This window comes from Pleurodeles waltl, chromosome 7 (assembly GCF_031143425.1).
Source record: "Pleurodeles waltl isolate 20211129_DDA chromosome 7, aPleWal1.hap1.20221129, whole genome shotgun sequence".
Lineage (NCBI taxonomy): Eukaryota > Metazoa > Chordata > Amphibia > Caudata > Salamandridae > Pleurodeles > Pleurodeles waltl.
Window position 1 is genome coordinate 509,264,026 of NC_090446.1, and position 288,358 is coordinate 509,552,383.

Sequence of the window (288,358 nt, forward strand, 5' to 3'; positions counted from 1 at the left end):
TTTGGGAGGAGGGGGCACAGACACAGTGGGAGAGGACACAGGGGACGTGTGCATGGCTGTTGGGGTGGTGACTGCCAGTGAGGTGTGTGTTCTGATAGGTGGGCTGGTGATGGAGGTAGTGGATGAGGATGTAGTGCATGCAGGTGTGAGTGTCGACGCAACTGGGAGAGAGGAGGAGGAGGAGGGGGGCCACAGTGGAGGCAGTGGATGTTGTTATGTCTGATTCTGGATGTTTTTTGTGTGAGTGCTTGTGGGATGATGTGTGGTGCCTGTGCCACTCTTGTGTGTTGTCTTGTGTGCATGCTCGTCTGCCTGTGAGTTTGGGATAGGTTGGGGTTGGGGCAATGGGATTGGGTAGAGGAGGTGGGAGAGGGGAGGGTGGAACTGGGACAATGGCTGCCATCAGGGAGGAGACCAGAGCCTGGATTTCTCTGTTGGGCTGCCAAGCCAGCGTGAATGCCCTCCAGAAATGGACTGTTGCATTTGGGCTACAAGCCCCTGGATGGCATTCACAATGGTTGACTGCCCAGAGATGGATCGCAGGAGGTCAAAGTACCATCTTGCCTGGCATGTTACCCCCATATTGCACTGTATATATGTTGTTTTAGTTGTATGTGTCACTGGGACCCTGCCAGCCAGGGCCCCAGTGCTCATAAATGTGCTCTGTATGCGTTTCCTGTGTGATGACTAACTGTCTCACTGAGGCTCTGCTAACCACAACCTCAGTGGTTATGCTCTCTCATTTATTTCCAAATTGTCACTAACAGGCTGGTGACCAATTTCCCCAATTTACATTGGCATACTGGAACACCCTTATAATTCCCTAGTATATGGTACTAAGGTACCCCTGGTATTGGGGTTCCAGGAGATCCCTATGGGCTGCAGCATTTCTTTTGCCACCCATAGGGAGCTCTGACAATTCTTACACATGCCTGCCACTGCAGCCTGAGTGAAATAAAGTCCACGTTATTTCACAGCCATTTACCACTGCACTTAAGTAACTTATAAGTCACCTATATGTCTAACCTTTACCTGGTAAGGGTTGGGTGCTAAGTTACTTAGTGTGTAGGCACCCTGGCACTAGCCAAGGTGCTCCCACATTGTTCAGGGCAAATTCCCCGGACTTTGTGAGTGCGGGGACACCATTACACGCGTGCACTATACATATGTCACGACATATGTATAGCGTCACAATGGTAACTCCAAACATGGCCATGTAACATATATAAGATCATGGAATTGTCACCCCAATGCCATTCTGGCATTGGGGAGACAATTCCATGATCCCCCGAGTCTCTAGCACAGATCCGGGTACTGCCAAACTACCTTTCCCGGGGTTTCACTGCAGCTGCTGCTGCTGCCAACCCCTCAGACAGGTTTCTGCCCTCCTGGGGTCAAGCCAGGCTTGGCCCAGGAAGGCAGAACAAAGGACTTCCTCAGCGAGAGGGTGTTACACCCTCTCCCTTTGGAAAAAGGTGTCAGGGCTGGGGAGGAGTAGCCTCCCCCAGCCTCTGGAAATGCTTTGATGGGCACAGATGGTGCCCGTCTCTGCATAAGCCAGTCTACACCGGTTCAGGGATCCCCCAGCCCTGCTCTGGCGCGAAACTGGACAAAGGAAAGGGGAGTGACCACTCCCCTGACCTGCACCTCCCATGGGAGGTGCCCAGAGCTCCTCCAGTGTGCTCCAGACCTCTGCCATCTTGGAAACAGAGGTGCTGCTGGCACACTGGACTGCTCTGAGTGGCCAGGGCCAGCAGGTGACGTCAGAGACTCCTTCTGATAGGCTCTTACCTGTGTTGCTAGCCTATCCTCCTTCCTAAGTAGCCAAAACTCCTTTTCTGGCTATTTAGGGTCTCTGCTTTGGGGAATTCTTTAGATAACGAATGCAAGAGCTCATCAGAGTTCCTCTGCATCTCTCTCTTCACCTTCTGCCAAGGAATCGACCGCTAACTGCTCTGGACGCCTGCAAAACCGCAAAAAAGTAGCAAAGACGACTACTGCAACCTTGTATCGCTGATCCTGCGGCCTTCTCGACTGTTTTCCTGGTGGTGCATGCTGTGGGGGTAGTCTGCCTCCTCTCTTCACTAGAAGCTCTGAAGAAATCTCTCGTGGGTCGAAGGAATCTTCCCCCTGCAACGGTAGGCACCAAAAGACTGCATCACTGGTCCTCTGGGTCCCCTCTCAGCACAACGAGCGTGGTCCCTGGAACTCAGCAACTCTGTCCAAGTGACTCCCACAGTCCAGTGACTCTTCAGTCCAAGTTTGGTGGAAGAAAGTCCTTGCCTCCCCACGCTAGACTGCATTGGTGGGTACCGCGTGATTTGCAGCTGCTCGGCTCCTCTGCACTCTTCCAGGATTTCCTTTGTGCACAGCCAAGCCTGGGTCCCCGACACTGTAACCTGCAGTGCACGACCACCTGAGTTGTCCTCCGGCGTCGTGGGGCCTTCTTTTGTGACTTTGGATGAGCTCCGGTTTACTCTTCTTCGTAGTGCCTGTTCCGGCACTTCTGCAGGTGCTGCTTGCTTCTGAGTGGGCCCTTTGTCTTGCTGGATGCCCCCTCTGTCTCCTCACGCAATTGGCGACATCCTGGTCCCTCCTGGGCCACAGCAGCATCCAAAAACCCTAATCGCGACCCTTGCAGCTAGCAAGGCTTGTTTGCGGTCTTTCTGCACAGAAATACCTCTGCAAGCTTCTTCACCACGTGCGACATCCATCCTCCAAAGGGGAAGTTTATAGCCCTCTTCGTTCTTGCAGAATCCACAGCTTCTACCATCCAGTGGCAGCTTCTTTGCACCCACAGCTGGCATTTCCTGGGCATCTGCCCACTCCCGATTTGAGTGTGACTCTTGGACTTGGTCCCCTTGTTCCACAGGTACTCTCGTCTGGAAATCCATTGTTGTTGCATTGCTGGTGTTGGTCTTCCTTGCAGAATTCCCCTATCACGACTTCTGTGCTCTCTGGGGAACTTAGGTGCACTTTGCACCCACTTTTCAGGGTCCTGGGGTGGGCTATTTTTGTAACCCTCACTGTTTTCTTACAGTCCCAGCGACCCTCTACAAGCTCACATAGGTTTGGGGTCCATTCGTGGTTCGCATTGCACTTCTAGAGTATGGTTTGTGTTGGCCCTATACCTATGTGCTCCCATTGCAATCTATTGTGACTATACATTGCTTGCACTGTTTTCCATTGCTATTACTGCATATTTTGGTATTGTGTACATATATCTTGTGTATATTTGCTATCCTCATACTGAGGGTACTCACTGAGATACTTTGGCATATTGTCATAAAAATAAAGTACTTTTATTTTTATTATATCTGTGTATTGTGTTTCCTTACGATATTGTGCATATGACACCAGTGGTACAGTAGGAGCTTCACACGTCTCCTAGTTCAGCCTAAGCTGCTCTGCTAAGCTACCTTTTCTATCAGCCTAAGCTGCTAGACACCTCTTCTACACTAATAAGGGATAACTGGACCTGGTGCAGAGTGTAAGTACCCCTTGGTACCCACTACAAGCCAGGCCAGCCTCCTACATTGGTTGTGCGGCGGTGGGATAAGTACTTGCAACTACTTACCACTTTGTCATTTTGTACTTTTTATAGGAGAAAAATATACAAAACAAGTTCAGTGTATGTACACCTAACCAAAAAGTTTTGCTTTTCTTCTCTTGCTCCTTTGCTAAGTGCTGAAAAGTACCTCTAAAACTTTAAAAAAGTTCTTTAAAAGTTTAAAAAGTTTTTTCTGTTCCTTAAAAAGTTCTAAAACTTTGTCTTTCTTTTTCTGTCCCTTAAACCTTTTCCTATCATGTCTGGTACAGATCAAACTCTGGATCTGGCCAACACAGCTTATGACCACCTTAACTGGAAAGGTGCAATGAGTCTCTGCATTGATAGAGGTTTAGGGGTAGGGAAGAATCCCTCTAGAGAATTGTTAGTTAATATGCTCTTTGAACATGATAAGACCATAGCTGGCACATCTGGTGAGAGATTAGCTGATGGTTCACACTCTGATTCTGGGGCACCCCCAGTGAAAGTGGTAGAAGGGAACCTTTCCAACCTGCCTCTTAGCAGGCCACCTAGCAGGGCTGGTACTGAGGTGAGTTCTCATCATAGTATAGAGGTTACTCCTTTAGGCCAGGTTGTTACAGTGCCATCTGTTAGGGACAGTTCTCCCTCTGTTCATTCACACCATTCTTCTGTGTCAAGGCATGCCCAACCCACCCTCCCTGAAGACAGAGTGTTAGAAAGGGAACTCAATAGATTGAGAGTGGAAGAGTCCAGGCTGAAGCTTAAAAAGCAACAGCTGGATCTAGACAGGGAAGCATTTGACTTAGAAAACGAAAGACAGAGGTTGGGATTTGGACTCCATGGTGGCAGCAGCAGTATTACAGATAGTAATCCTGTAAAAGAGCATGATTCTAGGAATCTGCACAAGATAGTTCCCCCTTACAAAGAGGGGGATGACATTAACAAGTGGTTTGCTGCACTTGAGAGGGCCTGTGTTGTACAGGGGGTCCCTCAAAGGCAGTGGGCTGCTATCCTATGGCTATCTTTCAGTGGAAAGGTTTGGGATAGGCTCCTTACTGTTAAGGAAAGTGATGCCAATAATTTTATAGTTCTTAAGAATGCACTCCTAGATGGTTATGGCTTAACCACTGAACAGTACAGGATCAAGTTCAGAGAAACCAAAAAGGAGTCTTCACAAGACTGGGTAGACTTTGTTGACCATTCATTGAAGGCCTTGGAGGGGTGGTTACATGGCAGTAAAGTTTCTGACTATGAAAGCCTGTATAACTTAATCCTGAGAGAGCATATTCTTAATAATTGTGTGTCTGATTTGTTGCACCAGTACCTAGTGGACTCAGATCTGACATCTCCCCAAGAATTGGGAAAGAAGGCAGACAAATGGGTCAGAACAAGGGTGAACAGAAAAGTTCATACAGGGGGTGACAAGGATGGCAAGAAGAAGGATGGTAAGTCTTCAGACAAGGGTGGGGACAAATCTAAAAATGAGTCTTCATCAGGCCCACAAAAACACTCTGGTGGGGGTGGTGGGCCCAAATCCTCTTCAAATCAAGTTAAGAAACCATGGTGCTATTTATGTAAAGTAAAAGGCCATTGCACAACTGATCCCAGTTGTCCAAAGAAAAGCACCAAACCTCCTACCACTAAAACCCCTGCTGCTACACCTAGTGCCCCTAGTAATAGCAGTGGTGGTGGGAGCAAACCTACTAATAGCCAATCCAAGGGAGTAGCTGGGCTCACTTTTGGTAATTTAGTTGGGGTTGGTCTTGTTAGGGAGACCACAGAGGCTGTGTTAGTCTCTGAAGGTGCCATTGGTTTGGCCACCTTGGTTGCTTGTCCCCTTAATATGGATAAGTACAAGCAACTTCCCCTAATAAATGGTGTTGAGGTTCAGGCCTACAGGGACACAGGTGCCAGTGTTACCACGGTAATAGAGAAACTGGTCCACCCTGAACAACACCTACTTGGTCACCAGTACCAAGTGACTGATGCTCATAACAACACTCTTAGCCACCCCATGGCTGTTGTGAATCTCAACTGGGAGGGGGGGGGGGTTACCGGTCCAAAGAAAGTTGTGGTTGCCTCAGATTTACCTGTAGACTGTCTACTAGGGAACGATTTAGAGACATCAGCTTGGGCAGAAGTGGAGTTGGAGGCTCATGCAGCAATGCTGGGCATTCCTGGGCATATTTTTGCTTTAACAAGGGCTCAGGCCAAAAAGCAAAAAGGACAGGGTGACTTGGATCCTGGAACAATGGACCAAGTGCTCCCTAAAGCTAGGGCTAGTAAAGGTAAAACACTACCTACTATCCCTCCCTCTACAGTGGATTCAACGTCTGAGGAAGAAGAATTTCCTCCCTGTGCAGAACCTACACCAGAGGAGCTGGAAGCAGACACTGCTGAGCTTTTGGGTGGAGGGGGGCCTGCCAGGGAGGAGCTGAGTGTGGCACAGCAGACCTGTCCCACACTAGAGGGTCTAAGACAGCAAGCTGTCAAACAGCAAAATGGGGATGTCAGTGACTCTCACAGAGTTTACTGGGAGGACAACCTCTTGTATACTGAGGCAAGGGACCCTAAACCTGGAGCAGCCAGTGACCATTTTTACCAATGTACATTGGCTTACTGGAACACCCTTATAATTCCCTAGTATATGGTACTGAGGTACCCAGGGTATTGGGGTTCCAGGAGATCCCTATGGGCTGCAGCATTCCTTTTGCCACCCATAGGGAGCTCTGACAATTCTTACACAGGCCTGCCACTGCAGCCTGAGTGAAATAACGTCCACGTTATTTCACAGCCATTTTACACTGCACTTAAGTAACTTATAAGTCACCTATATGTCTAACCTTTACCTGGTAAAGGTTAGGTGCAAAGTTACTTAGTGTGAGGGCACCCTGGCACTAGCCAAGGTGCCCCCACATTGTTCAGAGCCAATTCCCTGAACTTTGTGAGTGCGGGGACACCATTACACGCGTGCACTACATATAGGTCACTACCTATATGTAGCTTCACAATGGTAACTCCGAATATGGCCATGTAACATGTCTATGATCATGGAATTGCCCCCTCTATGCCATCCTGGCATAGTTGGCACAATCCCATGATCCCAGTGGTCTGTAGCACAGACCCTGGTACTGCCAAACTGCCCTTCCTGGGGTTTCACTGCAGCTGCTGCTGCTGCCAATCCCTCAGACAGGCATCTGCCCTCCTGGGGTCCAGCCAGGCCTGGCCCAGGATGGCAGAACAAAGAACTTCCTCTGAGAGAGGGTGTGACACCCTCTCCCTTTGGAAAATGGTGTGAAGGCAGGGGAGGAGTAGCCTCCCCCAGCCTCTGGAAATGCTTTCTTGGGCACAGATGTGCCCAATTCTGCATAAGCCAGTCTACACCGGTTCAGGGACCCCTTAGCCCCTGCTCTGGCGCGAAACTGGACAAAGGAAAGGGGAGTGACCACTCCCCTGACCTGCACCTCCCCTGGGAGGTGTCCAGAGCTCCTCTAGTGTGCTCCAGCCCTCTGCCATCTTGGAAACAGAGGTGCTGCTGGCACACTGGACTGCTCTGAGTGGCCAGTGCCACCAGGTGACGTCAGAGACTCCTGCTGATAGGCTCCTTCAGGTGTTAGTAGCCTATCCTCTCGCCTAAGTAGCCAAACCCTCTTTTCTGGCTATTTAGGGTCTCTGTCTCTGGGGAAACTTTAGATAACGAATGCAAGAGCTCATCCGAGTTCCTCTGCATCTCCCTCTTCACCTTCTGATAAGGAAACGACCGCTGACCGCGCTGGAAGCCTGCAAACCTGCAACATAGTAGCAAAGACGACTACTGCAACTCTGTAACGCTGATCCTGCCGCCTTCTCGACTGTTTTCCTGCTTGTGCATGCTGTGGGGGTAGCCTGCCTCCTCTCTGCACCAGAAGCTCCGAAGAAATCTCCCGTGGGTCGACGGAATCTTCCCCCTGCAACCGCAGGCACCAAAAAGCTGCATCACCAGTCCCTTGGGTCTCCTCTCAGCACAACGAGCGAGGTCCCTCGAATCCAGCGACTCTCCCCAAGTGACCCCCACAGTCCAGTGACTCTTCAGCCCAAGTTTGGTGGAGGTAAGTCCTTGCCTCACCTCGCTGGGCTGCATTGCTGGGAACCGCGACTTTGCAGATACTCCGGCCCCTGTGCACTTCCGGCGGAAATCCTTTGTGCACAGCCAAGCCTGGGTCCACGGCACTCTAACCTGCATTGCATGACTTTCTAAGTTGGTCTCCGGCAACGTGGGACTCCTTTGTGCAACTTCGGCGAGCACCCTTTCACGCATCCTTGTAGTGCCTGTTTCTGGCACTTCTCTGGGTGCTATCTGCTTCAGTGAGGGCTTTTTGTTTTGCTCGACGTCCCCTCTCTCTTCAGGTCCAATTTGCAACCTCCTGGTCCCTCCTGGGCCCCAGCAGCGCCCAAAAACGCCAAACGCACGATTTGCGCCTAGCAAGGCTTGTTGGCGTCCTTTCGGCAGGAAAACACTTCTGCACGACTCTCCAAGGCGAGAGGGATCCGTCCACCAAAGGGGAAGTCTCTAGCCCTTTTCATTCCTGCAGAAACCTCAGCTTCTTCTGTCCAGTCGAAGCTTCTTTGCACCCGCAGCTGGCATTTCCTGGGCATCTGCCCATCTCCGACTTGCTTGTGACTTTTGGACTTGGTCCCCTTGTTCCACAGGTACCCTAGATTGGAAATCCACAGTTGTAGCATTGCTGGTTTGTGTCTTTCCTGCATTATTCCTCTAACACGACTACTTTGTCCTTAGGGGAACTTTGGTGCACTTTGCACTCACTTTTCAGGGTCTTGGGGAGGGTTATTTTTCTAACTCTCACTATTTTCTAATAGTCCCAGCGACCCTCTACAAGGTCACATAGGTTTGGGGTCCATTCGTGGTTCGCATTCCACTTTTGGAGTATATGGTTTGTGTTGCCCCTATCCCTATGTTTCCCCATTGCATCCTATTGTAACTATACATTGTTTGCACTGTTTTCTAAGACTATACTGCATATTTTTGCTATTGTGTATATATATCTTGTGTATATTTCCTATCCTCTCACTGAGGGTACACTCTAAGATACTTTGGCATATTGTCATAAAAATAAAGTACCTTTATTTTTAGTATAACTGTGTATTGTGTTTTCTTATGATATTGTGCATATGACACTAAGTGGTACTGTAGTAGCTTCACACGTCTCCTAGTTCAGCCTAAGCTGCTCTGCTAAGCTACCATTATCTATCAGCCTAAGCTGCTAGACACCCTATACACTAATAAGGGATAACTGGGCCTGGTGCAAGGTGCAAGTACCCCTTGGTACTCACTACAAGCCAGTCCAGCCTCCTACATTGGTTGTGCAGTGGTGGGATAAGTGCTTGAGACTACTTACCACTCTTGTCATTGTACTTTTCATAAGAGAAAAATATACAAAACAAGGTCAGTGTATATACACATAGCCAAAAAGTTTTGCATTTCCTCTTTTCACTCTTTTCTAAGTGCTGAAAAGTACTTCTAAACTTTCAAAAAGTTCTTAAAAGTTTAAAAAGTTTTTTTCTGTCTTTCCAAAAAGTTCTGAAAACTTTTTTCTCTTTTTCTATCACTTTAACTCTCTCTAAAAAATGTCTGGCACAGGCCAAAGTGTTGATCTGTCCAAACTTGCATATGACAACCTTAGCTAGAAAAGAGCAAGGAGTCTCTGTATAGAGAGAGGTTTGAGTGTAGGGAAGAATCCTTCCTTGGAACTGTTACTTAACATGCTTAGAGAACAGGATAAGGCCATAGGTGCCCCATCTGTTGAAAAAGTACCTAATAGTTCTCAATCTGATTCAGGGACTCCCCCAGGAAAAGATTCAGGAAAGAAACTTCCTAACCTGCCCATTACTAGACAGTCTAGCATAGATGGTAATGATGATGAGCCACACCATAGAAATAGTGTTGTCTCACATCATAGCAAAAGCATTTATTCTCACCATACTGGTAGTAATGTTTCTGTTAACCAAGCTGTTAGAGTGGCTTCTGTAAGGGACAGGTCTCCTTCTGTTCATTCCCATCATAGCTCTGTTTCTAGGAATGTCCCTCCCACCAACCCTGATGACAGAATGTTAGAGAGGGAACTCAATAAGTTGAGGGTGGAACAAACCAGACTGAAGCTTAAAAAGCAACAGGTGGATTTGGATAGACAGTCTTTTGAATTAGAGAAGGAAAGACAGAAGTTGGGTTTAGAAACCCATGGTGGCAGCAGCAGTATTCCCCATAGTCATCCTGCAAAAGAGCATGATTCCAGGAATCTGCACAAGATAGTTCCCCCTTATAAAGAGGGGGATGACATTAACAAGTGGTTTGCTGCACTTGAGAGGGCCTGTGTTGTACAGGATGTCCCTCAAAGGCAGTGGATGCTATCCTATGGCTATCATTTAGTGGAAAAGGTAGGGATAGGCTCCTTACTGTGAAAGAAGGTGATGCCAATAATTTTACAGTTCTTAAGAATGCACTCCTGGATGGTTATGGCTTAACCACTGAACAGTACAGGATAAAGTTCAGAGAGACCAAAAAGGAGTCTTCACAAGACTGGGTTGATTTCATTGACCATTCAGTGAAGGCCTTGGAGGGGTGGTTACATGGCGGTAAAGTTACTGATTATGAAAGCCTGTATAACACAATCCTGAGAGAGCATATACTTAATAATTGTATGTCTGATTTGTTGCACCAGTACCTGGTAGACTCTGATCTGACCTCTCCCCAAGAATTGGGAAAGAAGGCAGACAAATGGGTCAGAACAAGGGTGAACAGAAAAGTTCATACAGGGGGTGACAAAGATGGCAATAAGAAGAAAGATGGTGAAAAATCTCAAGATAAGCATGGGGATAAGGGTAAAACCAAAGATCCCACTTCAAATCTTAAACACTCTTCAGAGGGTGGGGATAAAACAAATTCTTCCTCTTCTTCCCAACCTGCACACATTAAAAAGCCTTGGTGCTTTGTGTGTAAAAACAGAGGCCATAGGCCAGGGGATAAGTCCTGTCCAGGTAAACCCCCTGAGCCTACCACCACTAATACATCAAGCTCTAGTGCCCCTAGCAGTAGTGGTACTAGTGGTGGGACTGCTGGCAACAGTCAAGCAAAGGGTGTAGTTGGGTTCACTTATGGGTCCATAGTGGAAACTGATGTAATCAGTCCCAAGACAGTTTCTGTCACACCTAGTGGCACTGGCCTTGCCACACTGGCTGCTTGTCCCCTTACAATGGATAAGTACAGGCAGACAGTTTCAATAAATGGTGTTGAGGCCTTGGCCTACAGGGACACAGGTGCCAGTTTCACTTTGGTGACTGAAAACCTAGTGCCTCCTGAACAACACATCATTGGACAACAGTATAAGATTATTGATGTCCATAACTCCACTAAGTTTCTTCCCTTAGCTATAATTCAGTTTAGTTGGGGTGGAGTTACTGGCCCTAAGCAGGTGGTGGTATCACCTAGCTTACCTGTAGACTGTCTCTTAGGTAATGACCTAGAGGCCTCAGGTTGGGCTGATGTAGAGTTTTATGCCCATGCAGCCATGCTGGGCATCCCTGAGGAATTGTTCCCTCTCATTTCAAGTGAAATGAAAAAGCAAAGGAGAGAAGGCCTGAAAACTCAGGATCCCTCTCCATCAACAGGTAAAAAGGGTATCACAGTATCCCCTAACCACCCTACCATTCAGGATACCATTCCTGTGGTGGGAGAAACCTCTCCTGGGGTGGCACCTGTTCCAAGGGAATCATCAGCTGGCATAGCTGGACTCCCTGAGGCGGAAGTACCTCTCTGTGGGATAACTAACATTGGTGAGAAAAAGAGCACCATTTTAGTTAACATGGAGCACCCCTCCAACCCTCCCAGAGAAACTTTAGTGCAGAAACCCTGCACTGCCTCACAACACTTAGGACAGCATCCCTGCCCTAGTGAGGAGCTGATAGGACAGCATCCCTGCCCTGCTCCAACCCAAGAGAAACAGCATCCCTGTTCTCTCTTCCAGCCATATGGACAAAGTTTTTGCCCAGCTATGGCTTTACTGAGACAGCATCCCTGTCTGGCATTTCCATCACTACAAATAGGTTCAGTGGACAATTCCCACTGCTCTAAACTAAAACTTACTGATAGAAACTCTGAAAATACATCTTCACATTGTTGCCTAGCTAAAAAACTTCAAACAGGGTGGTTTACATCCCCACAGGGAAGTAACCATATAGTGGATGATAAAGGGAGTAACCAGTCTATTGCAGAGCTACTCTCTACTTATCACCACTTAGACAATAAAGTCTCAACTGGCCAAGGTTAGCCTTATTGTCCTTCGTTTGGGGGGGGGGTTGTGTGAGAAAGTAGCCTCTTTCTAGCCTTGTTACCCCCACTTTTGGCCTGTTTGTGAGTGTATGTCAGGGTGTTTGTCACTGTTTTCACTGTCTCACTGGGATCCTGATAGCCAGGCCCCAGTGCTCATAGGTTTGTGGCCTATATGTATGTGTCACTGGGACCCTGTCACACAGGGCCCCAGTGCTCATAGGTGTGCATGTATATGTTCCCTGTGTGGTGCCTAACTGTCTCACGGAGGCTCTGCTAACCAGAACCTCAGTGGTTATGCTCTCTCATTACTTCCAAATTGTCACTAACAGGCTAGTGACCATTTTTATAAATGTACATTGGCTTACTGGAACACCCTTATAATTCCCTAGTATATGGTACTGAGGTACCCAGGGTATTGGGGTTCCAGGAGATCCCTATGGGCTGCAGCATTCCTTTTGCCACCCATAGGGAGCTCTGACAATTCTTACACAGGCCTGCCACTGCAGCCTGAGTGAAATAACGTCCACGTTAATTCACAGCCATTTTACACTGCACTTAAGTAACTTATAAGTCACCTATATGTCTAACCTTTACCTGGTAAAGGTTAGGTGCAAAGTTACTTAGTGTGAGGGCACCCTGGCACTAGCCAAGGTGCCCCCACATTGTTCAGAGCCAATTCCCTGAACTTTGTGAGTGCGGGGACACCATTACACGCGTGCACTACATATAGGTCACTACCTATATGTAGCTTCACAATGGTAACTCCGAATATGGCCATGTAACATGTCTATGATCATGGAATTGCCCCCTCTATGCCATCCTAGCATAGTTGGCACAATCCCATGATCCCAGTGGTCTGTAGCACAGACCCTGGTACTGCCAAACTGCCCTTCCTGGGGTTTCACTGCAGCTGCTGCTGCTGCCAACCCCTCGGACAGGCATCTGCACTCCTGGGGTCCAGCCAGGCCTGGCCCAGGATGGCAGAACAAAGAACTTCCTCTGAGAGAGGGTGTGACACCCTCTCCCTTTGGAAAATGGTGTGAAGGCAGGGGAGGAGTAGCCTCCCCCAGCCTCTGGAAATGCTTTCTTGGGCACAGATGTGCCCAATTCTGCATAAGCCAGTCTACACCGGTTCAGGGACCCCTTAGCCCCTGCTCTGGCGCGAAACTGGACAAAGGAAAGGGGAGTGACCACTCCCCTGACCTGCACCTCCCCTGGGAGGTGTCCAGAGCTCCTCCAGTGTGCTCCAGACCTCTGCCATCTTGGAAACAGAGGTGCTGCTGGCACACTGGACTGCTCTGAGTGGCCAGTGCCACCAGGTGACGTCAGAGACTCCTGCTGATAGGCTCCTTCAGGTGTTAGTAGCCTATCCTCTCGCCTAAGTAGCCAAACCCTCTTTTCTGGCTATTTAGGGTCTCTGTCTCTGGGGAAACTTTAGATAACGAATGCAAGAGCTCATCCGAGTTCCTCTGCATCTCCCTCTTCACCTTCTGATAAGGAAACGACCGCTGACCGCGCTGGAAGCCTGCAAACCTGCAACATAGTAGCAAAGACGACTACTGCAACTCTGTAACGCTGATCCTGCCGCCTTCTCGACTGTTTTCCTGCTCATGCATGCTGTGGGGGTAGCCTGCCTCCTCTCTGCACCAGAAGCTCCGAAGAAATCTCCAGTGGGTCGACGGAATCTTCCCCCTGCAACCGCAGGCACCAAAAAGCTGCATCACCGGTCCCTTGGGTCTCCTCTCAGCATGACGAGCGAGGTCCCTCGAATCCAGCGACTCTCTCCAAGTGACCCCCACAGTCCAGTGACTCTTCAGCCCAAGTTTGGTGGAGGTAAGTCCTTGCCTCACCTCGCTGGGCTGCATTGCTGGGAACCGCGACTTTGCAGCTACTCCGGCCCCTGTGCACTTCCGGCGGAAATCCTTTGTGCACAGCCAAGCCTGGGTCCACGGCACTCTAACCTGCATTGCAAGACTTTCTAAGTTGGTCTCCGGCGACGTGGGACTCCTTTGTGCAACTTCGGCGAGCACCATTTCACGCATCCTTGTAGTGCCTGTTTCTGGCACTTCTCCGGGTGCTACCTGCTTCAGTGAGGGCTCTTTGTCTTGCTATACGTCCCATCTCTCTTCAGGTCCAATTTGCGACCTCCTGGTTCCTCCTGGGCCCCAGCAGCATCCAAAAACGGCAAACGCACAATTTGCGTCTAGCAAGGCTTGTTGGCGTCCTTCCGGTGGGAAAACACTTTTGCATGACTCTCCAAGGCGAGAGAGATCCGTCCACCAAAGGTGAAGTCTCTAGCCCTTTTCGTTCCTGCAGAAACCTCAGCTTCTTCTGTCCAGTCGAAGCTTCTTTGCACCCGCAGCTGGCATTTCCTGGGCATCTGCCCATCTCCGACTTGCTTGTGACTTTTGGACTTGGTCCCCTTGTTCCACAGGTACCCTAGATTGGAAATCCACAGTTGTTGCATTGCTGGTTTGTGTATTTCCTGCATTATTCCTCTTTCACGACTACTTTGTCCTTAGGGGAACTTTGGTGCACTTTGCAGGGTCTTGGGGAGGGTTATTTTTCTAACTCTCACTATTTTCTAATAGTCCCAGCGACCCTCTACAAGGTCACATAGGTTTGGGGTCCATTCGTGGTTCGCATTCCACTTTTGGAGTATATGGTTTGTGTTGCCCCTATTCCTATGTTTCCCCATTGCATCCTATTGTAAATATACATTGTTTGCACTGTTTTCTAAGACTATACTGCATATTTTTGCTATTGTGTATATATATCTTGTGTATATTTCCTATCCTCTCACTGAGGGTACACTCTAAGATACTTTGGCATATTGTCATAAAAATAAAGTACCTTTATTTTTAGTATAACTGTGTATTGTGTTTTCTTATGATATTGTGCATATGACACTAAGTGGTACTGTAGTAGCTTCACACGTCTCCTAGTTCAGCCTAAGCTGCTCTGCTAAGCTACCATTATCTATCAGCCTAAGCTGCTAGACACCCTATACACTAATAAGGGATAACTGGGCCTGGTGCAAGGTGCAAGTACCCCTTGGTACTCACTACAAGCCAGTCCAGCCTCCTACAGCAAGGAGATTGGTCATTCCCTTGCAATACAGAGAGTTCCTCCTAACTCTAGCCCACGACATTCCCTTGACTGGACATTTAGTACAAATGAAAACTTTGGACAGGCTTGTTCCCTTGTTTCATTGGCCAAGAATGTCAGAGGACACAAAGGAATTTTGTAAGTCCTGTGTCACCTGTCAAGCCAGTGGTAAAACAGGTGGCACCCCAAAGGCACCCCTTATTCCACTACCTGTGGTTGGGGTTCCCTTTGAAAGGGTAGGGGTTGACATAGTTGGCCCCCTTGGCCCTCCTACTGCTTCAGGCAATAGGTTTATCTTGGTGGTAGTGGACCATGCCACCAGATATCCTGAAGCAATTCCTCTAAGGACCACTACAGCTCCTGCAGTGGCAAAGGCCCTCCTGGGAATCTTTTCCAGGGTGGGCTTCCCAAAAGAGGTGGTATCAGACAGGGGAAGCAATTTCATGTCTGCTTACTTAAAGGCCATGTGGAAGGAATGTGGTGTGACATACAAGTTCCCCACACCCTATCATCCACAAACAAATGGACAGGTTGAGAGGTTTAATAAAACTCTCAAAGGAATGATAATGGGACTCCCTGAAAAACTCCGGAGGAGATGGGATGTCCTGTTACCTTGCCTCCTTTTTGCTTACAGGGAGGTACCCCAAAAAGGAGTGGGCTTCAGCCCCTTTGAACTCCTATTTGGACACCCTGACACCCTGTAAGAGGTCCTCTAACACTTGTGATGGAGGGTTGGGAACAACCTTTAAAAGCTGCTAAGCAAGATATAGTGGACTATGTACTTAGCCTAAGATCTAGGATAGGTGAGTACATGAAAAAGGCCAGTAAAAACCTTCAGGCCAGCCAAGAGCTCCAAAAGCAATGGCATGACCAGAAGGTTGTTCTGATTCAGTACCAACCAAGGCAGAAAGTGTGGGTCTTGGAGCCTGTGGCCCCAAGAGCACTCCAAGACAAATGGAGTGGTTCCCAAATTATTGTTGAGAAAAAGGGAGAAGTCACCTACTTAGTTGACTTAGGTACTGCCAGGAGTCCCCTTAGGGTGCTCCATGTCAATCGCCTGAAACCCTACTATGACAGGGCTGATCTCACCCTGCTCATGGCAACAGATGAAGGACAGGAAGAAGAGAGTGACCCTCTCCCTGATCTCTTCTCTTCCACAGAACAAGATGCTCTAGTGGAAGGTGTAGTTCTGGCAGATTGTCTTACTGCTGAGCAGAAAGGCCACTGCATAAATCTCCTGGGTCAGTTTTCTGAACTCTTTTCTACTGTGCCAGGCACCACTTCTTAGTGTGAGCACACTATAGATACTGGAGACAGCCTGCCTGTCAAAAGTAAGATCTATAGGCAGCCTGACCATGTCAGAGACTGCATAAAACAAGAGGTTCAGAAAATGCTTGAACCAGGAGTAGTTGAGCACTCTGAAAGTCCATGGGCCTCTCCTGTGGTACTTGTACCAAAACCTCATTCCAAAGATGGTAAAAGGGAAATGAGATTTTGGGGGTTATTCCAACTTTGGAGGAGGTGGTAATCCGTCCCAAATGTGACGGATTTACCACCAGCCGTATTACGAGTTCCATAGGATATAATGGACACGTAATACGGCTGGTGGTATATCCGTCACTTTACCGTCACTTTTGGGACGGATTACCACTTCCTCCAAAGTTGGAATAACCCCCTTTGTGTTGACTACAGAGGTCTCAACCAGGTAACTAAAACTGATGCTCACCCTATACCCAGGGCAGATGAGCTATTAGATACACTGGCATCTGCCAAGTATCTAAGCACCTTTGATTTGACTGCAGGGTATTGGCAGATCAAGTTATCAGAGAATGCTAAAGCAAAAACTGCATTTTCCACCATTGGAGGGCACTACCAATTCACAGTAATGCCCTTTGGTTTGAAAAATGCACCTGCCACTTTTCAGAGGTTGGTGAATACAGTCCTGCAAGGGTTGAAGGCTTTTAGTGCAGCATATCTAGATGATATAGCTGTCTTTAGCTCCAGCTGGGATGATCACCTGGTCCACCTATGGGAGGTTTTGGAGGCCCTGCAAAAGGCAGGCCTCACTATCAAGGCTTCAAAGTGCCAGATAGGGCAGGGGAAAGTGGTTTATCTGGGACACCTGGTAGGTGGAGAACAGATTACACCACTTCAGGGGAAAATCCAAACTATTATATATTGGGTTCCCCCTACAACTCAGACTCAAGTGAGAGCCTTCTTAGGCCTCACTGGGTACTACAGGAGGTTCATAAAGAACTATGGCTCCATAGCAGCCCCTCTTAATGACCTCACTTCTAAGAAAATGCCTAAAAAGGTATTATGGACAGCAAACTGTCAGAAAGCTTTTGAGGAGCTGAAGCAGGCCATGTGCTCTGCACCTGTCCTGAAAAGCCCCTGTTACTCCCAAAAATTCATTGTCCAAACTGATGCATCTGAATTAGGGGTAGGGGCAGTCTTATCACAACTTACTTCTGAGGGCCAGGATCAACCTGTTGCTTTTATCAGCAGGAGGTTGACCCCTAGAGAAAAGCGTTGGTCTGCCATAGAGAGGGAGGCCTTTGCTGTGGTCCGGGCACTGAAGAAGTTGAGGCCATACCTGATTGGCACTCACTTCATTGTTCAGACAGACCACAAACCTCTACTTTGGCTAAAACAAATGAAAGGTGAAAACCCTAAATTATTGAGGTGGCCCATATCTCTACAGGGAATGGACTATACAGTGGAACATAGACCTGGGAGTACCCACTCCAATGCAGATGGACTCTCCAGATATTTCCACTTAGACAATGAAGACTCATCAGGTCATGGCTGGTCTTATTGTCCTTCGTTTGGGGGGGGTGTGTAGGAAAGTACCATCTTGCCTGGCATTTTACCCCCATATTTCACTGTATATATGTTGTTTTAGTTGTATGTGTCACTGGGACCCTGCCAGCCAGAGCCCCAGTGCTCATAAGTGTGCCCAGTATGTGTTTCCTGTGTGATGACTAACTGTCTCACTGAGGCTCTGCTAACCAGAACCTCAGTGGTTATGCTCTCTCATTTCTTTCCAAATTGTCACTAACAGGCTAGTGACCAATTTCACCAATTTACATTGGCATACTGGAACACCCTTATAATTCTCTAGTTTATGGTACTGAGGTACCCAGGGTATTGGGGTTCCAGGAGATCCCTATGGGCTGCAGCATTTATTTTGCCACCCATAGGGAGCTCTGACAATTCTTACACCGGCCTGCCACTGCAGCCTGAGTGAAATAACGTCCACGTTATTTCACAGCCATTTACCACTGCACTTAAGTAACTTATAAGTCACTTATATGTCTAACCTTTACCTGGTAAGGGTTGGGTGCTAAGTTACTTAGTGTGTGGGCACCCTGCCACTAGCCAAGGTGCTCCCACATTGTTCAGGGCAAATTCCCCGGACTTTGTGAGTGCGGGGACACCATTACACGCGTGCACTATACATATGTCACGACATATGTATAGCGTCACAATGGTAACTCCGAACATGGCCATGTAACATGTCTTAGATCATGGAATTGTCACCCCAATGCTATTCTGGCATTGGGGAGACAATTCCATGATCCCCCGAGTCTCTAGCACAGACCCGGTTACTGCCAAACTACCTTTCCCGGGGTTTCACTGCAGCTGCTGCTGCTGCCAACCCCTCAGACAGGTTTCTGCCCTCCTGGGGTTCAGCCAGGCTTGGCCCAGGAAGGCAGAACAAAAGACTTCCTCAGAGAGAGGGTGTTACACCCTCTCCCTTTGGGAAAAGGTGTCAGGGCTGGGGAGGAGTAGCCTCCCCCAGCCTCTGGAAATGCTTTGATGGGCACAGATGGTGCCCATCTCTGCATAAGCCAGTCTACACCGGTTCAGGGATCCCCCAGCCCTGCTCTGGTGCGAAACTGGACAAAGGAAAGGGGAGTGACCACTCCCCTGACCTGCATTTCCCCTGGGAGGTGCCCAGAGCTCCTCCAGTGTGCTCCAGACCTCTGCCATCTTGGAAACAGAGGTGCTGCTGGCACACTGGACTGCTCTGAGTGGCCAGGGCCAGCAGGTGACGTCAGAGACTCCTTATGATAGGCTCTTACCTGTGTTGCTAGCCTATCCTCCTTCCTAAGTAGGCAAACCTCCTTTTCTGGCTATTTAGGGTCTCTGCTTTGGGGAATTCTTTAGATAACGAATGCAAGAGCTCATCAGAGTTCCTCTGCATCTCTCTCTTCACCTTCTGCCAAGGAATCGACTGCTGACTGCTCTGGACGCCTGCAAACCTCAACAAAGTAGCAAAGACGACTACTGCAAACTTGTATCGCTGATCCTGCGGCCTTCTCAACTGTTTTCCTGGTGGTGCATGCTGTGGGGGTAGTCTGCCTCCTCTCTGCACTAGAAGCTCCGAAGAAATCTCCCGTGGTTCGACGGAATCTTCCCCCTGCAACCGCAGGCAACAAAAGACTGCATCACCGGTCCTCTGGGTCCCCTCTCAGCACGACGAGCATGGTCCCTGGAACTCAGCAACTCTGTCCAAGTGACTCCCACAGTCCAGTGACTCTTCAGTCCAAGTTTGGTGGAGGTAAGTCCTTGCCTTCCCACGCTAGACTGCATTGCTGGGTACCACGTTATTTGCAGCTGCTCTGGCTCCTGTGCATTCTTCCAGGATTTCCTTTGTGCACAGCCAAGCCTGGGTCCCTGACACTCTAACCTGCAGTGCACGACCTCCTGAGTTGTCCTCCGGCATCGTGGGACCTTCTTTTGTGACTTCGGGTGAGCTCTGGTTCACTCTTCTTCGTAGTGCCTGTTCCGGCACTTCTGCGGGTGCTGCTTGCTCATGAGTGGGCCCTTTGTCTTGCTGGATGCCCCCTCTGTCTCGTCACGCAATTGGCGACATCCTAGTCCCTCCTGGGCCACAGCAGCATCCAAAAACCCTAACTGCAACCCTTGCAGCTAGCAAGGCTTGTTTGCGGTCTTTCTGCACAGAAACACCTCTGCAAGCTTCTTCACGACGTGGGACATCCATCCTCCAAAGGGGAAGTTTCTAGCCCTCTTCGTTCTTGCAGAATCCACAGCTTCTACCATCCCGTGGCAGCTTCTTTGCACCCACAGCTGGCATTTCCTGGGCATCTGCCCACTCCCGACTTGAGTGTGACTCTTGGACTTGGTCCCCTTGTTCCACAGGTACTCTCGTCTGGAAATCCATTGTTGTTGCATTGCTGGTGTTGGTCTTCCTTGCAGAATTCCCCTATCACGACTTCTGTGCTCTCTGGGGAACTTAGGTGCACTTTGCACCCACTTTTCAGGGTCCTGGGGTGGGCTATTTTTCTAACCCTCACTGTTTTCTTACAGTCCCAGCGACCCTCTACAAGCTCACATAGGTTCGGGGTCCATTCGTGGTTCGCATTCCACTTCTAGAGTATATGGTTTGTGTTGTCCCTATACCTATGTGCTCCCATTGCAATCTATTGTGACTATACATTGCTTGCACGGTTTTCTATTGCTATTACTGCATATTTTGGTATTGTGTACATATATCTTGTGTATATTTGCTATCCTCATACTGAGGGTACTCACTGAGATACTTTGGCATATTGTCATAAAAATAAAGTACCTTTATTTTTAGTATATCTGTGTATTGTGTTTTCATATGATATTGTGCATATGACACCAGTGGTACAGTAGGAGCTTCACACGTCTCCTAGTTCAGCCTAAGCTGCTCTGCTAAGCTACCCTTTTCTATCAGCCTAAGCTGCTAGACACCTCTTCTACACTAATAAGGGATAACTGGACCTGGTGCAGAGTGTAAGTACCCCTTGGTATCCACTACAAGCCTGGCCAGCCTCCTACAGTCAATAGCCTCCTCACTCATTGCAGCAGGACTAACTGGGGCAGGGCCTGAGGTGCCTGGGGCGAAGGAGATGCCCACCCTCCTGGGTGAGCAGGCATGGGCAACTCCCTGAGGGGCTGCTGGGAGGGTGGTGCCGGTACGGGGTGGCGGCTGTACCTGTAGCTGACGTGGGCACAGAGGTGTCCGCCACCACCAGGGAGCTTCCATCGGAGGAGGTATCCGTGTCAGAACTGTCCCCTCCAGTCTCTGCTGTGGTACTCCCCTCACCCTCCATCCCACTGGTGCCTCAGCATCAGTGGACTCTGCCTCCTGAGTCCTGTGGGATGCAGCTCCCTCCGTTGCCGGTGCCTATGCTCCTCCTCAAGATGATGCTAATGCACATAAGGACAGCATGACAAAACCAAACGGGAAGAGACAAAGGATACACTTGGTCAATGGTTGCGCCAACACCACCGTTGGTGTACACAGCACCCTCACACACAAGGAATAGCCCTATGCACTATGCAATACACTACCAGTAACAATGCTAGTCACCAGTGCATGGGGAGGCACACATACCGCACACTGCAGCATACCTGGGACCCACACACCCCTGATCAGTACTGGATGTCTACTAGCTAGGTTCAAGAAATATCACATCAGAACCCTGCCCAACATGGGACCTACACTGCAATGTCAGCCATGGCCTAGGGGTACCCACAGGCACAATTCCCCCACCTGGAGGTGTTAATAGTAATGATGGGCACTGTACTCACCTCCTTGTTGGTGCTGTGATGCCCCCAAATGCCCATCCAGCTCCGGATAGGCCACCACCAGTATGCAGGCCATCAGCGGGGTCAGGATTGGATGGGCACCCTTTTATCGTTTGGAGGCCATCCCCAGCTGGGCCTCCGCGGTCTTCCATGCCCAGCGTCTCAGGTCCTCCCACTGGTTCTGACAGTGTGTGTTCCACCTGCCGTAGACCCCCAGGGTCCGCCCTTCCTTGGCGATGGCACGCCATATACCCTTCTTTTGATGGGTGCTGACCTGCAGAGGAACTATACACAGGGAAAGGTATTATTTAGACAGTCTTGCCTGTTACAGTCATGGCCCACCATAGCCCTCCCATCCCCTTACGCACAGACATGGCCCAGCATACATGCTGCATGCTGCCCAGGTCCCATCCACCAATTCCCCCTTCACAAGGCCTTCACACACACCACTCCATGCATTCATGCCCCATGCATCGTGCTCATAGTGTACTCACCTGTTGGTCTGGAGGCCCATACAGCAGTCCGTACTTGGGTAGGACCCCATCCACTAGTCTCTGCACCTCTGCTGAGGTGAAGGCAGCGGCCCTTTCCCCAGTCACACAGGCCATGGTAGGTTTCAGACACAGGTCACAGCAGCATTTGCAGTGTAGGTCCTCTTCTGTTGAAGGTCAGGTAGCAAGTTAGTGAGCAGATAGAAAATGGTGGTGACGTCCGTGGCGGTGCATACCGTCACTGCCGACGTACATCAGCATTGGCCACTGTACCCCATAGGGCCCAATATTAACCAATGAGGAGTTGCACGGCGGTTCCCAACTGCCTCCCGCAACAGCGCACAACGTCAGTGGAATTACCTCACTTCCATCTGTCCCTCCATACAGGCCAGCGGATGCCATTTCAGGGGGTGGGGGGGTAGACCATGGTTCATAACTGCGTCACTGATCACAATTGTGCATTCAAGACATATGCCACTAATACATTAAAAAATCACATCATGCATTGAACTGTAGTTGCTACAGTGTACAGATTATTATCGGCTCATTACTCTTTTGCCCCATAGATTGCAACCGCTGCGGATGAATGGGAGATGGAGACACCTCCCTTGTGTACAGACCCCTGGTGGACTTGGCAATAATAGAGGACAAGCACATAATCCTCACCTACAGACTTGACAGGGCCACAATCAAGGAGCTTTGTGCCCAATTGGAGTCTGACCTGATATCTGCTATCCTTCACCCCACTGGGATCCTCCTCTTGTGTAAGTGCTATCAGTGCTCCATTTCTTGGCAACTGCTTCTTTCCAAGTGACAGTGAGCTTGGCAGCAGGAATGTGACAGACAATGTTCTCAATAGTGCTGACCAGAGTGTTGTCTGCCCTGATTAAACACATGTGCAGCTACATTGTTTTCCCCCAAGTGGAGGATTTGGCCACGGTGAAGGCCAACTTCTATGCAATGGGACATATCCCCAACATAATTGGGGCAATTGATGGAACTCATATTGCATTTGCCCCCCCCGCTGCAAAACGAACAGTTCTTCAGAAATCGAAAATGTTTTCACTCAATGAATGTGCAGATGGTGTGTTTGGCAGACCAGTACATCTCCCATATCAGTGCTAAGTATCCAGGCTCGGTGCATGATGCTTTTATCCTGAGCAATAGCAGCGTCCCAAATGTGATGGCCCAACTACAGAGGCACAGTGTGTGACTAATAGGGGAGCCCTGGTTCCCATCCAGTGTATGTTGGTGTATGGGTATGGTGTGGGCCATTTGCCATAGTGTGTGGCTAACAGTTGTCCCTCAATATTTGCAGGTGACTGGTTACCCCAACCTCTCATGGCTACTGACCCCTGTGAGGAATGTCAGTACAAGGGCAGAGGAACGTTACAATGAGGCATATGGGCGAACAAGAAGGGTAATAGAACGTACCTTTGGCCTCCTAAAGGCCAAGCTTTGGTTCCTCCATCAAGTGGGGGATCTCTGTGCTACTCACCCAAGAAGGTATGCCAGATAATCATGGCATACTGCATGTTGCACAACCTTGCCTTGAGACACCATGTGCCTTTTTTGCAGAAGGAGGAGGCTGGAGATGGCTGTGTGGCAGCTGTGGACCCTGTGGACAGTGAAGATGAGGAGGCAGAGGATGAGGATGGGGACAACAGAACTGCAGTGATTGGACAATACTTCAAATGACACACAGGTAAGACAGTGTAACTTCACATTTCATTGACAGTTTTGTGTTTGACAGTGTCACTGGCAAGCTGTGAATTCTCACTTCTATGCCCACTCACTGTACCCTTTGGCAACTCTTTTTGTAGATATTGATGCCACACTATCGCTCCTGGTGTGTTCACTGCAGCCAACTACAGGTCTTTCCTATGTATACATGAATAGTGTGAGAAAGTAGCCTCTTTCTAACATGGTTACCCCCACATTTGGGAGGAACTGGCCTGGCAGTTCGGGCTGGACTGTTCCCATGAGGAACAGGGTCAAGACTGATTTGCATATGGCTGGGTCCAAACTGGGGTGGCATGGTGAGCAAAAGAACGATGGATTAAACCCAGATCTGTGACTGGGGGTGAGTGTTTGCATTGTCAGCACTCCGTCCATCATCCTTTTGTGTTGCTAAAGTTGCCCTAAGTGGGAAGGGTATGCCCAGACGTGGGTCCCTTGCTCACTGTGCCACTAGAATCAAGCTAGCCTGGCTGATGAGGGGTGAAACCCCAAAACCGGTCCCAGGATGCTTGTTTCCGGTCCAGGGAGGACCTGGCCTGGCAGTTCGGGCTGGACTGTTCCCATGAGGAACAGGGTCAAGACTGATTTGCATATGGCTGGGTCCAAACTGGAGTGGCATGGTGAGCAAAAGAACAATGGATTAAACCCAGATCTGTGACTGGGGGTGAGTGTTTGCATTGTCAGCACTCCGTCCATCATCCTTTTGTGTTGCTAAAGTTGCCCTAAGTGGGAAGGGTATGCCCAGACGTGAGTCCTTTGCTCACTGTGCCACTGGAATCAAGCTAGCCTGGCTGATGAGGGGTGAAACCCCGAAACCGGTCCCAGGATGCTTGTTTCCGGTCCAGGGAGGACCTGGCCTGGCAGTTCGGGCTGCACTGTTCCCATGAGGAACAGGGTCAAGACTGATTTGCATATGGCTGGGTCCAAACTGGGGTGGCATGGTGAGCAAAAGAACGATGGATTAAACCCAGATCTGTGACTGGGGGTGAGTGTTTGCATTGTCAGCACTCCGTCCATCATCCTTTTGTGTTGCTAAAGTTGCCCTAAGTGGGAAGGGTATGCCCAGACGTGGGTCCTTTGCTCACTGTGCCACTGGAATCAAGCTAGCCTGGCTGATGAGGGGTGAAACCCCGAAACCGGTCCCAGGATGCTTGTTTCCAGTCCAGGGAGGACCTGGCCTGGCAGTTCGGGCTGGACTGTTCCCATGAGGAACAGGGTCAAGACTGATTTGCATATGGCTGGGTCCAAACTGGGGTGGCATGGTGAGCAAAAGAACGATGGATTAAACCCAGATCTGTGACTGGGGGTGAGTGTTTGCATTGTCAGCACTCCGTCCATCATCCTTTTGTGTTGCTAAAGTTGCCCTAAGTGGGAAGGGTATGCCCAGACGTGGGTCCCTTGCTCACTGTGCCACTGGAATCAAGCTAGCCTGGCTGATGAGGGGTGAAACCCCAAAACCGGTCCCAGGATGCTTGTTTCCGGTCCAGGGAGGACCTGGCCTGGCAGTTCGGGCTGGACTGTTCCCATGAGGAACAGGGTCAAGACTGATTTGCATATGGCTGGGTCCAAACTGGAGTGGCATGGTGAGCAAAAGAACGATGGATTAAACCCAGATCTGTGACTGGGGGTGAGTGTTTGCATTGTCAGCACTCCATCCATCATCCTTTTGTGTTGCTAAAGTTGCCCTAAGTGAGAAGGGTATGCCCAGACGTGGGTCCTTTGCTCACTGTGCCACTGGAATCAAGCTAGCCTGGCTGATGAGGGGTGAAACCCCGAAACCGGTCCCAGGATGCTTGTTTCCGGTCCAGGGAGGACCTGGCCTGGCAGTTCGGGCTGGACTGTTCCCATGAGGAACATGGTCAAGACTGATTTGCATATGGCTGGGTCCAAACTGGGGTGGCATGGTGAGCAAAAGAACAATGGATTAAACCCAGATCTGTGACTGGGGGTGAGTGTTTGTATTGTCAGCACTCCGTCCATCATCCTTTTGTGTTGCTAAAGTTACCCCCACATTTGGCCTGTTTGTGAGTATGTGTCAGTGTGTTTTTACTGTGTTACTGGGGTCCTGCTAGCCAGGACCCCAGTGCTCAGAGATAAAAACCTATATGTCAGTATGTTTTGCCTGTCTCACTGGGATCCTGCTAGCCAGGACCCCAGTGCTCATAGTTTGTGGCCTAATGTGTATGCCTGTGTAGTGCCTAACTGTGTCACTGAGGCTCTGCTAATCAGAACCTCCGTGCTTATGCTCTCTCTGCTTTTAAATTTGTCACTGTAGGGCAGTGACTTAATTTACCAATTTCAATTGGCATACTGGACCCCCCCTTATAAGTCCTTAGTATATGGTACCTAGGTACCCAGGGCATTGGGGTTCCAGGAGATCCATATGGGCTGCAGCATTTATTTTGCCACCCATAGGGAGCTCAGAAGAACCCTAACACAGGACTGCCATTGCAGCCTGAGTGAAATAGTGCACACACTATTTCACAGCCATTTTCACTGCACTTAAGTAACTTATAAGTCACCTATATGTCTAACCTTCACTTGCTGAAGGTTACGTGCAACGTTACTAAGTGTGAGGGCACCCTTGCACTAACAAAGGTGCCCCCACATAGTTCAGGGCCATTTCCCCAGACTTTGTGAGTGTGGGGACGCCATTACACACGTGCACTACATATAGGTCAATACCTATATGTAGCTTCACAATGGTAACTCCGAATATGGCCATGTAACATGTCTAAGATCATGGAATTGTCCCACCATTCCAAATCTGGTATTGCAGAGCCAATTCCATGCATCCTGGGGGCTCCACCATGGACCCCCAGTACTGCCAAACCAGCAGTCTGAGGCTTGCACTGCAGCTACAGTTGCTGCCACCTCCCAAACAGGGCTCTGCCCTCCTGGGGCCTGGGCAGCCCAGTCCCAGGAAGGCAGAACAAAGCGTTTCCTCTGAGAGCAGGGTGTTACACCATCTCCCTTTGGAAATAGGTGTTACAGGCAGGGGAGAGGTATCCTCCCCCAGCCTCTGGAAATGCTTTGAAGGGCAGAGATGGACCCCTTCTCCCCTGCTCTGGCAGGAAACTGGACAAAGGAAAGGGGAGTGACCACTCACCTGTCCATCACCACCCCAGGGGTGGTGCCCAGAGCTCCTCCAGAGTGTCCAAGACTTCAGCCATCATGCTTTGCAAGGTGTGGGGGCACTCTGAATGGCTCTGAGTGGCCAGTGCTAGCAGGTTACGCCTCCTGATAGGTCCATACCTGATAATGTAGCCAATCCCCCTCTCTGGGCTATTTAGGGTCTCTCCTGTGGATTCTCTTCAGATTCTGCTTGCAAGTTTCCTTCAAGAATCCTCTGCAACAACTTCAGAAACGCTGTAACTGCAACAAAGTGTCTACAAGAGACACTTTTCTTCAGCAACCTCAGCTCCAAGTCAGCACCTGCAACAGTTTCCATGGTGTGCCTGCTCTGGGGACTCCCTGTCTTCATCCTGCACCAGAAGGACTGAAGAAATCTTCAGTGGAGTGACGGATTCACTCCCCTGCTCCAAGCAAGCACCTTCCAAGGTGATGATCAGTACCCTGGGTCTCCTCTCATGGCCAAGAGCATGCTCCTAAGGACACAGACGGTCGAGATCTTCGACATAGACTGTCCTGAGGTCCTGCTGATGTAATTTGGAGGAGGTAAGACCTTTCCTTCCCTAAGGACAATGGTACCCCTGTGTTTTGTGTCTTCTTCGCCTCCTGAGGCCTCTGTGCAATCTTTGCAAAATTCCTTCATGCACAGCCTGGCCCAGGTCCCCAGCACTCCACCCTGCAATGCTCAGCTTGCTGAGTTGTTCTCCGGTGGTGTGGGACCTTCTTTTGTTGTGCTGCATCAACTGCATTTCGCACCTCCTTTGAACCCAGATCCTGTGGCTTCTGGGGGTGATGGCTGGCATCCCGATGGCTCTCTAAAGTGCTGAGAGCCCCCTCTTCCTCCTCACATAGAGTAGATTTTGATGAAAAATGCACTTTTGCCATAGCAACATGAAATCTCATCTGCAACGATTGTCACGCCGTGGGACATCTTTTGCATCATGCAGGAACCCACTGGCATCTTTCTAGGGTGCATTTCTGCAGTCTTTAATTAACTTGGGACTCTTCTTTTGCACCCTCTTCTGGGTTGGCAGGGGCTCCTGTCCTTCCTGGAACTTCTTTCGACTTCTGGACTTGGTCCCCTTCCTTTTCAGGTCTTCAGGTCCAATAATCCAGCAGTTGTTCTTTGCAGACTTGGTTGGCTGCTGCTAAATCCCCAAAAAACGAGGTGTAGTGTGTCCTATGGAAACTTGAAGTACTTTACTCCTGCTTTTCTGGACCCGGGGGTGAGGTAATTTACTTACCTTTACTGTATTCTTACTCTCCCAGTGATTCTGCACACACTACTCCTGTCTAGGAGGGAATTCGTGATTCACATTCCACTTTTTTAGTATATGGTTTTTGTTGCCCCTAGACCTATTTTATCCCATTGCATTCTATAGGATTTCCTACTGTTTGCATTGTTCTATGACTATTTACTTGTCTAATTTTGGTGTCTAGTGTATATATTGTGTATAATACTTACCTCCAGAAGGAGTATTGTCTCTAAGATATTTTTGGTACTGTGTCACCCAAATAAATACCTTTATTTTTGGTAACACTGAGTATTGTCTTTACTTGTGTATAAGAACTGTATAACTATATGTGGTATTGCATGAGCTTTGCATGTCTCCTAGTTCAGCCTAAACTGCTCTGCTATAGCTACCTCTATCAGCCTAAGCTGCTAGAACACTACTACATTCACTAACAAGGGATAACTGGACCTGGTGTAAGGTGTAAGTACCCAGGGAACCCACTACAATCCAGGTCAGCCTCCTACAAATTGCAACGTTTAAGCCTTGTGAAACAAATACATACTTAAATCATTTGACATACTCCATACTTGTATTTTTTCAAAGTGTGTTTATTGCTTTGCTCTGAAGAAAAGTGGGAAGTGCCATGGGATGGGTTGATGATGGAGGAAAGTCCAGGGTAGAGCCCAGTCTATTGGTAGCACAGGTGCATTGTCCAAGGGGGAATACAAGGGGAGCAATGGCAGTTCAAGGTGGACAGGGTGACAGTGTGGGACACAAGGGTTACAATCAGGAGAGACTTATTTCCTGGCGGGGGTCTTGGCAATAGTCTCTGGCTTCTGCCTGGATCGCAGGGAACGTTTGCGGGGTGGTTCTCCTTCTGCCGGGGGAGGGGTGCTGGTGGCCTGTTGGTCCTATGGCGGGGCCTCCTGTCCACCAGCGGCAGCGGAGGTGGAGGGCTGCTCATTAGTCTGGCTAGTGGCAGTTCCCACTGGTGTGAGACTGCCACCCTCATAATGTTGGCCATGTCTGCCAGCATGCCTGCAATGGAGACCAGGGTGGTGTAAATGGCCTTCAAGTCTTCCCTGGTACTGTCCCTCCTGCAGCCGCCTGTTCTCCTGCACGTTGTCCAGGATCTAGCCCAGAGTATCCTGGGAATGTTGGTATGCTCCCTGGATTGCCGTGAGTGCTTCCTGGAGAGTCGGATCCCTGGGCCTGTCCTCCCACTGGCACACAGCAGTCATCCCAGCTTCCCTGTTGTCCTGTGCCTTTGTTCCCTGAACCGTCTGCCCACTGCCACTGACCCTGATCATCTTGGGTTTGTGGTGTGCCCTGGGGTCCCTGTAGTGGTGGACACACTGCTGATTGACGTGTCCTGGGGACAGAGGTATGGGCACGCTGGGTGGGTGCTGAGGTGGTGTTTCCTGAGGTGGGAGGCTCTGTGGTGGTGTGGGACTGTGCCTGGGTAACAGACTGTCTGGAGGTCCCTGATGGGCCAGGTTGGTCATCTGGATCCAGGCGAGCAGACTCACTGTCATCTCTGTGGGCCTCTTCTGTGGGGGGACTGGATGTTGCTGCCACCTGTTCTCTGGTGACATTAGCTGGGATACCTGCAGGGATGTATATGCAGTGTTATTATTTCCGTGTGTCACATATTGTGCATGGGTGGGTTGCCCTCTATGGTTGTTATTGCCCTGGAAGCTTTTCCTTGTGTGAGTTGTTATGTGGTGGGCTAGGTGATTCTCTAGTGTGCATGCTTTAGTGATAGGTGTCCATGCAGGTCTGTGAGTGGTGTCCATGCATTTGTGCTGCATGCTGGGCTTGGGATAAGTGGGTTGTGATGGTGGGGTGTGTGGGAGGTGGTGGAGTGATGGGAGTGAGGGTGGGGTCAGGTATGTGATGGCATACATGTAGGAGGGTGATAGTGATAGCGAGTTGACTTACCAGAGTCCAGTCCTCCTGCTACTCCTGCCAGGCCCTCAGGATGCATGATTGCTAAGACTTGCTCCTCCCATGTTGTTAGTTGTGGAGGAGGAGATGGAGGTCCACCGTCAGTCCTCTGTACTACGAGCTGGTGTCTTCCTGCAATGGAACGCACCTTCCCCCGCAGGTCATTCCACCTCTTCCTGATGTCATCCCTTGTTCGGGGGTGCTGTCCCACGGATTTGACCCTGTCCACGATTCTCCACCATAGCTCCATTTTCCTAGCAATGGATATCTGCTGCACCTGTGATCCAAATTGCTGGGCTCTACCCAGATGTTTTCTTTCACCATGACCTTTAGCTCCTCCTCAGAGAATCTGGTGTGTTGGTGTGGTGCCGTGGGTGTAGTGTGAGTGGTGTGTGTGAAGGTGTGTAGGGTGATGTGTTGGGGTGTGTGGTGTAAGGTGCGTGGGTGGTGTATAGGTGATGGTGGTATGTGGCTCTGGTTGTCTGAGTACTTTTGCTGTCTCTCTCTGTTGACAATGGTTTATAGTCGTAAAGGGTTGTGGGTACTGTGGGTGTGTGTTTTATAGTGGTGTGGGTGTGTGGCTGTGGTGTGTGTATGGGTGTCAGGTGTGTGTAGTTTGAATTGTCCAATGTGATGTTGTTGTGTATGTGTGTGTGTATTTTTGAGCGCAGCGGTATGTACCGCTAATGGTTTACCACCATTGAATGTCCGCCGTGGTGATTCATAGGTCATAATGTTGTGGGCATTGTTCTGTTGGCGTAACAGTGTCGTTTTTGATACCACCAGTTTATCACTGACCTTTGGTGTGGCAGAATTGTGTGCGTGGCTGAACAGTGACGGATTGGTGTGTGTGTGTCATAATATGGTGAACAGATATCCGCCGCTGCGGCGGTATGTTGGCGGCAGTCAGCATTGAGGTAAGTGGGATTTACCGCCAATGTCATAATGAGGGCATAGGTCTTCCTCTGAAGGCCACCCCTAGGGTTATCAAAACTACTCATGAGAACCTAAACTTTAAACGTTTGAGGGGGCTTTGCTTGGAGAGAAGCCTAGGGATTGGGAGGCACCCAAACAAAGATTTCCTTTTGAACCTCCTTCTCCAGGATGACCAAGAACAGCCTGGTCACCAGGTAGGAGAGGAGGTGGAGGGAGATTCTAACCAGGTAGATTCAGGAGAGGGTCCTGAAGATGCAGGGGAGGGTCCTTCCACAGATCTTTCCACTGACAAACCACCTAGTGTAGCTGTAGTGGGAGGGGGTCACACACAAGTAGGGCTCCATTCACACCTAAAGGCCAGGTCACTAGGGTTACATCAGTCAGGAAAAGATAAGCCTATGCTCATTCCCATGTCACATCAGTCTCAGAAGTGTTCCACACATCTAACCCTGAGGACAACTCCCCAGATAGGGAACTCAGAAAGCTGAGGTTTAAGAGGGTCAGGCTGAGGCTGCAACATCAACAATTGGCTTTAGATAGGGAAGCCATAGCTGTAGAAAGGGAAGGACAGGGGTTAGGGTTAGTTCCCCATTGTGGCAGCAGCAATATCAGTTTCGGAAATTTCAGTGTCAGAGAAAACACATTTGATTCTAGAAACTTGCATAAAATTGTTCCCCCTTACAAGGGGGGTCATGGCATCTACAAGTGGTTTGCTGCACTTGAGAGGGCCTGTAAAGTTCAGAGGGTTCCTCAGGTATATTGGGCTGCTATTCTGTGGTTGTTATTCTCTGGCAAGGGGAGAGATAGACTCCTTACTGTCAGAGAAGATGATTCAGATAGTTACAAGGTTTTGAAGACAGCACTCTTGGATGGATTTGGTTTAACCACTGAACAATATAGCATTAAGATTGGAGAAAGCAGAAAAGAGTCTTCACAAGATTGGATAAACTTTGTGGACTGTTCAGTGAAGGCCTTAGAAGGTTGGATGCGTGGCAGCAACGTGTCTGAATATGAGGGTCTATATAATCTAATCCTGAGAGAGCATAGTCTTAACAATCGTGTGTCTGATTTGTTACACCAGTACCTAGTGGACTCAGATCTGACTTCTCCCAAAGAACTGGGAAAGAAGGCAGAGAAATGGGTCAGAACAAGGGTATGCAGAAAAGCTCATAGAGAGGGTGACAAGGACAACAAGAAGAAGGATGGTAAGTCACATGATAAGGGTGGGGTCAAAGATAAAAGGTCAGAGTCTTCATTGGGCCCACAAAAATCCTCTGGGCTGGTGGTCCCAAATCCCCGTCCAACCATCAAAACAACCCTTGGTGTTATTTGTGTAAAAATAAACGCCATCGGGCAAGTGACCCTACTTGTCCCAAGAATAACACCAAACCTCCCACCACCACAACCCCCACTGCTTCCTCTAGTGCCTCTAGTAATAGCAGTGGTGGTAAAAACTCTACAAATAGCCAATCTAAGGGTTTAGCTGGTCTCACTGTTGGTAATGTAGTGGGGTTAGTCTAGTTAGGGAGACCACTGAGGCTGTTTTAGTGTCTGATGGTGTGTAGGAAAGTACCATCTTGCCTGGCATGTTACCCCCATATTTCACTGTATATATGTTGTTTTAGGTGTCACTGGGACCCAGTGCTCATAAGTGTGCCCTGTATGTGTTCCCTGTGTGATGATTAACTGTCTCACTGAGGCTCTGCTAACCAGAACCTCAGTGGTTATGCTCTCTCTGCTTTCTAAATTGTCACTAACAGGCTAGTGACCAATTTCACCAATTCACATTGGCATACTGGAACACCCTTATAAGTCCCTAGTATATGGTACTGAGGTACCCAGGGTATTGGGGTTCCAGGAGATCCCTATGGGCTGCAGCATTTCTTTTGCCACCCATAGGGAATTCTGACAATTCTTACACAGGCCTGCCACTGCAGCCTGAGTGAAATAACGTCCACGTTATTTCACAGCCATTTACCACTGCACTTAAGTAACTTATAAATCACCTATATGTCTAACCTTCACCTGGTGAAGGTTGGGTGCTAAGTTACTTAGTGTGTGGGCACCCTTGGCACTAGCCAAGGTGTCCCCACATCGTTCAGGGCAAATTCCCCGGACTTTGTGAGTGCGGGGACACCATTACACGTGTGCACTATACATAGGTCACTACCTATGTATAGCGTCACAATGGTAACTCCGAACAAGGCCATGTAACATGTCTAAGATCATGGAATTGTCACCCCAATGCCACTCTGGCATTGGGGAGACAATTCCATGATCCCCCGAGTCTCTAGCACAGACCCGGTACTGCCAAACTGCCTTTCCCGGGGTTTCACTGCAGCTGCTGCTGCTGCTGCTGCTGCTGCTGCTGCTGCTGCCAACCCCTCAGACAGGTTTCTGCCCTCCTGGGGTCCAGCCAGGCTTGGCCCAGGAAGGCAGAACAAAGGACTTCCTCAGAGAGAGGGTGTTACACCCTCTCCCTTTGGAAAAAGGTGTCATGGCTGGGGAGGAGTAGCCTCTGGAAATGCTTTGATGGGCACAAATGGTGCCCATCTCTGCATAAGCCAGTCTACACCAGTTCAGGGATCCCCCAGCCCTGCTCTGGCGTGAAACTGGACAAAGGAAAGGGGAGTAACCACTCCCCTGACCTGCACCTCCCAGGGGTGGTGCCCAGAGCTCCTCCAGTGTGCTCCAGACCTCTGCCATCTTGGAAACAGAGGTGTTGCTGGCACACTGGACTGCTCTGAGTGGCCAGTGCCATCAGGTGACATCAGAGACTCCTTCTGATAGGCTCTTACCTGTGTTACTAGCCTATCCTCCTTCCTAGGTAGCCAAACCTCCTTTTCTGGCTATTTAGGGTCTCTGCTTTGGGGAATTCTTCAGATACCGAATGCAAGAGCTCACCAGAGTTCCTCTGCATCTCTCTCTTCACCTTCTGCCAAAGGATCAACCGCTGACTGCTCATGACGCCTGCAAAACCGCAACAAAGTTACAAAGACGACTACTGCAACCTTGTATCGCTGATCCTGCCGCCTTCTCGACTGTTTCCTGGTGGTGCATGCTCCGGGGGTTGCCTTCCTCCTTTCTGCACCAGGAGCTCTGAAGAAATCTCCTGTGGGTCGACGGAATCTTCCCCATGCAACCGCAGGCAACAAAAGACTGCATCACCGGTCCTCTGGGTCCCCTCTCAGCATGACGAGCGTGGTCCCTGGAACTCAGCAACTCTGTCCAAGTGACTCCCACAGTCCAGTGACTCTTCAGCCCAAGTTTGGTGGAGGTAAGTCCTTGCCTCCCCATGCTAGACTGCATTGCTGGGTACCGCGTGATTTGCAGCTGCTCCGGCTCCTGTGCACTCTTCCAGGATTTCCTTTGTGCACAGCCAAGCCTGGGTCCCTGGCACTCTAACCTGCAGTGCACAACCTTCTGAGTTGTCCTCCGGCGTCGTGGGACTCCCTTTTGTGACTTCGCGTGGACTCCAGTTCACTCCTCTTCTAAGTGCCTGTTCCGTTACTTCTGCGGGTGCTGCCTGCTACTGTGAGGCTCCCTGACTTGCTGGGCACCCCCTCTGTCTCCTCATCCAAGTGGCGACATCCTGGTCCCTCCTGGGCCACAGCAGCATCCAAAACCCCTAACTGCAACCCTTGCAGCTAGCAAGGCTTGTTTGCGGTCTGTCTACGTGGGAACACCTCTGCAAGCTTCTTCACGACTTGGGACATCCATTCTCCAAAGGGGAAGTTTCTAGCCCTCTTCGTTCTTGCAGAATCCACAGCTTCTACCATCCGGTGGCAGCTTCTCTGCACCTTCAGTTGGCATTTCCTGGGCATCTGCCCACTCTCGACATTGTCGTGACTCTTGGACTTGGTCCCCTTGTTTCACAGGTACTCAGGTCCGGAAATCCACTTTGGTTGCTTTGCTGATGTTGGTCTTCCTTGCAGAAACCCCCTATCACGACTTCTGTGCTCTCTGGGGGTTATAGGTGCACTTTACACCTACTTTTCAGGGTCTTGGGGTGGGCTATTTTTCTAACCCTCACTGTTTTCTTACAGCCCCAGCGACCCTCTACAAGCTCACATAGGTTTGGGGTCCATTTGTGGTTCGCACCCACTTTTGGGGTATATGGTTTGTGTTGCCCCTATACTATGTGCTCCTATTTCAATCTACTGTAACTTTACATTGCTTGCATTACTTCCTTTTGCTATTACTGCATATTTTTGGTATTGTGTACATATATCTTGTGTATATTTGGCATCCTCATACTGAGGGTATTCACTGAGATACTTTTGGCATATTGTCATAAAAATAAAGTACCTTTATTTTTAGTATATCTGTGTATTGTGTTTTCTTATGATATTGTGCATATGGCACCAGTGGTATAGTAGGAGCTTTGCATGTCTCCTAGTTCAGCCTAAGCTGCTCTGCTATAGCTACCTTCTATCAGCCTAAGCTGCTAGAAACACCTCTTCTACACTAATAAGGGATAACTGGACCTGGTACATAGTGTAAGTACCCCTTGGTACCCACTACAAGCCAGGCCAGCCTCCTACATTGATTGTGCAGCGGTGGGATAAGTACTTGCAACTTCTTACCACTTTGTCATATTGTACTTTTCATAAGAGAAAAATATACAAAACAAGTTCAGTGTATGTACACCTAACCAAAAAGTTTTGCTTTTCTTCTCTTACACTATCTGCTAAGTGCTGAAAAGTACCTCTAAACTTTCTAAAAGTTTGAAAAAGTTTGAAAAAGTTTTTTTTCCTGTTCTTTAAAAAGTCCTGAAACTTTTTCTATCTTTTATCTGTCTCTAAACCTTTTTCTATCATGTCTGGTGTAGGAACTCCTCTTAACTTGGTCAATACAACTTATGACCACCTTAACTTTAAGAGCCTAAGGAGTCTCTGCATTGATAGAGGTTTAGTGGTAGGATAGAACCCTTCTAGATAATTATTGTCTAACATGCTCATTGAGAATGATAAGGCCTTAGCTGGCAGTTCAATTGAGAAGTTAGGAGATAGCTCACACTCTGACTCAGGGGAGCCCCCAGTAGGAGTGTTGCAGGGTTCCCTTCCTAGTCTGCCCCTTAGCAGAACACCTAGCAATGCTGGTAGTACTAGAAGCTCCCATCACAGTAGGGATGTTTTTATTGCTGTAGGCCAGGTTGTTAGGGTGCCAACTGTTAGGGACAGGTCTCCCTCTGCTCATTCAAATCTTTCTTCTGTGTCAAAACATTCCCAACCCACCCACCCGGATGACAAGATGTTAGAAAGGGAACACAATAAGTTGAGAGTGGAAGAGACCAGGCTGAAGCTTAAACAGCAACAGCTGGCTCTAGACAGGGAATCCCTAGACTTAGAAAAAGAGAGACAGAGGTTGGGGTTTGGACCCCATGGTGGCAGCAGCAGTATTCCTGATAGCAATCCTGTGAAAGAGCATGATTCTAGGAATCTACACAAGATTGTTCCCCCTTACAAGGAGGGGGATGACATTAACAAGTGGTTTGCTGCACTTAAGAGGCCCTGGATGGTACAGGGGATCCCTCAAAGGCAGTGGGCTGCTATCCTATGGCTATCTTTCAGTGGAAAGGGTAGGGATAGGCTCCTTACTGTGAAGGAAAGTGATGCCAATCATTTTACAGTTTTGAAGAATGCACTCTTGGATGGATTTGGCTTAACCACTGAACAATACAGGATTAAGTTCAGAGAAACCAGAAAAGAGTCCTTACAAGACTGGGTAGACTTTGTTGACTATTCAGTGAAGGCCTTGGAGGGGTGGTTACATGGCAGTAAAGTTTCTGACTATGAAAGCCTGTACAATCTCATCCTGAGAGAGCATATTCTGAATAACTGTGTGTCTGATTTGTTACACGAATATCTAGTGGACTCAGATCTGACCTCTCCCCAAGAATTGGGAAAGAAGGCAGACAAATGGATGAGAACAAGAGTGAACAGAAAAGTTCATACAGGGGGTGACAAGGATGGCAAGAAGAAGGATGGTAAGTCTTCAGACAAGGGTGGGGACAAATCTAAAAATGAGTCTTCATCAGGCCCACAAAAACACTCTGGTGGGGGGGTGGGCCCAAATCCTCTTCTAATCAAGTAAAGAAACCATGGTGCTATTTATGTAAAGTAAAAGGCCATTGGACAACTGATGCCAGTAGTCCAAAGAAAAGCACCAAGCCTCCCACTACCACAACCCCTACTGCAACCTCTAGTTCCCCTAGTAATAGCAGTGGTGGTGGGAGGAAACCTACTAATAGCCAATCCAAGGGAGTAGCTGGGCTCACTTTTGGTAATTTAGTTGGGGTTGGTCTTGTTAGGGAGACCACAGAGGCTGTGTTAGTCTTTGAAGGTGCCATTGATTTGGCCACCTTGGTTGATTGTCCCCTTAATATGGATAAGTACAAGCAACTTCCCCTAATCAATGGTGTTGAGGTTCAGGCCTACAGAGACACAGGTGCCAGTGTTACCATGGTAATAGAGAAACTGGTACACCCTGAACAACACCTACTTGGTCACCAGTACCAAGTGACAGACGCTCATAACAACACTCTTAGGGCCAGATGTAGCAAAGAGATTGCGAGTCGCAAACGGCGAAAATCGCCATTTGCGAGGCGCAAATGCCTCTTTGCTATGTAGAAATGCATTTTGCGAGTCGGATCCGACTCGCAAAATGCATTTCCGACTCGCAAATAGGAAGGGGTGTTCCCTTCCTATTTGCGACTCGCAATGCTATGCAATTCCATTTGCGACCGCGAAAGCGGTCGCAAATGGAATCGCAGTTACCATCCACTTGAAGTGGATGGTAACCCACTTGAAGTGGATGGTAACCCAGTCGCAAACAGGAAGGGGTCCCCATGGGACCCCTTCCCCTTTGTGACTGGACATAAAAATATTTTTTCAGAGCAGGCAGTGGTCCAAGGGACCACTACCTGCCCTGAAAAAATCAGAAACAAAAGGTTTAGTTTTTATTTTCTAATTGCAGCTCGTTTTCCTTTAAGAAAAACGGGCTACACTTTGAAAAAAAAAAACTGCTTTATTTAGAAGCAGTCACGGACATGTTGGTCTGCTGTCTCCAGCAGGCGACCATCCACGTGAGTGCCCAGACTCGCTATGGGGTCACAAATTGCGACCCACCTCATTAATATTAATGAGGTGGGTCATTGCGACCCCATAGCGAGTCGCAGAAGGTGTCTGAGACACCTTTCTGCATTTGGTTTTGCGAGTTGCAATTTGCGAGTCGCTATGACTCGCAAATTTCAAGTCGCAAAACCATACTTACCTATATCTGGCCCTTAGCCACCCCATGGCTGTTGTGAATCTCAGCTGGGGGGGGGGTTACTGGTCCAAAGAAAGTTGTGGTTGCCTCAGATTTACCTGAGACTGTCTATTAGGGAATGATTTAGAGACATCAGCTTGGGCAGAAGTGGAGTTGGAGGCTCATGCAGCAATGCTGGGCATTCCTGGGCATATTTTTGCTTTGACAAGGGCTCAGGCCAAAAAGCAAAAAGGACAGGGTGACTTGGATCCTGGAACAATGGACCAAGTGCTCCCTAAAGCTAGGGTTAGTAAGGGTAAATCCCTACCCACTATCCCTCCCTCTACAGATGATTCAACTTCTGAGGAAGACGAATTTCCCCCCTGTGCAGAACCTTCACCAGAGGAGCTGGCAGCAGACACTGCTGAGCTTTTGGGTGGAGGGGGGCCTGCCAGGGAGGAGCTGAGTGTGGCACAGCAAACCTGTCCCACATTAGAAGGTCTAAGACAGCAAGCTGTCAAACAGCAAAATGGGGATGTCAGTGACTCACATAGAGTTTACTGGGAGGAGAACCTCTTGTATACAGAGGCAAGGGACCCAAAACCTGGAGCAGCCAGGAGATTGGTCATTCCCCTGCAGTACAGAGAATTCCTCCTAACTCTGGCACACGACAATCCCTTGGCTGGACATTTGGGTCAGATTAAAACATGGGAAAGGCTTGTCCCCCTGTTTCACCGGCCTAGGATGTCAGAGGACACACAGGATTTTTATAAGTCCTGCATGACCTGCCAAGCCAGTGGCAAGACTGGTGGCACCCCAAAGGCTCCCCTTATTCCACTTCCTGTGGTTGGGGTTCCCTTTGAAAGGGTAGGGGTTGACATAGTTGCCCCCCTTGACCCTCCTACTGCTTCAGGCAATAGGTTTATCTTGGTGGTACTGGACCATGCCACCAGATATCCTGAAGCAATTCCTCTAAGGACCACTACAGCTCCTGCAGTGGCAAAAGCCCTCCTGGGAATCTTTTCCAGGGTGGGTTTCCCAAAAGAGGTAGTATCAGACAGGGGAAGAAATTTCATGTCTGCATACTTGAAGGCCATGTGGAAGGGATGTGGTGTAACATACAAATTCACCACACCTTATCATCCACAAACAAATGGACTGGTAGAGAGGTTTAATAAAACTCTCAATGGAATGATAATGCGACTCCCTGAAAAACTCAGGAGGAGATGGGATGTCCTGTTACCTTGCCTCCTTTTTGCTTACAGGGAGGTACCCCAGAAAGGAGTGGGCTTCAGCCCCTTTGAACTCCTATTTGGACACCCTGTAAGAGGTCCCCTAACACTTGTGAAGGAGGATTGGGAACAACCTTTAAAAGCTCCCAAGCAAGACATAGGGGGTCATTCTGACCCTGGCGGCCGGTGACCGCCAGGGTCACCGACCACGGGAGCACCGCCAACAGGCTGGCGGTGCTCCCAAGGGCATTCTGACCGCGGCGGTTCAGCCGCGGTCAGAAAGGGTAAACCGGCGGTCTCCCGCCGGTTTACCGCTGCCCCATTGAATCCTCCATGGCGGCGGAGCACGCTCCGCCGCCATGGGGATTCAGACACCCCCTACCGCCATACTGTTCATGGCGGGAAACCCGCCATGAACAGGATGGCAGTAGGGGGTGCCGCGGGGCCCCTGGGGGCCCCTGCAGTGCCCATGCCAATGGCATGGGCACTGCAGGGGCCCCCGTAAGAGGGCCCCACAAAGTATTTCAGTGTCTGCTTTGCAGACACTAAAATACGCGACGGGTGCAACTGCACCCGTCGCACCCCTGCAACTACGCCGGCTCAATTCTGAGCCGGCGTCCTCGTTGCAGGGGCATTTCCGCTGGGCCGGCGGGCGCTCTTTTGGAGAGCGCCCGCCGGCCCAGCGGAAATGTTTGAATGGCCGCTGCGGTCTTTTGACCGCGGTGCGGTCATTTGTCGGCTGTACCTTGGCGGACGGCCTCCGCCGTCCGCCAAGGTCTGAATGACCCCCATAGTGGCCTAAGATCCAGAATGGCTGAGTACATGAAAAAGGCCAGTAAAAACCTTCAGGCCAGCCAAGAGCTCCAAAAGCAATGGCATGACCAGAAGGCTGTTCTGATTCAGTACCAACCAGGACAGAAGGTGTGGGTATTGGAGCCTGTGGCCCCAAGAGCACTCCAAGACAAATGGAGTGGACTCCATCTAATTGTTGAAAAGAAGGGCAAGGTCACCTACTTGGTTGACCTGGGCACTGTCAGGAGTCCCCTTAGGGTGCTCCATGTCAATCGCCTAAAACCATACTATGGCAGGGCTGATCTCACCCTGCTCATGGCAACAGATCAAGGACAGGAAGAAGAGAGTGACCCTCTCCCTGATCTCTTCTCTTCCACAGAACAAGATGCTCTAGTGGAAGGTGTAGTTTTGGCAGACTGTCTTACTGCTGAGCAGAATGACAACTGCATAAATCTCCTAGGTCAGTTTTCTGAACTCTTTTCTACTCTTGGTGTGAGCACACTATAGATACTGGAGACAGCATGCCTGTCAAAAGTAAGATCTATAGGCAGCCTGACCATGTCAGAGACTGCATAAGACAAGAAGTTCAGAAAATGCTTGAACTAGGAGTGGTTGAACATTCTGAAAGCCCATGGGCCTCTCCTGTGGTGCTTGTACCAAAGCCTCACTCAAAAGATTGGAAAAGAGAGATGAGGTTTTGTGTAGATTACAGAAGTCTCAACCAGGTAACTAAAACTGATGCTCACCCTATACCCAGGGCAGATGAACTCATACATACACTGGCATCTGGCAAGTATCTAAGCACCTTTGATTTGACTGCAGGGTATTGGCAGATCAAGTTATCAGAGGATGCTAAAGCAAAAACTGCATTTTCAACTACTGGAGGGCACTACCAATTCACAGTAATGCCTTTTGGTTTGAAAAATGCATCTGCCACTTTTCAGAGGTTGGTGAATACAGTCCTGCAAGGGTTGGAGGCTTTTAGTGCAGCATATCTGGACGATATAGCTGTCTTTAGCTCCTCCTAGGATGATCACCTGGACCACCTGTGGAAAGTTTTGGAGGCCCTGTAAAAGGCAGGCCTCACTATCAAGGCTTCAAAGTGCCAGATAGGGCAGGGGAAAGTGGTTTATCTGGGACACCTGGTAGGTGGAGATCAGATTGCACCACTTCAGGGGAAAATCCAAACAATCATGGATTGGGTTCCCCCTACAACTCAGACCCAGGTGAAAGCCTTCTTAGGCCTCACTGGGTATTACAGGAGGTTCATTAAGAACTATGGCTCCATTGCAGCCCCACTTAATGACCTCACTTCCAAGAAAATGCCTAAAAAGGTATTGTGGACAGCTAGCTGTCAGAAAGCTTTTGAGGAGCTGAAACAGGCCATGTGCACTGCACCTGTCCTAAAAAGCCCATGTTACTCCAAAAAATTAATTGTTCAAACTGATGCATCTGAATTAGGGGTAGGGGCAGTTTTATCACAACTCAATTCTGAGGGCCAGGATCAACCTGTTGCTTTTATCAGCAGGAGGTAGACCCCTAGAGAAAAGCGTTGGTCTGCCATAGAGAGGGAGGCCTTTGCTGTGGTCTGGGCACTGAAGAAGTTGAGGCCATACCTGTTTGGCACTCACTTCATTGTTCAGACAGACCACAAACCTCTACTTTGGTTAAAACAAATGAAAGGTGAAAACCCTAAATTGTTGAGGTGGTCCATATCTCTACAGGGAATGGACTATACAGTGGAACATAGACCTGGGAGTACCAACTCTAATGCAGATGGACTCTCCAGATATTTCCACTTAGACAATGAAGACTCATCAGGTCATGGCTAGTCTTATTGTCCTTCGTTTGGGGGGGGGGGCTTGTGTAGGAAAGTACCATCTTGCGTGGCATGTTACCCCCATATTTCACTGTATATATGTTGTTTTAGTGTATGTGTCACTGGGACCCTGCCAGCCAGGGCCCCAGTGCTCATAAGTGTGCCCTGTATGTGTTCCCTGTGTGATGACTAACTGTCTCACTGAGGCTCTGCTAACCAGAACCTCAGTGGTTATGCTCTCTCTGCTTTCTAAATTGTCACTAACAGGCTAGTGACCAATTTCACCAATTCACATTGGCATACTGGAACACCCTTATAATTCCCTAGTATATGGTACTGAGGTACCCAGGGTATTGGGGCTCCAGGAGATCCCTATGGGCTGCAGCATTTCTTTTGCCACCCATAGGGAGCTCTGACAATTCTTACACAGGCCTGCCACTGCAGACTGAGTGAAATAACGTCCATGTTATCTCACAGCCATTTACCACTACACTTAAGTAACTTATAAGTCACCTATATGTCTAACCTTCACCTGGTGAAGGTTGGGTGCTAAGATACTTAGTGTGTGGGCACCCTGGCACTAGCCAAGGCGCCCCCACATCGTTCAGGGCAAATTCCCCAGACTTTGTGAGTGCGGGGACACCATTACACGCGTGCACTATACATAGGTCACGACATATGTATAGCGTCACAATGGTAACTCCGAACATGGCCATGTAACATGTCTAAGATCATGGAATTGTCACCCCGACTCGGGGGATCATGGAATTGTCTCCCCAATGCCAGAATGGCATTGGGGAGACAATTCCATGATCCCCCGAGTCTCTAGCACAGACCCGGGTACTGCCAAACTGCCTTTCCCGGGGTTTCACTGCAGCTGCTGCTGCTGCCAACCCCTCAGACAGGTTTCTGCCCTCCTGGGGTCCAGCCAGGCTTGGCCCAGGAAGGCAGAACAAAGGACTTCCTCAGAGAGAGGGTGTTACACCCTCTCCCTTTGGAAAAAGGTGTCAGGGCTGGGGAGGAGTAGCCTCCCCCAGCCTCTGGAAATGCTTTGATGGGCACAGATGGTGCCCATCTCTGCATAAGCCAGTCTACACCGGTTCAGGTATCCCCCAGCCCTGCTCTGGTGTAAAACTGGACAAAGGAAAGGGGAGTGACCACTCCCCCGACCTGCACCTCCCAGGGGAGGTGCCCAGAGCTCTTCCAGTGTGCTCCAGACCTCTGCCATCTTGGAAACAGAGGTGTTGCTGGCACACTGGACTGCTCTGAGTGGCCAGTGCCATCAGGTGACGTCAGAGACTCCTTCTGATAGGCTCTTACCTGTGTTACTAGCCTATCCTCCTTCCTATGTAGCCAAAACTCCTTTTCTGGCTATTTAGGGTCGCTGCTTTGGGGAATTCTTCAGATACCGAATGCAAGAGCTCACCAGAGTTCCTCTGCATCTCTCTCTTCACCTTCTGCCAAAGGATCGACCGCTGACTGCTCAGGACGCCTGCAAATTCGCAACAAAGTAGCAAAGACGACTACTGCAACCTTGTATCGCTGACCCTGCCGCCTTCTCAACTGTTTCCTGGTGGTGCATGCTCTGGGGGTAGTGTAGGAAAGTACCATCTTGCCTGGCATGTTACCCCCATTTTTCACTGTATATATGTTGTTTTAGTTGTATGTGTCAATGGGACCCTGGTAACCCAGGGCCCCAGTGCTCATAAGTGTGCCTGAATGTGTTACCTGTGTAATGACTAACTGTCTCACTGAGGCTCTGCTAATCAGAACCTCAGTGGTTATGCTCTCTCATTTCTTTCCAAATTGTCACTAACAGGCTAGTGACCATTTTTTACCAATTTACATTGGCTTACTGGAACACCCTTATAATTCCCTAGTATATGGTACTGAGGTACCCAGGGTATTGGGGTTCCAGGAGATCCCTATGGGCTGCAGCATTTCTTTTGCCACCCATAGGGAGCTCTGACAATTCTTACACAGGCCTGCCACTGCAGCCTGAGTGAAATAACGTCCACGTTATTTCACAGCCATTTTACACTGCACTTAAGTAACTTATAAGTCACCTATATGTCTAACCTTTACCTGATAAAGGTTGGGTGCAAAGTTACTTAGTGTGAGGGCACCCTGGCACTAGCCAAGGTGCCCCCACATTGTTCAGAGCCAATTCCCTGAACTTTGTGAGTGCGGGGACACCATTACACGCGTGCACTACATATAGGTCACTACCTATATGTAGCTTCACCATGGTAACTCCGAATATGGCCATGTAACATGTCTATGATCATGGAATTGCCCCCTCTATGCCATCCTGGCATAGTTGGCACAATCCCATGATCCCAGTGGTCTGTAGCACAGACCCTGGTACTGCCAAACTGCCCTTCCTGGGGTTTCACTGCAGCTGCTGCTGCTGCCAACCCCTCAGACAGGCATCTGCCCTCCTGGGGTCCAGCCAGGCCTGGCCCAGGATGGCAGAACAAAGGACTTCCTCTGAGAGAGGGTGTGACACCCTCTCCCTTTGGAAAATGGTGTGAAGGCAGGGGAGGAGTAGCCTCCCCCAGCCTCTGGAAATGCTTTCTTGGGCACAGATGTGCCCAATTCTGCATAAGCCAGTCTACACCGGTTCAGGGACCCCTTAGCCCCTGCTCTGGCGCGAAACTGGACAAAGGAAAGGGGAGTGACCACTCCCCTGACCTGCACCTCCCCTGGGAGGTGTCCAGAGCTCCTCCAGTGTGCTCCAGACCTCTGCCATCTTGGAAACAGAGGTGCTGCTGGCACACTGGGCTGCTCTGAGTGGCCAGTGCCACCAGGTGACGTCAGAGACTCCTGCTGATAGGCTCCTTCAGGTGTTAGTAGCCTATCCTCTCTCCTAGGTAGCCAAACCCTCTTTTCTGGCTATTTAGGGTCTCTGTCTCTGGGGAAACTTTAGATAACGAATGCAAGAGCTCATCCGAGTTCCTCTGCATCTCCCTCTTCACCTTCTGATAAGGAATCGACTGCTGACCGCGCTGGAAGCCTGCAAACCTGCAACATAGTAGCAAAGACGACTACTGCAACTCTGTAACGCTGATCCTGCCGCCTTCTCGACTGTTTTCCTGCTTGTGCATTCTGTGGGGGTAGTCTGCCTCCTCTCTGCACCAGAAGCTCCGAAGAAATCTCCCGTGGGTCGACGGAATCTTCCCCCTGCAACCGCAGGTACCAAAAAGCTGCATTACCGGTCCCTTGGGTCTCCTCTCAGCACAACGAGCGAGGTCCCTCGAATCCAGCGACTCTGTCCAAGTGACCCCCACAGTCCAGTAACTCTTCAGTCCAAGTTTGGTGGAGGTAAGTCCTTGCCTCACCTCGCTGGGCTGCATTGCTGGGAACCGCGACTTTGCAGCTACTCCGGCCGCTGTGCACTTTCGGCAGAAATCCTTTGTGCACAGCCAAGCCTGGGTCCACGGCACTCTAACCTGCATTGCACGACTTTCTAAGTTGGTCTCCGGCGACGTGGGACTCCTTTGTGCAATTTCGGCAAGCACCGTTTCACGCATCCTTGTAGTGCCTGTTTCTGGCACTTCTCTGGGTGCTACCTGCTTCAGTGAGGGCTCTTTGTCTTGCTCGACTTCCCCTCTCTCTTCAGGACCAATTTGCGACCTCCTGGTCTCTCCTGTGCCTCAGCAGCGTCCAAAAACTCTAACCGCACGATTTGCAGCTAGCAAGGCTTGTTGGCGTTCTTTCGGCGGGAAAACACTTTTGCACGACTCTCTACGGCGAGGGGAATCCGTCCACCAAAGGGGAAGTCTCTAGCCCTTTTTGTTCCTGCAGAAACCTCAGCTTCTTCTGTCCAGTAGAAGCTTCTTTTCACCCGCAGCTGGCATTTCCTGGGCATCTGCCCATCTCCGACTTGCTTGTGACTTTTGGACTTGGTCCCCCTGTTCCACAGGTATCCGAGATTGGAAATCCACAGTTGTTGCATTGCTGGTTTGTGTCTTTCCTGCATTATTCCTCTAACACGACTTCTTTGTCCTTAGGGGAACTTTAGTGCACTTTGCACTCACTTTTCAGGGTCTTGGGGAGGGTTATTTTTCTAACTCTCACTATTTTCTAATAGTCCCAGCGACCCTCTACAAGGTCACATAGGTTTGGGGTCCATTCGTGGTTCGCATTCCACTTTTGGAGTATATGGTTTGTGTTGCCCCTATCCCTATGTTTCCCCATTGCATCCTATTGTAACTATACATTGTTTGCACTGTTTTCTAAGACTATACTGCATATTTTTGCTATTGTGTATATATATCTTGTGTATATTTCCTATCCTCTCACTGAGGGTACACTGTAAGATACTTTGGCATATTGTCATAAAAATAAAGTACCTTTATTTTTAGTATAACTGTGTATTGTGTTTTCTTATGATATTGTGCATATGACACTAAGTGGTACTGTGGTAGCTTCACACGTCTCCTAGTTCAGCCTAAGCTGCTCTGCTAAGCTACCATTATCTATCAGCCTAAGCTGCTAGACACCCTATACACTAATAAGGGATAACTGGGCCTGGTGCAAGGTGCAAGTACCCCTTGGTACTCACTACAAGCCAGTCCAGCCTCCTACATTGGTTGTGCAGTGGTGGGATAAGTGCTTGAGACTACTTACCACTCTTGTCATTGTACTTTTCATAAGAGAAAAATATACAAAACAAGGTCAGTGTATATACATAGAGCCAAAAAGTTTTGCATTTCCTCTTTTCACTCTTTTCTAAGTGCTGAAAAGTACCTCTAAACTTTCAAAAAGTTCTTAAAAGTTTAAAAAGTTTTTTTCTGTCTTTCCAAAAAGTTCTGAAAACTTTTTTCTCTTTTTCTATCACTTTAACTCTCTCTACAAATGTCTGGCACAGGCCAAAATGTTGATCTGTCCAAACTTCCATATGACAACCTTAGCTGGAAAAGAGCAAGGAGTCTCTGTATAGAGAGAGGTTTGAGTGTAGGGAAGAATCCTTCCTTGGAACTGTTAGTTAACATGCTTAGAGAAAAGGATAAGGCCATAGGTGCCTCATCTGTTGAAAAAGTACCTAATAGTTCTCAATCTGATTCAGGGACTCCCCCAGGAAAAGATTCAGGAAAGAAACTTCCTAGCCTGCCCATTACTAGACAATCTAGCATAGATGGTAATGATGATGAGCCACACCATATAAATAGTGTTGTCTCACATCATAGCAAAAGCATTTATTCTCACCATACTGGTAGTAATGTTTCTGTTAACCAAGCTGTTAGGGTGGCTTCTGTAAAGGACAGGTCTCCTTCTGTTCAGTCCCATCATAGCTCTGTTTCTAGGAATGTCCCTCCCACCAACCCTGATGCCAGAATGTTAGAGAGGGAACTCAATAAGTTCAGGGTGGAACAAACCAGACTGAAGCTTAAAAAGCAACAGCTGGATTTGGATTGACAGTCTTTTGAATTAGAGAAGGAAAGACAGAAGTTGGGTTTAGATACCCATGGTGGCAGCAGCAGTATTCCCCATAGTCATCCTGCAAAAGAGCATGATTCCAGGAATCTGCACAAGATAGTTCCCCCTTATAAGGAGGGGGATGACATTAACAAGTGGTTTGCTGCACTTGAGAGGGCCTGTGTTGTACAGGATGTCCCTCAAAGGCAGTGGGCTGCTATCCTATGGCTATCATTTAGTGGAAAAGGTAGGGATAGGCTCCTTACTGTGAAAGAAAATGATGCTAATAATTTCCAAGTTCTTAAGAATGCACTCCTGGATGGTTATGGCTTAACCACTGAACAGTACAGGATAAAGTTCAGAGAGACCAAAAAGGAGTCTTCACAAGACTGGGTTGATTTCATTGACCATTCAGTGAAGGCCTTGGAGGGGTGGTTACATGGCAGTAAAGTTACTGATTATGACAGCCTGTATAACTTAATCCTGAGAGAGCATATTCTTAATAATTGTGTGTCTGATTTGTTGCACCAGTACTTGGTGGACTCTGATCTGACCTCTCCCCAAGAATTGGGAAAGAAGGCAGACAAATGGGTCAGAACAAGAGTGAACAGAAAAGTTCATACAGGGGGTGACAAAGATGGCAACAAAAAGAAGGATGGTAAGTCTTCTGACAAGGGTGGGGACAAATCTAAAAATGAGTCTTCATCAGGCCCACAAAAACACTCTGGTGGGGGTGGTGGGCCCAAATCCTCTTTTAATCAGAACAAGGAAAAGAAACCATGGTGCTATTTATGTAAAATAAAAGGCCATTGGACAACAGATCCCAGTTGTCCAAAGAAAGGCACCACTGCTCCTACCACTACAACCCCTACTGCTACACCTAGTGTCCCTACTAATAGCAGTGGTGGTGGGAGCAAACCTACTAATAGCCAATCCAAGGGAGTAGCTGGGCTCACTTTTGGTAACTTAGTTGGGGTTGGTCTGATTAGGGAGACCACAGAGGCTACTTTAGTCTCTGAAGGGGCTATTGATTTAGCCACTTTGGTTGCTTGCCCCCATAACTTGGAGAAGTACAAGCAACTAACCCTAATAAATGGTGTTGAGGTCCAGGCCTACAGGGACACAGGTGCCAGTGTCACAATGGTGATTGAGAAACTGGTGCACCCTGAACAACACATACTTGGACACCAGTACCAAGTAACCGATGCTCACAACATAACACAAAGCCACCCCATGGCTGTTGTAAATCTCAACTGGGGGGGGGGTAACTGGTCCAAAGAAAGTTGTGGTAGCTTCAGATTTACCTGTAGACTGTCTATTAGGAAATGATTTGGAGACATCAGCTTGGTCAGATGTGGAGTTGGAGGCCCATGCAGCAATGCTGGGCATTCCAGGGCATATTTTTGCTTTGACAAGGGCTCAGGCCAAAAAGCAAAAAGGACAGGGAAGCTTGGATCCTGGAACAATGGACCAAGTGCTCCCTAAAGCTAGGGCTAGTAGAAGCAAACCACTTCCTACTATCCCTCCCTCTACAGTGGATTCTACTTCTGAGGAAGAAGAATTCCCTCCCTGTGCAGAACCTACACCAGAGGAGCTGGAAGCAGACACTGCTGAGCTTTTGGGTGAAGGGGGGCCTGCCAGAGAGGAGCTGAGTGTGGCACAGCAAACCTGTCCCACATTACAGGGTCTCAGACAGCAAGCTGTCAAACAGGCTAATGGGGATGTCAGTGACTCTCACAGATTTTACTGGGAGGACAACCTCTTGTACACTGAGCATAGGGATCCTAAACCTGGAGCTGCCAGGAGATTAGTGATTCCTCAGGAGTACAGAAAGTTCCTCCTAACACTGGCACATGACATTCCCTTAGCTGGGCATCTGGGACAAATGAAAACTTGGGACAGGCTTGTTCCCCTGTTTCATTGGCCTAGGATGTCTGAGGACACAAAGGAATTTTGTAAGTCCTGTGAAACCTGTCAAGCCAGTGGCAAGACAGGTGGCACCCCAAAGGCACCCCTTAGCCCACTGCCTGTGGTTGGGGTTCCCTTTGAAAGGGTAGGGGTTGACATAGTTGGCCCCCTTGACCCTCCTACTGCTTCAGGCAATAGGTTTATCTTGGTGGTAGTGGACCATGCCACAAGATATCCTGAAGCTATTCCTTTAAAGACCACTACAGCTCCTGCAGTGGCAAAGGCCCTCCTGGGAATATTTTCCAGGGTGGGCTTCCCAAAGGAAGTGGTATCAGACAGGGGAAGCAATTTCATGTCTGCATACTTAAAGGCCATGTGGAAGGAGTGTGGTGTAACGTACAAGTTCACAACACCCTATCATCCACAAACAAATGGACTGGTGGAGAGATTTAATAAAACTCTCAAAGGCATGATTATGGGTCTCCCTGAAAAACTCCGCAGGAGATGGGATATCCTTCTACCATGCCTCCTTTTTGCCTACAGGGAGGTACCCCAGAAAGGAGTGGGCTTCAGCCCCTTTGAACTTCTTTTTGGACACCCTCTTAGGGGTCCACTCACACTTGTAAAGGAGGGTTGGGAACAACCTTTAAAAGCTCCTAAGCAGGATATTGTGGATTATGTACTTGGCCTCAGATCCAGGATGGCTGAGTACATGAAAAAGGCCAGTAAAAACCTTCAGGCCAGCCAAGAGCTCCAGAAGCAATGGCATGATCAGAAGGCTGTTTTGGTTCAGTACCAACCAGGGCAGAAAGTGTGGGTCTTGGAGCCTGTGGCCCCAAGAGCACTCCAAGATAAATGGAGTGGTCCCCACACAATTGTTGAAAAGAAGGGAGAAGTCACCTATTTAGTTGACTTAGGCACTGCCAGGAGTCCCCTTAGGGTGCTCCATGTCAACCGCCTGAAACCCTACTATGACAGGGCTGATCTCACCCTGCTCATGGCAACTGATGAGGGACAGGAAGAAGACAGTGATCCTCTACATGATCTCTTCTCTTCCACAGAACAAGATGCTCTTGTGGAAGGTGTAGTTTTGGCAGATTGTCTTACTGCTGAGCAGAAAGACCATTGCATAAATCTCCTAGGACAATTTTCAGAACTCTTCTCTACTGTGCCAGGCACCACTTCTTGGTGTGAGCACACTATAGATACTGGAGACAGTTTACCTGTCAAAAGTAAGATCTATAGGCAGCCTGACCATGTCAGGGACTGCATAAAGCAAAAAGTTCAGAAAATGTTGGAACTAGGAGTGGTTGAGCACTCTGACAGTCCATGGGCTTCTCCTGTGGTACTGGTACCAAAACCCAATTCTAAAGATGGAAAGAAGGAAATGCGGTTTTGTGTAGACTATAGAGGTCTCAACTTGGTAACCAAAACTGATGCTCACCCTATACCCAGGGCAGATGAGCTTATAGATACACTGGCATCTGCCAAGTATCTAAGCACTTTTGATTTGACTGCAGGGTATTGGCAGATCAAATTATCAGAAGATGCTAAACCTAAGACTGCATTTTCTACCATTGGAGGACATTACCAGTTTACTGTAATGCCTTTTGGTTTGAAAAATGCACCTGCCACTTTTCAGAGGTTGGTGAACACAGTCCTGCAAGGGCTGGAAGCTTTCAGTGCAGCATATTTGGACGATATAGCTGTCTTTAGCTCCAGCTGGGATGATCACCTGGTCCACCTATGGAAAGTTTTAGAGGCCCTGCAAAAGGCAGGCCTCACTATCAAGGCTTCAAAGTGCCAGATAGGGCAGGGTAAGGTGGTTTATCTGGGACACCTTGTTGGTGGGTGAACAGATTGCACCACTTCAGGGGAAAATCCAAACAATTATTGATTGGGTTCCCCCTACCACTCAGACTCAGGTGAGAGCCTTCCTAGGCCTCACTGGGTATTACAGGAGGTTCATTAAGAACTATGGCTCCATTGCAGCCCCTCTTAATGACCTCACATCCAAGAAAATGCCTAAAAAGGTATTATGGACAGCAAACTGTCAGAAAGCTTTTGAGGAGCTGAAGCAGGCCATGTGCTCTGCACCTGTCCTGAAAAGCCCTTGTTACTCTAAAAAATTCTATGTCCAGACTGATGCATCTGAATTAGGAGTAGGGGCAGTCCTATCACAACTTAATTTTGAGGGCCAGGATCAACCTGTTGCTTTTATTAGTAGGAGGTTGACCCCTAGAGAAAAGCGTTGGTCTGCCATTGAGAGGGAGGCCTTTGCTGTGGTCTGGGCTCTGAAGAAGTTGAGGCCATACCTGTTTGGCACTCACTTCATTGTTCAGACAGACCACAAACCTCTACTTTGGCTAAAACAAATGAAAGGTGAAAATCCTAAATTGTTGAGGTGGTCCATATCCCTACAGGGAATGGATATACAGTGGAACATAGACCTGGGAGTAGCCACTCCAATGCGGATGGACTCTCCAGATATTTCCACTTAGACAATGAAGACTCATCAGGTCATGGCTAGTCTTATTGTCCTTCGTTTGGGGGGGGGTTGTGTAGGAAAGTACCATCTTGCCTGGCATTTTACCCCCATTTTTCACTGTATATATGTTGTTTTAGTTGTATGTGTCACTGGGACCCTGGTAACCCAGGGCCCCAGTGCTCATAAGTGTGCCTGAATGTGTTACCTGTGTAGTGACTAACTGTCTCACTGAGGCTCTGCTAATCAGAACCTCAGTGGTTATGCTCTCTCATTTCTTTCTAAATTGTCACTAACAGGCTAGTGACCATTTTTTACCAATTTACATTGGCTTACTGGAACACCCTTATAATTCCGTAGTATATGGTACTGAGGTACCCAGGGTATTGGGGTTCCAGGAGATCCCTATGGGCTGCAGCATTTCTTTTGCCACCCATAGGGAGCTCTGACAATTCTTACACAGGCCTGCCACTGCAGCCTGAGTGAAATAACGTCCACGTTATTTCACAGCCATTTTACACTGCACTTAAGTAACTTATAAGTCACCTATATGTCTAACCTTTACCTGGTAAAGGTTGGGTGCAAAGTTACTTAGTGTGAGGGCACCCTGGCACTAGCCAAGGTGCCCCCACATTGTTCAGAGCCAATTCCCTGAACTTTGTGAGTGCGGGGACACCATTACACGCGTGCACTACATATAGGTCACTACCTATATGTAGCTTCACCATGGTAACTCCGAATATGGCCATGTAACATGTCTATGATCATGGAATTGCCCCCTCCATGCCATCCTGGCATAGTTGGCACAATCCCATGATCCCAGTGGTCTGTAGCACAGACCCTGGTACTGCCAAACTGCCCTTCCTGGGGTTTCACTGCAGCTGCTGCTGCTGCCAACCCCTCAGACAGGCATCTGCCCTCCTGGGGTCCAGCCAGGCCTGGCCCAGGATGGCAGAACAAAGGACTTCCTCTGAGAGAGGGTGTGACACCCTCTCCCTTTGGAAAATGGTGTGAAGGCAGGGGAGGAGTAGCCTCCCCCAGCCTCTGGAAATGCTTTCTTGGGCACAGATGTGCCCAATTCTGCATAAGCCAGTCTACACCGGTTCAGGGACCCCTTAGCCCCTGCTCTGGCGCGAAACTGGACAAAGGAAAGGGGAGTGACCACTCCCCTGACCTGCACCTCCCCTGGGAGGTGTCCAGAGCTCCTCCAATGTGCTCCAGACCTCTGCCATCTTGGAAACAGAGGTGCTGCTGGCACACTGGGCTGCTCTGAGTGGCCAGTGCCACCAGGTGACGTCAGAGACTCCTGCTGATAGGCTCCTTCAGGTGTTAGTAGCCTATCCTCTCTCCTAGGTAGACAAACCCTCTTTTCTGGCTATTTAGGGTCTCTGTCTCTGGGGAAACTTTAGATAACGAATGCAAGAGCTCATCCGAGTTCCTCTGCATCTCCCTCTTCACCTTCTGATAAGGAATCGACAGCTGACCGCGCTGGAAGCCTGCAAACCTGCAACATAGTAGCAAAGACGACTACTGCAACTCTGTAACGCTGATCCTGCCGCCTTCTCGACTGTTTTCCTACTTGTGCATGCTGTGGGGGTAGTCTGCCTCCTCTCTGCACCAGAAGCTCCGAAGAAATCTCCCGTGGGTCGACGGAATCTTCCCCCTGCAACCGCAGGTACCAAAAAGCTGCATTACCGGTCCCTTGGGTCTCCTCTCAGCACGACGAGCGAGGTCCCTCGAATCCAGCGACTCTGTCCAAGTGACCCCCACAGTCCAGTGACTCTTCAGTCCAAGTTTGGTGGAGGTAAGTCCTTGCCTCACCTCGCTGGGCTGCATTGCTGGGAACCGCGACTTTGCAGCTACTCCGGCCCCTGTGCACTTTCGGCAGAAATCCTTTGTGCACAGCCAAGCCTGGCTCCACGGCACTCTAACCTGCATTGCACGACGTTCTAAGTTGGTCTCCGGCGACGTGGGACTCCTTTGTGCAATTTCGGCGAGCACCGTTTCACGCATCCTCGTAGTGCCTGTTTCTGGCACTTCTGTGGGTGCTACCTGCTTCAGTGAGGGCTCTTTGTCTTGCTCGACGTCCCCTCTCTCTTCAGGTCCAATTTGCGACCTCCTGGTCCCTGTTGGGCCTCAGCAGCGTCCAAAAACTTTAACCGCACGATTTGCAGCTAGCAAGGCTTGTTGGCGTTCTTTCGGCGGGAAAACACTTCTGCACGACTTTCCACGGCGAGACGGATCCGTCCACCAAAGGGGAAGTCTCTAGCCCTTTTTGTTCCTGCAAAAACCTCAGCTTCTTCTGTCCAGTAGAAGCTTCTTTGCACCCGCAGCTGGCATTTCCTGGGCATCTGCCCATCTCCGACTTGCTTGTGACTTTTGGACTTGGTCCCCTTGTTCCACAGGTACCCGAGATTGGAAATCCACAGTTGTTGCATTGCTGATTTGTGTCTTTCCTGCATTATTCCTCTAACACAACTTCTTTGTCCTTAGGGGAACTTTAGTGCACTTTGCACTCACTTTTCAGGGTCTTGGGGAGGGTTATTTTTCTAACTCTCACTATTTTCTAATAGTCCCAGCGACCCTCTACAAGGTCACATAGGTTTGGGGTCCATTCGTGGTTCGAATTCCACTTTTGGAGTATATGGTTTGTGTTGCCCCTATCCCTATGTTTCCCCATTGCATCCTATTGTAACTATACATTGTTTGCACTGTTTTCTAAGACTATACTGCATATTTTTGCTATTGTGTATATATATCTTGTGTATATTTCCTATCCTCTCACTGAGGGTACACTCTAAGATACTTTGGCATATTGTCATAAAAATAAAGTACCTTTATTTTTAGTATAACTGTGTATTGTGTTTTCTTATGATATTGTGCATATGACACTAAGTGGTACTGTGGTAGCTTCACACGTCTCCTAGTTCAGCCTAAGCTGCTCTGCTAAGCTACCATTATCTATCAGCCTAAGCTGCTAGACACCCTATACACTAATAAGGGATAACTGGGCCTGGTGCAAGGTGCAAGTACCCCTTGGTACGCACTACAAGCCAGTCCAGCCTCCTACAGGTAGCCTGCCTCCTTTCTGCACCAGGAGCTCTGAAGAAATCTCCTGTGGGTCAACGGAATCTTCCCCATGCAACCGCAGGCAACAAAAGACTGCATCATCGGTCCTCTGGGTCCCCTCTCAGCACGAGGAGCGTGGTCCCTGGAACTCAGCAACTCTGTCCAAGTGACTCCCACAGTCCAGTGACTCTTCAGTCCAAGTTTGGTGGAGGTAAGTCCTTGCCTCCCCACGCTAGACTGCATTGCTTGGTACCGCGTGATTTGCAGCTGCTCCGGCTCCTGTGCACTCTTCCAGGATTTCCTTCGTGCACAGCCAAGCCTGGGTCCCCGGCACTCTAACCTGCAGTGCACAACCTTCTGAGTTGTCCTCCGGCGTCGTGGGACTCCCTTTGGTTACTTCGTGTGGACTCCGGTTCACTCCTCTTCTAAGTGCCTGTTCTGGTACTTCTGTGGGTGCTGCCTGCTTCTGTGAGGCTCCCTGACTTGCTGGGCGCCCACTCTGTCTCCTCATCCAAGTGGCAACATCCTGTTCCCTCCTGGGCCACAGCAGCATCCAAAAACCCTAACCGCAACCCTTGCAGCTAGCAAGGCTTGTTTGCGGTCTTTCTGCGTGGGAACACCTCTGAAAGCTCCTTCACGACGTGGGACATCCATCCTCCAAAGAGGAAGTTTCTAGCCCTCTTCGTTCTTGCAGAATCCGCAGCTTCTACCATCCGGTGGCAGCTTCTCTGCACCCACAGTTGGTATTTCCTGAGCATCTGCCCACTCTCGACATTGTCGTGACTCTTGGACTTGGTCCCCTTGTTTCACAGGTACTCAGGTCCGGAAATCCACTTTGGTTGCTTTGCTGGTGTTGGTCTTCCTTGCAGAAACGCCCTATCACGACTTCTGTACTCTCTGGGGGTTATAGGTGCACTTTACACCTACTTTTCAGGGTCTTGGGGTGGGCTATTTTTCTAACCCTCACTGCTTTCTTACAGTCCCAGCGACCCTCTACAAGCTCACATAGGTTTGGGGTCCATTCGTGGTTCGCATTCCACTTTTGGAGTATATGGTTTGTGTTACCCCTATACCTATGTGCGCCTATTGCAATCTACTGTAACTTTACACTGCTTGCATTACTTCCTTTTGCTATTACTGCATATTTTTGGTATTGTGTACATATATCTTGTGTATATTTGTCATCCTCATACTGAGGGTACTCACTGAGATACTTTTGGCATATTGTCATAAAAATAAAGTACCTTTATTTTTAGTATATCTGTGTATTGTGTTTTCCTATGATATTGTGCATATGACACCAGTGGTATACTAGGAGCTTTGCATGTCTCCTAGTTCAGCCTAAGTTGCTCTGCTATAGCTACCTTCTATCAGCCTAAGCTGCTAGAAACACCTCTTCTACACTAATAAGGGATAACTGGACCTGGTACAGAGTGTAAGTACCCCTTGGTACCCACTACAAACCAGGCCAGCCTCCTACATGGTGGCATTGACCTTGCAACCTTGATTGCTTGTCCCCTTAATATGGATAAGTACAAACAACTACCCCTAATAAATGGTGTTCAGGTTGAGGTCTACAGAGACACAGGTGCCAGTGTCACTATGGGGATGGAAAAATTGGTAGCCCCTGAGCAACACCTACTTGGTCATCAGTACCAAGTTACTGATGCCCATGAAAACACTGTTAGCCACCCCATGGCTGTTATGAATCTCAACTGGGGGGTGGGGGGTTACTGGTCCTAAACATTTTGTGGTATCTACTGACCTACCTATAGAATGTCTACTGGCCAATGATTTGGAGACTGCAGCTTGGGCTGAAGTGGATTTCCAGGGCACATCTTTGCTCTTACTAGGGCTCAGGCCAGGAAGCAAAGAGGACAGGGAAACTTGGTTCCTGGAACAATGGACCAAGTGCTCCGAAAAACTAGGGGTAGAAAGGACAAACCCTCGTCCACTATCCCTCCCTCTCCAGAAGATTCCCCTTTTGATGAGGAGGAGTCAACTCATTGTGCAGAATTTATACCAGAGGAGCTTCATGCTGACACAGCTGAACTCTTGGGTGTAGGGGGGCCTGCCAGGGAGGAACTGAGTGTGGTACAGCAGACCTGTCCAACACTACAGGGTCTAAGACAGCCAACTGTCAAACAAGAAGCTGGGGAATATCAATGACTCACATAGAGTTTACTGGGAGAACAATCTCCTTTACACTGAAGCAAGGGACCCAAAACCTGGTGCTTCCAGGAAACTGGTCATTCCCTTGCAGTATAGGGAACTCCTCCTAACTCTTACACATGATATTCCCCTGATTGGACATCTGGGGCAAAGTAAGACTTGGGACAGACTGGTCCCTCACTTTCACTGTCCTCGCATGTCAGGGGACACAAAAGAGTGTTTTGTCCCTCTTGTGTCACTTGCAAGGCCAGTGGCAAAACTTGTGGCACTCCCAAGCTCCCCTTAATCACACTGCCTGTGGAAGGGGTGTCCTTTGAGAAGGTGGGGGTTGATATTGTTGGCCCCCTTGACCCTCCAACTGCTTCTGGAAACAGGTTCATGTTAGTGGTAGTGGGCCATGCCACAAGATATCCAGAAGCCATACCCTTACGGACCACTACAGCTCCTGCAGTGGCAAAGTCCCTCCTGGCAATATTTTCCTGGGTGGGCTTCCCTAAAGAGATAGTATCAGACAGGGGTAGTAACCTCATGTCTACATACTTAAAAGCAGTGTGGAAGGAATGTGGTGTAACCTATAAATTCATAACACCCTATCATCCACAGACAAATGGACTGGTTGAGAGATTTAACAAAACTCTCAAAGGCATGATAATGGGACTCTCTAAAAAACCATAAGGAGATGAGATGTCCTCCTGCCATGCCTCCTTTTTGCCTACAGGGAGGTACCCTAGAAGGGAGTGGGTTACAGCCCCTTTGAACTCCTTTTTGGTCACCCTGTTAGGGGTCCACTTGCACTTGTCGACGAGGAGTGGGAACAACCCTTGAAGCCCCCTAAACAAGGCATTGTGGATTATGTGCTTGGCCTAAGATCTAGAATGGCTGAGTACATGAAAAAGGCCACTAAAAACCTTCAGACTAGCCAAGAGCTCCAAACGCAATGGCATGACCAGAATGCTGTCCTCACTGAGTACCACCCAGGACAGAAGGTGTGGGTATTGGAGCCTGTGGCACCAAGAGCACTCAAAGACAAATGGAGTGGACCACATCTCATAGTGGAAAAGAAGGGTGAGGTCACCTATCTGGTGGACCTAGGCACTCCAAGAAGTCCCCTAATGGTACTTTATGTGAAACGCCTGAAACCCTACTATGAGAAGGCAGACTCGCGCTACTCATGGCCACTGATAAGGGGCAGGAAGGAGAGAGTGACCCTCTCCCTGACCTCTTTTCCAACACTGCAGCTGATGGCTCATTGGAGGGGGTTGTCCTTGCAGACTGCCTTAAAGCAGAGCAAAAGGAGGACTTCAAGAAACTCCTATGCCAATTCTCTGAACTCTTTTCACTCACACCCGGTCAGACTACTTGGTGTGAGCATACTATTGATAGTGGAGACAGTTTGCCTGTCAAAAGTAAGATTTACAGGCAGCCTTACCATGTCAGCGACTGTATTAAATCTGAGGTTCAAAAGCTGTTGGACCCTAGGGTAATTGACCACTCAGACAGCCCCTGGACCAGCCCTGTGGTGCTTGTCTCCAAACCTCATAGTCAAAATGGTAAAAGGGAAATTAGGTTTTGTTTAGACTACAGAGGGCTCAATACAATTACAAAAACAGATGCTCACCCTATACCCAGGGCAGATGAGGTCATTGATACACTGGCATCTGCCAAGTATCTGAGCACCTTTGACTTGACTGCAGGGTATTGGCAGATCAAGCTATCAGAGGATGCTAAACCAAAAACTGCATTTTCAACCACTGGAGGTCATTATCAATCTACAGTTATGCCCTTTGGTCTGAAAAATGCACCTGCCACTTTCCAAAGGCTGGTGAATACAGTCCTCCGAGGTCTGGAAGCATTCAGTGCAGTTTATCTGGATGATATTGCTGTATTTAGCTCCACCTGGATGAACACTCGGTCCACCTTTGGAAAGTTTTGGAGGCCCTGAAAAAGGCTGTCCTCACTATCAAGGCTTCAAAATGCCAGATAGGGCAGGGGAAAGTGGTTTATCTGGAACATCTAGTTGGTGGGGAACAGACTGAACCACTGCAGGGGAATATCCAAACTATTTTAGACTGGGTTCCCCCTACTACTCAAACCCAGGTCAGATCCTTTATTTGTCTCACTGGGTATTACAGGAGGTGCATTAAGAACTATGACTCCTTTGTTACCCCTCTTAATGACCTCACCTCAAAGAAAATGCCCAAGAAGGTATTATGGACAGCCAGCTGTCAAAAAGCTTTTGAGGAGCTTCAGCAGGCTATGCGTACTGCACTGGTCCTAAAAAGCCCAAATCACTCTAAAAAGTTCATTCTCCAGACAGATACTTCTGAACTGGGGGTTAGGCAGTGTTATCACAACTAAACTCAGAGGGCCAAGATCAACCTTTAGCTTTTATCAGTAGGAGGTTGACCCCTATAGAAAAGCATTGGTCAGCCATAGAGAGGGATGAGAGGGATGCCTTTGCTGTGGTCTGGGCTCTGAATAAGCTGAGACCATACTTGTTTTAGACTCACTTCATAGTTCAGACAGACCACAAACGTCTCTTATGGTTAAAACAGATGAAAGGAGAAAACCCTAAATTGTTGAGGTGGTCCATTTCCCTACAGGGGATGGTCTTTACAGTGGAACATAGACCTGGGAGTAACCACTCCAATGCAGATGGGCTCTCCAGATATTTTATCTTAGACAATGAAGTCTCATATGGGCAAGATTAGTTTTATTGTTCCTCGTTTGGGGGGGGTTGTGTAGGAAAGTCCTATCTTTCTTGGCATGATACCCCCAAGTTCTGCTTGATTGTCAGTGTGTTTTGATTGGGTCACTGGGATCCTGCGAGTCAGTACCCCAGTGCTTATGATTTGTGGCCTGCTTGCCAGTGTGTTTGCACTGCTTTCTAAATTGTCACCGGCGTCCTGCTGATCAGAACTCCAGTACTTGTGCTCTCTCTGTTTCTAAATTTGTCACTATCGTCTGGTGACTCCATATTTCACTCCAAATTGGCATACTGGCCCTCCCTCATAAGACCCTACTATATGGTACCTAGGTACCAAGGGCATTGGGGTTCCAGAAGATCCTTATGGGCTGCAGCACTTCTTGTGCCACCCATAAGAAGCTCGTGCAAACACTTCTTCAGGACTGCCATTGCAGACTGAGTGAAATAGTCTAAGCACTATTTCAGACCCATTTTCATTGCACCAGGTCACTTATAAGTCACCTATATATCTACCCTCCAGACCCTGGTGGCTAGGTGTATAGTACCTGTGTGTGAGGGCACCCCTGCACTAGCAGAGGTGCCCCCACATCGTCCAGGCCCATTTCCCCAGACTTCATGAGTGTGGTGACACCATTATAAGTGTGCACTACATATAGGTCAATACATATATGTAGCTTCACAATGGTAACCCTGAATATGGCCATGTAAGGTGTCTAAGAACTAGATATTGTGCCCCTATACTGATTCTGGTATTGGAGGGCCAATTCCATGCACCCTGGGGGCTCGACCAAAGACTCCTAGTACTGACAAACCAGCTCTCTTAGGTTTCCACTGCAGCCTCAGCTGCTGGCACCTCACAGACAGGCTTCTGCCCTCCTGGGGCTTGGGCAGCCCAATCCCAGGAAGGCAGAACAAAGCATTTCCTTTGGGACAGAGGTGTTACACCCTCCCCCTTTGGAAATAGGTGTTACAGGCATGGGAGGGGTATCCCAAATGGTGCCCTCCTTGATTAATCCAGTCTACACCAGTTCAGGGACCCCCAGCCCACACTCTGGTGCAAAACTGGACAAAGGGAAGGGGAGTGACCACTCCCCTGTCCATCACCACCCCAGGGGAGGTACCCAGAGCTCCTCCACAGTGTCCCTAGGTTCTGCCATCTTGTTTTCAGGATGGTCAGGGAACTCTGGGAGCATCTGAGTGGCCAGTGCCAGCAGGTGATGTCAGAGACTCCTCTTGATAGGTGCTTACCTGGTTAGGTGACCAATCCCCCTCTCAGGGCTATTTAGTGTCTCTAGGTGTTTTCTCAGATTCGGATTTCAAGACTTCAGCAGAAATCCTCTGCAACCTCTGCTTCACCTTCTACTGTCGGATCAACCGCAGAAATGCTCTAGGAACTCTACAACTTGCAACAAAGTATCCAAGAAGGCTACTGCAACTCTGTAACTTCAGCTCCTGCCAACAACTGCAACAGTTTCCAGGTTGTGCATGCTCCGAGGACTGCCTGTCTTCATTGTGCACCAGAAGGACTGAGTCACTTCCCTGCTTCAGCAGGCACCTCTGCAGCGACGACCGGTAGTCTGGGTCTCCTCTCCTGACAATGAGCATGGATCCTGGAACACAGGTGGTGGATTAAAGTAACCCTGACTGTCCAAAGATCCAACTGTCCAAATTTGGTGGAGGTAAGAGATTGTCTCCCCCAGTCAGACAGTGCTGTTGTGCACTGCGTGTTTTGCAGCTCCTGGGGCTTCTGTGCGCTTCTCCAAGGAATCCTTAATGCACAGCTTAGCCCAGGTCCCCAGCACTCTATCCTGTGATGCTCAGATCCCTGAGTTGTTCTCCAGTGGCGTGGGATTTCTTTACGTAGTGCTGTGATGACCGCAATTTGCCACTCCTTTGTCCCTGTGTCCTGGGACTCCTGAGGGTGCTGCCTGGTCTTCTGAGGGCTCTCTGAAGTGCTGAGATCCCCCTCTGTATCCTCAGTCCTAGTTGAGACCTCCAAGTCCCGTCTGGGCCCGGGTAGCGCCTTTTCCCACCAAACACGTCTCTTGTGTGGGCCATGATTGTTGGCAGAATCCAGCAATGAAAACCAGCCTGCATTCATCTCTCCAATGTGGGACATCTCTTGCACCAAGAAGGACCCCGCAGCTGTCTTCTTTGGTGCATCTCTGACTTTTTCTTCCAACCAGAGGTTCCACTTTTGCACCTTCATCCAGATTAGCAGGGCCTCTTGTTACTCCTGGACTCTTCAGCTGTTCTTGAACTTGGCCTCCTCTCTCTGCAGGTATTCAGGACCAGGAATCCATTGTTGGTGTCTTGCAGTCCTGCTTGGTTTTTGCATAATTCTTTATCACAACTTCTAGTGTGTTCTGAGGAAACTTGCTGTATTTTTCTCCTGCTTTCCTGGGCTCTGGGGTGGGGTAATTAACTTACCTTTGGTGTTTTCTTACACTCCCAGCACCCCTCTACACACTACTCTTGCCTAGGTGGGAAACCGACATTCGCATTCCACTATTTTAGTATATGGTTTGTGTTCCCCCTATGCCCATTGTAACTTATGGTGATTTTTGACTTTTTGCACTATTTAATGACTTTACTGATTTTGGTTACTAGTGTATATTTTATGTATAATACTTACCTTCTAAGGGAGTATAGCCTCTAAGATATTTTTGGCTTTGTGTCACTAAAATAAAGCACCTTTATTTTTGGTAACCCTGAGTATTGTCTTTCATGTGTGTAAGTACTGTGTGACTGCAGTGGTACTGCAAGAGCTTCTCATGTCTCCTAGTTAAGCCTTGGCTGCTCTGCCTACAGCTGCCCCTAGACAGCCTGGCTTCTAGACACTGACTACATGTCACTAATAAGGGATAACTGGACCTAGTATAAGGTGTAAGTAACTTAGGTATCCACGACAAACCTGGCCAGCCTCCTACAACGAGCTATACAATAATACATTTTAACAGTCACAGTTCATTATTATTTGAGACCTTAAAAAAATAGAATTCTTCACATAAAACGGCATAAAAATGATATAGAGCTGACCGGTTGAAACTCATGTCTGCTCGGCTAACTGCCCTTTATTGATTTTCTGCTGCGAATAGCCAGCTTCAGAGAACAACACACTCTAAAGCAGATATCAGGGCTATATAACATTTGAAGGAAAACTAAAGCCACTCTACATTTCCGAGTAGCTAACCTTCTTAACAGGGGTTTGAGGCAAAAATGAAAAAACCTATGATAAAAATCACACAAAAAAAATGCAACAAAGATTGATCTGCCCAACCATTGCAAGGACAAGGGGGTAGCGAGCCAGCCCACAAATTGTTCCCATCATTAAAACACACTAAGGGGGTCATTATGACCCCGGAGGTGAGTGTTAATATGGCAGCAGTACCACCAACAGGCTGGCGGTACATACCGCCACATTATGAGAATGGCGGGTTGGCTGCACTTCTCCGCTCATACCACCATGGCGGTATCAATCTCCAGCCCGGTGGCCAGCATAGTACCGCTGGCCGCATTTTGAGCCTGTCTCCAACCATGGTTTTTGTGGCATTGCAACACCACGAAAACCATGGCAGTAGGCCCTACCGGTGATAGGGAATTCCTTCCCTGTGACCAGTAGGTGGCTCCCCCGCCCCTCTCAACACCCACCTGATGACCCCCACCCTCCTCCATCCAATCCCCACCCCCCTCCATCCAAGCTCCCCACCCCTCCGATCCTCTCACTCCCCGCACCCCGTCTGATCCTCTGACTCTCCCCACCCCCTCCGATCCTCTCACTCCCCCATACACACACACACCCTCAGACACGCACCACACATACACCCAATCACTCACACTGGCATACACGCATTCATACACGCATACCTCGAGTCATGCTCGCACACATTTTTACACACATTCACACTGAGATGCAGACATGCACTCACTTCACCATTCTTACATGCATTCACTCACATGCATACACCCACTCAAACAACACTACACACACAGACTCATTCACACACACACTCACACATTCAGTCACACAACCAGATAGACACACAAACACACAACACCACCTACCCCCCTCCCTGTCTGAAGCCCGACTTACCCTATTCTAGGAGGGCTTCCGGCAGGCAGTGGCAAAGGGTGCTGCTACCGCCAGCAGCGCCCGCCAGCAGAACACCGCCAGACCGCATCACAAGTCATGATACGGCTGGTGGCGTTCAACTGGCATGACGGTGCTGGTGGTAGCAGCACCAGCTGACCACCATCCACCAGTATAATCACTGCCGTGTTTCCGCCCTTGACAAAATGAGGGCCTAAGTACCAAACAGTCCCTGACCCAAGAAAAGCGATCTCTCCCAACTTGTTAGCTCTAGGGTTAGATACAAGTTCCTGACGCCAACTGCCAGGGTAGAATAAAAATGACAAATAGGCAGTTTACGAGTGACTTCCTGAACCCTCTGTAGAGCAGCGTACTTGCCAAACCTCAGCCGCACCACCCTTTTCTCAGATTTAGGGGGTCATTCTGACCCTGGCGGTCTATGACCGCCAGGGTCGCGGATGACGGAAGCACCGCCAACAGGCTGGCGGTGCATCATAGCCCATTCTGACCGCGGCGGTAAAGCCGCGGTCAGAAAACCGGAGCCGGCAGTTTCCCGCCGTTTTTGCCCCGGCTTTGCGAATCCGCCATGGCAGCGTGACCCCCTTACCGCCAGCCTGTTTCTGGCGGTTGTCACCGCCAGGAGGAGGCTGGTGGTAACGGGTGTCTTGGGGCTCCTGGGGGCCCCTGCACCGCCCATGCCACTGGCATGGGCAGTGCAGGGGCCCCCTAACAGGGCCCGGCCGGATTTTCACTGTCTGCCTAGCAGACAGTGAAAAGCGCGACGGGTGCAACTGTCGCACGGCCGCAACACCGCCGGCTCCATTCGGAGACAGCTTCTGTGTTGCAGGCCTCCTTCCCGCTAGGCTGGCGGGTGCTAACATGGTTAGCGCCCGCCGGCCCAGCGGGAAGGTTGGAATGCCGGCAGCGGTCTTTTGGCTGCGTAGCGGGCAAATGGCAGTTCCCGCCTGCCGGGCGGCGGGAATGACCACCTTAGTAATTTAGCCAGGATTGCTAAGAGAGCACAATTAAGAGCATTGTGTGTCATACCAACAGTGTGGTGTTGAATGGACCGTCCCATGCTGGACGTCATATAGATGCAGTGAAGAAGTACTGTCACTGTACACATCAAGAGCTGCAGTATTTTATATGGCATAGGGTGTTGATCTAGAATGTGACATTCACTTATATTTGCTTTAAAAGGCTTGTAGGAGTTGTGTAAAATACAGAGGGAATAGAATACTGACAGAAATGTCTGCATATGGTGATGGGATTAGTTGGAGAGAAATAATTAACACTAAAGATGTTTTGGATAATGCAATGAAATCCTCCTAGACTCAGTACGGGTGTTCACCTTCATGCCTTCATACCTGCTCAAATTCCCTTGTGCTTTCCACTTGAGTGCAGATTCACAAACAAAGAACACATGGCCATAAATACAGTCATGGCTCGCCCTGACTAAAAGGGAGGGGCGGCGCGCGCGGGGTGAGGAGGGAGAAGAGTTAAATTAAAAATAATAATACAAAAAACACTTACCTGTGCTCCCGTGCTGCGCCACTCCTCTGCCTCCTCCCGTCTCGCTGCCCGCAGGGACAGGCTCCCAGCCTGCCCTGCGCCCAATCGTGATGCTGCTTTGAGATTAGCTGAGAGTGTCCAGCCAGGGCGCTCCCAGGCAGACTGGGAGCCTGTGCAGGCTCTCTTCAGCCCAGCACCAAATACACCATCTTGGCGCGTAGCCAGAACGCGTGACCTGCACCTGGGGGCACCCGGGATCTGCTCTCCTCTCGCCAACCGGGACCCAATCCTGGCTCCTTGATACCGCGACTCAATCTCAGCAGGCTGCTCCCGCAACTGGAGTGAGAGCAGCAGACAAAGCCATGGGCAAGATGAGATAACGAGAGGGCCCAGACAGAGGACCATCGGGGGCCCCAATTAGAGGGGGGAGTCACCGAACAAACTGACCTAATGTATAATCTGTCCCAGGAGACCACCCTTGACACCATACTTCAAGCGATTCAAGCATCCCGAGAAGCCCTGGAATTAAAGATTGACACGCTAACTGTGGATCTGACCCTTCTCAGAGATGACCATCGCAGACTAACAGACAGAGTTGTAACAAATGAAAAATCCCTTGAACTGCCAAAAATTGACAAAACAAACAAAAAATATGTCCGATCTAACATCACGCATTATAGCCCTAGAGACTGGAGCAGAAGACACAGAAAACAGGGCCTGCAGAAGTAATCTGAGAAAAAGCGGAAGTAGGACCAGCAAATATGGAAGCATTCTTGGAACAATGGATACATGGCGCAGTAGCTCCTGAGGGCTGATTGCCATATTTTACAATTGAATGGGCTCATAGGGTGCCAGCCAGGCCCCCATCCCTGGGAGCGAGGCCATGACGATCATTGCCAAACTGCTCCACTTCAAAGACAGGTACCACATCCTGACCCAGGCGAGATGGCAAGGGGAGATCAAAATTGGGGAACAGCAAATAATTATCTTTCTGGACTTCACCAGAGAAACACAGAAACAAAGGGTTAAGAAAAAATTCAGAGAACGGGGAATCCATTATGCCATGCTGTTCCTAGCTAAACTAAGTATAACCTCCAACAACAAGGTCCTTTTCTTCACTGCGCCTCAACAAGTTTGGGAATGGCTGGAATTGCTTAACCCTGCCTCTGCAAAATCGTCAGCATGTACGAACCTATCAAGTACCAGACCGCAAGTGAGAACCGGGAAACTGCGGACTGCTGCGGCACCACCGCACCACCAAGCCCTACAGGAAATGCGGGACGCAGTGGACATCGTAGCATCCTTGAACGGAGGGGGCCCTGAATTATTCCACCCCTCCGAGGTCCTGTCTGACCACAAATCTACGTTTGCTAGTGCTTCCTTCTCATCTCACGATGCCTCCGACATCCTCCCAAAAGTGACCCCGGGGACCTCAGACGAAATACTGTAATGGACTCCGGACTATGAGCATACACGCTGACTCTTCTTCTATGGGAGGGAAATGAATAAGCCTATTTAGACACACTGGATGACGCTAGACAAGCCTTGAGTTCACATCATTGATCAGATGGAACCCACACTAACCTGCACAACAAAGTAAGAATGCACCACACACACTACCATGAACCAACATGTCCTACAACAGTGTTGTATTAGTACTGTTTGCACCGTGGCTGAGAAACAGAGGACAATTCTGGGAGACTGGATTCTGGAGAGCACGCTGGTGAAGCCTGATCTTGGTCTTTTGTACCTCACCCCCAAACACAATGTTAGCAAAGTTGTTGAAAGTTTGGATGGGGATAGTTTTTTATGCCGGTCCTGGAGCGAAGGAGTTGGGGTATTGGGGAAACTGTTTTGTTTGCTACTGTTCTGTCACCCCCAGACGTATCAGCTCCATAACATTTATTACACACAAGAGCATATTCCCACCAGTCCACAGACACTGGGTATGGGGGAAGAGAGATAAATACGCCTCACTTAAAAGCACACTATGGACAACCCCCTAACCTACAGATTTCTTACCTGGAATGTAAGGGGTTTGAACAGCATGAGCAAAAGATATAAATTCTATAGCCAACTTAAAAGGGAAGGGGTACAGTTAGCAATTATCCAGGAAACACATCTGACAGAACAGGAGGTTAAGGCTATAACTAAAAGATGGCGCAGTCAAATCTATGCCACAAACTACTCAGCATATGCCAGAGGGGTCCTCTTATGGATCCGACTGGGAGTACTGTTCCAAAAAACAAATGAAATTATAGATAAGGAGGGACGTTATGTCCTGGTGTCTGGAAGATTGGAGGGCAGAGATATTACACTTGGGGGAATCTACGCGTCAAATCAAGAACAGGGCACCTTCCTGACAGCTCTATCCCACACTCTGGGATCACATCTCACTCAGGCAACCATTATAAGCGGTGACTTTTTTTGTATTGCTGATACAGAGCTAGATAGCTCACAAACAGGCTAGCCAAGACATTCACAACCTGGCAACAACACTGGGGCTTCACCGACTGCTGGAGGCACCTTCACCCTACCGAGCAAGACTACTCCTTTTACTCCCACTTACATGACCTACATGTCCGATTAGATGACTTTCTAGCATCCCCAGAAGTCAATAGCACGGCAACTGTGGCTGAATACCTTTGTCGCACGGTCTCGGACCACAACCCTTTATTACCTATGCTGGCCTGGAAAAGGGACCGACCTCGAATACCGGATTGGCGACTTAGAGTAGAGTCACTTGAAGATAGTGCCTTTAGGCAGTCCATTAAGATCACAATAAGGGATTACTTTGAACATAATAAAGGAACTGCATCATCCCCACACTAGAATGGGAGGGCTTTAAAACAGTCATCAGGGACAAATGCATGGCGGAAATATTTGGGGTCAGGAAAGCCCTGGAGAAGGAAATTGGAAAACATGAGGGAGAACTTAGAGAAATAGAACGAAGGAGGCCTCGTGCCCTGGAGTTGTCCCCCCTCATTACCGAAACTAGGGAAAGAGTTGCTGTGGCAATGGAGAGATTACGGTGTTTTGACTATAAAAACTACATGGCCAGATGACACGCAGAGGCGGATAGGGCAGGGGCATTATTGGCCTGGCTCTCTTTCTCGCCGTGGCTGCAGTCTTTGGGGATGGAGATTGAGGACCCTATAGGGAGGCGGCTTTTCATGCAGGATGATTTCAATGACAGATTCACTGACTACTACTCCCTGTTATATGCCTCCCCAGAGGAGGCTCTACCCCAACACAATTGCAGAGCCTAGACGACCTTCATCTCCCTAAACTAGGAGAAGCGGCTCAGCAGGCCGAGGCGCAGCCACCGTCCTCCAGGAAAATTGCTGTGGCGGTGGGAGCGATGGCTTGAGGAAATGTTCCAGCAGCAGACGGACTCCCTCTTATAGTGCATACCTGGACCTGCTGGGTCCCCAACTCAGCGCACTCTACTCTGAGGCGCTAGAACTTGGAGTACTGCCCCTGTCCAAGAACAAAGCCATAAGGATACCACTCTTAAAACCAGGCCGTCCCGCAACGAATGTGCGGTCTTACCGTCCCTTATCCATGCTAAACATGGACTATAAAATACCTAGCCGGATTCTAGCTACCAGACTTCTGCCTCACATGTTAACACTGATTCATCTAGACCAAACTGGGTTTATACCACAACGTAGCACAGCCATTAATATTAGACGGCTAATTTTGATCTTACAGTCTAACTTTCCGAATCTACAAAATGCAGCGATTATAGCAGTAGACATGGAAAAGGCTTTCTATAGTCTTTCGATGGGATTTTCTGGAACAGGTGATGATACGGATGAGCCTAGGGCAGGGCTTTGTTCAGTGGACAAAACTGCTATATACGAAACCCATGGCACATGTCCATATTGGCCGAATCATTTCGGAGCCATATGTGGTTGGCAGGGGCACCAGACAAGACTGTCCTCTGTCACCTCTGCTATTTGCCATAGTGAGGGAACTACTGGCGCAAGCAGCGAGATCAGGCGTTTACTACAAAGGACTATATATTGAGGGTAAAACTCACCAATTTGCGCTATATGCAGATGATATGCTACTCTTTGTAAATGATGCAGAAACATAACTGCCAGGTGCAATAGCCCTCCTGGAGAGATTTGCAGATTTATCGGGACTACGCATCAACTGGCAGAAGTCTCACATTTTTCCCCTAAGGGAAGGAACACCAGAGGTGGGAAATACATGAGGGCTTGAGTGGACCTCATCCACCTTCCGATACCTGGGTGTGCACATTTATCACAAGCCTGAAGACCTATTAGAGGTGAATGTGAACCGCTCGATTCGGAAGTTGAGGTCAGATATCCTGTTGTGGAAAACACTTCCTCTGTCGGTGGCAGGGAGAATAGCACTAGTAAAAATGGTAGCTCTGCCCAGATTAATGTACTATTTCTCGACACTGCTATAACTTATTCCTCATTCATCTTTCCGGGACATCAACTCCATTCTCACTGGTTTCGTTTTGGGGGTGGGGGGGGGCAGATATAGACTAGGTCTGAATAAGCTCCAAAGACCCACAAAGGAGGGAGAAATGGCAACACCAGATGTGGAAATCTACTATTTGGCATGCCAACTACAATGGTTAGCGAAGGCAATACATGCCTCTCAGTCACAGCCGGACATGGGCCATTACACAGAGCACTCAATTAAAGTCCTCCTAGGGATACTAATGAACCCCAGAGGGCAACGCACATTACATCTGCCGGACCTGCACATCCTGGGCACCTGCTGGAAGCGCAGCTTACAGCGCACACTAACCAAATTACCGTATGGAACAGGGTCAAGACTGATTTGCATATGGCTGGGTTCAAACTGGGGTGGCATGGTGAGCAAAATAATGGATGGATTAAACCCAGATCTGTGACTGGGGGTGAATGTTTGATTGGTTCCGCATTCCGTCCATCTAGTTACGCTATCCCACAGCGTTTGTGTTTTGCTTTGCTTTTGCCGCCCTAAGTGCGCCGGGTATGCCCAGACGTGGGTCCCGGGCTCACTGTGCCACTGGATTCAAGCTAGCCTGGCTGATGAGGGGTGAAACCCCGAAAACGGTCCCAGGATGCTTGTTTCCGGTCCAGGGAGAACCTGGCCTGGCAGTTCAGGCTGGACTGTTCTCATGAGGAACAGGGTCAAGACTGATTTGCATATGGCTGGGTCAAACTGGGGTGGCATGGTGAGCAAAATAATGGATGGATTAAACCCAGATCTGTGACTGGGGGTGAATGTTTGATTGGTTCCGCATTCCGTCCATCTAGTTACGCTATCCCACAGCGTTTGTGTTTTGCTTTGCTTTTGCCGCCCTAAGTGCGCCGGGTATGCCCAGACGTGGGTCCCGGGCTCACTGTGCCACTGGATTCAAGCTAGCCTGGATGATGAGGGGTGAAACCCCAAAACCGGTCCCAGGATGCTTGTTTCCGGTCCAGGGAGAACCTGGCCTGGCAGTTCGGGCTGGACTGTTCCCATGAGGAACAGGGTCAAGACTGATTTGCATATGGCTGGGTTCAAACTGGGGTGGCATGGTGAGCAAAATAATGGATGGATTAAACCCAGATCTGTGACTGGGGGTGAATGTTTGATTGGTTCTGCATTCCGTCCATCTAGTTACGCTATCCCACAGCGTTTGTGTTTTGCTTTGCTTTTGCCGCCCTAAGTGCGCCGGGTATGCCCAGACGTGGGTCCCGGGCTCACTGTGCCACTGGATTCAAGCTAGCCTGGCTGATGAGGGGTGAAACCCCGAAACCGGTCCCAGGATGCTTGTTTCCGGTCCAGGGAGAACCTGGCCTGGCAGTTCGGGCTGGACTGTTCCCATGAGGAACAGGGTCAAGACTGATTTACATATGGCTGGGTTCAAACTGGGGTGGCATGGTGAGCAAAATAATGGATGGATTAAACCCAGATCTGTGACTGGGGGTGAATGTTTGATTGGTTCCGCATTCCGTCCATCTAGTTACGCTATCCCACAGCGTTTGTGTTTTGCTTTGAAATTACCGTATGCACCAGATATACCATTATACGGCCTGACTAAACTGCAAGGTGGGCAAGCCCTGTCAGGCATTTCAAGACTAGCTGCACATAACATCACAACTTTGGGGGATCTGTTCAGTAACCTTTAAAGCTTTGAGGGAGCAATTCGATGTTCCCCCAGGTTTGTTCCTTATACATAGCTCATTAATAGCACTCATACAACAACACTGGAGACTGCTGTCATGCGAACAGCCCACCCACACTGGATGTCAAGCTATCTGCACAATAGGAGGGGAGGGAGGAGTGGTGTCCACCCTCTACAAAGCATTACAAAAAGATACTCTTCTCCCACTCGACAAGCTACGAATGGCATGGCAGGAGGACATGGTGACGCCCATAGATGAGCAACAATGGGCCAGAATCACAGCACATATCTACACAGTATCTTGGAATGCTCGTTTCAAATGAATCAATCTCTATGTATTCCACAGAGCATACCTCACCCCCTACAAGATAGCAAAAATGTTCAAAACTGGGAAAGGTGAATGCCCCCCCTGCTCGGAACCAAGCACAGACCTCGTTCATATGTTGTGGAGCTGCACATGAATTGGGCACTACTGGGAAGGGGTATTTAAAAATATAACTGCAGTCAGAGACAGAAGGCTTCCGACCTCATCAATGGTGGCCTTACTAGGGGAATTTCCCCACCCCAACGCCAGAAAAAATACAAACAAGTATATTGATTTTGCATTGTTGCTAGCCAAAAAGGAAATCACACTATGCTGGAAAGACCCAGGGGGACCACATCTACAAAAATGGCAGGACACATAAATAAAATTGGCTGATGCAGAGGGGAGGGTATTGCACCAGGAGGCAGAAAGAGGTTGCAAACCCGTAGAAATGGCACGGCAATGGACCCATTGTAGGAGGCTGGCCTGTTTGTAGTGGGTACCTTGGGTACTTAAACCTTACACCAGGTCCAGTTTTCCCTTGTTAGTGAATGTAGTAGTGTTCTAGCAGCTTAGGCTGATAGAGGTAGCTATAGCAGAGCAGCTTAGGCTGAACTAGATATGCAAAGCTCATGCAATGCCACTTATAGTTACACAGTACTTAGGCACAATTAAAGACAATACTCAGTGTTACCAAAAAATAAATGTATTTATTTGGGTGACACAGTACCAAAAATATCTTAGAGACAATACTCCTTCTGGAGGTAATTATTATACACAATATATACACTAGACACCAAAATTAGACAAGTAAATAGTCATAGAACAATGCAAACAGTAGGAAATCCTTTAGAATGCAATGGGAGAAAATAGGTCTAGGGGCAACACAAACCATATACTAAAAAAGTGGAATGTGAATCACGGATTCCCCCCTAGACAAGTGTAGTGTGTGCAGAATCGCTTGGAGAGTAAGAACAGTAAAGGTAAGTAAATTACCCCACCCCAGAGCCCAGAAAAGCAGGAGTAAAGTACTTTAAGTTTCCTTAGGACACACTCCACCTCAGTTTTGGGATTTTGCAGCAACCTAATAGGTTTGCAAAGAACAACTGCTGGATTATTGGACCTGAAGACTTGCAAAGGAAGGGGACCAAGTCCAGAAGTCGAAAGAAGTTCCAAGAAGGACAGGAGCCCCTGGCAACCCAGAAAAGGGTGCAAAAGAAGAGTCCCTGGTTAGTAGAAGACTGCAGAAATGTACCCTAGGAATAGGCCAGTGGGTTTCTGTGTGGTGCAAAAGATTTCCCATGACGAGAAGATTGTTGCAGATGAGATTTCCTGTTGGAAGGTGCCTACAAGCCTTGGCTACAACAAAAGTGCATTTTTCATCAAAATGGCACTGGATGGACCCAGGAGGGACCTGGGGGCCTCAACTCTATGTGAGGAGGAAGAGGGGCCTCTCAGCACTTTAGGGAGCTCTCATGGTGCCAGCCAGCACCCCCAGATGCTGCAGGACCTGGGTTCAAAGGAGGTGCAAAATGCATTTGATGCAGCACAACAAAAGAAGATCCCAAGCTGCCGGAGAACAACTCAGCGAGTTGAGCATCACAGGGTGGAGTACTGGGGACCTGGGCAAGGCTGTGCATGAAGGAATTTTGCAAAGAGTGCACAGAGGCCTCAGGAGGCGAAGAAGACACAAAACACAGGGGTACCATTGTCCTTGGGGAAGAAAAGGTCTTATGTCCTCCAAATTGCATCAGCAGGACCTCAGGACAGGCTATGTCAAAGATCTCCACCCTCTAAGTCCTTAGGAGCATGCTCATGGCCATGAGAGGAGTCCCAGGGTACCGGTCGTTGCCTTGGAAGGTGCCTGCTTGCAGCAGGGGAGTGACTCCGTCACTTCACGGGAGATTTCTTCTGTCCTTCTGGTGCAGGATGAAGACAGGGAGTCCCCAGAGCATGCACACCATGGAAACTGTTGCAGTTGCTGTCTTGGAGCTGAGGTTGCTGAAGAAAAATGTCTCTTGTAGACACTTTGTTGCAGTTACAGCGTTTCTTGGAGCAGGCTGCGGTTGATCCGAGGTCAGAAGAGTCTGAAGTTTTTGCTGAGGATTCCAGAAGGAAACTTGCACGCAGAATCTGAAGAGAACCCACAGGAGAGACCCTAAATAGCCCTGAGAGGGGGATTGGCTACATTATCAGTATGGACCTATCAGAAGGGGTCTCTAATATCACCTGCTGGCACTGGCCACTCAGAGCCCTTCAGAGTGCCCCCACACCTTGCAAAGCAAGATGGCTGAAGTCTTGGACACACTGGAGGAGCTCTGGGCACCACTCCTGGGGTGGTGATGGACAGGGGAATGGTCACTCCCCTTTCCTTTGTCCAGTTTCCCGCCAGAGCAGGGGAGAAGGGGTCCCTGAACTGGTGTAGTCTGGTTTATGCAAGGAGGGCACCATCTGTGCCCTTCAAAGCATTCCCAGAGGCTGGGTTAGGCTACCCCTCCCCAGCCTGTAACACCTATTTCCAAAGGGAGAGGGTGTAACACCCTGCTCTCAGAGGAAATGCTTTGTTCTGCCATCCTGGGACTGGGCTGCTCAGACCCCAGAAGGGCAGAACACTGTCTGTGAGGTGGCAGCATCTGTAGCTGCAGTGCAAGCCTCAGAGATCTGGTTTGGCTGTACTGGGGTCCATGGTGGAGCCCCCAGGATGCATGGAATTGGCTCCCCAAAACTAGATTTGGAATGGGGGGACAATCCGATGATCTTAGACATGTTACATGGACACATTCAGAGTTACCATTGTGAAGCTACATATAGGTATTGAACTATATGTAGTGCACACGTGTAATGGTGTCCCCGCACTCACAAAGTCCGGGGAAATGGCGCTGAACTATGTGGGGGCACCTTTGCTAGTGCAAGGGTGCCCTCACACTTCGTAACTTTGCACCTAACCTTCAGCAAGTGAAGGTTAGACATATAGGTGACTTCTAAGTTACCTAAGTGCAGTGAAAATGGCTGTGAAATAGTGTGTGCACTATTTCACGCAGGCTGAAATGGCAGTCCTGTGTAAGGGTTTGTCTGAGCTCCCTATGGGTGGCAAAAGAATTGCTGCAGCCCATATGGATCTCCTGGAACCCCAATGCCCTTGGTACCTAGGTACCATATACTAGGGACTTATAAGGGGGGTCCAGTATGCCAATTTAAATTGGTAAATTAAGTCACTGTCCTACAGTGACACATTTAAAAGCAGAGAGAGCATAAGCACTGAGGTTCTGGTTAGCAGAGCCTCAGTGACACAGTTAGGCACTACACAGGCATACACATTAGGCCATAAATTATGAGCACTGGGGTCGTGGCTAGCAGGATTTCAGTGAGACAGGCAAAAAACACTGACATATAGGTTTTTATCTATGAGCAGTGGGGTCCTGGCTTGCAGGATCCCAGTGACACAGTAAAAACACACTGACACACACTCACAAACAGGCCAAACGTGGGGGTAACTAGATTGTCTTAAGGAACCGAATGCAGAAACTGTGGATGGGCCCAATCAGTTGATGAACCAGACAGTGACGAAGACCACAATGAGAAAAATGGTACTAGACCCGGACTCTGATCAAATCTGTTGAAAGGATAATCACTGACAGAAACAGAGCGGATGCCTGAAGATAGGGAGCTGATGCAGGGGGGGGGGTACCAAGGGAAGGGAAGGTCAGGCAGGATGTTGTTTACGCCTGTACTTGTTGCCAACAAAACCTATAAAAATATTTAAAAATAATAAAATAAACGTAGTTTATGATTGTCTTTTTGGAAAAGAGTTGCAGCTCCCACTGCTGGTGGAGGGCGGCGCTCCTCCTCCCATATGGAGGAGCCGCCCCTCCATAAATACACACAAAACACACAGGGAACACATCTTCAAGCTGGACATGTTTGCTTAACGCAAAACCAGAGAATTACATTTGTACATTTTGGATTGTTTTGGCGCTTCTGCCATCTAGTGGACATACATACCTCCGAATGTTTAGATGTGATTTATTCTGAGAGCTTTTGAGACTGAGTCAGTCCATATAAATGAATCTGTGGCATCTGGGCGGATTGACAAGTGGCCACGGTACTCCCACAGTGAAAAATATTCAGAGCCCAGTTGATAAATGTCAAGATATGTCCCAGTTATGATGTTGGTACCTTTTCACAAATAAAGAAAAATGTTGCATCCAGCTATGCTTTTTGTCAAATGGGCAGCGAATGTGATCACAGTGCGGCATGCCCAGTGACGATATATATATATATTCACTTAAAAAAACAAAGTTTACAGGGATGTTATAGTTAGGTTCTGAATGTACTCGCACAAAACCAGAGCAATTCAGCAGTTATAGTTAGAGTTATTTCAAGTAACTATAACTTGCGGCCTAAGGTAACTATAACTACCGCCACCACCATGCACAGTTGTTTCTTCAATAATTTGACTGCTAATGTTTCATTGATATTTTTAATGACGTTATAACAGTTGCCATGAGTGCTTTAATATCTTCGGTAATTAGCAGTGCACTTCAAAGAGCCACATACAAAGGAGGAATAGCACGAATAAAAGTATTAAGTAGCTACTCAGCACAATGAATGAATGGGCACATGGACCCTTAAAAGTACCAACCGTTAGAATAGATAGGTATGTACTATGAAAAAAGTGTTACCTACATCCGCTATAGGAGGCATAATGCCTAGCAACATGCCACCGGCAACAAACACAGTGGTTGATACGTGGGATATAATACATGGGATATGCTCAGCGGGAAATAGACTGGAAAAAGCAGATTGACTCCGTAAAACGCCACTGTGGGTTGAAATTAGACTCCAAGCAGTGAATATGTTAGCAGGGGTCAGACAATTCAATGGTGAAGACAAGTTTTAATAATTATGAAGGGAAAGGACCTTTTTAAAAGTCATGCTTTCCTTGTCTGACTTTTTTGGAGGCTAATTTGCATTAGCTCTCCAGATTCTCCCAGCCTGTGTTCAGCCTTGAATAGGTGTGAACGAGGTGTGAAATGCCTCCCAAGAGTAAACAATAAGCTGACCTGACTGGTCATAGATGACTCTCTGAACTCCTCAGACTGTTCAGAGTGGGAGCTGTGGGCATCCTGTGACACCATGCTGTCACTTCCTTCTTGACGGGTCTGTTGATCCATATGTAAAACTTGGAGCACACTTGAGAGGGAGTTTCTGCTTTTTGTCCAGGAATTAATCAAGAGTTTCAGATTTGCCAACACTCACACTGGGACATGAGGGAGGCTTAAGGGGTAGTGGAAAGAGAAAAGGGTGCGGACTGGTAGGGGTACTTAAAACGCAATATTTTGAAACTAATCAACTTTTTAAAATCCTTCAAAACATAGACGAGAAAGGGTGTGTGTGTTTTTGTTAGTGCGGGCATATAAAAATCCCAGGTGCAATCCGACAGACTCTCCACATTACGCGACAGAAAGCACTTGTACCCAACTATTTATTACAAAGTAATAAACACGCCCTGCGCGCCTGATTCCTTATCCTTATAGCTGCTCAGAAGGGAAAGCAAAGAGCGCGTTGGATCTGTTCATAACAATCTATCGAGGACTTATCAGAAACAACTTGTGGAACAGCTGACAATAAACTGTCTGTGAATAGACTGTTAAGCTCCCTGCGTAATTCATAGGACAGGAAGGCTGTTTACAACGCTGAACAGTTCTCAGGCTTCTCCATTTTACACAGAATACCCCCGGCTGGCTTAATTGACCATGGAGACTTTTGACTTTAAACTTTTTTTTTGGCTTTCACAGAGGAATGGATGGTTGTATTATTTTTTTCGCTCCGTCGAGGATGAACAGGGCTCTTTTGCACCTTATTCCATCTGTGGCTACGGTTTGATGCTCTTAGTTGTTTTCTTGGGTTGATCAAACCCAGCTATTAGAAGATGGTTAGATTAAAGATGGCATAAACTGCCAGCAAGAGCTGGAGGGCATTGCAACACTACTTCGAGATAGTGAAATACACCACCTCACTCCCCAGGGTGCTCTATTCTCTTTGTCCATTGTAACCTGGAATTCAGGATATCAAATGTGGCAAGAAGCTGTGATTTCTCAATTTTGCCATTTGCATCAGAGAGGAATCTTTTGTTTGCTTTTCTTGATCCAAGTCTATTTAATTCAGAAGGCTGCCTCTGTCAAAACTTTGCAGATTCACATTTTTGGGCAGGATTGGCAGAAATAATTTGAAGCATCTCTTTGATAAGGCTGAACAGATATGAAATCTGTATTTGTATAGCACCTTTCCGGAGTCTGTGAAGATTTGATTGATAAATCTTCTTTCTGCTTGCAAAGAGAACATAGATATTTCAGAAACTGAGATGTTTCTTAATATTCATACTGGTCATAATCTCCATTTGTTGGCCAACTCCAGCATTTTAACGTCTTTTTAGGTTACATTATAGTATGTGTAATGATGAATAATATGTTGAGATGATCATTCATATGACATAAATGAATTGGTGAATTTGCACTCAAAGGCAATTGTATTCTGTATCTACTATAGAATTTGTTTTTTTGGGTACCCCCTACATTATTATTTTTTGCTTCTGTATTCTGTCTATGCTGTTTTCCTGAGGGTGTCACAATAATTCAAGTTGCAAGTGACAGAGGATGCAAACCAGGTACGTAGGTGTGCTGAGGACCTTGCCTTGTCAGAATTTTCACTTAAAATGACAACTCCAAACTATTACTTAAACTTCTTAAGCTCTGATGATAAGTGTACCGTTATATTGCAATCCCTTTGCAAACACTGTTTGCTCAGGAATCACAAATATAGTTAGAATTATGTTTATCATAAGTAAGTATTAATTAACACGTGTAATAAAGTTCACATCCTTACTGAAATAGCTGCAGGTCAAACCTGATGGAATTTAACAGGGAAAAATAGGCTTAGTGTTAACTTGAGTATGCAGATGTTGGCGCCGTAAGAACCAAAACCACATGTTATTCTGGAAAAAGTTACAATAAGCGACAAATATTGCACCAGATAAACACCTTGGTGCCAGATTTTATTGGGTGCAATAATCACACACAACCCAGGCCATTGGTTATCCGGCCCTAATGCCTCATCAATTCAAACAGATCTGTGAATGCAGCAATAAACTCCCCTGACATTGCACAAATATTATCTTTGTGTTAATTTCACTCCATGGCCTGGTAGTGCAAAAATTGGATTAATGCTCATCCTCCATATGGACGACAGTGTGTAGGAGGCTGGACTGGCTTGTAGTGAGTACCAAGGGGTACTTGCACCTTGCACCAGGCCCAGTTATCCCTTATTAGTGTATAGGGTGTCTAGCAGCTTAGGCTGATAGATAATGGTAGCTTAGCAGAGCAGCTTAGGCTGAACTAGGAGACGTGTGAAGCTACTACAGTACCACTTAGTGTCATATGCACAATATCATAAGAAAACACAATACACAGTTATACTAAAAATAAAGGTACTTTATTTTTATGACAATATGCCAAAGTATCTTAGAGTGTACCCTCAGTGAGAGGATAGGAAATATACACAAGATATATATACACAATAGCAAAAATATGCAGTATAGTCTTAGAAAACAGTGCAAACAATGTATAGTTACAATAGGATGCAATGGGGAAACATAGGGATAGGGGCAACACAAACCATATACTCCAAAAGTGGAATGCGAACCACGAATGGACCCCAAACCTATGTGACCTTGTAGAGGGTCGCTGGAACTATTAGAAAATAGTGAGAGTTAGAAAAATAACCCTCCCCAAGACCCTGAAAAGTGAGTGCAAAGTGCACTAAAGTTCCACTAAGGACAAAAGAGTCGTGTTAGAGGAATAATGCAGGAAAGACACAAACCAGCAATGCAACAACTGTGGATTTCCAATCTAGGGTACCTGTGGAACAAGGGGACCAAGTCCAAAAGTCACAAGCAAGTCGGAGATGGGCAGATGCCCAGGAAATGCCAGCTGTGGGTGCAAAGAAGCTTCGACTGGACAGAAGAAGCTGAGGTTTCTGCAGGAACGAAAAGGGCTAGAGACTTCCCCTTTGGTGGACGGATCCCTCTTGCCTTGGAGAGTTGTGCAGAAGTGTTTTCCCGCCGGAAGGACGCCAACAAGCCTTGCTACACGCAAATCATGTGTTTGGCGTTTTTGGACGCTGCTGGGGCCCAGGAGGGACCAGGAGGTCGCAAATTGGACCTGCAGAGAGAGGGGACGTCGAGCAAGACAAAGAGCCCTCACTGAAGCAGGTAGCACCCGGAGAAGTGCCAGAAACAGGCACTACGAGGATGCGTGAAACGGTGCTCGCCGAAGTTGCACAAAGGAGTCCCACGTCGCCAGAGACCAACTTAGAAAGTCGTGCAATGCAGGTTAGAGTGCCGTGGACCCAGGCTTGGCTGTGCACGAAGGATTTCCGCCGGAAGTGCACAGGGGCCGGAGTAGCTGCAAAGTCGCGGTTCCCAGCAATGCAGCCCAGCGAGGTGAGGCAAGGACTTACCTCCACCAAACTTGGGCTGAAGAGTCACTGGACTGTGGGGGTCACTTGGACAGTGTCGCTGGATTCAAGGGACCTCGCTCGTTGTGCTGAGAGGAGACCCAAGGGACCGGTAATGCAGCTTTTTGGTGCCTGCGGTTGCAGGGGGAAGATTCCGTCGACCCACGGGAGATTTCTTCGGAGCTTCTGGTGCAGAGAGGAGGCAGGCTACCCCCACAGCATGCACAAGCAGGAAAACAGTCGAGAAGGCGGCAGGATCAGCGTTACAGAGTTGCAGTAGTCGTCTTTGCTACTATGTTGCAGGTTTGCAGGCTTCCAGCGCGGTCAGCGGTCGTTTCCTTATCAGAAGGTGAAGAGAGAGATGCAGAGGAACTCGGCTGAGCTCATGCATTCGTTATCTAAAGTTTCCCCAGAGACAGAGACCCTAAATAGCCAGAAAAGAGGGTTTGGCTACCTAGGAGAGAGGAAAGGCTACTAACACCTGAAGGAGCCTATCAGCAGGAGTCTCTGACGTCACCTGGTGGCACTGGCCACTCAGAGCAGTCCAGTGTGCCAGCAGCACCTCTGTTTCCAAGATGGCAGAGGTCTGGAGCACACTGGAGGAGCTCTGGACACCTCCCAGGGGAGCTGCAGGTCAGGGGAGTGGTCACTCCCCTTTCCTTTGTCCAGTTTCGCGCCAGAGCAGGGGCTAAGGGGTCCCTGAACCGGTGTAGACTGGCTTATGCAGAATTGGGCACATCTGTGCCCAACAAAGCATTTCCAGAGGCTGGGGGAGGCTACTCCTCCCCTGCCTTCACACCATTTTCCAAAGGGAGAGGGTGTCACACCCTCTCTCAGAGGAAGTTCTTTGTTCTGCCATCCTGGGCCAGGCCTGGCTGGACCCCAGGAGGGCAGCTGCCTGTCTGAGGGGTTGGCAGCAGCAGCAGCTGCAGAGAAACCCCAGGAAGGGCAGTCTGGCAGTACCAGGGTCTGTGCTACAGACCACTGGGATCATGGAATTGTACCAACAATGCCAGGATGGCATAGAGGGGGCAATTCCATGATCATAGACATGTTACATGGCCATATTCGGAGTTACCATGGTGAAGCTACATATAGGTAGTGACCTATATGTAGTGCACGCGTGTAATGGTGTCCCCGCACTCACAAAGTTCAGTGAATTGGCTCTGAACAATGTGGGGGCACCTTGGCTAGTGCCAGGGTGCCCTCACACTAAGTAACTTTGCACCTAACCTTTACCAGGTAAAGGTTAGACATATAGGTGACTTATAAGTTACTTAAGTGCAGTGTAAAATGGCTGTGAAATAACGTGGATGTTATTTCACTCAGGCTGCAGTGGCAGGCCTGTGTAAGAATTGTCAGAGCTCCCTATGGGTGGCAAAAGAAATGCTGCAGCCCATAGGGATCTCCTGGAACCCCAATACCCTGGGTACCTCAGTACCATATACTAGGGAATTATAAGGGTGTTCCAGTAAGCCAATGTAAATTGGTAAAAATGGTCACTAGCCTGTCAGTGACAATTTGGAAAGAAATGAGAGAGCATAACCACTGAGGTTCTGATTAGCAGAGCCTCAGTGAGACAGTTAGTCAGTACACAGGTAACACATTCAGGCACACTTATGAGCACTGGGGCCCTGGGTTACCAGGGTCCCAGTGACACATACAACTAAAACAACATATATACAGTGAAAAATGGGGGTAACATGCCAGGCAAGATGGTACTTTCCTACACAACCCCCCCCCAAACGAAGGACAATAAGACTAGCCATTACCTGATGAGTCTTCATTGTCTAAGTGGAAATATCTGGAGAGTCCATCTGCATTGGAGTGGCTACTCCCAGGTCTATGTTCCACTGTATAGTCCATTCCCTGTAGGGATATGGACCACCTCAACAATTTAGGATTTTCACCTTTCATTTGTTTTAGCCAAAGTAGAGGTTTGTGGTCTGTCTGAACAATGAAGTGAGTGCCAAACAGGTATGGCCTCAACTTCTTCAGAGCCCAGACCACAGCAAAGGCCTCCCTCTCAATGGCAGACCAACGCTTTTCTCTAGGGGTCAACCTCCTACTAATAAAAGCAACAGGTTGATCCTGGCCCTCAGAATTAAGTTGTGATAGGACTGCCCCTACTCCTAATTCAGATGCATCAGTTTGGACATAGAATTTTTTAGAGTAACAAGGGCTTTTCAGGACAGGTGCAGAGCACATGGCCTGCTTCAGCTCCTCAAAAGCTTTCTGACAGCTTGCTGTCCATAATACCTTTTTTGGCATTTTCTTGGATGTGAGGTCATTAAGAGGGGCTGCAATGGAGCCATAGTTCTTAATGAACCTCCTGTAATACCCAGTGAGGCCTAGGACGGCTCTCACCTGAGTCTGAGTGGTAGGGGGAACCCAATCAATAATAGTTTGGATTTTCCCCTTAAGTGGTGCAATCTGTTCCCCACCAACAAGGTGTCCCAGATAAACCACCTTACCCTGCCCTATCTGGCACTTTGAAGCCTTGATAGTGAGGCCTGCCTTTTGCAGAGCCTCCAAAACTTTCCATAGGTGGACCAGGTGATCATCCCAGCTGGAGCTAAAGACAGCTATATCGTCCAAATATGCTGCACTGAAAGCTTCCAGCCCTTGCAGGACTGTGTTCACCAACCTCTGAAAAGTGGCAGGTGCATTTTTCAAACCAAAAGGCATTACAGTAAACTGGTAATGTCCTCCAATGGTAGAAAATGCAGTCGTAGGTTTAGCATCTTCTGACAATTTGATCTGCCAATACCCTGCAGTCAAATCAAAAGTGCTTAGATACTTGGCAGATGCCAGTGTATCTATAAGCTCATCTGCCCTGGGTATAGGGTGAGCATCAGTTTTGGTTACCAAGTTGAGACCTCTATAGTCTACACAAAACCTCATTTCCTTCTTTCCATCTTTAGAATTGGGTTTTGGTACCAGTACCACAGGAGAAGCCCATGGACTGTCAGAGTGCTCAACCACTCCTAGTTCCAACATTTTCTGAACTTCTTGCTTTATGCAGTCCCTGACATGGTCAGGCTGCCTATAGATCTTACTTTTGACAGGTAAACTGTCTCCAGTATCTATAGTGTGCTCACACCAAGAAGTGGTGCCTGGCACAGTAGAGAAGAGTTCTGAAAATTGTCCTAGGAGATTTATGCAATTGTCTTTCTGCTCAGCAGTAAGACAATCAGCCAAAACTACACCTTCCACAAGAGCATCTTGATCTGTGGAAGAGAAGAGATCAGGTAGAGGATCACTGTCTTCTTCCTGTCCCTCATCTGTTGCCATGAGCTGGGTGAGATCAGCCCTGTCATAGTAGGGTTTCAGGCGGTTGACATGGAGCACCCTAAGGGGACTCCTGGCAGTGCCTAAGTCCACCAAGTAGGTGACTTCACCCTTCTTTTCAACAATTGTGTGGGGTCCACTCCATTTATCTTGGAGTGCTCTTGGGGCCACAGGCTCCAAGACCCACACTTTCTGCCCTGGTTGGTACTGAACCAAAACAGCCTTCTAATCATGCCATTGCTTCTGGAGCTCTTGGCTGGCCTGAAGGTTTTTACTGGCCTTTTTCATGTACTCAACCATCCTTGATCTGAGGCCAAGTACATAATCCACAATATCCTGCTTAGGAGCTTTTAAAGGTTGTTCCCAACCCTCCTTTACAAGTGTGAGTGGACCCCTAACAGGGTGTCCAAAAAGAAGTTCAAAGGGGCTGAAGCCCACTCCTTTCTGGGGTACCTCCCTGTAGGCAAAAAGGAGGCATGGTAGAAGGATATCCCATCTCCTGCCGAGTTTTTCAGGGAGTCCCATAATCATGCCTTTGAGAGTTTTATTAAATCTCTCCACCAGTCCATTTGTTTGTGGATGATAGGGTGTTGTGAACTTGTAAGTTACACCACACTCCTTCCACATGGCCTTTAAGTATGCAGACATGAAATTGCTTCCTCTGTCTGATACTACTTCCTTTGGGAAGCCCACCCTGGAAAATATTCCCAGGAGGGCCTTTGCCACTGCAGGAGCTGTAGTGGTCCTTAAAGGAATAGCTTCAGGATATCTTGTGGCATGGTCCACTACCACCAAGATAAACCTATTGCCTGAAGCAGTAGGAGGGTCAAGGGGGCCAACTATGTCAACCCCTACCCTTTCAAAGGGAACCCCAACCACAGGCAGTGGGATAAGGGGTGCCTTTGGGGTGCCACCTGTCTTGCCACTGGCTTGACAGGTTTCACAGGACTTACAAAATTCTTTTGTGTCCTCAGACATCCTAGGCCAATGAAACAATGGTACCAATCTGTCCCAAGTTTTCATTTGACCGAGGTGCCCAGCTAAGGGAATGTCATGTGCCAGTGTTAGGAGGAACTTTCTGTACTCCTGAGGAATCACTAATCTCCTGGCAGCTCCAGGTTTAGGATCCCTATGCTCAGTGTACAAGAGGTTGTCCTCCCAGTAAACTCTGTGAGAGTCACTGACATCCCCATTAGCCTGTTTGACAGCTTGCTGTCTGAGACCCTCTAATGTGGGACAGGTTTGCTGTGCCACACTCAGCTCCTCCCTGGCAGGCCCCCCTTCACCCAAAAGCTCAGCAGTGTCTGCTTCCAGCTCCTCTGGTGTAGGTTCTGCACAGGGAGGGAATTCTTCTTCCTCAGAAGTAGAATCCACTGTAGAGGGAGGGATAGTAGGAAGTGGTTTGCTTCTACTAGCCCTAGCTTTAGGGAGCACTTGGTCCATTGTTCCAGGATCCAAGCTTCCCTGTCCTTTTTGCTTTTTGGCCTGAGCCCTTGTCAAAGCAAAAATATGCCCTGGGATGCCCAGCATTGCTGCATGGGCCTCCAACTCCACATCTGACCAAGCTGATGTCTCCAAATCATTCCCTAATAGACAGTCTACAGGTAAATCTGAAGCTACCACAACTTTCTTTGGACCAGTTACCCCCCCCCAGTTGAGATTTACAACAGCCATGGGGTGGCTTTGTGTTATGTTGTGAGCATCGGTTACTTGGTACTGGTGTCCAAGTATGTGTTGTTCAGGGTGCACCAGTTTCTCAATCACCATTGTGACACTGGCACCTGTGTCCCTGTAGGCCTGGACCTCAACACCATTTATTAGGGTTAGTTGCTTGTACTTCTCCAAGTTATGGGGGCAAGCAACCAAAGTGGCTAAATCAATAGCCCCTTCAGAGACTAAAGTAGCCTCTGTGGTCTCCCTAATCAGACCAACCCCAACTAAATTACCAAAAGTGAGCCCAGCTACTCCCTTGGATTGGCTATTAGTAGGTTTGCTCCCACCACCACTGCTATTAGTAGGGACACTAGGTGTAGCAGTAGGGGTTGTAGTGGTAGGAGCTGTGGTGCCTTTCTTTGGACAACTGGGATCTGTTGTCCAATGGCCTTTTATTTTACATAAATAGCACCATGGTTTCTTTTCCTTGTTCTGATTAAAGGAGGATTTGGACCCACCACCCCCACCAGAGTGTTTTTGTGGGCCTGATGAAGACTCATTTTTAGATTTGTCCCCACCTTTGTCAGAAGACTTACCATCCTTCTTTTTGTTGCCATCTTTGTCACCCCCTGTATGAACTTTTCTGTTCACTCTTGTTCTGACCCATTTGTCTGCCTTCTTTCCCAATTCTTGGGGAGAGGTCAGATCAGAGTCCACCAAGTACTGGTGCAACAAATCAGACACACAATTATTAAGAATATGCTCTCTCAGGATCAAGTTATACAGGCTGTCATAATCAGTAACTTTACTGCCATGTAACCACCCCTCCAAGGCCTTCACTGCTGGTCAATGAAATCAACCCAGTCTTGTGAAGACTCCTTTTTGGTCTCTCTGAACTTTATCCTGTACTGTTCAGTGGTTAAGCCATAACCATCCAGGAGTGCATTCTTAAGAACTTGGAAATTATTAGCATCATTTTCTTTTACAGTAAGGAGCCTATCCCTACCTTTTCCAGTAAATGATAGCCATAGGATAGCAGCCCACTGCTTTTGAGGGACATCCTGTACAGCACAGGCCCTCTCAAGTGCAGCAAACCACTTGTTAATGTCATCCCCCTCCTTATAAGGGGGAACTATCTTGTGCAGATTCCTGGAATCATGCTCTTTTGCAGGATGACTATGGGGAATACTGCTGCTGCCACCATGGGTATCTAAACCCAACTTCTGTCTTTCCCTCTCTACTTCTAAAGACTGTCTATCCAAATCCAGCTGTTGCTTCCTGAGCTTCAGTCTGGTTTGTTCCACTCTCAATCTATTGCGCTCCCTTTCTAACAATCTGTCATCAGGGTGGGTGGGAGGGACATTTCTAGATACAGAGGTATGATGGGAATGAACAGAAGGAGACCTGTCCCTTACAGAGGGCACCCTAACAGCTTGGCTACCAGTATAATGTGAGAGCACACCATTAGTATGGTGTGATTCAACCTCTGTACCAACTATGCTAGACTGTCTAGTAATGGGCAGGCTGAGAAGTTTCTTTCCTGAACCTTTTCCTGGGGGAGTCCCTGGATCAGATTGAGAACCATTAGCTACTTTTTCTACAGATTGGGCACTTATGGCCTTATCTTGTTCTCTAAGCATGTTAAGTAACAGTTCCAAGGAAGGATTCTTCCCTACACTCAAACCTCTCTCTACACAGAGACTCCTTGCTCCTTTCCAGCTAAGGTGGTCATATGCAAGTTTGGACAGATCAACATTTTGGCCTGTGCCAGACATTTTTAGAGAGAGTTAAAAGTGATAGAAAAAGAGAAAAAAGTTTGTCAGAGCTTTTTAGAAAGACAGAAAAAAACTTTTAAAACTTTTTAGAACTTTTTAGAAAGTTTAGAAGTACTTTTCAGCACTTAGAAAAGAGTGAAAAGAGGAAATGCAAAACTTTTTGGTTATGTGTATATACACTGAACTTGTTTTGTATATTTTTCTCTTATGAAAAGTACAATGACAAGAGTGGTAAGTAGTCTCAAAGCACTTATCCCACCCTGCACAACCAATGTAGGAGGCTGGACTGGCTTGTAGTGAGTACCAAGGGGTACTTGCACCTTGCACCAGGCCCAGTTATCCCTTATTAGTGTATAGGGTGTCTAGCAGCTTAGGCTGATAGATAATGGTAGCTTAGCAGAGCAGCTTAGGCTGAACTAGGAGACGTGTGAAGCTTCTACAGTACCACTTAGTGTCATATGCACAATATCATAAGAAAACACAATACACAGTTATACTAAAAATAAAGGTACTTTATTTTTATGACAATATGCCAAAGTATCTTAGAGTGTACCCTCAGTGAGAGGATAGGAAATATACACAAGATATATATACACAATAGCAAAAATATGCAGTATAGTCTTAGAAAACAGTGCAAACAATGTATAGTTACAATAGGATGCAATGGGGAAACATAGGGATAGGGGCAACACAAACCATATACTCCAAAAGTGGAATGCGAACCACGAATGGACCCCAAACCTATGTGACCTTGTAGAGGGTCGCTGGGACTATTAGAAAATAGTGAGAGTTAGAAAAATATCCCTCCCCAAGACCCTGAAAAGTGAGTGCAAAGTGCACTAAAGTTCCCCTAAGGACAAAAGAGTCGTGTTAGAGGAATAATGCAGGAAAGACACAAACCAGCAATGCAACAACTGTGGATTTCCAATCTAGGGTACCTGTGGAACAAGGGGACCAAGTCCAAAAGTCACAAGCAAGTCGGAGATGGGCAGATGCCCAGGAAATGCCAGCTGCGGGTGCAAAGAAGCTTCGACTGGACAGAAGAAGCTGAGGTTTCTGCAGGAACGAAAAGGGCTAGAGTCTTCCCCTTTAGTGGACGGATCCCTCTCGCCTTGGAGAGTTGTGCAGAAGTGTTTTCCCGCCGGAAGGACGCCAACAAGCCTTGCTACACGCAAATCGTGCGTTTGGCGTTTTTGGACGCTGCTGGGGCCCAGGAGGGACCAGGAGGTCGCAAATTGGAGCTTCAGAGAGAGGGTACGTCGAGCAAGACAAAGAGCCCTCAGTAAAGCAGGTAGCACCCGGAGAAGTGCCAGAAACAGGCACTACGAGGATGCGTGAAACGGTGCTCGCCGAAGTTGCACAAAGGAGTCCCACGTCGCCGGAGACCAACTTAGAAAGTCGTGCAATGCAGGTTAGAGTGCCGTGGACCCAGGCTTGGCTGTGCATGACGGATTTCCGCCGGAAGTGCACAGGGGCCGGAGTAGCTGCAAAGTCGCGGTTCCCAGCAATGCAGCCCAGCGAGGTGAGGCAAGGACTTACCTCCACCAAACTTGGGCTAAAGAGTCACTGGACTGTGGGGGTCACTTGGACAGCGTCGCTGGATTCGAGGGACCTCGCTCGTCGTGCTGAGAGGAGACCCAAGGGACCGGTAATGCAGCTTTTTGGTGCCTGCGGTTGCAGGGGGAAGATTCCGTCGACCCACGGGAGATTTCTTCGGAGCTTCTGGTGCAGAGAGGAGTCAGGCTACCCCCACAGCATGCACAAGCAGGAAAACAGTCGAGAAGGCGGCAGGATCAGCGTTACAGAGTTGCAGTAGTCGTCTTTGCTACTATGTTGCAGGTTTGCAGGCTTCCAGCGCGGTCAGCGGTCGTTTCCTTATCAGAAGGTGAAGAGAGAGATGCAGAGGAACTCGGCTGAGCTCATGCATTCGTTATCTAAAGTTTCCCCAGAGACAGAGACCCTAAATAGCCAGAAAAGAGGGTTTGGCTACCTAGGAGAGAGGAAAGGCTACTAACACCTGAAGGAGCCTATCAGCAGGAGTCTCTGACGTCACCTGGTGGCACTGGCCACTCAGAGCAGTCCAGTGTGCCAGCAGCACCTCTGTTTCCAAGATGGCAGAGGTCTGGAGCACACTGGAGGAGCTCTGGACACCTCCCAGGGGAGGTGCAGGTCAGGGGAGTGGTCACTCCCCTTTCCTTTGTCCAGTTTCGCGCCAGAGCAGGGGCTAAGGGGTCCCTGAACCGGTGTAGACTGGCTTATGCAGAATTGGGCACATCTGTGCCCAACAAAGCATTTCCAGAGGCTGGGGGAGGCTACTCCTCCCCTGCCTTCACACCATTTTCCAAAGGGAGAGGGTGTCACACCCTCTCTCAGAGGAAGTTCTTTGTTCTGCCATCCTGGGCCAGGCCTGGCTGGACCCCAGGAGGGCAGCTGCCTGTCTGAGGGGTTGGCAGCAGCAGCAGCTGCAGAGAAACCCCAGGAAGGGCAGTCTGGCAGTACCAGGGTCTGTGCTACAGACCACTGGGATCATGGAATTGTACCAACAATGCCAGGATGGCATAGAGGGGGCAATTCCATGATCATAGACATGTTACATGGCCATATTCGGAGTTACCATGGTGAAGCTACATATAGGTAGTGACCTATATGTAGTGCACGCGTGTAATGGTGTCCCCGCACTCACAAAGTTCAGTGAATTGGCTCTGAACAATGTGGGGGCACCTTGGCTAGTGCCAGGGTGCCCTCACACTAAGTAACTTTGCACCTAACCTTTACCAGGTAAAGGTTAGACATATAGGTGACTTATAAGTTACTTAAGTGCAGTGTAAAATGGCTGTGAAATAACGTGGACGTTATTTCACTCAGGCTGCAGTGGCAGGCCTGTGTAAGAATTGTCAGAGCTCCCTATGGGTGGCAAAAGAAATGCTGCAGCCCATAGGGATCTCCTGGAACCCCAATACCCTGGGTACCTCAGTACCATATACTAGGGAATTATAAGGGTGTTCCAGTAAGCCAATGTAAATTGGTAAAAATGGTCACTAGCCTGTCAGTGACAATTTGGAAAGAAATGAGAGAGCATAACCACTGAGGTTCTGATTAGCAGAGCCTCAGTGAGACAGTTAGTCACTACACAGGTAACACATTCAGGCACACTTATGAGCACTGGGGCCCTGGGTTACCAGGGTCCCAGTGACACATACAACTAAAACAACATATATACAGTGAAAAATGGGGGTAACATGCCAGGCAAGATGGTACTTTCCTACACAGTGGTTGGCTAAGCTGAGTGTTATGCATTGGAGAACACACAGTGTAAAATTAAGGTCAGAAGGGGCAAGTACAAACATCAGTCTACATGATCAGATCTAGTATTTTGGATACATTATGCTCGAATAGCAACTAATTAGACTAATATGTCCAGGTCCCGGGGTATTTTGTGTGTGAAAATGGTGCATTTTAATATACTAATATTACTATCACTTAACAACGATGTTATGGATCTGGCTCAAACATGCAAAACTACTGAAATTCCCTAGATAGTGTATGAAACAACGGCATAACTATTGTCACGATGTTTAACTCTTGCTTCACTACCTCTTTCGAGTGTCTTTGGCAAACGGGTATTTGTGTCTGGAGGGTGACGTTAACTATGGCGTGCATTATGTGCATTACATACCATAAAAGACAAATCTCTGCTCAAATCTTTCCAAAAAACAGATCATCCTATTTGGGTTGCATACAGCATGTTTTTTGGAGTTCCATCCAAGGGAGAATGAAGGGGAAAGTGTCAAAAAAGGTCCTATTTAACTCTCCTAATTATATTTGTTCTTGCTGCAGAAATTACAGTTGAACAATCCTATACCAAACTTGGCATGAAACTAGAACTGTTTCCAAGGACGTACCTTTGCTTTGTTTGATGAAAGCGTGTTCAGTAGTTGTTGAGACATTGGCATTGTATTAATGTGCTGGTGGACCTGAATCAGTGCATCATTTGACCCTCAAATCGAAGTTGGGTATTTGGGGAGATAACAGATGACAGCTGTACGTTGTTTGGAGACATTCCCAGGCTGCCTTTGACCCACAACACATCCCAGAATGAGGGCATACTGGCTGCCCCAACATGGTGGTGAAGGGAGAGTACATCAAGGCCTATGCGGCTCTGCGGGGCTAGTGAGTTGGTGCCACCAGTCCAGCGAGAGTCCCGAGAGGACCCCCCTTTCCTCCCCCCTAACACTAAGTGGCCCAACCTGCCCACTCCGATGTTGAAGCTGAGAGGTTGGTGATACATCCCGTGCATACCCCCCAATCCAGGGAACCACGGAAAACTAAATTGGAGGGAGGCGGACACAAGAGATACCCAGAACCTGCAATACCTTGATGGCCTGAGTATGGACAGTGGCAGTAAAGGTGGGGAACCGGCCCGTGGGCTAGAGGCTGGGCTTGGGCTCAAGTACAGTGAGTTGCAGCGTTGAGACACTGACTCAGCAAGAAATGGTGACTGAGGGAGACCGAGACCACGCGCTAACCGACACGAGGGGTGAACGAGGCAGTAGTACACGCTGAGGGGCAGATAATGCTACGCTGTTGCAGTTAGGTACCTCCTCTTGCCCATTCACTCACACCCTGGTGCCCCACCCAAAACAGATAAGAGGCTACAAAACACAAGGGAGGGTACTGGGACGAGCAACTGCAACCTCAGCAACAATCTCCTCATTACAGCAGCGGCAGCACAGATCGGGCGCTGATGAGAGGGGCTCCTTGGTGAAGCTAATGGGGGCAGCACAGGAGAAACGAGTACTCCTGCAAGAACAACATAGACCAGAGGAAGGTCCGGAGGAAAGGAAGGCCTGGTTCAGGCCCAAATGCCAAATGGTACAATGACCTAAGATAACCCCCAAGTGGAGACAGCGGGGCCCACTTGCTCCGACAAAAACTCAAGTAAATCAAGTAAAGCAGGAAAAAGAATCAATGACAAGAGTAAAACACTACAATATATACATGAACAAAATGTAGTCCTAGTAAAAATATATGAAAACATTGTACAATACAGTCTGCACTCTAAAAAAATACCTGACATTGCCGTTGCTATTGGCATTGGAAGAACTACCACACTTATGTCTAAATGGTTATTCCCCTTTGTACCCTTTTAGTTTTTCATCACTATTGCTACCATATAATAAATCAAACAAACTAGGTGTTAGTTCCTTCCCTACAAGCTCTCACAAACACACACAATGCTCAAGTTCTTATTAATACACCCAGCCTACCTTTAGGCAAAGGAAGGCTATCCCAACAGCTCCACAGAAGGTATTTTGCAACCATGCATATGACCGGCTGTCAATGGTCTGTGCAAAGAAGCCTGAGGACTGAATTAATCTTTCGACACCCCAACAATTTACAGATCAGTATGATCCAAGATTTTCTGGGGCACTCATAGCCAAGACTGGGAACATAAAATGGGACAGTGATTCTTCTGCCTGGGAGCGCAAGGGACAGACAATACTAATAACAGAATGGTTGGTCCACTTAGCTTAAACACTGAGCAAAGGTAAGGTGCCATAGCAAGATGTAATATGCAGTTGTCTGGCCCCCGGGAGATGGATGTAGTCTAGGAAAGGTTCAAAAGAAGTATCAGGTTTAAAATGTAAAAAGGTACATGTTAAAGATCCCTGATTAGAGTTCCTAAGTTCATTTTCGAAGAAATGACCCAAGTAAGCCTCTCTTAAGGTGTGCCTAAAAAGATGTTTTTCAGAGGAGAGAGTGAGCCAGAAGGTTCCTTGGCCAAGCATAATTCTGCAATTTTTACATAACATATCTTCTTAATCTTGCCTGTGGGGTCTAATAATGTCACTTCTTGGAAGACATTATAATAATCATTCAGGGCCTACACCACTACAAAAGGGGTCTTAGCCCACCTTTGCTGACCATTGGTACAATGCCCATGTCATGTCATAGTGGGATTAAAGGAGTGTTTTTAGGAAGACAAACAAGGCCTCTGCTAAATGAGTTCTCAGCTATTCCAAGTGTGGACAGATTGGCAAAGCCCCATAACTCAGCCCATAAAGAGCACTTCCCTCTACCTTGGCCATATATGTCTTAATTGCAGGAAATATGCACCTAATTTTGGACATCCCATAAAGCCTTAGAATTTCTAAGGCATGCTGGGTTAAGCTCAGACTACTCTTTTTAATTTAGGGGGACCATGAAATGTTCCCAGTTACTCTTGCTCTCAGATAGTGATAGAGCGTTCTGTCCTAATAAATTACCTGTATTTGGAGGCTCTTGGGTCGATGAATCTTTTGACCAAGTGGGGCTCTCTTCACCCGAGATTAGTCAATTTACTCAAATCAATAATCAATAACGAACATAAGCAATGCCCTGATCAACATAACACTTCACAATTAATCCGGAAAACATTTCGGCGAACCATGACCTTCCGGCCATGAATAACCACACCAGTTTATTCAAAGTTAATGAATTTATTTCCCTATATTAACAAAGCTAGCACGATATAAATGTGTCTCAACACCAAATGATATATGTAAATGAACATTAATAGCTGTCCATAACGGCGAAAAAGATGCAATCTATGCAGCATTTGAATAACAATGCATTCGATGATAGCAACGCAAACCACTAAAACTATAATCTGTAATGGGCTAATTGCATACATTAGTCAGCATAACAAGGTCTCAAATTGCATCGTGCGACAAATGAATCCTCATCTAACCTCAAATTAGCATCTGCATGTGGGATTTCATGCAAAAACAATTTAGCAACATTGATTTGGAAAACTCCTAACTAGGGCTCTTACCAAAAATCAGCAGTTGGTTACCTAAAAAGAAACACAATGCAATTGTACATTTTCCTTTCATATTTACCAAATTTAATCAGCATTCAAGGAAGTCTTCGTCTCACAGGTACCGGTTTCGATCAGCATGGGACGGGGGCAAAGGGGCCAGGGTGGACGGGGCAATTGCCTCACAGCGGCAAGATAAAAGGACAAAACTACTACTTTATGCAAAGAGGCAAATCGAAGTTAAAGTCTCTAGGGCGAGAATTTCTTAAAGTCTCTTTCTCTCGATTAGAGAAAGCATCAAAGTCTCATTCAAAATGGCATCGAACATCAATTGGCATTGTAGAAGATGGCAAAATGACGAGGTCGGCAAGATGGGCCATAATGGCTGCAATGTCTGCCATGTCTAATGTCCTCAATGGGTGCAATGGGTAATGGCCACTTTCTTCTTGTGCACCAGGTTTAAATAAACAACAGTTCAAACCCAGTAGGGTCTTCCATTGGAGGGTTCATAGGTTGGCTTCAAATTGTCCAATCAAAAACAACAATTCACAAGCTTCTACCTAGGCATACATTATCCTTGGAGTCGGGAACGTAAGTTGCAACATATTTTACCAATTAACTCACTTTCAGAGCTTCCATTGTCTGCACCTGCAGATTGACCTTGGAGCAAAGAAGAAGATGCCATGCTGGCACGAAACCTTAAAGATAAGCATGTGAACCGATCTCACTGGAAAAGTACAGCTTCAAGCAAGAATACACGTTTTATTAGCACATTAGAAAAACACAAGCATCTAAACCGTGAGACAAGGCAACTAGGCCGAAGCCTCCACTAAAGTTATGCTAAGTTAAAACATTTCAAACAAGCAAATCATGGCACACGTTTACGGTTATGTCAGATTAGTACAATTCTAATACATCACGTTATATAAAGCACGCTTATAAATGTTGGCGAACTACTCTGAGGGCACATTTGTCCCCGTACAATCTTTATTAGTTCGGTTAAAGTCACACTTGATTATTGCGGCACTACGTTTATGCGCTAATAAATGTAAAACCTTCGTTTCTGCGTCATCAATAGTCAAACACCTGGACCTTTTCCTGTGGTTTACTTTCCAGCGTGATCATGCCTCTAAAAGACCTGTCGGGGTGATGGTCATAAACCTGGTCTTGGAGTGATTAACCACCAGACCACTATCAGCACAGAAAGCCAAAACCCTGTCCACCAAAGATTGCAGATCGCTTGGAGTTTTTGATACCAAGAGGGTGTGTAGGAAAGTACCATCTTGCCTGGCATATTACCCCCATTTTTCACTGTATATATGTTGTTTTAGTTGTATGTGTCACTGGGACCCTGGTAACCCAGGGCCCCAGTGCTCATAAGTGTGCCTGAATGTGTTACCTGTGTAGTGACTAACTGTCTCACTGAGGCTCTGCTAATCAGAACCTCAGTGGTTATGCTCTCTCATTTCTTTCCAAATTGTCACTAACAGGCTAGTGACCATTTTTACCAATTTACATTGGCTTACTGGAACACCCTTATAATTCCCTAGTATATGGTACTGAGGTACCCAGGGTATTGGGGTTCCAGGAGATCCCTATGGGCTGCAGCATTTCTTTTGCCACCCATAGGGAGCTCTGACAATTCTTACACAGGCCTGCCACTGCAGCCTGAGTGAAATAACGTCCACGTTATTTCACAGCCATTTTACACTGCACTTAAGTAACTTATAAGTCACCTATATGTCTAACCTTTACCTGGTAAAGGTTAGGTGCAAAGTTACTTAGTGTGAGGGCACCCTGGCACTAGCCAAGGTGCCCCCACATTGTTCAGAGCCAATTCCCTGAACTTTGTGAGTGCGGGGACACCATTACACGCGTGCACTACATATAGGTCACTACCTATATGTAGCTTCACAATGGTAACTCCGAATATGGCCATGTAACATGTCTATGATCATGGAATTGCCCCCTCTATGCCATCCTGGCATAGTTGGCACAATCCCATGATCCCAGTGGTCTGTAGCACAGACCCTGGTACTGCCAAACTGCCCTTCCTGGGGTTTCACTGCAGCTGCTGCTGCTGCCAACCCCTCAGACAGGCATCTGCCCTCCTGGGGTCCAGCCAGGCCTGGCCCAGGATGGCAGAACAAAGAACTTCCTCTGAGAGAGGGTGTGACACCCTCTCCCTTTGGAAAATGGTGTGAAGGCAGGGGAGGAGTAGCCTCCCCCAGCCTCTGGAAAGGCTTTGTTGGGCACAGATGTGCCCAATTCTGCATAAGCCAGTCTACACCAGTTCAGGGGACCCCTTAGCCCTGCTCTGGCGCGAAACTGGACAAAGGAAAGGGGAGTGACCACTCCCTGACCTGCACCTCCCCTGGGAGGTGTCCAGAGCTCCTCCAGTGTGCTCCAGACCTCTGCTATCTTGGAAACAGAGGTGCTGCTGGCACACTGGACTGCTCTGAGTGGCCAGTGCCACCAGGTGACGTCAGAGACTCCTTCTGATAGGCTCCTTCAGGTGTTAGTAGCCTATCCTCTCTCCTAGGTAGCCAAACCCTCTTTTCTGGCTATTTAGGGTCTCTGTCTCTGGGGAAACTTTAGATAACGAATGCAAGAGCTCATCTGAGTTCCTCTGCATCTCTCTCTTCACCTTCTGCCAAGGAATCGACTGCTGACCGCGCTGGAAGCCTGCAAACCTGCAACATAGTAGCAAAGACGACTACTGCAACTCTGTAACACTGATCCTGCCGCCTTCTCGACTGTTTTTCTGCTTGTGCATGCTGTGGGGGTAGTCTGCATCCTCTCTCCACCAGAAGCTCCGAAGAAATCTCCTGTGGGTCGACGGAATCTTCCCCCTGCAACCGCAGGCACCAAAAAGCTGCATTACCGGTCCCTTGGGTCTCCTCTCAGCACGACGAGCGAGGTCCCTCGAATCCAGCGACTCTGTCCAAGTGACCCCCACAGTCCAGTGACTCTTCAGTCCAAGTTTGGTGGAGGTAAATCCTTGCCTCACCTCGCTGGGCTGCATTGCTGGGAACCACGACTTTTGCAGCTACTCCGGCCCCTGTGCACTTCCGGCGGAAATCCTTTGTGCACAGCCAAGCCTGGGTCCACGGCACTCTAACCTGCATTGCACGACTTTCTAAGTTGGTCTCCGGCGACGTGGGACTCCTTTGTGCGACTTCGGGTGAGCACCGTTTCATGCATCCTCGTAGTGCCTGTTTCTGGCACTTCTCCGGGTGCTACCTGCTTTAGAGAGGGCTCTTTGTCTTGCTCGACATCCCCTCTCTCTGCTGGTCCAATATGCGACCTCCTGGTCCCTCCTGGGCCTCAGCAGCGTCCAAAAACGCTAACCGCACGATTTGCAGCTAGCAAGGCTTGTTGGCATTCTTTCGTCGGGAAAACACTTCTGCACGACTCTCCACGGCGAGTGGGATCCGTCCACCAAAGAGGAAGTCTCTAGCCCTTTTCGTTCCTGAAGAAACCTCAGCTTCTTCTGTCCAGTAGAAGCTTTGTTGCACCCGCAGCTGGCATTTCCTGGGCATATGCCCATCTCCGACTTGCTTGTGACTTTTGGACTTGGTCCCCTTGTTCCACAGGTACCCTAGATTGGAAATCCACAGTTGTTGCATTGTTGGTTTGTGTCTTTCCTGCATTATTCCTCTAACACGACTTCTTTGTCCTTAGGGGAACTTTAGTGCACTTTGCACTCACTTTTCAGGGTCTTGGGGAGGGTTATTTTTCTAACTCTCACTATTTTCTAATAGTCCCAGCGACCCTCTACAAGGTCACATAGGTTTGGGGTCCATTCGTGGTTCGCATTCCTCTTTTGTAGTATATGGTTTGTGTTGCCCCTATCCCTATGTTTCCCCATTGCATCCTATTGTAACTATACATTGTTTGCACTGTTTTCTAAGACTATACTGCATATTTTTGCTATTGTGTATATATATCTTGTGTATATTTCCTATCCTCTCACTGAGGGTACACTCTAAGATACTTTGGCATATTGTCATAAAAATAAAGTACCTTTATTTTTAGTATAACTGTGTATTGTGTTTTCTTATGATATTGTGCATATGACACTAAGTGGTACTGTAGTAGCTTCACACGTCTCCTAGTTCAGCCTAAGCTGCTCTGCTAAGCTACCATTATCTATCAGCCTAAGCTGCTAGACACCCTATACACTAATAAGGGATAACTGGGCCTGGTGCAAGGTGCAAGTACCCCTTGGTACTCACTACAAGCCAGTCCAGCCTCCTACATTGGTTGTGCAGCGGTGGGATAAGTGCTTTGAGACTACTTACCACTCTTGTCATTGTACTTTTCATAAGAGAAAAATATACAAAACAAGGTCAGTGTATATACACATAGCCAAAAAGTTTTGCATTTCCTCTTTTCACTCTTTTCTAAGTGCTGAAAAGTACTCCTAACTTTCTAAAAAGTTCTAAAAAGTTAAAAAAGTTTTTTTTCTCTGTCTTTCTAAAAGCTCTGACAAACTTTTTATCTTTTACTATCACTTTAACTCTCTCTAAAAATGTCTGGCACAGGCCAAAATGTTGATCTGTCCAAACTTGCATATGATCACCTTAGCTGGAAAGGAGCAAGGAGTCTCTGCATAGAGAGAGGTTTGAGTGTAGGGAAGAATCCTTCCTTAGAACTGTTAACTAACATGCTTAGAGTACAGGATAAGGCCATAAGTGCCCCATCTGTTGAAAAAGTAGCTAATGGTTCTCAATCTGATCCAGGGACTCCCCCAGGAAAAGATTCAGGAAAGAAACTTCCTAGCCTGCCCATTACTAGACAGTCTAGCATAGTTGGTAATGATGAGGAGCCACACCATATAAATAGTGTTGTCTCACATCATAGCAAAAGCATTTATTCTCACCATACTGGTAGTGATGTTTCTGTTAGCCAAGCTGTTAGGGTGGCTTCTGTAAGGGACAGGTCTCCTTCTGTCCATTCTCACCATACTTCTGTTTCAAGGCATGTCCCTCCCACCCACCCTGATGACAGATTGTTAGAAAGGGAGCTCAATAGATTGAGAGTGGAAAAACCAGACTGAAGCTCAAGAAGCAACAGCTGGATTTGGATAGACAGACTTTAGAAGTAGAGAAGGAGAGACAGAAACTGGGTTTAGAAACCCATGGTGGCAGCAGCAGTATTCCCCATAGTCATCCTGTAAAAGAGCATGATTCCAGGAATCTGCACAAGATAGTTCCCGCTTACAAGGAGGGGGATGACATTAACAAGTGGTTTGCTGCACTTGAGAGGGCCTGTGTTGTACAGGATGTCCCTCAAAGGCAGTGGGCTGCTATCCTATGGCTATCATTTAGTGGAAAAGGTAGGGATAGGCTCCTTACTGTGAAAGAAAATGATGCTAATAATTTCCAAGTTCTTAAGAATGCACTCCTGGATGGTTATGGCTTAACCACTGAACAATACAGGATAAAGTTCAAAGAGACCAAAAAGGAGTCTTCACAAGACTGGGTTGATTTCATTGACCATTCAGTGAAGGCCTTGGAGGGGTGGTTACATGGCAGTAAAGTTACTGATTATGACAGCCTGTATAACTTGATCCTGAGAGAGCATATTCTTAATAATTGTGTGTCTGATTTGTTGCACCAGTACTTGGTGGACTCTGATCTGACCTCTCCCCAAGAATTGGGAAAGAAGGCAGACAAATGGGTCAGAACAAGGGTGAACAGAAAAGTTCATATAGGGGGTGACAAAGATGGCAACAAAAAGAAGGATGGTAAGTCTTCTGACAAGGGTGGGGACAAATCTAAAAATGAGTCTTCATCAGGCCCACAAAAACACTCTGGTGGGGGTGGTGGGCCCAAATCCTCTTTTAATCAGAACAAGGAAAAGAAACCATGGTGCTATTTATGTAAAATAAAAGGCCATTGGACAACAGATCCCAGTTGTCCAAAGAAAGGCACCAAGCCTCCTACCACTACAACCCCTACTGCTACACCTAGTGTCCCTACTAATAGCAGTGGTGGTGGGAGCAAACCTACTAATAGCCAATCCAAGGGAGTAGCTGGGCTCACTATTGGTAACTTAGTTGGGGTTGGCCTTGTTAGGGAGGCCACAGAGGCTGTGTTAGTCTCTGAGGGGGCTATTGATTTAGCCACCTTAGTTGCTTGTCCCCTTAATATGGATAAGTACAAGCAGCTACCCCTAATAAATGGTGTTGAGGTTCAGGCCTACAGGGACACTGGTGCCAGTGTGACTATGGTCATAGAGAAACTGGTCCACCCTGAACAACACCTACTTGGTCACCAGTAAAAAGTAACCAATGCTCACAACAACACACTTATCCACCCCATGGCTGTTGTAAATCTCAACTGGGGGGGGGGTTACTGGTCCAAAGAAAGTTGTGGTAGCTTCAGATTTACCTGTAGACTGTCTATTAGGGAATGATTTGGAGACATCAGCTTGGTCAGATGTGGAGTTGGAGGCCCATGCAGCAATACTGGGCATCCCAGGGCATATTTTTGCTTTAACAAGGGCTCAGGCCAAAAAGCAAAACGGACAGGGAAGCTTGGATCCTGGAACAATGGACCAAGTGCTCCCTAAAGCTAGGGCTAGTAGAAGCAAACCACTTCCTACTATCCCTCCCTCTACAGTGGATTCATCTTCAGAGGAAGAAGAATTCCCTCCCTGTGCAGAACCTACACCAGAGGAGCTGGAAGCAGACACTGCTGAGCTTTTGGGTGAAGGGGGGCCTGCCAGAGAGGAGCTGAGTGTGGCACAGCAAACCTGTCCCACATTAGAGGGTCTCAGACAGCAAGCTGTCAAACAGGCTAATGGGGATGTCAGTGACTCTCACAGAGTTTACTGGGAGGACAACCTCTTGTACACTGAGCATAGGGATCCTAAACCTGGAGCTGCCAGGAGATTAGTGATTCCTCAGGAGTACAGAAAGTTCCTCCTAACCCTGGCACATGACATTTCCCTAGCTGGGCACCTGGGTCAAATGAAAACGTGGGACAGACTAGTTCCATTGTTTCATTGGCCTAGGATGTCTGAGGACACAAAGGAATTTTGTAAGTCCTGTGAAACCTGTCAAGCCAGTGGCAAGACAGGTGGCACCCCAAAGGCACCCCTTATTCCACTGCCTGTGGTTGGGGTTCCCTTTGAAAGGGTAGGGGTTGACATAGTTGGCCCCCTTGACCCTCCTACTGCTTCAGGCAATAGATTTATCTTGGTGGTAGTGGACCATGCCACAAGATATCCTGAATCTATTCCTTTAAGGACCACTACAGCACCTGCAGTGGCAAAGGCCCTCCTGGGAATATTTTCCAGGGTGGGCTTCCCAAAGGAAGTGGTATCAGACAGGGGAAGCAATTTCATGTCTGCATACTTAAAGGCCATGTGGAAGGAGTGTGGTGTAACATACAAGTTCACAACACCCTATCATCCACAAACAAATGGACTGGTGGAGAGATTTAATAAAACTCTCAAAGGCATGATTATGGGTCTCCCTGAAAAACTCCGCAGGAGATGAGATATCCTTCTACCATGCCTCCTTTTTGCCTACAGGGAGGTACCCCAGAAAGGAGTGGGCTTCAGCCCCTTTGAACTTCTTTTTGGACACCCTGTTAGGGGTCCACTCACACTTGTAAAGGAGGGTTGGGAACAACCTTTAAAAGCTCCTAAGCAGGATATTGTGGATTATGTACTTGGCCTCAGATCAAGGATGGCTGAGGACATGAAAAAGGCCAGTAAAAACCTTCAGGCCAGCCAAGAGCTCCAGAAGCAATGGCATGATCAGAAGGCTGTTTTGGTTCAGTACCAACCAGGGCAGAAAGTGTGGGTCTTGGAGCCTGTGGCCCCAAGAGCACTCCAAGATAAATGGAGTGGACCCCACACAATTGTTGAAAAGAAGGGAGAAGTCACCTATTTAGTTGACTTAGGCACTGCCAGGAGTCCCCTTAGGGTGCTCCATGTCAACCGCCTGAAACCCTACTATGACAGGGCTGATCTCACCCTGCTCATGGCAACAGATGAGGGACAGGAAGAAGACAGTGATCCTCTACCTGATCTCTTCTCTTCCACAGAACAAGATGCTCTGGTGGAAGGTGTAGTTTTGGCTGATTGTCTTACTGCTGAGCAGAAAGACAATTGCATAAACCTCCTAGATCAATTCTCTGAACTCTTCTCTACTGTGCCAGGTACCACTTCTTGGTGTGAGCACACTATAGATACTGGAGACAGTTTACCTGTCAAAAGTAAGATCTATAGGCAGCCTGACCATGTCAGGGACTGCATAAAGCAAGAGGTCCAGAAAATGTTAGAACTAGGAGTAGTTGAGCACTCTGACAGTCCATGGGCTTCTCCTGTGGTACTGGTACCAAAACCCCATTCCAAGAAGGAAATGCGGTTTTGTGTAGACTATAGAGGTCTCAACTTGGTAACCAAAACTGATGCTCACCCTATACCCAGGGCAGATGAGCTCATAGATACACTGGCATCTGCCAAGTATCTAAGCACTTTTGATTTGACTGCAGGGTATTGGCAGATCAAATTGTCAGAAGATGCTAAACCTAAGACTGCATTTTCTACCATTGGAGGACATTACCAGTTTACTGTAATGCCTTTTGGTTTGAAAAATGCACCTGCCACTTTTCAGAGGTTGGTGAACACAGTCCTGCAAGGGCTGGAAGCTTTCAGTGCAGCATATTTGGACGATATAGCTGTCTTTAGCTCCAGCTGGGATGATCACCTGGTCCACCTATGGAAAGTTTTGGAGGCCCTGCAAAAGGCAGGCCTCACTATCAAGGCTTCAAAATGCCAGATAGGGCAGGGTAAGGTGGTTTATCTGGGACACCTTGTTGGTGGGGAACAGATTGCACCACTTCAGGGGAAAATCCAAACAATTATTGATTGGGTTCCCCCTACCACTCAGACTCAGGTGAGAGCCTTCCTAGGCCTCACTGGGTATTACAGGAGGTTCATTAAGAACTATGGCTCCATTGCAGCCCCTCTTAATGACCTCACATCCAAGAAAATGCCTAAAAAGGTATTATGGACAGCAAACTGTCAGAAAGTTTTTGAGGAGCTGAAGCAGGCCATGTGCTCTGCACCTGTCCTGAAAAGCCCTTGTTACTCTAAAAAATTCTATGTCCAAACTGATGCATCTGAATTAGGAGTAGGGGCAGTCCTATCACAACTTAATTCTGAGGGCCAGGATCAACCTGTTGCTTTTATTAGTAGGAGGTTGACCCCTAGAGAAAAGCGTTGGTCTGCCATTGAGAGGGAGGCCTTTGCTGTGGTCTGGGCTCTGAAGAAGTTGAGGCCATACCTGTTTGGCACTCACTTCATTGTTCAGACAGACCACAAACCTCTACTTTGGCTAAAACAAATGAAAGGTGAAAATCCTAAATTGTTGAGGTGGTCCATATCCCTACAGGGAATGGACTATACAGTGGAACATAGACCTGGGAGTAGCCACTCCAATGCAGATGGACTCTCCAGATATTTCCACTTAGACAATGAAGACTCATCAGGTCATGGCTAGTCTTATTGTCCTTCGTTTGGGGGGGGGTTGTGTAGGAAAGTACCATCTTGCCTGGCATGTTACCCCCATTTTTCACTGTATATATGTTGTTTTAGTTGTATGTGTCACTGGGACCCTGGTAACCCAGGGCCCCAGTGCTCATAAGTGTGCCTGAATGTGTTACCTGTGTAGTGACTAACTGTCTCACTGAGGCTCTGCTAATCAGAACCTCAGTGGTTATGCTCTCTCATTTCTTTCCAAATTGTCACTAACAGGCTAGTGACCATTTTTACCAATTTACATTGGCTTACTGGAACACCCTTATAATTCCCTAGTATATGGTACTGAGGTACCCAGGGTATTGGGGTTCCAGGAGATCCCTATGGGCTGCAGCATTTCTTTTGCCACCCATAGGGAGCTCTGACAATTCTTACACAGGCCTGCCACTGCAGCCTGAGTGAAATAACGTCCACGTTATTTCACAGCCATTTTACACTGCACTTAAGTAACTTATAAGTCACCTATATGTCTAACCTTTACCTGGTAAAGGTTAGGTGCAAAGTTACTTAGTGTGAGGGCACCCTGGCACTAGCCAAGGTGCCCCCACATTGTTCAGAGCCAATTCCCTGAACTTTGTGAGTGCGGGGACACCATTACACGCGTGCACTACATATAGGTCACTACCTATATGTAGCTTCACAATGGTAACTCCGAATATGGCCATGTAACATGTCTATGATCATGGAATTGCCCCCTCTATGCCATCCTGGCATAGTTGGCACAATCCCATGATCCCAGTGGTCTGTAGCACAGACCCTGGTACTGCCAAACTGCCCTTCCTGGGGTTTCACTGCAGCTGCTGCTGCTGCCAACCCCTCAGACAGGCATCTGCCCTCCTGGGGTCCAGCCAGGCCTGGCCCAGGATGGCAGAACAAAGAACTTCCTCTGAGAGAGGGTGTGACACCCTCTCCCTTTGGAAAATGGTGTGAAGGCAGGGGAGGAGTAGCCTCCCCCAGCCTCTGGAAATGCTTTGTTGGGCACAGATGTGCCCAATTCTGCATAAGCCAGTCTACACCGGTTCAGGGGACCCCTTAGCCCTGCTCTGGCGCGAAACTGGACAAAGGAAAGGGGAGTGACCACTCCCCTGACCTGCACCTCCCCTGGGAGGTGTCCAGAGCTCCTCCAGTGTGCTCCAGACCTCTGCCATCTTGGAAACAGAGGTGCTGCTGGCACACTGGACTGCTCTGAGTGGCCAGTGCCACCAGGTGACGTCAGAGACTCCTTCTGATAGGCTCCTTCAGGTGTTAGTAGCCTATCCTCTCTCCTAGGTAGCCAAACCCTCTTTTCTGGCTATTTAGGGTCTCTGTCTCTGGGGAAACTTTAGATAACGAATGCAAGAGCTCCTCCGAGTTCCTCTGCATCTCTCTCTTCACCTTCTGCCAAGGAATCGACTGCTGACCGCGCTGGAAGCCTGCAAACCTGCAACATAGTAGCAAAGACGACTACTGCAACTCTGTAACGCTGATCCTGCTGCCTTCTCGACTGTTTTTCTGCTTGTGCATGCTGTGGGGGTAGTCTGCCTCCTCTCTGCACCAGAAGCTCCGAAGAAATCTCCCGTGGGTCGACGGAATCTTCCCCCTGCAACCGCAGGCACCAAAAAGCTGCATTACCGGTCCCTTGGGTCTCCTCTCAGCATGACGAGCGAGGTCCCTCAAATCCAGCGACTCTGTCCAAGTGACCCCCACAGTCCAGTGACTCTTCAGTCCAAGTTTGGTGGAGGTAAGTCCTTGCCTCACCTCGCTGGGCTGCATTGCTGGTAACCGCGACTTTTGCAGCTACTCCGGCCCCTGTGCACTTCCGGTGGAAATCCTTTGTGCACAGCCAAGCCTGGGTCCACAGCACTCTAACCTGCATTGCACGACTTTCTAAGTTGGTCTCCGGCGACGTGGGACTCCTTTGTGCGACTTCGGGTGAGCACCGTTTCATGCATCCTTGTAGTTCCTGTTTCTGGCACTTCCCTGGGTGCTACGTGCTTCAGAGTGGGCTCCTTGTCTTGCTCTACGTCCCCTCTCTCTGCTGATCCAATTTGCGACCTCCTGGTCCCTCCTGGGCCTCAGCAGCGTCCAAAAACGCTAACCGCACGATTTGCAGCTAGCAAGGCTTGTTGGCGTTCTTTCGGCGGGAAAATACTTCTGCACGACTCTCCACGGCAAGAGGGATCCGTCCACCAAAGGGGAAGTCTCTAGCCCTTTTCGTTCCTGCAGAAACCTCAGCTTCTTCTGTCCAGTAGAAGCTTCTTTGCACCCGCAGCTGGCATTTCCTGGGCATATGCCCATCTCCGACTTGCTTGTGACTTTTGGACTTGGTCCCCTTGTTCCACAGGTACCCTAGATTGAATATCCACAGTTGTTGCATTGTTGGTTTGTGTCTTTCCTGCATTATTCCTCTAACACGACTTCTTTGTCCTTAGGGGAACTTTAGTGCACTTTGCACTCACTTTTCAGGGTCTTGGGGAGGGTTATTTTTCTAACTCTCACTATTTTCTAATAGTCCCAGCGACCCTCTACAAGGTCACATAGGTTTGGGGTCCATTCGTGGTTCGCATTCCACTTTTGGAGTATATGGTTTGTGTTGCCCCTATCCCTATGTTTCCCCATTGCATCCTATTGTAACTATACATTGTTTGCACTGTTTTCTAAGACTATACTGCATATTTTTGCTATTGTGTATATATATCTTGTGTATATTTCCTATCCTCTCACTGAGGGTACACTCTAAGATACTTTGGCATATTGTCATAAAAATAAAGTACCTTTATTTTTAGTATAACTGTGTATTGTGTTTTCTTATGATATTGTGCATATGACACTAAGTGGTACTGTAGTAGCTTCACACGTCTCCTAGTTCAGCCTAAGCTGCTCTGCTAAGCTACCATTATCTATCAGCCTAAGCTGCTAGACACCCTATACACTAATAAGGGATAACTGGGCCTGGTGCAAGGTGCAAGTACCCCTTGGTACTCACTACAAGCCAGTCCAGCCTCCTACAGGGTGTCATCTGCAAACAGCAATAATGACATTCTGGGCCTTGACACAAGGGGTGCATCATTCTTTCCACCCTCTAAAAAGGAGACCATATCATTAAGGAATAGAGAGAATAAGGTTGGTGAAAGAACTCACCCCTGCGGGACTCCTTTATAGACCCCTCTCTGTTCTGCCAATTTCCCATCTGGGCTCCAGTGGACTTGCTCGTTTAATGATGCAGACAAATCAAAATATTCTGAAGATTGTAAGTCAAACTCATGTCCCTCAATACCATCCACAAATTTCTTCAAGGGTCCAGGTCAAATGCAGATTTTAGGTACACGAAGACTAAGTACAAGTGTGGGCTTTCTGTAGTACTACAGTTTCCAGTAAATATTAAGGAACCTAAAGAGCTGACCTACAGTACTAATATGTTTCCTGAACCCTGCTTGGAGATAGGAGACGGTCTGATGGTCCTCAATCCAAGTATCCAATCTACCCAGTATCCATCTGGGAAAAACCTTTTGTGATGCATCAATAAGATTTGTCAGCCTATAATTAAGGGATGAGTCATGGAAACCCTTTTTGTAGATGGGGACTATTTCTGCTCACTTCCAGCGGTCTGGGATTGTTGACCCTGCCAAGATGTAGTTTGTCAGTTGTCCAGATACAGGGCCCAACCATTAATGTCTGCAAGGGAAAGACCACCCTGGACTCCATCAAGCCCGGCATCTTTACCAGCTGCAGTGGCCTGGATTGCACAAACAGTCTCCTTCAGTTCAATCCTGAGGGGAGAAGAGGAACAATACTTCCCCAGAAATAAACGTGGCAAATCCTTTCTCATGACTCATGCCTTAGAGGATGACCGTAGAGCTCAGAAAACTGGTTAAAACATATCTCAGGAGTGATAGTCAGCTAGCAGTTTAGGGGGCACAAGGGCCTTCATTAGCAACCAGCCTCCAGAACATCCTTGTATCTTTGTGAAACAGAGGCCTCATAGATGGAGTCCCATACTAGGGTATTCCACTCTTGCAGAGCTTTAATTTGAGCAAGTGTATACTCCCTCCTCTTAACTCTAATAAGACTAATGTCACTACCCCCAATGCTTGGCAGAGCTCGTTCTTCCTCCGGGTACACTCTTTATTAAACCAAGTACGCTGGTCTTTTCTAAGTTTGAAAGCGAACTTGGCGGGGTTGGGTAAAACATTCCTCTAAAGTTTAAACGGGGTGGTATTTGTATGGCCAATTATAGTACTAGTACCCTGTACAGTGGGGAGACCATGAAATTCGGACAATGCATCTTTTAGGGCTTTGGTCATTTCATCCATGAGGGTCTGACGACCAACCACACTACCCCACTTCACCCTATGTCTGTTGTTGGCTAATGACAAGCTAATAGTTAGTGACAGCTGGACATTATCTAGTTTTTTTAATAGTTCCCTTAATGTGCAAAATAGTGCGTTGTGGTCACTATCTTGTCTGGGGAGATACTTCATGTCTTTCAGACTTTCCTATAGGGCCAAGACAAATTAAAATGTAATCTATCCTACTAATGTGACCAGGTCTATTGAATGTGTGGGCAGCTTGGAAATCAGAAGGGGTCCAGCCATTACATGCTCTCAGACTATTATGATGTGTGTGACAAAGCAGGACGATTGCTGACATGGCTGGGTAAGTGAGAGGCAAAAGCGTGTTGGGTCCATACCATAAAGGGAGACAATAATGAATCATATACCACAGCCCAGAAGATAACCAAAGAATTTGCACAATATTATGCTGACTTTTATGAGGCTCGTTCGCTGGTGGCACTTCCCAAATAGAAGAATACCTAGATAGGGTGATGGTTCCAACCCATGCTACAGAAGATCGCTTGGCCGTAGAGGAAGATGTAACTCTCTCTGAGGTATTGGCTGCCATTGGCAAACTAGAGACAGGAAAAAACCCTGTCCCTAATGGAATACCAGCAGAGATCCTCAAGAGAAATGTCGGAATCCTTGGTCCACACTTAAAATGTATGAAGAGGTGAAAGAGGGAATAATCCCACCATACCTCCACACAATAGTGGTGATCCATAAGACTGGAAAGCCCACTACAAAATGTAACTCCAACCACCCACCCTCACTTCTAAACATTGAGGCTTTATTCCAGAGAGGGCACCAAGATTTAATCTCCGCAGGCTCCACAATTGGCTGGCGACGGTACAAACAAGAGAAGACCCTCATATATTTCCACCTTTAGGTGCCGAGAAAGCATTTGATGCCATCCATTGGCCTTTCCTGACAAGGGCTCTGAAGAGATTCAAGTTTGGACCCAAATTCCTGGCCTGGATAGCACTTCTCTACAGAAACCCAGTGGCTAGGGTCAGAGTGAACGGGGAGGTGTCAACAGATTTCCCAATCGGGAGAGGTATGAGTCAAGCATGACCCTGGTTCCCCTCTACTGTACGCCCTCACATTAGAGCCGTTGGCTTGTATGGTTGGACACACCCAGACATCACAGACTTCTGAGATGATGGATGACGAACGGATCTCACTCTATCCCGATGACTTTCTTCTTTATGTCACAAATCTGAGTGAAACGCTTCAAGCAGTATGGAACACACGCAGGCTACAAGATAGACTAGGACAAATGATGGGGGGTTGGTCACCTTGACACACTGGACCTTCCAGGCAAACTATGCAGAGACAGGTAGAGTTCCAATATTTGAGACTCTATGTGACTACTGATAGGGAAGGCAGTCTAGACCCAAATATTCAGAGAATTACCACAGAGACGTGAAAAGATGGAGAACTTTGCCAATAACACTATTAGGAAGGACTAAAACTCCTGTACATCCTCCAGAACACATATTACAAGATCCCAGAGTAGGTATTTGTAAGAATAGAGGGAGAGGTCCGGTAGCTGTAATGGAATGGGGGACACCCAAGAGTGGCACTGTGGACACTGCAGCAGAACTAAAACAATGGGGAAATAGCCCTCCCAGATATAGGAGCATACTTCTGGGTGACACACTTAATAGTGGTTAACGAGTGGGGCCACATGCCTGGAGACCACTCTACTTATGCACTAGAGAGAACCCAATTCCAAGCTGGCTTCTGTCTTCACTACCTATCATGAAGGAAGGGATTAAGAAAGCTGTTGCCAGCAAAACACAGATGACAATAGATGCCTGGAAAGAGGCAGAGAAGTGTATGAGATTGGATGTGAAGATCACCTGAGAAAACCCCTATGGGTAAGAACACGCCTGAAGGAAATCAGCAAACTGAAAGGTGTTTGAGGCATGGGACACCATCGAGATCTCTAAGCTGGGTGACCTTTTAGAGGGTGTAGACTTGAGCCCCTTCAGCGAAACTACCAATTGAACAAGACACAATATTTTAAATATATACAACTAAAACACATATGGAGGGCAGAGCGACTAGACACTGCAGACATCCCGACTACCCACCTGTTGTAATTGATGACACTGTTGCAAGTTCAAGTAAAGATGAGTTTATTCCAATACCAACAACCGGAGCAGGCAACACAGTCCCAAGGCTAACATCAGCTGCCTTGGAACTTCCTATTCCAGAGTTCTTAATCATCTACATAGAACTTCATGAGAGAGAGGGCTGTCTGTCACATGCCCAGCATTCCACCAGCATTTGCAAGGTAGAACTCAACATATCCCCCTTACTCACATTACTAAAAATAACAATTGGAAGACAAAAAAATAAATCGAAAAAATAAAATTGCAATACACTAAGACTCCACATTACAAGGTGTCAAGAGCTGTTTCGACGGAAGCACCGCCAACAAGCTGGCGGTGCTTCCCATGGGATTACGACCGTGGTGGAAGCGCCGCAGTTGCACCTCCGGGACTGACAGTTTCCAGCCACATTGGTCCCGGAGGTTGTAATCCCCAGGGGATTACGAGTCCCCCTACCGCCAGCCTTTTCATGGCAGTATGAACCGCCATGAAGAGGCTGGCGGCAAGGGGAGTCCTGGCCGCCCTGCCATGGCCCCATGGAGCTTTTCATTGTCTGCATAGCAGACAGTGAAAAGCGCGACGGGTGCAACTTCACCCGTCGCACCGCCCCAACACCGCCGGCTCCATTTGGAGCCGGCTCCTGTGTTGCGGTAGAGATCCCCGCTGGGCCGGCGGGCAGAAACTAGGTTTCCGCCCGCCGGCCCAGCTGCGATCTCCAAATGACCACCACGGGAGTGTGGCCACATTGGTGGCCGCGCAGCGGATTCAACTTGGCGAGCAGCGCTTGCCGCCCGCCAACGTTGAAATGAAGGAGATGGTCTTTCAACCATTGAGCTCTGGAGCGAACTCTGAAACCTCTATCCAAGCCACTTGGAGCTTTGAATTCCTTAGATTTGACAGATCGATGCATTGGCGCATTGAGTTAATCAAAAGAGTAACATGAGTCCTCCTGAACAGGACCTTTCGCAGGATCTTTCCACCTCACAGTTTGGGACATGCTCCACACACCATTATTATCTAGAACAACCACATTCCTCGTCACCTCTTTAATACGGAACGGGCCCTTGAAACTTGATCTCCCCTTTATTCCGAACCCAGGGTTTTTTACCAGCACCATGTCACCTACAACCCATTTAACCCCAGAAACACCATGTTTGGAATCATACCACGGTTTATATCTTCACTGATGTTTCTCCCTAAGTTCAGGTGCCGTGTTAAACTTTTCATCATCATGCTCCACTTGCCATAGTTTACTCTTCATCCATGCCGGATACATTTTGGTACATCCTGTCCTGCCCCTCATATACTCAAAAGGAGCAATTGTAGTAATATTATTAGGCGTATTGCGGTGTGTCCACCATATATCTCTGAGAAGATCAGACAACGGAACCCTGGTCTCAACAGCCTCCTGAACACAGGATTTCACCATCCTATTCATATGTTCGGCAAGACCATCGGCCTGAGGTAAATACAGAGCCGTCCTCAAATGCACGACAGCCAATGATTTAAAAAAAATCTTGCATTTCTTGTGATGTCAACTGCACACCATTATCTGTAACTAAATGACTGGGTACACCTTTACGAGAAAACTCTTCCTTAAGGAACTCGATCACAGTCCTTGTATCTAAGGTACCCACACATTTAGCCACAACCCATTTTGATGCATAATCTACCATTGTGAGAAAGTAGCCTCTTTCTAGCCTTGTTACCCCCACTTTTGGCCTGTTTGTGAGTGTATGTCAGGGTGTTTTCACTGTCTCACTGGAATCCTGCTAGCCAGGGCCCAGTGCTCATAGTGAAAACCCTATGTTTTCAGTATGTTTGTTATGTGTCACTGGGACCCTGCTAGTCAGGACCCCAGTGCTCATACGTTTGTGACCTATATTTATGTGTTCCCTGTGTGATGCCTAACTGTATCACTGAGGCTCTGCTAACCAGAACCTCAGTGGTTATGCTCTCTCTTTACAAATTGTCACTAACAGGCTAGTGACCAATTTCACCAATTCAGATTGGCATACTGGAACACCCTTATAATTCCCTAGTATATGGTACTGAGGTACCCAGGGTATTGGGGTTCCAGGAGATCCCTATGGGTGCAGCATTTCTTGTGCCACCCATAGGGAGATCTGACAATTCTTACACAGGCCTGCCAGTGCAGCCTGAGTGAAATAACGTCCACGTTATTTCACAGCCATTTACCACTGCACTTAAGTAACTTATAAGTCACCTATATGTCTAACCTTTACCTGGTAAAGGTTGGGTGCTAAGTTACTTAGGGGGTGATTCTTACCTTGGCGGGCGGCGGAGGCCGCCCGTCAAAGTACCCCCGCCAGAACACCGCACTGCGGTCGTCAGACCGCTGCGGTGATTCCGGGTTTTCCACTGGGCTGGCGGGCGACCGCCAAAAGGCCGCCCGCCAGCCCAGTGGAAAACAACCTTCCCACGAGGACGCCGGCTCTGAATGGAGCCGGCGGAGTGGGAAGGTGCGACGGGTGCAGTTGCACCCGTCGCGAATTTCACTGTCTGCAATGCAGACAGTGAAATTCAAAGTGGGGCCCTCTTACGGGGGCCCCTCCAGTGCCCATGCCATTGGCATGGGCACTGCAGGGCCCCCAGGGGCCCCACGACACCCCATACCGCCATCCTGTTCCTGGTGGCAGAGCCGCCAGGAACAGGATGGCGGTATGGGGTGTCAGAATCCCCATGGCGGCGCAGCGAGCTGCGCCGCCATGGAGGATTCTTTCGGGCAGCGGAAAACCGGTGGGAGACCGCCGGTTTTCCACTTCTGACCGCGGCCAAACCGCCGCGGTCAGAATGCACTGCGGGGCACTGCCAGCCTGTTGGCGGTGCTCCCGCCAACCCTGGCCCCGGTGGTCCATGACCGCCGGGGTCAGAATGACCCCCTTAGTGTGTGGGCTCCCTGGCACTAGCCAAGGTGCCCCCACATCGTTCAGGGCAAATTCCCCAGACTTTGTGAGTGCGGGGACACCATTACACGCATGCACTATACATAGGTCACTACCGATGTATAGCGTCACAATGGTAACTCCGAACATGGCCATGTAACATGTCTAGGATCATGGAATTGTCACCCCAATGCCATTCTGGCATTGTGGAGACAATTCCATGATCCCCCGAGTCTCTAGCTCAGACCCGGGTACTGCCAAACTATCTTTCCCGGGGTTTCACTGCAGCTGCTGCCAACCCCTCAGACAGGTTTCTGTCCTCCTGGGGTCCAGCCAGGCCTGGCCCAGGAAGGCAGAACAAAGGACTTCCTCAGAGAGAGGGTGTTACACCCTCTCCCTTTGGAAAAAGGTGTCAGGGCTGGGGAGGAGCAGCCTCCCCCAGCCTCTGGAAATGCTTTGATGGGCACAGATGGTGCCCATCTCTGCATAAGCCAGTCTGCACCGGTTCAGGGATCCCTCAGCCCTGCTATGGCGCGAAACTGGACAAAGAAAAGGGGAGTGACCACTCCCCTGACCTTCACCTCCCCTGGGAGGTGCCCAGAGCTCCTCCAGTGTGCTCCAGACCTCTGCCATCTTGGAAACAGAGGTGCTGCTGGCACACTGGACTGCTCTGAGTGGCCAGTGCCAGCAGGTGACGTCAGAGACTCCTTCTGATAGGCTCCTTCAGGTGTTGTTAGCCTATCCTCTCTCCTAGGTAGCCAAACCTCCTTTTCTGGCTATTTAGGGTCTCTGCTTTGGGGAATTACTTAGATAACGAATGCAAGAGCTCATTAGAGTTCCTCTGCATCTCTCTTCACCTTCTGCCAAGGAATCGACTGCTGACCGCGCTAGAAGCCTGCAAAACTGCAACAAAGTAGCAAAGACGACTACTGCGATCTTGTAACGCTGATCCTGCTGCCTTCTCGACTGTTTTCCTGGTGGTGCATGCTGTGGGAGTAGTCTGCCTCCTCTCTGCACTAGAAGCTCTGAAGAAATCTCCTGTGGGTCGACGGAATCTTCCCCCTGCAACCGCAGGCACCAAAGAACTGCATCACCGGTCCTCTGGGTCTCCTCTCAGCACGACGAGCGAGGTCCCTTGAACTCAGCAACTCTGTCCAAGTGACTCCCACAGTCCAGTGACTCTTCAGTCCAAGTTTGGTGGAGGTAAGTCCTTGCCTCCTCACGCTAGACTGCATTGCTGGGAACCGCGTGTTTTGCAGTTACTCCAGCTCCTGTGCACTCTTCCAGGATTTCCTTTGTGCACAGCCAAGCCTGGGTCCCCGGCACTCTAGCCTGCAGTGCACGACCTCCTGAGTTGTCCTCCGGCGTCGTGGGACCCTCTTTTGTGACTTCGGGTGAGCTCCAGTTTACTCCACTTTGTAGTGCCTGTTCCAGCACTTCTGCGGGTGCTGCTTGCTTCTGAGAGGGCTCCTTATATTGCTGGGCGCCCCCTCTGTCCCCTCACGCAATTGGCGACATCCTGGTCCCTCCTGGGCCACAGCAGCATCCAAAAACCCTTACCGCGACCCTTGCAGCTAGCAAGGCTTGTTTGCGGTCTTTCTGCATGGAAACACCTCTGCACGACTCTTCACGACGTGGGACATCCATCCTCCAAAGGGGAAGTTTCTAGCCCTTGTCGTTCTTGCAGAATCCACAGCTTCTACCATCCATTGGCAGCTTCTTTGCACCCACAGCTGGCATTTCCTGGGCATCTGACCACTCCCGACTTGATTGTGACTCTTGGACTTTGTCCCCTTGTTCCACAGGTACACTCGTCAGGAAATCCATTGTTGTTGCATTGCTGGTGTTGGTCTTCCTTGCAGAATTCCCCTATTACGACTTCTGTGCTCTTTGGGGAACTTAGGTGCACTTTGCACCGACTTTTCAGGGTCTTGGGGTGGGCTATTTTTCTAACCCTCACTGTTTACTTACAGTCCCAGCGACCCTCTACAAGGTCACATAGGTTTGGGGTCCATTCGTGGTTCGCATTCCACATCTAGAGTATATGGTTTGTGTTGCCCCTATCCCTATGTGCCCCCATTGCATTCTATTGTGACTATACATTGTTTGCACTGTTTTCTATTGCTATTACTGCATATTTTGGTATTGTGTACATATATCTTGTGTATATTTGCTATCCTCATACTGAGGGTACTCACTGAGATACTTTGGAATATTGTCATAAAAATAAAGTACCTTTATTTTTAGTATATCTGTGTATTGTGTTTTCTTATGATATTGTGCATATGACACTAGTGGTACTGTATGAGCTTCACTCGTCTCCTAGTTCAGCCTAAGCTGCTCTGCTAAGCTAACTTTTCTATCAGCCTAAGCTGCTAGACACCCCTCTACACTAATAAGGGATACCTGGGCCTGGTGCAAGGTGTAAGTACCCCTTGGTACCCACTACAAGCCAGTCCAGCCTCCTACAACCATAAGCATGACATAATGTTCATTGGCAGGCAACAATTGGAAAGGACCCATAAGGTCTAGTCCTAATTTCAACCAAGACTTATCAGGAATTTCTAGAGGAGAAAGTGGAGCCTTCACCACAGTCTTGCTCTTATCACTGCGTGCACAGGATACACAATTCTTCACAACAACCTCCACTTCACAATCCAAACCTGGCCACCAGTACACTTCTCTTAGCTTAGATTTAGTTAGATTCCTGCCTCATGAGCTAAGTTGATTATCTTACCCCTCACACCAGCAGGGGGTATGGTCTTGGTACCTCTGAATAGTTCAATCCCACAAAAGCAAAGTTCATCCCTTACTTTCGAAAACTTCTTCAGGGAATCAGGAACATTCTTAAAATCTGGCCAGCCTTTCGCAACAAACTCCTCAAGTACTTTCCTGTCGGGGTCTTGCTCTGTCGCACACTTCCACTCCTCCTCAGATATGGCCACCTCTCTCACCCAAATGATCACACATACATCCTCTGGCTCATCATCACTGTCAATTGAGGCTCGCGACAAGAAATCTGCCAAGGCATTTTTTGAACCAGGCACATATTCTACTGAGAAATTGTATTCCATCAACCCCTCCACCCACCTTTTTATTCTAGGTCTTAATTCTTCACTCTTCTTCGAGGAAAAGATCTGGACAAGGGGTCTATGGTCTGTTTTCACAACAAAAGGTAAACCCCAAAAATTAGAACTTGAAATGTTTGATTGCCCACATACATGCAAGAGCCTCCCTCTCAATGACTGAATAGTTCTGTTCAGCTCCCTTGAGAGATCGGGATGCAAAGGCAATCACCTTTTCTTTATAGTCTACCCTTTGGGTTAAAACTGCTCCCAACCCGTTAACGCTTGCATCAGTATACAAGATGGTTTTAGCAAACACATTGAAGTGTCCCAAGGTGGGCATTTTGCTGATGCAATCTTTAACGGAAGTAAACGCAGACATACAATCACTCAACCAATTGAATTCACTCCCTTTCTTCAGAAGTGATCTTAGGGGCTGAACTATACTTGAAAAGTTCACAATAAACTTCGAGTAATATTCAGCTAAACCCAAAAAGGATCTAACACCATCCTTATCCTTGGGTTCAGGTGCCTGAATAATAGAATTGGCCAGCTCTAGTTTGGGTTTAATCCCTTCACCCGAGATGTTATGGCCAAGGTAAGTCATGGTAGTGACCCTGAACTTGCATTTTTTCTTTTTTACAGTCAGACCTGACCGGGCTAATTTACTCAGCACTTCCCTTAAACTTTTATCATGGTCACTTACAGTCTTACCATGCACCAAAATATCATCCTGGAAGAACAAAATACCTGAAATTTCCTCCAAGACTTTCTTCATGACGCGTTGGAAACAGGCAGCTGCTGAGGCTAGCCCAAACGGCATTCTTAGAAATTGGTATGCTCCCACTGGCATCACAAATGAGGTTAGATGCCTGGATTCAGGATGTAAGACAATTTGGTGGTAAGCTGAAGACAAATCCAATACACTGAAAATTTTGGAACCCCCCCAAACTAGATAACTCCTCAGTAATGTTGGGTAAGGGTTGGCGATCCACCCATATGTGTTTATTAAGGTCCCTGAGATCTACACACATGCAGATCTGTTTCCCGCCCTCCTTGGGTGCTAAAACTACTGGGGCCAACCATTCGGAAGATTCAATTTCTTCAATTACCCCTGCATTCAATAATTTGTTCAATTCCTCCTTGAGAGGTTCCATCATTAATTTTGGAACTCTTCTCACCTTATGTACAGAAGGAATGGCATTACTTTTGAGAATTATCTTATGTTCGAAGTTGTTTAAATATCCCAATTTATCGCACAAAACCTTGGGAAATTCATTAACGATGTCAAGGTTTGTATTTTTATTTTTCACTACCATAACTTGGCAATCGGAGTTAGGGTCCAATTTGATTCCCATGTCCCGCTGGTGGCGCCAACCTAGAAGATTGTCTCCACGTCTTGCCACATAAACCTTACCAATCGTTGTCTTATTCTGGAATTGGATTCTCATAACTTTGTATCCAATTACATCAATTTAAGTCCCTCCATAGCTCACTGGATTGATATCGGGTATTGCTAGGGGACCACAATCATTGCCAAAAATCACCTGCCAATACTTATCACCTACCATAGTGTAAGGAGACCCCGAATCTGCTAGAACTTTGACAACTTTGTGTCTAACCTTATAGAACATTCAGGCATGGCGATGGGACCATCATCCACAGCTTCAGCGCTTCCCCCCACATGGTTAATATCAGGTTTCACACACAAAATCATCTTGTTTACGTTTTCTGTAACAGAATCCACACACCATTGCTTATCACTATTGCAAACTCTCGCATAGTGGCCTTTCTTCCCACACTTCCTACATACAGAATTACGAGCATAACAGTTCGAATTATTAGCTGTGTGCCCGGGATTACCACAACGGTAACACCGTGTTCCTGAGCCTTTGTTTTCCTTCCTCTTCTCCTGTGAGGAAATAGATGCTTTGTTGTCAGTGCTTATTTTTAAAACTTCTTCTTGAACCTGTGTTATCTGTACAGCACTGGAGCTACACCCTTCGTGGTCATTCATTTCTCTAATCCAGTTACTGGTACTTTCCATCCCCTCAGCTATAGCACTAGCTTCCCTCAGATCAGGATTCTTTGTTAATAGCTTCTCCTGAACCTGCTTGCTGGTGGTACAACGTACAAGTTGATCACGAATGAGGGAATCTGTGATGTCACCAAAGTCACAAGTAAATGCCAATGTACGTAGGGAAGCAACAAAGTTCCCAACACTCTCCAGTTTCCTTGAGTCCTTGTAAAAACAATTGTGTCTCTCTAATACAACATTAAGTTTAGATTCAAAGTGTGCTGCTAACATTGCCACAGACATTTCATAAACATCTCTCGGTTCTCCCTCTGCCCCTCAAATAGGCAATGTTTCGAAACTGTCATAAATGTTCCTCCCTTCGACACTCAAATTGTGTAAAAGAACACCTTGCTTCCTTGCTGGAGAAAATTTTTCACCCCCAATTGCTATTAAGTAGGAATCAAATAGGTTTTTCCAACGTTTCCAAGGCAGAATTGGCTCACCTTTATCAGATAAGAAGGCAGGTGGTTGTGACATTGCAGTTGTAGCCATTGTGAGAATTCAAACTGTTAGCAAGTCTAAGAAAGTGATATGAAAACAAATTAGGGTTAATGTGTAATAAAACGATGTTTAACGTTTCACCTGCGACTCAGCACGCTGTAGCCTGTAAACTGTTTAACCATAGTAAAAATGGCAGCAGACAACGGTCGTTCCACAATTAAGAGGTGCACGGTTCAGTTGTTGCGCCCTTCAAACAGGAAGTGCGCGTGTCACGAGACATGGCACAAGAGCGAGTTGAACGCTTCAGATCGCTCGAGCCATGAGCGTACACGTTCAATTAAAAAGTCAGCCTCTGCACTCGCAAGACCGCTCCGCGCGCCAATAGGAGTCTTAAAAATGCACTCCCCAAAGGAAAAACAAACCAGGAACGCCTCCACTGTCCCTGGGACACAGAAACAGCAACGCCGGCTGGAGGCAAGATGCCGGCGGCCTCCCTGACAATGACCGACAGCTCGCGCCTCCGTGGCCTGAGACAAGGTGCTTGTAAAACACAAGGTAGAGCTGCACGTCGGTCCGGCATGTCTTTCCACTCTGCTGTAGTCCCTGTACAAAGGCGTGCCAGGCCTGCTTATGCACCTCTATCAGCAGGAACGCCACGGAGAAGAAACGCCATGGGGGCACAGGAGGAATCGAAGCGAGCAGCGCTCAAAACAGCAGTAAGTGGGTTCAATGAGAGGTTGGTGGTAACGCCTGTCTCCCGACAGGCTCCCTCGTCGCCAGTGTTGTAATTGATGACACTGTCGCAAGTTCAAGTAAAGATTAGTTTATTCCAATACCACCAACCGGAGCAGGCAACACAGTCCCAAGGCTAACATCAACTGCCTTGGAACTTCCTACTCCATAGTTCTTAATCATTCACGTAGAAATTCACGAGTGAGAGGGCTCTCTGTCACATGGTGTTTGAGGCATGGGACACTATCGGGATCTCTAAGCTGGGTGACCTTTTAGAGGGAGGAGACTTGATCCCCTTCAGCTCCCTACAGCAAAACTACCAATTGAACAAGACACAATACTTTAAATATATACAACTAAAACACATATGGAGAGCGGAGCGACTAGACACTGCAGACATCCCAGACTACCCACCACTAAAGGGGAGACTGCTCTAGGGAGAGATAGAAGCGAAAACAGTCTCCTGGTCTCACAAGACAATAAACAACAACATGCCTGACTCATTACAGAAATTGAGAAATAGATGGGAAAGTTAGGTGGGAGAGCTAGAGGACAGCCTGGTAGCAGTGTTGATGCACCCGAGAGAGGTGGCAATCAAATCCAGGCTAAGCCTGATCCAATTTAGGATCCTTCACAGGACATTCTATGACAGGGCTTGCCTGCATAGATTCGGCTAGGCAAAGTCTCCCAATTGTCTATGATGTGGGACAGAAGGGGGGGTCATTCTTACACATGCTATGGGACTGCCCTAGAATACAATCATATTGGACAGATATACTAAAGGAGTTAAATAGGGTGCTGGGGGAAAGCATCCTGGTAGATCCCAAATATGTCCTGTTAGGTATAGCCACAGAAGTGGACGTCCTTCGAGCCAAACTTCTTTTTAGTAATTGTGGCCTAATAGTGTCAAAAAGGGACATAGCTAAGTATTGAGGAGCTCCAGAGCAACCAACCCTCTGGGAATAGAAAACAGGGATGGATCTCTACATGGCAGCTGAAAAGTTCATCTATAAGGCCAGAGGGAGCCTAAAGATTTTCCATAGGAAATGGGGTCTCTGGATGAATCACCATGGCACAGAGATGGGGGAAGTGTGCAAATGCCCCATTTAACACAGTCCCAATAGAATATGGTAGAAGACCATGTAACACAGTATGCTCCTTGGCAATTGATTGATCGTAGCAAATGAATTGACAATGCACTGTATTATTGCAAAATCTGAACAAATGTACTTCCACTTTAGTGTAATTGTGGTCATCAGTGTGTTGTTGAGCACCATGTACTGTTTGCAGAAAAATCTAATAAAAATATCTCACAAAAAAGGTTAGGGATATTTGGACTGTTATTTCACAAACGGCCCTCAACCTTAGGTCTGAGGATAGTTTGTGGGCTTAACTTGAAAAACAAATAAATTTCAGTGGACAAGGGAGCTATTTTTCCTTTTGTCCATTTGAGGTCTTCAAATTTAATTAGGGATGCCGGACTCAAAGTTCCTGATTGGCTGGCTGTAAGAGAAAATCGAAAAAAAACAAGACACTCCCAATCACACTGTTCTTTTGAGAGCGGCCAAAAACTCAAAATAAGTGCTGGTCTTTATACCTAACACCGAAACTTTGTAAAGACACCTGCAGTAGATTGGCCACCCACACGAACTGGTCGCAGGCCCTGGCCTTCGACCAAAGGCATGCACATTGGGGGACAGCCACCTGTAGTGGGTTGAATGCGAGGGCCTTGCTGAAGGTGTCCGATTAATGGTTTGCACAGCTGTTGTGCTAGATGTGGATTGTGGTGTTAACAACAACTAGCAAATGTCTGTGGTTTTTCTGTTTTAATTTATCACCATGTATGTAGTTTACCTGCTTTAACTGTGGCTTTTAAGTGAATGACAGTATTTTTAAGAAGCAGAACCCAGCTTTGAGCTACAAAATTCTTTATTGGAGACTTACACATATGAATGCATGTAAACACACATGCACTCTCACACAAATACACACATATATAAAATAATTATTGTTGTTTCTTATTTTTTCAACTGAAATAGGAGACACCAACTTAGCCATATTTGGTACACTGACGGCAACCTTTGCTAGGGTATGGCGGCGCAAGACTGCATCCACAACCTGGCTATTCATCACCTATAAAAGTGAGCAAAATTCTGAAAAGAGAATGAGAATTTGGCTTGAGCATCAGGACCAGTAGATGGCAATTCCTGAAGGATGGTGACTAATGGCGAAAGGGAGTGCCTCCAAAACATTAGTTGTGATGGAAGGCACTGCAAGAAGAACCATTCCAGGAAGTGTCCTGCAGAAAAGCTCACTGATGCCCATAGAGGTCATGTCCCAGTCAGAGTGGCAGTTAACAGCATCCCAAAGCATCCCATTATTCTGGCTCAGAGAATCAAGCTGTTCCAGACTTTGAAAGATGAAACGGTGAGTTCTGAAATTAGACAGCTCATCTCTGGAGAATCTCTGGTGCCAGTGTGTGACAAGGAGAACCAAGGGCACAAGCTCATGTGGAACAATGATATTGCAGATGCCCCAGGGTCTTGAAAATAACGTCTGCTTGAGGCATAAGACTCCATTACAAGAAAGATCCATGTGCCTTGCATCTACAGATGCGGAGGATGTTTGCAAACATCATGAGAATTTCAAAGCCTTGGGGATTATTCAATAGTCTAGAGTACTAAGACTTGGTGCTTTTAGGGGACATACTACCTCTTTTTAGACAAAAGAAAGATCCCAGACCAGTACACCTTGTCCATTCCCTAAGGAGCTCATGTCATTCAGAGTGATAACCTAACTGGTGAGGGAGGTGAGAACTAACCCACAGTCCCCTTTATCATTTCCCCACGAAGGTGATCATGATTTCAATACCATTCTGCATTGTGGACCCTACTACAGGAACTGGTTAAGTTTCAGGATGGGATAGGCCATGAAGATCAGCTTGACACAAACCTAAAGATCCAGGACATCAGACAGAGGTCTTTCTCTCCACAGCTGAGTACATGGTGAAAGACCACTAGAGCATCAGCCTGAATGATGTAATGATAGTATGGTATATTTCCATGACTCGGGCATTTTCAGAGAGCCTGGATTGGCCTCAACACACCATAAGGGATTCCTTGGTTCCCTTTCCCCAGTGAGAGTGTTTACAAGCATTCATATGTGTAACACTCCAGTGAAGAATTATGAAGCTCAAGGCTGGATTCTTCTTACTAAAAATGCTATCATTCAGAATGCAGAAACGAGCATTGGCTTGCAGTATGAACATGTGGAGAAATATCTGGGGAAAGCTGCCTTAAGCGGGAAAGGGTTCGGGGAATGAAGCTATAACGGGGCTGAAAACCTTTTATGTGAAGTCTCTGACACGTCTCGAGAAATCCATGCTGACTGTGGGTAGATATGAGTGACTTTTCCAAATCACCAAAACCATAATGTAAAGTAAATGGTACAGTGTAATTATTCGTGAAATGTCCTCCCCTGTATTGATCCCATTAGAGCTCATCAGAAACAGCTAGACCTGTCTCTAAGCAAACACTAAAAAGGTGGGGAATTGTAATCAGTGGTACAGGATAGGTGGTTCGCCCTTATGGGTATCAGGGTTCCAACTTCCTTGAGTTCTTCCCCATCTTATTATACCATTTTTGGAATTTGCTGCAAGGGTCAAGCAGCAGTGTCAGGGAAGCTAGGGAATCTTTATGGTGACTGGCAGATTTTCATAGTGGCAACTGAACCAACTACCAGAGATGTTGTCCAGGGCTGGCAAAGTTCCAGGCATATCATCAGGGATTTGTCACACCTCAGTGTCATCCCGTTAGTGATATGCTGGAAAGCCACACAAACCGATAGCACAGGTACTTTAGGCCTAAAGTCAGCATGGTCACGGGATATCCATCAATCAGGCTGTCACCTCACCCTCTCCCATCTCGTCACTGGATGGATTGGTGTAAGAACCTTATTCAACGCACCCCACCATGGGATGAGATAGAAGAAGATGAGGTGAAAAAGCAAGAAGCTAAAAACTGGTCTCCACAAAATTCACTGCACCATCATAAACTTTCAGCTTCCTGCTTAAGGGGCTGAGACGGGAAGGATCACTAAAACGGAAACTGAGTGAATGAGAGTGACAGTGGGAGTGCATGAGTGAGAATGAATGTGAAGGATTAAGTGAGTGTGACTGAAGGTGAGTGAGTAAACGCAGGTAGGGATGAGTTAGAATGTGCATGTTGCATTTGCAAGTCTGCTGCTGGCCCCGGCGTGCTGGAGGTAATTCTTGGCATATGGGGTGCCCATGACAAAATGCTGGCAGTGACCTTCTGGAGGTTATTCCTAGCATATGGGATGCACAGACCAAAATGCTGGTGCTTACATCTTGAGGTAAGTTGTGGCATGTGGGGTACTCCTGCCAAAATACAAGCGGTGGCAAACTGGAGAACGTGGTACCTTGGACAAATTGTTGGATGTAGGATATTAGAAGCAATTCTTGGTATATGGGCTACCCATGGTAAAATGCTGAAGCAAGGATGCTAGTACTAATTCTTGGTGTATCGGGTACCCATGACAAATAATGGTGATGGTATGTTGGAGGTAAAATTTGGGGTAAGGGAGGGTAACCATGGCTTTTGGAATGGGGACAGACAATCATGACAAAATGTTGGTCCTGGCATTTTCGAGATAATTTTTTACATGTGGGTCACCTATGATATATGAATGGCATCAATCACGGCATTCCGGCACTGGCATATTGCATGTCATTTTTTAGCATGGGGCACCGATGGCCTATGGGGTCACTCATGAGAAAATGCTAGTGCATATTTGAAAAAAAATGGGATCAACTCCTTAGGAACGTCAGGCAACATTGCCTTGGTGCATCGATGTTTTTTAAGCCAATATGTGAAATGGTGCATTAAAATGCATAATTTTATCACTTTTTCAAAATGATCTCAAGAAAGTACCCTCCCAGAACACTCTTAGAAGTCACGTTCTCCTGCTTTGCTCACTCTCTGGAATTCGGGGCTAGTATTACAACTATCCGCTCTCAAAGATCATCGTCAGCCAATTGATTACAGAGAAGGGTTCATTCACAACCTCATTATGCCGACCTGCCTGTCAAACAGCAGGGAAGTGTAGCTTGCACAATGGCATCAGTTTGTGGTTCATGAGTTTGGTATATACTGGGAGGTGTTAGTGTGTGTATGGTGAATGTCCAGAGGTGAAATTAAGAGCTTGGACAAATTATAGATTGGAATGTGGAATACAGGTGTTGTGAATGTTAGAATAAGCTTTTAGGATAGCAGTTGGGTATTAACTAGGAGGGTTGAGAAAACACATGAACGTCATTTAGGGGTTGCAGCTACCCTAGCTTGCTCCTTACGCTCCCTAGCACTGTCTATGAGCCCTTTGACATTAGAGGTGGTAAATCAATGTCAAGAACAGAGGAGTAGCTCATCCTTATGGGAGTCAGGGCCCAGCCTCCTCTATTTCGGCCCAGTTTTTGTTTCCACGCGACCATGAAGAATAGACTATTATTCACTATTAATCTAATAAAAAACAAAGCACCCAGGAGCCAAAGTGAGACCTTTGCTGGCAGCTGAAGAAAGTATAATAAAATGGTTTTAAATGTATGTTGGGCATGTGTGGGCGAGAATGTGTTTGTGTGAGAGAGAGCCTGACACGTGTCCTTGTGAGGATGTGGGTCTATTTGTTAGTGTATTTATGTGGGTCCGAGTGAAAGTGAGTGAGTGAGTCAGTAACTGATGGTGAGTGAGAACGAGTGAAACTGAGTATCAGTAAGCAATCATGAGGGAGTCAGAGAGAGTGAGATTGAGTGAGAGTAGGAGTCAATTCAAGTTAAGGTGAGTGAAAGAGAACGTATGAGCCAGCAAGCATGAGTGAATGTGAGTTAGTGCAAATGAATGTGATTTAGTGAGTCAGACTGAGTAAGAATATGCAAAAATGAGTAAGACAGAGCAAGAGAAAGAGTGAGTGTACGTGAGTGTGAGTGAATAAGTACAAGTGAGTGACTATGAGTGTGAATGAGTGAAAATAAGTGAGGATACAAGTGACTACAAGAGAGTGGGTGAAAATGAATGACTGACATTGAGGGCCTGAGTTAGATCTAGGCAGACGGGTTACTCCATCACAATGGTGACGAATATCCTGTTCGCCGAAATCTAAATCCCATTTTTTCCAATAGGATTTAGATTTCGGCGGACAGGATATCCATTGTGATGGAGTAACCCGTCTGCCAAGATCTAAATCAGGCTGTGCGTGTGTTAGAAGGAATGTGACTGAGTGAATGGGAATGTAGAGTTAATCCTTTGAGTCTGCCATTGGCTTTGTCATAACGAGGGTAATACTTGGCTCATCGACGGCACCCATGAGAAAATGCTGGCAACGGAAGACTAAATTCAGGCCCATATTTATACTATTTAGCGCCGCATTTGCGCTGCTTTTTCACACAAAAACTGCGCAAACTTACAAAATACAATTGTGTTTTGCAAGTTTGCGCCGCATCTTCGTCAAAAAAATGACGCAAATGCGGCGCCAAAAAAAGTATAAATATGGGCCTCAGTTTTTAGCATTACATGTACCTTTGGCAAAATACTGGCACAGACACACTACAGGTAATACTTTTAATGTGGGCCACTCATGGCAAAACCCTGGTGATGGCATACATGAGGTAATACTTGGTATGGGAGACCTGTGAAAAAATGCTAGTGCTGGCGAACCGGAGGGTATTTTTGACACAGGGGGCACTCCTGGCAACATTTTGGTGCTGTTACTATGAAGGTAATTCTTGGTATAAGAGAGGAAACCCGTAGCAAATGGGCGGTGGCAATCATGAAAAAACTGTGACATACCAGGGGTCAGACATGATACAGGCACCACTAAATCCACAATTCTTGCACCAGAATATTATGTGATATTGTTTGGCCCAAAAGGACGCCTATGACACAATACTGGACTTATCACAATGGAGATAATTTTTTATATATGGGGCAGCCGTGGCACACTTTGGAAAAAATGCAGTCAACTCCTGGAACGCATCAGATTTCGTTAGCGTGGCCCACCATCAAAGGATTTGAACAGTTAATAAGGGCCCTCTGACAGCCTGAAGTTTTATAGCAAGTTTACGAGAAGATTTTGCTTTAGAATGCACTGTTTGACCTCATGTATTTTACAATTGCAGTGGGAGGAAAACCCTCTGGTTGATCCCTGTCTCAAAGTGGTTGTACTCACTCTTTACTATTCAGGGCAAGCATTGCATCCCTTTACTTTCAAAAATCACCAGCCGCCAAGGAAAGAACAGAAAGTAAACACTATTTTCACATTACATATTAGATTTTATTAAATAAATAAATTGAGCTGTACAATGTGCACTCTACTGATAAAGTAAAATAATGAACTAAGAAACAAACACATTTGTAAACAAGTTGTTTCTATGTTTCATTATTATAAATACAGGGAAATTATGTGTTTGAAAGATATGGTTCCCGCAAGTGATAGTGCCTCGCAAATGATCATAAATAAAAATGTATAAACTATATAGAAAAATGTAAACCAAGGACATAGTGCACATTAAGTATAAGGTCTATATCACTTAATACATGTGAACCTAACTACTAATGTTTTTTAAAACTACTTTTACCTCCCTTTATATTTTATCAGTACATTTCTCGTTGTGCTGTGCACTTAAAGGGACTATAAACTGGTGACAGGTTTGTGGTGTAAATAATGTAGGCTCCGCTCACAGTGCTGTTCTCTGTTTTGTGAGAGGATACCCTCTACAGCCAAACAATTTATTTGTGTAACACAGAAACAAACGAATAATGATTCCTTGGCATAATGTGACAGCCCCCTAGCATAGGTGGTACATAACCCATATATTTGTCTTTGTTGGAATTTTACTCATGCAGTTATCATGGAACTTCAGTGATTTCGTAAGGGTTAAGGTCATCCGACTTCACTTCCTGTGAAGATTCAGGACCAAAGGCCTTATGTCCTCAATTCTGTGATGTTTATAACACCAATGGGTGTGTCACTTTCGCTACCCCTGGTGAATTAACGTCCATGAGAAAGTGCTTTGTGGTTCCTGTGTGTACCTGTTGCTCTTTTGAACCCCTGGTCATCTTCCATGTATAAAATGCACGTTGATGTCGTTCTTTGTTACATGAAGACCTTCATCATTTTGCAGGTGAAAACAGAGCCTTTTGTCACATTTTTTGGATTGAAAATAAAAGTTACTTGAAGGGACAAATGCCTATTTCGGGTGTGCCATATGATAAGAGTGGCTTTTGGTAGCCCTGCAAGTGAGTCCAACCAATCAAAGTCAAATCAACTTTATTCGATTTAATCAGAAACCATAAAAGCATACTGTTGGACCTGGCCCTTTTTACAGGGTGATCCCCAAATATTTTGCCTTCCTCCTATTTTTTCAGACCTCTTTTTGTTGACCCTATGACTCTGAGCACTTTATCACAGCTGATCGGTGCTAAAGTGCATGTGCTCTCCTGGCTAAATTTAGTATGTTTGGCTTACACCTAAGTTGCACATTTCACTTACCTCTTAGTCCCTTGTACAGTGGTTTCCCTATACCTAGGGCCTGTAAATTAAATGCTGCTAGTGGGCCTGAAGCGCAGCTTACGTCATCCGCAGAAGTAGCCTTTCAAACCTGTCTCAGGCCTGCTACCGCATTGCTTGCGTGCACAGATTACTGTCACATGGACCTTGCATCTCAATTTACTTGCCAAGCCTGGAACTCCCCTTTCACTGCATATAGGCCACCCCTAAGGTAGTTCCTAGCTAGCCCTATGGGAAAGGTGCTGTGTGGGTAAAAGGCAGGACATGTGCATGGTTGTGTGGCCTGTCCTGGTAGTGACAAACAGCTTATTTGCCTATTTGGTTTCTCACTAATGTGAGTGCTGCCTCTCCCATAGGATTGCATTGGAAATGCCCTAACATATGTCTAGGTGGTATTGTCTAATCTATGAGGGATAGCGTAGGCATGTGTGGTATGGTTGTAAAGGTAGTGAGAAATACTGCCTATTGGTGTAGGTGGATTTTTTATTACCATTATAAAAATGCCACTTTTAGAAAGTGCACAAAAGAAACAAGAGCCAACACTGTAATTAACTTGGAAAAAGTTATTATTTACTATGAGAAGGCAAAACCAATTACCTCTCCCTAGCATTAATACATAACATTTATCCAGAACAATGTAATTGAATAACATTCATCGCACACAGAAGAACAAACACAAAAGTGAGCAATTAACTCATATAACATTTTTTTTGTGGCACTGCACATGCATTAGTTACATCAAAAACATATGACAATTATATAAATTCAAGAACAAAAAGTGACACAAAAAATCAACCTAAAATTCAGGTTATTCACCAACTTGAAAGAGAGGGAACTCGAAGGCTAACTCATTCGCAAAATTTTAAGGTTCCTCCTTAAAGAGCAGTAAGGTGCGGAGGCGGGTAATTGTGAGTCTTTGTGGTAGGTCAAAAAGGAATGATGTGCATTACAAGACAATGCTTTAAATTCTCCTGAAGGCCTAATCTTCTTGAATAGCGCTCACCACTGCTCTCTATTGTCGATGTGTTTCAAACCCACTGGATTCAAGGGTTCTCTTCAGGACACAGAACACAAAAACACAACTGGTCAGAAGGAACTGCCATTTTGTGAATGGCTTACCACCAAAGCAGGGGTCTCATGATTCGAGTAGCGAAAGAAACACTCCTCGACTTGTTGGACTGAAGTATAAATCAATTTAATTGCTTGTCCTTCTGCTTGCTCATGATGCATTCAGACCGGTGTTAATCCAGAAAGTGGGCATTTCTCTGTGCTTATGACTCTGGTGTTTTGCAGCTTGACTCCAATCCACGTCTGGGGCACAGTGACAGCTGGACTTTGTGCATACTTTTTGGACAGCCTGTACACAGGGAGGGTGGAGGTGTCACAAGAGTGCATCTACATATTGAATGGCCTTCCTGGGCTGGGAGAGGGAAATGCCTGCATTTGTAAAGGCTGTGCCCTGGCCTCACACAAAGGGCTCGTTTAACCCCCACTGACGTCTGGAGCTGGTGCCGGAGGAGAAAGGGGACACTCCTGGAACCGGTTAGTACTGGTTGGAGCCCCTTCTCCCCCTTTTGTGAAGGCTGCACAAAATGAGTATAAGTACAAGGGGTCTTCCCCCACATTTTTAGACACTAAAGGACTACCTAACTGGACACTGGATGCTGCTGGAAGGACTTGTCAGGGACTGCCTTTGGACTGCTGCTGTTGTGCTGACCTGTGACGTGTTAGGTCACTGCGAGGGACTGCCACTGCCTCTGAACTCTTGTGCTGGCCTGGTAGTCCCTGCAGCTCTATGCCCCCATTGCTGTCTCTATGTGCTGGGTGGTGTGCCATTTCACTCCTGCTTTGATACTCAAGTCTGAAGGGTGCTTTGCCATTTATTCCCCCCAGTGTGAGTAAAGCAGGGTGAATCCTGTGCCAGAGGGCTCCAGTATGATTTTTAGCTCCAGCGTGTGAGAATCGCTTTATGGGCATTGTGAGAAGAGGCCTATTTTTGCATGGTTAGCTCCCACTTTTTGCCTGATATTGATGTGTTCTAGAAGTTGGTAGTGCCCAGGGCGCCTGCTAAACATGTTCCCTGGGCCAGAGCTCTTTCCCTAAAACTGTTGTGAAGCTTGGCACAATTTGTTATACTCTTAAATATCTCTGGAAGTCCCTAGTAAATGGGTACCCCAGTACCCAGGGCAAGAGATATTAAGAGTAGACCCCTGGGGGCAGCAGCACTGATTGTGCCACCCCAAAGGGCCCTGCACCCAGATGCACCCAGCATTGCCATTGCAGGCTGAGTGTACTAGGGCAACACTAAAAGGATAAACTTGACATGGCACACTCTCTGTGTGCCCTGTCCACCATACAGTGCATACGTCACCCCTCTAGCAGGCCGCCTTTCAGCCCTAAGGCAGGGTGTGCCATCCTATATGTGAGGGCAAGCTGCATGAGCAATATGCCCCCACTGTATCCTTGCTAAACCTAGGATATAGTGAGTGAGCAGAGCAGCCATTTCAATGTATGTACTGGGCACTGGTCAAACACGAGTTCCCCAGCTACATAATGGCCACTCTGCACCCTGGGTTGTTTGATATCAAACAACTCAGAATATTAAATCCGAACTGATACCAGTACTGGATTTAACCTTAAATGTACCCAGGGCCACCTTAGAGGTGCCCCTTGATAAAGCTAACCCTAACTGGCAGAGTTGCTGACCGGTTCCATCCAGCTGCCACTCCGGACAGCCAATCTACAAACCTGGGGGAGAGCCCTGGCTCTCTGGTTTGTAAGACAATGCCCTTCCTGGGTGGAGGAGCTAACTCCCCCTCCCTCAGGAAAGTGCAACACCCTGGCAATGTGCTTTAAAGGGCTACAGCCCCTGAAACTCGAGCCTCCAGGCCTGCTGCTAGCAGCAGAGGGCTTCCCCCTATGCAAACCCTCACTTTTGGCGGGAGCAAAGGCAAGAAACCAGACTAAGGGTAAGAGGAGTGGCCTCACTGACCATGCACCACCCCTAAGGGCTTGAATGTGAAGTGGACCCTCTGATTCACTTTCCTCCTTCTTGGAATGGAGAAAAACAGCTTATGAGGTTTAAGGAAGTGACCATTCCCACAGAAAGTGGTCAATAAGGTGGATGTAGCCACCCATGGGTAAGTGTCCCATTAGACACTACCTGGTTCCCCCTAAAACACCCACTAAATTCAGTATTTAGTGGGCTTCCCTAGCCCACGTTTTTAGATTTGAAAAAGATTTGAAAAGGATTCCAAGAACACAAGAAGACCAGCACCGGAGAAACCGCCAGGATGAGAACTGAGGATCTGCTGCAACATTAGAGGTGCCAAGACCCTTGCTTGCTGCACCAGAGTCCCGACAATTGCGACAGTGGACGAGCTGAACACTGGACTGACCCCAAGAAACTCAGGGGACCCCCAGGCTTTAAGGATCACCCCAGATCTCCCTCCTGAGTGGAGGCACCACTCAAGAAAAACAAGTAAACTGCAAAAGACCAAGAAACCGGTGAAGGACACTTCAGTAAATCACTGATATCTCCGTCACAGCCAGACCCAACGACACACTGACAACAGTCTGGAAGTGCCCCCCAATTGTACTAAGTTTGGTGGCGCTGCAACCCCTAGTGGCTGAGTTAGAGCAATACCCTGGGTCCTGGTCAGCTGATGTCGAACCAGGAGAAAACCAGATCCCTCAGAGCTAACAAATGTTCAGGAGGAAGCCCCAGTTGAGGGACTTCAGGAACACCCTAGACCTCCGACTAGAGTGCCCCCATTGTCTTGCAAGCGACCCCCAAAGAGACTTACCTCCAGTTCCACTGGACTCCATTGCGGACAGCACCCAAGACCTCCAAAACGCCCTGCGCCTGGCCGCCCTGAGCCTTGCATCATAGGTTCTGCTGTGTGCCCTGGGTCCCCAAACCCTTGTGACCTTGACAGCCAAAGGGGAGCCCCAGGCACCACTTTGAATTGGGAAACCAGCTCCTTTTCCAAGTGGCACATCCAGGTGGCCCTGTGCCAAGAACCTTTCCAAAGCTGCTCCCGCCGGAACCAGGAGCTACCCGAACCTCGCCAGCTGGCACAAGGTACCCACCGACCACTGCAATCACTCTGCAAAAGAAGAGACTGGTAACTGTACCGTGCAATTTTTAATGCATTTTCAAAAGTGACTGCCTATTGATTCCAATGGTGCGTAATTACGCACAGAAAGTCTAACTTTGCTAAAACTTTAAAAAGTCATATTAAGAAAAGTACTTAACCTATTCTAAAGATTTTAGTCTTAAAAATTATATAAAAGTCTGAAGTATTTTTATGTGTGGTGCACAATTGGAATTGTGAGAACAGCCAATACAGAAGGAACTCCCTTGGGAGGAAACAACATCGCAACCTCTGCGGGTCAAGAGGAGCTGCCACACTTCTGCCACGAAGCAGCGGGCTTGGACAGAGATTACAGATGCCTGCCACCCATGCCGGAGTGAAAAGAGCACCCTGCCGGTCGAGTAGGGAGACCGAATCAAGCGCTCCAGAGCTGGAAGATCTGCTCGGCCGAGGCATGGTGTCCTGAGGAGAGGCAAAACCAGCTGGAGCCTCTCGGCTCTCCTCTCTTAGCACCAGAGAAGATCCCTGCGGAGAGAAGCTCAAGGAGGCCCCCACCCCCAGTGTGAGGAGTGGGGGTGCCTCCCAGTGAAAGGCCCGGGTTAGGGAGGTCCAGGCCTCATTTTGGCAGTGCGCTTCGGCTGGCAGGACAGGGAGAAGGACCTCGATGGAGGTCCTGTGCCTGCCCAGCCTTCTTGGGGGTCACCGTGGATGTGGCCAGAGGAGCGTAGGAGCTAGCCCTGTCCAAATAACCGTAATGTTGTGGAAAAGGGAGACAAACTGTGACTGGCAGTCCGTGCCTGGGGGATGCCCTCGCCCTCATCGTTCTCCTTTGTCTTCAGGGTTACTTGTGACCTGGTTTACGTGACATGTCATACTTGCCCATTTTGGGGGGAACATATATACATTTTCGGGGGCTGCAGTACGAAGACATTGCAGGGTGGATTTATGACTTGCCAGTGGTAATATTTTGTGTGCATTCATAATGATATCTTGGCATTGATGACAACATGTTTATTGGGACATGTACCAGATGGGAATGTTTCATTGCTATGTGCATTCAGGATAGTGTCTGGGCACCTCTGATAATGTGTTTACTGTGTTATGTGCATTCCCGGCAATAATGATGGCCTGGCTGCCTCTTGGGTTGCAGAATAACCAGCAGCCTATACGTTTTATATGAATACTGCTTGCTTTTGCAGAGTACTAGTAACCTGTGTGATGTTCTGACAACTGCTTCTGTAGCAGGGTATTACTGATATCTGTTGTGCTTGGTCTAGTGATGTTTTATGCAATACAGTTTATTTTTATATAACTGGGTGTTGTATTTCCATTGTGGTGTAGTTATTGTGTCACGTGTGTTGTGCGTGTTGTGCAAACGCTTTACACATTGCCTCTGAAATAAGCCTGATTGCTCGTACCAAGTTACCGAGGGGGTGAGCAGGGGTTATCTTGGGTGTGTAACCCCCTCGCACTGACTAGAGTGGGTGGGTTCTGCCTGGCTTAGGTGCATACCCTAGCCAACCAGAAAACCCAGTTCTAATACAAACAATTTATGAAAAAGGAACACTAGCCGATTCTCACATATAAAATCATTCTATAAACCATGTTTCCTGTATTGTAACACTTTACACAGGAAACTTGCCACAGAGTAACAGATTTGCAAGTATGGTAACGTTTGTAAATACAAAAAAGCAGGGCGGTATTGTTTGAAACTCAAATTACATAAAATCAGTACAATATAGTGTTTCCTCAGATCCTTAAAAAAGATACAAAAGGACAGAGTATGTAAAGTGCTTTGAGTAGATGTATTATCACATGGGCATTTAGGTAGGATTTTTGACCAATCATTCGGAGTCGGTAATGTCACTAGACAATGAAAGATATTCAGTCTGAAGCGGGTCAGGATGAATTTATGCTGGGGATTATCGACAAACTTTAAATATGGTTGCAAGGAAAAAGTAACCAGGATTAGTTGGTTCCTGAGAAAGTTAGGTTTAGTTAGTTCGATAGTCAACCCAGCTTCCTCAAACATTGTAAGGCACATCTTATTTAATTCTTTCGTTGTCACAGACTGCAAGGTTTCGGAGGATTAAAGAAATTCTGGGTTCCCCAAATCCGAGCAAGTCTGTTTGATGTATTTCAACAAAGATATTTGAAGAAATGCTATCAAATTAAGGCAGTCCTTGATCACCTTACAATTTAGGAGTGTGTCGGCACAGGTCGATAGGACGTGTTTGTGCTATGTCAGCTAAAAATGACACCCCCAGTTCTGAGTGACAAACTTGGGATGAACAGCTCTGGGGTACTAACATCGAATATCTCAAAAAAAGAGTTCCCCACAATTTGGAGATGATTAATATCACATAGTCTTCAAAGCTCCGCCCCTTATAATGATGTTGATACACACTTGGGACCTGATTTATTTAAGAGGGCCTAGCGCCACTTTAGATCCGCCTTAGCACCACTTTTTTGACACTAAGTGGTACTAAAGTGGCCTTTTTTCCTGTGCCAGATTTACATAATGTATGCAAAGGGGGTTTTCCCCCATTAGGGGGTCTAGAAAAATGGTGCAAAGAAATCTCAGAGATTTCTTTGCGTCATTTTTCTCGGCACTTTTAACGCCTGCTCATAGTAATCGCTAAAAGGGAGCACACCATTGTTTACAAAGGGCCCCTATGTACTGTTTAGAGTTAGCACTAGCACCAAAATGTTGGTGCTAACCCTGAACAGTACTCTAAAACTGTCAAAAATGTTTACGCTATTGCCCCCGACCCTGCACCATGGTGAACCATATCTTAGATACAGCACACACATGGTGGCGGTGCGGGGCGATAAGGGGTGCAAGGAAAGTGTTGCTGCACTGGGTGCAGCGTCACTCTCCTTAAATCTGCCCCCTGGTCTTCTATATGGCTAGCATTTCATTAATTGGTTTACTACAAAATGTGTGTGTAAATTTAAACAAAGCAGCAATTGATTTTATAAAGTTTAGTTTCTTAGGGCCTCATTAAGAGTTTGGCGGGTGGCCACACTCTTTCGGACGGAAGACTGCCAATCCGGTTTTACGTGCGCTCGTCCTATTGAGAGTTTTCCGCTGGCCCAGCGGGGAACTGACCTCAACATTGACAGAGGCTTGTAATCGCCAGGGTCATAATAAAGGCCTTAGTGTTGATAGGGACTTTCCATGGCCCACTTTGAGAGAGCATAACCCCAAAATATGAAAATGAGGGAGTAAAACTTAGCTTGGTGTTAATAACTGTGAGAAGGTAGCCTCTTTCTAGCCTTGTTACCCCCACTTTTGGCCTGTTTGTGAGTGTATGTCAGGGTGTTTGTCACTGTTTTCACTGTCTCACTGGGATCCTGATAGCCAGGCCCCAGTGCTCATAGTGAAAACACTATGTTTTCAGTATGGTTGTTATGTGTCACTGGGATCCTGCTGGTCAGGACCCCAGTGCTCATAGGTTTGTGGCCTATATGTATGTGTCACTGGGACCCTGTCACACAGGGCCCCAGTGCTCATAGGTGTGCATGTATATGTTCCCTGTGTGGTGCCTAACTGTCTCACTGAGGCTCTGCTATCCAGAACCTCAGTGGTTATGCTCTCTCATTTCTTCCAAATTGTCACTAACAGGCTAGTGACCATTTTTACCAATTTACATTGGCTTACTGGAACACCCTTATAATTCCCTAGTATATGGTACTGAGGTACCCAGGGTATTGGGGTTCCAGGAGATCCCTATGGGCTGCAGCATTTCTTTTGCCACCCATAGGGAGCTCTGACAATTCTTACACAGGCCTGCCACTGCAGCCTGAGTGAAATAACGTCCACGTTATTTCACAGCCATTTTACACTGCACTTAAGTAACTTATAAGTCAACCTATATGTCTAACCTTTACCTGGTAAAGGTTAGGTGCGAAGTTACTTAGTGTGAGGGCACCCTGGCACTAGCCAAGGTGCCCCCACATTGTTCAGAGCCAATTCACTGAACTTTGTGAGTGCGGGGACACCATTACACGCGTGCACTACATATAGGTCACTACCTATATGTAGCTTCACCATGGTAACTCCGAATATGGCCATGTAACATGTCTATGATCATGGAATTGCCCCCTCTATGCCATCCTGGCATTGTTGGTACAATTCCATGATCCCAGTGGTCTGTAGCACAGACCCTGGTACTGCCAGACTGCCCTTCCTGGGGTTTCACTGCAGCTGCTGCTGCTGCCAACCCCTCAGACAGGCAGCTGCCCTCCTGGGGTCCAGCCAGGCCTGGCCCAGGATGGCAGAACAAAGAACTTCCTCTGAGAGAGGGTGTGACACCCTCTCCCTTTGGAAAATGGTGTGAAGGCAGGGGAGGAGTAGCCTCCCCCAGCCTCTGGAAATGCTTTGTTGGGCACAGATGTGCCCAATTCTGCATAAGCCAGTCTACACCGGTTCAGGGACCCCTTAGCCCCTGCTCTGGCGCGAAACTGGACAAAGGAAAGGGGAGTGACCACTCCCCTGACCTGCACCTCCCCTGGGAGGTGTCCAGAGCTCCTCCAGTGTGCTCCAGACCTCTGCCATCTTGGAAACAGAGGTGCTGCTGGCACACTGGACTGCTCTGAGTGGCCAGTGCCACCAGGTGACGTCAGAGACTCCTTGTGATAGGCTCCTTCAGGTGTTAGTAGCCTTTCCTCTCTCCTAGGTAGCCAAACCCTCTTTTCTGGCTATTTAGGGTCTCTGTCTCTGGGGAAACTTTAGATAACGAATGCATGAGCTCAGCCGAGTTCCTCTGCATCTCCCTCTTCACCTTCTGATAAGGAATCGACCGCTGACCGCGCTGGAAGCCTGCAAACCTGCAACATAGTAGCAAAGACGACTACTGCAACTCTGTAACGCTGATCCTGCCGCCTTCTCGACTGTTTTCCTGCTTGTGCATGCTGTGGAGGTAGTCTGCCTCCTCTCTGCACCAGAAGCTCCGAAGAAATCTCCCGTGGGTCGACGGAATCGTCCCCCTGCAACCGCAGGCACCAAAAAGCTGCATTACCGGTCCCTTGGGTCTCCTCTCAGCACGACGAGCGAGGTCCCTCGAATCCAGCGACACCGTCCAAGTGACCCCCACAGTCCAGTGACTCTTCAGCCCAAGTTTGGTGGAGGTAAGTCCTTGCCTCACCTCGCTGGGCTGCATTGCTGGGAACCGCGACTTTGCAAGCTACTCCGGCCCCTGTGCACTTCCGGCGGAAATCCTTCATGCACATCCAAGCCTGGGTCCACGGCACTCTAACCTGCATTGCACGACTTTCTAAGTTGGTCTCCGGCGACGTGGGACTCCTTTGTGCAACTTCGGCGAGCACCGTTTCACGCATCCTCGTAGTGCCTGTTTCTGGCACTTCTCCGGGTGCTACCTGCTTCAGTGAGGGCTCTTTGTCTTGCTCGACGTCCCCTCTCTCTGCAGGTCCAATTTGCGACCTTCTGGTCCCTCCTGGGCCCCAGCAGCATCCAAAAACGCCAAACGCACGATTTGCGTGTAGCAAGGCTTGTTGGCGTCCATCCGGCGGGAAAACACTTTTGCACGACTCTCCAAGGCGTGGGGGATCCATCCTCCAAAGGGGAAGTCTCTAGCCCTTGTCGTTCCTGCAGTATTCACAGTTCTTCAGCCTAGTAAGAGCTTCTTTGCACCAACCGCTGGCATTTCTTGGGCATCTGCCCATCTCCGAGCTGCTTGTGACTTTTGGACTTGGTCCCCTTGTTCCACAGGTACCCTCAGTCAGGAATCCATCGTTGTTGCATTGCTGATTTGTGTTTTCCTTGCATTCTCCCTCTAACACGACTATTTTGTCCTTAGGGGAACTTTGGTGCACTTTGCACTTACTTTTCAGGGTCTTGGGGAGGGTTATTTTGCTAACTCTCACTATTTTCTAATAGTCCCAGTGACCCTCTACAAGGTCACATAGGTTTGGGGTCCATTCGTGATTCGCATTCCACTTCTGGAGTATATGGTTTGTGTTGCCCCTATCCCTATGTTTCCCCATTGCATCCTATTGTAACTATACATTGTTTGCACTGTTTTCTAAGACTATACTGCATATTTTTGCTATTGTGTATATATATCTTGTGTATATTTCCTATCCTCTCACTGAGGGTACACTCTAAGATACTTTGGCATATTGTCATAAAAATAAAGTACCTTTATTTTTAGTATAACTGTGTATTGTGTTTTCTTATGATATTGTGCATATGACACTAAGTGGTACTGTAGTAGCTTCACACGTCTCCTAGTTCAGCCTAAGCTGCTCTGCTAAGCTACCATTATCTATCAGCCTAAGCTGCTAGACACCCTATACACTAATAAGGGATAACTGGGCCTGGTGCAAGGTGCAAGTACCCCTTGGTACTCACTACAAGCCAGTCCAGCCTCCTACAATAACAAGTAAGTCTCGACATCTCACTGGATCCCTCCCACATTTCATTACAAATGTCTTGCCCAGATTAGTTGTTAAGCCCAAATCCTGCATAAACTTAAAGAGAGAGATCAATCAACGCTGTAGACCCATGAGGGTGCAAGTCATAAGTACAACATTGTCCACGTAGAGAAGGGCTGGCACTGAACGCTGTCTAATTTGAGGGAAGTCCTTGCACCCTTTAACCAACACGTTTCCCACATTGATATTATGTATAGGGTAAACAAAAATGGGTCCAGGACACATCCCTGCTTATAACCTCCCTCTCTACGGCGAATGGTGACGTTATTCGCCCCTCCGGACATACCGAGCTCTGGTTTTGCTTCCTGAGTACAGATCCCATAAAAACGTAATTATAGAGTGATCTACTCCTGAATCTTCTAAAACAGACCACATTTTAGCATGAATAACGCAATCAAATGCGCTGGATAGGTCTGCAAAAGCCAAGAACAAATGGCCTTTCCTGCCCAGTGTGTATTTACCAATTAACAGATTCAAATTAAAACACTGCTCAATCGTCCCTAGGCCTTTGCGAAAACCATATCCAATATCTGATGGTATCTCGGCTTTCCCCCCAGCCCTCCAACCTATCCAGTGTAATCCTACCTACAACCCTTACCAGAGAATCAAGTAAGGAGATCGGGCGGTAGCAAGATGGATTCCAGCGATCACTTTTTTTTTAATCGGGATGATTAGGGAATCCGACCAGGTACTCAAAGACCCTACACTGCCACATGCTCTTAGCACCATAGTTAGCCAACCAATCACCGAGCAGCGCTGCCCAGAATTAAATGGGGAAAACTATGAACACGTACCAGACAGCAAGCGACTGTACGGGGTTTGTTCCCTCCCCTGCTTTTGAAGATTCCAGGAGAGTCTACAAATTCTTGTTTTCTCCACAGTAAGTCGTGACCGGCATTGAGTGCTTGGCCTGGCCTTTTTCGAGTCCTCCGAATTCCCCTGACTTCCACTTAGGTTGCACACGAACAGAGAAATATTCTTAAAAAGAGCGATTTAAGGGAGGGAGGTAAGGAAATAATTTTATCCCGCAGGTGACCTTTCTGGAGCAAATATAAGGAAGACAGAAGGTTTTATCTGATTCATCTGTGTGCGTGTGGATAAGGCTGTGTGAATACACAGAGCGGACTGTGTGGGGGCGGCGCCGGGCACAGGGGATCCTCGCAAGCCTGGGTTGCGAAGCACTCACCCTTCTTCATCGCTACCTTCAGCCATCATATCTACTCTCTTCACCCCACCGTCCTCCAAGAGCACCTCTCCCCAGCTTCTTTGCGCTCAATTTACAAACTGATCCAAAGTTTGCATGGGGTCCTGAGCAAACTGGATTACTGAAATGGCATGCATGATTATCTTCAGAGAACGAAGTAAATCAAACAACTCCGCAAAGAGCGAAACAGAGCTCCTAAACACACAATGGTGTTTTAAAAAGGCCCTGCTGAAACCGCCCATGGGTGTCGTTTGCGATCCAGCTGAGTGCATAAAATTAACTCTGGCCTTTAATTATGTGTTCGATCCGTGTCCTGACAAGCTTTTTTTAATGTGTTTACCTGAAATGTACGACCAATCTGAGACACGGTGCTCCTCTCCGCGTTATCTGTATGCCCTTTACTGTGACAAATATTGTGTGTCATAAATAATGTTGTCTTCCATACAGTAGCCTTACAGTCTTCTCAAGCCACAAACAGTGGCATTCTGATGGGGCCCACTCCTAAATCTGACGAGGGGCCCCTCTGTCTCCCATAACTCACGGATATCCATTGGCTTTTGGCTGAATAGGGGGCACCCTTCAGAGCAGGGGCCCACTCAAGGTTGGGGTCCCTCCTGCACCACAGGGGCTGCAGAGACCTGTGTTACACCCCTGCATGTGCCCTATGTATGCTTATAGTGTTGAATAAAACACATTTGGCTGTCCAAGGGCCATATGTACAAGAAATGACGCATCGTTACGTTGCGGCAGCGATGCATCAAAAAAACGTGCACTCCGGTACCACAAAATCCTACAATACGGCACACCATAGCGTAAAGATCCTGCTAGTGTCAAAGAAACGGACTCATCTATGTGTGCTATGTAATAGAAAAATCTGACGGTGCTGCTGCAAAATTGACGCAGGGCTGACTTGCAGCATGTAAGGAGATGCATATCTGCTCTGCATCACTTTTGAGTGTGGAATGCGTCAAAAAAGTACAAAAATGACGCTTCATGAAAAACAAAATGACACACTACACAGAAGGCAGCCATGGACCAAGCAGCAGCCGCAGAGACAACAACCCCAGCACCAGCCAGTATGCCCAAACAGACTCACAGGGGAAGAGGAAGAGAAAGTGTAACTTCAGTGATGAGGAGAATGACATCTCGATCACTGAGTTGACAGAGCACCAACGCCAGCTATTTTTCACCTCAGAATTGCCAATAGGGAGGAAAGAGGCAATTTGGCAGGCCGTCGGGAAGAAAGTCAGTAGTGTGGGAGAAGGACCATTAATGAATGCAAGAAATGCTGGCACCTATTAAAAGTGCCGGACAAAGGAGAAACTGGCAAAGAACTTGAAGGCATCAATGCAGAACGGAGGAGGGAGCCCTGCGCCCTAAGAGGAGCTGGATGCCTTGGAGGAGTGGGTGGCAGCTGTCATCCCAGATGAGTTGGTGCTTGGAGTCCCCAGACAAGACAGTGCAGCACACGAGGAACTACCACCAGCACAGGGTAAGTATCAATAAGGGGCAATGGGTGCAACAAATACAAGGTTTGCACTTCTGCTAGCTATATCCCAGTGCTCCACTGTGCTGTCTGCAGGGCACAGGGCAGAAATCTGGATCATGTCCTGTCAAATCCCACTGAAAGGTCACTTACACTGCCCTCTAAAATGTTGCACAGCTCAGACAAGCTCCGTCACATGTACTCATAACAATCTGAAAGTGCAGCACCAGTCCATCGAAACCTGTTGATTCTGGTACATGTAGTATAATGTACAAAATGAGTCTACAAAACTACAGACCATATTTACAAGCGGCTAACGCCGCTGGTGCATCTCTTTTTTTAATGCACTGACGGTGCAGGCTGCAGGCCAATATCTACAAGGGCACGCAAAGTCAGTTTGAGTGGGTTTATATGGCCTTGTAGATTTGGAGTAAGGCAACGCAGCACAAGTCACTGCATTGCCTCACTCTGCCTCAAAGAGTCGTTCCATGGGTGTTGCAGTGGACTTTCCCAACCAACACCCATGGATATTGATACATTCCCAGATTAACAAGGATTTGTAAAACTTGGGAATGCGTCAAAAGCTAATGCTGCTCCAGGGGAGGTGTAAGGGAGGTGCAACAAGGAGAAATATCTTTATTTACAGGAAAAAGCCTCTTTGGATTGTTTTTGTGCAGGAAGGTGTCCCTTTCTGCACAAAAAGAATCCTTTCTGCAAGGCACACACCCTAGCACCATGGATCAAAGGTGTCTGTGTTGCAGGAATGAATATGTTTGTGCAGGAAGGGACACCTTCCTGCACAAATGCAATCATGTCAGGTTCTGTCCACTTCCCATGCGCATGGCAGAATGCTGCACACAGAAAAAATAAATATGATAATAGATGATACAACTCCTTGCTATGGGTCACCTGGGGAGGTGTCACATTTACTGGCAAAACCAGAGTCACAAAATCTTGTAAGTGATGTCTGTGTAGATGGAACTGCCACTATTTCTGAATGGGGAGACATAACAGATATGTGTCCTGATAAGTAACATAAAAATACTCATGCATTGCTGTGTCTGGCAGTGTCACACTAGTGTTGCAGCTGGGAATGGTTGAGAGAGAATAGGCCATTGGAGTACAACAGCCTACATGTTATGTGGCCCTGGGTGAAGAAGTAGCATCAGGCAAGATGGAGTCTGAAGGGAAATTGTGTCACATTGCCACATATTTCCGGTTGGATCATGGATTTGTAAGGGGACATGTAAAAATAGTTAGCCAACACGAAGGGGAGGAGTCAGTGGTGTATGGATAATAAAGTGGATGCTATCAGTCATGTTGCAAAACCAGTTAGATAAATGTCCCCATTTCCAGCACTACTGTCATGTGCGGAAACAGCTTGGACTATAGTCCTTAATAAAAGACAGACATGTCAGCATATTGGACATGGTCACACATATTGTTGATGTAGTAGACACAAAAGAGTCCAACCACGATCGTGGTCACATCACTGTGTGGTAGTAAGTTGTGCCCCTGGCCCAAAATGAGGAGTTGTACAGGAGGCATATACATGTCCACGTGAATAGACTTCAACCAAAGGATGTGTCATCCTATGCTGATACTCAAAACTGCCAAGTATCAACTTGGGTGACTGTCAGTGCTAGCAAACTACCTATTGTGACATTCACCATAACCTATGATTTGGTACATAGTGCCCACTGTGCATAATGATGGCCCCAAAAGTGTATGCAAGCACTACAAATGAGAAATAGGTACTAAGTGGGAAGTACATGCCCACACATATTTCTGCAGGCTATCACTTTTCTAATGTGTGTAGGGGGGACCAGATCAGAGCCACATCACATGCACAGGAGCAGTGGGATGAATACTGGCACCTCGAATGCAGCCACCCTGAGGAATAGGTGCAATCAGAACAGTAGTGGGGACAACATGTAAAAACACACTCACTATAGGCATCATGTCAACCCGTGCAAATCAACTTGACAGATATGAACAAGATGTCTTTACATACGTCATGGAAAGGTAGGCCTAGTGACCTGTGTAACAATGTTGCATTATGTGCCATAAGCCTAAATGTCTGCCTGGTCACACAGTGTATGTAGTGATAATGCAGAAATACTGCCATTTGAAAGGCAATTACGGTGCAACTAGTACTCAAAGACTCCGTGCAGCAGACATCCTAGAGAAAAATGTTGTTTTGAAAGTCAAACATTATCAAGTCAGATTCACAAACAGTTTAGCCAAGTCAACATCTCACGAAGGACACAATTAACATTGCTCTTTCCCATTGCAGAGGATGTACCTACACCTCCTGACCAGCTGCCTCTCCAGAAATATGAGCTGGCTGAGGATGACAACCTGCTCACCCTTGCTCAAGACACCCCCTGGGGACTCCATGTTCCAGTTGCAGGAGGGGCTGACATTGTTGCAGGGTCTCCAGAGGATCAACCCAGCACACAGCAAACACCACCGGCAACACCAACTCCAGCCCTGGACTTTGAAGACCCCCAAGTAGAATTTCAGATTTGGGCATTAAGAGTCCAGAGTGTGATGCTAGATCTGGTGTGGGTGGGGAGGGACCATAGTGGGCACCTTAGAGGTGGGTACCCATAGGTGCCTCAGTTCAACTAAGGCACTCTTGGCCACAATACGAGGCACCAATACTCAGCTCTGTGGACTCCAACTGTCCCTGACTGATATTACTGGTTTCATGAGGCAGAGGCATGAATAACTGCCCTGCCAAAGTGGCACCAGTGAGACTGCCACACAGCTGGGGCTATACGTAAAATCCAGGAGTCCATGGAGTGGAAGCAGGACACATACATCGCCACTATGGGGCCTACCACTGTGACCTTGGTGGTGTGTTGTTAGACCAGCTGGCCCTTCTTAGTGCACTGCTGCCTCACCTCTTGCCACAGAGACAAGCTGCAGTGAACTGTGGAGCTGCATCGTCTGCCCCTGATGTGTGTGCTTCATTTGCTGTCACCTCCAGCACCTACAACACCCCCTCATGGGAAACAACACACACATCAGAAGAGGTAGATGTGGACTTCAACTGTTTCCAACGTAAAACTGGCCGGTAGTAGTTTTTGGAGCCAAGTTGCCAGTTCCTCCTTTGCCCACTGCTTATGACTGGGCCAGTAAACTTCACAACTGACAATGACATTAATTTGCTGTCCCACTTGTTGACCTCACCTATGTGTGTACTCTCAATGTGTCCTTCCCTAATGGCAATGTATTCATTCTCCTCATCACTGAACCACTCCTCTACTCCACATGGCACATGCAAGGGTTCACTCATGGACTCTGTTTGGACAATTTATGGCAAAAAATGTGTGGGAGCTGTTGCTGCAACAACTGTGCCTATGATTTAAATAATATTGCCCATGTAAATAAATGCATGGAATCAAATCTGTTTATTGCATGTCTGTGGGAGTATGTAGGTAATCAAACCTGGTGTTTTGTGTGAGTAAAAAAAACTCAGCAAAAGGACACAGGTCTAATGATACCATGGACAAAGCTCCACCGGTTGATGGAAATAACTTGTGTGAACCCTATGTGTCTCTAGACTCACCAAGGTCACAAGCATGAAGTGCAACATGTAGCATGTATTCAATGTAGAGGGTAAATTAAGTCAGTGCATTGGTGGGGACTCTATCCATGGACACTAGGCTGCAAACTACACTGCTGTGACAAGCAAATGATGGAAGGCTCAGTGTGTAATGTCCTGTCAAACAGTGTGTGACCACAGAGTGCCTGGATTATTGACAGTGGCTTAAAATCAACGCACCTACAATGCATGCAGCATGAGACTCACACAGAGAGCAATACATTGATAAAACATGGTTTGGCCTGTCTCCCCTTTCACATTAACAGCCTCACTTGCATAGCACAAATTATTATGTCAATCATAATGTTGTTCCGCGCCAAACCTGACAGATTCCTCTCCATATGCATTTTACCAAGTCACACGTCTAAAAACAATGTTACCAAATCAAAATGCAGGAGTGACCCCTGACCTGTTTTAAAGGTCAGAACTCGCTCCACACGCTGCGCAGCTCCACCAGACTGCACCAGTGCCCTCTATTACGCCCTCGCTGCTGCGAGTTTGTGGCCCTCCACCACCCGCAGGCACCCGCCTGCACCTCATTCCTGGGTGTCTAGTGGTTTTCTGTAAGTATTGTGTGTTTGTCTAGTATCTGTCTTTCTTTTGTGCCTTTTTCTGTGCCTTTCTTCGTTTTTTAGCCTCTTTTCCTCTTTGGTAGCCTTTTTGCCTTGCGTTCGCTTTCTGCCTGTTTTCAGCTTCTTCTAAGCCGTTCTTTCTCCTCCCCCTTCCCGCTGCTGCGTCCCTGCCCCCTCGCACCCCATTCGCCCACCACTCCCGCCTCCCAGCTGCCCCTCCCTCCCATCTCTCCTTGTTAATGGCGCCCGCTGTGCGGCCCCGCCACTGGCGCTCCAGAGGCAAGCCCATCTGCGTGCATCTGCGCCTGGACCGCGCCCAGCGCCAGACCACCTGGCCCGCACGTTCCCTATGCCGCCCGATGCTGCTACAATGCCAACGAACTCCACGCCCTCAACACAGGATGCTCCGCCGCCTGCTTCCAAGCCATCGCGAAGCTCACCCACGGACACTTCTCCTGTCGGAACTGCAGCTTGACCTGCCCCCAAGCCACCAAACATCACGCCAGAACCACACACAACCACCTCAGCTGCATCCTCCTCAACACCCGCTCCATCCACAAGCACGTAGTCGAACTCTGGGACCTACTCAGCTCTTCTTCCCCAGACGTCGCCTTCCTCACCGAAACTTAGATGAACCCCTCCTCGGAACCAGATATCGCCATAGTCATCCCTGAAGGCTAAAAGATCACCCGCAGAGACCGCACCAACAGACCGGAAGGAGGGATCGCCATAGTCCACAAGAGCACCGTCAGAATTTCGACCAACAGCAATGACATCCTTGATGCCGCCGAACACTTAAATTTTCAGATTCACATCAATGCCAACTCCACCCTCAGAGGAACCCTCGTCTACAGGCCCCCCCGGCTCCCTGCCACAGTTCAGTCACTCCATCGCCGACATAATCAGCACCCAGGCTCTTTTCTCTACAGACTACATCCTCCTTGGTGACCTGAATATTCACCTCGAGAACACCAACAACAGCAACTCCACAGCCCTGATCGACAACCTCGCCAACCTCAGTCGCGCTCGACCCTGTCTTCTCCGCCACGTCACCTTCAGCCATACCACGAACTCCACTGGACCGACCACCGCTACGTCCACTTCACCTTCCAGAAACCCGCCACTCACCAGCACCCACAACAGATCCCCCACCGCAGCTGGAACAAGATCACTGAAGACCAGCTGATCTCCACCCTCGCCTATGGCCCGCCACCCAGCACCACCTATATCTGGTTCACCGCCGACCTTCAGGCCTCCAAGCGGGATTGCCGAAAAATCGAGAAGAAGTTGCACCACGAACAAACGGAGAGCAACCACACCGCCCTCAAGATAGCCATCCGCAAGCACAACCGGCTCATCCGAACCACCAAGAGATCCTTCTACAATGATCGCATCAAAAACAACGTGCACAACAGCAAAGAGCTCTTCAGCATCATCAAGGAACTCGCCAACCCCAGGTCCTGCTCCAACGACCTCCCCTTCTTCACAAAACCTCTGCGACTCCCTCTGCACCTTTTTCCACTGCAAGATCATGGACATGCATGACAGCTTCAACTCCTCGACCCCCACGAACACCGCGGCCACCACTAACCCCAATGCAACCCAGCCACACCAACCTCCTGCTCTCCTGGACCCACATAAATGACGAGGACACCATCAAAACCATGAGCACCATCCACTCCGGATCACCCTCCGACCCCTGCCCCCACCATGTCTTCAACAATGCAAGCCCCATTATCACCCCCCAACTCCGTATGATTGTCAACAGTTCCTTCGAGACCGCCACCTTCCCGGAGAGTTGGAACTACTCCAAAGTCAACGCCCTGCTAAAGAAACCCAAAGCAGACCCCGGAGATCTCAAGAACTACCTGCCCATCTCCCTCCTTTCCTTCCCGGCAAAGGTCATCAAGAAGATCGTCAACGGCCAACTGACCCACTTCCTGGAGGACAACAACACTCTGGACACCTCTCAATCCAGATTCCATAGGAACCACAGCACCGAGACCGCCCTCATCGCTGCAACCGACGACATCAGGACCATGCTCGACAAAGGTGAAACCACTGCCCTCATCCTCCTGGACCTCTTGGCTGCCTTCGACCCTGTCTGTCACCACACCCTCCGCACTTGCCTCCATGACGCAGGGATCCACCACAATGCCCTGGACTGGATCACATCCTTCCACTCCGGCAGAACCCAGAGAGTCTGCCTCCCTCCCTTCCTACAGCCAGCGGCAGATCCTTTTCCCACCTCGCTGCCAAGATCTGGAACTCCTTCCCTGTCCACCTATGACAGATCCAGAACCTCCTGACCTTGAGGAAACGCCTCAAGACCTGGTTGTTCGAGCAGTAGAAATTCCCACCCCCAGTCAGCACCTTGAGACCCTAGCAGGTGAGTGGCATGCTTTACAAATGATTGATTGATTGATTGATTGTAGTTACCATTGCGCAGGCACATACACTAACACCTACACAGAAAACATGAACTAGACTCTTATGTTGATTTACAACAGTAAAGATTGTGAAGATTAAACATAGCCTAATAAAAAATATCTAACTACACTACTTTAACTTACTGAACCTAAACTAAACCTATTCTAAACTATCCTATATGACCTACACTAACCTAACCTAAAGACTTCTAAAAATACCTTAACTTAACTTAGCCTACTCTAAACATATAACACGACAGGCTAAACATTAACCCTCCACCCAGCATACATCTATATACAGAAACAACATACATTAACCTATAAAAAACTACCTACACATATAAGCCAAAACATATATATATTTATTTGCTTTTTTAAGATTGTTTTTTTAAACACATATACAACAAATCAACCCGTCCACCCAAAAACCCTAAACACCCCTTCGCACAAAAATTATAACCACCACACCTGAAACCTATAAAATGTAAACCCCACACTACATCTAAACTAATTAAAACTGCACCAAGCTATTAAAACATTATTACCTAAAAAATAACTATATAAATGGGGACGGGCAAGAAAAGGTCCCTGGGGCTCATTTGGGGGGTGAGAGGGGGCAGGGGATGAAAGTCTCTCAACAGCCTGCTTCACTTCCTGTATTAGCTGAATGACCATGTCCATTTTGTATTCCAGCCTGGCCACTCTGTATTTTAGGTCAGAAATGCCCTTCATGATCATCTGCTCCAAGGAGCTAAGCAGTCCTGTGGCCGGAGCTGGTGGCAGTGCTGGTCCTGTGGGCTGGCTTGTGGAGGTGCTGGCAACTGGGTTGGCTGACCCACCCTGATCTGCACTGTCATCCCTGGTTTGCATTGGCTTGTCCAGTTTAGCGGGTGCCTCAGATGTTATGTGCCATTTCCCAGAGGGCCTCTCCTCTGAATATCGCCTGACCATTGCCTTATAGGCTTTTCCAATGAGCCGGATGTGGAAGTACCGCTCAGCCTGGATCTAGTACACCGGCTTCTGCTACGGGGTCATGTTGTCTGTGGAAGCTGAATGAAAAACTGGCTTCAAAGGGTAACTATGAACTTGGTTGATCATCATGAAACCTAATTTCTGTTTCAAACATCATATGTTGCATTTCCTAAGCCAAAAAACGAACTCAAAGGTGATAGTGAACATATATTTACATAATATTTCCCATCTCAAAATTGACTAAGGTCGAATACCAAGGCCTACCAAAGTTTGCCCAATGTCATTGTATCATCCTGGTACATCTAGGTGTGATCATATGTGTGCAGAGTGGGCTTTGGAAAATGCTTCTGTTCTGCATTATGCAATGGCATGGGTTCCATTGGCATCAGCCAAAGTAAGATGAGCAATGTCTGCAAAGTACACATATTGTGCCACGACATTGGGTACCTGATATGGCAAGGACATGTGTCTGGACACACCGATACATAGACTTAATATGTGCCAAGTATGAGATGTCAACATGGAGGGAGGATAGCCAGTGCCTAATTTGTAAATAACAAAGTGCTGGTGCTGAAAGCTCTCCTCTCAAACACGCAGCTGCTGCAATTAAAAGTGTAAACATGGAATACTGAGGCAGTGTAATCCTGAAGCCATCTCAGGTCTTTTCAGTCCAGTTAAAGCCACTCCCTGCCCCTTCAGCTCACTTTTGCAGCTTTTGGCTTTTTCCCATTGTGACGCTTTTTTGTTTTTCTCTTCCTCCGTCTTTCCCAAATGTATCTTTTGCTAGCAGCAAATGCTTGGGGACGAAGAATAAGCGCAGGCCCTCAAAAATAAGTGCCGGTGCTCAGTACCGGAAACAACAAGCACAAATTAAGCACTGTGGATAGCCAATTCACATCACACAGAGAGATCAGAAACATCTCTTATATGAAGTGATGTAGGCCCATGGTAGAGCATACAGCCAATGTAATAGCATGTGTCCCTCTACACAGCCTAGTGTCTGTCCCTACGTGTCAGATATTAATGTCACCTTGCTGCACATCACCACTCAGCACATCCATGTGATGAGTGTGTGCATGCATGCTCTACAACATATCTGTCCAGGTATCTTGTGATGTAAGTAGCAATTGCTGTCCAAAGTGTGATCCTGGTTGGTACAGTTAACATAGAGTATCATGTGGGACACCATCTGAAGGTGGATTGAGCAATGGCATTTGGATGATTATGCTGTACAGACATGCCTCTGGTCAGACACCCCTTGGCATTTCAGAAAAGAAGACATGGCAACGGTATGATCATGTATCCACCATGGAATAAGGTGCATTAGACAACATGAGTGGGGCCTACAAATGCCTTACCATGTGTGGAATGGTGACACCTGTGATTGATACATTTAGGGGCTTATTGACAAGTCCCTCTGCCCTGCCAGAACCTCGCTTTTAGTGATGGACCTGTGGCACACACAGCAGGGCCTTTTTACTCACACACATTAAGCCATCTTGCCTGGCTTTCCATGTTCTGCTAAATATAGCCAGTATAATTCCTATCCTTACTGTTGTATTATTCCTCCCCTCCTGTGTGGACTAGCCATACAAGTTGGATAGAGAATGCAATTTTAGTAACGGAATTAAAATTGTGCATCTGAAAGGCATTTGGAAGTGCTAACATGCCCAGCCATGTTCACATAAGAATCCACTCCCACATGTTTTCACTGATTATACCATTTTGGCCATGACTCCTTTGTCAACCTACCTATCATATGGTGCATCAGATATTGGCAATATATTAATTCTGACATTAGTCAGATGCAACTGTGTATGCAATAAATCAAATGTAACTTTCAGAACTAACTTTCATATGACATATGTTTACTTTGTGTTAGGCATGCACACTGAACCTGGCTTTGCACACAGCATTCTACATGACACAAAATCATTGCACTACACAATAAGTATTCAGGATAACACTCACTAGTGATATGCAGGTGCTTAAAGCTCTCGATCTCACTGATTGTGTATGGCTCAGGTCCACCTACAAGACATGACATGATACATTGCACTGAGATCATCGAACACATACTGCTTACAAGTGAAGCACAGTACATATGAGTAGCAATTCTATGTGAGTCTTCAGGTCGTAAAGAATCAAAATGCACAGTTGACATACATTGGCACTGCAGATTGAAGTTGACACACATTTGATGAGCCACTACATGCATCTGGAGGCCAGATAGTGGTATCAGTTCAAATACTTTACTACTTCAAAATGTCCCTAGGGTAGCTGACTTTCATTGGTTTGGGCACCTGAAGAAATCACAAACGACACTTTGCAGGGTATTGCAGTCCCTGTGCCTTTCTCATATCTTTACATGTCCATAACTCTGCTATATACATCACACATTGGTCATCCTTGTTCCTTAACTTAGCTGACATCAGTAGCTGTAAGTGCTGCATAGTACTAGAGATTTTTCAGATATGTCCTGTGCAGCCCTAAAGATGATATTTTGAAAATTCAACACCAACGTGTATGAGCCAGTTTCAGATGTGTCGAATACAGCCTGTCAGACATTGGGATAATGTCACATGAGTGAGGTCCCCTTTAACATACATCTGGACTCATTTAGAAGAAGCATGAATAATTGGAGTGTCAATTATGAGAAGCACTCTATGGCGCAGCCCTCTCAGTCATGTCAGTGATGCAATGCCATGCCATGCCAGCCTACATGGATTGGTATGCAATCAGAGGTATAGAGTGAGGCAAGGCGTCATACCCTGACCTTTGAAATTGCTGTCACAACCAGCAGAAATGTGTTTCAACACCTTCTCAAGACTCCCAAACTATGGCCCTCATTACAACATTGGCGGTAAATCCCATTTACCGCCGTGCAGAAGACTGCCAACACACCGCTGCAATGGCGGAATTCTGCTACAGCTATTACGACCCACAGCTCGGAATCCGCCAAAATCCAGACACCCACCCAAGTCCACCACACCAAAGGTCAGTGATAAACTGGCGATAGCAAAACCGACACCGTCATGTCAACAGGAATACGCCCACACTATCACGACCCACTAATCCACGCAGCAGTCTTTCAACCGCGGTATTCCATTGGCGGTACACACCGCTGCGCTCAAAATACACACAAATTTACAAAACACAACCACATTGGACAATTCGAAATACACACACCTGATACACATACACACACCACTCCCACACAACCAATCCAATATAAAACACACACCCTTAATATCAAAATTGAGAAAGAAGGTGTGAGAAAGTAGCCTCTTTCTAGCCTTGTTACCCCCACTTTTGGCCTGTTTGTGAGTATATGCCAGGGTGTTTTCACTGTCTCACTGGGATCCTGCTAGCCAGGGCCCAGTGCTCATAGTAAAACCCTATGTTGTCAGTGTGTTTGTTATATGTCACTGGGACCCTGCTAGCCAGGACCCCAGTGCTCATAAGTCTGTGGCCTATATGTACGTGTTCCCTGTGTGATGCCTAACTGTCTCACTGAGGCTCTCCTAACCAGAACCTCAGTGGTTATGCTTTCTCTTTACAAATTGTCACTAACAGGCTAGTGACCAATTCCACCAATTCACATTGGCATACTGGAACACCCTTATAATTCCCTAGTATATGGTACTGAGGTACCCAGGGTATTAGGGTTCCAGGAGATCCCTATGGGCTGCAGAAATTCTTTTGCCACCCATAGGGAGCTCTGACAATTCTTACACAGGCCTGCCACTGCAGCCTGAGTGAAATAATCCCCACGTTATTTCACAGCCATTTACCACTGCACTTAAGTAACTTATAAGTCACCTATATGTCTAACCTTCACCTGGTGAAGGTTGGGTGCAAAGTTACTTAGTGTGTGGGCACCCTGGCACTAGCCAAGGTGCCCCCACATCGTTCAGGGCAAATTCCCCAGACTTTGTGAGTGCGGGGACATCATTTCACGCGTGCACTATACATAGGTCACTACCTATGTATAGCGTCACAATGGTAACTGCAAACATGGCCAGGTAACATGTCTAAGATCATGGAATTATTGGGGAGACAATTCCATGATCCCCCGAGTCTCTAGCACAGACCCGGGTACTGCAAAACTGCCTTTCCCGGGGTTTCACTGCAGCTGCTGCTGCTGCCAACCCCTCAGACAGGTTTCTGCCCTCCTGGGGTCCAGCCAGGCCTGGCCCAGGAAGGCAGAACAAAGGACTTCCTCAGAGAGAGGGTGTTACACCCTCTCCCTTTGGAAAAAGGTGTCAGGCTGGGGAGGAGTAGCCTCCCCTAGCCTCTGGAAATGCTTTGATGGGCACAGATGGTGCCCATCTCTACATAAGCCAATCTACACCGGTTCAGGGATCCCCCAGCCCTGCTCTGGCGCGAAACTGGACAAAGGAAAGGGGAGTGACCACTCCCCTGACCTGCACCTCCCAGGGGAGGTGCCCAGAGCTCCTCCAGTGTGCCCCAGACCTCTGCCATCTTGGATTCAGAGGTGTGCTGGCACACTGGACTGCTCTGAGTGGCCAGGGCCAGCAGGTGACGTCAGAGACTCCTTCTGATAGGCTCTTACCTGTGTTACTAGCCTATACTCCTTCCTAGATAGCCAAATCTCCTTTTCTGGCTACTTAGGGTCTCTGCTTTGGGGAATTCTTCAGATACCGGATGCAAGAGCTCATCAGAGTTCCTCTGCATCTCCCTCTTCACCTTCTGCCAAAGGATTGACCGCTGACTGCTCAGGACTCCTGCAAAACTGCAACAAAGTAGCAAAGACGACTACTGCAACCTTGTATCGTTTCATCCTGCCGGCTTTCTCGACTGTTTCCTGGTGGTGCATGCTCTGGGGGTAGCCTGCCTCCTTCTTGCACCAGGAGCTCTGAAGAAATCTCCCGTGGGTCGACGGAATCTTCCCCCTGCAACCGCAGGCACCAAAAAGCTGCATCACCGGTCCTCTGGGTCCCCTCTCAGCAAAACGAGCGTGGTCCCTGGAACTCAGCAACTCTGTCCAAGTGACTCCCACAGTCCAGTGACTCTTCAGTCCAAGTTTGGTGGTGGTAAGTCCTTGCCTCCCCACGCTAGACTGCATTGCTGGGTACTGCGTGATTTGCAGCTGCTCTGGCTCCTGTGCACTCTTCCAGGAATTCCTTCATGCACAGCCAAGCCTGGGTCCCCGACACTCTAACCTGCAGTGCACAACCTTCTGAGTTGTCCTCCGGCGTCGTGGGACTCCCTTTTCTGACTTTGGGTGGACTCCGGTTCACTCCTCTTCCAAGTGCCTGTTCCGGTACTTCTGCGGGTGCTGCCTGCTTCTGTGAGGGCTCCCTGACTTGCTGGGCACCCCTTCTGTCCCCTCATCCAAGTGGCAACATCCTGGTCCCTCCTGGGCCACAGCAGCATCCAAAAACCCTAACCGCAACCCTTGCAGCTAGCAAGGCTTGTTTGCGGTCTTTGTGCGTGGGAACACCTCTGCAAGCTTCTTCACGACGTGGGACATCCATCCTCCAAAGGGGAAGTTCCTAGTCCTCTTCGTTCTTGCAGAATCCACAGCTTCTACCATCCGGTGGCAGCTTCTTTGCACCCACAGCTGGCATTTCCTGGGCATCTACCCACTCCCGACTTGAGTGTGACTCTTGGACTTGGTCCCCTTGTTCCACAGGTTCTCTCGTCTGGAAATCCATCGTTGTTGCATTGCTGGTGTTGGTCTTCCTTGCAGAATTCCCCTATCACAACTCTGTGCTCTCTGGGGAACTTAGGTGCACTTTACACCTACTTTTCAGGGTCTTGGGGTGGGCTATTTTTCTAACCCTCACTGTTTTCTTACAGTCCCAGCGACCCTCTACAAGCTCACATTGGTTTGGGGTCCATACGTTATTCGCATTCCACTTTTGGAGTATATGGTTTGTGTTGCCCCTATACCTATGTGCTCTCATTGCAATCTATTGTGACTGTACATTGCTTGCATTGCCTTCTGTTGCTATTACTGCATATTTTTGGTATTGTGTACATATATCTTGTGTATATTTGCTATCCTCATACTGAGGGTACTCACTGAGATACTTTTGGCATATTGTCATAAAAATAAAGTACCTTTATTTTTAGTATATCTGTGTATTGTGCTTTCTTAAGATATTGTGCATATGACACTAGTGGTATAGTGGGAGCTTTGCATGTCTCCTAGTTCAGCCTAAGCTGCTCTGCTAAGCTACCCTTTTCTATCAGCCAAAGCTGCTAGACACCTCTTCTACACTAATAAGGGATACCTGGACCTGGTGCAGAGTGTAAGTACCCCTTGGTACTCACTACAAACCAGGCCAGCCTCCTACACTCACACAAATACCATTCATTTGCTGACACTACAATATCCACTATTTCCACTGTCTCCCCCTCCTTCTCCTCCACCTCCCACCCAGTTATGTCCACACTCACACCTCCATGCACTACATCACCATCCACTACCTACATCAACACCACCCCAAGCAGAACACACACCTCACTGGCAGACACCTCCACAACATCCATGCATACGTCCCCTGTGTCCTCTCCCACCATGTCTGTCCCCCCCTCCTAAAGTACACAAATGAAAGCACTCAGACACCCAACAGACATCCACCTCCCAACAGCATACAACCCATGCACCTGCACCCAAATCCAGCAAACACCTCCAACAACTACTCCCTCATCCTCCACTCCCATTACTTCCCCCTCTTCCTGCCCCATTGTCCCCAAAAAGCTTTTCCTTTCCCAGATTGACCTCTTCCCTACCCCTCCCTCCCGTACTGCACGGATGGCCAGGCTATCAAGGACCCAGACAAGCACCTCAGCCAAACAGTCCACTGGCCCAGTTTCATCAGCACCTACTCGTGGTGGAAAGGATTCCAGGCCACAATACTGAAGAGGAAGGAGCCTGCTCCAGCCAGCAAGAAGGGGAAGGAGCCTGCATCAGCCTGCTAGAAGGGTAAAGAGCCTGCTCCAGTCAGCAAGAAGGGGAAGGAGTCTGTACCAGTTAGCAAGAAGGGGAAGGAGCCTGCACCAGCCAGCAAGAAGGGGAAGGAGCCTGCACCAGCAGGTGTCACAGAGCCCCCACCACCAACCTTGGTTGTGCAGCCATCAGTGAGTGCAGGGGCTGAGCATGAGCCTCCCACAACCACCAACACAGTGCAGCCATCGGAGGGTGCAGGAGCTGAGTAGAAGCCTCCCACAACCACCACCACAGTGCAGCTATTGGAGGGTGCAGGGGCTGAGCAGGAGTCTCCCACTACCACCTCCACAGTGCAGCCATCGAAGGGTGCAGGGGCTGAGCAGGAGCCTCCCACGACCACCACCACAGTGCAGGCATCGGAGGGTGCAGGGGCTGAGCAGGAGCCTCCCACTACCACCACCACAGTGCAGCCATCACCGGCAGCGGACACCATATGATCCAGTCTCCATGGGCTACTGTGTGGCCTGCCATCACCCACTCCCCAGGACCAAGCACAGGGTATGTTGCCCCCTCCAGAACCAGTGTGCAATCTTTCCACTCCAGAGACTGTAGCCTTGCACTCCCCTGGACCAAGCACAGTACATGTTGCCCCCTCCAGAACCAGTGGGCATGTCACTCACTCCCGAGTCTGTGGCCTTGCACTCCCCAGGACAGAGCACAGGGCATGTTGCCCCCTCCAGAACCAGTGGGTAAGTCACCCACTCGAAAGACTGTGACCTTGCACTCCCCAGGACCAAGCATAGGGCATGTTGTCCTCTCCAGAACTAGTGGTCTTGTTTCCGCATCCAACTAAGGTGTCCCCCTCCCCCTGAGGTGCCTGCCTATTTGCCAACTGATGCCCCTGAAGTGTTCTCTCCATATTGGTGAAGGGATTGAGTGGGGCCTTGGACTTTGCCCTGTGGCCATGTGGCCCCTGTGAACTGTGGACTGGGCAGTGTCCCTTTTTTGTACATTTGTACATATCTGTTACATTGCTATATTGACTTATTATTTTTGATGTTGATCTTATTACAATCACTTTCGTCAATTCCTGATGTCCTTGCATTATTCAGCCAATTTTCGGGGATAAATTGTTTTCTTGTGCAGCTGGTTGTGTGTGTGGTGTGTGTGTGTATGGGTTGTGTGTTGTGCGTGTGTGTGTAATTCTCATTTTCCTCCCACCCTCCCTTGTGTGCTAGGTGTTTGTACTCACCGCCGTCGTCTTTTCCGGCGCTCGTGTTCATGGTGGAGCATAACGTAGAAGATCATCAGAAAGACTTGCAGTTCTGGTTCCAGGGCGGCGTGGTTCTTCCCTGTGTCTCCAATGGTGAGTCCTTTGACTTCTGAGCTCTGTTTCCGCCAGGATTTTGATGGCGTTGGTACAGCTCCAGAAAAGGTGGTGGATTGCCATGTCATAATATGGTGGGCGGAACTTTGTCTTCTGCCTGGCTGTAGGCTTCTACCGCCGTGGTGCCTATTGTTTCCGCCCTGGCGGGCGGTGTGGTAAATTGGCTTTCGGAGATATCACCGCCATGGTCATAATTTGGCAGTAGTTACCGCCAACCTGTTGGTGGTATTACCACCACTTTAACACCAACCGCCAGGGTCGTAATGAGGACCTGGATCTCCAGCTCCAGGCAGCAACAGCAACTGTTTCTCGGTCGTGCATCTTCAGTCTGCAACAGAAGAATGAAGGAATCTCCCTTGGGGTGAAGGAGTAATTCCCCTGCTTCTGCAGGCACTAACTGCAACGATGACCGGCTGCATGGATCCCCTCTCCTGGTGAGATGCGTGGATCCTGCATCACGGGTGGTAGACTGAAGTAGTTTTGACAGTCCCCACATACAACTGTCCAACTTTGTTGGAGGTAGGAGCCTTCCTCCCCATGCAAGACAATACCCCAATGCATTGCGTGTTTTGCAGCTGCAAAGGCTTGTTGGCATCCTTCGACCAAGCTCATCATGCATCCTGTAGCTCCAGCCCCAGTACTCTAACCTGCGGCTCACAGCTTCCTGAGTGGTTCTCTGGCGACATGGGAGCCTTTGTCGTACTGCTGCATGGGCCTCTTTTGCACCTTCCTTGTCCCTGTTCTGTGGGACTCCTATGTGTGCTGCCTGGTCTTCTGTGGGCTCTCGGAGTTGCTGAGGGCCCCTTCTAATTCCCCCTCCTGAGTAGAGTCCAGCTGGTACTTCCTGTTCCCAGGCAGTGCCATTTTCGGCCAACCGAAAATGGCAACCGAAAATGCGTTTACCAAGGCTTGTTGATAGACTCCGACGATGCAAATTCAACTGCATTCCTCCATCTGGCGTGGGACATCACGTGCACCATCCAGGAACCAGACTTTGTCTTCTTGGGTGAAATACTGACTGTTCTTCTTCACCTGTGGTTCTTCTTTTGCACCTTCATCCGGGTTAGCAGGGGCTCCTGCTCTTATTGGACTCTTCTGTGCTTCTTGGACTTGGTCCCCTTTTTCCACAGGTCTTCTTGTCCAGGAATCTACTGTTGGTGTCTTGCAGTCTCTTCTGGGTTTTGCATAATGCGTCTTCTCATTTCTGTGTGTGTTCTGAAAAAGTTACTGTATTTTACTCCTGCTTTCCTGGTCACTGGGATGGGTTCTAATGCTTACCTTTGGGGTTTTCTAGCACTCCCAGCTCCCCTCTACAAACTACACTTGCCTAGGTGGGATACAGACATTCGCATTCCACTTTCTTGGTATATGGTTTGTGTTCCCCCTAGGCCGATTTCTAACTATTGTAATTTTCACTAATTGCACTGTTTTCTAACTGTTTTATGCTTATATCTGCATACTAGTGTATATAATTTGTGTATTACTTACCTCCTAAGGGAGTATAGCTTCTATGGTATTTTTGGCATTTGTGTCACCAAGATAAAGTACCTTTATTTTTGTAACACGGAGAATTTTCTTTCATGTGTGTGAGTACTGTGTGACTACGGTGGTATTGCATGAGCTTTGCATGTCTCCTAGATAAGCCTTGGCTGCTCATCCAAAGCTACCTCTATAGATCCTGGTTTCTAGACATTGCCTAATTTCACTAATTAGGGATTGCGGAACCTGGTATAAGGTGAAAGTACCATAGGTGCCCACTACAAACCAGGCCAGCCTCCTACAATCTAACTTAAGCCTGACTGCTTTGGGCTAAGCTACCAAAGGGTTAAGCACAGGTTAAGTTGGTGTTAGCTTGTGTTTCACCTTGACAGAAATTGTGGTTGCTGCTTGAGTGGGGTTTCACATTCTACAACCAGTAACCCAATTCCATACAACAACATTACTTCTTGAGTTTGCAAACAAATGTAATATATTATTGCTTTTCTTAACATTCCATGTTCATATGTGATTGTAAACATATTTCAGCTTTCTATATATTGCATTTATTGACATTGCAGACGTTGCTGATGCTGCTGCTGGAATTAGGACGGAGGATGGAGCGATTCGTATCAGGTCCACCTCATGTCCATGACCTGTGATCCTCGGTGCTTCTCTGTGCTTCTCCTCCAACCCCCACCTGAAAAGATTGACCTGGGCATGGAAACTGTCCCATCTGTGAATAGCTGCAAGTTGACTGCTGACTCACCAGCCTGCTAGCTCACCAGCCAGCCCTGTAGCTGTCGGTGGGTGACCAAAAGGCGTGGAATGAAGGGGTCAGCGTGTCAGGCAGAGTGGAAGGGCAAGGTCTGAGGTTGAAGGGGTGACGACAGTAGCAACAGAGGCTGAGAGGTAAGAGCAGCAACAGTGAGGTGAGCACACAGGGAGCACAGAGCTTCACTTAATCCACTTGCTTCCTCTCAGTTCGTTCCTGGCCAGTAGAAGTGCACTGAAGGGGCGGGGCCGGAATAGGGGGATGAGGGGGAATAGATGTTAAATAAAAATTGTTAAAAAAACACTTACCTGGCTAATCCCTGCCATTGCTGACACCACCGTGCTGCTCCTCTGCTGCAGGCACAGGGTCCCAGCCTGCACTGTGGCCAATCCTGTCACTGCTCAGAGCAGACTGGGAGCCTATGCAGATCCCTGTATAACCCTGAACTGCACAAGGGAGATTTGGCCAGCCTCAACTGTAATCAAACAAACCATTGTGGAACCAACTGGCATAAGGACATCACTAACATCAGAAACCACTTTACAGCCAGAAGAGAATCAAGCTTTTAATAAGAATCTAGTTAGCGACCCTTACAGATCTGCATCTCAATCTCCAGGCCCCAAAACCCTTCATACCACATCTGATGGTACCTGGGAGTCCCAAAGGCCAGACACTCAGGGTGCAAACTGTGACATATCATATCTGGCAACACAGGAATGGGAAGAGCTTGCAGCTACGTATACCTCGAAGATCTCCAGGTGGGAAGCAATAGGATGACCGAATAAATATCAACCAGGAAAAGCAGGATGGAAAAGACAGCATCTGGACCTCACTACTAAGTACTATGCAGCAGTCAGTCAACGCAATGTTATATCAAACAGATAAAATGGATAATCAACTTTTATTGCTGAACTCACGTGCCATTTACATCTCAAATATTGATGTAAAACTGGGCGATCTTGGTAACCTGATCAGATGGGCACAATCTGAGAAGCAGCTCTTGTAAGCAAGTTGTGCCTGCATTGCATTTGTAGAGAAATTATCAACACCACCATCTGCAATGGGAGAGCTCCTGTCAGATATAAAGGAAGCAACAAAATCTATAATGGTGGTGCAGCAAAACATGCTGGAATTGATGGCAGTAATAGATCAAGAAGTCACTGGGCTTCAAGGAAAAAGACCCACCAATGTAGATGAACAAACTCAAGATCTGAATGCACATAACTGCCCTTAGGCCAGGTGGCCCTCACTGCAAAGGAACAAGCGAAAGTAAGAGAGCTTACACAGATCAACGAGGAAGAGGATTGGTCTGTTGTCCCACTTGTTTCAAAGCAAAGGTGGAAACAGAGGAGGGAGAGAAGGAAAAGGTAAATAGGCATTTCAACGTACTTCCAAAGTGTCCCCATGTCTGCAACCACTGGCGGTGGCAGGGACAAGCAGCTATATCCCCCAGACATGCAAAGCTGTGCTCCCTCCAGAGGTAGGGCATTAACTCATGAGTACTGAACAAGCTAGCTGTACCTGACACAGTAGCAAGGAAGAGCTCCTAAACGGGAGAGATATCCCACAGCGAGACATTAGAACCAACTCAGGGAGGGGATATGGAAGCCTTACGAAAACCTCCTGTGTTGGGGGACATTGGTTGCCGAGGGATAACATCTAGAAGCTTGCAGAAGCGACCAGAAGCAACTGCTACCCCAATTGTACTGGAATTTAAATCAAGAGGCCAGGAGAATGTGCTAAACAGGGAGAATATCCTACGACTGCTAACCTCCATCAATAGGTTAAAGGGCTCAAGATCAAGCGACCCGAGTACCATAGATTTTATGGAACAAAGGAATCACTTAGGGAATGAGGCAACTAGAGCGACCTGGGCATCAGCAACAATAGCCAGGAGGGTTATGGAAGAGCGAGCACAACTAAGCATTTGGGAATTAAAATAGAACCTTACCGAAAGCCAGGAAATCTAGAACCCCTGATAATAAGGGAAAGGATTGTCTAAAACCCCACCATGAGAACCTCAAGGCACAGACATTCTCTGTACTTAGGGGTCCCCGGAGCACATCACCAATTCAAAAGGAAAAATTTGATGCCCAGGAGGCCGCATACGTGTACCCAGAACCTCTGGAATTCAAGGTTGGGGCTCGCTACCCATCAAAATAAACAAGCAATCACACACACCCTGACTCAACAATGACTTAACACCAACAGGCAAAAACAGCATCCACCAGTGCTCTTGGAACATTAATGGATTGGGAAAGATAGTTATGGATGCACAATTGCTGTTATATCTTCAGTCCTTCAACATCATACTCCTCCAAGAGACCTGGTTAGAACAACCATTTCACTTACAGGGGTTCAAATTGTTTCATCTTCCAGCCACTACAAATGCCAATTTTTGTCATCTCAAAGGGGGTCTTGCAGTCTACGCCTCCATAGAGAGTATCAAAGCAGTCAAAGAGCTGGGCACTAAATTCGGAATGGTTAATGCGATACAAGCCCTAAGAATGATGCACTATGTTATTGCTACAGTTGGGGACTGGTGATTTCTTTTCAGGAAGGATTCCAACCACAATGGGGCTGAAACAAGGCTTTGTCAAACCCCCAGCCCTGTTTTCCCTCTTTATGTCAGACTTAACAGCCATGCCAGACAAGTGTAACTGTCATGCTCCAAATATGGATGGTCTCGTCTTCTCCAACTTGCTATATGCAGATGACCTAGTACTTATTTGCAAAACTCCAGTAGGTCTTCAAAGCTTACTAGAAATGACTCAAAGCTACTCTGTAGAAAATGGCTTGAGTATAAATATGAGTATGAATATGGACAACTCTAAAGTAATTAATTTGATTAATTGCCAAGTAAAGGATTCACATTGATGCTACCTTGCTCAACAACAACTGGAAAATGTACAGGGGTATAAGAATTTGGGGGTCATAATTGACAACAAGGGCACCCTCAGCACCCAAAAGGAAACACTTAAAGGAAAGGTACTGCAATGACAGTGTCATTAATTAACAAAGTTGTGGGCCAAACCTCACTCCACTGGTTCAAGTTCTACAGGCAAATCTTTTCCCAGCAGTCACATCCGGAAGTGAGGCCATGAGGGGAAGAGGTAGTCCTGCTGGATAATATAAGAACAGGTTCAATGTGAATGATTTTCAGCATACCCAAATATACCTCGCCGACTCAAATAAGGCCAGAATCCGTCCAACAGAGGCAGTGCTGGCTCATCAAGAAGCCTATGTCAAATGATGGCACAAGATCAGAGGAGTTTAACCAAGGTCTTTAAATGCCCACTTCTGGAATGAACTGTCGATTAAGGAGAATAATGTGGCTAGAGCCTATCTGCAAGATTCAATCAATCAGCTAGGCCTACGGGGACCCCGGGAGGCCACAGGACCACATGATAATTTTGAAAAGCTTGTCACCAAAACAGTTAAAAGAATCTCTATGGTAGAGGATAAAGCAAGGCTTCCGGAAAGGGCACATGGAAGGCTTACCATACAAAATTATGCCAAAGGCAGCCCCTCAGGTTTACCTAGGGATAAGCTTCACAAGGTCCATCAAGGAGAAGCAGCTAAGGTATCGCCTCAGCATTTTACCTTTGGTCAACCACCTACCACCATTAAAGTGCCCTTTACTACTAAATCGCTGTCGCTGGGAAGGGAAAGAAGATGTTGTCCATCTACTATGCGTATGTGAGGAACTGTAGCGGGATCGTAGAGTACTGCTTAGGCCCCTTTTTATTCTTAGAGGACTACATACATGTAGGCAGGTGGCAAAAGTATGCTTTGCCAGCGATGATGTGCAGCTGAACTGTCACCTAGTAAAGTTTCTCGGTATTGCTGAAAAGATATTTAACATTAAGATCGATCTGGAGGAAGCTGAAGGCGCATCCCAGCGTTAGGAGGAAATTAACTAACAGCACTTGTCCCTTTATGCACCTTCTCTGCCTTTCCATGTAGCCAGGAGACTGGTGAACAGTTAGCTTTTAACCTTAATTCACCTAGGGCATTTTAGCACTGGGAGGGAATGAACTAGTTGCACTTAGCACTTTATGCATGCTCTTGGACGATTTCATGCAACCAGGAGCCCACTGCACAGTCAGTTTTAACATTTATATTTGTAAGATAATTATGATGTTTGATCAGGATTTGTGTTTTTCTTTTCAAAAGTTGTGATTTTTTCAACCTTTTTGTAAACGTAAATACAATGGCTTTAAATAATCATGCAAATAAAGATTACTTACTTACTTATATTGAATATTTGTATTCTGGGTCAAACTTTTCTTTTGAGCACATAGCACTTTTAACATGTAGGGGCATATTCAAGGAAAGTGGTGCACCCCTTAGGGTACACCCTCTGCCATCATGTGTGTACTGTATCTAAGATACGGCACACCATGGCTCAGGGTATAGGGCAAAAGCGTAATTTGTATTGATGCTATAGATGCACTCTGCAGGATTAGGGCCAAATGTGACAATACTCCTGCAGTGTATATAGGGGCCCATTATAAATAATGGAAGTCCCCTTTTAATGCCTGCTCTGACAGGCGTTAAAAGTGCCCTAAAAAATGATGCAAGGAAATCAGTTAGATTTCCTTGCTCCATTTTTTCGGTCCCCCTAATAGAGGAACACCCCCTTTGCATACATTATGCCTGGCGCAGGCAGTGCAAAGGGTTACAAAGTGGCACAGAGCATGCATTGCGCCTCTTTGTAAATGTGGCGCTAGGATTTTGTCCTCATTGGGCCACATTAGTGGAAACAAATGATGCTAATGTGGTGCAAGGTGGCTCTAGGGGCTTATATCTATGCCCCCAAGTTTGGCTGGTGACAGCAGAGAAATTTCGACACATTTATTGACAGATATATTTTCACGTGATATAAAGTGGGTAGAGATTGCAATTAATGATCTTAGTTATTTGTTTTGTGATGTATTTTTATATTGTGAAAATATATCTGAAGGACAGTTGTTTTCAGCATCATGAATTTTTATTCGATGTTTATGAATTAAGAAGCTCAGGCGCCCGCTTGCTTGAAGTTGTATGTACGATTTTCAAAATTTCTTCTTACTGTGCGTCAGAGTCCGCCCACTAATAAATCATGCTTTGGTGTTATTGAACTTGGTGAGTGTGCCTGTTTTTTTGTGTAATTCAGCTACAGAAGTACTCCTTGAATGCTTGGAAATTTGCTATTTTTTGGAATTACCAGTACTGTATGATCTATATAATATATTTACAATAACAACTACTATTCTCAAACATTGGCAGTAGTAGGCTTGGAAAGCTGTTTCATTCTCAGGTTTCCAGGCATACTAGTGGCCATCAAACACTGAAAAGGTGATGGGACGAATGCTTGAAAATAGTCTGACCACTGGTAACTGTTCAGGGTAGCATTGCAACCCACTGTGCCCCTTTAGACAGCGGTCCAAGCAACGCAAATCAGTACTTACCTTGGGCCACATGTTTGAAGAAATTGATTTAGGACTTCCTAATTGCGACTTTTTGTGACTTGCAATTAGGAAGGTGCAAACTGAGATGTACTAATGTGTCTCAGACGCATTTAGTGATTCTAAGTGGGTCACAGATGGACCTGCCTCATAAATAATCATGGGGGAGGTCACAATTTGCAGCCCTTTGGGAGTGGTCAGTAATCACAGAGATGGTGGCCTGCCGGGGTCAGCAGACCACCGCTACGTCCTGCTATGGGCCCTTGGGGAGAGCACAAGCGCTCCCCCGGATGGCCAAGCACCCCCCTTTCCTGGGCAGGGATGGAAGGAGAATTGCTTCCCCTTTTCCCTTTCCATCCCCACCCCCCCATCCGATGATATCAGTAGATACCAAGGAGTTTTTTTTAACTTACTTATAAGGGGAGTAGCTCCTCGGGCAAGGGCCGCTCCCCAGGGGGGCAAATTATTTTTAGGCCCTTTCTGCCCCTCTTTGGGGGGGGGAGAAACCGCTAGACACCAGGGATCTTTTTTTTTAAATTGTTTACATGTGACATAGACATGTCAAAGGGTACAGTAAGTGGCCATAGTAGTGGGAATATTAGCCTGCCAGTGAAAATTTACAATACAAAACTGCAATGGAAGGTGAAGTTACAGTGTCTTACCTGTGTGTCACTGGAAGTACTGTTGAATGATTGCTGTTCTGTTGTCCACATCCACTTCCTCTGCCTCATCTTCGTCACTGTCCACAGGGTTCACCACTGCCACACGCCCATCTCCAGCCTCATCCTCCTTATCAAAGGCACCTGGCAACGTAAGGTAAGGTTGTGCAACATGCAACATGCCACAATGATCTGGCACACCTTCTTGGGTGAGTAGCACAAGGAACCACCTGTTAGATGGATGCACCGAAACCTTGCCTTCAGGAAGCCAAAGGTTCGCTCTATAATTGTTCTTGTTCGCCCATGTGCCTCATTGTAACATTCCTCTGCCCTTGTCCTGGGTTTCCTCCCTGGGGTCAGTAGCCATGAGAGGTTGGGGTAACCAGATTCACCTGCAAATACAGAGGGATACCTGTTAGCCAGACATTAATCCTTAGGGGCCACCTTATACCCATACACCAACATCCACTGGGTGGGGACCATGGGCTCACCTATTAGCCACACCCTGTGCTCTGGAGTTGAGGCATCACATATGGGATGCTGCTATTCCTCAGTATAATGGCATCATGCACGGACATTCATAGAGAGAAAGCTCTTCCGATTTCTGAACACCTGTTCATTTCTCCGGGGGGGGGGTGTAACAAAGGCAATATGTGTACCATCTATTGCCCCAATAATGTTGGAGATATGTCCCATTGCAGAGACATCAGCTTTCACTGTGGCCAAATCCTCCACCTTGGGGAAAACGATGTAGCTGCGCATGTGTTTCATCAGGGCAGACAACAATCTGGTCAGCACGTTTGAGAACATTGGCTGTGACATTCCTGCTGCTAAGCCCACTGTCAATTGGAAAGAACCAGTTGCCAGGAAATGGAGCACAGAGAGGACATGCACAAGGGGGGAGATCCCAGTGGGGTGATGGATTGCAGATATCAGGTCAGGCTCCAATTGGGCACACAGCTCTGTGATTGTGGCCCTGTCAAGTCTATAGGTGAGGATAATGTGCTTCTCCTCCAGTGTTGCCAAGTCCACCAGAGTCTGCACACAGGGGTATGGCTCCATCTCCTATTTATCAACTGCGGTAGCAGTCTAAGGGACAAAAGAGTGAGGAGCCGGTCACAAACTGAACATTGGAGCCACAACAGTACAGTGCATGATTTTAATTTGTAATGGGTAAGTGGGATATGTCCTGTATGGCATATTTTAACTGTGATGCAGTTATTATTCAGGGTCTTCCCCCCCCCCCCCGAAATGGCGTCTGCCTGTCTTGTGTGGAGGGACAGGTGGAAGTGAGGTAATTCCGCTGACGTTGTGCGCCGTTGCGGAAGCGGTCGGGAACCACCATGCAACTCTCATTTGTTAAAATTGGGCCCTATGGCGTAAGGTGGCCAATGGTGATGTACACCGGCGGTGACGGTATGTACCACTGCGAACGTGACCGCCATTTTCTATTCAATCACTCACTTGCTACCTGATCTTCAACAGGAGAGGACCTACACTGCATGTGCTGCTGTGACCTGTGCCTGGAACTTACCACGGCCTGTGTGACCGGGGAAAGGGCCCCTGCCTTCACCTCGGTGGAGTTGGAGCGACTGGTGGATCGGGTCCTAGCCCAGTACGGACTGCTGTATGGGCCTCCAGACCAACAGGTGAGTTGTGGGCACAATGCATGTGGCATGAATGCATAGAGTGGTGTGTGTGAAGTCCTTGTGTAGGGGGGTTGGTGGAAGTCCCTTGGGCGGCATGCAAGTTGTGTGCTGGGCCATGTGTGTGTAAATGGTGATGTCAAGGGGTATGGTGGGCCAAAAGTGTAACAGGGAGGACTGTCTGACTGATACTATTCTCCTGTGTGTATTTCCTCTGCAGGTCAGCGGCCATCAAAAGAAGGGAATATGGCATGCCATCGCCAAGGACATGCGGACCCTGGGGGTCTACGGCAGGCGGAGCACCCACTGTTTGGAAACGGTGGGAGAACCTGAGACGCTGGGCATGGAAGACAGCGGAGGCCTAGCTGGGGATGGCCTCCCAACGAGGAAGGGGTGCCCGTCGAACCCTGAGCCCACTGTTGGCCCGCATATTGGCAGTGGCCTATCCTGAACTGGATGGGTACTTGAGGGCATCACAGCAGCCACAAGGGGGTGAGTACAGTGCTCATCATTACAACATACGCATGGTAGAGTGGTATCGGGGTTGGGGATGTGTGTCAGTGTGTGCCCCTAGTCAAGGCCTGACATTGCAGAGTAGGTCCCATGGTGCCCAGGGTTCTGAAGTGATCAACATGCTACCTAGCTCGTAGGCATCCACTACTGGTCAGGGCATTGTGGGTCCCAGGTGTGCTGCATTTGGCGGTGTGTGCCCCTCCCCATGCCTTGGTGGCTAGCAATATAACTGGTAGTGCAATGCATAGTGCGTAGGGCTGTTCCCTGTGTGTGGAAGTTGTGTGTGCGCCAATGGTGGTGTTGGTGCAGGCATTGACCAAGTGTATCCTTTGTCTCTCCCCCTCCCTTTTTGTTTTGTCACCCTGTTCCTATGTGCATTAGCATCATCTGGTGGAGGAGCAGAGGCACCGGCAACGGAGGGAGCTGCATCCCACAGGACCCAGGAGGCAGAGTCCACTGACGGTGAGGGCTCCAGTGGGACGGAGGGCGAGGGGAGCACCACGGCAGAGACTGGAGGGGACAGTTCAGACACAGATACCTTCTCCAATGGAAGCTCCCTGGTGGTGGCGGACACCTCTGTGACCACACCAGCTACAGGTACCACCGCCACCCCTGTACCAGCACCGCCCTCCCAGCAGCCCCTCATCGAATTGCCCGCTCACCCAGGAGAGTGGGCAACACCTTCGCCGCAGGCACCTCAGGCCCTGCCCCAATGAGCCCTGCTGCCCTGAGTGAGGAGGCTATTGACCTCTTGAGATCCATCTCTGTAGGGCAGTCAACCATTGTGAATGCCATTCAGGGGCTAGCAGCCCAGATGCAACAGACTATTGCATTCCTGGAGGGCATTCACACTGGCTTGGCAGCCCAACAGAGATCACTCTAGGCACTGGCCTCCTCTCTGATGGCAGCCATTGTCCCTGTTTCCACCCTCCAACTTCTGTTGTAATTTAATAGCGATTAGATTAAGCATTAGCAGAAGACATCTTGTATTTAGCAACTATTGTGAACATTTGTTGGAATCCATTTTGTATTCATGGCAGCCATTTTCTCTGCCATGTGCTCTGTCCTACCTTTCTGTTAACTACTCTTGAAAATCTGTCTAGTGACAAGTTATATTTAGCATCTCCCACTTTCGCACATGCCCAGTAAGATCTGCAGCTGGTAGTAATCAGTAACAGACAGTAATGTGTCAACTAGTCCTTGAAACTGTTAGCCCCACCTACCTGTCGACTGTGCATTTCCATATGACCTTACATGTATGTAAGTCTTGCTTCTATAATTGTACCACCTTCTTTTGGCCCCTGTGTGGGTATAAAAGGACCATGCTCTCTTAGTTCAGTGTGCTACTTCAAACATTATCGAAGGGTGCTGTTTGAACTGTAGTACCACCTCATGAGGTTTAATAAACTTTGTCTTTTATTTCAGTTTTTGTGCCAACTTCTTCCTATATGTTCTGAGGACTTTGTGCAGAGAAGGGTGAACCCCTTGTACTAGTAGGCCTTGCTGAGGCTTACTTCAACAAATTGGCGCCTGAACAGGGACTCATCGGCGACTCGGACGCCCGACGGATTGGTCGCAACGAAGGATTGGGATCTCGCTCCGGACGATCAATGCCTGAGGAGACCCGAGCCTTGGCAACCACAGCGTTTTTCCCCACCAACTGCACCTTTTGAAGTTCTACAAATGGATTATATTCAGCTTGAACGCTGCAACAATTTAAAGTATGTCTTGGTGGTGGTATGTGCCTTTAGTAAATGGATAGAGGCGTACCCCACAAAGGATAATACTGCCATTACCACAGCAAATGTGCTTTTGAAATAATTTTTCCCTATGTTTGGTGTTTGCAGACTTTTATGGAATGATAACGGACCTCATTTTGTTGGGGAAGTTATTAAGTATGTCCTGAAAGGATAAGGGATCAAACAAAAGTTCCATGCGGTTTTCCACCCACAATCAGCAGGGTTGGTGGAAAGGTATAATGCTACTTTGAAGCTGAAGTTAGTGAAGATACAGGCTTCCACATCCTTAACTTGGCCGGATGCATTATCGTTGGCATTATTGTCTATTAGGTCAGTGCCACACTCTTGAATCGGCCTTGCTCCTTACGAAATAGTGTTTGGAAGGCCAATGAACATTTGGGGAGTTCCTAAGCCAAATTCTGTATATGATGTACCTTGTGTCCTGATGAATGATTATTTGGCACAGTTAACCGACAATTTTGTTTCTATTCATCAACAGGATTGAGAAGCACTTCCTGACAGATCTACAGGTGAACGCCATGAACTCCGACCTGGTGACCAGGTGATGATTAAGTCCTTTGAAAGATCAAGCAGCTTGGAACCAAGGTGGCAAGGCCCAGAACAGGTGCTCCTTGCGACAAGGACAGCAGTTCGAGAGACGAACCGAAAGAATTGGGTCCATAGTACTCACTGCAAGAGAGTGCTACCTACCTTGGAGGAACCTGTTGTGCTGACGATCATCAAGAGATTTTGACTACAGAGAAAGGCCGTGCTATGTCACCTGACGAATCTGCGGAGTACTTCCCGGACCATACGATTTCTGGAGTGTCGCGATATAATTTGAGACCGAGGAAAGACCCCGTAGTGCTGGAGAAAACTGGTTGAGCTACCGCCCTGGGTTAGTGAAACGGAGAGCCAATGTGGCAAGGGGGGGGGGATCAGCCATGCATTAGAGTAGTGACACCCGTCTTGGCCCGTGGTGAAGAAATCAGCGGCTGCCCAGGGATAAGAGCTCCAACGATTGTTTTTAATTAATTTCTGAAAGGGTCGATTATCACTGTTGCTAAAAGAAATAACAAACTGATCATTAGTACTATGGGGTTTGTTGTTGTTTTGGTGGTTATAGCAATAATCACCTGGTTTGTTGAAAAGAAGGCTCCTGCTCGTGAGTTTTTTGTTGCCACTACTCCAGTACCAGAGGATAACTATTACTTTACGCTTCCCTATCAGGAGCAGAAGCACCGTCAATCGTACTTCAATAATACTTTCATTCAGATGTTGCATCATACTCATAATGCTACAAATACTACTAACTGTTGGGTATGTGGAATGATACCTGCGCATCAAAAGAAAGGAGGAACACTTTTCATTCCTCTTCCTTTTTCACACAATGGTTCTTCTCAAGCTTGGTACACGCTTTCGTTTGCATCTGGAAAATGTACAGAGGGCGGACTTCTTTTTCGCCTTAATAAAGTATGCAACCAAGACAAAGATGGGTATCCCCAAGCCAAAGGAACTAAATGGGAATGGGAAGAGTATCAACCGGACAATGTTTCAATACCATATGTCTTCACAAATATAAGAGACTTTGAGAAGAAAGAACAATTTGTAATTTCTGTTACAAAAACTAAAGCAGATTTATGTATACGTAGCATTGGGCGAATTCCAGTAGGGATAAGCGATTGTACCTTGATTTTAACTATTGAGGGTGTAAATAATAGTAGTTTTACAGCTTCACATAATACATATTTTGATTGTGGTAACTATGGATATTACCAACTACCTGTTGGGTGGTCAGGTGTGTGTTATGTATCTTCTATTACCCCCTGTGTTTTTGGCCCCTGCATCATATTACCGAGATTTTAAACTGTTCAATGACATCATTAAAAATAGATATAAAAGGACAATAAGTACAAATGAGGTAGACCAAACGGACACTAGCCTGCAACAATATGTTGATTTTAATTTAGGGTTGTTCTCCTTTGTGGGTGCTGTGTTAAACAGTAGGAAAGTGAGATGATTGACTAGGGTTGTGGAAGCTGTTACCAATCAGGCAGCTCTGGCACTTGGGAATATTGCCGAGGAGCTCCAAATTGTGAGGATTGTAGCGCTCCAAAATCGTATGGTACTAGATGTGATATTAGCTGATCGAGGTGGTGCATGTCACATCATCGGTAGTAGTTGCTGCGTTTTTATTCTAGATCACTCACCTTCAGTATATGATGCAATATCTAAATTGCATAAAATTGCTGCAGAAATCCACACAGAGACTGGTACTTTTTCTGGATGGTTTTGGGCTCTTGTTTCCGCTTGGGGCTGGAAACTACTGACTATCCTGTGTGTAATGATTGAAATATTTTTCACATGCTGTATCTGTATTCAGTGTGGTCCAATGTTCTGCTCCATGTGTATTACTGCTTGTATGCCTACCAAAAGAAATATTACAGAAATGAAAGCGCAACACATGTTAAATCAGGAAATAGCTGAAATGATGAGCATAAATATACAAGATGAATATTTAGATTATCCCAGAAAGACGAATGTCTTCAGCTAATGCTGAAAGGGTCATCTGTTGTAATTTAATAGCGATTAGATTAAGCATTAGCAGAAGACATCTTGTATTTAGCAGCTATTGTGAACATTTCTCGGAATCCATTTTGTATTCATGGCAGCCATTTTCTCTGCCATGTGCTCGCCATGTGCTCTGTCCTATCTTTCTGTTAACTACTCTTGAAAATCTGTCTAGTGACAAGTTATATTTAGCATCTCACACTTTCGCACATGCCCAGTAAGATCTGCAGCTGTTAGTAATCAGTAACAGACAGTAATGCGTCAACTAGTCCTTGAAACTGTTAGCCCCTCTTACCTGTCGACTGTGCACTTCCATATGACCTTACATGTATGTAAGTCTTGCTTCTATAATTGTACCACCTTCTTTTAGCCCCTGCGTGGGTATAAAAGGACCATGCTCTCTTAGTTCAGTGTGCTACTTCAAACATTATCAAAGGGTGCTGTTTGAACTGTAGTACCACCTCATGAGGTTTAATAAACTGTGTCTTTTATTTCAGTTTCTGTGCCAACTTCTTCCTATGTGGTCTGAGGACTTTGTGCAGAGAAGGACGAACCCCTTGCACTAGTAGGCCTTGCTGAGGCTTACTTCAACAAATTGGTGCCCGAACAGGGACTCATCGGCGACTCGACGCCGACGGATTGGTCGCGATGAAGGATTGGGATCTTGCTGCAGACAATCAATGCCTGAGGAGACCCGAGTCTTGGCAACCACAGCGTTTTTCCCTTCTTTCTGATTTGACCATCCAGGTGGCGCCGGTCCTCGACTGAGATCCTTTTTGTTCATTCGTCAAGCAGTGACCATTTGGTCAATTTTAGAACTTGGCATTTGGAACCTGGACAACCTGTGATTGGTAAGAGCCATTTTATGGCACATGCTGTGGATTTTGATGCCTTTGTTTGGTAATGAAGTTTAGCACTACTTACTGTGGCTCTCGTGTTTTGGGTGACTAGTCAATTTGTGTCCTTTGAATTGATATATAAATTGCAATTTATATAGGCAGGTAATGAGGACAATTTTCTCCAATTTAATTTTGATTTGAACGGCACCTTAAGTGCTACTTTGATTATAATATTGCATATTCTGCACTATTTTTGGCATGCCTGTTTTTAGCGCAGTTCGTAGGATGTGTTGCTTTTGTAATGGTACCAATTTGAGACTGGAAGAATTGCAACTGGCACCCCCAGAGGGGACACCCAATAGAGATATGTATGTTAAATATGGTCTTTCTTCTATAATGTACAGCACATTATGGAATAAATACACTCATGAGGATCCTGAGTTACGTTGGCCTATGAATGGGTCATTTGATTTGCGAAAGATTGAGTATGTGGAACAATGTATGTGTGCACTAGTAGGCCTTGCTGAGGCTTACTTCAACATTTCCTCTTCCCAATCCCATTCCTCAACCCCAACCTATCCCAAGCACACAGGCAGACGAGCATGCACACAAGACAACACACAAGAGTGGCACAGGCACACACAAGCACCACACATCATCCCACAGGCGTTCACACAAACACCATTCAGATGCAGACATACCAGATCCACAATCTCCACTGTGTCCCCCTCCTTCTCCACCTCCCTTCCAGTTCCATCTACACTCTCACCTGCATGCACTACATCCTCATCCACTACCAGCATCACCACCACACCTAGCAGAACATCTACCTCACTGCAGACACCTCCACAACAGCCATGCAAACGTCCCCTCTGTCCTCTCCCACTGTGTCTGTCCCCCTCCTAAAGTACACAAACGCAAGCACTCAGACACCCAACATCCATCCACCTCACAACAGCATCCAGCGCATGCACCTGCACCCAAAATCTGCAGACAGACACCTCCTACAACCACTACCTCTTGCTCTACTCCCAAACCTTCTCCTTTTTCCCGCCCCAATGTACCCTAAAAGTTTTTCCTCCCAAACCATTGACCTCTTCCCCACCCCTCCCCCCCATCCTTCATGTCTGGCCAGTGTGGCAAAAACCCAGGCAAGCACCTTAGCCACCCAGTCTACCGGCCTAGTAGTCTTCACACCCACTCGTGTCGTGGGAAAGGATCCAGGGCACCTGTCCAGAGGGTGAAGGAGCCTGCACCAGCAGCCTCGAGGAAAGGGTGCCAACCCTAGCTGCTGCCAGGAAGGGCAAGGAGCCAGCCCCAGCTGCTACCAGGGAGGGCAAGGAGCCAGGCCCAGCGGCTGCCAGGAAGGGCAAGGAGCCAGCCACAGCTGCTGCCAGGAAGGGCAAGGAAACAGCCCCAGCTGCTACCAGGAAGGGCAAGGAGCCAGCCACAGCTGCTGCCAGGAAGGTTAGGGGCCAGCCCCAGCTGCTGCCAGGAAGGGCAAGGAGCCAGGGGCAGGGACTCAGACAGAGCCCCCACCACCAACCATGGTTGTGCAGCCATCCAAGGCAGCAGGAGATGGGCAGAAGCTTCCCCCACCACCACTAGCAGCAGCACCGCCACCACTGAGCAGCCATCTGAGGCTGCAGGGGATGGGCTCAAGCTTTCCCACACCACAAGCAGCAGTAGCACCACCACTACCACCACTGAGCAGCAGTCCGAGGCTGCAGGGGATGGATTGCACTTCCCCCCACCACCAGCAGCAGCACCACCACTACCACCACTGAGCAGCTGTCACCGCCAGCAGACGGTATGTAGTCCTGCGTCCATGGGCTGCTATGCGGCCTGCCCCTTGCAAATCCAGTGGGTAGACACCCACCTGAGAGACTGGGACCTTGCACTCCCCAGGATTAAGAGCACAGGGCACGATGCCCACTCCAGAACCAGTGGGTAAGACACCCACCAACCTCAGCCTCCCCAGAATCAAGAGCACTGGGCACGATGCCCCCGCCAGAACCAGTGGGTAAGACACCCACCAACCCCATCCCCCCAGAATGAGAGCACAGGGCACGACGCCCCCTCCAGAACCAGTGGGTAAGACACCCACCAACCCCATCCTCCCCAGATCAAGAGCACAGGGCACGATGCCCCCTCCAGAACCAGTGGGTAAGACACCCACCAACCCCAGCCTCCCCAGACCAAGAACACAGGGAACAATGCCCCCTCCAGAACCATTGGCTAAGACACCCACTTGAGAGACTGTGGCCTTGCACTCCCCATGACCAAGCACAGGGCATGCTGCCCCCTCCAGAACCAGTGGTCTTCAATCATCTGCCGGCTGAGGTGCCCCTGCAGTGTTCTCTCCATGTTGTGGCAGGTGACAAGTGGGGCTTTGAACTTTGGCCTGTGGCCCACGCACAATGAGGACTGGGCAGTGTCCCTTGAACTGTATATATGTATATATACAGTTACACTGCATTTTCTTATTTCTACTGTGTTGATCTCATTACATTCACTTTTGCGAAATCGTTTTGTCCATGCATTATTCATCAGCGGTACAGGGTAAATATGTTTTATTACTGCATCTGATTGTCTGTATGGTGTTGGGGGTCGGGGTGGGAGTGTGTGTTGTGCGCGTGTGTGTCACTCTCTTTTTCCTCCCCCCTCCCTTGTGTACTTGGCGGCTGTACTCACCGTTCTCGTCTTCGCCGCCGTTGGTGTTTGTGGTGGAGCAGGACGTAGAAGAGCACTGGGAAGACATGCAGCTCGGGCTCCATGGTGACGTGGTTGTTCCCTGTGTCTCCAAAGGCGAGTCCTTTCCCTTCTGTGCAGTGTTTCCTCCAGGTTTTTGATGTTGTTGGTATCGCTCTGGAAAAGGTGGCAGTTTCCAGTGTCGTAATATGGTGGCCGGAACATTGGCTTCCACCTGGCTGTGGGTGGCTACCGCAGTGGTGGCTGTTGTTTCCGACCTGGCGGTCCGTGTCGGAAAGTGGCTGTCTATCTGAGATATCACCGCCATGGTCATAATTTGGCAGTAGTTACTGCCAGCCTGTTGGCGGTATTACCGCCACATTATCACCGACTTCCAGGGTTGTAATGAGGGTCATAGTTTTTTTAAATGTTTTTATAAAAGGGGAATGCTATGTAATAGAATATAGTTATTTCTCTAGTGCACAATGTTCTGCTATTACACGCTAGCAGACACTGTGTGGAGAAATAGAAAGCATCCTTTAGTGTTCTGAGAATGCTGACTTATGAACTGTTTAGTAGTTGATGTTGGCTGCCATGCCCTTTAGCAGCTTGACTCTGTAACTCAAGAATTAAACTTACCAGAAATTAATCCTGACTCAGCATTTAGTGTGGTGGCAGAAAACTACACTAACACGCAGCCATCTCAAACCCATTGCAGCTGGGCTGCCGGGTAATACAGTTCAAAACCTGGCATTCCTAACTCACCTTACGTCATCAATTTCACCAGTGTCCCCCTCTGCCTAACTGTATTAGAAATAAGATCTACAAGGGCATGTCCAACTTTTTGAAGATTGTCTTTGGCAGCTGTACTCGAAGGTTAGTTAAACAGTAAATGACACAGGGAAGCATTATCATCTTAGCTAACCCAATTCACACTGTTACTGACAGTGGCAACGTCTTTATGAAGCAAAGCTGTGTTTTTAATGCTATACTAAACTTCCTTAGATTTCCACCCTAATGGCATTACATTGACACCTAAATATCAGAAGGCTCTGGGTTCCCATTTAATAACACTCCCACACCACCCTCCCCCACAAGACCCATACAGCCCTGGGACATGCTGGGACAGATGGGAAATAGACAGCCCCTGATCAAGTTGATGTATAAGCCGAACACACTTTTGATTCCTTCAGTGACTTAGCTGTCAGTTTCAGATCCACCTCTACATCTCAAATCAGAACCCCAAGGATATTGCTGCATGGATTTGGAAATGTTGTAGCTCACAAATGTAAATTTTGCAGCACAGTATTGTGCTTTTTGCACAATTTTGCAGCATTTTATATTTTTTCCAACCATGGGTTATTCGGACTTCGGGGTTATGATTAGGGTTCCCAGTTTTATGGTATTTTGTTTTTTCAAGATTTCCTTCTGTATCCCTATTGATTCTTTGGCTGTCTTATTGATATGTATCCATATTGGACCCATGATGGACTCCATTTCCTGCATAGATGTGGTCGACATAGACTAGGAACAAGACTTACCACGGTCTTGGTCAGCAGGGTTTACCCTTCATCCTGTTAATTTTACTATTGAATGACCTTACTTACTTCTCTACTTACTGTGTCGTCTCATAGCCTTGAAAAAGTCACCTGTTGTGATGAAACACTTGTTGGCTGTGTATATGAAACTATGCTCAACTGACTACTTGGCTGTATTTATGGATCAATGCCCAACCGATCTCTTTTGATGCACTTGGCTACTAATTAAAGGAATCCACTACAACCAACTCAACTGGAGGACATCTTTATTATGAACATTGTTTTGAGAGCTGCGGCTTCTGTGCTAAATTTCATGTTTAGTGTTTCTTTGAAGCACTACCGTATGCTCTTGGATAGTGCAGCATCTTACCGCATAGCACAATAACCCACCCCATGTTTGCATGATTTTCAACATGAACTACTATTGACTATACTTGCTCAATGTGTGGGAAGTGCACCACTTTCTACCACCACTACCCACCCCCTTTCTTGTCCAATACTAGTAGTGCTAGAGGAGTAGAACATTCTGGATACCAGCTCTCCAAAGTGCTTGGGGAAGTTGGTATTTAATAGGGATTGTATCTCAGCTGATGATCTCGCTATCTGGAGAGCATACGTCTCTCTAGCTGATGTCAACGCGACTTGTTTATGAAACAGTAGCGCCTTTAGTCTGCTCAGCTTGTCATAATTTACATTAACAGTATCAATGTGAGGCCACATTTCTGCTATTTTTATCTCCTGTGTGGTGGGGAATAAATCTTGTCCACAACACGTAACGACCTTAGAGACTGAAATTGCGTAGGCAATTCCTGGTCGCATACCGCAACAGCTTTGGTCGCTCAGCACCACATAACTTCCATTTAAAAGTACATGAAATGCTGGTTGAATCAAAGGGACGTAAGTACCCTTCCGAAAACAGGTCATTGCAAAAGCCGTGAAGGGACACCTGCTTACAGATAATTGAATGACTAACAGTAGTCTCACATTCGCTTCTGCTAAAAAAGACCTCTGTTTCGCCGTTCAGACATTTATAATCGAAGGGCAACTCCCAATCTTCTTTAATATAGCTATCACGTAGTCGCTCGTACCTGCCCACGGCAAGATGTTTCAGGCATCTCGAAAAACAAAAACTGGAGACGGGCAGATTAATATTGCCATGTACAAGCCATACTATTGAAGGACTCTCTGCAACTGTGAAAGGCAACTTTTCGAACTTCTCTACATGAAGCAGGGTGAAACTCGCTTCCTTTTAACCCATCGTCGGCTGTTCCCTTGATAAATTAAAGGTGGTGAACAATTCATTACCGTTAATGTACTTCCATGGAATTTGGCCATTTATCAATGTTTGTAACGTCCAACCTAGCTGCCTGATGGAACACAGCTCACTTTGTCCATGGTATAAACGGGACATGTTTGTCTGAATTATATCTATCGCAGACGACACTATGTTTGTCAGTGAATAAATTCTGTTGGACAGTGTTTATGCCATTATCGACAACAGCTAAAGCCTTTTCTAAGTTTTCCTTGTCTATCTGCCTTAAACGCGCAACAGCTTCTATCTGAGAAAGCATCCAGATCTCATTATACATAGCATAGCTGAATCTCTTAGAGCGTGTACCTTCCTGGGACCTAACAAAAAGTCCTGTAAGTCTGCATCTTCAGAAAGAGTGTTAAGACGTTCTTTGACTGCGGCTAACGTGTTAGATTGTACCCATTGTTGGCACAGTTTACCCACACAGTATGTTGTAACTATACCTGTGTGTTAACTCGAGACAAAGCGAGGGTCTAGGCGGCTAATCTTGAAACCCCCTGAGGAATTAAAAAAACGTGCCTGACATCCATTGTTGTTTATTGGTCAAATCAACCACCCACTGGGGCTGGAAAGTGAAGAGTTATAGGTACCATCCTGTTTTTCAGTGATATTCAGGAAGAATTGTCAATCATTAAACTTCACCGGTGTGTGAATACTGGGCGTGTTCATTTCTTTTATTTTTCCTAACCCCAGACAGGATGTCTGTTGAATGGTGTCATTTAAAAAGATAATTTGCACAGGAATCAGGCATGCTCTAAATAAAGCTTCCTTATCCTGTATTTGCCAATCTTGTGTTCCCCATACACTCTTTAGATCAACAGTGTTTTTCCAGTATTGTTAACGTTCAACTGCAAGAGGGGAAACAAAGGAATCTGAATAAATCAGCTTTGTATTGGTTAGCAAAATGTTCCTAATTTAAAGCGTCCTTATCCTGTATTTGCCAATTTTGTGTTCCCCATAAACACTTTAGTTCAACAGTGTTTCTCCAATATTCAAAACCTTCAACTGCAAGACGGGAAACAAAGGAATCTGAATTAATCAGCTTTGTATCGGTTAGCAAAATTTTCCTATTTTTTGACGAGGTAATTTGAAATATTATGACGCCAAATTTTTTGTCATGCCCAGTAAAACAAGTGAACTTATCTAAATAGTGTTTTGGGCTCCCCACTGGTGGTGTTGAACAGTGTTCCCACTGTGTATAGTTAAGTACTGGTCTGTGTCTAGTGGTACGGTGCAGGTAGTAATGTCCCCAGTTATTGTAACAGAACATTTCATCATAATTCATTGTATGTCTATATACATCATCACTTTCAAACGCTGACTAGTCCTTCATTTCAGTTAACATGGAATCAACTGTCTGGACATCCCAATCATCAGATACAACACCAGGTGTGATTACATCTGTCATAGAAATTTTAAATACAGATGGAATTTGAGTGACCTCAGTAGGCCCGTACATATAAAATGTAACGTTGTCCCACACAATCCCATCAGGAATTGGCACAGCTGAAATGTTCATAAGGGACAAGCCTCTTCAAACCTTATGTGAGGAATCATATGGAGTTAAGACTTCATCCACAAGATCAACTGGGGAGCATTGAGGAAGGTAATGACAATTTATAAGCAAAAAGAAAACAGTCACAAAACCAATCCATAGAAACAATGTAAAAAATGTCAAGCAGAACCATAAATAGGTACATGGGTGGATTACATAGTTAGTTTGGACCTATAGATACAGCTTACGTGTCTTTGAATCATTTTCAATCACTATAGTGGATGAGTCTGAAGTAAAGTCATAAATGTCGATGAAATAACCAGAAGCAGTCTCTGTAAATGCAGGAGTAGGTGCAATTCTGGTGGATGGATCCACTTTATCTGGAGGCTCATAGTAAACTGTGCCATCAGTCTATGTAGTGTTGGTGTAAAAAACAGCCAAATCTTGGACAGGTGCTGTCGTTGGAGTGGTAACTGGAATCAGAAAGAGCTCATTTTCCGCCCTCCCCGCCGCCGAGGAGGTATTTGTAGCATCATTGGACATTGTTGTGTAGTCTGAAGTAGTGTTGCTAATTCTGCATTTGAAGAGGAATGTCCTGTTGGGTAGTTAGAGGCGATCAGGAACTACCTAAGGGACCTCTGGGTCTACTGTGCAGCATCGGTCATATTGTGAACTTTGACGTCATCAATGGTAATGAATCTGTTTGCTCTGGAAACATGCAGTGGTGGTAAGTTGACAGTTCTGGTACCTTGTACTCCCAGGACTGGGACTGGTGCTCTGTAGGATGGACCGAATTCCTTCTTCACAGCGTTCTGCTCACAAACCAGATTCCCGAATTTAGGAATCCAGCCTGTGAGACGTTCATTTATGTCAAAAGGGGTGTCTGCTGCCACCAAACCAGGACCATCAAGATCTGGGACATACATAGGTATCTCAAAGAGAACTTCATAGGGAGTGCTTCCCCCAAGGACCTTCTTGGCGGATTATTCAGTGCTCTCTGGACCCCATAGAGGTGATGACGCCAGCTGTGGCCAGAACCTAATACTCTAGCTGTTAAGGACTGCTTAAGATCACGGTTCTGCCTCTCCAAGACCGAATTTCCCTTGGGATGGAATGGTGAAGAGTAATGGAGTTCAACATTGTAAGGAAATGGCTCCCTGTTGCAATTACCCCCCACATTTTGCCTGATACTGATGCTGACTTGACTGAGAAGTGTGCTGGGACCCTTCTAACCAGGCCCCAGCACCAGTGTTCTTTCACCTAAAATGTACCATTGTTTCCAAAATTGGCACACCCCTGGTACACAGATAAGTCCCTTGTAAAAGGTACCAGTGGTACCAAGGGCCCTGTTACCAGGAAAGGTCCCTAAGGGCTGCAGCATATGTTGTGCCACCCTAAGGGACCCCTCACCTAACACATGCACATGGCCATTGCAGATTGCGTGTGTTGGTGGGGAGAAAAAGGCAAAGTCAACATAGCATCCCCCTCAGGATGCCATGCACACAAAATACTGCCTGTGGCATAGGTAAGTCACCCCTCTAGCAGGCCTTACAGCCCTAAAGCAGGGTGCACTGTACCATAGGTGAGGGCATAACTGCATGAGCAATATGCCCCTACAGTGTCTAAGTCTATTCTTAGACATTGTAAGTACTGTTGTGGCCATACTAAGTAAATGGTCTGGGAGTTTGTTAAAAACGAACTCCACAGCTCCATAATGGCTACACTGAATATTGGGAAGTTTTGCATCACACTTCTCAGAATAATAAACCCACACTGATGCCAGTGTTGGATTTATAAAAAACAATGCACACAGAGGGCATCTTAGAGATGCCCCCTGTATTTTACCCAATTGTTCAGTGCAGGACTGACTGGTCTGTGCCAGCCTGCTGCTGAGAGACGAGGTTCTGACCCCATGTGGTGAGGGCCTTTGTGCTTTCTGAGGACAGAAACAAAAGCCTGTTCTGGGTGGAGGTGCTTCATACCTCCCCCCTGCAGGAACTGTAACACCTAGCAGTGAGCCTCAAAGGCTCAGGCTTCATGTTACAATGTCCCAGGGCACTCCAGCTAGTGGAAATGCCCGCCCCCTGGACACAGCCCCCACTTTTGGCAGCAAGTCCAGGGAGATAATGAGAAAAACAAGGTGGAGTCATCCCCCAGTCAGGACAGCCCCTAAGGTGTCCTGAGCTGAGGTGACTCTTACTTTTAGAAATCCTCCATCTTGTAGAAGGAGGATTCCCCCAATAGGATTAGGGATGTGCCCCCCTCCCCACACGGAGGAGGCACAAAGAGGGTGTAGCCACCCTCAAGGACAGTAGCCATTGGCTACTGCCCTCCCAGACCTAAACACACCCCTAAGTTCAGTATTTAGGGGTCCCCAGAACATAGGAAACTAGATTCCTGCGACCTGAAGACGAAGAAGGACTGCTGACCTGAAGCCCTGCAGAGAGGATGGAGACACCAACTGCTTTGGCCCCAGCCCTACCGGCCTGTGTCCCCACTTCAAGAAAAACTGCAACAGCGACGCGTCCCCCAGGGTCCAGCGACCTCTGAAGCCTCAGAGGACTACCCTGCATCTAAAAGGACCCAGAAACTCCAGAGGACAGCGGCCCTGTTCCACAAAGACTGCAACTTTGCAACAAAGAAGCAACTTTTAAAGACCACACGTTTCCCGCCAGAAGCGTGAGACTTTCCACTCTGCACCCGACGCCCCCGGCTCGACCAGCGGAAAACTAACTCTACAGGGAGGACTCCTCGGTAACTGCGAGCCCGTGAGTAGCCAGAGTTGACCCCCCTGAGCCCCTCCAGCGATGCCTCCAGAGGGAATCCAGAGGCTCCCCCTGAACGCGACTGCCTGCTTCAAAGAACCCGACGCCTGGGAAACACACTGCACCCGCAGCCCCCAGGATCTGAAGGATCCGAACTCCAGTGCAGGAGCGACCCCCAGGCGGCCCTCTTCCTAGCCCAGGTAGTGGCTACCCCGAGGAGCCCCCCCCCTTGCCTGCCTGCATCGCTGAAGAGACCCCTGGGTCTGCCTTTGAATCCTATTGCAAACCTGACGCCTGTTTGCACTCTGCATCCGGCCGCCCCTGTACCACTGAGGGTGTACTTTCTGTGCCTTTTGTGTCCTCCCCAGTGCCCTACAAAACCCCCCTGGTCTACCCTCCGAAGTCGCGGGAACTTACCTGCTGGCAGACTGGAACCGTGGCACCCCTATTTCCATTGAAGCCTATGTGTTTTGGGCACCACTTTGACCTCTGCACCTGACCGGCCCAGAGCTGCTGGTGTGGTAACTTTGGGGTTGCCTTGAACCCCCAACAGTGGGCTACCTTGGACCAAACTTTGAACCCTGTAAGTGCTTTATTTACCTGTGAAACTAACAAATACTTACCTCCCCCAGGAACTGTTGATTTCTGCACATTGTCCATTTTTAAAATAGCTTATTGCCATTTCTGCCAAAACTGTACATGCCATTGTGATTATTCAAAGTTCCTAAGATACCTTTCATTTAAAGTATTGTTTGTAAATCTTGAACCTGTGGTTCTTAAAATAAACTAAGAAAATATATTTTTCTATATAAAAACCTATTGGCCTGGAATTGTCTTTGAGTGTGTGTTCCTCATTTATTGCCTGTGTGTGTACAAGAAATGCTTAACACTACGCCCTGATAAGCCTACTGCTCGACCACACTACTGTGAGAAAGTAGCCTCTTTCTAGCCTTGGTACCCCGACTTTTGGCCTGTTTGTGAGTATATGTCAGGGTGTTTTCACTGTCTCACTGGGATCCTGCTAGCCAGGACCCAGTGCTCATAGTGAAAACCCTATGTTGTCAGTATGTTTGTTATGTGTCACTGGGACCCTGCTAGCCAGGACTCCAGTGCTCATAAGTTTGTGGCCTATATGTATTTGTTCCCTTTGTGATGCCTAACTGTCTCACTGAGGCTCTGCTAACCAGAACCTCAGTGGTTATGCTCTCTCTGCTTCCAAATTGTCACTAACAGGCTAGTGACCAATTTCACCAATTCACAATGGCATACTGGAACACCCTTATAATTCCTTAGTATATGGTACTGAGGTACCCAGGGTATTGGCGTTTCAGGATATCTCTATGGGCTGCAGCATTTCTTTTGCCACCCATAGGGAGCTCTGACAATTCTTACACAGGCCTGCCACTGTCCACGTTATTTCACAGCGATTTACCACTGCACTTAAGTAACTTATAAGTCACCTATATATCTAACCGTCACCTGGTGAAGGTTGGGTGCTAAGTTACTTAGTGTGTGGGCACCCTGGCACTAGCCAAGGTGCCCCCACATCGTTCAGGGCAAATTCCCCGGACTTTGTGAGTGCGGGGACACCTTTACACGCGTGCACTATACATAGGTCACTACCTATGTATAGCGTCACAATGGTAACTCTGAACATGGCCATGTAACATGTCTAAGATCATGGAATTGTCACCCCAATGCCACAATTCCATGATCCCACAGACCCGGGTACTGCCAAACTACCTTTCCCGGGGTTTCACTGCAGCTGCTGCTGCTGCCAACCCCTCAGACAGGTTTCTGCCCTCCTGGGGTCCAGCCAGACATGGCCCAGGAAGGCAGAACAAAGGACTTTCTTAGAGAGAGGGTGTTACACCCTCTCCCTTTGGAAAAAGGTGTCAGGGCTGGGGAGGAGTAGCCTCCCCCAGCCTCTGGAAATGCTTTGATGGGCACAGAGGGTGCCCATCTCTGCATAAGCCAGTCTACACCGGTTCAGGGATCCCCCAGCCTTGCTCTGGTGCGAAACTGGACAAAGGAAAGGGGAGTGACCACTCCCCTGACCTGCACCTCCTAGGGGACATGCCCAGAGCTCCTCCAGTGTGCCCCAGACCTCTGCCATCTTGGAAACAGAGGTGTTGCTGGCACACTGGACTGCTCTGAGTGGCCAGTGCCATCAGGTGACGTCAGAGACTCCTTCTGATAGGTTCTTACCTTTCTTACTAGCCTATCCTCCTTCCTAGGTAGCCAAACCTCCTTTTCTGGCTATTTAGGGTCTCTGCTTTGGGGAATTCTTCAGATAACGAATGCATGTGCTCATCCGAGTTCCTCTGCATCTCTCTCTTCACCTTCTGCAAAAGGATCGACCGCTGACTGCTCAGGACGCCTGCAAAACCACAACAAAGTAGCAAAGACGACTACTGCAACCTTGTATCGCTGATCCTGCCGCTTTCTCGCCTATTTCCTGGTGGTACATGCTCTGGGGGTAGCCTGCCTCCTCTCTGCACCAGGAGCTCTGAAGAAATCTCCCGTGAGACGACCGAATCTTCCCCCTGCAACCGAAGGCAACGAAAAGACTGCATCACCGGTCCTCTGGGTCCCCTCTCAGCACGACGAGCGTGGTCCCTGGAACTCAGCAACTCTGTCCAAGTGACTCCCACAGTCCAGTGACTCTTCAGTCCAAGTTTGATGGAGGTAAGTCCTTGCCTCCCCACGCTAGATTGCATTGCTGGGTACCGCGTGATTTGCAGCTGCTCTGGCTCCTGTGCACTCTTCCAGGATTTCCTTTGTGCACAGCCAAGCCTGGGTCCCAGACACTCTAACCTGCAGTGCACGACCTCCTGAGTTGTCCTCCGGCGTCGTGGGACCTTCTTTTGTGTCTTCAGGTGGACTCCGGTTCACTCCTCTTCCAAGTGCCTGTCCCGGTACTTCTGCGGGTGCTGCCTGCTTCTGTGAGGGCTCACTGACTTGCTCGGCGCCCCCTCTGTCTCCTCATCCAAGTGGCGACATCTTGGTCCCTCCTGGGCCACAGCAGCATCCAAAAACCCTAACCGCAACCCTTGCAGCTAGCAAGGCTTGTTTGTGGTCTTTCTGCGTGGGAATACCTCTGCAAGCTTCTTCACGACGTGGGACATCCATCCTCCAAAAGGGAAGTTTCTAGCCCTCCTCGTTCTTGCAGAATCTACAGCTTCTACCATCCAGTGGCAGCTTCTTTGCACCCTCAGCTGGCATTTCCTGGGCATCTGCCCACTCCCGACATTGTCGCGACTCTTGGACTTGGTCCCCTTGTTCCACAGGTACTCAGGTCCGGAAATCCACTTTGGTTGCTTTGCTGGTGTAGGTCTTCCTTGCAGAAACCCCCTATCACGACTTCTGTGCTCTCTGGGGGTTATAGGTGCACTTTACACCTACTTTTCAGGGTCTTGGGGTGGGCTATTTTTCTAACCCTCACTGTTTTCTTACAGTCCCAGCGACCCTCTACAAGGTCACATAGGTTTGGGGTCCATTCGTGGTTCACATTCCACTTTTGGAGTATATGGTTTGTGTTGCCCCTATACCTATGTGCTCCTATTGCAATCTACTGTAACTTTACATTGCTTGCATTACTTCCTTTTGCTATTACTGCATATTTTTGGTATTGTGTACATATATCTTGTGTATATTTGGCATCCTCATACTGAGGGTACTCACTGAGATACTTTTGGCATATTGTCATAAAAATAAAGTACCTTTATTTTTAGTATATCTGTGTATTGTGTTTTCTTATGATATTGTGCATATGACACCAGTGGTATAGTAGGAGCTTTGCATGTCTTCTAGTTCAGCCTAAGCTGCTCTGCTATAGCTACCTTCTATCAGCCTAAGCTGCTAGAAACACCTCTTCTACACTAATAAGGGATAACTGAACTTGGTACAGAGTGTAAGTACCCCTTGGTACCCACTCCAAGCCAGGCCAGCCTCCTACATTGGTTGTGCAGCGGTGGGATAAGTACTTGCAACTATTTACCACTTTGTCATTGTGTACTTTTCATAAGAGAATAATATACAAAACAAGTTCAGTGTATGTACACCTAACCAAAAAGTTTTGCTTTTCTTCTCTTACACTATCTGCTAAGTGCTGAAAAGTACTCCTAAACTTTCAAAAAGTTTCTAAAAAGTTGAAAAAAGTTTTTTCCTGTGCTTTAAAATGTCCTGAAACTTTTGCTCTCTTTTGTCTGTCCCTAAACCTTTTCTATCATGTCTGATGTTGGAACTCCTCTTAATTTGGTCAGCACAGCTTATGACCACATTAACTTTAAGGGTTTAAAGAGTCTCTGCATTGATAGGGGTTTAGTGGTAGGAAAGAACCCCTCTAGAGAATTATTGTCTAACATGCTTATTGAAAATGATATGGCCTTAGCTGGCACTTCAATTGAGAAGTTAGGAGATAGCTCACACTCTGACTCAGGGGAGCCCCCAGTAAGAGTGTTAGAGGGTGCCCTTCCTAACCTGCCCCTTAGCAGACCACCTAGCATAGCTGATAGTAATGGAAGCTCCCATCACAGTAGGGATGTTTTTGTTCCTGCAGGCCAGGTTGCTAGGGTGCCAACTGTTAGGGACAGGTCTCCCTCTGTTCATTCACATCATTCTTCTATGTCAAAGCATTCCAAACCCACCCACCCTGATGACAGAATGTTAGAAAGGGAACTCAATAGATTGAGAGTGGAAGAGTCCAGGCTGAAGCTTAAACAGCAACAGCTGGCTCTAGACAGGGAATCCCTAGACTTAGAAAAAGAGAGACAGAGGTTGGGGTTTGGACCCCATGGTGGCAGCAGCAGTACTCCTGATAGTAATCCTGTTAAAGAGCATGATTCTAGGAATCTGCATAAGATAGTTCCCCCTTACAAGGGGGGGGATGACATTAACAAGTGGTTTGCTGCACTTGAGAGGGCCTGTTTGGTACAGGGGGTCCCTCAAAGGCAGTGGGCTGCTATCCTATGGCTATCTTTCAGTGGAAAGGGTATTGATAGGCTCCTTACTGTGAAGGAAAGTGATGCCAATAATTTTACAGTTTTGAAGAATGCACTCTAGGATGGATTTGGTTTATCCACTGAACAATACAGGATTAAGTTCAGAGAAGCCAGAAAAGAGTCTTCACAAGACTGGGTAGACTTTGTTGACTATTCGGTGAAGGCCTTGGAGGGGTGGTTACATGGCAGTAAAGTTTCTGACTATGAAAGCCTGTACAATCTAATCCTGAGAGAACATATTCTGAATACCTGTGTGCCTGACTTGTTACACCAATATCTAGTGGACTCAGATCTGACCTTTCCCCAGGAATTGGGAAAGGAGGCAGACAAATGGGTCAGAACAAGAGTGAACAGAAAAGTTCATACAGGGGTTGACAAGGATGGCAAGAAGAAAGATGGTGAGAAATCTCAGGATAACGAATGCAAGTGCTCATCTGAGTTCCTCTGCATTTCTTTCTCCACCTTCTGCCAAAGGATCGACCGCTGACTGCTCAGGAACACCTGCAAAACCGCAACAAAGTAGCAAAGACGACTACTGCAACCTTGTATCGCTGATCCTGCCGCTTTCTCGCCTGTTTCCTGGTGGTGCATGCTCTGGGGGTAGCCTGCCTCCTTTCTGCACCAGGAGCTCTGAAGAAATCTCCTGTGGGACGACGGAATCTTCCCCCTGCAACCGCAGGCAACGAAAAGACTGCATCACCGGTCCTCTGGGTCCCCTCTCAGCACGACGAGCGTGGTCCCTGGAACTCAGCAACTCTGTCCAAGTGACTCCCATCCTCCAAAGGGGAAGTTTCTAGCCCTCTTCGTTCTTGCAGAATCCACAGCTTCTACCATCTGGTGGCAGCTTCTTTGCACCCTCAGCTGGCATTTCCTGGGCATCTGCCCACTCTCGACATTGTCGCGACTCTTGGACTTGGTCCCCTTGTTCCACAGGTACTCAGGTCCGGAAATCCACTTTGGTTGCTTTGCTGGTGTTGGTCTTCCTTGCAGAAACCCCCTATCATGACTTCTGTGCTCTCTGGGGGTTATAGGTGCACTTTACACCTACTTTTCAGGGTCTTGGGGTGGGCTATTTTTCTAACCCTCACTGTTTTCTTACAGTCCCAGCGACCCTCTACAAGCTCACATAGGTTTGGGGTCCATTCGTGGTTCACATTCCACTTTTGGAGTATATGGTTTGTGTTGCCCCTATACCTATGTGCTCCTATTGCAATCTACTGTAATTTTACATTGCTTGCATTACTTCCTTTTGCTATTACTACATATTTTTGGTATTGTGTACATATATCTTGTGTATATTTGGCATCCTCATACTGAGGGTACTCACTGAGATACTTTTGGCATATTGTCATAAAAATAAAGTACCTTTATTTTTAGTATATCTGTGTATTGTGTTTTCTTATGATATTGTGCATATGACACCAGTGGTATAGTAGGAGCTTTGCATGTCTCCTAGTTCAGCCTAAGCTGCTCTGCTATAGCTACCTTCTATCAGCCTAAGCTGCTAGAAACACCTCTTCTACACTAATAAGGGATAACTGGACCTGGTACAGAGTGTAGGTACCCCTTGGTACCCACTACAAGCCAGGCCAGCCTCCTATAACTACCACAAAATAGAGCATTAGAATTATCTCTTTTTGCCACTATCTTACCTCTAAGGGGAACCCTTGGACTCTGTGCATGCTATTTCTTACTTTGAAGTAGTACATACAGAGCCAACTTCCTACAAACACCCATCGTCCCCATGGTGTCCCTAAATGCCTTAGAGGCAAATGCAGGACCCTGGTCCAAATGGAATGATGCAACCGCATATGTACCGATAAAGATCAGCAAGTCTTTTATAACAGTCTGAGCGTCAGCTGACTGCTGAGGCCGTACCCACAGAAATCTAGAACAAGAATCTGCAGCGACTAAGATGTATTTGTATGCACCATCAGGTTGGGGTGGACCGCAATGGTCCAGGTACACACATTGTAGTGGCCTACTGGACACTAAGAAGGATGTCTGCGGTGGGCGTTTGATATTAGCGCCCCTTATTTGCTGGCAAATGTCACAACAAAGGACATATTGTTTTGTCTGTTTGTATAAACCTGGCCACCAGAAGCGTTTCTGTAAGAGTGTTACTGTGGCCGAGATACCAGCATGAGCAGAAGCGACACCCTCATGCACTGCTTCTATTAGATTTAATCTCTGGTCTTCGTTGGGGATCACTCGATCTCCAACCCCAGGAAGTGTTGCATAGCCAACATTCTGTGCATGGATGTGGTAAGAGTATTTTGTAGGGTATGCTTTTGGGAGACATTCAGCCGAAGCTTTCACGGCAGTCAGAATTGGATTATCCAATCTCGTCTGGGAATTAGTCACTTCAGCCACAGAAGCCATAGCTACTGCAGATTTGGCTGCTTCGTCAGCCAAAGTGTTGCTGATAACATGAACTCCTACACATTGGTAGCCCAGTGAATGTACTACATGGACATACAGTAGCTTTATCCTTGAGATCAGCCACCCTCCCCCACAATGTTTTGTGTCTTATGGTGTTCCCCTTGGAATCTCTAAACCTGTTCAGCTTCCGATGATTGAGGTAACCATTGTAGGGCTGGACGCTGTAGTTTGAGTCACAGACAATTAAGGTCAGCAATCCTGGCTCTGTGTGTTCTAGCGCTAGAGGAAGGGCTTTAAGTTCAGCCAGCTGAGCTGTGCAGTCCCCTAGGGTCTGCGTGTAGGTATTGTGAGGGTGGAAAACTCCATCCTTCATCACTCTACTCACAACTGCGCGAGCGGCTGAATATTGATATTTGGTACCTACTGCTGGCTGTGCTGAACCATCAGTGCAAATGACAGTATGGTATCTCTCAAGTGTCAAACTATCTAGAGGAGCGGGGTACTGCTGTTCCTATTGGAGAAATTCTTGTGGCTGAAGTTTTAAATCAAAGATGTAATCAACATTGGTGGCAGTCAGGGAGATTGCCCACTGAATCCAGCGTGGATGTAATGCTTTAGTGTTAGGAACGCTTGCTTTGGTGACCACATGTAAGGCTGGCACCGGGGTAACGACCATGATGCGTTTCACTTGGGCATGTGGCCTCTCCTTAATGACAGCCATCTGAACTGCAGTTAGAATTTTTTCTGTGGGTGTAAAACGTTGCTCTGCATTAGAGTATAAATGTGATTTATATGCTATGGGCACTGTGTCACCCTTGTTAAAGGTGACATAAATGAACCCAATGGCACCAACAATTATTCTGGATACCAAATTTGCTTTATTGTCATGGGTGTGCAAGTGTTTTGCTTCTAGCATGTCCTGCTGCAATTCCCTAATGATGCATGTGTGTTCAACTGTCCAGTGTTTGCTAGAAAAATCTGGGAATATTAAGTCATAATGTGGTTTGATAAGTTGTGCATAGTCAGGAATGTATGTTCTGCCAAAGTTGAAGAAACCAAGTAAAGACTGTAGTTTCTTGAGAGTGTTAGGTGGGTGAAGTTGTGCACATTTCTCTAGAAAGTGAGGGGGCAGGCTCTTCCCCTCGTTTGATAGCTCGTATCCCAGGAACAGTATGCTGAGAAAGGCTATTTTAGTTTTCCTAAAATTGAATTTGTAGCCAAGGGCTGGGAATCCTAAAACAATCCGATTGACCCTGACAAGATGAATGTTGAGGTCTTCATCTGTGAGATAGATATCATCCATGTAGGACAACGCCTCAGGATCAATATCATGTAATATTGATGTTACTAGAGCTGAGAAGAGCCCTGGGCTGTTCTTGTAGCCTTGGGGCAAACAACAGAAGCGTTCCTATGAGCCAAATGAGAATGCACTCAGGTCCCGACTTTCATGTGCTAAGTTCTGGCAGAAGAACCTGTTGGAAATATCCAACATTGTTCTATATTTTTTGTGCACTATATTGTTAATTAGTGCTGTGCTATGTGAATTTTGGATGGCGTACCTATGTGTATGACTGTTGAAGTGTCTGTAATCTAAGACTATTCTGTAGGAATGGTCTGGTTTTGCAACGGGGAATAATGGGGTATTCATCGAAGAGAGATGCAGGGCTCAATTACTCCCTGGTACTCGAGATGAGTGAGGATCTCCTTCACTGGAGCTTTTGCTTCATGTTTAACAGGATGTTGTGGCTGAGGTTGGGGTGTAGACCTGATGGGTATAACATGACAAGGAGAATCCTAGTCCCAACCTACATGATTGCAGTATAACGCAGGTGCCTGTGCCAAAGCCCAATTGACAGTGTAGGCTTGTTTTACCGCTTCTGGAACAAGATCAGAGAAAGAAGGCAAAATGACATCTTCCACATGTGAGAGCTTACGGATTTCCTCAGGTGGCCAGTGTCGGCCAGCAGGATATCACAACTAAGTTCATCCCAAAATATCACTGTAGGAAAGTACCATCTTGCCTGGCATGTTACCCCCATTTTTCACTGTATATATGTTGTTTTAGTTGTATGTGTCACTGGGACCCTGTTCTCCAGGGCCCCAGTGCTCATAAGTGTGCCTGAATGTGTTACCTGGGTAGTGACTAACTGTCTCACTGAGGCTCTGCTAATCAGAACCTCAGTGGTTATGCTCTCTCATTTCTTTCAAATTGTCACTAACAGGCTAGTGACCAATTTTACCAATTTACATTGGCTTACTGGAACACCCTTATAATTCCCTAGTATATGGTACTGAGGTACCCAGGGTATTGGGGTTCCAGGAGATCCCTATGGGCTGCAGCATTTCTTTTGCCACCCATAGGGAGCTCAGACAATTCTTACACAGGCCTGCCACTGCAGCCTGAGTGAAATAACGTCCACGTTATTTCACAGCCATTTTTCACTGCACTTAAGTAACTTATAAGTCACCTATATGTCTAACCTTTACCTAGTAAAGGTTGGGTGCTAAGTTACTTAGTGTGTGGCACCCTGGCACTAGCCAAGGTGCCCCCACATTGTTCAGGGCCAATTCCCCGGACTTTGTGAGTGCGGGGACACCATTACACGCGTGCACTACATATAGGTCACTACCTATATGTAGCTTCACCATGGTAACTCCGAATATGGCCATGTAACATGTCTATGATCATGGAATTGCCCCCTCTCTTGGCACAATCCCATGATCCCAGTGGTCTGTAGCACAGACCCTGGTACTGCCAAACTGCCCTTCCTGGGGTTTCACTGCAGCTGCTGCTGCTGCCAACCCCTCAGACAGGCATCTGCCCTCCTGGGGCCCAGCCAGGCCTGGCCCAGGATGGCAGAACGAAGGACTTCCTCTGAGAGAGGGTGTTACACCCTCTCCCTTTGGAAAATGGTGTGAAGGCAGGGGAGGAGTAGCCTCCCCCAGCCTCTGGAAATGCTTTCTTGGGCACAGATGTGCCCAATTCTGCATAAGCCAGTCTACACCGGTTCAGGGGACCCCTTAGCCCTGCTCTGGCGCAAAACTGGACAAAGGGAAGGGGAGTGACCACTCCCCTGACCTGCACCTCCCCTGGGAGGTGTCCAGAGCTCCTCCAGTGTGCTCCAGACCTCTGCCATCTTGGAAACAGAGGTGCTGCTGGCACACTGGACTGCTCTGAGTGGCCAGTGCCACCAGGTGATGTCAGAGACTCCTTCTGATAGGCTCCTTCAGGTGTTAGTAGCCTATCCTCTCTCCTAGGTAGCCAAACCCTCTTTTCTGGCTATTTAGGGTCTCTGTCTCTGGGGAAACTTTAGATAACGAATGCAAGAGCTCATCCGAGTTCCTCTGCATCTCTCTCTTCACCTTCTGCCAAGGAATCGACTGCTGACCGCGCTGGAAGCCTGCAAACCTGCAACATAGTAGCAAAGACGACTACTGCAACTCTGTAACGCTGATCCTGCCGCCTTCTCGACTGTTTTCCTGGTGGTGCATGCTGTGGGGGTAGTCTGCCTCCTCTCTGCACTAGAAGCTCCGAAGAAATCTCCCATGGGTCGACAGAATCTTCCCCCTGCAACCGCAGGCACCAAAAAGCTGCATTGCAGGTCCCTTGGGTCTCCTCTCAGCACGACGAGCGAGGTCCCTCGAATCCAGCAACTCTGTCCAAGTGGCCCCCACAGTCCAGTGACTCTTCAGTCCAAGTTTGGTGGAGGTAAGTCCTTGCCTCACCTCGCTAGACTGCATTGCTGGGAACCGCGACTTTTGCAGCTACTCCGGCCTCCGTGCACTTCCGGCAGAAATCCTTGTGCACAGTCCAGCCTGGGTCCACGGCACTCTAACCTGCATTGCACGACCTCCTACGTTGTTCTCCGGCGACGTGGACTTCTTTGTGCGACTTGGGGTGAGCACCGTTTCACGCATCCTCGTAGTGCCTGTTTCTGGCACTTCTCCGGGTGCTACCTGCTGCTAAGAGGGCTCCATGTCTTGCTCGACGTCCCCTCTACCTCCTGGTCCAATTTGCGACCTCCTGGGCCACAGCAGCGTCCAAAAACGCTAACCGCACGATTTGCAGCTAGCAAGGCTTGTTGGCGTTCTTTCGGTGGGAAAACACTTCTGCACGACTCTACAAGGCGAGAGGGATCCGTCCTCCAAAGGGAAAGTCTCTAGCCCTTTGCGTTCCTGCAGAAACCGCAGCTTCTTCTGTCCAGTAGAAGCTTCTTTGCACCCGCAGCTGGCATTTCCTGGGCATCTGTCCATCTCCGACTTGCTTGTGACTTTTGGACTTGGTCCCCTTATTCCACAGGTACCCCAGATTGGAAATCCAGCGTTGTTGCATTGTTGGTTTGTGTCTTTCCTGCCTTATTCCCCTATCACGACTTCTTTGTCCTTTGGGGAACTTTGGTGCACTTTGCACTCACTTTTCAGGGTCTTGGGGTGGGCTATTTTTCTAACCCTCACTATTTTCTAATAGTCCCAGCGACCCTCTACAAGGTCACATAGGTTTGGGGTCCATTCATGGTTCGCATTCCACTTTTGGAGTATATGGTTTGTGTTACCCCTATCCCTATGTGTCCCCATTGCATCCTATTGTAACTATACATTGTTTGCACTGTTTTCTAAGACTATACTGCATATTTTTGGTATTGTGTATATATATCTTGTGTATATTTCCTATCCTCTCACTGAGGGTACACTCTGAGATACTTTGGCATATTGTCATAAAAATAAAGTACCTTTATTTTTAGTATAACTGTGTATTGTGTTTTCTTATGATATTGTGCATATGACACTAAGTGGTACTGTAGTAGCTTCACACGTCTCCTAGTTCAGCCTAAGCTGCTCTGCTAAGCTACCATTATCTATCAGCCTAAGCTGCTAGACACCCTATACACTAATAAGGGATAACTGGGCCTGGTGCAAGGTGCAAGTACCCCTTGGTACTCACTACAAGCCAGTCCAGCCTCCTACATTGGTTGTGCAGCGGTGGGATAAGTGCTTTGAGACTGCTTACCACTCTTGTCATTGTACTTTTCATAAGAGAAAAATGTACAAAACAAGTTCAGTGTATATACACATAGCCAAAAAGTTTTGCATTTCCTCTTTTCACTCTTTTCTAAGTGCTGAAAAGTACTTCTAAACTTTCTAAAAAGTTCTAAAAAGTTTTAAAAGTTTTTTTCTCTGTCTTTCTAAAAGCTCTGACAAACTGTTTTCTCTTTTTCTATCACTTTAACTCTCTCTAAAAATGTCTGGCACAGGCCAAAAATGTTGATCTGTCCAAACTTGCATATGATCACCTTAGCTGGAAAGGAGCAAGGAGTCTCTGCATAGAGAGAGGTTTGAGTGTAGGGAAGAATCCTTCCTTGGAATTGTTACTTATCATGCTTAGAGAACAAGATAAGGCAAGAAGTGCCCCATCTGTTGAAAAAGTAGCTAATGGTTCCCAATCTGATCCAGGGACTCCCCCAGGAAAAGATTCAGGAAAGAAACTTCCTAGCCTGCCCATTACTAGACAGTCTAGCATAGTTGGTAATGATGAAGAGCCACACCATACAAATAGTGTTGTCTCACATCATAGCAAAAGCATTTATTCACACCACAGTGGTACTGATGTTTCTGTTAGCCAAGCTGTTAGGGTGCCCTCTGTAAGGGACAGGTCTCCTTCTGTCCATTCTCACCATACTTCGGTTTCAAGGCATGTCCCTCCCACCCACCCTGATGACAGATTGTTAGAAAGGGAGCTCAATAGATTGAGAGTGGAACAAACCAAACTGAAGCTCAAGAAGCAACAGCTGGATTTGGATAGAAAGACTTTAGAAGTAGAGAAGGAGAGACAGAAACTGGGTTTAGAAACCCATGGTGGCAGCAGCAGTATTCCCAATAGTCATCCTGCAAAAGAGCATGATTCCAGGAATCTGCATAAGATAGTTCCCCCTTATAAGGAGGGGGATGACATTAACAAGTGGTTTGCTGCACTTCAGAGGGCCTGTGCTGTACAGGATGTCCCTCAAAGGCAGTGGGCTGCTATCCTATGGCTATCATTTAGTGGAAAAGGTAGGGATAGGCTCCTTACTGTGAAAGAAAATGAAGCTAATGATTAAAAAGTCCTTAAGAATGCACTCCTGGATGGTTATGGCTTAACCACTGAACAATACAGGATAAACTTCAGAGAGACCAAAAAGGAGTCTTCACAAGACTGGGTTGATTTCATTGACCATTCAGTGAAGGCCTTGGAGGGGTGGTTACATGGCAGTAAAGTTACTGATTATGACAGCCTGTATAACTTGATCCTGAGAGAGCATATTCTTAATAATTGTGTGTCTGATTTGTTGCACCAGTACTTGGTGGACTCTGATCTGACCTCTCCCCAAGAATTGGGAAAGAAGGCAGACAAATGGGTCAGAAAAAGGGTGAACAGAAAAGTTCATACAGGGGGTGACAAAGATGGCAACAAAAAGAAGGATGGTAAGTCTTCTGACAAGAGTGGGGACAAATCTAAAAATGAGACTTCATCAGGCCCACAAAAACACTCTGGTGGGGGTGGTGGGCCCAAATCCTCTTCTAATCAAAATAAGGAAAAGAAACCATGGTGCTATTTATGTAAAATAAAAGGCCATTGGACAACAGATCCCAGTTGTCCAAAGAAAAGCACTAAGCCTCCTACCACTACAACCCCTACTGCTACACCTAGTGTCCCTACTATTAGCAGTGGTGGTGGGAGAAAACCTACTAATAGCCAATCCAAGGGAGTAGCTGGGCTCACTATTGGTAACTTAGTTGGGGTTGGCCTTGTTAGGGAGGCCACAGAGGCTGTGTTAGTCTCTGAGGGGGCTATTGATTTAGCCACCTTAGTTGCTTGTCCCCTTAATATGGATAAGTACAAGCAGCTACCCCCCCCCCCCCTCATAAATGGTGTTGAGGTTCAGGCCTACAGGGACACTGGAGCCAGTGTGACTATGGTCATAGAGAAACTGGTCCACCCTGAACAACACCTACTTGGTCACCAGTACCAAGTAACCGATGCTCACAACAACACACTTAGCCACCCCATGGCTGTTGTAAATCTCAACTGGGGGGGGGTTACTGGTCCAAAGAAAGTTGTGGTAGCCACAGATTTACCTGTAGACTGTCTACTAGGAAATGATTTGGAGACATCAGCTTGGTCAGATGTGGAGTTGGAGGCCCATGCAGCAATGCTGGGCATCCCAGGACATATTTTTGCTTTAACCAGGGCTCAGGCCAAAAAGCAAAAAGGACAGGGAAGCTTGGATCCTGGAACAATGGACCAAGTGCTCCCTAAAGCTAGGGCTAGTAGAAGCAAACAACTTCCTACTATCCCTCCCTCCACAGTGGATTCAACTTCTGAGGAAGAAGAATTCCCTCCCTGTGCAGAACCTACACCAGAGGAGCTGGAAGCAGACACTGCTGAGCTTTTGGGTGAAGGGGGGCCTGCCAGGGAGGAGCTGAGTGTGGCACAGCAAACCTGTCCCACATTAGAGGGTCTAAGACAGCAAGCTGTCAAACAGGCTAATGGGGATGTCAGTGACTCTCACAGAGTTTACTGGGAGGACAACCTCTTGTACACTGAGCATAGGGATCCTAAACCTGGAGCTGCCAGGAGATTAGTGATTCCTCAGGAGTACAGAGAGTTCCTCCTAACTCTAGCCCACGACATTCCCCTAGCTGGACAGTTGGGACAAATGAAAACTTGGGACAGACTTGTCCCCTTGTTTCATTGGCCTTGGATGTCTGAGGACACAAAGGAATTTTGTAAGTCCTGTGAAACCTGTCAAGCCAGTGGCAAGACAGGTGGCACTCCAAAGGCACCCCTTATCCCACTGCCTGTGGTTGGGGTTCCCTTTGAAAGGGTAGGGGTTGACATAGTTGGCCGCCCTTGACCCTCCTACTGCTTCAGGCAATAGGTTTATCTTGGTGGTAGTGGACCATGCCACAAGATATCCTGAAGCAATTCCTTTAAGGACCACTACAGCTCCTGCTGTAAAGGCAAAGGCCCTCCTGGGAATATTTTCCAGGGTGGGCTTCCCAAAGGAAGTAGTATCAGACAGGGGAAGTAATTTCATGTCTGCATACTTAAAGGCCATGTGGAAGGAGTGTGGTGTAACTTACAAGTTCACAACACCCTATCATCCACAAACAAATGGACTGGTGGAGAGATTTAACAAAACTCTCAAAGGCATGATTATGGGTCTCCCTGAAAAACTCCGCAGGAGATGGGATATCCTTCTACCATGCCTCCTTTTTGCCTACAGGGAGGTACCCAAGAAAGGAGTGGGCTTCAGCCCCTTTGAACTTCTTTTTGGTCACCCTGTTAGGGGTCCACTCACACTTGTAAAGGAGGGTTGGGAACAACCTTTAAAAGCTCCTAAGCAGGATATTGTGGATTATGTACTTGGCCTCAGATCAAGGATGGCTGAGTACATGAAAAAGGCCAGCAAAAACCTTCAGGCCAGCCAAGAGCTACAGAAGCAATGGCATGATCAGAAGGCTGTTTTGGTTCAGTACCAACCAGGGCAGAAAGTGTGGGTCTTGGAGCCTGTGGCCCCAAGAGCACTCCAAGATAAATGGAGTGGTCCCCACACAATTGTTGAGAAAAAGGGTGAAGTCACCTATTTAGTTGACTTAGGCACTGCAAGGAGTCCCCTTAGGGTACTCCATGTAAACCGCCTGAAACCCTACTATGACAGGGCTGATCTCACCCTGCTCATGGCAACTGATGAGGGACAGGAAGAAGACAGTGATCCTCTACCTGATCTCTTCTCTTCCACAGAACAAGATGCTCTTGTGGAAGGTGTAGTTTTGGCTGATTGTCTTACTGCTGAGCAGAAAGACCATTGCATAAATCTCCTGGGTCAGTTTTCTGAACTCTTCTCTACTGTGCCAGGTACCACTTCTTGGTGTGAGCACACTATAGATACTGGAGACAGTTTACCTGTCAAAAGTAAGATCTATAGGCAGCCTGACCATGTCAGGGACTTCATAAAGCAAGAGGTGCAGAAAATGTTAGAACTAGGAGTGGTTGAGCACTCTGAAAGTCCATGGGCTTCTCCTGTTGTACTTGTACCAAAACCCCATTCCAAAGATGGAAATAAGGAAATGCGGTTTTGTGTAGACTATAGAGGTCTCAACCTGGTAACCAAAACTGATGCTCACCCTATACCCAGGGCAGATGAGCTCATAGATACACTGGCATCTGCCAAGTATCTAAGCACTTTTGATTTGACTTCAGGGTATTGGCAGATCAAATTGTCAGAAGATGCTAAACCTAAGACTGCATTTTCTACCATTGGAGGACATTACCAGTTTACTGTAATGCCTTTTGGTTTGAAAAATGCACCTGCCACTTTTCAGAGGGTGGTGAACACAGTCCTGCAAGGGCTGGAAGCTTTCAGTGCAGCATATTTGGACGATATAGCTGTCTTTAGCTCCAGCTGGGATGATCACCTGGTCCACCTATGGAAAGTTTTGGAGGCCCTGCAAAAGGCAGGCCTCACTATCAAGGCTTCAAAGTGCCAGATAGGGCAGGGTAAGGTGGTTTATCTGGGACACCTTGTTGGTGGGGAACAGATTGCACCACTTCAGGGGAAAATCCAAACAATTATTGATTGGGTTCCCCCTACCACTCAGACTCAGGTGAGAGCCTTCCTAGGCCTCACTGGGTATTACAGGAGGTTCATTAAGAACTATGGCTCCATTGCAGCCCCTCTTAATGACCTCACATCCAAGAAAATGCCTAAAAACGTATTATGGACAGCAAACTGTCAGAAAGCTTTTGAGGAGCTGAAGCAGGCCATGTGCTCTGCACCTGTCCTGAAAAGCCCTTGTTACTCTAAAAAATTCTATGTCCAAACTGATGCATCTGAATTAGGAGTAGGGGCAGTCCTATCACAACTTAATTCTGAGGGCCAGGATCAACCTGTTGCTTTTATTAGTAGGAGGTTGACCCCTAGAGAAAAGCGTTGGTCTGCCATTGAGAGGGAGGCCTTTGCTGTGGTCTGGGCACTGAAGAAGTTGAGGCCATACCTGTTTGGCACTCACTTCATTGTTCAGACAGACCACAAACCTCTACTTTGGCTAAAACAAATGAAAGGTGAAAATCCTAAATTGTTGAGGTGGTCCATATCCCTACAGGGAATGGACTATACAGTGGAACATAGACCTGGGAGTAGCCACTCCAATGCAGATGGACTCTCCAGATATTTCCACTTAGACAATGAAGACTCATCAGGTCATGGCTAGTCTTATTGTCCTTCGTTTGGGGGGGGGGGGGGGTTGTGTAGGAAAGTACCATCTTGCCTGGCATGTTACCCCCATTTTTCACTGTATATATGTTGTTTTAGTTGTATGTGTCACTGGGACCCTGTTCTCCAGGGCCCCAGTGCTCATAAGTGTGCCTGAATGTGTTACCTGGGTGGTGACTAACTGTCTCACTGAGGCTCTGCTAATCAGAACCTCAGTGGTTATGCTCTCTCATTTCTTTCAAATTGTCACTAACAGGCTAGTGACCAATTTTACCAATTTACATTGGCTTACTGGAACACCCTTATAATTCCCTAGTATATGGTACTGAGGTACCCAGGGTATTGGGGTTCCAGGAGATCCCTATGGGCTGCAGCATTTCTTTTGCCACCCATAGGGAGCTCAGACAATTCTTACACAGGCCTGCCACTGCAGCCTGAGTGAAATAACGTCCATGTTATTTCACAGCCATTTCTCACTGCACTTAAGTAACTTATAACTCACCTATATGTCTAACCTTTACCTAGTAAATGTTGGGTGCTAAGTTACTTAGTGTGTGGGCACCCTGGCACTAGCCAAGGTGCCCCCACATTGTTCAGGGCCAATTCCCCGGACTTTTTGAGTGCGGGGACACCATTACACGCGTGCACTACATATACTACAGGTCACTACCTATATGTAGCTGCACCATGGTAACTCCGAATATGGCCATGTAACATGTCTATGATCATGGAATTGCCCCCTCTATGCCATCCTGGCATAGTTGGCACAATCCCATGATCCCAGTGGTCTGTAGCACAGACCCTGGTACTGCCAAACTGCCCTTCCTGGGGTTTCACTGCAGCTGCTGCTGCTGCCAACCCTTCAGACAGGCATCTGCCCTCCTGGGGCCCAGCCAGGCCTGGCCCAGGATGGCAGAACGAAGGACTTCCTCTGAGAGAGGGTGTTTCACCCTCTCCCTTTGGTAAATGGTGTGAAGGCAGGGGAGGAGTAGCCTCCCCCAGCCTCTGGAAATGCTTTCTTGGGCACAGATGTGCCCAATTCTGCATAAGCCAGTCTACACCGGTTCAGGGGACCCCTTAGCCCTGCTCTGGCGCGAAACTGGACAAAGGAAAGGGGAGTGACCACTCCCCTGACCTGCACCTCCCCTGGGAGGTGTCCAGAGCTCCTCCAGTGTGCTCCAGACCTCTGCCATCTTGGAAACAGAGGTGCTGCTGGCACACTGGACTGCTCTGAGTGGCCAGTGCCACCAGGTGACGTCAGAGACTCCTTCTGATAGGCTCCTTCAGGTGTTAGTAGCCTATCCTCTCTCCTAGGTAGCCAAACCCTCTTTTCTGGCTATTTAGGGTCTCTGTCTCTGGGGAAACTTTAGATAACGAATGCAAGAGCTCATCCGAGTTCCTCTGCATCTCTCTCTTCACCTTCTGCCAAGGAATCGACTGCTGACCGCGCTGGAAGCCTGCAAACCTGCAACATAGTAGCAAAGACGACTACTGCAACTCTGTAACGCTGATCCTGCCGCCTTCTCGACTGTTTTCCTGGTGGTGCATGCTGTGGGGGTAGTCTGCCTCCTCTCTGCACTAGAAGCTCCGAAGAAATCTCCCGTGGGTCGACGGAATCTTCCCCCTGCAACCGCAGGCACCAAAAAGCTGCATTACCGGTCCCTTGGGTCTCCTCTCAGCACGACGAGCGAGGTCCCTCGAATCCAGCAACTCTGTCCAAGTGGCCCCCACAGTCCAGTGACTCTTCAGTCCAAGTTTGGTGGAGGTAAGTCCTTGCCTCACCTCGCTAGACGGCATTGCTGGGAACCGCGACTTTTGCAGCTACTCCGGCCTCCGTGCACTTCCGGCAGAAATCCTTTATGCACAGTCCAGCCTGGGTCCACGGCACTCTAACCTGCATTGCACGACCTCCTAAGTTGTTCTTCAGCGACGTGGGACTTCTTTGTGCGACTTTGGGTGAGCACCGTTTCATGCATCCTCGTAGTGCCTGTTTCTGGCACTTCTCCGGGTGCTACCTGCTGCTAAGAGGGCTCCTTGTCTTGCTCGACGTCCCCTCTACCTCCTGGTCCAATTTGAGACCTCCTGGTCCCTCCTGGGCCACAGCAGCGTCCAAAAACGCTAACCGCACGATTTGCAGCTAGCAAGACTGGTCGGCGTTCTTTCGGCAGGAAAACATTTCTGCACGACTCTACAAGGCAAGAGGGATCCGTCCTCCAAAGAGGAAGTCTCTAGCCCTTTGCGTTCCTGCAGAAACCGCAGCTTCTTCTGTCCAGTAAAAGCTTCTTTGCACCCGCAGCTGGCATTTCCTGGGCATCTGCCCATCTCCGACTTGCTTGTGACTTTTGGACTTGGTCCCCTTGTTCCACAGGTACCCCAGATTGGAAATCCAGTGTTGTTGCATTGTTGGTTTGTGTGTTTCCTGCCTTATTCCCCTATCACGACTTCTTTGTCCTTTGGGGAACTTTGGTGCACTTTGCACTCACTTTTCAGGGTCTTGGGGTGGGCTATTTTTCTAACCCTCACTATTTTCTAATAGTCCCAGCGACCCTCTACAAGGTCACATAGGTTTGGGGTCCATTCGTGGTTCGCATTCCACTTTTGGAGTATATGGTTTGTGTTGCCCCTATCCCTATGTGTCCCCATTGCATCCTATTGTAACTATACATTGTTTGCACTGTTTTCTAAGACTATACTGCATATTTTTGGTATTGTGTATATATATCTTGTGTATATTTCCTATCCTCTCACTGAGGGTACACTCTGAGATACTTTGGCATATTGTCATAAAAATAAAGTACCTTTATTTTTAGTATAACTGTGTATTGTGTTTTCTTATGATATTGTGCATATGACACTAAGTGGTACTGTAGTAGCTTCACACGTCTCCTAGTTCAGCCTAAGCTGCTCCGCTAAGCTACCATTATCTATCAGCCTAAGCTGCTAGACACCCTATACACTAATAAGGGATAACTGGGCCTGGTGCAAGGTGCAAGTACCCCTTGGTACTCACTACAAGCCAGTCCAGCCTCCTACAATCACACCTATGGTGCACTCTACGTCTCCCTCAATTTGGATATTTAAATTGTAAACCCTGTTAGGTGGGAGAACATAGCCGTCCGCAGTCTCAGGTGCAATGTAATTGCTATTTGCTGTTGCAACCAAATGATCTTTCAGACTCTGGCGACACATCCTGACCTCTGCTGCGCTGTCTAACAGTGTCAATGCCCACGTCTTGTTCTTCAGCAATGTTCTCAAGTATACTGGCATTTTTACTTGACAGTGCTGACACCTTTTTCTTTTTAAACTGTGGCTTTTGTTGTTGGAACTTTTTTTCTTTTTTGTCTGAAGACTGTGGTGAATCTTTCTTCTGTTTCACGCACTCAGGACATCGATCATGGCGGACCCCTCTCTCGCTACGTCTTTACGGTGCGTCCTGAAAGGAACGAGAGGGACGTGAATCAGTATGTCTTTCAGGAGCTTTTATATTTTCTCTGTTTCTGAGAGCATATCTCCTGTTGGAGTTCTCCGGATATAGAGAATCAACAATCAGCTCTCTGATTTATTTTGTTTATCCCAGTGCTTCTTAGAACCCTCCTGTGCTTGTTTAGTACATTCCTTAAGGGTGGTACTCTGTAATTCTAGTTTCTTCGGCTTGGCTCCAAAGCCATCCCATCCTATACTAGTATAGGTATCTGAAATAATTTTCAGTAGCTCTTTCTCCTGGTCCAAGTGTGGAATCTCTTGGAGGTGCTGTTGTATAGCCAGTGCTACTGCTTCCGTTTTAATATTACTGAGTATGATTGAGGAGACCACGTCGAAGTTCCCCAAATCCAGGACTGGTGCAGCCCTGTGCTCATTCTGTATTTGTTTTAACACTTCTGGCAAATTGGCAAGTGTTGGGGTACCATATCTGGTAGTATAAATCGCAGCGAAGATTGTACCCCATGTGGTGTAGTCATCCACCGTGTGAACCATCCCGAAGGGCAAGCACATAGTGAGAATTCTATGATTCTCCTCTGGTCCCGTATGGGGAAACACAGCTTCCAGCTGATTATTTTTCTGGGCTATACAGAATGGGATTTTGTCTTGTTCTGTGGGTACCTTACCCATGATATTATGCAAAGGGTGTGGACTAATCCCAGAAGCCAATTGGTATCCAGCCGGTGCTGGTGGTGCAGGACGCGCTGGTTTTGTGTTAAATGTTTGCATCACGAACTGAACAAGTCGTCTGTAAAGTGTTACCAATTCAAGATATAAGTTCCGCAGATTTGCTGCCTGCATATTTTGTATACCTGGGTGAGGTGTGTATGTGGCAAACATAGGGATCGATGGTCCATCCTTACCTAAGGGACCTAATCTCACACGTTGTATTACATGTGGTAGGGCGCCTTCAAACCAGTTCTGATGCTCCTGATAAGTGAGCGGTATTTCATGATACTGGTGTGCTTGGTACCGTATAGGAACGTTTGCAATTCTGTATGTGTGTAATGTAAACGTAGTGTTGTCTTCCTTGGGAAAGTGTACCCAGGAATAAAATGTTTCTGTTTGGTAAGCTTCACTAGCTTCCCTTATGAATGTAACATCCCCGCCCTCTTCCCTTAAGCCATGCGCTACTAGATGTAAAGTTAATGCATGTCTAGTATTCTCAGGAATGTTTATGGCGTTAGCCTTATCGTATTATAGGTATAAGAGATGGAACACCAAATGGAGAGTGTAAAGTCCTTTTATGAGTTGAAGCTCGAACAACCTATAGCCCAATTAGGTGCTCCTTGTTCAGTTGGGGAGGATCTTCCCTAAGACCACGGAAGTCTCCGTATAATGGTACTTAGGGTACCTGTTGTCTGTGAGACAGTGACAATCAGAGTATCCGTAAATTAGTGCCTAAACACCATTTTTGGTGGCGCCATGTCGTAGTTGAACTCTTGCTCTAGGTGAGACTGTTGGTTTAAGGGTGACAGTACTTATGTTTGTAGGCGACTATGCCAGCCCTACAACAAATAGCAACTGTCATCCCAACCCTTCCAGCTCACAAGCAGTACCTCACCAAAAACCAAAAACAGTAAAAGGTGATTTGTGGCAGCCTTTACGCATGGACTCAAGAGTATGACATCTCAGGGAGTATTGTGGTTAAAAGGAGATTACCTCTTTCTCACATAAACAACATGTCTCAATCAAACACAGGCAATGAAGAAGATGCACTAAAGTTTCAGTAGGTTTTATTTAGCAAAACTTCATTCTGTCATAGGTTGCATGGGCTGCAATGATTATGATAATAAACAGTGCAAAAAACAGAATGGCAAAGACAAGAGTCATTAATACAAAGACCCCCACCATCTTGCAATCACATTAGAGGACATGAATTGTGAAATATGTCCTAATACCCTAGCATGATAGGCCTAACCTCTAACCTAAAAGAGAGCTAGGTATGTTACACCTAAGCTGCCAATGCCATGTCCATGAGAAGAGCCCCCAACCCTCATTACCTTGGAGTGAGGTCTCTAGCTCAGACTCCGTAGGGACACGAAGACTGGGTCAGCGTCAAGGCAACGTGCAGCATCGATAGCAGCGATGGCATCTGGTCGGAATCCCTCTGACTATCTGTTTAAGTGAGGAATATTTACACAGAGATACTTGGACCCCTGACGTAGGTTTGTTCCCAAACAATAGATAACAAGGCATGCTTGGGATGGTAATTTATATAAACAATTCCCTGAAAGCGTGAAGAGGGAAAGTACCTAAAGTGAACACCTACAGTTCAATTATCTTTGTCGCTTGATATTGACGCCTTAGCGCGGTGGCACTGATAACACAAACAAAAACATGGATCTAACTAAAACAAGGCAGATATCTTAAAATATTTATTTAAATAAATGAGCTGAAACAGAGAAGCTAAGTAGGGTAAAAGGCACTAGGGACGGGGGCACGAATCTGCAAGCCAAAGGCTGAGCTAACACTTGTAACCCATTAAAACAAACTAGGATTCACTACACTTTGAAGGGCACATTTCGTGCCCTCCTTCCATAATCCAGTCTACACCGATTCAGGGACCCTCAGTCCCTGCTCTGGTGTGAAACTGGACAAAGGAAAGGGGAGGGCCCACTCCCCTGTCCATCACCACCCCAGAGGTGGTGCTCAGAGCTCTTCCAGGGGGTCCCTGGGTTTTGTCATCTTGGATGCCAAGTTGGCAGTGAACTCTGGGAGTATCTGAGTGGCCAGTGCCAACAATGATTTCAGAGCCCTCCCCTGATAGGTGCTTACCCATGTAGCTGACCAATCCCCCTCTCAGAGCTATTATGGTCTCTCTCTTGGGTAGTTCTTCAGATTCGGAATGCAAGACTTCAGCAGGAATCTTCTACATCCTTTACTTCACCTTCTCACCAAAGAAACTGCATCTGGACCCTCCAGGAACTCTACAAACCGCAACAAAGAAGCAAAGACGACTTCTGCAACATTGTATCTTCAGCTCCTACCAGTAACTGCAACTGTTTCCTGGTCGTGCATCCTCAGAGGACAGCCTTTCTTCAAACTCCACCAGAAGAACGTAGGAATCTCCCTTGGAGTGAAGGAGTCACTCGCTTGTTTCAGCAGGCACCTCTCTGCATCAATGACCGGTGGCGTGGGTCCCCTCTCCTGATGAGTTGCATGGATCCAGCATCACGGGTGGTGGACTGAAGTGGTCCCGACTGTCCTGACGTCCTACTGTTCAACTTTCGTGGAAGTAAGAGCTGGCTTCCCCACGCAAGACAGTACCCCCATGCACCACGTGTTTTGCAGTTGCCAAGACTTGTTTGTATCCTTCCATGAAGTTCTTCATGCACCATTCAGCTCTGGCCCCCACACTATATCCTGCAATGCACAGCATCCTGTGTGGTTCTCCAGCGGTGCAGGACCCTTTGTTGCAGTTCTGCGTGGGCCTCCTTTTGTACCTTCTTTTTCCTCATGATGTGGGACTCCTGTGCACGCTGCCTGGTCTTCTGAGGGCTCTCTGAGTTGCTGAGAGCCCCCTCTGACTCACCATTCTCAGTAGAGTCCACCAGATCCCTCCTGGTCCCGGGCAGTGGCATTTTCCGCTAACCCCAAGCTTTGCGTGTGCCACAGCTTGTTGGCAGAATCCAGCGACACAAACCAAACTGCAATCATCCATCCCATGCAGGACATCATCTGCACCAAACAGGAACCCACATCCATCTTCTTGGGTGCAGTACTGACTTGTTCTTCACCAGTGGTTCTTCTTTTACACCTTCATCCAGGTTAGCAGGAGCTCCTGTTCTCCTTGGACTCTTCTGTGCTTCTTGGACTTGGTCCCCTTCTTCCACAGGTCTTCAGGGCCAAGACTCCACTGTGTTGCAGTCTCTTCTGGGTCTTGCATTATCCAAGTTGGCAGTGAACTCTAGGAACATCGGAGTGGCCAGTGCCAACAATGATTTCAGAGCACTCCCCTAATAGGTGCTTACCCATGTAGCTGACCAATCCCCATCTCAGGGCTATTATGGTCTCTCTCTTGGGTGGTTCTTCTGATTCGGATTGCAAGACTTCAGCAGGAATCTTCTGCATCCTTTACTTCACCTTCTCACCGAAGAAACTGCATCTGGACTCTCCAGGAACTTTACAAACTGCAACAAAGAAGCAAAGACGACTTCTGCAACATTGTATCTTCAGCTCCTGCCAGCAACTGCAACTGTTTCCTGGTCGTGCATCCTCAGAGGACAGCCTTTCTTCAAACTCCACCAGAAGAACGTAGGAATCTCCCTTGGAGTGAAGGAGTTACTCGCCTGCTTCAGCAGGCACCTCTCTGCATTGATGACCGGCGGCATGGGTCCCCTCTCCTGATGAGTTTCTAGGATCCAGCATCACGGGTTATGGACTGATGTGGACTGTCCTGATGTCCTACTGTTCAACTTTCGCGGAAGTAAGAGCTGACCTCCCCACGCAAGACAGTACCCCCATGCACCACGTTTTGCAGTTGCCAAGACCTTTTGGTATCCTTCCATGAAGTTCTTCGTGCACCATGCAGCTCCGGCCCCCACCTATATCCTGCGATGCACAGCATCCTGCGTGGTTCTCCAGAGGTGTGGGACACTTTGTTGCAGTTCTGCGTGGGCCTCCTTTTGTACCTTCTTTGTCCTCATGATGTGGGACTCCTGTGCATGCTGCCTGGTCTTATGAGGGCTCTCTGAGTTGCTGAGAGCCCCCTCTGACTCTCCATCCTCGGTAGAGTCCACCAGATCCCTCCTGGTCCCGGGCAGTGGCATTTTGCGCTAACAGCGAGCTTTGCATGTGCCACGGCTTGTTGGCAGAATCCAGCGACACAAACCAAACTGCACTCATTCATCCCATGCGGGACATCATCTGCACCAAACAGGAACCCGCATCCATCTTCTTGGGTGCAGTACTGATTGTTGTTCTTCACTAGTGGTTCTTCTTTTGCACCTTCATCCAGGTTAGCAGGAGCTCCTGTTCTCCTTGGACTCTTCTGTGCTTCTTGGACTTGGTCCCCTTCTTCCACAGGTCTTCAGGGCCAAGACTCCACTGTGTTGCAGTCTCTTCTGGGTCTTGCATTATCCAAGTTGGCAGTGAACTCTAGGAGCATCGAGTGGCCAGTGCCAACAATGATTTCAGAGCCCTCCCCTAATAGGTGCTTACCCATGTAGCTGACCAATCCCCATCTCAGGGCTATTATGGTCTCTCTCTTGGGTGGTTCTTCTGATTCGGATTGCAAGACTTCAGCAGGAATCTTCTGCATCCTTTACTTCACCTTCTCACCGAAGAAACTGCATCTGGACTCTCCAGGAACTTTACAAACTGCAACAAAGAAGCAAAGACGACTTCTGCAACATTGTATCTTCAGCTCCTGCCAGCAACTGCAACTGTTTCCTGGTCGTGCATCCTCAGAGGACAGCCTTTCTTCAAACTCCACCAGAAGAACGTAGGAATCTCCCTTGGAGTGAAGGAGTCACTCGCCTGCTTCAGCAGGCACCTCTCTGCATTGATGACCGGCGGCATGGGTCCCCTCTCCTGATGAGTTTCTAGGATCCAGCATCACGGGTTATGGACTGATGTGGACTGTCCTGATGTCCTACTGTTCAACTTTCGTGGAAGTAAGAGCTGACCTCCCCACGCAAGACAGTACCCCCATGCACCACGTTTTGCAGTTGCCAAGACTTTTTGGTATCCTTCCATGAAGTTCTTCGTGCACCATGCAGCTCCGGCCCCCACCTATATCCTGCGATGCACAGCATCCTGCGTGGTTCTCCAGAGGTGTGGGACACTTTGTTGCAGTTCTGCGTGGGCCTCCTTTTGTACCTTCTTTGTCCTCATGATGTGGGACTCCTGTGCATGCTGCCTGGTCTTATGAGGGCTCTCTGAGTGGCTGAGAGCCCCCTCTGACTCTCCATCCTCGGTAGAGTCCACCAGATCCCTCCTGGTCCCGGGCAGTGGCATTTTGCGCTAACAGCGAGCTTTGCATGTGCCACGGCTTGATGGCAGAATCCAGCGACACAAACCAAACTGCACTCATCCATCCCATGCGGGACATCATCTGCACCAAACAGGAACCCGCATCCATCTTCTTGGGTGCAGTACTGATTGTTGTTCTTCACTAGTGGTTCTTCTTTTGCACCTTCATCCAGGTTAGCAGGAGCTCCTGTTCTCCCTGGACTCCTCCGTGCTTCTTGGACTTGGTCCCCTTCTTCCACAGGTCTTCAGGGCCAAGAATCCAATGTGTTGCAGTCTCTTCTGGGTCTTGCATTATCTTCTTTCTCGTGTTCTTGTGTGTTCTAGGAAAGTTACTGTGATTTAGTCCTGCTTTCCAAGGCTCTGAGGTGGGTTCTATTACTTACCTTTGGTGTTTTCTAATACTCCGAGCGCCCCTCTACACACTACACTTGCCTAGGTGGGAAACCGGAATTCGCATTCCACTTTCTTAATATATGGTCTGTGTTCACCCTAGGCCCATTTCTAAGTATTGTTATTTTCGCTATTTGCACTGTTTTCTAACTGCTTTTACAGCTATTTCTGCATACTAGTGTATATAATTTGTGTATTACTTACCTCCTAAGGGAGTATAGTCTCTGTGGTATTTTTGGTATTTGAGTCACCAAAATAAAGTACCTTTATTTTTGTAACAAGTATTTTCTTTCATGTGTTTGAATACTGTGTGACTGCAGTGGTATTGCATGAGCTTTGCATGTCTCCTAGAAAAGCCTTGGCTGCTCAGCAACAGCTACCCCTAGAGAGCCTGGCTTCTAGACACTACCTACATTTCACTAATTAGGGATAACTGGACCTGGTATAAGGTGTGAGTACCTTAGGTCCTCACTACAAACCAGGCCAACCTCCTACACCTATACAGTATCTCTGCTCCGCCGTTGGCTAGGAATTCATGAAGGACAGCACGGAGAGTCACTCACAACGGAGATTTTTTGCTCTCTGTCTCCGCTGCCCGCCGATCCCTGTCAAAAGCCACTAAAAGACTGGGGGCCCCTCCCTCTATGCCCTGCCGGTGCTGCCTTACCCGGGGGTCTGCCCTAATGTGATTTTTGTGAAGGTTGAGCGATACGGAGTGAGTCAAAGACAGGCAGCCGCAGGATGGAGTTCAAGATGGCGGGAGCGACTGGAGGGCCTGCAGCATTGAAAGGCTGGAGAAGGAGAAGTAGAGTTGGCGACCCGCTTGGCTCAAGCCACTGAGACGAACTGCAGTTAGGAGGTTTGGAGCTGCGACAGGTGGAGCCAGAGCAGCATTGAGCACCTGTAGGTACGGCATGGCTGTGAAATGAGACGGGACTGGGGCCTACAGCCATAACCCAGGTGCCAGGCCTTCGCAGAGAGGTCTGACGGTGCAGTAGCAGACACCTGGTCCCTGTGAAGCGATCTACTGTGGACCTTGGATAGTGTGCCCCCCTCCCAATCACCTCACACTGAATGTACTAAATGAATCGGGTGCGAGTGACGCGGAGGTGCAGGTGACAGCGGCTGGGGCAGGCATGAGACGGGTGCTCGCTGTGATGGGTCGTTACCCGGTGGGGCAGCACCTGGTGCATACAACGGGACCCAGCGGTGAAAATGAGGCATATCCCGAGGAGGACTGCGCACAGTGGCGGGCCCATTGCCATAGATTGGGAAAGCCCGGAGAGCGGTAACGCAAAAAGCCTGCCTTCCTGCCTGGATGTCAAGGGCACATGTGCACAGAGTCAGGTCCGGTCTCCCATTCTGTGAGGCAGCCCCATACAAGCACCAATGATACCAGTGGGGCCTGCACATAGAACCCAGCTAGTGAGAGTGACTCCACCTGAGCTGACACAGAAGCACAAGTTGAAGCTGGGGATAGGAATGAATTGGCCCGGGGAGAACCAACAGTTTCGAAAGTCACTAGATATCTGAACTGGTTGATTTGCCGTGGGATCCTAGCACCCGGTCGGCTCAGATCTGAAGGAGTCACCTTCAGCTCGCAAGATGGAAAAGATAGTGCCCACTTAAAGCGAGCCATCAAGAAAGCCTCACATGACCTTGACCTTTCTGAGGCGAATCCCTCTGTGGGAGTCGGGTGGCTGCACCCCCTGAAATTTGCGAGTGTGCTGCCATGCACTTGGCTAAGCTGGGTGTCCAGGACCCTCTTCTGGTCTTGGAGGTTGACGAGAGACTGAGCCACAATGACATCATACCAGCCCTCCCAACACAACAACAGCTCAATCCAAAAAAGAGCCCTCCCTTAGAGATATGCTGGTGAAGACTCCCAATATGACCGGCCCTCACAGTCACCTCCACCGGCTCTGATGGAGCACACAAAAGCAGGCGGTCTGGTTAAACATTCATTTGTGGAGGTGCTCTTTGCCTCTCTGAGATATGACTTGCACACAGTCAAAAGGGAGCTATCCCAAGACCTTAAAGCAGTACAGAGAAGTAGAGGAGACAGGAGAACGTGTCTCAATGGTGGAAGACAACGCAACGGGCAGAGATGAAGAGCTCGAATACCTTCAGCAGGAAGTTACTCGCCTTACGGAACAACAGAGCGAGCTACAGGAGCATGTGGAAGACCTCAAAAACAGATTGTGGCACAATAATATACTTATCAGGCGTGCCCCCAACGGCAGCGGAGGGATATTAACTCATTCATCAAAGCCATATTTGCACAGCTGTTGGTGCACACTGCACCAGAGGTCAGGAGAAGGTTCAGGTGGATAGCGCAGCTAGGGTTGGGTCCTCTTTGCCCTTCGGACATCTTGGTGTGTGTTCACGACTTTGCTGTGAAGGAACAAATAATCCAGGGATTCAGGGAGGCACAGCCTCTGCTCTTCTGAGGCCATCCAATAGTATTGTTTCAAGATCTGTCGGCTATTACCCTGCAAAAGCAGAGGGAATTCTGCTCAGTGACATCCTACCTCAAGGAGCGGAACATCAGCTATCCCTGGGGGCACCCGTTTTGACTTATCTTTCAGTGGGAGGGTCAGCACTGCCAGATCCACTGCCTTTCTGCATCTCGTGAACGTTTAGGGCTCAGCAGTATACACCAGACCTAAGTGGGGGACTTGTGGAGGCTTTGAGCACAATCAATGGTGCAGGAACGCACCCCACCCAAACTAGCGCCCTGAAACCTGACCCAGACACTATGGCGAAGGAAAGGAGAGCTGTGCTGGAGAGTCTCGGAGGGGAATCCGAGATGTGAGGACTCCCTTGATTGAAGCGAAATATGGGCCCCTTGACCAAGATGGCATGGGAGGGAGAGCGTGCAAGGAGGGAGGGGGATTCGCAGAAGGAGATAGATCAGACACGAAGGCCACTGGGCTAAGTTCCTATAGGTGCCTGGGCGGCTGGCTGCAAGGCCTTGCCAGGCTCCAGGGCAATGTTCTTGTTCAAGTTTATTGTTTAGTTTGGGGGTTAATGTTTCCGGACACTTACACTGAGCAGATGACCTGTCCACACAGTTGCATTTATACTGAGATAGGTCTCCACACTGCCAATGGTACTTTCTCCAAGAAAATACAGTGACGTACATGCCTAGCTACTCCACTACACATGGTCTACTCCTCATTGTGATCCTCAATGTGAAGGGTTTTAATAACCCAGTGAAGAGAAGGGCTATTATTGGTTATTCAGAGCAAACACAGACAGACACATGCCTTCTGCAAAAGACGCATCTACTCGCCAGGGATAGACTCCGCTTACGATCTAAGGTGTTCCCTCAACAGTTTCACTCTACCACTAACAGCAAAAGAGCTGGAGTGGCTATACTGGTCTCCAAAACCTTTAGGGGTGGAGTGTGGGAGAAGGTTGCGGACATTAGGGGGTGGCTCTTGACACTTCTGCTGAGTCTAGGTGAACAGACCTTGATAGTTGGCAACATGTATGCCCCCAATGAGTCCCATGAGACCTTTCTTCGAACAGCAGTGGTGGACGTCATGTGTGCTAAAGAGAGGACGGTGGTGTTGGGGGGGGGGGTCTGAATATGGTGTTCCATAATGGCATTGATAGATCCGCATCCAGGAGTGGGGCTTCGGAACGGGGCACGAGAGAGGGGGCCCAGTGGTTGGAGGGGATGGGAATGCACAACTTGTGGTGAATAGCAAACCCACATACAAGAGAATACACATTTTACTAGCATGCACATAAAATATACACTAGACTAAATTACTTTTTGGGCATCACAGAGGTGCAGAGCTTGGTTTCTGGGGTTGAGATCGAGCCCTGCTTGCTGTCGCACCACGCATCCGTGGTGCTGGACCTCACCCTTCCCCAGGGGCTGACATTGGCTTTGAAGGGAGACACTCCTATACAGGCCGGAGGTGGTCAGTCAAATTAAGCAGGCTACCCACTCTTACCTAGCGACTAACTTCACAGCTAATACTTCAGTGGCAGTTTTGTGGGATGCACTGAAAGCAGTGATTAGAGGCGTTTTCATAGCAATCTCCGTGGGTGATAATAAACTGTGCTGGGAGAAAAGGGGACAGTTGAAATAGCAGACTGCAGAACTGGAGCGCAATCATCAGTGCACAGGTGCCCCTAGAATATGGCGTCAGCTTCAGGCAGCGCGGAAATAGCTGGCATACCAGAATTTTTACAGTGGAGAATACTCATTGCTTTGCCTCCGAAACACCTTCTATGTGGGAGGGAGCAGATGTGGGAGATCTCTGGCAAATAGGCTCCCGGTCCAGCGCCAAGTATCCAGGATCAAGTTGATCCTCAGAGAGGATGGCTCTGAGATCTGAATGCTGCCCAATTTAGGGACTACTACAGTGAGCTATACACAGTGCAGTCTCTATCCTGAGAAGAGATGGAAGGGTATCTTCAAACAGGGAAATTTACTCAGCTCACTATGGCAAAAGATAAAGAACTTGAGAAACGTATCCGTATCAAGGTAGTTATAGCCACTATTGGCCGTCAGAAGGCTCATAAATCCCTGGGCGCAGATGGCTTTCCGTACGGCTTTTATAAAACCTTTTGTCATATATTGTTACCCCTGCTGTCTCGAGTGTTTCAAGCAGAGGATGACACTCAAGCCCCTCCCACTTCTATGAGTGAAGCTTCTATAGCGGTAATCCCGAAACAGGGTAAAGACCTCTGGAAATGTGCGTCATATAGACCGATTTCCCTCCTTAATGTTGATGCAAAACTGTTAACTGGGATTCTTGTGGTGGAGCTGGGTCCGCTGATGCCTGGGTTGATTGATCCGGATCAGTCCGGATTCATTCCCTCAAGGCAATGCAGAGATAACTCCTAGCGGATTCTTCATATTATTGACAAGGAAGTTCTGGGAGAGAAATTATGCTTCTCACAAAGGACGCTGAAAAGGCTTTCTATCTTCAGCATTGGCATTATCTTTCAGCCACTTTCACTGCCTTTGGCTTCGGGCACCGCTTACGTACCTGGGTTCTGAGCAACTTCCCGCATCCAATGGCTACAGTCAGGATTAATGGAAGATTTCAGCTTACTTCTGTAGGAAAGTACCATCTTGCCTGGCATGTTACCCCCATTTTTCACTGTATATATGTTGTTTTAGTTGTATGTGTCACTGGGACCCTGGTAACCCAGGGCCCCAGTGCTCATAAGTGTGCCTGAATGTGTTACCTGTGTAGTGACTAACTGTCTCACTGAGGCTCTGCTAATCAGAACCTCAGTGGTTATGCTCTCTCATTTCTTTCCAAATTGTCACTAACAGGCTAGTGACCATTTTTACCAATTTACATTGGCTTACAGGAACACCCTTATAATTCCCTAGTATATGGTACTGAGGTACCCAGGGTATTGGGATTCCAGGAGATCCCTATGGGCTGCAGCATTTCTTTTGCCACCCATAGGGAGCTCTAACAATTCTTACACAGGCCTGCCACTGCAGCCTGAGTGAAATAACGTCCACGTTATTTCACAGCCATTTTACACTGCACTTAAGTAACTTATAAGTCACCTATATGTCTAACCTTTACCTGGTAAAGGTTAGGTGCAAAGTTACTTAGTGTGAGGGGTGCCCCCACAGTGTTCAGAGCCAATTCCCTGAACTTTGTGAGTGCGGGGACACCATTACACACGTGCACTACATATAGGTCACTACCTATATGTAGCTTCACAATGGTAACTCCGAATATGGCCATGTAACATGTCTATGATCATGGATTTGCCCCCTCTATGCCATCCTGGCATAGTTGGCACAATCCCATGATCCCAGTGGTCTGTAGCACAGACCCTGGTACTGCCAAACTGCCCTTCCTGGGGTTTCACTGCAGCTGCTGCTGCTGCCAACCCCTCAGACAGGCATCTGCCCTCCTGGGGTCCAGCCAGGCCTGGCCCAGGATGGCAGAACAAAGAACTTCCTCTGAGAGAGGGTGTGACACCCTCTCCCTTTGGAAAATGGTGTGAAGGCAGGGGAGGAGTAGCCTCCCCCAGCCTCTGGAAATGCTTTCTTGGGCACAGATGTGCCCAATTCTGCATAAGCCAGTCTACACCGGTTCAGGGGACCCTTTAGCCCTGCTCTGGCGCGAAACTGGACAAAGGAAAGGGGAGTGACCACTCCCCTGACCTGCACCTCCCCTGAGGGATAGGGGCAACACAAACCATATACTCTAGAAGTGGAATGAGAACCACGAATGGACCCCAAACCTATGTGACCTTGTAGAGAAAGTCACTAGATATCTGAACTGGTTGATTTGCCGTGGGATCCTAGCACCCGGTCGGCTCAGATCTGAAGGAGTCACCTTCAGCTCGCAAGATGGAAAAGATAGTGCCCACTTAAAGCGAGCCATCAAGAAAGCCTCACATGACCTTGACCTTTCTGAGGCGAATCCCTCTGTGGGAGTCGGGTGGCTGCACCCCCTGAAATTTGCGAGTGTGCTGCCATGCACTTGGCTAAGCTGGGTGTCCAGGACCCTCTTCTGGTCTTGGAGGTTGACGAGAGACTGAGCCACAATGACATCATACCAGCCCTCCCAACACAACAACAGCTCAATCCAAAAAAGAGCCCTCCCTTAGAGATATGCTGGTGAAGACTCCCAATATGACCGGCCCTCACAGTCACCTCCACCGGCTCTGATGGAGCACACAAAAGCAGGCGGTCTGGTTAAACATTCATTTGTGGAGGTGCTCTTTGCCTCTCTGAGATATGACTTGCACACAGTCAAAAGGGAGCTATCCCAAGACCTTAAAGCAGTACAGAGAAGTAGAGGAGACAGGAGAACGTGTCTCAATGGTGGAAGACAACGCAACGGGCAGAGATGAAGAGCTCGAATACCTTCAGCAGGAAGTTACTCGCCTTACGGAACAACAGAGCGAGCTACAGGAGCATGTGGAAGACCTCAAAAACAGATTGTGGCACAATAATATACTTATCAGGCGTGCCCCCAACGGCAGCGGAGGGATATTAACTCATTCATCAAAGCCATATTTGCACAGCTGTTGGTGCACACTGCACCAGAGGTCAGGAGAAGGTTCAGGTGGATAGCGCAGCTAGGGTTGGGTCCTCTTTGCCCTTCGGACATCTTGGTGTGTGTTCACGACTTTGCTGTGAAGGAACAAATAATCCAGGGATTCAGGGAGGCACAGCCTCTGCTCTTCTGAGGCCATCCAATAGTATTGTTTCAAGATCTGTCGGCTATTACCCTGCAAAAGCAGAGGGAATTCTGCTCAGTGACATCCTACCTCAAGGAGCGGAACATCAGCTATCCCTGGGGGCACCCGTTTTGACTTATCTTTCAGTGGGAGGGTCAGCACTGCCAGATCCACTGCCTTTCTGCATCTCGTGAACGTTTAGGGCTCAGCAGTATACACCAGACCTAAGTGGGGGACTTGTGGAGGCTTTGAGCACAATCAATGGTGCAGGAACGCACCCCACCCAAACTAGCGCCCTGAAACCTGACCCAGACACTATGGCGAAGGAAAGGAGAGCTGTGCTGGAGAGTCTCGGAGGGGAATCCGAGATGTGAGGACTCCCTTGATTGAAGCGAGATATGGGCCCCTTGACCAAGATGGCATGGGAGGGAGAGCGTGCAAGGAGGGAGGGGGATTCGCAGAAGGAGATAGATCAGACACGAAGGCCACTGGGCTAAGTTCCTATAGGTGCCTGGGCGGCTGGCTGCAAGGCCTTGCCAGGCTCCAGGGCAATGTTCTTGTTCAAGTTTATTGTTTAGTTTGGGGGTTAATGTTTCCGGACACTTACACTGAGCAGATGACCTGTCCACACAGTTGCATTTATACTGAGATAGGTCTCCACACTGCCAATGGTACTTTCTCCAAGAAAATACAGTGACGTACATGCCTAGCTACTCCACTACACATGGTCTACTCCTCATTGTGATCCTCAATGTGAAGGGTTTTAATAACCCAGTGAAGAGAAGGGCTATTATTGGTTATTCAGAGCAAACACAGACAGACACATGCCTTCTGCAAAAGACGCATCTACTCGCCAGGGATAGACTCCGCTTACGATCTAAGGTGTTCCCTCAACAGTTTCACTCTACCACTAACAGCAAAAGAGCTGGAGTGGCTATACTGGTCTCCAAAACCTTTAGGGGTGGAGTGTGGGAGAAGGTTGCGGACATTAGGGGGTGGCTCTTGACACTTCTGCTGAGTCTAGGTGAACAGACCTTGATAGTTGGCAACATGTATGCCCCCAATGAGTCCCATGAGACCTTTCTTCGAACAGCAGTGGTGGACGTCATGTGTGCTAAAGAGAGGACGGTGGTGTTGGGGGGGGGGGTCTGAATATGGTGTTCCATAATGGCATTGATAGATCCGCATCCAGGAGTGGGGCTTCGGAACGGGGCACGAGAGAGGGGGCCCAGTGGTTGGAGGGGATGGGAATGCACAACTTGTGGTGAATAGCAAACCCACATACAAGAGAATACACATTTTACTAGCATGCACATAAAATATACACTAGACTAAATTACTTTTTGGGCATCACAGAGGTGCAGAGCTTGGTTTCTGGGGTTGAGATCGAGCCCTGCTTGCTGTCGCACCACGCATCCGTGGTGCTGGACCTCACCCTTCCCCAGGGGCTGACATTGGCTTTGAAGGGAGACACTCCTATACAGGCCGGAGGTGGTCAGTCAAATTAAGCAGGCTACCCACTCTTACCTAGCGACTAACTTCACAGCTAATACTTCAGTGGCAGTTTTGTGGGATGCACTGAAAGCAGTGATTAGAGGCGTTTTCATAGCAATCTCCGTGGGTGATAATAAACTGTGCTGGGAGAAAAGGGGACAGTTGAAATAGCAGACTGCAGAACTGGAGCGCAATCATCAGTGCACAGGTGCCCCTAGAATATGGCGTCAGCTTCAGGCAGCGCGGAAATAGCTGGCATACCAGAATTTTTACAGTGGAGAATACTCATTGCTTTGCCTCCGAAACACCTTCTATGTGGGAGGGAGCAGATGTGGGAGATCTCTGGCAAATAGGCTCCCGGTCCAGCGCCAAGTATCCAGGATCAAGTTGATCCTCAGAGAGGATGGCTCTGAGATCTGAATGCTGCCCAATTTAGGGACTACTACAGTGAGCTATACACAGTGCAGTCTCTATCCTGAGAAGAGATGGAAGGGTATCTTCAAACAGGGAAATTTACTCAGCTCACTATGGCAAAAGATAAAGAACTTGAGAAACGTATCCGTATCAAGGTAGTTATAGCCACTATTGGCCGTCAGAAGGCTCATAAATCCCTGGGCGCAGATGGCTTTCCGTACGGCTTTTATAAAACCTTTTGTCATATATTGTTACCCCTGCTGTCTCGAGTGTTTCAAGCAGAGGATGACACTCAAGCCCCTCCCACTTCTATGAGTGAAGCTTCTATAGCGGTAATCCCGAAACAGGGTAAAGACCTCTGGAAATGTGCGTCATATAGACCGATTTCCCTCCTTAATGTTGATGCAAAACTGTTAACTGGGATTCTTGTGGTGGAGCTGGGTCCGCTGATGCCTGGGTTGATTGATCCGGATCAGTCCGGATTCATTCCCTCAAGGCAATGCAGAGATAACTCCTAGCGGATTCTTCATATTATTGACAAGGAAGTTCTGGGAGAGAAATTATGCTTCTCACAAAGGACGCTGAAAAGGCTTTCTATCTTCAGCATTGGCATTATCTTTCAGCCACTTTCACTGCCTTTGGCTTCGGGCACCGCTTACGTACCTGGGTTCTGAGCAACTTCCCGCATCCAATGGCTACAGTCAGGATTAATGGAAGATTTCAGCTTACTTCTGTAGGAAAGTACCATCTTGCCTGGCATGTTACCCCCATTTTTCACTGTATATATGTTGTTTTAGTTGTATGTGTCACTGGGACCCTGGTAACCCAGGGCCCCAGTGCTCATAAGTGTGCCTGAATGTGTTACCTGTGTAGTGACTAACTGTCTCACTGAGGCTCTGCTAATCAGAACCTCAGTGGTTATGCTCTCTCATTTCTTTCCAAATTGTCACTAACAGGCTAGTGACCATTTTTACCAATTTACATTGGCTTACAGGAACACCCTTATAATTCCCTAGTATATGGTACTGAGGTACCCAGGGTATTGGGATTCCAGGAGATCCCTATGGGCTGCAGCATTTCTTTTGCCACCCATAGGGAGCTCTAACAATTCTTACACAGGCCTGCCACTGCAGCCTGAGTGAAATAACGTCCACGTTATTTCACAGCCATTTTACACTGCACTTAAGTAACTTATAAGTCACCTATATGTCTAACCTTTACCTGGTAAAGGTTAGGTGCAAAGTTACTTAGTGTGAGGGGTGCCCCCACAGTGTTCAGAGCCAATTCCCTGAACTTTGTGAGTGCGGGGACACCATTACACACGTGCACTACATATAGGTCACTACCTATATGTAGCTTCACAATGGTAACTCCGAATATGGCCATGTAACATGTCTATGATCATGGATTTGCCCCCTCTATGCCATCCTGGCATAGTTGGCACAATCCCATGATCCCAGTGGTCTGTAGCACAGACCCTGGTACTGCCAAACTGCCCTTCCTGGGGTTTCACTGCAGCTGCTGCTGCTGCCAACCCCTCAGACAGGCATCTGCCCTCCTGGGGTCCAGCCAGGCCTGGCCCAGGATGGCAGAACAAAGAACTTCCTCTGAGAGAGGGTGTGACACCCTCTCCCTTTGGAAAATGGTGTGAAGGCAGGGGAGGAGTAGCCTCCCCCAGCCTCTGGAAATGCTTTCTTGGGCACAGATGTGCCCAATTCTGCATAAGCCAGTCTACACCGGTTCAGGGGACCCTTTAGCCCTGCTCTGGCGCGAAACTGGACAAAGGAAAGGGGAGTGACCACTCCCCTGACCTGCACCTCCCCTGAGGGATAGGGGCAACACAAACCATATACTCTAGAAGTGGAATGAGAACCACGAATGGACCCCAAACCTATGTGACCTTGTAGAGAAAGTCACTAGATATCTGAACTGGTTGATTTGCCGTGGGATCCTAGCACCCGGTCGGCTCAGATCTGAAGGAGTCACCTTCAGCTCGCAAGATGGAAAAGATAGTGCCCACTTAAAGCGAGCCATCAAGAAAGCCTCACATGACCTTGACCTTTCTGAGGCGAATCCCTCTGTGGGAGTCGGGTGGCTGCACCCCCTGAAATTTGCGACTGTGCTGCCATGCACTTGGCTAAGCTGGGTGTCCAGGACCCTCTTCTGGTCTTGGAGGTTGACGAGAGACTGAGCCACAATGACATCATACCAGCCCTCCCAACACAACAACAGCTCAATCCAAAAAAGAGCCCTCCCTTAGAGATATGCTGGTGAAGACTCCCAATATGACCGGCCCTCACAGTCACCTCCACCGGCTCTGATGGAGCACACAAAAGCAGGCGGTCTGGTTAAACATTCATTTGTGGAGGTGCTCTTTGCCTCTCTGAGATATGACTTGCACACAGTCAAAAGGGAGCTATCCCAAGACCTTAAAGCAGTACAGAGAAGTAGAGGAGACAGGAGAACGTGTCTCAATGGTGGAAGACAACGCAACGGGCAGAGATGAAGAGCTCGAATACCTTCAGCAGGAAGTTACTCGCCTTACGGAACAACAGAGCGAGCTACAGGAGCATGTGGAAGACCTCAAAAACAGATTGTGGCACAATAATATACTTATCAGGCGTGCCCCCAACGGCAGCGGAGGGATATTAACTCATTCATCAAAGCCATATTTGCACAGCTGTTGGTGCACACTGCACCAGAGGTCAGGAGAAGGTTCAGGTGGATAGCGCAGCTAGGGTTGGGTCCTCTTTGCCCTTCGGACATCTTGGTGTGTGTTCACGACTTTGCTGTGAAGGAACAAATAATCCAGGGATTCAGGGAGGCACAGCCTCTGCTCTTCTGAGGCCATCCAATAGTATTGTTTCAAGATCTGTCGGCTATTACCCTGCAAAAGCAGAGGGAATTCTGCTCAGTGACATCCTACCTCAAGGAGCGGAACATCAGCTATCCCTGGGGGCACCCGTTTTGACTTATCTTTCAGTGGGAGGGTCAGCACTGCCAGATCCACTGCCTTTCTGCATCTCGTGAACGTTTAGGGCTCAGCAGTATACACCAGACCTAAGTGGGGGACTTGTGGAGGCTTTGAGCACAATCAATGGTGCAGGAACGCACCCCACCCAAACTAGCGCCCTGAAACCTGACCCAGACACTATGGCGAAGGAAAGGAGAGCTGTGCTGGAGAGTCTCGGAGGGGAATCCGAGATGTGAGGACTCCCTTGATTGAAGCGAGATATGGGCCCCTTGACCAAGATGGCATGGGAGGGAGAGCGTGCAAGGAGGGAGGGGGATTCGCAGAAGGAGATAGATCAGACACGAAGGCCACTGGGCTAAGTTCCTATAGGTGCCTGGGCGGCTGGCTGCAAGGCCTTGCCAGGCTCCAGGGCAATGTTCTTGTTCAAGTTTATTGTTTAGTTTGGGGGTTAATGTTTCCGGACACTTACACTGAGCAGATGACCTGTCCACACAGTTGCATTTATACTGAGATAGGTCTCCACACTGCCAATGGTACTTTCTCCAAGAAAATACAGTGACGTACATGCCTAGCTACTCCACTACACATGGTCTACTCCTCATTGTGATCCTCAATGTGAAGGGTTTTAATAACCCAGTGAAGAGAAGGGCTATTATTGGTTATTCAGAGCAAACACAGACAGACACATGCCTTCTGCAAAAGACGCATCTACTCGCCAGGGATAGACTCCGCTTACGATCTAAGGTGTTCCCTCAACAGTTTCACTCTACCACTAACAGCAAAAGAGCTGGAGTGGCTATACTGGTCTCCAAAACCTTTAGGGGTGGAGTGTGGGAGAAGGTTGCGGACATTAGGGGGTGGCTCTTGACACTTCTGCTGAGTCTAGGTGAACAGACCTTGATAGTTGGCAACATGTATGCCCCCAATGAGTCCCATGAGACCTTTCTTCGAACAGCAGTGGTGGACGTCATGTGTGCTAAAGAGAGGACGGTGGTGTTGGGGGGGGGGGTCTGAATATGGTGTTCCATAATGGCATTGATAGATCCGCATCCAGGAGTGGGGCTTCGGAACGGGGCACGAGAGAGGGGGCCCAGTGGTTGGAGGGGATGGGAATGCACAACTTGTGGTGAATAGCAAACCCACATACAAGAGAATACACATTTTACTAGCATGCACATAAAATATACACTAGACTAAATTACTTTTTGGGCATCACAGAGGTGCAGAGCTTGGTTTCTGGGGTTGAGATCGAGCCCTGCTTGCTGTCGCACCACGCATCCGTGGTGCTGGACCTCACCCTTCCCCAGGGGCTGACATTGGCTTTGAAGGGAGACACTCCTATACAGGCCGGAGGTGGTCAGTCAAATTAAGCAGGCTACCCACTCTTACCTAGCGACTAACTTCACAGCTAATACTTCAGTGGCAGTTTTGTGGGATGCACTGAAAGCAGTGATTAGAGGCGTTTTCATAGCAATCTCCGTGGGTGATAATAAACTGTGCTGGGAGAAAAGGGGACAGTTGAAATAGCAGACTGCAGAACTGGAGCGCAATCATCAGTGCACAGGTGCCCCTAGAATATGGCGTCAGCTTCAGGCAGCGCGGAAATAGCTGGCATACCAGAATTTTTACAGTGGAGAATACTCATTGCTTTGCCTCCGAAACACCTTCTATGTGGGAGGGAGCAGATGTGGGAGATCTCTGGCAAATAGGCTCCCGGTCCAGCGCCAAGTATCCAGGATCAAGTTGATCCTCAGAGAGGATGGCTCTGAGATCTGAATGCTGCCCAATTTAGGGACTACTACAGTGAGCTATACACAGTGCAGTCTCTATCCTGAGAAGAGATGGAAGGGTATCTTCAAACAGGGAAATTTACTCAGCTCACTATGGCAAAAGATAAAGAACTTGAGAAACGTATCCGTATCAAGGTAGTTATAGCCACTATTGGCCGTCAGAAGGCTCATAAATCCCTGGGCGCAGATGGCTTTCCGTACGGCTTTTATAAAACCTTTTGTCATATATTGTTACCCCTGCTGTCTCGAGTGTTTCAAGCAGAGGATGACACTCAAGCCCCTCCCACTTCTATGAGTGAAGCTTCTATAGCGGTAATCCCGAAACAGGGTAAAGACCTCTGGAAATGTGCGTCATATAGACCGATTTCCCTCCTTAATGTTGATGCAAAACTGTTAACTGGGATTCTTGTGGTGGAGCTGGGTCCGCTGATGCCTGGGTTGATTGATCCGGATCAGTCCGGATTCATTCCCTCAAGGCAATGCAGAGATAACTCCTAGCGGATTCTTCATATTATTGACAAGGAAGTTCTGGGAGAGAAATTATGCTTCTCACAAAGGACGCTGAAAAGGCTTTCTATCTTCAGCATTGGCATTATCTTTCAGCCACTTTCACTGCCTTTGGCTTCGGGCACCGCTTACGTACCTGGGTTCTGAGCAACTTCCCGCATCCAATGGCTACAGTCAGGATTAATGGAAGATTTCAGCTTACTTCTGTAGGAAAGTACCATCTTGCCTGGCATGTTACCCCCATTTTTCACTGTATATATGTTGTTTTAGTTGTATGTGTCACTGGGACCCTGGTAACCCAGGGCCCCAGTGCTCATAAGTGTGCCTGAATGTGTTACCTGTGTAGTGACTAACTGTCTCACTGAGGCTCTGCTAATCAGAACCTCAGTGGTTATGCTCTCTCATTTCTTTCCAAATTGTCACTAACAGGCTAGTGACCATTTTTACCAATTTACATTGGCTTACTGGAACACCCTTATAATTCCCTAGTATATGGTACTGAGGTACCCAGGGTATTGGGATTCCAGGAGATCCCTATGGGCTGCAGCATTTCTTTTGCCACCCATAGGGAGCTCTAACAATTCTTACACAGGCCTGCCACTGCAGCCTGAGTGAAATAACGTCCACGTTATTTCACAGCCATTTTACACTGCACTTAAGTAACTTATAAGTCACCTATATGTCTAACCTTTACCTGGTAAAGGTTAGGTGCAAAGTTACTTAGTGTGAGGGGTGCCCCCACAGTGTTCAGAGCCAATTCCCTGAACTTTGTGAGTGCGGGGACACCATTACACACGTGCACTACATATAGGTCACTACCTATATGTAGCTTCACAATGGTAACTCCGAATATGGCCATGTAACATGTCTATGATCATGGATTTGCCCCCTCTATGCCATCCTGGCATAGTTGGCACAATCCCATGATCCCAGTGGTCTGTAGCACAGACCCTGGTACTGCCAAACTGCCCTTCCTGGGGTTTCACTGCAGCTGCTGCTGCTGCCAACCCCTCAGACAGGCATCTGCCCTCCTGGGGTCCAGCCAGGCCTGGCCCAGGATGGCAGAACAAAGAACTTCCTCTGAGAGAGGGTGTGACACCCTCTCCCTTTGGAAAATGGTGTGAAGGCAGGGGAGGAGTAGCCTCCCCCAGCCTCTGGAAATGCTTTCTTGGGCACAGATGTGCCCAATTCTGCATAAGCCAGTCTACACCGGTTCAGGGGACCCCTTAGCCCTGCTCTGGCGCGAAACTGGACAAAGGAAAGGGGAGTGACCACTCCCCTGACCTGCACCTCCCCTGAGGGATAGGGGCAACACAAACCATATACTCTAGAAGTGGAATGAGAACCACGAATGGACCCCAAACCTATGTGACCTTGTAGAGGGTCGCTGGGACTGTAAGGAAACAGTGAGGGTTAGAAAAATAGCCCACCCCAAGACCCTGAAAAGTGGGTGCAAAGTGCACCTAAGTTCCCCAAAGAGCACAGAAGTCGTGATAGGGGAATTCTGCAAGGAAGACCAACACCAGCAATGCAACAACGATGGATTTCCTGACGAGAGTACCTGTGGAACAAGGGGACCAAGTCCAAGAGTCACGATCAAGTCGGGAGTGGGCAGATGCCCAGGAAATGCCAGCTGTGGGTGCAAAGAAGCTGCCACCGGATGGTAGAAGCTGTGGATTCTGCAAGAACGACAAGGGCTAGAAACTTCCCCTTTGGAGGATGGATGTCCCACGTCGTGTAGAGTCGTGCAGAGGTGTTTCAGTGCAGAAAGACCGCAAACAAGCCTTGCTAGCTGCAAGGGTCGCAGTTAGGGTTTTTGGATGCTGCTGTGGCCCAGGAGGGACCAGAATGTCACCAATTGCGTGAGGAGACAGAGGGGGCGTCCAGCAAGACAAAGAGCCCACTCAGAAGCAAGCAGCATCTGCAGAAGTGCCAGACCAGGCACTACAAAGTGGAGTGAACCAGAGCTCACCCGAAGTCACAAAGGAGGGTCCCACGACGCCAGAGGACAACTCAGGAGGTCGTGCACTGCAGGTTAGAGTGCCGGGTACCCAGGCTTAGCTGTGCAGAAAGGAAATCCTGGAAGAGTGCACAGGAGCCGGAGTAGCTGCAAAACACGCGGTTCCCAGCAATGCAGTCTAGCGTGGGGAGGCAAGGACTTACCTCCACCAAACCTGGACTGAAGAGTCACTGGACTGTGGGAGTCACTTGGACAGAGTTGCTGAGTTCAAGGGACCTCGCTCGTCGTGCTGAGAGGAGACCCAAGGGACCAGTGATGCAGCTTTTTGGTGCCTGCGGTTGCAGGGGGAAGATTCCGTCGACCCACGGGAGATTTCTTCGGAGCTTCTGGTGCAGAGAGGAGGCAGACTACCCCCACAGCATGCACAAGCAGGAAAACAGTCGAGAAGGCGGCAGGATCAGCGTTACAGAGTTGCAGTAGTCGTCTTTGCTACTATGTTGCAGGTTTGCAGGCTTCCAGCGCGGTCAGCAGTCGATTCCTTGGCAGAAGGTGAAGAGAGAGATGCAGAGGAACTCGGATGAGCTCTTGCATTCGTTATCTAAAGAATTCCCCAAAGCAGAGACCCTAAATAGCCAGAAAAGGAGGTTTGGCTACTTAGGAGAGAGGATAGGCTAGCAACACCTGGAGGAGCCTATCAGAAGGAGTCTCTGAAGTCACCTGCTGGCACTGGCCACTCAGAGCAGTCCAGTGTGCCAGCAGCACCTCTGTTTCCAAGATGGCAGAGGTCTGGAGCACACTGGAGGAGCTCTGGGCACCTCCCAGGTGAGGTGCAGGTCAGGGGAGTGGTCACTCCCCTTTCCTTTGTCCAGTTTCTCGCCAGAGCAGGGCTGGGGGATCCCTGAACCAGTGTAGACTGGCTTATGCAGAGATGGGCACCATCTGTGCCCATCCAAGCATTTCCAGAGGGTGGGGGAGGCTACTCCTCCCCAGCCCTAACACCTTTTTCCAAAGGGAGAGGGTGTAACACCCTCTCTCTGAGGAAGTCCTTTGTTCTGCCTTCCTGGGCCAAGCCTGGCTGGACCCCAGGAGGGCAGAAACCTGTCTGAGGGGTTGGCAGCAGCAGCAGTGAAACTTCGGGAAAGGTAGTTTGGCAGTACCCGGGTCTGAGCTAGAGACTCAGTGGATCGTGGAATTGTTTCACTCAGGCTGCAATGGCAGGCCTGTGTAAGAATTGTCAGAGCTCCCTATGGGTGGCAAAAGAAATGCTGCAGCCCATAGGGATCTCCTGGAACCCCAATACCCTGGGTACCTCAGTACCATATTCTAGGGAATTATAAGGGTGTTCCAGTATGCCAATATGAATTGGTGAAATTGGTCACTAGCCTGTTAGTGACAATTTGTACAGAGAGAGCATAACCACTGAGGTTCTGGTTAGCAGAGCCTCAGTGAGACAGTTAGGCATCACACAGGGAACACATACATATAGGCCACAAACCTATGAGCACTGGGGTCCTGGCTAGCAGGGTCCCAGTGACACATAACAAACATACTGAAAACATAGTGTTTTCACTATGAGCACTGGGCCCTGGCTAGCAGGCTCCCAGTGAGACAGTGAAAACACCCTGACATAGTCTCACAAACAGGCCAAAAGTGGGGGTAACAAGGCTAGAAAGAGGCTACTTTCTCACAGTAGCTCTATATTAACCTTAAACAAATGAATAATCAAAACTCTAACCTAAATGCTTTATTCATCTCCACTGCTGCAGTCTGCATGTGCGACATGTATAAAACCCTAACCAAGGGTTCAGGAAAACTAGCACATAGCGGCAACATCAAACCAGGACTGAGTTGAAGTAAGAACAAATATCACCAAAACAAAAATTCTGAAGTCCGAAAGTAGGAGCAGTACCCAACAACTTAACACGAGAGAGCTCATTTTAGAGCAAAGAAAGTTATACTTAAGACCCCGGGAATATGCCGAAAGAAGGACCAAATTATTTGTAGGGTTTACGAAATGATGCAACACAAATATGCAAGTTAGGTGCCACATTTTGTGTTAGTATCTGTTCAATATCTTGTCATGTTTAAACATGTTAACACTGTTTGGGCAAAATTTTCACCTTATTAGAACTAGTTTAAACCCCATTTACAACAAAATGCAACTGAAAAGGATCAGTCAGCCTTTTTGAAGTGCCTTCTGCTCAACAAGCTTCACCACATTTTTAGTAATTTTGATCTGTTTGAGTTAGAAACATTTTTCTGTTAAAATATGCAAATTATGCAGCAGAGGATGGGTAGTGTGACAAATACAGCAAAAGCATAATCATGCAAAAACCACTGTGGCCTCAGAATTACAAATTCCAGTGGCCCTGGTAATGCCATAACAATTTGCTCTCTATTAAATATATAGGGAACTTTTATTTGTGCTGGGCCTTTGTGGATTGCCTTTCTTGAGGATAAGAATGTAAGGCACCAAGGAGAGGATTACAAGTCTATGTGGCCTGATTCAAATGTTGGCAGTAACAGCCCACTGTCAACTTTTCAGCTTCAAACCTGTCCACCGCCATGACGGTCTGCCCACTGTATTTAGGTGTTGGTGGTCCCCTATATGAAAGCCTGCATTCGAACCATCGTCTCCACCAAGAAATACTGTCTGTGTCAACATTGGGAGAGGAAAAAGGGGATGACAACAGGACCCCAGCCACCCTTCAAGCCATAATGATTTGGATGTGCCTTACCACCAAGAAAAAAATGACAGTCTAACCTCTATGTCTGAGTTGGCAGAGTGGGGGGCTGGAGATGACACTCACTTTTTTCCCGACTCCTCCCCTGTCTTCGACTGGACAACACCTGTCATCACTGCAGTCACTGACCCAAGGAGAGAACACAACCCCCACTTTGTAGCACTCGAAGGTATGGACACCGCATTGCCAGGGTATGTTGGGTGGGAACTGCACGGGAAGTCGGGACCACTGCAGACATATTCATGTCACAGTCATTTTTTAAAGTTAAAGCATTTGTCGGGGACATGAGTTGGTAAGACACAGATGGGGGCACACTGGTAAATAACCCATAACACACACATACACAACCATCATTATGGTGCCAGTATTGATTGGCAAATGAATGCTAGTAACACAATGACGGTACATTCATACCTGTCAACTGTGTCCATGTGTACACACTGCCAGGGGATGTGTACCTGTCATGTTGTGCTGCGAGTTGTGTGTGTGAGTCAGTATGTGTATGTGTGTGTGTATGTGATGCGATTAGCTGGGTGAGGGAGAGGGAGCTGGAGTGGGTGCTGTGGTTGGGTCAGTATGTGTGCCACCTCTATATGACTGTGATGTTGTTGTGTATGTTGTGTTGCTGTGTGCAACATTGAGGTGAGTGGTTTTGTGTGGTTTTTGGTTTTGTGATGTGTGTATTTGTGTTTGTGTGAGAGTGTGTGCAAATGAGTGTGTAATTTCACTGGTTGTGTCGTGTACGGTTGCAGTGTCAATGTTGGATGTATGTTGTGTCATGGATGTCCGTCGATGTTTCTTTGCGGCATGTACTTGTTGTAGTGAAATTGCAGAGGATAATTGAGTGTATGTGGTGTGTGCAGGAGGACACATATGGCAAACGTACACAGCATGTGTGTGTCACTTAATTCTAATCTGCTGCCACTGCCATTGTCTACTGTCCATTGGGTCCTGAGATGTGCTCCCTCCACCAGTGAACTGTTACATGTAAACATGGCGGGCAAAATTCTGTCCACTTGACGGTCTCCTTGAGTCTGTCTTTGACGTGAATTGGCCTTGTGACGGCCAAGATCTAAATCAGCCCCTATATCAGTCCTCGATCCCTGCTGACAAACACTGTGTTGAATACCTTCCTCAAACACCTTTCAGAAACTGTTCAGACCCTCTCTGCCAACTAGGGAAAATGCAATTTGAAGTCAATGGGCACAGGATGTGATTTAAAAAAACATGACCCATGCTGGGGATGGCAGTGACAGCACAAATAAAACACATATACCCATGGGGACAAAGTTCACCATCTGCACACAGAATATGACGTGCAGTTTAGCTAATTAACAAGGGCCCGGACTGGTGTTGGGGTTTTATCTGCACAGAATATTCCAGCGTGTACAGAGATGCGTTGCGTGGGTAAGAACAGCAAGCACAGTATCCTAGAAGTGGGTCGGTCACTAAAGGCTCAAACCAGATGCCTGGCTCTGGCTCAGCTCAGTGTCCTTTTGCAAACTCAATCCCAAAAATAGCCAGGGTTTTGCTGGAAGAGTTAAGGCCTAGCGGTTTGAATTGCTGAAAACCAGGTTCAAAGCCCAGCCTTGCTCAACTAACATCATGTGAATCATAGGAAACTCCTGAAAATGCTTATAGTCTGGGTCTTTTGTGAAGTGCTCTCATGCCCTTGGTAGTTAATAGATTAGAATGTTTCTGCAGCTACCTCTGAGCTCACTGATGGCATTGTCATCAGGGTGTAAAGGCAGAAAAGTTTCTGAATTTGTTTAAAAATGACATTATACGAGGTCAGATTATTAATATTCTTTAGGTACAGGCTTAATAAATAATTACAAGATAATTCCCCAGTTAAAAAGTTAATTCACATCACTTTGCTTTCATCGAGTAACACACAATTGACGGTTGTATAGGTTGCAAATGTGTGTATTACCATGCCCAGTTATGAGAAACAGTGCCAGGATTTAAAAAAAATTAGTCAACCTGAGCTCTGTGTCTTTCAACTAAGGGCCAGATGTAGGAAAAATCCAATTTGCGAGTTGCAAATTGCGAGTCCTTCCGACTCGCAATTTGCAACTCGCAAATTGGTATGCAGAACGGTGTCTCAGACACCGTCTGCAACTCGCTATGGGGTCGCAATGACCCACCTCATTAATATTCATGAGGTGGGTCGCTAATTGCGGCCCCATAGCGAGTCTAGGCACTCGCAAACATGGAGGCCTGCTGTCGTCAGCAGACCTCCATGTTCGTGACTGCTTTCAATAAAGCAGTTTTTTTTTTTTTTAAGTGTAGCCCGTTTTCCTTAAAGGTCCCTTTGACCACTACCTGCCCTGAAATAAATGTTTTGGGTCCATTCACAAACTGGAAGGGGTCCCATGGGGACCCCTTCCAATTTGTGAGTGGGTTACCATCCACTTGAAGTGGATGGTAACTGCCATACCCTTTGCGACCGCATATGCGGTCGCAAATGGTATTGCATTCCACTCCGAATCGCAAATAGGAAGGGAACACCCCTTCCTATTTGCGATTCTGAAATGCATATTGCGAGTCGGTCCCGACTCGCAATATGCACTTCTGCATAGCAATGAGGCGTTTGCGCCTCGCAAACGGCGATTTTCGCCGTTTGCGACACGCAAATCCTTTGCTACATCCGGCCCTAAGTGTATTAAATGCTTTCTCTAGACTAAGGACCAGGACAGCAGAGGAAGGACACTCAGACAGTAGTTTCTCGAGCACCTGAAACAACATCTTAATTTTCAAGAGCTGCTTATAACCTAGAATGAAGCAATTTTGATCTCTATATGCCAGTCTAGTAAGAAGCAAGAAGTATTTCGGCCAATACCTTACCAGACATATGATAGACCTTCTGTAGACATTCTGTATAAGACCATCTCCAGCACACCTCACCTAAGTTTAGGAAGCAATTAGGCTCTAGTACTTTGTAAGGGGGTAAGTTTCGAACCTGATGCAATAATGCCAGTGTCCGATGCCAACTGTTTCTCATATGTGCTATAAAACTCCACTGGGCGCTCCCTTTCTATTTCTAAGACCAAAATCAGCTGTCCTATTTCCTCTCCAGTCTTTAGGAGCTACCAGTAGAAGAGGCACTGCCCTCAGGACCTCTACTACTTCAAATGAGGTTCACAAGGAACTCATTTGTATAATTTTAAATAATAGCCAAAAAAGGCTTTACCCAAACTAGTGCAAAGGACCTAAGCCTGACACCATCTTATATAGGTATTAAGGGGCATATTTAAGAGTGCCTAGCGCCACAAGAGCGTCACTTTGTGTGACGCTCTGGTGGCGCAATGCGCTGCTTCATATTTACAAGTTGGCGATATGCCACTTTTTGTGGCTTAACGCTAGCTTGTCAATACGGCCTCTTCACACACAGCCCTTTGCGCGGAAGCGGTGTACAATGTGTGTTGCTGCCGACGTTCCACAGCAACACCTGCATTTTGACGCTGCCTCAGATTTATGAGTTTTCATGAACATGAGGCAGCACCAAAATCCAATGCCCCCAGGGGTGGCATCAGCAAGGTGCCACGGGGAGGAATACTTTTATTCCTCCTGTTTTTTGCTTTTTCTATATGTGCTGCATTCTGCAGCACGCATAGAAAGAGCAAAATGCCATACAGGATTGTTTATGTGCAGGAAGGCGCCCCTTCCTGCACCTAAACAATCATTTCACAATAACACGTTTGCGGTTTTACACACTGCTGTATGTGGGGGGAGGGTGCAACCAATCCAAGTTAAACACCCAAGACACAATTCAGTTCTCACACCTATCAGCAGGAGAAGGTAGATGCACCATGCTAGTTGCTTAATCAGTGCAGCACTGAAGGATGACTGCTCAACATCGAGAGCATAAATACTACTCAGTAGTACCGCAATGCCATCCAACTTACCCTCCTCCTAAGCATGCCTGTTGTCCATATGGAGCAGCACTGGATCAGATACAAAGGATACCCCATGCCTGACCCAGATCAAGAGTCCCCTGTGGTAGGATGAAAAAGAGGTGCTGTACACATGTCCTCCTGAGCACCATTGTAATCTGGCTCCTTCAATTGCCCTCAAGTGGGTCTCTTCTATGAAGGGCACATGCACCTACCTACACTTGTACTAGGATGGAAGAATATCTCATTTGCTGACCATTCATCACTCGGACATTCCAAGTGGTAATGGTATAGTTGTCAAGTTATATCTTGAATCTATTGTAGATACTTTCCTGTCTACCGCTGCCCCCCCAGGCACAGCGCATGTGGATTGCATGTCATTTCCTCTCCCCAGTCCTCTGTAGGTGCTACTGCCTCACCCACCCAACCTTGCTGAACCTCTACACCCTGCTTCAAGTAGCCCCAAATTGTACTCATGCCCCACAGCAGGTCAGGGAGATGAATGTTACCTGAGCAATCCCTAAACTTTAAATTACAACTCAAGCACCACACGTATCCAAATCTATGTAGCATTGGCAAATAAAAGCCGACAAGCGCATCTCCAAAAATATCTGCATTTCCTGCTCAGCCTCCTCCCATGCCCTAATTCGACACTTAGCAATATAGATCATGAAATGCCTTCACACAAGTCATTAGAGGTGGTTACTCCATCTAGGGGGTAGGAGGGTCATCCCCGCCGCAAGGGCAGCAAACATGAAACATTAAATGGTAATAAAATGTATTTATTACCATTTATTTTTGATTTTCCCAGCCATGTGTGAGGTGGGGCCATTACTGCTGATTGGCAACAGCAGGGATGAGTGGTGTCCACTTCAGTTTGCAGGCCTGTCGGTCTGGTGTCTTTCTTGCGATGGCCAGCTTGATGTGAGGACTTTAAACCTCTCCAACCCAAGCTGTGATAAATCTGGCTGGAGAGCAGATGTAGGTCCCTAGTGTATCAAAGAGCGCTATGCCATCCCACTCCATCCAGTCGTGGCACTTCTCTCATGCTGGTTAATAATGTCAGCAGCATGACAGCAGCCTCTGGATTTGTAGAGGGAAATTGTCTGGGTCTCGTGCTTGGATTGCAGAAGATATTAATTAACACAGAGGACATGTGGGTAAGTGGTAGGATATTTTTCCATATGTTATGTTTACCTTTTTGACCTAGTCACAGGCAGTGTGAAAAACTCATATTGCCTTCAGCCTCAACTCCAGAGCTCATGCCACATTACTAACAAAACACTGTTAACGAGCCATGGTTGAGAGTTTTGCTGCTTATCCTAAAGGTATTGTTGGTTTTTTACAGTGCCTGTCACTGAGTTAAAAAAATTGCTTTGCTTGCCTGTCCACTTTAAAATGTCACTGCCTGCCACTGCAAATCATGACATGACCTCTGTAGCAGAAATGTTTGTCCGATACCAATAAAATGATACCATAACATCAGCAAACAGTGTCTCTAGCCTAGTGTATAGTACCACTCAAAAATCAGTTTAAATACATTTTTGGAAATGTACAGATTTTTTACTAAAACATTAACAAGCCATTTCTAAAAATGTGCTTTTTCCCTGACACAAGCCATCTTGTAATTTTTAGTTAGCAAAATGTATGCCATGAGATAGCAATTTGCTAATTTTTAAAATAGCTAAAAAAAAAAAATATATTGCTACTTGAACGCATTGTTCAACAGAGTCTATAGATGACATGAAGCATGCCTGTACCAATGGGATTACAGAACTACCTTGTAGTCAGATACACACTTTGGGGCTGATTACGAGTTGACTGCCATGGTGGTTCTGGCAGTTCGACCGCCGTTGGTCTGGTGGTCCAATTGCCAAATTATGTTTTTGGCGTTTCTACCAACAAAAGACTGTCAGCGGTCCGTCGGCACCGCCAGGCAGCACAAACCGCCACGGTCACGTGAAAGCACAAATAGGCTAGCAGAACCTGTGTTGCCGCCGGACGTATTACAAGCCCTTCACAAACGTCATGCTGCTGCTGATGTTCATTGAAAGACAACAAAATCAACGCCACCTTGGACGCCAGCAACTGTAAGTACACACATACCTGTGTCATTAACCTTAACAATAGATCGTAGCATCACCTTACACATCATAGGAGAGGGACGCCTCGGACAGCAAATACACGTCTCAACCTATACACACTCAGAAACATACATTAACACAGACAAATACACAGTCACAATACACCCCCTTTGGTCAGCACACTCACACTGCATTGCAACACTACACAAATACACACGGCCACACAGCACAGGGATACTGAAGGCTACACAACATTGTCTCACACACCAACAACAACACCCCTACAGCACATACACAAATATAACTCAAACACTCACACTACACACTGGCCAGGGACTGTCTTCACATACAACATGCATATGTATCGATGTGGCATCCAACACATACAACACCACCATTACATAGCCCTGTAATGGACACAGACATCACAGACATCACAGGACAATGGAATGACAATGGCATGCACAATACACAGAGAGACACATAGACAAAGAGCACTAGGCTAACAATACCTGCACAATTGGGATGGAGCCATCAGGAACACCCAGGGTAGGAGAGTGCACAGGAACACCCAGGGCAGGAAAGTGCACTGGGACATGTATCACTTTGAGTAGGCCCCTCAAACAACATGTGCAAAGAAAATCGCCCTACGTGGGTCTCAGGGACAAATAATGCCAAACCTAAATGTTATGCACATCTGCACAATGGAAGAAGGCAAGTCAACAAAGAATATACAACTCCTACTGCATGGGACATAAAACTACAGGAACTAGCTGCAAGGGACACACACCTAAATGGACACATGCACAGTAAATTGCAAACAAAGCTGCACAACTGAACACACTCCATGTCTGCACTAACAAAATTCAAGCTCACACACATCATATGAATCCATAGGCCATATCAGGTGGACAAGTCTAACACCATACATGTCCACACTTGACAAAACACAAACAAATACTTACCATACCAAAAATACACAACACTATGACACCACCCTTGCATTTACACCCACATAGCAATACACTCAAAATATACACTTGTTTTGCTGGAACACCAGAACTGCCCACAGCGTCAGATACTGCAAACAACAGCACATGGATCAGCAAGCAAGCTGTAAACACACACAGCTGTAGGCACAAAATACAAGACACTCAGGAACAACATAAAGGTAGAAAAGAAATTGCAGGGCAAATGTCTACCCCAAAAATACAACTGTTTATTAAACATAACCTAGAAACGTCCAAGGCCATTGGCCAGTCCATATTGGTATGCAAAGGCTCATCACAGTGCTCAGGCTTGACTCCTTAACTGCCAGGAAATTTCCATAGGAAGGGGCATCAAGAGGGCAGGCAGGCACCTCAGGGAATATCTAAGGTTGGGGGGTGGAATGGGGGTGTGGGCTAGGGCTCGTTAGGGATGGTCTTCTTTGTGGAAGGAGTGGGCTTCTTCTTGGGGGGGAGAGGTATGGCTACTTTCAAAGGGGACGGGGGGCCTTGGAGGTGGAAGGGACGTCCTGGGAGCTGGATGGGGTTCTTCTAGGTTTGGGATGGGGCATAGCAGGGCAAAGGTCCCAGTCAAATAAAAAAAGCATTTTAGACACACAGAATGGTCATCAGAAAAGGGTCAGGAACTGGAGGTTGAGGGAGAGGTTGTAGGCTGTGATGATGTAGATGACGTAGGTGCATGATTCTGCAAGGTATGCTAGTGTGCGGTCAGTGTCTCTTGGGTGGGTGGATGTGGGTGTGTGTGTCTTGGGGGAAGGGAGGTGGAGGTGCTGGGGATGTGGGAGAGGAGGATGTGTGTATCTGTTGGGGTGGTGACTGCGGGTTGGCTGGATGTGCTGGATGTATGTGTTTCTGTAGTTGTAGTGCCTGCCGGTGTTGTGCTTGTGGTGGATGTCGAGGGGTCTGCTGGGGTGATGTCTGTAGGTTTGATGGGTGTAGTGGGTGTGGCAGTGGTTGTTGGTGTGGTATCTGTGGGTATGGTGAATGTTGTGTCTGTGATGCTGAGAGTGGTAGGAATGTCCGGGGAATTAGTGAACGTTGTTGTGTCTCTAGATGACTGTTGTTTGTGTGTGTCTGTGTGTTTTGTGGGGCTTGTGTTTGTGTGAGCTACCGTTGGCTGTTGAGGTGAATTTCTGTTGACCTGTCTGTGTGCCTTGGGTAGGTAAAGGGAGGTGGAATTTGGATAGGGAAGAGGGAGTTGGAGGGGAAACAGAAGGTAGGGGGGGACTGGCTGCCATTAGGGAGGAGGCCAGAGCCTGAAAAGATCTCTGAAGGCCAGTCATTGCACCATGAATTCCTACCAGAAATGCATTCGTCTTTTGTAGCTGGGTTGCCAATCCCTGGATGGCATTCACAATGGAGGACTGACCCACAGAGATACTTCTCAGGAGGTCAATAGCCTCCTCACTGAGGGCAGCAGGGGTAACAAGGGCTGGGACGGAGGTATATGCGGCGAAGGAGACGCCCAACCTCTTAGGTGAGCGGGCACCGCCACTTTTGTGGGGAGCAACAGGGAGTGCAGTGATAGAACAGGGGGTGCCAGACAAGGATTTTACTGGGGGATGCCTCAATGGTCTACTACCACTAGGGAGTAGCCACTAGAGGAAGAATCTGACGATGAAGACGATGTTGCAGTCTCCCCCATGGCACTCCCCTCGCCCTCCGAGCCACTGGGTCCCTCTGTATACGTTGTTTCTTGACCTGAAGTCCCTTGGCCTGATGCTTTCCAACTCGGCTTAGCCCCATCTCCTCCACTTGCCGGTGCTGATGCTGCAAAGACAACGCGGAAGAGGGTCATCACATGTTCATGATCACACTTGAAGCACAACTCTGATTGACAAAAAATTACAAGATTTCAAGTAGGCCCCAGCAACAAATTGCACCTAAGTGGTACATACATGCGCCATAACATATGCTTGCATGCCATCTGAATTATCAACAGTTGCCCTTAGTGCATTCTGGATCTCAGACATCTACAATTGCATTGCTGAAGTCATGCAGCCACAATAACCATACAACAACTAGGAGACCTCATCACCCTCAAAACTGTGCCCGATGCAGCAGACCTCAGTTACCTATTAGCAAACAATGGTACCCCTTGTAAAGTCAATTCCCACATATCCCACACAATGTCATGCACACATCTATTTGTCACATACATATTGCCCCAGCAATGCGAAATGATGCCCTGAAGCCCTGCTATGTTGCTTACAAAAGTAGTATAGAGTGGAGAAGGTGATGTGGAAATACCCACGCCACACTGGAAACATATCATCAATGTACACTTGACCACATGACATCTGTGCCAATAGAACCAAGGAGGTTGAATCAATGTTACTCAGATAGGCTTCAGGTGTGGCATTGAAAGTAACACTGTAGACATAATTTCCAATCTGTCAGGGAGAGATGTCCCTGGAATATACAACACAATGAATGAGGAAGCCCCTTTAAACACAAAGTGGATCCAAACTCTGGGTGTGCCTGTCATGCCCCTTGTTTCTACTGCAGTTCTACGTGCCAAATGACATACTATGATGTACGAAGGTATCTGTCAGACAAACAATGGTGATACACTCCTGTCTGTGGCTCAACATGAAATGTATCCCCATTGCAAATATACTATGCTACAGTTTACCATGCACAAATATGTGAGGGAATACAGACATCATCCCATCAACATAGGTAGACCATGCATGGAACTGCAGCCTACAAATGCCTACTGAAGGGAAAGGAACACATGTTGAAACGTAGGCACAAGGAATGTTAGCAACAGAGATGGCACATAATTCATGTCACTAAACATTCCCTACTTACCAAGGGAAAGTAGTTTGCAACAACTGCAACCAATTAGCCATGTCCGATGGATGATGGACACCTACACATCACAGACTGCAGTGAGGCACCAGCACCCATCAAAAACTGAAGATAATAGCTTCTGGGTAGCAGATGCCTACATACTCATATACTCAGAAACATGGCAGAGAACAGTGATCCATCACCTAATTACCTTAGGCCTGTAACATTTAGGAGTAGTGATCTGTTGGATAGAAATTACACCCACTAAAACAACAAACAAAACATGAATGATCACTGTACACAGCCATAGGGGGTCCATGCAGAGCAAGTGGTTTGAGTATTCCCCCCAGTTTAGTCGTAGGTTCCAGGTCTAAAAGGTAAGGCACATCAGTTTGATATACATGACATGGCACCACAAACTATCTCCCCTCTACTGTGTGACACATGGCTCACCCCTAATTATCTGGGGAGCTGTCAGAAGCTTGACAATGGGGCACGCAGGAATTTGCTGTAAACATCCATCAAGCTCCGGCTAGGCCACCGCCAGAATGCAGGCCTTAGTGTGGTCATTGTCCGACGGGCACGCTGCTTACATTGGGAGGACAGCTCCAGCTGGGCCTCTGCGATCTTCCAGACCCAGCGTCTCTGGTCCTCCACCTGTTTTGCCACTGAGCACACCACCGGCTGGGGTCTTCAAGGGTTCGCACCTTCTTGGCAATGGCTTTCCATATCCCTTTCTTTTGATGGCCGTTGACCTGCATGGAAGCAAAAGACAAAACAAGAAATTATGTCCACAGTCTCATCCAAAATGGCTGAGTCACATACATGTCAGTACACCAAGCTAAGACTATTCTGTTTTGCCCATATTGCCCAAGTGTGGAACATACCAGCCATTGAGTAAAGGGACAGGACTACAAACACTTTCCATCTGCAGACCAACCCACCACCCTGCTCAGGCCCTGCACTGACTAGGTAGGTCAACTGACCTCCTGGGACATGCTCTAACAATCTGAATGAGTTCTGAGCAACCATGAGACACATCACACCTCTGTGGCTTCTGAAAGGTAGACTTAGGCGTGATTGCATCAGAACACTCACACTCTGTGAGAATGATTCTCTGCATACAGTGCCTACAGGCTACTGCCCAAGGACAAACACAAACATTATACATGGGTAACAATGAAGGGACTGACATAATGGGTACAGAACAAGTCTAGCCTGTCTATGTGTGGACATTTCTAAGTGCAAATGCAGACTCATGACACTTCAGGGGGTGAAGTTCTGTGTGACCTTTCATTAACATAGGACACACATTTGGACATATGTGTCAATGCTAGATAGATGGCATTAAAAACAACATAGGCATGCATTGTCCATTTTCTGCAATGTGACTAAACTACTGAGTAACATATCATGGCTTCCCAGGAAAGAACACATGGTTTGCACTGTGGAAATGTCAGTAATACAATGAGTCTGCATAAGACATATGTGACCTGTATGATGGTAACAAAAGGGCTGGGGGACTAAGAGACCTGTCAGGGATCAGAGACACACATTGACAATGATGCCAAGTGCATAGGAGCTCCCATCATGCTCTGCGGCTAGCCATTAACGCAGAGGGGCGGCCGCGCGATGGAGCACAGACGCGCTATGCTCACGCTGAGGCATTTTTTCTGATCATGGAAAATATCGCCAAGCCGAGATCGTTGAGGGGGAGTCAGCCTCTTCCTCCGGTTTGCCGCAAGATGCATCGGACCTCGGAAACAGTCTGAATTAGGAGTTACCGGCAGAAAAGGCTTCAGGTGCCCGATCCTGCCCCGCCCCCACGGGAGGAGGCCAGACCCACATAAAAGAGAAGGGAGGTGAGGCAGGGGTTGCTGGGACTTAATCAGAGCTGTCAGGCGCGCTTGTTTTTTTTCCTTTTGGGCAGATCCAGACGGTGCCTGTTTAAAAAAAAACTGATTCTGGGGACTTTTAAATGATGTGTAATAGTTTTTCTCCCTATTGAAAAGATACACCAATGCACCAAAACAGTCTTAAAGGATTGGAAAATAAACCCAGAGGCACTGATCTGGAAGTGTATAAACAAAGTGGATACAATACCGCTTGAAGGGACATTGCCTTGTTAATTGCCATGTGCAGTTTAAAGTATTTCAGCCATTTGCAGTACTTTCAGTGCTTTATCTACTCTGTGTGTTCAGTATACTACCGTACTTTTAAGTCATTTGCTAAAGGATACTAAACTCGGTCACACAGTGCACATTGCCTCTGGTGGGATTTGGTACGCGACAAGTACTTTTCAGGCAGAGCCAGAGCTATCTACGAAGGAGGGTGAGAAGGGGGAAAAAAAAACACGTGTCATTCCACATGTCAGATTCAGGGCAAAGGGCGCCCTGCCTCAAAGACTGTCATGGTGTCACGAAGCGCCCTACTCCCTCCTATAACCAAACAAATTTAGGCTCACCTCCAAGCGCTGCCTATCCGCTAATCACTGATTCATCTCTCAGCATTACCCAGCCTCACAACTCCCCACCTTCAATCACCAACACGGCGGATCTGCGTCTTGGCTCTGATTTTTTACCTGAAGTGGCTAGAGAACCGGCCCCAGTCCCAGATCCAGACCCAGATTTGAATCCGGAATCAGCCAATAAAGAGTGCTCACTCCAGGATCGGTCAACGCTTAGCTTGAATTCTGAGTCTAATTGCAGTAAGATTCAGGACACCGGCTCTGCATTCAAGATGCTGTATCCCCTGTTTACTGAAGGGATGGGGGGGCAAAAGATGTTATTACTTTGCTAATCAACAACTCTATCTTTGCCCCCCAGTTGTACAGTCCCTCTTCCGATGCACTTCATTATCCAGTCCATATCTTTGGGAGTAATACTGTAACAGGACCCCCTGTGAATGCCATCATAAACACCCCCCCCCCCAGCTGGCTCAAGATCAGCGGAACTTACAAGCTCGGCATCCATCCCAGGAATATGGAGACAAGGCAGGCACTGGCACTCCCTCAGAAAACTTGCTCCTTCAAATTCTATCTGAACTAAGAACTTTGAAAATTTTGCAAGAAGAAGCAAATCAGAAGACAGAATCACAATTAAATCTAATCTTTGGCAATATACAGCAACTTAGCTCACTTATTAAAGAGGTAGAGCAGCGAGTAGCCGATCTGGAAGATTCACGCTCTTCTTTGGATACCACAGTGGCAATATGTCAAGCAGATCTTACAGACCTGCAGATTCGGCTAGATGACGTGGAGAACCGCTCACGCAGGTCTAACCTGAGATTCACGGGGATCCCTGAAGGACGCGTAAATGGGCAGACTGTTACAGATTTAATTACTGATCTTGTCTTACATCATGTTCTCTCAGAACCGATGGATAAACATTTAGATCTCACTATTATGCTGGCCCATCGGGTTCCTGCAGTACAGCCACCCAACGCAAAATACCCTTGAACTGTGCTCGTCAACTTTGGCGACTTTCGCATAAAGGAACGTATCCTACAGCAAGCAATCAAGAGTAAACTACACCAGATCCCCAGTGATTAAGCTTATAAAATTTTCTCACATATGTTGGTGGCTTTCGCGCATCGGAGCAGAGAATTCAAGGGGATGATCCCCGCATTTATAAAAGCCGGGGCCCCGGCAGGACTAGTGCAACAATCTAAACTAAAAGTTTTTCTTCAGGAACACTCTAACTTGGTCCATACAGTGGATGCTGCTAAGACTCTTTTGCACTTGATTCAGAACTCTGATAGATCCGGGCAAAGGGGAGGGGGAGGCGGGGGGGGGACTTAAAATGAGAATGGAAGGAGGAGAGCACACTAGGCACTTAGAGGATTGAGATTCTTTGGGAAGGGTTGTTTTTGTATGGCATAGCGCATCATTAGGACACCTACATTTCAGTCTCTTTGCAGTTTATGGCATTCAGGGCGCCATGCCAAGGCACCCGATTAGGGAAGAAGGGGGTCAGGGGGTGGAGGGTGGCTCCGGAGTGCCCAGACAGGAGGGTCCCAGGTGTTGGCCACCCAAGGGGTGGGGTAGGGGTGTAGGGGGATGGGTGGGGGAGGTGACAAGGCGTACAAGATCCTTCTTTACCATATTAAAATATAGCTATGTGCAAGTGGAATGATTAAGTTTACACTGCCGATGACACCATTCGATCCAGGCCAAGGTCCACGCTTTCTGATGGTTTCTGATTGCTTAATATTTAGGCAATTTTTTTAATGAATTCAATTGCAAGGTTAAACTCCTCACTAAAAATAGTTTCCTGGAATGTCAATGGGCTAAGTAATCAGAGGAAAAGGACTGCAATCGAGGAGAGGGTAAATGCTCTAAATCCCTCGGTGATCTTATTACAAGAAACTCATATCCCTGCTAAAAAAGTAGCGGGCTTCAATATGTTTATAAACTCAGTCGATTTTAAGGTTGTCGCCGCAGCTCCAGTCGCTCACAGAGGTGTAGAGGTCTTTCTAGCTAAGAATGTTGGTGCTCAGGCACTTGATTTTCTTAGCGACCCTGAAGGGCAATGGTGATGGGTACACTGCCTAATCCCCAAAGAAAGATTTATTTTTGTCAGTTTTATGCACCTCTGACAGATGATCCGGCCCCTTATGTGGAACTGTTTCAATCCCTTTTGAAACGTCCGGGCAAAATTATTATTGTTGGGGATTTTAACTTTCTCCAGGATCCATTCTTGGATACCACTGTTAAGGGTAAAAACAACACAAACCTAAAGTTGCCAAGATCGTTAAAGACTACATTTAAATGTTGATGCTCTGTTATCCCTGGAGAATAAGTGCCCCAAATGAGAGAGAGTGTACGTGCATTTCAAGCCGGTTTAAAAGCGCTTCCCATTTCGATTTGTTTCTGATATCCAAAATACTGTGCTTTAAGAACCAATCGGTGAGGCATTCTGGTCTATCGGACCACGCCACCCTCGTGTTGGAAGTATTCCTTTTCCCAGAATACTCTACGTCTCAAACTAGAAGGTGGGTGTTCAACCAGCAACTTCTCCAAGAGGAGGGATGAGTACAGACCTCCAAAGTCGAAATAAGTGAATTTTTCAAATCAGGGATCTTCATCTCCAGCTATGGTTTGGGATGCAGTTAAAGCCTTTTTCAGGGGCTTGGTAATCACTAAGGGTGCGGCACATAAATCTTATCTGAGACAACAGGCTAGGGTTCTGGAAGAAGCAGTGCAGAGGTGTCTGGCCATCTACCTGCATGTCCCCACAGAAAATAATAGAAAATCTTTCGAATTAGCTAAACGGGCACTGTCCAGCAGTTTTCTTAAGAAGGTTGACATAGGATATCAGACTTCCAGACAGAAGGCATATGAAGAGAGTCATTTTACAGTCACATTTTTGGCCTGGCAAGCTCAAGACCAAATTGCTAGTAATATGATACATGCATTGAGGTGCCCCATATCCGGGGTAAGACATACTGACCCCAGAGATGTGGATAAAATCATGCTAGAACATTATAGGCGAATTTATAACGAAACCCAGGATATTGATCGTAGGACCATTAGGGATTTCTTGGGGAATTTGGATATTCCTACTCTTACAGAAGAAGACAGTGATGCTCTAAGGCAGCCATTCACGAAGTCAGAACTCCTTGAGGTTATCAAGAACCTCCCCAAGAGGAAGGCTTGTGGACCTGATGGCTTCCCGGCTGGATTTTATAAAAGTTTCATTGATATTTTATAGATGATTTTTTGTATTTAATTAATGGCTTACTGAAGGGAGACAGGATTCCCAGTTCTTGGTATTCAGGGAATGTGGTAAGCTTTCCCAAAAATAATAAGGACAGGGAACACCCTAATGCATATCGTCCAATCTCTTTGTTAAATACGGACTATAAAATTGTGACAAAACTTTTGACCAACAGGCTCAACGGGGTTGTCGCTAAACTGGTGCATCCTAACCAGAACGGGTTTATTGCTGGTCGACAACTTGTAGCTAACACACATTATTTAGCTGAGGCTCTAGATTATTTTGCTTCTAATAAAATTCCTGACACTATTCTTTTATTAGACGTAGAAAAAGCCTTTGATCTGGTTGTGTGGGACACATTGTTTGAAATATTGTCCAGATACAAGGTGCCTTCCCAGGTTTCTTCACTAATTCAAAGGCTGTATCAAAGCTCCGAAGCCAATATCATAATTAATTCTACCTATATTGGTCAACTTTAAGTTCGAAGCGGCACCCGTCAGGGGTGTCCCCTATCTCCTATTCTATTCGCTCTTTTCATTGAACCTTTAGTGATTAAAATCAAACAGAATAATCTGATTCATTCCCCGCAGAAGTCAATGGGGAAGATCAAACTCTATGCTGAAGATATTATCATGTTTTTAGATGAAGAGCGATCCTCCCAGGAGGAGGCTCTTAAGGTGTTCTTCAAATTTGAGCAAATTGGGGGCTACAAGATTAACATGAGTAAAACCAATATTATTCTTTCTGGCACTTCTTCTATTAGATTACTCCCCGAACTAATGCACTGTGTAAATACTAGACCAAAGAGATATCGTGGGATTAGTTCTTCATCCAAAATAGAAGAGCTGTATGATCTCAACTATGTTACTCTGCTCCTGAAAACTCAGACCCTGCCTGCACGCTGGGGGTCTCTCCCCCTCTCTATACTTGGCCGAATTGCACTGATTAAAATGTCCATACTACAATTATTTAACTTTCTGTTCTCGGCCATTCCTTGCGTATTAACGTCTCTATTTTTTAAGAAATTAGAGTCTATGTTTGCCTCATTTATTTGGCAAAATCAGAAGGCGTGGGCTGCATTAAGTACATTACATGCTGATAGAGAAAAGGGGGGCTTAGCACTACCAAATTTTAAAGACTATTACTTCGTTTTTTTCCGTGCATTATTTGACTCATTTCAAAATTAATCAATCTACGGGCGGCCTATTTTCCAAATATTTTTGTTAATTAATCTGCAGGGAGCATGATATTCAGAATCCTGCACTGTTGGTGAAATCTCCAAAAAGAGTTTGATGCAAGATTCCCTTCTGTGCCCAAGACGTAATGGTTACGTACTGAGGCACAGTGCTTGTGTGCCCAGGACGTAACCATTACGTCCTGGGCACAGAGCCCAGAGGGAGTGCTGGCGCTCCCTCTGTGGGGTTCTCCCCCACCCCCCCGAGTCAGGGATGGAAGGGGAAGCCCTTCCACCCCCCACCCCCTGTGACGTCAGACTGTCACAGAGGCCTCCTCCCATCGCATCGGAAGAGAAATGCAAAGCATTTCTCTTCCGATCACGTGGAGGAGGCCGGAGAGGCTTAAAAGGGAAGGAAAGGAGTTTCCTTCCCTTTGAAGTCTCTCTGAGCATTTTAGCAGCCGGATTGCAAGCAATCCGGCTGCTAAAACGCCCACTAGACACCAGGGATTTAAATTTTTTTAGGAAATTGGCATGAAGGAGCTACCCCTTGGGCAAGGGTCGCTCCCGGGGGGTCATTTTTTTTAAGGGCTTTTCTGCCCCCTCGGGGGCAGAAACCTCTAGGCACCAGGGATCATTTTTGTTTTGTTTTTGTTTTTTTTAGGTGGGGAGCGACCCCTTAGGCAAGGGTCGCTCCCCTAGGGGGCAAATTATATTTAGGCCATTTCTGCCCCCCTTGAGGGAAGATTGGCCTATTTTTAAGAGAGCAATCTGCCCCCAAGGGGGACAGAAACCACTAGACACCAGGGAGGTTTTTTTTTTTTACGTGAATTTCACGCATGGGGAGCGACCCCTTAGGCAAGGGTCTTTCCCCTGGGGGGCAAATTTATTTTAGGCCATTTCTGCCCCTCAGGGGGGCAGATCATCCTATTTTAATTAGGCCGATCTGCCCCCAAGGGAGGCAGATACCACTAGGCACTGGGATTTTTTTGTTGTTGTTGTTTTACAGATGGTGAGCGACCCCTTAGGCAAGGGTTGCTCCCCTGGAGGTGCAAATTGTATTTAGGCTATTCCTGCCTCCTTTGGTGGCAGATCAGCTGATTTTAGGTCAATCTGCCCCCAAGGGGGACAGAAACCACTAGGCACCGGGGATCTTTTTTTTTTGCGCCAATGTCACGCAAGGGGAGCGACCCCGTAGGCAAGGGTTGCTCCCAGGGGTGGTTGGGGGGGGGCAAATGTATTTTTTTGTTTGTTTTTTTAGAGATGGGGAGCGACCCATTAGGCAAGGGTGGCTCCCCTGGGGGTTGGGAGCCAAATTTATTTTAGGCCATTTCTGCCCCCCCTCGTGGCAGATCAGCCTATTGTTATTAGGACGATCTGCCCCCGGGGGAACCTCTAGGCGCCAGGGCTAATTTTTTTGGTGTTTTTTTTTTCGTTTGTTTGTTTTTTTAGAGATGGGGAGCGACCCATTAGGCAAGGGTCGCTCCCCTGGGGGGCAAAATGTATTTAGACCATTTCTGCCCCCCTTGGGGGCAGATCGGACGAATTTAGGTTCATCTGCCCCCAAGGGGGGCATATACAACTAGGCACCGGGGATCTTTTTTTTTTTCCGCCAATGTCACACAAGGGGAGCGACCCCGTAGGCAAGGGTTGCTCCCAAGGGTGGTTGGGGGGGCAAATTTATTTAAGGCCATTTCTGCCCCCCCTAGGGGCAGATCGGCCTATTGTTATTACGTCAATCTGCTCCCAGGGGGGCAGAAACCTCTAAGCGCCAGGGAAAATTTCTTTTTTTTTTCTTTTTTTGTTTGTTTGTTTTTTTAGAGATGGGGAGCGAACCATTAGGCAAGGGTCGCTCCCCTGGGGGGCAAATTGTATTTAGACCATTTCTGCCCCCAAGCGGCCGATTTTTGTTAGGCCAATCTGCTCCCATGGGGGCAGAAATCACTTATGCACCAGGGATTGGTGTGTGTGTATGCATGTGTTTTCTTTAGGGGGGCCGCCCCTTGGGTAAGGGTCGCTCTCCATGGGGCCACATTACTGTTGGCCATATCTGCCCCCCATTGGGGGCAGATGGGCCTATTTTTGGAAGGCCCATCTGCCCCCGGGGGGGGAGGCAGAAAGCCCACCAGAGGCCAGAGAAGTTTTGTTTTTCAAAAATAAGAGGGTGGGGGTATGGCCATACTCCCACCCCAAATAAATGGGGCCAAAGTTGTTCTGCCCACCAGTTTGCAGATGGGGCAATTACCCCTGCTCTACACCCTGGGGGAAGAAAGTGTACTAGATGCCAGGGAATTTAAAAAAAACTAAAAACCTCAACTGAAGGGGTAACAGTCTTTCAGCTCTCCCCCGCACTCTAAAACATCTTATCCCACAGCAAGCAAGAAGACATTTGATTATTTTGGGTTTTAGTTTCACATTTAGGCCATGAGAACTTGGCTTATTCTCAAAATCGTCCCACTTGGAATGGTGAGGGCTGCACTTTATGGACTTTGGGACGCTGCCATGTAGAAAAATCCACAAGACATAGACACATCTGAAAACTAAACATCTGGGTGATTCCAGAGTGGTGTCTTTCACATGCACCCCGTACCATTTTTGTACCCACAATCCTCTGCAAACCTCCAACTTTGCTGGAAATCACAAATTTTTCCCATGTTTTTGTGATGGAACCTTCCGGAATCTGCAGGAATCCCCAAAATTCCTACCAGCCATCATTGTCTCATCTATACCGATAAAAATACTGCTGTACTTGTCAGCCTAAACATTTTTTTTTGCAAACTGCCCTTTTGGACCCCCTTTGTTCCCCCTCAATATTGACATGTTTTTGGCTCTTTCCGTTCACAATCACTTGGCCCACCTACACAAATGAGGTATCATTTTTACCGGGAGACCGAGGGGAACATTGGGGGGCTATGAAATGTGTCCCAGTACGGCGATCCCACACAGAAATGTGGGAAAAATTTGATTTTTTAGCTAAATTTGAGGTTTGCTGAGGATTCTGGGTAAGAAAACATTGGGGGATCCACGCAAGTCACACCTCACTGGACTCCCTCGGGTGTCTAGTTTTAAGAAATGTCTGGGTTTGGTAGGTTTCCCTAGAAGGCTGCTGAGCCCATGACCAAAAATGCAGGTGCCCCCCTGCAAAAACAGGTCGTTTTGTATTTGATAATTTTGATGTGTCCAGATCTCCTCTCAGATTCCAGAACTTTCTGTCACCGAAATGAGAGGAAAAAGTGTTTTTTGGTCAACTTTTGAGGTTTGCAAAGGATTCTGGGTAACGGAACCTGGCCAGAGCCTCAAAAGTCACCCCATCTTGGATTCCCCTAGGTGTCTAGTTTTCAAAAATGCGCTGGTTTGCTAGGTTTCCCCAGGTGCCGGCTGAGCTAGAGGCCAAAATCCACAGGTAGGCACTTTGTAAAAAACACCTCTGTTTTCTGTGAAAAAATGTGATGTGTCCATGTTGTGTTTTGGGCCATTTCCTTTTATGGGCGCTAGGCCTACTCACACAAGTGAGGTACCATTTTTATAGGGAGACTTGGGGGAACGCTGGGTGGAAGGAAATTTGTGGCTCCTCTCAGATTCCAGAACTTTCTGTCACTGAAATGAGAGGAAAAGGTGTTTTTTTGGTCAAATTTTGAGGTTTGCAAAGGTTTCTGGGTAACAGAACCTGGTCAGAGCCCCACAAGTCACCCCATCTTGGAGGGTTTCCCAATTATCATTGATGCGAAAATCCCCAATTTTACTAAAAACTGCATAATCCCATCTCCTTACTATCTCTAAATCGAGCTGAGAGCCATAGCGCAATGCAAACTGTGTGAGAGGAGTAAGAAAGTGCAACTATGGGATTGAATATCTTCTAAAAAAACAGATTTTCTTTTAAAGACCCATTTAATCCCTTCGCTGCCAGGCCTTTTCCCCCTCAGGCGCCAGGCCTTTTTTTGGCTATTTGGGTCAGTTGGCTTTAAGGCCCTCATAACTTTTTCTCCACATAAGCTACCCATGCCAAATTTGCGTCCTTTTTTCCCAATATCCTAGGGATTCTAGAGGTACCCAGAGTTTGTGGGTTCCCCTGACGGAGACCAAAAAATGTGCCAAAATACAGCAAAAAAAAAAAAATTCTCAAAAAAATGGGAAAAAGGGCTGCAGAAGAAGGCTTGTGGTTTTTCCCCTGTAAATGGCACCAACAAAGGGTTTGCGGTGCTAAAATCACCATTTTATCAGCTTTCAGGAACAGGCAGACTTGAATCAGAAAACCCAATTTTTCAACACAATTTTGTATTTTACTGGGACATATCCCATTTTTATGATTTTTTGTGCTTTTAGCCTCCTTTCAATTAGTGACAGAAATGGGTAAGAAACCAATGCCGGATCCCAGAAAACTAAACATTTCTGAAAAGTAGACAAAATTCTGAATTCAGTAAGGAGTCATTTGTGTAGCTCCTACAAGGGTTTCCTACATAAAATAACAGTTTAAATAAAAAAATATTGAAATTGAGGTAAACAAACAGCCATTTCTCTTCACGTTTTACTCCAACTTTTTCCTGCAATCTCAGATTTTTGAAAGCAATATACCATTACGTCTGCTGGACTCTTCTGGTCACATGGATATATAGGGCTTGTAGGTTCATCAGGAACCCTAGGTACCCAGAGTCAATAAATGAGCTGCACCTTGCAGTGGGTTTTCATTATATAGCGGGTATACAGCAATTCATTTGCTGAAATATAAAGAGTGAAAAATAGGTATCAAGAAAACCTTTGTATTTCCAAAATGAGCACAAGATAAGGTGTTGAGAAGCAGGGTTTTTTTGCACATCTCTGAATTCCGGGGTGCCCATACTAGAATGTGAATTACAGGGCATTTCTCAAATAGACGTCTTTTTTTACACACTGTCTTACATTTGGAAGGAAATAATGTAGAGAAAGACAAGGGACAATAACACTTGTATTGCTATTCTGTGTTCCCCCAAGTCTCCCGATTAAAATGGTATCTCACTGGCGTGGGTAAGCCTAATGCCCGTGAGAGGAAGCGCAATATGGACACATCACATTTTTACATTGAAATCTAACGTGTTTTTTACAAAGTGCCTAGCTGTAGTTTTTGGCCTTTAGCTCAGCCGGCACCTAGGGAAACCTAACAAACCTGTGCATTTTTCAAAACTAGACACCTAGAGGAATCCAAGATGGGGTGAGTTGTGGGGCTCTCACCAGGTTCTGTTGTCCAGAATCCTTTGCAAACCTCAAAATTTGGCCAAAAAACACATTTTCTTCTCATTTCGGTGACAGAAAGTTCTGGAATCTGAGAGGAGCCACAAATGTCCTTCCACCCAGCATTCCCCTAAGTCTCCCAATAAAAATGGTACCTCACTTGTGTGGGTAGGCCTAGTGCCCGCGTCAGGAAATACCCCATAACACAACATGGACACATCACATTTTCCTAAAGAAAACAGAGCTGTTTTTTGCAAGGTGCCTAGCTGTGGATTTTGGACTCTAGCTCAGCCGGCACCTAGGGAAACCTACTAAGCCTGCACATTTTTTTAAACTAGACACCTGGGAGAATCCAAGATGGGGTGACTTGTGGGGCTCTCACCAGGTTCTGTTACCCAGAATCCTCTGCAAACCTCACAATTTGGCTAAAAAAACACTTTTTCCCCACATTTCGGTGACAGAAAGTTCTGGAATATGAGATAAGCTACAAATTTCCTTTCACCCAGTGTTCCGTCAAGTCTCCCGATAAAAATGATACCTCACTTGTGTGGGTAGGCCTAGTGCCCGCGACAGGAAATGACCCAAAACACAACGTGAACACATCACATTTGCCCAAAGAAAAGACAGCAGTTTTTTGCAACGTGCCTACCTATGGATTTTGGCCTCTAGCTCAGCCGGCACCTAGGGAAACCTACCAAACCTGTGAATTTTTGAAAACTATACACCTAAAGGAATCTAAGATGGGGTGACTTGTGGGGCTCTCACCAGGTTCTGTTTCTCAAAATGTGTTGAATATGCTTCATTTACACATGTGATAGATGTCTGATGTGATGGCATTTTCCAGTTAATAAAAATATTTAAAACTAAAAATAAACACAGAAAGGAAACACATTGTTTTGTGTCTGTATTTATCTGTAATAATCTGTAAAAACAGAAAACTGGAAGCTTTAGTTATGATTTAGGTTTAAACCAATGGTTTCAAATCTAAATACCTGCCAGGTGCTGTTGGCTTTTTAGGAACAAGCGCTTTGTATGCTGAAACTGCACAGTCTCTTCAGTCACTTGAGTACTGAAATGATTGTGAGAAGAGGATATTGCAAGTTCTTACTGAGTTCGCACCATAGTATTCCATGCTACGGGCCTCGTGAAATAAGAGTCCTGGTCCCTGCCTGGTCCTTTGAGCAGTAATCTTTATAGTGATCAGAAGAGGATCCTCCCTCTACATATCAGCTATTCCTATTGCTTTACCATTTCTCACTCTCTGAGGTGACAGTTTTGCAATATGTAGCTCTATATAAACCTTAAACAAATTAATAAACAAAACTCTAACCTAAAGGCTTTATTCCTCTCCACTGCTGCAGTCTGCATGTGCTGAATGTATAAAACCCTAAACTAAGGGTTCAGGAAACCTAGCACACAGCAGCAACATCAAACCAGGACTGAGTCGAAGTGAGAACAAATATCACCAAAACAAAAATTCTGAAGTCCGAAAGTAGGAGCGGTACCCAAGAACTTACACGGGAGAGCTCATTTTAGAGCAAAGAAAGTTATACACAAGACCCCTGGAACTATGCCGCAAGAATTACCAATTCATTTGGTAGGTTTTACTAAATGATCAACACAAATATATAAGTTAGGTGCCACATTTTGTGTTAGTATCTGTTCAATATCTTGTCATGTTTAAACATGTTAACACTGGACAAATCTTTCACCTTATTAGAACTAGTTTAAAACCCATTTACAACAATATGCAACTGAAAATGATCAGTCAGCCTTTTTGAAGCACCTTCTGCTCAACAGCAACATGCTTCGCCACATTTTCAGTAATTTTGATCTGTTTGAGCTCGAAACATTGTTCTGTTAAAATATGCTAATTATGCAGCAGAGGATGGGTAGTGTGACAAATGTAGCAAAAGCATAATCATGCAAAAAACATTGTGGCATCAGAATCACATAATTCCAGTGGCCCTGGTAATGCCATAACAATTTGTTCTCTATTAAATATACAGGCAACTTTTATTTGTGCTGGGCCTTTGTGGATTGCCTTTCTTAAGGATAAGAATGTAAGGCACCAAGGACAGGATTACAAGTCTATGCGGCCGGATTCAAATAATGGCAGTAACGGTCCACTGTCAATTTTTCAGCTTCAAACCCATCCACTGCCATGACGATCTGCCCGCTGTATTTAGATGTTGGTGGTCCCCTAGACGAAAGCCTGCATTCGAACCACCGTCTCCACCAAGAACTACTGCCTGCATCAACATTGGAAGAGGAAAAAGGGGATGACAGCAGGACCCCAGCCACCCTTCAAGCCATACAGATTTGGATGTGCCTTACCACCAAAAAATAAAATGACAGTCTGACCTCTATGTATGAGTTGGCAGAGTGGGGGGTGGAGATGACACTCATCTTTTTTTCCCAATCCACCCCTGTCTTCGACTGGACAACACCTGCCGTCATTACAGTCACTGACCCAAGGAGAGAACACAACCTCCCCCCCTTTGCAGGACTCTAAGGTAGGGACACCGCATTGCCAGGGTATGTTGGGTGGGCACTGCACAGGAAGTCGGGACCATTGCAGACATATTCATGTCACAGTCATTTTTTAAAGTTACTGTGACATGCATTTGTCAGGGACATGATTTGGTAAGACACGGATGGGGACACACTGGTAAACAACACATAACACACACATACACAACCGTCATCATGGTGCCAGTATTGATTGGCAAATGAATGCTAGCAACACAATGACGGTACATTCACACCTGTCAACTGTGTCCATGTGTACACGCTGCCAGGGGATCTGTACCTGTCATGTTGTGCTGTGAGTTGTGTGTGTGAGTCAGTATGTGTATGTGTGTGTGTGTGTAGGTGATGCGATTAGCTGGGTGAGGGAGAGGGAGCTGGAGTGGGTGCTGTGGTTGGGTCACTATGTGTGCCACCTCCATATGACTGTGAAGTTGTTGTGTATGTTGTGTTGCTGCGTGCAACATTCAGGTGAGTGGTGTTGTGTGGTTGTTGGTTTTGTGATGTGTGTATTTGTGCTTGTGTGAGAGTTTGTGCGAATGAGTGTGTAATTGCACTGGCTGTGTCGTGTGTAGTTGCAGTGTCAATGGTGAATGTATGTTGTGCCATGGATGTCCGTCAATGTTTGTTTGCGGGATGTACATGTTGTGGTGAAATTGCATAGGATAATTGTGTGTATGTGGTGTGTGCCGGGGGGACACATATGGCAAAGGAACACAAAGCATGTGTGTGTCACTTAATTCTAATCTGCAGCCACTGCCATTGTCTACTGTCCATTGGGTCCTGCGATGTCCTCCCTCCACCAGTGAACCATCACATGTAAATATGGTGGGTGAAATTCTGTCGACTTGACGGTCTTCTCTGTTCTTTCTCTGACGTGACTTGGCCTTGTGACTGCCAAGATGTAAATCAGCCCCTATATCAGTCCTTGATCCCTGCTGACAAACACTGTGTTGAATACCTTCCTCAAACACCTTTCAGAAACTGTTTAGACCCTCACTGCGAACTAGGGAAAATGCAGTTTGAAGTCAATGGGCACAGGGTGTGAATGAAAAAAAACATGACCCATGCTGGGGGGTGGCAGTGACAGCTCAAAAAAACACACATACCCATGGGGACAAAGTTCACCATCTGCCCATAGAATCTGACGTGCAGCTTAGCTATTTAACAAGGGTCCGGACTGGTGTTGGGGTTTTATCTGCACATAATATTCCAGCGTGGTCTTCTGAGGAGGTTCTGCCAGTTTCGCCTAGTATTACTCCTTTAATCCTATTCCTAATGTAATGAGACCTAGTCTTTCAAGATAATAACTTGCCACAGCTTTTGCCATACTCAACATGCGCTGGTTTACTGGCTTCCCATCTGCTCTTCACAATTGATTCTAACAAGACCTCGAGCGAATTTTGGGCTTCCTGGATTTGATACTGCAGGTCTGCCTGCGTTATTGCATCCTGAGAGGATAGTCTTTGGGCTTGCAGGGTATGAAGTTTATCCTCAAGAGTCTCTATTGTTGTTCTGGTTCTCTTGGCTCTAAAAGCAGCATAGCAAATCCGTTTTCCACGGATCTAGGCCTTATATGCTTCCCAAACCGTGGCTATTTGAGCGGAACCTAAGTTGATCTCAAATAATTCCTTGGAGTCCCTTTTCAACTTTAAAACAATATCTTCTTCCCTCAGAAGAGAATGATCCAGTGTCCATCTAGTGCAGGTACGAGAGTCAGACAGACTTATAGTCAGCTGAACAGCTGAGTGATCCAAGACATGGCTTGGCTGGTGGGAAATTGCTGTTAGGTTATTTTGAAGTTTAATGTCTGTCAGGAAGAAGTCAATTCTGGAAGCATGCCCGAGTTTCTTATTCCAGAAAGCAAATTCCTTGGTTTGTCCCATTCTGCTTCGACAAGGATCAATCAGGCCAAAATTTTCCATCATATTGTGTAGGCAAGCTCTCATCTTAGGTGTACTAAAAGCCGGTCGGGTGTAGACCTATCTAGGGAAGGATTAAGAAAACATTAAAGTCTCTGCCAGTTATTATGATGTTCTGAGCTCTTCCTATCAGTTGCTCATAAAGATCCCTAAGTGGGCCCGGGTCATCCACATTGGGACCATAATAGGATACCAAAGTATGTTGGAGTCCTCCTAACTTAATATTTGCTAAGACCCATCTCCCCCTAGGATCAGAACTGATGTCTGTCAGCTGACTTTAAATGCTATCCTTTACTATAATCGCGACTCTTTTCACATTGCAAAATTGATTAGCACAAGCAAAGTGGGTGATCTATCTTTGTGACTTAAGAATACTCATCTACTCCTCATATCTTAAATGGGTCTCCTGCAGACAATCTTAGGAACTCCAGAATTCTCCTTCTTCTACTGCTCACTCTAAGGCCATTTACATTCCAGGTCAAAATGTTAAGCTTAGATATATCACCAGAGTGCATCATCATGTCCTTATCCAATTAAGAATAAGAAACTCTTGTCTGACCTCAGCAGTTAAACAATCGTGCAAGGACTCAATTTTTTTTCTAAATTTTTCCCCATCTGCTCCCCACCAATTGTGACCTTAATCGTATCGTTAAGACAAATAACGCACTGCCCTTCCCCAAACCATCCCTGGGGAACCCTCCTTGAAACTTACTTGGTGGCTCATACTACCCTTAGGCCCCAGCCCTCCGCAACCCGCTAGCTCTCCCCTTTTAATTGATCAATCAAAACCTTAGCTTCTTGTGGATCACAAAAACTATACATTTTGTTTTTCCACATTACCCTCAAGGTGGCGGGGAACCTCAATTGTGGAGTGGCACCCAAAGACTTAAACTCCTGCAAAGCCTTCCCCAGCTCCCAATGTCGATCTAACGTTGCCCTAGACATATCAGATCTTATTAGGAATGACTAAACTTCATGCCGAAAACCCTGGACTTTGAGAGCTTCTGCCAGAATCAGTTCCTTTACTCGATAGGAGGCAAAATGAACCAGGACCTTTCTAGGTTTCTCCTTGTTAGGATTCCTCTTGAAAGGGTCTTGATGGACTCTTTGAATTTCTGAGACCAGATCGGGGAGGTGTAGTGCTTTCCTCTTATCTAGTTTCTAAGCACTAACATAACACACCAGAAATGCACTTCTGAGGTCAAAGAAGACTTTTATTGTTGTTAATTCTTCCCCAACCACAATTTTTATGTATGACGAATTAGTAGCTTTCAAGCCCGCGTTAATCAAACAAAATATATCAGTTTGCAATATACACAGCAGGTTATATTTATAAGATATTGAATGCAAAGCAAAACAAATACTTCACCGTGTGGGAAACTATTTACAGCTTCATCTTTCTAAGGTCTGCAAGCTGATGACCCCTTGTCAGCTGCGAGAAAGAGATTCATCTACCCACACGGGATTGCTGGCAGCTGGCGCCAAGCTCCAGCACGAGGTCCGGCAGATTCGAATCTGACTCTCTGCAGCCTGTTACATTTGTTACAAAGGTGTGCCCCCTCCTCTCAGACCTGGGAAACTGAGCAAGCCTTTTGGAGACTGGCCAGGTCTCCAAGACTACTCCTGTTCCCAAGCTCAAGCGAAGAAAAACAACACCCATGTACTCTCTCTTATCATGTCTAGTCTACTGTGAGAAAAACATCTTGGTTCTCTGGTGCAAAAACACAGCTTGGAAAAATACAGCTTGGATTCTCAACTGCAATGTCTAACTCCACGTTAAAGGCAATAGGCAGCTAACCTAAATATCAAATGCAATGTCATGTTAAAGGCAATAGGCAGCTAACCTAAATATCAAATGCAATGTCTAGTGTCATGTCAAAGCCAATAGGCAGCTGAGCTGAATACAAAATGCAATATATAATATCATGTCAAAGCCAATAGGCAGTTAAGCTGAATATAAAATACAATGTATAATATCATGTCAAAGCCAATAGGCAGCTGAGCTGAATACAAAATGTAATATATAATATCATGTCAAAGCCCATAGGCAGAATATCTAATAGCATGTCAAAGTCAATAGGCAGCTACACTGAATACATCATGTCAAAGCCAATAGGAATGCAATGTCAAAGCCAATAGGCGGCTAGACTGGATACAGCATGTCAAAGCCAATAGGCAGAATACAGAATGTAATGACTAATGCAATGTCAAAGCCCATAGGCGGCTAAACTGAATACAGAAAGCAATGGCTAATGCCATGTCAAAGCCCATAGGCGGCTAAACTGAACAAAACATACCATGTGCTACTGGTGAACATTGAGCAACTAATATGCGCAGTGGTGAAACACAAAGTCATTGGTCAAAACAAACTCCATCAAATGGCAGTACATTCCGCCCTTTGACCAATGAATTTTTGTTTCACATATCTCTTGTTTCAAACAAAAACAAAAAAAACATCAGCACAAAAAAACAAAACATTATCAGCAAGTCAGATTTGAATGATCAAAGCAATCCCTGTAAAGCAATAGAAGTGAATTAACACATTGATCTCATAACCTTTCACATCAGATACATCTACATAGAGAAGACTGGGCAATTTTTATACTCTGAATGAGTCTCTAATTCAACAGTGTTAGCAATTTGATGTGGCATGAGTTCTACTCATGTAAAGGGGCACGGTCCACCTGAAAGGTTTGCTGGAAGGTAAGCAAAAGTCAGAGTTCCATATGAGAGGGAAAAAAAAAAATACACTGCTTAGTTCCAGTGGAAGAATGCAATCAAACAAGTTGAACTTGAACTGAAGGCGCAGTTTGCGCAAAATGGATCCATGGTGCTGGCATTTTACTCAGCCAGGTTCAGGTTGGGGGTTCGGTCCCTTCCCCGACCCCACACGCACACACCGGAAGGGGGACCACACAGCACACTCAGGGACAGTGGCGAAACGTGGTAGGATCTGCAAAAGAAACAAGTATGACTTTTCTTGCAAATAACATTTTTCATTTAAACTGCACCCTTCCTCTTTCTTTCCCTGTTTTATAATCAGCAGGACGTTTTTGAGGCCCTTTGTTATATTTTCTGCAGGTTCTGGAGGATCACTTAGGGCTTCAGCCCACACATCAGCACTGAGGTTTTTATCTGCTGCGCCACAGCTTCCCTTTTCTTGCACTGTCAGAAGGGCTGGGGCAGACTCCTTCTTTAACAAACCTCCATTCACTGCACTTTTGCCAATTTGGGCCATTCTGTCTCCAATTTGTTTGAATGAATCAGATTCTTTTCTAGGTATCAGCATAATTTCGATTTTTCCTTGGTAATTTGCAGCAATCACTCTCCCTAAAACCTGATCAATTTGCCATTTCTGTCCTGGTAACTTTCCTCTCCCCAACTGCTCTGTGACTGCTTGCATGACAGATTGCTTTTGGGCGTACTGCACAGTTTTTATCAAATCTAGGGGAATGTGCATCTCTCTCATCTCTGCCCACCCGTAAGTGGCTTTTTCTCTCAGCTGTTCACATTTCTGGGGCACCCACTTAGCCATCCCCACTAAGGCAGAATTCTGGGTGAACACTTCTCTCTCTGAATTTTTCTCATTAACATCTGCAAGGTAATTGAACCAGTTAGGTGCTAAAACATTAGCAATGGACCAAAAATCAGCATAAAAATGACACATCTCACGTAGCTCTTGCTTTAAAATCTGACACACATTATACAACGCTGTTCCTTCTACTGTGCCAGAAAGCAACATTTCAGTCAATGAATCATTAGTAAAACAAACATGCTTTTTATCTTCAGTAGACACGAATTCAAATGGTGTACACAACTTCATTGATAACTCTTTTACCTGTGGTACTCTAGCCCTGTCTTGAAAGTACCAGATCCATTGTACGATTCTATCTAGGGGCACTATTTTCTTTCCTTGTTCTTGAATTACATGTACATAAGTATTTTCTTCTTGCACTGCGCAGAAACCTAAAGTCTGCATTATTTCATTTGCCAAATCACAAGCGCGCAGCTGCATATTATTTTTCACAGTGACCATATACAAAAGTGTTAGGATTTCACTCAAATGAGGGCTATTCTTTTTCCAAAAATCAAACAAGCTAATGAAACTCGGGGTGTCTTGCTCTAAAATCCTTCGTTTTACTTGTGCATTTTGCAACGGTAACTCGTAAATCACATTCTGGTCTCTCTCGTCCGTGTTATCAGTTAAGGAATGCATTTTGGCTGCCAAAAACCCTGGCTCACACGAAAACTCAGTGCAGCTCGGAGCTGTCTTAACCCCTCATTACTGGAATGGCACAAGAAAGATTCTTCAAAGACAGCATTTTTATAACTTTCAGCATTATTTTGAATTATTGTATCCTGGCTAATTTGCTCACGTAAATTCCTATTTTCATGTTCCAACTTCCTACATTTCTCCTGCATTTCTCTATAAGCAGATAAAGGTATCCAGACCTTTCTGTCATCATTACTTCCAAAAGACAATATCATGTCAAACACGTTTTCTACATATGTACAACAGGAATTATTTCTCAAAGCAGTATCAGGCAGTTTAGCTACACATGCATTTTCAAACATGGTCTGCTGTGCTTCTGTAATTCTCCAAACAGAAAACAATTCACAGTTTTTCTTAGCACCATCGGGCAGTTTAACAACACATGCATTCTCAGACATGGTCTGCCGTGCTTCTGTGATTCTCCAAACAAAAAACAACTCACAGTTTTTCTTAGCACCATCGGGCAGTTTAACAACACATGCATTCCCAGACATGGTCTGCCGTGCTACTGTGATTCTCCAAACAAAAAAACTATTTCTGTAATTCTCCAAACAACAGAAACAATTACACTTTTAAAGTGTGCACTTAGAAATCTACCAATTCGTCAATACCCCTTAATCAACTCTTAATGATCGACCCCACTCCTGGTACCAATTGTAGTGCTTTCCTCTTATCTAGTTTCTAAGCACTAACATAACACACCAGAAATGCACTTCTGAGGTCAAAGAAGACTTTTATTGTTGTTAATTCTTCCCCAACCACAATTTTTATGTATGACGAATTAGTAGCTTTCAAGCCCGCGTTAATCAAACAAAATATATCAGTTTGCAATATACACAGCAGGTTATATTTATAAGATATTGAATGCAAAGCAAAACAAATACTTCACCGTGTGGGAAACTATTTACAGCTTCATCTTTCTAAGGTCTGCAAGCTGATGACCCCTTGTCAGCTGCGAGAAAGAGATTAATCTACCCACACGGGATTGCTGGCAGCTGGCGCCAAGCTCCAGCACGAGGTCCGGCAGATTCGAATCTGACTCTCTGCAGCCTGTTACATTTGTTACAAAGGTGTGCCCCCTCCTCTCAGACCTGGGAAACTGAGCAAGCCTTTTGGAGACTGGCCAGGTCTCCAAGACTACTCCTGTTCCCAAGCTCAAGCGAAGAAAAACAACACCCATGCACTCTCTCTTATCATGTCTAGTCTACTGTGAGAAAAACATCTTGGTTCTCTGGTGCAAAAACACAGCTTGGAAAAATACAGCTTGGATTCTCAACTGCAATGTCTAACTCCACGTTAAAGGCAATAGGCAGCTAACCTAAATATCAAATGCAATGTCATGTTAAAGGCAATAGGCAGCTAACCTAAATATCAAATACAATGTCTAGTGTCATGTCAAAGCCAATAGGCAGCTGAGCTGAATACAAAATGCAATATATAATATCATGTCAAAGCCAATAGGCAGTTAAGCTGAATATAAAATACAATGTATAATATCATGTCAAAGCCAATAGGCAGCTGAGCTGAATACAAAATGTAATATATAATATCATGTCAAAGCCCATAGGCAGAATATCTAATAGCATGTCAAAGTCAATAGGCAGCTACACTGAATACATCATGTCAAAGCCAATAGGAATGCAATGTCAAAGCCAATAGGCGGCTAGACTGGATACAACATGTCAAAGCCAATAGGCAGAATACAGAATGTAATGACTAATGCAATGTCAAAGCCCATAGGCGGCTAAACTGAATACAGAAAGCAATGGCTAATGCCATGTCAAAGCCCATAGGCGGCTAAACTGAACAAAACATACCATGTGCTACTGGTGAACATTGAGCAACTAATATGCGCAGTGGTGAAACACAAAGTCATTGGTCAAAACAAACTCCATCAAATGGCAGTACAGGAGGTCACCGTCGGGATATGGTCTTTGATCAAGGCTATTATGAAGTCTTTAATATTGTCCCCCTCCATACCTTCTGGAATATTCCAAAATCTGAGATTATTCCTCCTACAGTGATTTTCCAGGGACTCCAGTTTCTCCCTCAGGTCCTTCTCACTTCGTTTGAACCTCATGAGAATTAAACCCCACTTCGGCCTGTAGTGCCCCTATAGAGGATTCCATAGCTCCTAGTCTCTCCGTAAGATTAGTGATTTTCGCATCTAGACCATCACAGATTTTAGCTTGGTTGGATTCAGAAACTGCAAATTTGTCTCTTATCTCATGCAGTAACGACTGGAGGAGGGAATCTGTATGTGCTACATTAGTTCTATCAGACTCTGCCTCACATGGAAGCACAGAACCCCGCAGCTGTATCCTGATCTATCTCCTGCATAACTAGGCTGTGCGGCGAAACCAGCGAGGGTAAAGCTTCTGCCATATTAGACATATTTGCAGCCTTGTTTACCAAAGAGGTGGGTGCTGTCTGAGAAGCACAGGACTGGTCTAATATTTTAAAGAAAGACCTAAGGGAGGGGGTAACTTTTTGCCGCCCAGAAGTAAAACTTGCAATGGTTTTAGCTGATGGGGCTTGAAAGTTTGAAAGAGAAACCCTTCCCTCAGTTCACAAATCTGGAGGTATAGAAAGGTTAGAGGCGTTACCTTTTGCCACACATTTACTTCTTGCCCCAGAACCCAGAGGAGGTAATGCTGATGGAGCTGCAAAAGAAGCTGGAGTGTCCAACCCAGCCTTCGAGGGGGGCAACTTCTGTAGCCGTGTTCTGGCCCCTGGCCCAGATGGGCGCCTGGGGGTCATGCAGGATAGCTGGTAAGGAAGGGCCTGAGGCGAAGGCTGCTCCAAGATGTCAAAATCACCCAACTGTAGCTGCCCGGAGGCCAGCTCTCCTCGTGGATCCTGGTGCAGGCAGGGCAGAGCTGGGAGCAAGCCTGTGCTGGCTCTGCCTCTGCTACCCTGGAAGTGCAGCCTGGCCGCCGCCCGTCTGTGTTGTGGAGGGACCAGACAGCCTGAATCCAGCATGGCAACAGCAGCAGACCTGCCTGGTCGAAGTGGACCCCAATATGAGGAGCACCCTTCCGCTGAAGACACCGGGTGAGTGGAAAGAACAAAAAAGAAAAGAAAACGCAACCGAGACTCATCCCTGCAGCGGGAGAGCCGGCGGCATGTGAGGCAGAGGTCAGGGACCGCGGTCGGCACACTAGCAGACCACCATGTTCCCCCTGTATCCCAACATCAAGTCACAAAATAACAAGAGTGCTAAAAGACTTTTTATAGGACAATTTCTCAAGTTTTTTTCTCAACTATATAGAGATGACTCAGTGATTTCAGCAGAGGCGATTGATGAATGTTTGAAGGGAGACACACTCCGGAGCCTCAATCAATGCTTTCTCCCTTGTGAGATAGACAGTGTTATTGCTGGTTTGAAAAATGGGAAGGCTCCCGTTCCAGACAGAATACCTGCCGAAGTATATAAACTCCTGAGAGACGAGCTTGCGCCAGTCCTGATCCAGTTAATGAATTAGATTTTTATATATTCCTCTCCGGTCCCGTCCTCCTGGAATGAAGCTATTATAACTTTAATACTAAAGCCACAGAAAGATGCTAGAAAATGTGAGTCCTACAGACCTATTTCTCTGCTCAATAATGATTATACATTTTTTGCGCAACTGCTTGCAAGGAAGTTGGATAATGTGATCAGTGATTTAGTGCATGTTAATCAGAAAGGCTTCATGAGAAATCCACGTTTAGGGGACCTGACCCACGATCTAATGGCTGCAATTGATATTGCATCCACTTTTAACATGCCTTTCACTATTTCCACAATTGATGCTGCCAGGGCTTTTGACCGAGTGAGCTGGCTCTTCCTGCAGGTGGTAATGGACAGTAATAACTTGGGTGAAACTTTTCTTAATGCAATTAAAACTATTTACAAGGCTCCATCAGCTCGGGTTCTGGTTAATGGCATTCTATCCCCACATTTTAAGAATGGACGGGTGACACAACAGGGTTGCCCTCTCCCCTCTTCTCTTTAATCTTTATATTTAGCCTCTGGCTAGGAGAATCAGGGCAGAGTAGAGAATTACACCTTTTCATCACCACGGCTGGGCCCTGAAGGAAGCTCTATATGCAGATTATCTTTTGATATACACACAGAACCCCCAATGTGCTCTGCCAGCACTTTTGGAAATTATTGTTAGTTTTGGAGAAATTTCAGGTTACTTAATTAACACAGATAAATCCGAAGTAATGACTTGGAATGGCACTTTGGACAACCCATTAGAGAAAGACAAAATCCGATATTTAGGGGTCAAAGTGGTCAAGAATCTGGCACAGATGACTTAAGTGAACTTCGAGCATCATCTAAGGGAAACAAAGAAGTTACTCCTTCAATGGTCACACCTACGTCGCTCTATTTTAGGTAGAACTAATTTAATAAAGATGGTGGTACTACCAAAATTCACCTTTATCTTTAACGCTATCCCTTTATCTTTTAAAAATGAATGGCTAAGGCGATTGCAGGGGGTATTAGTTAGCTTCATTTGGTCCTATGAAAAAACCCAGAGTAGCATGGAAAAAAATTGAGAAAGAAAAAGCTAGATGGAAGAATTGCACTTCCTGATTTTCAACTTTACTACTGGGCATACCAGCTGAAAAATGTTAGATAATTTCTTTATAAGGAGTATTTTCCCAACCGACTTAGGTGTTTCCGGGACCAGGGTACACAGTTTCTTTATAAATTTGGCCATCCCAAGTATTACAATAAAGTTGGACTAAAAACTCTTTTTAATGCTTGCAGTATCTGGTATGCAGTGAGAAAAAGACTGGGTATCCCATATTACAGTGAGTTGGCCCCAATCTGGAATTCTCCCGGTACTCCAATGTGTCTCCAGGAAGTACTAGTAAGCTATTGATAGAGGGAGGAATTGTGCAGTGGGGACAACTAGTCAGTGGGGGCTCTGTTAGCTCTTGGGAATCCTTATCTGAAGTAACTAACGCTAAATTATCTAGGTTCAAATACGTGCAAATTAAAGGTTGGTTGCAAGGAGAACCTGAGGCTGGGTGTTTTACGGGATGGGAGAAGGAAATTACCGGCCCACAGAGCAAAAAGAAAGCAGTTTCAAAGTGGTATTGGGCATTTATACAAGCTGAAGATGCATCTTGCCCACCCTCTACAGAGGGCTGGGACTTGGTGTTTCCTGCTCTTGATCTTCATTATCTCTGGTGGGCCTCCATGAGGATTCTCTGGTCTGTGGTTAAATCTGCCCCCCTGCGGCAGAACCACTTGTTTACCATATATCGGGCCTACTGGACCCCTAAAAGGCTTGCTAGAATAGCTCTTCAAGGTAAGAGAGGTTGCCTGAAGTGTGACCTAGAGAGGGCAGATGATATTCATCTTTTGTGGCAGTGCCCGGGGATTCATACTTTTTGGGAACAAGTGGGTAAGTCGATCTTATCTATTATAAATAGGCGTAACAAGATAATTCTTCCAATGGTTGTATTTGGGTTATATGAGACTTCCGAGAGGAGTATGTGTGATAGATTGGAGAGACCTCTGATGCATCTCTTTTTCTATTTGGTTCTGATAGCCCGGGGGGGAATATGTATTAAGTGGATCTCTAGTCTCCCCCCCCACTCATAGGGATTGGTTGTTGTCAGTTAAGATAATTTCTGACTTAGACTGTAGTAATGGCTCGGATAGGTCCTTTAGAATGTGGGAAACCCTTTTTTGTTTTTTATAGAACCATCTCTGCAGGCATTAGGCCAGTGGGAAGTAATTAGACTTGAGTTTTGGTTTTGGTGAGAGTCCAATGATTGAGTGTTTAATATCTAACAACTAGGAGGATGGGGGAGGACTAGTTCTGCCCTCCCCCTAAAGCTGTTGGGGGCCGCTCGCTACCTGAGCTCTGGTGGACCACAAGGCAGAGGTCCTGGGCCGGAACGTGATGTGGTTTCTCTTGTCTGTATTTGGCTATATATGAGGACTCAAAAAAAAAGAATATTCCAGCGTGACACAGAGATGCGTTGCATAGGTAAGAACAGCAAGCACAGTATCCTAGAGGTGGGTGGGTCACTAAAAGCTCAAACCAGATGCCTGGCTCTGGCTCAGCTCAATGTCCTTTTGCAAACTCAATCCCAAAATAAGCCAGGTTTTTGCTGGAGGGGATAAGGCCTAGCGGTTTGAGTTGCTGAAAACCAGGTTCAAAGCCTGGCCTTGCTCAACTAACATCATGTGAATCATAGGAAACTCCTGCAAATGCTTATAGTCTGGGTCTTTTGTGAAGTGCTCTTATGCCCTTGGTAGATGATAGATTAGAATGTTTCTGCAGCTACCTCTGAGCTCACTGATGGCATTGTCATCAGGGTGTAGAGGCAGAAAAGTTTCTGAATTTGTTTAAAAATGACATTATACGAGGTCAGATTATTAATATTCTTTAGGCACAGGCTTAATAAACAATTACAAAATAATTCCCCAGTTAAAAAGTTAAGCCACATCAACTTGCTGTTATCGAGTAACAGACAATTGACGGTTGTGTAGGTTGCAAATGTGCATAAGTCAAACTGAGCTCTGTTTTCAATTAAGTTTATCAAATGCTTTCCCCAGACAAAGGACCAGGACAGCAGAGGAGGGACACTCAGACTGTACTTTCTTGAGCACCTGAAACAAAATCTTAATTTTCAAGAGCTTCTTATAACCTAAAATGAAGCTATTTTGATCTCTATATGCCAGTCTAGTAAGATGCAAGAAGTATTTCGGCCAATACCTTCCCAGATATGTTATAGTCTGTATTTGATAGACCTCCTGTAGACATTCTGTATAAGACCATCTCCAGCATGCCTCACCTACGTTTAGGAAGCAATTAGGCCTTAATACATTGTATGGGGGGTAAGTTTCGAACCTGATGAAATAATGCCAGTCTCCTTTGCCTACTGTTTCTCATATGTGCTATATAACTCCACTGGGAGCTCCCTTTTTACTTCTAAGACCAAAATCAGCTGTCCTATTTCCTCTCCAGTCTTCAGGAGCTACCTGTAGAAGAGGCACTGCCCTCAGGACCTCTACTACTCCAAATGAGGTTCACAAGGAACTTATTTGTATAATTTTAAATAATGGCCATAAAAGGCTTTACCCAAACAAGTGCACAGGACCTAAGCCTGACACCACCTTACCTAGATATTAAGGGGCATATTTAAGAGCCCCTAGTGCCACTACAGCGTCACTTTCTGTGACTCTCCGGTGGCGCAATGCCCTGCACTGTATTTACAAGGTGGCGTTAAGCCACTTTTTGTGGCTTAAAGCGCTTAAAGCCAACTTGTAAATACGGCCCCTTCACACACAACCCTTTGCGCGGAAGCGGCGTACAATGTGTGTCCCTGCCGACGTGCCACAGCAACACCCATTGCATTTTGACGCTGCCTCAGATTTACGAGTCTTCGTAAACCTGAGGCAGCGCCAAAATCCCCAGGGGTGGCATCAGCAAGGTGCAACGAGGAGGAATACTTTTATTCCTCCTGTTTTTTTGCTTTTTCTATGTGTGTTGCATTCTGCAGCACGCATAGAAAGAGCAAAATGCCATACAGGATTGTTTATGTGCAGGAAGGTGTCCCTTCCTGCACCTAAACAATCATTTCAAAATAACACGTTTGCGGTTTTACACACTGCTGTATGTGGGGGGAGGGTGCAACCAATCCAAGTTAAACGTCCAAGACACAATTCAGTTCTCACACCTATCAGCAGAAGAAGGTAGATGCACCTGGCTAATTGCTTAATCAGTGAAGCACTGAAGGATGACTGCTCAACATCAAGAGCAGAAATACTACTCAGTAGTACCCCCATGCCATCCAACTTACCCTCCTCCTATGCATACCTGCTGTCCATATGGAGCAACACTGGACCAGCTACAAAGGATACACCATGCCTGACCCAGATCAAGAGTACCCTGTGGTAGGATGAAAAACAGGTGCTGTACACATGTCCTCCTGAGCACCATTGTAATCTGGCTCCTTCAGTTGCCGTCAAGTGGGTCTCTTCTATGAAGGGCACATGCACCTACCTACACTAGTGCTAGGATGGAAAAATATTTAATTTGCTGACTGTTCATCACTCGGACATTCCAGGTGGTAATGGTATAGTTGTCAAGTTATATCTTGAATCTATTGTAGATACTTTCCTGTTGAGCGCTGCCCACCCCCTACACAGAACATGTGGATTGCATGTAATTTCCTCTCCTCAGTCCTCTGTAGAGGAGCAACTGTCTCATCCACCCAACCTTGCTGAACCTCTACACCCTTCTGCAAGCTGCCCCAAATTATACCTGTGCCCCACAGCAGGTCAGGGAGATGAATGGTACCTGTCCAATCCCTGAACTTTAAATTACAACTCAGGCACCCCACGTATCCAAATCTATGGAGCATTGGCAAGTAAAAGCTGACAAACCCATCTCCAAACATTTCTGCATTTCCTGGTCAGCCTCCTCCCATGCCATAATTCGACACTTAGCAATATAGATCATGAAATGCCTTCACACAAGTCATTAGGGGTGGTTACTCCATTTAGGGGGTAGGAGGGTCATACCCGCCGCAAGGGCAGCAAACGTGAAACATTAAATGGTAATGAAATGTTGGTTTGGCATCTTTCTTGCGAAGGCCAGCCTGATGTGAGGACTTTAAACCTCTCCAAACCAAACTGTGATGAATCTGGCTGGAGAGCAGATGTAGGTCCCTAGTGCCTCAAAGAACGCTATGCCATCCCACTTCATCCAGTTGTGGCACTTCTTTCATGCTGGTTAACAATGTCCAGTGGTGGCTGGTGACCATTAAAAGTGGTGGGGCGTAATCCTTGGCTTGAATTCCAGTGAATGAGACTGGCTCACTTACTTGGAGGGTTTGAGGGGTTTGCTCACACTTGCTGCAGTCACACTTATTCTCACTCAGACTTAGTCATCAGTCACTTTTACTTACTCTCACACAGTTTCATTGACTCATGCAGTCTCACCCATTCTCACTTAAACCCACACAATCCCACTCATTCTCTGTGATTCAGATTGACTCAATCTCACTCTGACTCACTTAGTCTCACCTAGTTTCACTCAGTTTCACTGTCTCAGTCTCACTCTGGCTCACTCAGTCTCACTCATTCTCACCTAGTTTCCCTGAGTCTCCCCATGACTTGCTTGTTCTCCCTGATTCACTCAGTCCCTCTGTTAGAAATGGGGTTTCTGGTTGGTTAGAGTATGCTCCTCACCCAGGCAGGACCCACCACTCTAGTCAGGGTAAGGGAGTTACATGCCCAAGATAACCCTTGCTCACACCCTTGGTAGCTTGGCACGAGCAGTCAAGCTTATCCCAGAGGCGAAGCATTTGCACACCACACACAGCACATGTGACACAATAAATAACACCCCACAGGACACGCTACAACAAGTTATATAAAAATAAACTGTATTGCATAAAACATCATTAGACCACACATGGCATGTATCAGTAATACCCTGTTACACAAGCAGTTGTCAGAACATCACACAGGTTACTAGTACCGTGCAAGAATAAGCAGTAGTCAGGTCATGAGTATCACCAGAAATGCACATGTCAGAATAAACATATCATCAGAGGTGCCAAGACACAGTTATGAATGCCCATAGAATGAAACATTCCCATCTGGCACATGGCAGGAGAAAAACTTCAGGTCATTAGCAACAATGCAGCTGGAATAACGAGGGCAAGAATGAGATGTAGGCATGTCCTGCCAATGACAAGTTAATCTCCCCCTGTAAGAATGTCTCCTGTGAGGGCAATCGTGCTCCTGCACTCCTTTTGCACATGTTACGGTAATCAGAGACACACCTGTTCCAATCCAGGAGCTCCTGCTCTCCTCTAAGGGGTAATGCAGTAGTGAGCTGGCCCAACCCGAATGGGGCATTCGTCAAGGGTTCCCTACTGTCCTGTGGGCCGCACTACTGATGCCCCCAGAAGTCTGTTCCAAAATAGGAGGGGGGGCACCCACCCTATCATGTGCGGCTAAGGGGTCTCTCCAACCCTCTCTTCCCTGAAAGAGTTGACCGGCCACATGGCTGCAGCAGGCACCCTCACTAGAGGGTATATGGTAGCCGATGACGAGCCTCCTGGCTCTGTTGTCGTGCCCATCCAGCGGCGTTAATCCTCCTCAGCAGGATGGTGCCTCCGTTTCAAAAGTGCTCTATCAATGTGGGGGACAACCCCCTGTACTTGTACTCATTTTGCACAGCTTCCACAAAAGGGGTGAGGAGGGTTTCAACCAGCACTAACCAGTTCCAGGAATGTCCCCATTTTCCTCCAGCACTGGCTGCAGACATCAGGAGGGGGTAAACAAGCCCTTTGTGTGAGGCCAGGGCACAGCCTTTACAGATGCAGGTGTGTCCCTCCTCTACTTCTCCCAGCCCTGGAAGACCATTCAGTATGCAGATGCACTCTTGTGACACCTCCACCCTTCATGTGTATAGTCTTTCTGAGAAGTATGCACAAAGCCCAGCTATCACCCTGCCCCAGACATGGATTGGAGTCAAGCTGCAAAACACAAGAGTTATAAGCACAAAGAAATGCTCACTTTCTAAAAGTGTAATTTCTACAATGTTAATAAAAAATCCACCTACACCAATAAGCATTTCTCAATACCATTCCAACCATACCACACATGCCCACAAAACCCCTCATAGATCGGACAATACCACTTAGACATATGTTAGGGCATTTCCAGTGCTATCCTGTGAGAGGAGCAGCACTCACAGTAGTGAGAAACTAAATAGGCAATTTGTCACTATTAGGAACTGTAGTATGTAAAGACATATGTCCTATCTTTTACATATATAGCACCCTGCCCATAGGGTTAGCTAGGGCCTACCTTAGGGGTGACTTACATGGAGTAAAAGTGGGGTGGGGGCATAAGCTCATACATGATATTGCACACTTCAGGCAAGCTTAGTAAGTGGGACCAAACCTTTCAGAGCTAGCCGCTTTTGCCCCATTAGTCACAGATTTAAAGCACAGCAGGTGAGCTTTACCTTTCATCCTCCCAAGCGTAATACAATTAGAACTACTGCACCAGCCTATCTTTCAGACCTGGCTAGAGGCAAATAGTGTGCCTGCTAGAGTTCCTTCACACATTGACCAACATTACCAGGCTGTGGCCCACCAGTCCAATTACTTTCACCTATACACATTATTGGTGCACACTCACTCACCCACACTCAACAATTCTCTCACCCTGACCCTGTTTCTTCCTTCACTTAACGGCTCACATTCACACAACTACCTTATGCTTCCCACTGTAAATCACCCACATCAAATAACCATTCACCCATAGTTATCCACCAACTTAGAAGCCCTCTCCAAACAGCACATTTGGACAGAGCTGTCAGGTACTCTGACACTGAAAGATGTGCACACTTGGTAGGACTACAGACTGGCCCTTTAACACCTGTCCTACTGGCAGTGCTTAATCTGTAAATAAAAAGGTGCCGGTGCCCAGAGCCCTCCTCTTCAACACGCGGCTCTTGCAATTAAATGTGTGAACATGGAATACTGAGGTGGCGTAATCCTGAAGCCATCTCGGGCCTCTTCTATCCATTTAAAGCCACTCCCTGCCCCCTCAGCTCACTCTTGCAGCTTTCTGCTTTCTCCCATTGTGACGCTTTTTCGTTTTTCCCTTCATCCGTCTTTCCCATATGTGTCTTTTGCTCGCAGCAAATGCTTGAGGCCGAAGAATAAACTCCGGCCCTCAAAAATAAGTGCTCAGCACCAGAAACAACAAGCACAAATTAAGCACTGCCTACTGGCATTGGTAGAGTGCTTGGCAGATGGAGTGACTCACCCATTCCCATAAAAACAAAAAACTACACATAGTGGTTTTGCTAATGCTGGTTTTATTTCCCTTCAAGACTGTATTATCTTAATGTGAACGTGAAAAAAGTAGATGCCCCACCCTCACATTAAAGAGCTATGATATGTGGGGGAAACAAGCACCAGGAGACATAACTATTAAGTAATTTACACTCACCACATCGTAGATGGAGCGAGAATATGAATTAGTTATGGAAATGGGAGAGAATAGATTTAGAGTTTTGTTTCTCTACACGCAGACACTGAAAACTTCCAAATTACTTGTGATTTTCAGACTGTGCACTGCATGGTGTATGAATTGAAACTCTGAATGAGTTTCTTCTCAGCTGTTGCACGCACAAAAGAAAATATAACGGTGACCTCAACTCCAGCTTTCCTATTTTATTTGAGAAAGGGGTTTGGTTAAATAATCTTGCATTCCCACCCCGTCCTCCGAAAGATGGTAAAGGTCGGTTGTAAAAAGGGCGCAACATGCAGGCTGAGTGGCACGTATATTTCTCTCATACGGGCTTGCAAGTAAAATGCCCAATGCTTTCTATTATTGGAGATGCAGGAGGGAGGAGAAGACTGACATGGGACGTCACCACGCGCACGAGAAATACAAGTGCTGTGCATGGACGAGCCCTCTCAGTGCCGGAGCACTAAGTTCAGACATGCACAGTTTGAAAACCTGTCAAACTCACTCAGATCGACGGTCAGGCGTAATCAACATGTGGTCATTCTAATCTCACTTTGATTAAGTGAATGAAGCCACAAAATGCCAGAGGCATCGCCCCAACGCCCTAGTGCAAAATCCACCACTGATAATGTCAGCAGCATGAGAGCAGCTTCTGGATTGGTAGAGGGGAATTGTCTGGGTCTCAAGCTCGGATTGCAGAAGATATTAACACAGAGGACATGTGGGTAAGTGGTAGGATTTGTTTCCCCATATGTTATGTTTACCTTTTTGACCTAGTCACAGGCATTTTGAAAAACTCATATTGCCTTCAGCCTCACCTTCAGAGCTCTCAATCATGCCCCATTGCAAACAAAATACTGTTAACTAGCCATGGCTGAGAGTTTTGCTGCTTATCCTAAAGATATTGTTGGTTTATTACAGTGCCTGTCACTGAGTTAAAAAAATGTGCTTTGCTTGCCTGTCCACTTTAAAATGTCACTGCCTGCCACTGCAAATCATGACATGACCTCTGTAGCAGAAATGTTTGTCCGATACCAATGATACCATAACACCAGCAGTGTCTCTAGCATAATGTATAGTACCACTCAAAAATTAGTTCAAATACATTTTTGGAAATGTACATATATTTTTTACTAAAACATTCACAAGCCATTTTCTAAAAATGTGCTTTTTTCCTGCCTTACGCCACCTTGTAATTTTTAGTTAGCATAATGTATGCTGTGAGATAGCAATTTGCCAATTTTTTAAAAAGCTACAAAAAATCAATATTGCTACTTGAAAGCATTGTTCAACAGAGTTTATAGATGACCTGAAGCATGCCTGTACTAATGGGATTACAGAACTGCCTTCTAGCCAGATACACACTTTGGGGCTGATTACGAATTTGGGGGTCTCAAGACCACCATGGTGGTGCTGGCGGTTCGACAGTCGTTGGTCTGGTGGTCCAACCGCCAGATTATGAGTTTGGCGTTCCTACCAACAAAAGACTGCCAGCGCTCCGCCGGCACTGCCAGGCAGCACAAACCGCCACTGTCAAGTGGAAGCACAAATAGACCAGCAGAGCCTATGTTGCCGCCGAACATATTACGAGCCCTTCACAAATGTCATGCTGCTGCTGATGTTCATTAAAAGACAACAAAATCAACGCCACCTTGGATGCCAGAAACTGTAAGTACACACACTTACCTGTATCATTAACCTTAAAAATAGATTGTAGCATCAGCTTTCAGATCATAGGAGAGGCACGCCTCGGACAGCAAATCCATGTCTCAACCTATACACACTCAGAAACATACATTAACACAGACAAATACACAGTCACAATATACCCCCTTTGGGCAGCACACTCACACAGCATTGCAACACTACACAAATACACACGGCCACACAGCTCAGGGACACTGAAGGCTATGCAACATTGTCTCACACACCAACAACAACACACCTACAGCACATACACAAATATAACTCAAACACTCACACTACACACTGGCCAGGGACTGTCTTCACATACAACATACATATGTATCGATGTGGAATCCAGCATATACAACACCACCATTAAATAGCCCTGTAATGGGCACAGACATCACACACATCACAGAACAATGGAAGGGCAATGACATGCACAATACACGGAGAGACAAATAGACAAAGAGTACTAGGCTAACAATACCTGTACAATTGGGATGGAAACATCAGGAACACCCAGGGCAGGAGAGTGCACTGGGACTTGTATCACTTTGAACAGGCCCCTCAAACAACATGTGCAAAGAAAATCGCCCTACGTGGGTCTCAGGGACAAATAATACCAAACCTAAATGTTATGCACATCTGCACAATGGGGAAAGGCAAGTCAACAAAGAATATTCAAAAAGGCGGTGCACCGCAGCGTAAAACAATTAAATGTGTAATGTAAGGAAAGGAAGAAAGGTCCAATGTTCTGATGGTACAGGTGAACAGTCCTTATTTTTAATATTGAATTACAAGTCCGAAATGTTGATTCCACACAGTTCCGTAGATAAGATGAGTTTAGAAAGTAATAAGATGAACAAACAGCCTTATGTTCTTGCAATTCCAAAAATCAGATAAATGTAACTCGGGATGAGCAGCCAACGCGTTTCGCCCAATAACAGGGCTTCTCCAGGGCATCAATAGTATCCAGTCAGTAATTTGAGTACCATCAATAGTATCCAGTCAGTAAGAATATTAATGAACAAAATAGTAACCGCTCGTATAGAAATACAACATATCCCGTGCTCGAAGCGTTCGATAACGTGATCGAGCAGTCACAAGAGGCCACGGGGGGGCGGCCCGAGCATGGAGCCGGCCGCCAAAAAGAAGAAACCCTTAAGTGTAAGCCTCCGGTCCGAGTGTGCCTCCAGTAAGCACCCGGAACCCGGAAGTTTTTAATAGGCTTATTTTCGAACTTTCGGGTTCCGGGTGCTTACTGGAGGCACACCATACCAAAAATACACAACACCATGACACCACCCTTGCATTACATCCACATAGCCATAAACTCAACATATACACTTGTTTTGTTGGACACCAGAACTGCCCACAACGTCAGATACTGCAAACAACAGCACATGGATCAGCAAGCAAGTTGTAAATACACACAGCTGTAGGCACAAAATACAAGACACTCAGGAACAACATAAAGGTAAAAAAGAAATTGCAGGGCAAATGTATACCCCAAAAATACAACTTTTTATTAAACATAAACTGGAAAAGTCCAAGGCCATTGGCCAGTCCATATTGGTATGCAAAGGCACATCACAGTGCTCAGGCTTGATTCCTTAACTGCCAGGAAACTTCCATAGGAAGGGGCATCAAGGGGGCAGGCAGGCACCTCAGGGATTATCTGAGGTTGGGGGGGTGGAATGGGGGTATGGGCTAGGGCTCGGTAGGGGTGGTCTTCTTCGTGGAAGGGGTGGGCTTCTTCTTCGGGGGGAGAGGTATGGCTACTTTCAAAGGGGACAGGGGGGCCTTCGAGGTGGAAGGGACGGCTTGGGAGCCGGGTGGGGTTCTTCTGGGTTTGGGATGGGGCATAGCAGGGCAAAGGTCCCAGTCATATAAAAATCTTTTTAGACACACAGGAGGGTCATCAGAAAAGGGGCAGGAATTGGAGGTTGAGGGTGTGGTTGTAGGCTGTGCTGGTGTAGATGACGTGGGTGCATGCTTCTGCAAGGTATGCATGTGTGCGGTGGTGTCTGTTGAGTGGGTGGGTGTGTGCGTTTGTGTGTCTTGGGGGAGGGAGGTGGAGGTGCTGGGGAATGTGGGAGTGGAGGATGTGTGTATCTGTTGGGGTGGTGACTGCGGGTCGGCTGGATGTGCTGGATATATGTGTTTCTGTAGTTGTGGTGACTCCAGGTGTGGTGTTTGTGGTCGATGTCGAGGGGTCTGCTGGGGTGATGTCTGTGGGTTTGATGGGTGTAGTGGGTGTGGCAGTGGTTGTTGGTGTGGTACCTGTGGGTATGCTGGATGTTGTGTCTGTGATGCTGGGAGTGGTAGGAGTGTCTGGGGAAAGTAGTGAATGTTGTTGTGTCTCTAGGTGACTGTTGTTTGTGTGTGTGTCTGTGTGTTTTGTGGGGCTTGTGTTTGTGTGAGCTCCCCTTGGGAGTTGAGGTGGATTTCTGTGGACTTGTCTGTGTGCCCGTGCGGTTTGTAAAGGTAGGGGGGATTTGGATAGGGAAGAGGGAGTTGGAGGGGGAAAAGAAGGTGGGGGGTGACTGACTGCCATTAGAGAGGAGGCCAGAGCCTGAAAAGATCTCTGAAGGCCAGTCATTGCACTGTGAATTCCTACCAGAAAAGCATTTGTCTATTGTAGCTGGGTTGCCAATCCCTGGATGGCATTCGTAATGGCGGACTGACCCACAGAGATACTTCTAAGGAGGTCAATAGTCTCCTCACTAAGGGCAGCAGGGGTAACGAGGGCTGGGACGGAGGTGCCTGTGGCGAAGGAGACGCCCAACCTCTTAGGTGAGCTGGCACCACCAGTTTTGTGGGGAGCAATAGGGAGTGCAGTGATAGAACGGGGTGCCAGACAAGGATTTTACTGGGGGATGTCTCAATGGTCTGCCACCACTAGGGAGTAGCCACTGGAGGAAGAATCTGGGGATGAAGACGATGTTGCAGTCTCTCCCATGGCAATCCCCTAGCCCTCCGGGCGACTGGGTCCCTCTGTGTAAGTTGTTGACCTGAGGTCCTTTGGGCAGGTGCCTTCCAACTCGGCTCAGCCCCATTTCCTCCACTTGCCGGTGCTGATGCTGCAAAGAGAACACTGAACAGGGTCATCATATGTTCATGATCACAGTTCAAGCACAACTCTGATTGTCAAAAAATTACAAGATGTCAAGTAGGCCCCAGCAACAACTTGCACCTAAGTGGCACTTACATGTGCCATAACATATGCTTGCATGCCATCTGAATTATCAACAGTTGCCCTTAGGAAATTCTGGATCTCAGACAACTACAACTGAACTGCAGAAGTCATGCAGCCACAATAACCATACCACAACTAGGAGACCTCATCACTCTCAAAACTGTGCCCCATGCAGCAGACCTCAGTTATCTATTGGCAAAATAATTCACCCAATGTAAAGTCCATTCCCACATATTCCACACAGTGTCATGCACACATCTATTTGTCACATATATAATGCCCCAGCAATGAGAAATGAAGCCCTGAAGTTCTGCTATGTTGCTTACAAAAGTAGTATAGAGTGGAGAAGGTGATGTGGAAATACCCACCCCACACTGGAAACATATCATCAATGTACACTTGACCACGTGACATCTGTGCCTATAGAACAAAGGAAGTTGAATCAATGTTACTCAGATATGGCATTGAAAGGGACACTGTAGACATAATTTCCAATCAGTCAGGGAGAGATGTCCCCAGAATACACACCACAATGAATGAGGAAGCCCCAGGATAGTGAGCACTATTGTCTGGCACCCATTACAATGACATACTCTGAGTGTTTCTGTAGAAGCCATCTATTCTTTTCATGTTGGAGAAGCACATAACTTGCAAGGACTTATAGAAGGCCCTCAACCTGTTGCCCAATGAGACACACCATCACTATCCACATCTTGGACATGTCAACCCTGGTGTCTGTCTGTGGATGAATGCTTGTACCCAAACACATGTGATGTCAATGTCACTGCAAATCACTCTATGGTGCATGCCAATATTCAGGGCACAATCCTTAACCATTATACCTGTGCAGTGCACCTTTCAACATGATTCCACATCAAGGGCTTAGATAAACACAAAGTGGATCCAAACTCTGGGTGTGCCTGTCATGCCCCTCTCTCCTACTGCAGTTCTATGTACCAGATAACATACTATGATGTATGAAGGTATCTGTCAGACAATAAACAATGGTGATACACTCCTGTCGGTGGCTCAACACGAAATGTATCCCCATTGCAAATATACTATGCTACAAATAGTTTGCCATGCACAAATATGTGAGGGAATACAGACGTCACCCCATCAACATAGGCAGACCATGCATGGAACTGCAGCCTACAAATGCCTACTGAAAAGAAAGGAACACATGTTGATATGTAGTGTAGGAAGCTGGCCTGGCTTATAGTGTGTACCTTGTGATAATTACACCCTGTGCCAGGTCCAGTTATCCCTTATTAGTAGAAAAGAGGTGTTTCTAACAGCTTAGGCTTATAGAAGGTAGCTGTGGCAAAGCTTAGGCTGAACTAGGAGACATGCAAAGCTCCTACTATACCACTTATATCCCATAGCACAATATCATAAGAAAACACAATACACAGAGTTACTAAAAATAAAGGTACTTTATTTTTATGACAATATGCCAAAAGTATCTCAGTGAGTACCCTCAGTTAGAAGGTAAGTAATATACACAAGGTATATGTACACAAACCCAAAACAGGTAAGTAATAGTAAGAAAAGTAATGCATACAGTGTAGAATTACAATAGGACGCAATAGGTGAACATAGGTCTAGGGGCAACACAAAACATATACTCCAAAAGTGGAATGCGAATCACGAATGGACCCCAGACCTATGGGAGCTTGTAGAGGGTTGCTGGGACTGTAAGAAAACAGTCAGGGTGTCCAAGATACCCCACCCCAAGACCCTGAAAAGTAGGAGTAAAGTACCCCTACTACCGCAATAGGACACAATAGTTGTGATAGGGGGATTCTGCAAGAACCACAAACACCAGCAAAGTATTGAAGACGGATTCCTGGACCTGAGGACCTACAAGGCAAGGGGACCAGGTCCAAGAGTTGCGATAGTGTCCAGGGGTGGCAGGAGCCCAGGAAACCCCGGATGAAGGTGCAAGAAGGTTGCCTCCGGATGGAAGAAACCTAGGATTCTGCAACAACGAACAGAGCTAGGAACTTCTCCTTTGGATGGAAGATGTCCCACGGCATGCTGAAGGTTGCAGAAGTGTTTCCACACAGAGATACTGCAAACAAGCCTTGCTAGCTGTAAGGGTCGCAGTAGAGGTTTTTGGGTGCTGCTGGGGACCAGGAAGGACCAGGATGTCGCCTCTTGGAGGAGGAGACAGAGGGGGTGCTCAGCAACTCAGAGACCCCCCACAGAAGCAGGCAGCACCCACAAAAGTACCAGAGCAGGCACTTCGAAGATTTGTGAACCAGAGCTGGCTCAGAGTCACAAAGGAGGGTCCCACGACGTCGGAGTCCAACTCAGAGGGTTGAGCACTGCATGATGGAGTGCTGGGGATCCAGGCTAGGCTGTGCACAAAGGAATCCTTGGAGGAGTGCACAGAAGCCGGAGCAGCTGCAAATCACGCTGTGCACAGGTTTGCAGTCTAGCGTGAGGAAGCAAGGACTTACCTCCACCAAACTTGGACTGAAGGATCACAGGACTGTGGGAGTCACTTGGATAGAGTTCCTGTGTTCCAGGGACCACGCTCGTCAGGATGATAGGGGACCCAGAGGACCGGTGATGCAGTCTTTTGGTGCCTGCGTTAGCAGGGGGATGATTCCGTCGACCCACAGGAGATTTCTTCTTGGCTTCCCGTGCAGGGTGAAGGCAGACAGCCCCCAGAGCATGCACCACCAGGAAACAGTCGAGAAAGCTGGCAGGATGAGGCGCTACAATGTTCCTGGTAGTCGTTTTGCTACTTTGTTGCACTTTTGCAGGCGTCCTGTAGCAGTCAGTGGTCGATCCTTGGCAGAAGTCGAAGAGGGAAGTGCATAGAAACTCTGGTGAGCTCTTGCATTCGTTATCTGAAGAATACCCCAGAGAGACCCTAAATTGCCAGAAAAGGAGGCTTGGCTTCCAAGAAAGGAGGATTGGGTACCAAGAAAGGTAAGAGCCTATCAGAGGGGGTCTCTGATGTCACCTGCTGGCACTGGCCACTCAGATCAGTCCAGTGTGCCCCCAACACCTCTGAACCCAAGATGGCAGAGGTCTGGGACACACTGGATGAGTTCTGGGCACCTCCCCTGGGAGGTACTGGTCAGAGGAGTGGTCACTCCCCTTTCCTTTGTCCAGTTTCACGCCAGAGCAGGGCTGGGGGATCCCTGAACCGGTGTATACTGGCTTATGCAGAGATGGGCACCATTTGTGCCCATCAAAGCATTTCCAGAGGCTGGGGGAGGCTACTCCTCCCCAGCCCTTCACACCTATTTCCAAAGGGAGAGGGTGTAACACCCTCTCTCAGAGGACACCTTTGTTCTGCCTTCCTGGGCTGGGGCTGCCCAGACCCCAGGAGGGCAGAATCCTGTCTGAGGGGTTGGCAGCAGCAGCAGCTGCAGTGGAAACCCCGGAAAGGCAGTTTGGCAGTACCCGGGTTCTGTGCTAGAGACCCGGGGGATCATGGAATTGTCACCCCAATACCAGAATGGTATTGGGGTGACAATTCCATGTTCTAAGACATGTTACATGGCCATGTTCGGAGTTACCATTGTGACGCTATACATCGGTAGTGACCTATGTATAATGCACGCATGTAATGGTGTCCCCGCACTCACAAAGTCTGGGGACTTTGCCCTGAACGATGTGGGGGCACCTTGACTAGTGCCAGGGTGCCCACACACTAAGTAACTTGGAACCCAACCTTCACTAAGTGAGGGTGAGACATGTAGGTAACTTTAAGTTACTTATGTGCAGTGAAAAATGACTGTGAAATAACGTGGACGTTATTTCCCTCAGGCTGCAGTGGCTAGCCTGTGTAAGAATTGTCTGAGCTCCCTATGGGTGGCAAAAGAAATGCTGCAGCCCATAGGGATCTCCTGGAACTCCAATACCCTGGGTATCTAAGTACCATATACAAGGGAATTATATGGGTGTACCAGTGTGCCAATGAGAATTGGTAAATTTAGTCACTAGCCTGCAGTGACAAATTTAGAAAGCAGAGAGAGTATAAACACTGAGGTTCTGGTTAGCAGAGCCTCATTGATACAGTTAGGCACCACACAGGGAACACATACAGTGCACAAACTATGAGCACTGGGGTCCTGCCTAGCAGGATCCCAGTGACACAAGGGCTAAAACAACATACATACAGTGAAAAATGGGGGTAACATGCCAGGCAAGATGGTACTTTGCTACATGTAGGCACAAGGAATGTTGGCAACAGTGATGGCACATAAATCATGTCACTAAACATTCCCTACTTACCATGGGAAAGTAGTTTGCTACAACTGCAGCCAATTAGCCATGTTACAGGTATGATGCACGCAGGAATTTGCTGTGAACATCCATCAAGCTCCAGCTAGTCCACCGCTAGAATGCGGGCCATTAGGGTGGTCATTGTCCGATGGTCACCCTGCCTAAGTTGGGAGGACAGCTCCAACTAGGCCTCCGCGATCTTCCAGACCCAGGGTCTCAGGTTCCCCCACCTGTTTTGCCATTGAGCACACCACCGGCTGTGTACTTCCAGGGTTCGCACCTTCTTGGCAATGGCTTTCCATATCCCTTTCTTTTGATGGCCGTTGACCTGCATGGATGCAAAAGACAAAACAAGAAATTATGTCCACAGTCTCATCCAAAATGGCTGAGTCACATACATTTCAGCACACCAAGCTAAGACTATTCTGTTTTGCCCATACTGCCCAAGTGTGGAACACACCAGCCATTGAGTACAGGGACATGACTACAAACACTTCCTAATCTGCAGACCAACCCACCACCCTGCTCAGGCCCTGCACTGACTCAGTAGGTGAACTGACCTCGTGGGACATGCTCTAACAATCCGACTGGGTTCTGAGCAACCATGAGACACATCACACCTCTGTGGCATCTGAAAAGTAGACTTAGGGGTGATTGCATCAGGACACTCACACTCTGTGAGAATGATTCTCTGCATACAGTCCCTACAGGCTACTGCCCAAGTACAAACACAAACATTATACGTTGGTAACAATGAAGGGGCTGACATAATGGGTACAGAAAGAGTCCATGTGTGGACATTTCTAAATACAAATGAGGACTCATGCCATTTCAGGGGGTGAAGTTGTGTGTGACATTTCATTAACATAGGACACACATTTGGACATATGTGTCAATGCTAGATAGATGGCATTAAAAACAACATAGGCATGCATTGTCCATTTTCTGCAATGTGACTTAACTGCTGAGTGACAGTTCTTGGGTTCCCAGGAAAGAACACACTGTTTGCACTGTGGAAATGTCAGTAATACAATGAGCCTGCATGGGACATATGTGACCTGTATGATGGTGACAAAAGGACTGGGGGACTAAGAGACCTGTCAGGGATCAGAGACACTATGACAATGATGCCAAGTGCATACCAGTCACAGATCTGTAATTCTCCCATAAAATCATTTACAATCTTATGAAAGGAAAGAGCCTCAATAAGCTGTGTATTAGCACAGAGCCTAGATTTGGCCACATGACAGGCTCAGCTCAGATACAGGCAGTGGGTACAGTGTCATAGTTGCATAGCAAATGTGACTCAACACCAGCCTAGCCTGCGCAGGTGCCCCCCAGCACTCCTGCCCTCGGTGCCCCTAAGGTGGTGCTGCTCCTGTCTTAAAATCTGTGCTGCCTACAACCCTTGTTCTCCCCTTGGGACTAGCAGAGGTGGGCCCCTGGACACAGACAGTTGCTGTCCCTGATGTCCAGGCTGTATTGCTGGATGTCGGGCGGGCCCCGTTGGATCTGGCGGCCACGGGGCTTTGGCAGGCTGGTCTGAGCTGTGGACTTTCTCGCTAGGCTCGCAGCTGCTCCTCTGCGCACCAGCTGGGACCACATCTGCATGATTGGGCCATGCAGGACCTGGCCGGGTGGGATATGGTAGAGTGCCCCTCACCACACCAAGATCTGCTGTTTACCTCTGGGGACAATGTCATGAACAGCCACTGAACGCTGCTCTGTAAGTCTGCTCTTTCCCCTGTTGAGTGGAACATAACAGGGTGTGGCGGGGTTCCACTGAACATTCACATTGGATCCTAGAACACTGACTGCACCTAGCCCTGGTGGATTCCTGTCTGTGGCTTAAACCCGCGTAGACTGTGTGAGTACGTGGAGCCCCGATCCGTTCCCCGACTACACTCGCTAAATCATAAACTGGATCATTGGCAAGCTAGATGCCAAACAATCAAAACTTACCTTTAACCCCTTTGCTGCCAGGCCTTTTCCCCTTCAGGTGCCTGGACTATTTTTGGCTATTTGGGACACTTCGCACTTAGGCCCTCATAACTTTTTTTCCACATAAGCTACCCATGCCAAATTTGCGTCCTTTTTTTTCCAACATCCTAGAGATTCTAGAGGTAGCCAGAGTTTGTGTGTTCCCCTGAAGGAGACCAAGAAATTAGCCAAAATACTGCGAACATTTCGTTTTTTTCAAACAATTGGGAAAAAGGGCTGCAGAAGAAGGCTTGTGTTTTTTTCCCTGAAAATGGCATCAACAAAGGGTTTGCAGTGCTAAAATCACCTTCTTCCTAGCTTTCAGGAACAGGCAGACTTGAATCAGAAAACACAATTTTTCAACACAATTTTGGCATTTTACTGGGACATACCCCATTTTTACGATTTTTTGTGCTTTCAGCCTCCTTCCAGTTAGTGACAGAAATGGGTATGAAACCAATGCTGGATCCCAGAAAGCTAAACATTTCTGAAAAGAAGGTAAAGTTCTGAATTCAGCAAGGGGTAATTTGTGTAGATCCTACAAGGGTTTCCTACAGAAAATAACAGCTGAAAATAAAAAAATATTGAAATTGAGGTTTAAAAACAGACATTTTTCTCCACGTTTTACTCTGTAAGTTTTCCTGCGATGTCAGATTTTTTAAAGCAACATACCGTTACGTCTGCTGGACTCTTCTGGTCGCCGGGATATATAGGGCTTGTAGGTTCATCAAGAACCCTAGGTACCCAGAGCCAATAAATGAGCAGCACCTTGCAGAGGGTTTTCATTCTTTACCGGGTATACAGCAATTCATTTGCTGAACTATAAAGAGTGAAAAATAGGTAACAAGAAAACCTTTGTATTTCCAAAATGGGAACAAGATAAGGTGTTGAGAAGCAGTGGTTATTTGCGCATCTCTGAATTCCGGGGTGCCCCTTATTAGCATGTGAATTACAGGGCATTTCTCAAATATACTTCTTTTTTACACACTGTCTTATATTTGGAAGGAAAAAATGTAGAGAAAGACAAGGAGAAATAACACTTGTTTTGCTATTCTGCGTTCCCCAAAGTCACCCGATAAAAATGGTACCTCACGTGCATGAGTAGGCCTAATGCTCGCAGACAGGAAATGCGACATGGACACATCACATTTTTACATTGAAATCTGACATATTTTTTGTCCTCTAGCTTACCTAGGGAAACCTACCAAACCTGCGCATTTTTGAAAACTAGACACCTAGGGGAATCCAAGATGGGGTGACTTGTGGTTCTCTCACCAGGTTCTGTTGTCCAGAATCCTTTGCAAATCTCAACATTTGGCCAAAAAACACCTTTTTCTCTAATTTCTGTGACAGAAAGTTCTGGAATTTGAGAGAAGCCACAAATTTCCTTCCACCCAGCATTCCCCCAAGTCTCCCAATAAAAACGATACCTCACTTGTGTGAGTCGGCCTAGTGCCCGGGATAGGAAATGCCCCAAAACACAATGTGGACACATCACATTTTCCCAAAGAAAACAAAACTGTTTTTTGCAAAGTGCCTACCTGTGGATTTTGGCCTCTAGTTCAGGCGGCAACTAGGGAAACCTACAAAACCTCTGCATTTTTTTAAACTAGACACCTAGGGGAATCCAAGATGGGGTGACTTGTGGGGCCCTCACCAGGTTCTGTTATCCAGAATCTTTGCAAACCTCAACATTTGGCCAAAAAAACACATTTTCCTCTCATTTCAGTGACAGAAAGTTCTGGAATCTGAAGAAGCCACAACCTTCCTTCCACCCAGCATTCCCCCAAGTCTCCTGATAAAAATGGTGCCTCACTTGTGTGGGCAGGGCTAGTTCTCGTGACAGGAAATGACCCAAAACACTATCTGGACACATCAAAATTATCAAATACGAAACTACCTGTTTTTGTGGGGGGAAGGGGAACCTGCGTTTTTGGTCCTGGGCTCAGCAGCCATCTAGGGAAACCTACCAAACCCAGACACATCTGAAAACTATACACCCGAGGGAGTCCAGGGAGGTGTGACTTGCGTGGATCCCCCAATGTTTTCTTACCCAGAATCCTCAGCAAACCTCAAATTTAGCTACAAAAATCACATTTTTCCCACATTTCTGTGTGGGATCACCGCACCGGGACCAATTTCCTACCACCCAACATTCCCCTCAGTCTCCCGGTAAAAATGACACCTCACTTGTGCAGGTGGGCCAAGTGCCTGTGACAGGGAAGAACCAAAAAACTCGTTGAAATTGAGGGGGAACCAAAGCGGGTCCAAAAGGGCAGTTTGAAAAAAATTTATTTTAGGCTGACAAGTGCAGCAGAATTTTTATTGGTATAGCTGAGACAATGTTAGGTGGTAGGAGGTTGTGGATTCCTGCAGATTGCGGAAGGTTCCATCACAAAAATGTGGGAAAAATGTGTGAGTTCCAGCAAAGTTGGAGGTTTGCAGGCATTGTGGGTTAGAAAATGCTGCGGGTGCATGTGAAGCACACCACCCTTGAATCAACCAGATGTTTAGTTTTCAGATGTGTCTAGGTCTTGAGGATTTTTCTACATGGCAGCGTCCCAAAGTCCAAAAAGTGCAGCCCTCACCATTCCAAGTAGGACGATTTTGAGAGTTACCAAGCTCTCATGGCCCAAATGTAAAACCAAAACCCAAAATAATCAAATGTCCTCTTGCTTGCCGTGGGATAAGATGTTTTAGTGTGTGTGGAAGATCTGAAAGACTGTTACCCCCTTCAATTGGGGTGGGGGCATACCAAGGCCCATACTGGTTGCTAGCCACGACCCCACTATATATATATTTTTTTTAATTCCCTGGCATCTGGTAGACTTTCTGCCCCCGGGGTGTGCCCAAGGGGCTGCCCCACCAAACAAAACACACACACCAATCCCTGGTGTTTAGTGGTTTCTGCTTAACAAAAATAGGCCGTGCAGAAATAGCCTAAATACAATTTGCCCTCCAGGGGAGCAACCCTTGCCTAAGGGGTTGATCCCCATACATAAAAACATAAAGTAAATAAATAAATATATATATATATTTATATATATATATATATATATATATATATATATATATATATATATATATAATTCTCTAGACACCAGGGGTACATTATTTTTATGTGGGGAATGACCCCTAGGCAAGGGTCGCTCCCCGCGGGGGGCAAATTATTTTTAGGCCATTTCTGCCCCCGGGGGCAGATTGGCCTAATATAAGAAGGTAATAAGGTTGATCTGCCTCCGGGGCGGGGGGGCTGACACCACTAGACACCAGGGAATTTTTTGTTTTATCAGACTTACGCATAAGGGGAGCGGCCCCGTGGGCAAGGGCTGCTCCCCAGGGGGGACAAAATATTTTTAGGACCCTCTAGTCACCAGGTATATATATATATTTTATATATATATTTATATATTTAATATATTTTATAAGGCCGCTCCCCTTATGCGTAAGTATAAAAACAATAACAATTCCCTGGTGTCTATTGGTTTCTGCCCCTCCTGGGGGCAGATCGGCCGAATTATATTAGGGCGCCAGAAATGGCCTAAAAATAATTTTGCCCCCCAGGGAGTGACCCTTGCCTAAAGGGTCGCTCCCCACATATAAAAAAAATAAATAAACAAAAACAAAAATGTATCCCTGGTGTCTAGGGGTTTTCTGCCCCCCTTGGGGGCAGAATGGCCTAATTACATTAGGCCGATCTGCCCCCGGGGGGCAGAAACAGCCTAAAAATATTTTGCCCCCCCCCCCGGGGAACGGCCCTTGCCCAAGGGGCCGCTCCCCCTATGCATAAGTATAAAAACAATAAAAATTCCATGGTGTCTAGTGGTTTCTGCCCCCCCGGGGGCAGATCGACCTAATTATATTAGAAATGGCCTAAAAATAATGTGGCCCCCGGGGAGCGACCCTTGCCTAAGGGGTCGCTCCCCACATATAAAAAAAATAAATAAACTAAAACAAAAATGTATCCCTGGTGTCTAGGGGTTTTCGGAAGGATAGGCATAGACTTACATCTTGCCCCCAGTGCAGGAAAAACTGTTGCTGGGCAGGATGTGGCCTTGATCATTTTCAGGCTTAGCTGACTTTTATGCAGGCAGACACAGTACTTTGTTGTATATGTTGGGGTCTATAATGTGGTCAGTGCATTATGAATGTGTCTGTTGCCAATACCATTCAGGTGATGCATCTTGAGGCTTTGGGTTTGTTTTTCTTGTTGCACATCGGTTGAGCTATCATTCCTGTCCACAATATTTTCATATTGGCTTAGCTGCTCAAGATGGATCTCGGTGGTTAACTACATCACAGAGTGCAACATGATCTGTATCTTGGTCCCTCCCCAGTGCGTGAGTTCATAGACAGATGCATTATAGTATATGACACTGGCCTGGTGATTGGCGTTACAGGGACTTACCCTCTTGAGATTTAAAATCATGTACTACACACACTATAATAATGTTATCTTCCCCAGTGAGTACACTTCCATAAGGAATAAAGGAACAAGGATATTTGGACAGATGCACACTGGGCTTGTGTTTGGAGCTGGAGAGCCAGAGCCTCCTGGCTTATACAACAAGTGCAAGAAGTACATGGAGTGATATGATTCCTAGTCATCCCACCAGGTGAGTACACTTCATGAGTGAAATCCCAAAGAAGGGTATTTTGTCAAGTGTACACTGGACTGGTGGTTGGAGTGCCAGCAAGAAGCCTACTGTGAGTTCCAGCCATGTAACGCCCTGTATTACACACACTATAATAATTGTTTCCTTCCAGGTGAGTACACTTCAATGATTCTTTAGTGCACAGGGGTACGTGAAGGGGAGAACACTGACTTGGTATTTGGAGCTGTGGGAACAGCGCCTGCTGTGAGTTGCAGTCCTGTCACTCTCACTGCTCCCCAATACCTGTGAGATGCCAACTCCCCCAGTAAGTACATATAATTTGAGTTTAAAATACTGTGGTATTCTGAGAAGCTAGTTCTGGTGTTTAGAGTGATAGTGCCAGTGCCTCCTGGCCTTAGTAGTCCTGCCAGTACCTGTACTATACACACTATGTAAATGTCATCCTTGCAGGTGGGTACACTTCAATGGGTAGTTGAGGGACAAGGGTCAGTGGAGCAGAGAACAGTGTGGTGGCTGAGTGGAGTGACAGTACCAGTGTCTCCTGGCCTTAGCAGTCTTGTCATTTCCTGTACTGCACACACTCTACCGTTGATATTGTTCCAGGTAAGTACACTTCAATGGGGAGTTGAGAAACAAGGTAATTTGGAGAAGGCTACACTTTTCTGGTCTTTTGGAGTTGTAGAACAGTGCCTGCTGGGAGTTGTAGTGCTGTCAGTCCCTGTACTACATACACTATACAATTGTTTTCCTCCCAGGTAAGTACCTTTCAATTAGTAGTTCAGGGACATGGGTCATTGGTGCAGAGGACACTGTGCTGGCTAAATGGAGTGACAGTAACAGTGCCTTCTGGCCTTACCAGTCACTTTACAAATGTTATCCACCCAGGTGGGTACACTTCAATGGGGAGTTGAGAAACAAGGTAATTTGGAGAAGGCTACATTGTTCTGGTGTTTTGGAGTTATTGAACAGTACCTGCTGGGAGTTATAGTGCTATCAGTCCCTCTATTACACACACTACGCATAGGTGTTGTTCCCCAGGTGAGTCTACTTCAGATGTGGGATGCCAGACAGGGGTGTGTGGACAGGTGGGC